The sequence below is a fragment of the Fistularia commersonii genome, chromosome 34, assembly GCF_037954325.1.
Source record: "Fistularia commersonii isolate RoL2024-O1a breed Wild chromosome 34, RoL_Fcom_v1.0, whole genome shotgun sequence".
Classification (NCBI taxonomy): Eukaryota; Metazoa; Chordata; class Actinopteri; order Syngnathiformes; family Fistulariidae; genus Fistularia; species Fistularia commersonii.
The window spans coordinates 8,709,912-8,987,278 of record NC_141317.1 but is presented as its reverse complement, the minus strand read 5'-3'; the positions used below and the strand labels follow the sequence as shown (position 1 = coordinate 8,987,278).

At 43.6% G+C, this 277,367-nt stretch overlaps 23 protein-coding genes and 3 long non-coding RNA genes across 47 annotated transcripts in view; 13 read left to right on the top strand and 13 right to left on the bottom strand.

Moving 5' to 3' along the window:
* The window catches only part of LOC147214514 (solute carrier family 12 member 5-like), a 42,507-nt gene extending 15,944 nt beyond the window's left edge, over window positions 1-26,563 (top strand). The window contains exons 2-26 of one of the 2 annotated variants that reach the window (XM_086141752.1): window positions 5,831-5,934; window positions 6,034-6,174; window positions 8,721-8,867; window positions 10,698-10,752; window positions 11,166-11,296; window positions 12,219-12,466; window positions 12,542-12,753; window positions 12,832-12,999; window positions 13,102-13,200; window positions 13,313-13,370; window positions 13,451-13,625; window positions 15,024-15,142; window positions 15,257-15,355; window positions 16,012-16,131; window positions 17,968-18,072; window positions 18,404-18,572; window positions 18,648-18,843; window positions 18,977-19,146; window positions 19,224-19,355; window positions 20,173-20,280; window positions 20,431-20,550; window positions 21,540-21,703; window positions 22,349-22,363; window positions 22,453-22,586; window positions 24,525-26,563. In XM_086141752.1, the coding sequence (XP_085997878.1) occupies window positions 5,831-5,934; window positions 6,034-6,174; window positions 8,721-8,867; window positions 10,698-10,752; window positions 11,166-11,296; window positions 12,219-12,466; window positions 12,542-12,753; window positions 12,832-12,999; window positions 13,102-13,200; window positions 13,313-13,370; window positions 13,451-13,625; window positions 15,024-15,142; window positions 15,257-15,355; window positions 16,012-16,131; window positions 17,968-18,072; window positions 18,404-18,572; window positions 18,648-18,843; window positions 18,977-19,146; window positions 19,224-19,355; window positions 20,173-20,280; window positions 20,431-20,550; window positions 21,540-21,703; window positions 22,349-22,363; window positions 22,453-22,586; window positions 24,525-24,616 (3,281 nt within the window). In that variant the 3' untranslated portion in view covers window positions 24,617-26,563. The remainder of the gene's footprint in view (window positions 1-5,830; window positions 5,935-6,033; window positions 6,175-8,720; window positions 8,868-10,697; window positions 10,753-11,165; window positions 11,297-12,218; window positions 12,467-12,541; window positions 12,754-12,831; window positions 13,000-13,101; window positions 13,201-13,312; window positions 13,371-13,450; window positions 13,626-15,023; window positions 15,143-15,256; window positions 15,356-16,011; window positions 16,132-17,967; window positions 18,073-18,403; window positions 18,573-18,647; window positions 18,844-18,976; window positions 19,147-19,223; window positions 19,356-20,172; window positions 20,281-20,430; window positions 20,551-21,539; window positions 21,704-22,348; window positions 22,364-22,452; window positions 22,587-24,524) is intronic. The other variant, XM_086141753.1, reaches the window with a different exon arrangement.
* Window positions 26,564-29,267: 2,704 nt separating this feature from the next.
* Window positions 29,268-30,911, top strand: rh50 (Rh50-like protein). Its single transcript, XM_086141125.1, has one exon. It carries the CDS (start codon window positions 29,370-29,372, stop codon window positions 30,909-30,911), a length of 1,542 nt encoding a protein of 513 aa, XP_085997251.1. The 5' UTR covers window positions 29,268-29,369.
* Window positions 30,912-32,541: 1,630 nt separating this feature from the next.
* Window positions 32,542-39,656, top strand: rbm39b (RNA binding motif protein 39b). The gene is made up of 15 exons (XM_086141508.1): window positions 32,542-32,739; window positions 33,574-33,631; window positions 35,911-35,960; window positions 36,065-36,262; window positions 36,722-36,775; window positions 36,874-36,991; window positions 37,069-37,221; window positions 37,431-37,568; window positions 37,654-37,719; window positions 37,826-38,030; window positions 38,234-38,320; window positions 38,395-38,491; window positions 38,597-38,702; window positions 38,955-39,033; window positions 39,131-39,656. Exons 2-15 carry the CDS (start codon window positions 33,581-33,583, stop codon window positions 39,229-39,231), a joined length of 1,503 nt encoding a protein of 500 aa, XP_085997634.1. The 5' UTR covers window positions 32,542-32,739; window positions 33,574-33,580; the 3' UTR covers window positions 39,232-39,656.
* Window positions 39,657-40,256: 600 nt separating this feature from the next.
* Window positions 40,257-47,945, bottom strand: pabpc1l (poly(A) binding protein, cytoplasmic 1-like). Its single transcript, XM_086141512.1, has 16 exons — window positions 47,846-47,945; window positions 45,013-45,217; window positions 44,702-44,895; window positions 44,475-44,590; window positions 44,181-44,320; window positions 43,971-44,065; window positions 42,881-43,018; window positions 42,493-42,588; window positions 41,955-42,215; window positions 41,669-41,756; window positions 41,482-41,601; window positions 41,260-41,396; window positions 40,965-41,073; window positions 40,747-40,877; window positions 40,540-40,615; window positions 40,257-40,329 (listed from the first exon to the last, which is right to left on the bottom strand). Exons 2-15 carry the CDS (start codon window positions 45,203-45,205, stop codon window positions 40,553-40,555), a joined length of 1,881 nt encoding a protein of 626 aa, XP_085997638.1. The 5' UTR covers window positions 45,206-45,217; window positions 47,846-47,945; the 3' UTR covers window positions 40,257-40,329; window positions 40,540-40,552.
* Window positions 47,946-48,169: 224 nt separating this feature from the next.
* On the bottom strand, window positions 48,170-52,978 carry LOC147214510 (14-3-3 protein beta/alpha-1). The gene is made up of 6 exons (XM_086141510.1): window positions 52,707-52,978; window positions 51,330-51,631; window positions 51,098-51,221; window positions 50,397-50,560; window positions 50,197-50,292; window positions 48,170-50,101 (listed from the first exon to the last, which is right to left on the bottom strand). Exons 2-6 carry the CDS (start codon window positions 51,621-51,623, stop codon window positions 50,045-50,047), a joined length of 735 nt encoding a protein of 244 aa, XP_085997636.1. The 5' UTR covers window positions 51,624-51,631; window positions 52,707-52,978; the 3' UTR covers window positions 48,170-50,044.
* Window positions 52,979-54,033: 1,055 nt separating this feature from the next.
* Window positions 54,034-55,517, top strand: ognb (osteoglycin, paralog b). The gene is made up of 6 exons (XM_086141509.1): window positions 54,034-54,195; window positions 54,295-54,343; window positions 54,596-54,760; window positions 54,836-55,038; window positions 55,135-55,227; window positions 55,347-55,517. Exons 1-6 carry the CDS (start codon window positions 54,097-54,099, stop codon window positions 55,515-55,517), a joined length of 780 nt encoding a protein of 259 aa, XP_085997635.1. The 5' UTR covers window positions 54,034-54,096.
* Window positions 55,518-55,892: 375 nt separating this feature from the next.
* uqcc5 (ubiquinol-cytochrome c reductase complex assembly factor 5) lies at window positions 55,893-58,232 on the bottom strand. The gene is made up of 2 exons (XM_086141511.1): window positions 57,955-58,232; window positions 55,893-56,042 (listed from the first exon to the last, which is right to left on the bottom strand). The coding sequence occupies exons 1-2, from the start codon at window positions 58,106-58,108 to the stop codon at window positions 55,954-55,956; spliced, it is 243 nt and encodes an 80-aa protein (XP_085997637.1). The 5' UTR covers window positions 58,109-58,232; the 3' UTR covers window positions 55,893-55,953.
* Window positions 58,233-59,444: 1,212 nt separating this feature from the next.
* On the bottom strand, window positions 59,445-63,112 carry kctd6b (potassium channel tetramerization domain containing 6b). 4 transcript variants are annotated; one of them, XM_086141794.1, is made up of 4 exons: window positions 62,945-62,984; window positions 61,695-61,796; window positions 60,293-60,988; window positions 59,445-60,187 (listed from the first exon to the last, which is right to left on the bottom strand). In XM_086141794.1, the coding sequence occupies exons 2-3, from the start codon at window positions 61,719-61,721 to the stop codon at window positions 60,302-60,304; spliced, it is 714 nt and encodes a 237-aa protein (XP_085997920.1). In that variant the 5' UTR covers window positions 61,722-61,796; window positions 62,945-62,984; the 3' UTR covers window positions 59,445-60,187; window positions 60,293-60,301. The 4 variants fall into 4 exon arrangements, with proteins under 4 accessions (XP_085997920.1, XP_085997919.1, XP_085997918.1 ...); XM_086141793.1 differs by lacking the exon at window positions 62,945-62,984 and adding an exon at window positions 63,027-63,112 and having other exon boundaries at window positions 59,445-60,988; XM_086141792.1 differs by having other exon boundaries at window positions 59,445-60,988.
* Window positions 63,113-64,659: 1,547 nt separating this feature from the next.
* Window positions 64,660-69,815, bottom strand: abhd6b (abhydrolase domain containing 6, acylglycerol lipase b). The gene is made up of 9 exons (XM_086141790.1): window positions 69,430-69,815; window positions 69,000-69,131; window positions 67,709-67,865; window positions 66,644-66,757; window positions 66,415-66,547; window positions 65,607-65,764; window positions 65,426-65,480; window positions 65,246-65,346; window positions 64,660-64,853 (listed from the first exon to the last, which is right to left on the bottom strand). Exons 2-9 carry the CDS (start codon window positions 69,122-69,124, stop codon window positions 64,674-64,676), a joined length of 1,023 nt encoding a protein of 340 aa, XP_085997916.1. The 5' UTR covers window positions 69,125-69,131; window positions 69,430-69,815; the 3' UTR covers window positions 64,660-64,673.
* A 3,026-nt stretch (window positions 69,816-72,841) lies between these two features.
* slmapb (sarcolemma associated protein b) lies at window positions 72,842-81,449 on the bottom strand. Of its 4 annotated transcripts, none has more exons than XM_086141142.1 (10): window positions 81,346-81,449; window positions 80,986-81,037; window positions 78,963-79,091; window positions 78,788-78,862; window positions 78,337-78,639; window positions 77,881-78,151; window positions 77,245-77,416; window positions 75,123-75,257; window positions 74,524-74,611; window positions 72,842-74,131 (listed from the first exon to the last, which is right to left on the bottom strand). In XM_086141142.1, exons 2-9 carry the CDS (start codon window positions 81,035-81,037, stop codon window positions 74,528-74,530), a joined length of 1,221 nt encoding a protein of 406 aa, XP_085997268.1. In that variant the 5' UTR covers window positions 81,346-81,449; the 3' UTR covers window positions 72,842-74,131; window positions 74,524-74,527. The 4 variants fall into 4 exon arrangements, with proteins under 4 accessions (XP_085997268.1, XP_085997269.1, XP_085997270.1 ...); XM_086141143.1 differs by having other exon boundaries at window positions 81,367-81,422; XM_086141144.1 differs by lacking the exon at window positions 74,524-74,611.
* Window positions 80,048-90,857, top strand: LOC147214504 (ceramide synthase 5-like). 2 transcript variants are annotated; one of them, XM_086141146.1, is made up of 12 exons: window positions 80,048-80,363; window positions 81,429-81,546; window positions 85,725-85,862; window positions 86,803-86,905; window positions 87,074-87,204; window positions 87,302-87,359; window positions 87,438-87,488; window positions 87,637-87,729; window positions 88,171-88,299; window positions 88,892-88,998; window positions 89,111-89,267; window positions 90,126-90,857. In XM_086141146.1, exons 2-12 carry the CDS (start codon window positions 81,440-81,442, stop codon window positions 90,267-90,269), a joined length of 1,218 nt encoding a protein of 405 aa, XP_085997272.1. In that variant the 5' UTR covers window positions 80,048-80,363; window positions 81,429-81,439; the 3' UTR covers window positions 90,270-90,857. The 2 variants fall into 2 exon arrangements, with proteins under 2 accessions (XP_085997272.1, XP_085997274.1); XM_086141148.1 differs by lacking the exons at window positions 80,048-80,363; window positions 81,429-81,546 and adding an exon at window positions 83,844-83,884.
* On the bottom strand, window positions 89,796-95,638 carry LOC147214503 (NACHT, LRR and PYD domains-containing protein 12). 4 transcript variants are annotated; one of them, XM_086141136.1, is made up of 10 exons: window positions 95,609-95,638; window positions 95,324-95,500; window positions 93,588-95,189; window positions 93,338-93,499; window positions 93,091-93,264; window positions 91,899-92,072; window positions 91,606-91,779; window positions 91,335-91,508; window positions 91,080-91,247; window positions 89,796-90,952 (listed from the first exon to the last, which is right to left on the bottom strand). In XM_086141136.1, the coding sequence occupies exons 3-10, from the start codon at window positions 95,174-95,176 to the stop codon at window positions 90,883-90,885; spliced, it is 2,685 nt and encodes an 894-aa protein (XP_085997262.1). In that variant the 5' UTR covers window positions 95,177-95,189; window positions 95,324-95,500; window positions 95,609-95,638; the 3' UTR covers window positions 89,796-90,882. The 4 variants fall into 4 exon arrangements, with proteins under 4 accessions (XP_085997262.1, XP_085997265.1, XP_085997264.1 ...); XM_086141139.1 differs by lacking the exon at window positions 95,609-95,638 and having other exon boundaries at window positions 95,265-95,371; XM_086141140.1 differs by lacking the exon at window positions 89,796-90,952 and having other exon boundaries at window positions 91,114-91,247; window positions 91,335-91,470.
* Window positions 95,639-97,449: 1,811 nt separating this feature from the next.
* Window positions 97,450-99,606, bottom strand: LOC147214502 (keratin, type II cytoskeletal 8-like). Its single transcript, XM_086141141.1, has 9 exons — window positions 99,243-99,606; window positions 98,966-99,174; window positions 98,833-98,893; window positions 98,669-98,764; window positions 98,406-98,570; window positions 98,193-98,318; window positions 97,824-98,044; window positions 97,682-97,737; window positions 97,450-97,610 (listed from the first exon to the last, which is right to left on the bottom strand). Exons 1-9 carry the CDS (start codon window positions 99,501-99,503, stop codon window positions 97,534-97,536), a joined length of 1,272 nt encoding a protein of 423 aa, XP_085997267.1. The 5' UTR covers window positions 99,504-99,606; the 3' UTR covers window positions 97,450-97,533.
* An 813-nt stretch (window positions 99,607-100,419) lies between these two features.
* Window positions 100,420-107,085, top strand: LOC147214501 (deoxyribonuclease-1-like). Its single transcript, XM_086141149.1, has 9 exons — window positions 100,420-100,974; window positions 101,505-101,593; window positions 101,668-101,754; window positions 101,845-101,957; window positions 104,019-104,131; window positions 104,349-104,506; window positions 105,872-105,968; window positions 106,170-106,302; window positions 106,426-107,085. Exons 1-9 carry the CDS (start codon window positions 100,894-100,896, stop codon window positions 106,539-106,541), a joined length of 987 nt encoding a protein of 328 aa, XP_085997275.1. The 5' UTR covers window positions 100,420-100,893; the 3' UTR covers window positions 106,542-107,085.
* On the bottom strand, window positions 103,867-107,429 carry LOC147214500 (uncharacterized). Its single transcript, XR_015104335.1, has 3 exons — window positions 107,322-107,429; window positions 106,494-106,593; window positions 103,867-104,101 (listed from the first exon to the last, which is right to left on the bottom strand). It is a non-coding gene; the product is annotated as an uncharacterized LOC147214500 (long non-coding RNA).
* A 422-nt stretch (window positions 107,430-107,851) lies between these two features.
* Window positions 107,852-117,796, top strand: abtb1 (ankyrin repeat and BTB (POZ) domain containing 1). The gene is made up of 12 exons (XM_086141475.1): window positions 107,852-108,116; window positions 108,694-108,756; window positions 108,838-108,893; window positions 110,732-110,876; window positions 113,361-113,520; window positions 113,633-113,678; window positions 114,518-114,634; window positions 114,723-114,835; window positions 114,922-115,020; window positions 115,099-115,266; window positions 115,353-115,553; window positions 116,939-117,796. The coding sequence occupies exons 1-12, from the start codon at window positions 108,061-108,063 to the stop codon at window positions 117,143-117,145; spliced, it is 1,431 nt and encodes a 476-aa protein (XP_085997601.1). The 5' UTR covers window positions 107,852-108,060; the 3' UTR covers window positions 117,146-117,796.
* Window positions 114,083-116,801, bottom strand: LOC147214499 (uncharacterized). The gene is made up of 3 exons (XR_015104358.1): window positions 116,679-116,801; window positions 115,946-116,008; window positions 114,083-114,200 (listed from the first exon to the last, which is right to left on the bottom strand). It is a non-coding gene; the product is annotated as an uncharacterized LOC147214499 (long non-coding RNA).
* Window positions 117,797-123,835: 6,039 nt separating the features above from the next.
* Window positions 123,836-141,398, top strand: LOC147214497 (sodium- and chloride-dependent taurine transporter-like). Of its 3 annotated transcripts, XM_086141886.1 has the most exons (15): window positions 123,872-123,985; window positions 125,510-125,741; window positions 127,028-127,257; window positions 127,335-127,469; window positions 130,745-130,979; window positions 132,561-132,693; window positions 133,178-133,312; window positions 134,234-134,337; window positions 134,494-134,618; window positions 136,213-136,325; window positions 137,290-137,427; window positions 137,821-137,923; window positions 138,844-138,944; window positions 139,033-139,203; window positions 139,703-141,398. In XM_086141886.1, the coding sequence occupies exons 2-15, from the start codon at window positions 125,731-125,733 to the stop codon at window positions 139,856-139,858; spliced, it is 1,890 nt and encodes a 629-aa protein (XP_085998012.1). In that variant the 5' UTR covers window positions 123,872-123,985; window positions 125,510-125,730; the 3' UTR covers window positions 139,859-141,398. The 3 variants fall into 3 exon arrangements, with proteins under 3 accessions (XP_085998014.1, XP_085998012.1, XP_085998015.1); XM_086141888.1 differs by lacking the exon at window positions 125,510-125,741 and having other exon boundaries at window positions 123,836-123,985; XM_086141889.1 differs by lacking the exons at window positions 123,872-123,985; window positions 125,510-125,741 and adding an exon at window positions 125,867-126,342.
* Window positions 140,008-173,348, bottom strand: LOC147214496 (glutamate receptor-interacting protein 2-like). 2 transcript variants are annotated; one of them, XM_086141885.1, is made up of 25 exons: window positions 173,202-173,348; window positions 172,917-173,095; window positions 165,797-165,877; window positions 165,051-165,186; window positions 162,328-162,473; window positions 162,167-162,250; window positions 162,018-162,093; window positions 161,365-161,510; window positions 160,133-160,280; window positions 159,894-160,063; window positions 155,924-156,052; window positions 155,532-155,687; window positions 154,575-154,761; window positions 152,376-152,521; window positions 152,209-152,289; window positions 151,974-152,037; window positions 150,999-151,144; window positions 150,783-150,927; window positions 150,377-150,516; window positions 148,497-148,679; window positions 148,252-148,408; window positions 147,427-147,541; window positions 146,863-147,087; window positions 145,530-145,676; window positions 140,008-143,579 (listed from the first exon to the last, which is right to left on the bottom strand). In XM_086141885.1, the coding sequence occupies exons 2-25, from the start codon at window positions 173,092-173,094 to the stop codon at window positions 143,382-143,384; spliced, it is 3,384 nt and encodes a 1,127-aa protein (XP_085998011.1). In that variant the 5' UTR covers window position 173,095; window positions 173,202-173,348; the 3' UTR covers window positions 140,008-143,381. The 2 variants fall into 2 exon arrangements, with proteins under 2 accessions (XP_085998011.1, XP_085998010.1); XM_086141884.1 differs by lacking the exons at window positions 172,917-173,095; window positions 173,202-173,348 and adding an exon at window positions 170,819-171,388.
* A 1,435-nt stretch (window positions 173,349-174,783) lies between these two features.
* Window positions 174,784-177,337, bottom strand: rpl32 (ribosomal protein L32). Its single transcript, XM_086141982.1, has 4 exons — window positions 177,226-177,337; window positions 176,482-176,582; window positions 176,201-176,382; window positions 174,784-174,946 (listed from the first exon to the last, which is right to left on the bottom strand). The coding sequence occupies exons 2-4, from the start codon at window positions 176,575-176,577 to the stop codon at window positions 174,817-174,819; spliced, it is 408 nt and encodes a 135-aa protein (XP_085998108.1). The 5' UTR covers window positions 176,578-176,582; window positions 177,226-177,337; the 3' UTR covers window positions 174,784-174,816.
* Window positions 177,338-177,482: 145 nt separating this feature from the next.
* Window positions 177,483-189,384, top strand: LOC147214494 (protein SSUH2 homolog). 2 transcript variants are annotated; one of them, XM_086141981.1, is made up of 12 exons: window positions 177,483-177,805; window positions 178,425-178,526; window positions 186,537-186,612; window positions 186,759-186,888; window positions 186,990-187,050; window positions 187,333-187,454; window positions 187,548-187,610; window positions 187,702-187,784; window positions 187,907-187,999; window positions 188,115-188,220; window positions 188,450-188,557; window positions 188,930-189,384. In XM_086141981.1, exons 2-12 carry the CDS (start codon window positions 178,427-178,429, stop codon window positions 189,068-189,070), a joined length of 1,083 nt encoding a protein of 360 aa, XP_085998107.1. In that variant the 5' UTR covers window positions 177,483-177,805; window positions 178,425-178,426; the 3' UTR covers window positions 189,071-189,384. The 2 variants fall into 2 exon arrangements, with proteins under 2 accessions (XP_085998107.1, XP_085998106.1); XM_086141980.1 differs by lacking the exon at window positions 177,483-177,805 and adding an exon at window positions 178,139-178,250.
* A 109-nt stretch (window positions 189,385-189,493) lies between these two features.
* On the top strand, window positions 189,494-194,067 carry LOC147214493 (DDB1- and CUL4-associated factor 1-like). The gene is made up of 11 exons (XM_086141124.1): window positions 189,494-189,695; window positions 190,314-190,462; window positions 190,555-190,631; window positions 190,715-190,788; window positions 191,599-192,201; window positions 192,436-192,537; window positions 192,640-192,798; window positions 193,319-193,513; window positions 193,600-193,809; window positions 193,896-193,946; window positions 194,023-194,067. The coding sequence occupies exons 2-11, from the start codon at window positions 190,350-190,352 to the stop codon at window positions 194,065-194,067; spliced, it is 1,629 nt and encodes a 542-aa protein (XP_085997250.1). The 5' UTR covers window positions 189,494-189,695; window positions 190,314-190,349.
* On the top strand, window positions 193,502-201,713 carry LOC147214492 (protein SSUH2 homolog). 3 transcript variants are annotated; one of them, XM_086141977.1, is made up of 15 exons: window positions 193,901-194,063; window positions 194,140-194,213; window positions 195,349-195,385; window positions 195,480-195,544; window positions 196,068-196,169; window positions 198,888-198,963; window positions 199,110-199,239; window positions 199,341-199,401; window positions 199,684-199,805; window positions 199,898-199,960; window positions 200,052-200,134; window positions 200,257-200,349; window positions 200,465-200,570; window positions 200,800-200,907; window positions 201,262-201,713. In XM_086141977.1, exons 2-15 carry the CDS (start codon window positions 194,204-194,206, stop codon window positions 201,400-201,402), a joined length of 1,197 nt encoding a protein of 398 aa, XP_085998103.1. In that variant the 5' UTR covers window positions 193,901-194,063; window positions 194,140-194,203; the 3' UTR covers window positions 201,403-201,713. The 3 variants fall into 3 exon arrangements, with proteins under 3 accessions (XP_085998104.1, XP_085998103.1, XP_085998105.1); XM_086141978.1 differs by having other exon boundaries at window positions 193,502-195,258; XM_086141979.1 differs by lacking the exons at window positions 193,901-194,063; window positions 194,140-194,213; window positions 195,349-195,385; window positions 195,480-195,544 and adding an exon at window positions 195,585-195,893.
* Window positions 201,714-201,822: 109 nt separating this feature from the next.
* Window positions 201,823-216,766, top strand: dcaf1 (ddb1 and cul4 associated factor 1). Its single transcript, XM_086141983.1, has 25 exons — window positions 201,823-202,024; window positions 202,644-202,792; window positions 202,885-202,961; window positions 203,045-203,118; window positions 204,152-204,265; window positions 205,664-205,801; window positions 205,997-206,599; window positions 206,834-206,935; window positions 207,040-207,198; window positions 207,718-207,897; window positions 207,999-208,208; window positions 208,295-208,464; window positions 208,575-208,699; window positions 209,348-209,583; window positions 209,809-210,884; window positions 210,994-211,192; window positions 211,992-212,074; window positions 212,390-212,474; window positions 212,569-212,802; window positions 213,686-213,779; window positions 214,099-214,203; window positions 214,348-214,421; window positions 214,540-214,635; window positions 214,815-215,115; window positions 215,599-216,766. The coding sequence occupies exons 2-25, from the start codon at window positions 202,680-202,682 to the stop codon at window positions 215,652-215,654; spliced, it is 4,704 nt and encodes a 1,567-aa protein (XP_085998109.1). The 5' UTR covers window positions 201,823-202,024; window positions 202,644-202,679; the 3' UTR covers window positions 215,655-216,766.
* LOC147214491 (uncharacterized) lies at window positions 207,649-208,430 on the bottom strand. The gene is made up of 2 exons (XR_015104394.1): window positions 208,290-208,430; window positions 207,649-208,201 (listed from the first exon to the last, which is right to left on the bottom strand). It is a non-coding gene; the product is annotated as an uncharacterized LOC147214491 (long non-coding RNA).
* Window positions 216,767-224,797: 8,031 nt separating the features above from the next.
* LOC147214489 (dedicator of cytokinesis protein 3-like) lies at window positions 224,798-277,001 on the top strand. Of its 5 annotated transcripts, none has more exons than XR_015104398.1 (54): window positions 224,798-225,271; window positions 231,974-232,057; window positions 232,645-232,685; window positions 234,082-234,137; window positions 235,564-235,660; window positions 237,514-237,662; window positions 239,615-239,699; window positions 240,824-240,865; window positions 242,913-243,067; window positions 243,230-243,311; window positions 243,400-243,460; window positions 243,545-243,692; window positions 246,018-246,106; window positions 248,389-248,514; window positions 250,000-250,124; window positions 250,204-250,366; window positions 250,461-250,567; window positions 251,817-251,988; window positions 252,417-252,514; window positions 252,909-252,992; window positions 253,100-253,200; window positions 253,289-253,370; window positions 253,460-253,630; window positions 255,080-255,272; window positions 255,354-255,481; window positions 255,613-255,759; window positions 255,855-255,953; window positions 256,034-256,128; window positions 256,310-256,385; window positions 256,498-256,598; window positions 256,672-256,730; window positions 256,934-257,082; window positions 257,155-257,240; window positions 257,342-257,368; window positions 257,465-257,560; window positions 257,642-257,702; window positions 257,789-257,882; window positions 259,648-259,796; window positions 261,988-262,074; window positions 262,308-262,412; window positions 262,818-262,959; window positions 264,267-264,433; window positions 266,147-266,233; window positions 266,368-266,547; window positions 266,636-266,719; window positions 266,937-267,114; window positions 267,184-267,299; window positions 268,717-268,852; window positions 269,482-269,563; window positions 269,757-269,872; window positions 271,473-271,557; window positions 271,631-271,753; window positions 271,831-271,913; window positions 274,060-274,714. XR_015104398.1 is itself a non-coding variant. In XM_086142058.1 (54 exons), the coding sequence occupies exons 1-54, from the start codon at window positions 225,235-225,237 to the stop codon at window positions 274,666-274,668; spliced, it is 6,234 nt and encodes a 2,077-aa protein (XP_085998184.1). In that variant the 5' UTR covers window positions 224,798-225,234; the 3' UTR covers window positions 274,669-277,001. The 5 variants fall into 5 exon arrangements, 4 of the variants coding, with proteins under 4 accessions (XP_085998184.1, XP_085998183.1, XP_085998182.1 ...); XM_086142058.1 differs by having other exon boundaries at window positions 266,937-267,053; window positions 274,060-277,001; XM_086142057.1 differs by having other exon boundaries at window positions 266,937-267,053; window positions 267,181-267,299; window positions 274,060-277,001.
* The last annotated feature ends 366 nt before the right edge of the window (window positions 277,002-277,367 follow it).

Sequence of the window (277,367 nt, the reverse complement as noted above, 5' to 3'; positions counted from 1 at the left end):
ACGGAATTATTAACTGGCTGACAAATAAGTCTACATTTTCTTAGTTTTCTTGTTTCTCGATAAAAGCTTGTCTATAACATCGATCAGTGTCCGGACCGCCGATCGCTGCTGATCGTCATTGATCGTTGATGGATGTTGCTGGTTGTTCGTTGAAATTCGAGGCCTTGTTTCTGAAATAAATTCCAATAAACAAGTTGCACCTGAACAGTATGACAATATATAAACAGGAGATTCAAAGTGTTTATCGGTCTGTCCAAATCAGGGCTGTCAAACTCATTTTGATCGAGGGCCACGTCAGGAAATGGTTGCCCTCAAAGGGTCACATGTAAAAACAAACGTGTTACTAGTTGCTCTTTTCCAAAGCTAGCTGTCACTGCTACAGTGTTTTTGGATGCATGAACACCGTCTGCTGCCATCGTAGTTTGGCTTTTAATTCTTGGACAATTTGTTGTCTTTCTGGAAGGCTAACTTTAGCATACTTAGCTCAGTGTTTGGTGACACCTTCCCATCTTTTTTTAAAACTGCCTTCCATCGGCGTCAACTTTTCTCTTCCTGGACATTTAGGGATCATTTGTGTCTCTCAGTTCCACTTGTTGAAAATGACATTTACGTGGCTACAGTGGGATTTAATGATTTAATGACCACTTGAGATGTTTTTGCGGGCCACATTTGGCCCGCGGGCCTTGAGTTTGACACGTGTGCTGTAGATATATGGTTGGCATGAAGGGACGTTTGTGAAGCTAAGCTAAGCTACATACTTTGCAGGGTTGTCTATTCAGGTAGGGCTAGCCATGTTCTGTTTGTCTACTTCCTCCCCTGAATATAGTCTAAAAGTCAAAGTCAACCTTATTGTCAATACTGCCGTATGTTCACACATACGGAGCATCGAACTAGCGAGTTGAACTCCTTTATTTTAAGATATTCAGATCTTTTAAGATGTTCTCGCAGCCACATGAAATGACGTGGTGGGCCACATTTGGCCCGCAGGCCTTGAGTTTGACATACATGGTCTAAACCAGAGGTTACCAAACTACGGCCCGGGGGCCGGAAATGGTCCGCCTCCACATTTTGCTCGGCCCCTGAACAATACCAGAGATGCATTATAATTTTTTATTTCATTCTGGCCATTCTGCAGTCTGTGCCAAAAAAAATAAAAATCCTGGACACACCCCTGTCAAATAATACGGAATAATGGCGAAAAGATTAGCTAAGAGAAAAATAGATTCAAAATGCAGAGTATTTAAACTGTAGTGGACAAACTTTTTTTTTTTTTTTTTTGTTCAATCTAAAGAAAAGGCTGTTTCATTCATTCATTTATAATGTCAATATTTATTTTCTGATTTTTTTCTTTCCTGTTAAGATCCCAGAAAGGGTTCATTTTTCGTTTGTGTGTGGCTTTCTGGAAAACAATAAATGTTTTACAATTGTCACACTTTTTGTTACAAACCAGCCCGGCCTCCCGTCAGAGAAGGGAAAAGTTATTTGGCCCTTGCAGGAAAAAGTTTGGGGACCCCCGGGTCTAAATGATTTATCAATAAAAAAGTGAGAAATGTGTGTGCAATGTGTGAGCGTGGCCCCGGGACGAGCCCGAGCGGGATAAACGATAAAAAAATGAATGAACGGATGAATGAATGGTCACGATGTGCTTATAAATCCCATGTTTTCTTGATTTATTGCTTCTTACAAATCCCTGCTACTAAACAGAGCCAGATGAATGAGTCACTATGATTAATATTTCATGAATGTTATGTCCTAATATTAGGAATTACAAGATGTGCTATCAATTTAGCCAAACAGCATTTTATTGGTCATCTCATGGATGTGGAAGCCAAACTCTTCCCACCAGTGGATCCAGAAGATGTGACGGTGTGACCCACCTGCGCTCGATGAGGTCACATCCCCTCCGTTTTTGTGTGACGTGAATGAATGAGTGCGCACACACACACACACACACACACACGAGGGTTCGCATGAGGTGAATTATGTTTCAATCGCTTCTTCTTTTTTTTTTTTTTGATTTAAAGCTGATTTCGGTCTGAGTCGAAATACAGATTTGAAAATCCCGTGGGATTACGGGACGCTCGGGTCGCCGGTTTCGGCCCACCGTCAAACTGCCAGCGATTGTTTTTCAGTTTTGAAATCCCGTTCTTTATTATCATCCGCTGGAACCCTCTCCTCCACGTTTTATCTTCAGTTTCTTTTCGTCTTGGAGGTCCATTGGATCTGTCCGTATTATTATCACTGTCATTGTGATTTTTGGATATATTTCCAAAGCAAGGAGCTGGCGTTCCCTCCGAAGGATTACGCCGTGTGTGAGCAGTTCGGCTGACATTTGACTTTTTTGTTTTAAAGATTAAGCGAACAGCAATAATGCAGCCGGCGGGGGGAATTCAGCTCTTTGTGAGTCGTCGGATTTCCGTCCACGTCGTAACTCGTGATTGTCACAACAATGGCTCAGGATTGTCTCACAATAACATGAGGAAAAAAGAAAAATGCCCAGTTGGGGATGGGAGAGGGATCGAAAGTATCGACGAAACAAAGATTTAAAAAAAAAAAAAATACAAGAGTGCGCCAAAATTAAAGATAATTTATTTTTCATAAAGAAAATTTATGATAGCATGACGTCTGGAGCTAAAATCCGCACTTCTTCAGATGCTTACCAAAATTTGTTTAACAAACATTTTACTGTGGCATCATTTTTAAAGGAAATGATTACATGATTCCCCCCTTTTCTTTATTTTTGCATTATTTTTCACCTCTTGTTAAATACATAATTTCATTTTCACATTATCTTAAACATTATTTTTTTTAGAAAAGGCCCAAGAAACATTTTTATATATGTAGAGATGGAACTGAACATTCTTGATCCGAGGATTTGAGCATAAAATCCATATACAGACGATATAACCTGCACTGTAAAACTACTATCGCTTTTCTTTCTTTTTTTTTCTGCACATTAACACTCCTGTCACTATAAAAAACAAACGTAACCATATCTACCTCAGCATAATTATTTATAATTCTTTGTACTTTTGCACCGTGGGTCTTAGAGTACGGCAGTATTGACAATAAAGTTGACTCTGACTTTGGCTTTTATAAAGACTACAGGATTGTCTCAGAAAATTAGAATATTGTGATAAAGTTCTTTATCTTCTGTAATGCAATTAAAAAAAAAAAAAAAAAAAAAAACTTTTTCATGATATTCTAATATTTTGAGATAGGATTTTTGAGTTTTCTTAAGATGTAAGCCATAATCAGCAATATCAAAATAATAAAAGGCTTGCAATACTTCAGTCGATTTGTAATGAATCCAGAATGTAGGTCATTTTTGTTTTTGGAATTGCATTACAGAAGATAAAGAACTTTATCACAATATTCTAATTTTCACAGACAGTCCTGTATATTCAGGGGAGGAAGTAGACAAACAGAGCGTGGCAAGGTCAACCCAAATAAACAAAAGAATAACCTGATAGACGAGGTCTAATAGCAAAATCCTCATTTAAACCGCGTGGGGTTCGTGTTCGCGGTGTGTAGATCCAAAAAGCTCATCGAGTAGGAGCGGAGGGTTGCTGGTTTAATACCCACTCGGACGTCCGTGCGTAAAGTGTGGACTCACGATTGCCCTGTATGTAGCTTAGCTTAGCTTCACAAGCGTCGCTTCATGCCATCCAATGCAACTACAGCACACGTGTCAAAATCAAGGCCCGCGGGCCAAATGTGCCCCGCAAAAATGTATTAAGAGGTCATTAGATTGCAGTGTATTCACATTAATGCCATTTTCAACAAGCGGCATTGAGAAATATAAATGAACCCTAAATGTCCGGGAAGAGAAAAGTTGATGTCGATGTTCGCGCTTCGAGGAGAAAAAAAACGGTGTGTCTTTTGAGTTATGAGTCCGCGTGGATTGTCAAGGAGTACAATCTACGTCTGCATTTTGACACCAAACACAAAGCTAAGCGTGCTAAAGTTAGCCTTCCAGAAAAACAAATTGTCCAAGAATTAAATACCAAATTATGATGGCGGCAGAAAGTGTTGAGAGAGCTCATCTTCTGGTTGTTGCTTGTGTTCATGTCACCGTGAAAGACTGAAACTTGGTTTGACCAAACACTGATCTCAGACCAGTCCAGGGGTTCATTTTTGAAATGTCATTTTAAATTTGAAGATCATGGCGATCTTGTAACATAAAAATAAGACGTGTTCAAATATTTTTGTCACTCTTAATAAGCGCCAGTAAAAAGCACACAGAGAACGGACGGCATTTTTGTTTTGCTGCCGGTGGATAATTTAAGTCCGGCTTTTTTTTTTTTTTTCCACATAAATCCAAGATTGCCAAGATAAAAGTAACCTTCAACCCATCATCCCTTATTTATCAAAATGTTTTGTTGCATGCGGAAATGTAATAATGTTTTCCCTGCAGTTGTTCATTGATTTTAAAAAAAAGCACCACATTTTTTGTTACTACATACTTTTGCAACAGCAAAAATGGTGAGGTGTAAGCCCGGCACTGAGCGCTGGCAGGATAATAAGAATAAAAATAAGAATAAGAATAAGAATAAGAATGAGAATGAGAATGAGAATGAGAATGAGAATGAGAATGAGAATGAGAATGAGAATGAGAATAAGAATGAGAATGAGAATGAGAATAAGAATAAGAATAAGAATAAGAATAAGAATAAGAATAAGAAGGTCTTTATTTATCCCGATGGAAATTTTGTGCCAGAGTTAAAAGAAAAATATAACAATAATAAATAATAGTAGAAAATTGTATAAACAGTAAAAAAAAAAAAGAGGAAAAGGGAGAATAAGAAATGCAAATAAACTATAAAGTGTCTTAAGTAACAAGTGAAAGACAAGGAGTGCAAGAGAGTATGAAAAAATATTGTACATGTCGCTGTTATTTAATAAAAACTTTACAGCTAAATATGGTTGCGGTCGTAGCGAACGGACCGAACGTCTCTGCTGCAGATCCTCGTCGTGGTTCGGCTTCCCTTGCCGAAATAAAAACCAATAATAGCTCGCTGCGAGTTCTGAGTATTTCATAAAAGAAATCCCTGTGTGTGCCTCTTTATGTAATATTACAGAAATTGGCATTTTTCCCCTCACAATTACTTTAATAGTTTTCATAACGGAGGTTCAGAAACGGGTCACAGCTTTCACACTTTCAGCTGAAGCGGGACGAGAGCGTATCTTTCAAATCAGCAATTCTTTACAGAATAACACTGATTCGTTTAATTCACTGTCCTTTACGTAACAAACGGCGTTCGGAAATAAATGAATTCCTCCCTAATCGAATATATCTTGTGTATTTCAGTGACATGCTAATCTGAAACTTAGCGACGGTCGCTAAAAGAGTAAACAATAGACAATAAACAACTCGTCGCATGTGAAATGTGAGGGAGATGATCTGGATGCAAATCTAGATTCAAGTTAGCTTTCAGCCAATCATCTTCCTCCATCCAACCTTCTCCTCAGCATCCTTCTACCCAGACCTTCTCCATCCATCCATCTCTGTCCACGTCCAAACCATCTCAGCCGGACTTTATCTCCAGAACATTTATCAAGCGCCGTCCCTCCGATGGACCGGTTCCAGATCCATCCGTCCTCCTCGATCCTGAAGAGAACCTCCAAGTGGTCTTCTTCCAGACCGGAGAACATCTCACCTCCGTCCTAAGCAGCTTGTTTACACACCAGGAATCCGAACCATATCCTGCTAGCTCAGCCATTTTCTTTTTTAGTTTGGTTATTTTCATTCCCTCTCAGCCTGTCAGCGAATCCACCAGATGCTTTTTGGAAATCAAATTTTTTTTTTTTTTTGTTTTGTTTTTTCCAGGGGATGGGAACCCCAAGGAGAGCAGTCCTTTCATCAACAGCGGCGCCACCAGCGACGTGGAGAAGAGCCAGCAGTACGACGGCAAGAACATGGCTCTGTTTGAGGTGAGATGACCTTCTAACAGGCTTGCTAGCTTATCCTTGTAGTTGTTGTTGTTGTTGTTGTTGTTGTTGTGGGCTCATCACCTTGTGTGTGTGTTGCAGGAGGAGATGGATACCAGTCCGATGGTCTCCTCTTTGCTCAGCAGTCTGGCCAACTACTCCAACCTGCCGACAGGCAGCAAGGAGCACGAGGAGGCGGAGAACATTGAGGAAGGAGCTCGTCCGTCCAAAAAGCCCGTGACGGTAGGGTGACTTCGGCTCAACGTTACTGTCCTGCAGCAAAAAGTCCAAACATTAAGCACAAACACGGTTATGAACCAAGGGGACGCTCTAGGGACCGGTTTAATATCAGACAATACTTTTATTTATTGTATTCTAATTAATGTTGTTCACTCTTCTGTCTATTTATTTGTGCATGTCTTTAGCGATCTTCTAATTGTCTCTCTATTCAGATTTATTGATGCAACAACTGTTACGCTGCTGTGACAAAAGAATTCCCCCTTTTTTGGATACGATAAAGTATCTTATCTTATACGACAAATAAAAACGGTACGACCAACACAAAAATAGTGTTATTTTGCAAATATAATAATGAACGTGAATCCGAGCTGTGTACTTGTATGTTACTTTATTAGCAGCGTCCTCACATAACAAGAGCAACATCCTCTCTGCCCCCTTATGCTCTCTGGTTGCTATGGTAACAAAATAAGATACACAGCAAAACAAATATAAAGCTCATGAAAAATACAACTCACCATAGCGTGAAATCAATGTGAGCCCTGAGCTCGTTTCTCTGGAAAACGAGCTTGGTGCGTGGGAATCACCTGTCGCCATAAATCCATATGTTAAGTGGATCTCCCGGCCACACACACACACACACACACACACATCCTGGGGTTTGTGCGACGTGTGAATAAGAGGATGAACGCTTCAGTGTCTCCATATGAGTTGTGCATGCTTGTATGTCTAAATCAGGGATGGGCAAACTTTTTTGGCTCAGAGGCCGCATTGACTATTAAAATTTAACAGGCGCGTCAGGTCACCACAAAATACGATACGTATAAAAACAGAAAACGCATGTGTTAACAGAACTTATCAGACTCGTCTTACATTTGCTTTTAAATAAAACCAGCAGGGTTTTGAAGGCTCTGATGTTTGCTTGCATTTCATGCACAAAGCAGTTTTTCCCTTGTAGCTTCACATCTAGATGTCCACGGTAAAGGCTAAATCACAAAGCCAATCTGTGTCATTCAGATCAGGAAAATTAAAAAAAAAAATTAAATAATGTCCTGTTTTAGCTCCCACATTCTTTGATCTGATCATTTAATCATTCACATGAAGTATGAATTCTGTACTAATTTTTTGGCGGGCCGCATTAAAAAGTCCAACGGGCCAGATGTGGCCCGCGGGCCGTAGTTTGCCCACTCCTGGTCTAAATGATGTGTGAACAAGTGAGTGAACGGTTGTGAGTCTAAAAGATGTGTTAATGAGTGTGTGTGTGAACGAGTGAGTGAACGGTTGTATGTTTATATGGCGTATGAATGAGTGAGTGGTTGTATGCGTTTATATGTGTAAATGAGTGAGTGAATGGTCGCATGTCTTTACGACGTGTGAGTGAGGAAACAGATTCATGTCTAAATGATGTGTGAACAAGTGAGTGTGTGTATGAATGAGTGAACAGTTGTTCGTCCAAATGATGTATGAATGAACGAGTGAGTGTGTGAATGAATGAGTGAACGGTTGCATGTTTATATGTGTGTGTGAATGAGAAGGTGAATGGTTGCATGTCTGCATGACCTGTAAGTGAGGGAACAGTTGTAAGTCTAAATGATGTGTGAATGAATGAGTGAGTGAATGAATGAGTGTGTATGTGTGTGTGTGTGTGTGTGTGTGTGTGTGTGAATGCTTGAATGTGTTTCTATGTGTTACTGAGAGGGTGAATGGTAGCATGTCTGCATGACCCTAAAGGATGTGTGAATGAGTGAGTGACTGAGTGAGTGTGTGTTTGTGTGTGTGTGTGTGTGTGTGTGTGTGTGTGAATGCTTGAATGTGTTTCTATGTGTGAATGAGAGGGTGAATTAAATAGGCTCCAGCTCCCCCTGCAACCCTGAGTTTAGGAGAATGAATGAATGAATGAATGAATGAATGAATGAATGAATGAATGAATGAATGAAATGTTGGGGCGGCTCTGATTAGCTTTCACTTCTTCTCATCCTAAAGTGTCCTGAAGCGATAGCCGTATCGGAGGAAATATTTTCTTCCGCTAGCGATGGATATCCTGTTTCTTGTTGGCAGAAAAAAAAAAATGATTTCAAGCAGAATTTCCGACGTAATTCACAGTTTGCGGTTTCCTGTTATGAAATCCAGAAATATGCGGGTTTCATTTCATTATTCGCATCTGAGATCATGGACTCGGTTATTTTAAGCGTCTCTGAGGGTAAAGTCATCATCGGCGGTTGAAAAGCAGATTAAACAACAGAAAAACAAGCGGGGTCTCCCACCCTTTTCCCAAAAGGTTGCTTCGAGGAAACTTCTGCTGCACTTTAAATGAACAAAGAGACCTTTTGTTTTCTCTGGATCACCGACTTCTGGGCCGCGGAGACGAAACTGCTTTCTTTCTAATGAAAGAATCAGATCTCGTTACTAAATTTCGAAATTAAACCTCCGAAGCTATTTAGGCCGAGCGGCTCGACAAAGAGCGCACTGTCGGCCCGCGGAGCGGCGAAGTCTAGTCTTAGAAAATAACATTAGCGAGACGGATGAGATAAATGTGTTTTGTGCGTCCAAAGGCCCCTCAGCTCGGCACCTTGATGGGCGTGTACTTGCCGTGCATCCAGAATATTTTCGGCGTGATCCTGTTCCTGCGGATGACCTGGATGGTCGGGATCGGCGGCGTCTTCGGCTCATTCGTCATCGTCTTCATGTGCTGCTCCACGGTGAGTCGACCCGCGGCGTTTTCACGGCATCGTGGAGCTGCGATCCCAAGGTTGTCGGTTCAAGCGGCGTCTCCACGATCTCCTTGCAGATCCATTCAAAGTGAATGAATGAAAATGCAAAAACATTACAGTTACAATAATTTGAAGAAGTCAGTTCTAATGATCTGTGAGTTTCCAAATATTGTCATTATTATTAGGAATATTACTAGCAAACCCCGGATGAAACGTCTTCGGGTGAAGAAACTCCAAGTCCAGTTGCCAAGACGAAAAGATTTCGACAAGAATTCTCCACGACCTGGATGACGGAGAACCTCCGCGGACAAAATAGAAAATATTTCGGTGTCATTTGAGCTAAAAACAAACAAGACTTAAACTACCAATCGTCTTTCGGAACTGAAAATTCCTGGTGTGATTCCCGGCTCCTCCTGGTGTGCAAGAAACCAGGATTAATAAAGCATAAATTACTCTTATTCTATATTTCAGTCATAATATGGATTCTATCATGGCGGCACGTTGGCGCAGGGGTTGGTGTTTCTGCCCAACAGCAAGAAGATCAGTGGTTGGAGTTTGCAAGCTCTCTCAGTGTCTGCATTCCCTAAATTGCCCGAAATTGTGTGAATGAGAGGGAAAAGGTCGCACGTTTCTATACGAGGCGTCCAGTCGTGTCCTGGAAGAACCAGTGACAGCTGGAATGGGTTCCAGCAACCCTGAGGTTTGCAGGAACGGATGAATTGTTCTGTTATTATGGTGGTTTTATACAATGTTAACAAACCAGCACGATCAATGGCGAGAAAGAGCCAGATTTATATTGCGTATCTTATATTATCCATAAGCGATCAACCGAATCATCAATATTTCAGCTCCCCCGTTGCCCGACACGTAACATGGGAATATATGATAGTTTCCATTTGAATTCTGGACTTCAAATCCTCTCAGAGACGCTTCATCGTCCAGAAATGCCTCCCAGTTCACAGACCATCTGCCATTTCTGTCCGCGGTAAAGAACGTATACCGCTCTCATTGTTCGCTTCTTGAGGAATGTTCCTCATTTCATCTCATTTCTGCTGGAATCCCCTCCCGGCCCGAGGGTTTCCAAATACTTTGCAAACTTCATCTCATCTTATTAGCCGCCATACATAGTGGTTTTTTTTTTTTTTTACTGCATGGACGTCCGGCCTGAAATCCCACCCGGATCCTTACAATGTCCCCTACAAGGATCAGCGAGGATGAACGTCACTCAGGTTAAATTGGAGCACTCTTGAGGTCAAAACCGGTAATTTACTTATCTGGTTACCAAAGTAACCATTTATAACGACTAGTTATCTTTAATACGTATTGATTTAACTTAAGGGCCGTTCATTCATCTCCCGTTCCACTGATCTGGAACACAGGTGATGGACGGACGGGATCATTTTATGCCTCTTTGAAAGTATCCATGACTTTTTACATTACATTACATTACATTGCATTTGGCAGACGCTTTTATCCAAAGCGACTTACAATAGAGGACATAGGGACTGCAAATACACTTGCAAATACACGATGCACAGGACTTTTGTCTGGTCCTGCGAACCCGCCGCTAGCGTTCGAGCAGCAGAAACCAGCTCACCGATGATCTGCTGAGGGTGCAGAAGGTGCCGATACGGCTGCTTTCACCATTGAAGCAGCTCCACACAAAAATATAACCCGCTTTCCGTCCGTCACTTGGCGCCTCCAACTCGGTCGATGAATCAAAAAGCAGAGTTGAGTTGGTTTCTATCGTTGTTCCTGTGACTTCCTCTTCACTTCTTCTTCTGGAAGTTACGTGTTTCTCCTGTACCGCTTTTTCAGACCATGCTCACCGCCATCTCCATGAGCGCTATCGCCACCAACGGCGTCGTGCCAGGTGAGTAGAGCGGTCAGAGGCTCCAGATGTGCGGTAATTGCGGGATTTTGTTTACGTGTTTGATGTAAAGTCCTATAAAATGAGGATGCGTTCATTCATCCAAGCAGATTTCCGTACGCCTCGTGGCCTCCTGAAAGTCCGGTCCCTTTCACAACCATGCTTTCTTTCTTCTTGCAACGTCACTCTTGTAGAAAAATTGTATTATTTCCCCACTCGCGGCTCTTTTATTATGACTTAAACTCGATGATTTTCCTATTAAGATGATAAGTTGCGTCTAGTTTTGCCTCACGCGCTATCATTTTGTTCAAAATGGAATAATTTCTACGTCTTCAGCATAACGCTCCCGACGTTTCTGATTATTGTGTTTGGCGGAGACGGAGCGGCTCAGTTGACCCTGCAGTGTCTTCTCACAGCTGGGGGGTCGTATTACATGATCTCTCGCTCCCTGGGGCCGGAGTTTGGCGGAGCCGTCGGGATTTGTTTCTACTTGGGAACCACGTTCGCGGGCGCCATGTACATCCTCGGCTGTATCGAAATTCTACTGGTAAGAAAAACCGTCACGAAAACGTTTATTGCGTTTCAGGAAAGGAACATAAACGGAGTGACGATAGCAATGACAAAAATAAGCAAGAATGCGAATGGGTTGAGACCAACAAGGATAAAAATAGACAATAGAGTTAGGCTGTGAATGAATGAATGAATGAATGAATGAATGAATGAATGAATAAATAAATAAATAAATAAATGAATTAATGAGTAAATAAATAAACGAATGAATGAATTAATGAAAATAAAATTAATAAGTAAATGAATGATTGAATGAATGAATGAATGATAAAAAATTTAAATAAATTAATGAATGGATGGATGAATGAATAAAATAAATGAATTAATAAATAAATAAACACATGAATGAATGAATGAATGAATAAATAAATTAATTAAAATTTTAAATAAATGAATGAATGAATGAATGAATGAAAATAAAATAAACGAATAAATAAATAAATGAATAAATGAATGAATGAATGAATGATAAAAAATAAATAAATGAATGAACCGATGAATGAATGAATGAATGAATGAATGGATGAATGAATGAATGAATGAATGGATGAATAAATAAATGAATGAATGAATGATTAAATTAATAAGTTAATGAAGAAATAAATAAATTAATTAATTAATTAATTCATAAATGAATGAATGAACAGATAAAAAAAATACATCCAATGTGCAGCTGTGTCACATAGAAGACGCCCCAACATAGTGATTGGCTGATGAGATAGTCACTGATCTCATGTATATATGGTTAATGTGATGATAAGGCAGGGTGCATCTATCAAAAAGGGTCGCACAATATTCATTGCTAATATCACACGAGCATGTGCGTTATTTATGATTTAAATTCGCTTTCGCCACTCCCTCCACTCAACTGTCGTCCTCCATCCCTCCGTTGTGCGTAGATCTACATCGTTCCTCAGGCCGCCATCTTCAAGATCGAGGGCCTGGAGGGTCCGGAGGCGGAGGCCGCCCTCCTGAACAACATGCGGGTGTACGGCACTCTAGTGTTGAGTTTCATGGCTCTGGTGGTGTTTGTGGGAGTGAAATATGTCAACAAGCTGGCTCTGGTCTTCCTGGCCTGCGTCATCCTCTCCATCCTGGCCGTCTACGCCGGAGTCATCAAGACCGCCATTGATCCCCCTCTGTTCCCGTAGGTTATTTGTGATCAATAGGATCGGCGGTAGCTTGTCAAACGTCCTTAATACATCCGATTTGACGTTCGCAGCGTGTGCCTGCTTGGAAACCGAACCCTTACCTCCAAAAGCTACGACGTCTGCGCGAAAGTCATCGAGATAGACAATGACACCGTCACCACCAAGCTGTGGAGATCCTTCTGTGACTCCGAGAACCTCAACGCCACGTGTGACGAGTATTTCAGCAACAACAACGTCACAGAGATTCAGGGTATCCCCGGCGTCACCAGTGGCATCTTGGCAGGTAGAGTCGGGCGGTCGAGCTCGGCGCCATTAACTTGGATCGCGGGTTCGAGAGCTGACGACCGAATTCGTCTTTCAGAAAACTTGTTTGGCAACTACCTGGAAAAGGGGATGATCCTGGAGAAGCGCGGACTCGCATCGGACGCGGATTTGGACAGTCCCACGACCAGCGGCAACCGCTTCGTGCTGGCCGACATCACCAGCTTCTTCACTCTGCTGGTGGGGATATACTTCCCCTCCGTCACAGGTTAGCATCTAAAAAGGTGGCGGTTTAGAAGGAGGTCCTTTTGCGGTGAATCTTACTGGATACAATGTCTATTGATTAATTTTCTGGTATCTCCGTTGGCAGGTATCATGGCGGGTTCCAACCGCTCCGGAGATCTCCGCGATGCTCAAAAGTCCATCCCGATCGGCACTATCGCAGCCATCACCACGACGTCTACAGTCTGTATCCTTTCAAAATGCGGACCAGTTGGTTCGAACTTTTTCATGTCCGTGATCCCAACTCCCTATTCGGCACAAATATGTCCATCGTATTCCTGAACGGCCTTTTCTACCAGACATATCCTGTGTGATACTGTTTGGTGCCTGCATAGAGGGAGTAGTCCTGAGGGACAAGTGAGTTCCGTTATGTACACTATGCACCGAATTGACATCTTACGGCCTGAGCGTGCTCATTTGTCATCTCCTGGCATCAGGTTTGGTGAAGGTGTCAACGGGAACCTGGTGATTGGAACCCTAGCGTGGCCGTCCCCGTGGGTCATCGTGTTCGGCTCTTTCTTTTCCACCTGCGGAGCTGGACTCCAGAGCCTCACCGGAGCGCCGCGTCTCCTACAGGCCATCTCCAGGGACGGCATCATCCCGTTTCTTCGAGTGAGTAAACTCTCGAGGGCGGCTCGTGCAGAAGGTAGAGCGATCGTCTTATGGAAGCGAACATTCTTGGATTGCTAGCTCCTCCTAGCGCAGGGGTCGCAACCCGCGGCTCCGGAGCCGCATGCGGCTGAAGTGTATTTTATTGGTGTTAATTCCTTTTTTTAACTTTTAGTTCTAAGTCGGAAGATTTTTGTGATCTTGAAATATTAAATAAAATTATATCTATTGTTTTTCGCCGCTCAAAATAACTCGCGGGAGCCGGTATACCCGCCAGCCGGTAAAGTTCCGATTTGCAGATGCTGTGCGCAGAAGTTCAGGAGCAGAAGTCCCATAAACCAGGTAAAATAAATATTGATGAAGATATTTTGCAAATATTTATTTTTCATTGTTTCCCGACAGTGATTTTTTTCCCGATTTATCTTTAAAATTCAGGTCAGGGCTCCGCTACACGCTCTGAAAGCCCAAAGCTCAAAATGAGTTCATTACATGAAAAAAAAAAAAATTCTATGTAATACTTTGCGAATTTCAGAAGCAACACACTACACACTTGTTTATACAAAGTGTAAAGGTAATTAAAAGCAATTAATACAGCGGTACCTTTATTTTAGACGTCAAAAAGTAATTGCGGCTCCCAGTGTTTTCTTTTCCGAGGAAACTAGGGCCAAATGGCTCTTTGGGTGTTACGGGTTGCCGACCCCTGTCATAGCGTGTCGAAGTGTTGTTGAGCCAGACGGTAGCCTACTGCTCGTGGTTCATCCATGATGGGTTCATTGCAGAGAAAGAAGGGATTCAATTATTATTGGACGCATGGAAACATATGTCTATCCAAGTGAAAAGGGAAATCGGGCCAAATGTACATGTCTTGAAAAAGCCCGGCTGCAGTCAGTGTCTGAATGAATGATTGTATCCAACATCTTTGAGCTATTTGAGGAAACTATCTTTCTCTTATTCGGCAAGTCCCGTCTTTTAACAGGACTCCGCTCCACTTGAAAACTCACCGCATCGCATTTAAATGTGGAGTTTACGCCAACACATGTGGCCATATTACCGGGCCACATATATGTCCCAGAGCGGCTCGACATCAAACTTGCTATAAAGCTAAAACACCCTCCGGCTCGGACCGGTTACCTCAGCGGGAATCTTTTATTGTTTTGGTTTGCTTTGTCTCATGGTTGTTGTTGTTGATCTATTCCTTTCTTCATCGTGGAGTTAATGACATGCTCACGCTTTCTCGTCTGTGACTGCCTTCAAATCACATTGGCAAAAAAAAAAATGGGCGATCAAATAGGAAACGCAACCGTCGTACTTTGTGTTTTAACGCAAACCTCGCTCGACGGAAATCTCATTCACGTGTATTTCACAAGAAGGCTCTATAAAAATTCAAGTTAAATCTCTCAGGTGTTCGGACATGGCAAAGCCAACGGCGAGCCCACCTGGGCCCTCCTGCTCACAGCGAGCATCTGCGAGATTGGCATCATCATAGCTTCTCTGGACGCAGTTGCACCCATTCTGTCCATGTGAGTAAATCCATACGGATTTCTGCAGATGTAATTTCTACACTTGTCTAAAAGTCTCTTCGTCTTCCACGTCTCGTTCCGTCTGCCTTCCATTCCCCTCGTTTCTATCTTTAGGTTCTTCTTGATGTGCTACATGTTTGTCAATCTGGCCTGTGCTCTGCAGACCTTACTGAGGACACCAAACTGGAGGCCACGCTTTAAGTTCTACCATTGGTACGAGTCTTACATAAACAAATCTAAATGGCGTGCACGGATCATTTGGTTCGTAATTCAGTGATCCCTCGCTATAACGCGGTTTACTTTTCACGGTTTCGCTACTTCCCGGATTCGCATCGTGCATTGTGTTCTGCATTCTGATTGCCTAAAAAGTCACTCCGCTTCTCCTCCACCAATAACGTTGCAATTTAATATGTACACGTACGTAAAACAGCTCGCCAAATTTACATTACGTACGTGCAAATTCTCGAGTTTCTCTAAAACCCATAATGTTGACAAAACGCTCTGGAGCGACAAAAGCACCTGCGGCAGGGCCCAAAAGGCAGCGGAAGATGCTATCTATCGCGGATAAAGTTGAACTTCTGGACATGCTAAGGGAAGGTAAAAGCTATGCGGCTGTAGGTCGGCATTACGGAATGAATGAATCTTCCGTTTGTTCCATAAAGAAGGAAGAAAAAAACATAAGGACGACAGCAGCGATGTATAATAGAGTATTCAATTGTATAATAATTGTAAAAAAAAAATAAAGGTTTCTACTTCACGGATTTTGCCTATCACGGGTTCTTTTTGGAACGTAACCCCCTTGAAAAACAAGGGTATACTGTATTTCCATTTTGGAGCATTTCATATAGGTTATTTCCTGTTCCCCACAGGGCTCTGTCATTCCTGGGGATGAGCTTGTGCCTGTCGCTCATGTTCATCTGCTCTTGGTACTACGCCATAGTCGCCATGGGCATCGCCACATGTATCTACAAATACATCGAATTCTGCGGGTAGGTATTATCATGTGTCTGAGCATACAAGTCCGGCACCTATCTCAATTTCAATGCCAGAAGTCAACGGGGATTCTCACCTTCCGTGTGGTGACGTTTAAAAATGTTCTAGACCAGTGTTTCCCAATCACTGTGCCGCGGCACATTAGTGGGCCGTGAGAGATCATCAGGTGTGCCGTGGAAAAATGCCCACTTTCACCCGATTGGTCCTCAAATTATTTATCCAACGCAAATAATGTGTCTTCCTATGTCTATGTGGGCAGCGTGTCCATTTGATGGCAACGGGTAGTGAATTAACCTGTGCGTCTGTGTATCAGAGTGATTAGTGACGCTTTGCGTGATACATTTTTAGAATAAAAAGTACTTGTATCTGCATGAACAAACAGGCAGCATTGTTGAAAACTACCAAGACGAGTGAGAAAGCGGTGAAAGCAGCTATAAAGTTGCTGAACTCGTCTCTAAATCCAAACAGCCACACATCGTAGCAAAACATTAATACTACCTGCCGGCAAAATCATTGTAGAAGAAATGTTCGGCTCTGGCGTTGATAAAGAAATAGAGTTCTCTCAAATAATACCATTTTCAGACATAGTGATGACATGTCTTCAGACATTGAAAAAAGTGTTCCGGAAAAGTTGCACATCAGTGGGAAATTTGCATTGCAACTTGACGAATCTACAGATACTAGATACATTAGATTTCACACTAAGTAAATTGAGACTACGGTTTCATTCTAATTTGTTAAAAACTGTTTTTGACATATATATTTGGTGGTGTGGCATGTGATTTCTCTCATGTAAAATCTGTGCCGTGGCTCAAAAAAGGTTGGGAAACACTGTTCTAGACGCCGTCCACGATAAACACTTTGTCTAAATACCTGAGGTATCATAGTATTTTTAAAGCAGTAGTCGTGCTGATGATTTCTCCGTGTGAAGCAGGTGGTTCTCGGTGCAAACCGGCAAATTCATTCTGGCGGTTCTCAAACCCCTTCGTTAAACCGGGATCGTTTTTCAGAAAATTTCATCAGATTTGGAGACTTTTTTGCGAAAATATCATGAAACCGAACGGCAATCGAGAGCTGCCGGTGAAGAACCAGCGGCGGTGACGGACCCGGATTACTGCGATTCACACACACACACACACATTGTTCACACAGTTCTCACAGGATGTGAGAACCAAAGTTTATGGCCGTGGTCTCGGTTGGGATCTCAGAAGGGCTGAGGTCCAGAGCAGCTGGGTCTGATTTCAGAAGCTTAACAAGTTCAGAGAGACTGGAAGCCCCAGGGTGGCTTTTCTGCATGACAGAGGTGCCAACGGTGAAAATGGAAGGAACGCTCAGGATCCCTGCGGAGGTGGTTCTGTTCACACGTGGACGAATGCGAATAGCCGTCCGTTTTTTTTTTTTTTCCAATCGGCGGAACCTCCCCGTCTTACTTCCATAATTGGAGAGCGCTGCCACCTTCTGGTCGGGGAGCTTTCCTTCAGGTGGTCTGGCTGACGTTTCTTAACAAAGTGGTGAAGAAGTCCTTTCCGACGGGTGGGAAAATATCCAAAGGCTGCGTTTAGCTGCAACGGAATCCGACCGCCGGCGGGTGATTTATGCACGTGTTTACCCGTGTAGCCTGAAGACTTAAGCGGAGATTAGGAGCAAGCAAACACGGAGGTTGACCCAAATATCTCTGGCTTAGTCGTTATCACAATTCCACGCCGTCTCCCCGACAACACACCGCGTCGCTTCCTTTTTTTTTCCGTGTGTTTTCCTTCCCCGACCGAACAGAGACGTCGCGTTCGCTCGCCGATGTTGATACCCGCGGACGTTTTCGTGTGGTGTGACAGGGCCGAGAAGGAGTGGGGCGACGGAATTCGCGGCATCTCCCTCAGCGCCGCGAGGTTCGCCCTCATGAGGCTGGAGGAAGGACCGCCGCACACCAAGAACTGGAGGTCAGTTTTTGGGAGTCTTTGAGGCAATGATTGTGGAAAAGTTTTAGGGGGAAAAAAACAAAATCTCCACAAAATCTTGCATTCTTGAATCTCTTTGACCAAACCACAAGCTAAGCTATCTGCTTTCCTCCTGATAAGTAATGTAATAGTCTTCTATTTCCATCCACTAAGTCTCCCTGGAAAAAGTTGGTACTCCACGTCTCAAAATAATAAATAGTCCCGGGCTCACATTTTCAAACGAGTTTGAATGTTTTACTTGGTCGCGTTCACTGTCATTTGGGTTTGTTAGTCGGGAATTCACGTAGCGAGTTGTCGCATTGTTTTTGATCAGACCTCAGATCCTGGTTCTGGTGAGTATGGACGCGGAGCAGAACATCGAGCAGCCTCGACTGTTGTCCCTCACCAATCAGCTGAAAGCCGGGAAGGGTCTCACGATCGTCGGCACCTCGGTTCACGGAAAGTTCCTCGACAACTTCGCCGAAGCTCAGAGGGCAGACCAGGTCCGATCCGTACGCAATACGTAGTTCCGGTTTCTCCGGTAGCATCAAGCGCAGTCTCTGACATCTGCTTTCCAGACATTACGCAAGCTCATGGAGACGGAGAGGGTCAAGGGCTTCTCTCAGGTGGTCGTATCGTCCAATCTGAGAGACGGGACGTCCCACTTGATCCAGGTGGGTGGACTGGGAGGCCTGAAGCACAACACGGTCATGGTCAGCTGGCCCCGCAACTGGAAACAGCCCGAGTATCAACAGGAGTTCAGGAACTTTATCGGTGGGTCTCTGGCGACAATAAACGGAAATCGCGAGTTCAATTTTTTTTCTGCTCTCTTCCTTGATTGAGTCGGTCTTGTTTGTGCGTCAAATGCTTTTTGAGCGGTGACCAGCATTCTCCTGTCCCCTTTCAGAGGTGGTCAGAGAGACCACGGTGGCCAGTCTGGCTCTGTTGGTTCCCAAGAACATTTCCAGCTACCCGTCCAACGGAGAGCGCTTCACGGAAGGCCACATCGATGTGTGGTGGATCGTGCACGATGGAGGTATGCTGATGCTGCTGCCCTTCCTGCTGCGCCAGCATAAGGTAAGGGGGAAATCCTCCGCGATACGGCTCAGCTCTTAAGAAAACAACATGTCGAGGGTCTGCGTTTCTTTCCGCAGGTGTGGCGGAAGTGCAAGATGCGCATTTTCACGGTGGCTCAGATGGACGACAACAGCATCCAGATGAAAAAAGATGTCCTCACCTTCCTCTATCACCTGCGCATCAACGCCGAGGTGGAGGTGGTGGAGATGGTGAGAGACTCGTCCGACGCGGGTGTCATCTCAGCGGCGTTTTGAAAAAGTCCGCACACCCAAAAAATGCTCCGAAAAGAAAAGATGATTTATTTTACATGCAACACAAAAACCCTTATTCTCACACTTATGGCGTTTCGAACAAAAAAAAAGGCTCTTCCACAGATGCGTTAACAAATATGTTATTGTAGCGCCATTTTTAAAGAGATGATCGTGGGATTGATTCCCTTTTTTTTTCGTACCACTAGCTGGATATATGATGTCCTTCTAACATTTTAACATATATAAAATATAAATGTCTCCATGGGGGATCAGACCAATTAGTATAGGCAGAAAGAAAATAGGGAGGTGACAAACACAGATGCACAAACATGAGGACATACCTATAAATGAGGTTTTTGGTGCTAGCGTGCCAAGCATGTAAATATGTGGAAGAACGGGCGACACACTGTCCATGCTAATCGTGCACACACAGCTCTCACACATCGGGGTCTCGCTCAGGCAAAGCGTCGCCCCATCCAGGACACCTCCAAGGAGATTGCATTTTCTGAAGGACTCCAGAAAAAAAGCGAGGGTCCAAACCATCTCCGAGTCCTTGGTTCCGGAGCCTGGTCCGGAGATCTTGAGCCGATAGCGCCTCACGTCTGGCACTAGCTTTAGCTTCATCCTCACCAGGGAGGTCCCGCCTGGAGCCGGCATGCTCGGGTGTTCTTCCCAGTCTGAACCTGCAACATCAAGACAACAATGCAGTATCACACTGAGATGTTGGATTCTGTACTGTAATAGCCAACGTGGAAATGTGTTTTATCTCCCGTAGCATGATGGTGACATTTCGGCCTACACCTATGAAAAGACGCTGATCATGGAGCAGCGCTCGCAGATCCTCAAACAGATGCATCTGACCAAGAATGAGATGGAGAGAGAGGTAAACAACCCACGGCCGAATGTCTGTCTCCGGGTAATAACGCGTAATAATTTGTCTGCGTCTGGACTTGATCTCTGTGATTTCAGAGCAAATTCCAGACAGAAATTAGAGACAGAACTCAGTGGATGTCTTTGCTTGATTTTTTTTTAGATCCAGAGCATTACGGATTCGTCGCGTGGGTCCATCCGGCGTAAAAATCCATCCGGCTTGCGCTCCCATCACAGCGCCGAGGAGGGAACCGGCGTGGCGGAGAAACTGGAGGAGGAGGAGGTACCGTCAGGGAGAATCTCATACGCAGAGAAAACAGAATAATTGACAATATAACCTAAAGGCATGACCCTCCGCTCCTTTTATTTATCATTTCCCCACGTGGCAGGTTCAGATTCTCTCCCCTTTGGTTTTGGAGGTTTTAAGGTGGAAAATTATAACTCGGAGCGGCACGGTGGCGCCGCGGTTAGCGCTTCCACCTGCCAGCAAGAAGGTCCCTGGTTGGACGCCCACCTTCCTGAGTGGAGTCTACATGTTCTTCTCGTGTCTGTGGGGTTCCTCAGGGTTCTCCGGGTTCCTCTAGAGTCCAAACACATGCAGGAGGTCCATTGGAGACCCTAAAATGCCCAAACGCGTGAACGAGTGAACGGTCCCATGTCTCCATGGTGACCCCTTCCTCTCGTCCAATCACAGCTGAGATGCAGGATAAGCGGGATAGATAATGGACGAATGAATCTAATTCAAATGTTTTTGTGAAAAACAAAAAAAAAAAAAAAAAGTCTTGAATTCTTTGTTTTAAGGATAGTTTCATCTCATCTAAGAAAACTTAAGCAGAAGTCAAAAACATGGATTTCATGAGGAATTAAGGATCTGGATTTGCGGTTACTTTTGCAATCAGCTAAAACACAACTGGCCATGATGGCAGAAGAAATGAAAATATAAAGTTGAAAAGTGCATGGTTCGGTGACACGAGATGCTCCCCGCTTGATTGCAGGAGGAATTCCGAACAATCTGTGCGCGCCAACAGGTCTAAACAGTGCCGTCTCTGTCTTTAGTTGTGTGATTAAAAAAACAATGAAATAAAAACGCTTGAAAAACTATGGGAAAATAAAAAAAACCTGCGTCCCGGGACCTTTTTCTAATGCCGCTTCAACAGTAAAAGTAATCCAGAATCATCTATGCAGAGGACAAAGTTTACCTCTTTAAATGTGTTTATTTTGACAGCAACGTTATATCTGGAGTTTAATATAAAATAAACACCCTGTTCTCAGCCCGTGTCCGACCCCAAACAAGCGCAGCCGGTTCAAGGCAAGACCCCGTCGGCGCCGACCGGCCCCTCGGGCCCGGCGGGCTCTGCAGCCGCCTGGACCGACAGCAAGGGGGCAGACAAGGGGAAAAATGTGGATTCGGCCAAAGACCTCTTCAACATGAAGCCGTAAGTGTAACTGTATAATTGTTCATGTAACATCTCTTTATTCTGTAGAGGTACGGTATAAGACATCTATATATTTATAGTTCCATCTGTATATTGCCATCTGTTCATCATCGCTAATCACTACATTATCTGCACATAACAATTATCCACCATACTTGCACTAGCTGTACATATTCTGCTCATATCTTATCCACCTCTACTTGCGCTAGCTGTAAAACAAAAAATAAAGAAAAATTGTGTTTATTCTTTAATACTGCATTTATCTGTAAATACAGCACATTATGCACCTCTGATTAGATGCTAACTTTACTTCATCACTTTGTATCCTTACATGCGTAAAGACAATAAGATAAGATAAGATAAGATAAGATAAGATAAGATAAGATAAGATAAGATAAGATAAGATAAGATAAGATAAGATAAGATAAGAACAACCAAGTTACCCTGAAGGAAATTGTTGTGCCAGAGTTTCAAGCAAAAACATAACAATATAGATAATAGTAGGACGGAGGGAGAATACGAAATACAATAAAATATAAATTGTCACGGTTAAGGCTAAAGTTGAATCTAATCTAATGTAGGGAAATGGCGAACGGTGCTTTTGACTCCTGTGTAATTTTGCTCTCTCGTGTCACGCTGCCGCAGCGAGTGGGAAACCTTGTAAGTATCGACGTTCTGCAGTTGCACAAACTACCTGACACGAGTAGCTGGAAGGCTAACCGGGTTTTATCTGACATTGATTCCATCAGGAACCAGACGGATGTGCGGCGCATGAATACAGCTGTGCGACTCAATGAGGTCATATCCAAGAAATCCAAGGAAGCCAAGCTGGTTCTGCTCAACATGCCCGGACCACCCAAGAACCGCGTGGGCGAAGAAAACTGTATCCTATATCTTATAACTGTATCCCCCTCTCCGCCGGAATAACAACAAAAGTGCGGTTGTTTGCAGACGACATTGTGATCTGTAGTGAGAGCAGGGAAGGAGTGGAGGAATGAAGATTAGTCTCGGGTGGAACGGTGAGGCTACAGGGAGCGGAGATTTTGAAATACTTGAAAGAGATACTTGTTATCCTGGAGACGACGTGAAGAAACGCGTTCAAGCAGGTTGGAACGGGTGGAGAAAAGCATCAGGGGTACGAAGAGATGGAAGACTATCAGCCAGAATGAAAGGAAAGGTGGAGGAGACGTTGGTGAGATGATCTACAAACACTGACAATGACCAGAAGACAGGAGGCAGAGCTGGAAGTAGCAGAGATGAAGATGCTGAGGTTCTCTTTGGGAGCGACCAGGAATGGGTCCATCAGAAGAACAGTACGGTAGATGTTTTGGAGAGAAGGTCAGAGATGGTTGGATAGGTAAGAGATGGAGAGGAGATGAAGTTCGTCGGCGTGAGAGAGGAGGATACAGAGAAAAGGGTTAGATGGAGAAGGTTGATCCACCCAAAGGAAAAGGAGAAGAAGATGTGGTTCGAATAAGTGAAAGGAATCCCGGGTTACCGAGACATTATTGTCCTATTTGAGCAACAAGGGTACTGGCGAGATAAAAACAATAATAAAATCTTAACATGTCTTAGTTTGTACAAAATAGAAAAAAAAACTTTTCACTCGTAGGCTGCCATCATTGTTCATGTCACGCCGCTGTCTGGTTGGTGGCATCGGAAGGTTAGCTCTTGGCTCGGTCCCGTTCATTTTACCGTACCGTGCAAAAACACGTCATCCGTCCAACCCTTCCTGTTTGGACCCCAGGGGTCCAAATGGGAAGACAGAAGCCCAAAATGAAGACAATCATCAACGCAAAGAGACAAGAATCGGCTAAAGTTGCTAATGCGCGTGTTGCGCTTCGATGCTAACAGAGAGAGAGCGTCTGTTGAAAGGAGCTCTTTTTGTCGTCGGACCACTGCAGATTCCTGCTCGTAGCTGGTTGGTCATCAGATGCTACTTCTGCAGTAGCGGGTTGTTGATGTTCTCACAGGAGAACATCCAGCGTCTCCTGCCTGTGGCGTTTCTCCTTTGGCTTCACTCTTTCCCGAGGACCTTTTGTCTGCTTCTGAAAGAAAACTGTAGGCACGACGTTTGGCTTGAGTGACCGTTTCAAGCTAGCGGCGGCCGTCAGCTCTTCCAGCAGCTTAGCTCGGCTAAATGCGTCCAATGCATCCGGAGAGAAGCGGCGAGAACACGGATGAAGATATTTAGGAAGCAATTTCTTTCCCACTCCTTTCTTCTCTTGTTGTCCCTTGGAAAGCTAGGTAGCCTAGCATCAGTCCCTTTGCTTCCCTTGGACTGGATATTACACCCAAAAGCAGCACAATGTGGCATTATTAGCATATCTGCCAACGCTAACACGAGCAACCGCCATACGACATCAGCCCAGCATGCATTGCGCTACTAAAACAATGGCGGTGTTCCAGGGTTTAAATATGTCTTATAAATTGCGATTCTGGTATTAAACAAACATTCGAGCAAATTTCTGTCAAGGAGAACCATGGGATCATGAGAGTTGTTGTAAGTGAAAGTGAATGACAAATACACTTTAAGAGATGAACCGAAGGGCTTGACAGAAATTTGGATTCTTATATTCACATAAAAAGATGCAGACTTATTTTACTGCGGCTCTTACAGCTGACAATAAAATGCTCCCGCCTCCTCGCCGATTGGACCCAGACCTTCAGGTCCACGAGTACCTTCCGATCACCTTAAATTCAAGATACGCCGGCAATAAGTGACCACACCAATCACCCAGGAAGAAGCCGAAACAACACATTGTGTGTTGTTTTGATGTGTTTTCTTGTCACAATGTTTGTCCTTCACTGCGATGGCCAGACATGGAGTTCCTGGAGGTGCTCACCGAGGGTCTCAATCGGGTCCTCCTGGTACGCGGAGGAGGACGGGAGGTTATCACCATCTACTCCTGAAGGGTTTTTTTATTATTATTATTATTATTATTATTATTATTCGAAGGAATTTTTCCACCGGCTGCAAAGGGACTGCCCTCTCCCTCTCCATAAACATCCAGGTGAGGTCTTCTGGTGAAGATCTGCCTGCGCTGCTTATGCTACCTGCTACATCCCATCAATTTAGTTCGATTTTGTTTCCTCCTCATCATCTGTTCAGAAATAGTCTCTCCTTTTGCCTTCAGTCCTGGTGATTTCGAAAAACCAAGAACGTTTTGTCCGTATATTGTCTATTATATATCGTCTCAATGTTATTTATGTATTTAATCATCCGCTCACGTTCCGTCTCTGTCCAACTTATTTGTCGGTATGTTTTTTTTTTTTGTCATAAATACTATTTTTGGAAGCTGCAAGAGAAGAGGGCATTATTTTCAACGTTGTGTCATGAAGAAGTGGCTACGACACTGGCGTCGATGACTTTCCCTAAACGGACTAATAACATCAACGGATGTTATATGTTATCTTTGCACTGATTTTTAGATCAAGAGATCTAAATAACACCAGAAGCAAAGGCCGTCGATATAAACGATGAACTCACGATTCAATCCCGACGACACGACTTCCTATTTTGCATCAGCTGCTTTTCATCTGTCATACTATTTGTACACCGGCGTCATTCTAGCGTCAAAGTTAGCGATGAAAAAGAAGACGGTCCAATGGCGAAGCGTCTCAACACGGCACGAGACCGGATTCACCAAGCAACTGTGCAAAGCAAAAATCTGACTTGACGCAGATGCGAGGCTGCATCGTACATCATTTATACATTACTCTGTTTTTGATTATAATCTGCCTTTTTTCAGCATTTTCAAACACATCCATAATCATATGCAAGCATATCGAGTATTTGAACACAAGTCGAATCGAGCGTCTGAAAAACACACTGTGAAAGCAAAACTTCTGTGAAAGTCTATTTATCTACACGTGCGTTTGTTTGCATGTGAGTACAACGCGGGTCAGTAGTTTTTAGTACAAACACATTTATTTATATTTAACCTTTTTAAATACATCTAGTTTCCTCATAACTTTAGGACAGATATGTGTGCTGTTACACTCATTGCTGATTTAAATGTCAAATGTTGATGTTCTGCTCTAAATGCAGGTGTAAATAACCCTGAAAGGTGTGTTTTAGATGATAACGTGTCAGCGGCAGACACGCCGCCGCGGTAGATCAAGACAGAGGTTTTAGTACGAATATATATGTATATAGACTGAGTTTAATATTCACATCTTCATTAGCTTTCAGAAATATGTAAGACTTCCAATGGTATCTCCTGCTTCCGATGAAATGCGGACGCCTGCCGATCTCGCTGCGGCAGCAACGTTAGCTCACCCCCTCCTCAGAGACCGCCGACTGCTCTTTTTTTTTTGTAAATATTCTCAACAAGCTTTGATTTGACTTCGTTTTGACAACGTATTTGATCCGGAACATCGGCTGTATACCGCAAAACACATGTATTTACAAATCTAAATAGTTCTCTGTGTGCTTTGGTTCACAACGAGAGTGGAGTAGCGTGTTGGCAGACATATGGGTAACTTTTATCATCAAGCGTGTGTGTGTGTGTGTGTGTGTGTGATGAGCTTTTCTGTCGGGTTTTTGCAGGCACTTTGTATTTTTCTTCTGGGAAAATAAGGAAAATATAGAATCTGAAAACTCTTCCCCCTAGAGGTGATGGGAATAGCACTGAAATACAATAACAACAATCTTTGTATGTGTGTGTGTGTGTGTGTGTGTGTGTGTGTGCGCGCGCGGGCCGTAATGTGTTTGTTTTGGACTAAGAGATAACACATGTAGTGTGTGAGTGTTTATTGAAATGTAGCTTTCTGTCTGTCCGATGTCATATACAATAGGAGGGATGGTTTCCAGAGATGGTTTTATATGTCAGACGAAAACATGTAATAAATTTTGACTTTGTAATACAAGAAATCCAGCTCCAGGACGCCTTTTCATTTGTCTTTTTCATTTAAGTAAACATCACACGTGCTGTTTTTTGAAGCGAACAGGGCCGTGCGTGCACCGTCTCCTACTCCTTGGTCGGAGAACATCCTTTCTGTAGAGCGGCTTCTTATACATAAAATTAAAAATGTCTTTCTGAGCTCTAACCCAGTAATTCCAGGCTTGCATGCAATTACACAAAAAAAACTGTTCCGCAGCTTTGGATGAGAACATCTGTGAGGAGTTTCTTGGAACGCGACAGGAATCCGATCCGGTCCGTTTATTTCATGTTAGCGTTGAGAGGTTTTAATGCGGCAGAATATGGGGAACCCCGCGCCGTGCAGCGCGTTTATTCAGGCGAGTTCACAACATGCCTCTTTTAAACAGATGGGTTTGTAAACTTTCACAGCGGCGCAGCATTTGCCATATTTGTCCTCTGCATTGAGCCCAGAATCCTGCACCTTTATCTTTGAATCCAACTTTGAAATGTTGCGTCGTGTCCGCCGTCGGAGTCGAACGCGCGGCGCCGCTTTTCTGTTTTGTTTTTTTTAATCCTGTAGCTGCAACGAACAACGCGGAAAGCATCCGAGGCCTGGCGCTCTCGCGCGATTGATCATTTATTGAAGGAAATAAATAAAAAAGACGGATTGGGTTTGCAAACGCGAGCTGCATGTCTCTGCTGCTCTCTGTCGGAGGCACGGGGATCGGTCGTCGCCCCTCTGCTGAAGATCTGACCTCATTTCCCGACCGGTCCTTCACAGTTGGAAATCACTTTAACGTGATTCTGAATCTGTCAGAGGGGCTTTCGACGGGGACGGTTTTTCTTTTCCAAAGTTTGCTAAACCATCTTCCGAAGGTGGCGATCCCGCGTCAGGCCGTACGTTTGCGTTTCCCAAAATGTAGAGGTCCTCATATTCCTCATTGGTTTCATCACAACGGTTTCCAGCTGGTGTCTAGTCGTGTCTTTGGGATGCACAGCTGTTTTTCTTAGGGAGATTTAAAAAGCATTGGTGTCTGGTGTTTGTTGAAGACACTTCCAAGATAGCCCCCCTTCAGGGGCCGCCACAGCGAATCAACTTTCTCCATCTCACCCTATTCTCTGCATCCTCCTCTTTCCCACCAATGAACTTCATATCCTCTCTCACTACATCCATAAATGGTCCATAAAGCTCCAATTCCAGCATTCGTCTACCAATATATTCGCCCTCCCTCCTCTGTCCATGACCCAACCATCTCTGACCTTCTCTCCAGAACATCTACCATGTGTCGTCCCTCTGATGGACTCATTCCTGATCCTCTCCATCCTGGTCGCTCTCAAAGAGAACCTCAGCATCTTCATCTCTGTGACCTCCAGCTCTGCCTCCTGTCTTTTGGTCATTGTTACTGCTTGTAAACATCACTGTCCTGCAGACTTTGCCTGCAATATCCTTGCATGTAATGTTAGTCCATGTAGGAGAGCTTGAGGAATCATCTGGAGCTAAGATCTTAAGATCACAACTGTCTCCCTTTCAAGGATGTAGAGATCTTCATCCACGCATTGGTGATACTGGTCGCCTAAGACGAGTGTCCGAGGCCTGCAAGCCGTCCAGAGCCTGTTTCAGACCGGAGGAGGTCAATATGTTGCCGGTGCCGGCCTATCTCCGCCGGCTTCCTGGCTGGAGGAGAGCAGACCCTGAGGTGTTGCTTCTCACCCATATAATAATCAATGCTATTGATCCATCTTATCTGTCTGACTTCACACGAGTCACTCAGCTCCAAGGGTTCCAGCCTTCCATGTCCCAACAGTGCAGAAAAAGATTGGAGGAATACATGAATGTGTGTATTATTGCTGTTGTTATTATTATTTATTATAATTATTATTGTTGTTGTTGTTGTTGTTGTTGTTGTTGTTGCTGATGTTGTGGCTTATTATCATTAATAATTCACACGTCCACATATTGTTATGTGGACGTTGGATTATCATAATTATTATTATTATTATTATTATCATCATCATCATTATTATTATTCTTAGTAGTAGTAGTAGTAGTAGTATTATTATTAGTATTATTATCATCATCATCATTATTATTATTATTAGTAGTAGTAGTAGTAGTAGTAGTAGTATTAGTATTATTATCATCATCATCATTATTATTATTATTATATCATTGTTATTATTATCATTATTATCATCATCATCATCATCATCATCGTCATTATTATTATTGTTGTTGTTGTTGTTGTTGTTATCATCATCATAATTATTATTAGTGTTGTTGTTGTTGTTGTCGTTGCTGTTATTATTATTATTATTATTATTATTATTATTATTATTATTATTATTATTATTATAACTATTATCATCATTGAAGAGTCATGTTTTCCAGCATTAAAAAGAAGTATAGTGGAGGCCTAATATGAATGTCAATGACAGAGGCATATCTTTCCTCTTCCCCAAGGAGTTTAATATGTGTGCAAACACGATGATAGTGAACCGCCAGCTGAAATTGATCTCACCTTATAATTAAAGGAACGACTAAATTAGTCTTGGGTTTATTTGCTCAACAAATTAACTGGAAAAAAACCCTTATCTTGCATGTTTGTCTAAGAGCGTTCCGCATTGTCACAGTTCATATCAGGCGTAAACTCTGACATGTCATTCTGACTTTATGGGTGCAATTGTGGGTTGTTGTCTGTTTGTGTTACGCGTCCGAATGCTGATGAAACACGCCAGTGAAATGTGTTATTACACCGACCAAAGTTCACGCCGTGGTATTTTCTTCACGAGGGAAAAGTTGCATGTTTTTTTTTTTTTTATGGCTAAAAGGTGACTTGAACAATGCCCCGTCTTATCTAAAGACAGATAATCAGACAAGCTGCAGACGACATGCCATTTGTACCAAAAGAGCTCTGAGGATGAAGACGAGCCCGACCAACCTGCGGGTGAGGTTACCCGTGTTTGTTTTTGTCGTAGAGGTGATCATGGTTGGCCTCTACGCTGCTTTTGTCACCTACGATCGACACGCCGATTCCAAATATCAGACAAACCGGACTAACCCCATGGACAATGCCATGTACAAGGATTACCCTTTTTTCACGGACATACAGATCATGATATTCATCGGCTTCGGGTGCCTTTTGGCGTTTTTGAGATTCTACGGTTTCGGCGGGATGGTTATTAACTTCCTCTTGGCTACTTTTTCCATCCAGTGGGCCGTTCTTGTGCAGGGGTACTTCCAATTCACGCATGACGGTAAAATCCAACTCGGCGTAATCAACCTGATAAACGCGGAGTTTGCCTGCGCTGTGGTGCTCATATCCTTCGGCGCCGTGCTCGGGAAGACCAGTCCATTGCAGCTGCTGGTCATGGCTCTCCTGGAGGTGCCGGTGTTTGCGGTGACAGAATGGGCCGTCCTGAAGTATCTTAAGATAAACGATGCGGGCGGTTCCATTTTGATTCATCTGTTTGCCTGTTATTTCGGCTTGGGCGTCACTTTTGTGTTGTACAGGCCTTCCCTGAGTGACGGCCACGCAAAGGAGACCACCAGCTACCCGTCCGACTTGCTGTCCGTGATGGGGACGTTGTTCCTGTGGGTTTTCTGGCCCTCCTTCAACTCGGCGTTAACCTTGAAAGGAGACGACCAGCACAGGGCCGTCCTCCACACCTTCATCGGCCTCAGCGCCTCCACGCTCACAGCCTTCGCTCTCTCTGCAATGCTGAACAAAAACGGAAAGCTCAGCATGGCCGACGTGCAGAACGTGACCCTGGCCGGAGGTGTGACCGTGGGGGCGTCCGTGGACATGATGATATCACCCGCCGCCGCGTATATTCTGGGAATGGCGGGCTGCACCGCATGCATGCTGGGTTATAAGTACCTGAGCCCCGTTTTGGCAAAACGTTTCAGGATCCAGGATCAGTGCGGAATACACAACCTGCACGGTCTGACGGGACTCATATCAGTTGCAGCGGGGATTTATGCAATTCTGATGGCTGATGAGGAAGCGTATGGTCCCGGTTTGTATGAGATATTCACCCACAGAGCGCCCGTCGAAGGAGACCCAAAGCTGCTTGAGCTGCAGATGTTGATCCCCGGTTTGCAGGCAGGACTGGGGCGGACGGCACGGGAACAGGCGCTCTTTCAGGTTGCAGCTGTCTTCTCCACAATCGGAGCGTCGGCGCTGGGAGGCGTCCTCACGGGCTTCGTCTTGAAACTGCCGTACTTCGCATCACCGCCGGATGATTCGTGTTTCGATGACGAGTTGTTTTTTGACGTTCCCTCGGATTATTACTCGCCGCTGAAACTTCAAGGGTCACGGACAGCTGAAGACTCCGCTGACTGAAATTACAGGTGTTGTGAAAATGATTTTAAAAAAAAAAGGGTAAAAAATAGAGACACACTTGCCTTTCGATTTAATAGAAATTGGCACAGCTTTAGCAAAGTGTCTCAATCGCAACTGATGCAACGTTTATTGCTAACAGGTTGTAAAGAGGTGGAACTGTTTATTCCAAGCTATAAAAAAAGGGCACTTTCTACTCTGTCAAATAATTATGTTCTATTTTTTGTGTGCAGTTCATCCTTGTCGAGAGATAAAGATATATTTGTTTAAACGCGACACAATTTGTTGTATTTTGGAGGTGGATCTTGAGGAAAAGGGAGAAGATGACATAAATGAATTACTTAGACTGGTGGAATTCAGTCAGTCATAAAAAGGAAACAAAATACATGGATAACCAAAAAGGAAGGGGGTCTTATTTTGTTCAAAAAGCTAAAAAAAAGCACTTTCTTTTGGGAAAAACTCCATCACACCATCCCGGTGGAACCACGGTTTGAGGATTTGACCACAGTGGAATTGGAAAGCATCAAGATCGTGATGGCAAAACCACATTTCCAAGTTGGAGGCACAGAAGCAGAAAGAAACACCTGTGTTTTGTGCAAGACGGACCCTCTTTGACGGATGGAGGTGTGTTCAGGTCACAGGGAGCACAGCAGACATCCCTCAACCTGGGTAACTGGACTGAAATTAAGAATATTGAATGGTGATTGTTTTTTTGCAGAATTAGACTAGAATATACTGCAACTCGAAGATGTACTTTATCTATCCAACACGAGAGGGCAGCGCTGAGTGCAGCACGTTGCCTCCCAGTTTAAAAAATAAGAAGACGACGCAAAAACGCGTCTTTAAAGAGGAAATAAAAGTAATAATATCAAGAAAATCAGCAGTGGTGCGATTGCATTGTCATCATGTGTAAAAATATGTTATTAAACGGAAATTAAAACGTTAAACAAAGCGCAGTCGTGCACCGGAAGTGCCGCAGCTCTGGCTGTTGAAAAGGCGAGTTTAATCTCCCCAGATTAATCCGGTGGAGAAAAACGATCTCCTTTAGAAAACATATGGAAACAGAGACAACAGCGGATTTTGGCCAGTTTTAATAAGATCAATGTGTTGAGCTGTTATTGTTTTGTTTTTCTGACTCCAGCGTAAACAACAGACCACACTTCGCTGATCGGAGCGCTTGTTTAAATGTAGGGTTAATAATTAAATGTGCAAGAGTTATTAAAGTGGGCCACGCTGCAGAAGAAATGCATTGGGTTTTTTTGTTTTGTTTTTTACATGAGTAGTGACCATAATTCTTTGTTATGTATCACGTAAAGCTAGTTATACTAAATCCTATACACGTTCAACGGTGGATATGCTCTTCCCCTTCCCTGGGATTCGCGATTCTGTGCATCCGTGTCGTTACATGAAATGCAGCGATAAAGGCGTTACGCCTTTATGAAAAAAAATATTAAAGGAGATAAAAGCACGACATATGATTTATAAAAGGTTATTTCAGCGATTTGTTCTGTGACACCAGTACTAGTCATAAAGCCACAGGCTGCATACTCCCGTCCGCTAGGGGGCGCTGTGACGAGTCAACCTCGTGGTCGCATCCCGCCATTAAATCACAAGAAGAAGAATGAGAAGGCTCATTTTGAAACCAGGCCACGACCTGCCGCTCACACCGTAGCTGTCGCTCCAATACAAAAGCTTATATAACCCCGAAAATAGCGATTTAAAACTTCGTCGTGAAATATCCACCGAAACGGAGGCGTCGAGACGAATCTCCTGGGCAGTGTATATCACGTGATTTTTAGACTTTGGCTCTCCATTTCATCATTTTGAAACGGTAACGTCTATGTTTGTTAAGTAAGCTAGCTCGCTGCCGCGGAAACGCTGCTGGCTGGCCATATTGGCCCTTCCCTGTTAGCGTAGCACTTGTTTTTTCAGAGCAATCATACATCATATTTGACGTAGAGGGTCTGTATCACCGTTGTAAAGTTTTCGCATCCGTTTGTACGCTAATATCAATCGATAATTTTTGTTTCAAATTTTGTTATTTTGGTATGAGTCATGGGAGTCCGCTAGCATTAGCTTGCGTCGAAATGACGGTCGTGTAGCTCGAGACAGCGAGTTAGCATTAGCTAAGTGTTACGCATGTTTATCCCGTCGTTTTCTTGCTAACGACGATATATACGTTATTATATGCGTATTTATATATATATATGCTCATCAGTCTACTTTACTTTTATAACACAATATGAGATTCTTATTTGAAATTGAAAACAAGGTCGAGTTACGGTACAAGTTAGTGTATCTCCTAATATGCCGTCGTGAAAAGGGAAGTCCCGAGATTACTCTACTTAGTCAAAGTATTTACTAAGTAGTCACATTGAGCCCAACAGGCACCATGTGGAGTTTGTCTTATTCGGGTTTTTAGCAACTACTAAAACTATCACGTCGACGTTTATGAATATCTAGTCATCCGCGAGAGTACTTTTGATATCTGAAATAAAGTAAATGCGCGAAACGCTGTGCAAGGCATAACGGGCAGTCACGTCAATTAGCAGATATGATTAGTTTCAATCCACCAACGTGTTCATAAAATCAAAACTCAATTTTCTACTGGAACATAATCCAGAGCGACCGTGTTTCCCGTTGACAGTCATTTCTCTCTTCACAGGATCATCATGGCTGATGATTTTGACGTTGAGGCCATGCTGGAGGCTCCATACAAAAAGGTGGGTTGAAAGTTGCACAAGTGAAGCTTGTTTGACTTTTATGATTTTACTCTTAAGCCGTTTATTACTGCTACTGTGACAAAGTTTACTTGAATGTTGTGTGGTGTGATTTAGTTTTTAAAACGGAATACAGATTATAAATAAATCCGCATCTATCTCTCTTTATAGACTTCCCTAATGATATCTCACCTCTACTCCCATGAATTCATCTTTGATTCCACTGTGAACTGTGAAAAAAAGGAAGGTAGTTATTGCGCATATACTGATGTACTGTGGTTCACCTTAGGACTAAAAGAGATTCAACCTAGAACATCCAAACCCTATTCGGTTGCAACAAGGTGAATGCGAATGGTCGACAAGCCCATCTTTACCTGTCCAGCAAAGGAGGCAGTATTCAGATTTACAAACTGCTGACTATTCCTGAGCGCAATCTCGTTAGTAAATTGAATTGATTCCTGGTCCGACGTGGAAAGAATTTCAACCGCTTCCTCGACAATTTTTCAGGTTTGACAAAAATCTCTTGACTAAATTCCATTATTCAAACACGACAAGTAAAATCTGTGTGTGTATGTATCGAGGGTATGCACTTGACATCACTTTATGTAAATCGCCCCACTACTGCCACCTAGTTCATTCTGAGAGGTAAATCATGTTATACATCAGCTTTAGTGACAACAGCTGTAAAACTTAATTGCCTAACTTAAGGAGTCGAAGTGAGCCTACTGTTGTGTTGTGGTAGTGGTGAGCATTGACATAACGGCCCGTTATCATTATTCATGGGATTAATACTTATGATATTTGGTGTTGGGGGGCGGGGATATAAATTTGGTGCTTTATTACTTCATCAGTGACTTAAGACTCCTGCGTCTGCCAGTGTTATGTTTCAGGTACTGAATGTTTCACCACCACTTTAATCATGGGAAGCCCCATAGGCTTTTCTTGAAGTAATTGTTAGCAGCCGACTAGTGTATTCTACCGAAAAGACATCCAGTTGTGTTTGCCATAAGGTGATTATATAAGATGCAGTTCTCCACCTGTGTCACATCAGACATCATTAAATATTCCATTTCTTTGTGTCACCAGTTTGCCTGGTCATCTGATGTAGCTAGCTGTCGGAGCAGTATCAGATCGCCCCCAGATCACCTGACCGTTCTCTTTCAAGAAAGGTTACTAATATAGCTCTAAAATACATAACAAATTCTACCAAAGTCAATTTGTTTGTTTTGGGTCTTTCCAGCAAATACTACTTAACTGCAGCCTCAGTGCAGTGGCTCCTGCCACCTGTGAAGTCATTTGCATGCCCTCCATTTATTTTGCTCGCATAATAACGAATACTGAATTATTCATAGGAGTCTTGATTTCTTTGAAAAAAGTTGTATTTGTGTAATGCTGTCTTTGAAATGGAGTGAAATGCATATTGCAAACTCAGCCATATTTTGTATCTTCGGCAAAATGTAGTCTATTTTTTGCAAATAAATATGAATACTGCCTCTTTGTCTCAGTAAACTGTAATGTGTATCAGCATCTTGATATTTTGCATGCTACACAACAGAAGATATAACTATACTACTAGAATAACTGTAAAATACCTTTACTATATTTTAAAGTCAATTACTTTTCAGTAGTTTTTTTTTTTTTTTTTTTATGAAAAGGTTAAATTTATTTTATTAATGCTGTTCCATAAGATAATGGTAGTGTAACACGTGGCTGAATTAATGGCTTTTTCTTTTCTTTTATTTTTTATTTATTTTTTCTATTATTTATTTCACTTGGGCGTCAATATTACTAAGAAGTGTGAATCCCTGTTTGCTTCAGGGCAAGATGTGTGACAGAGGTGGCATCGAGCTCTTACAGTCCAAGAACGAAAATGGGTGAAGATCACTGGACTGACACCAACCACACAGGATCTCTTTTAGTGGCTGTGGGCCATGCGTGGTCACATGTTTAGGCACAAATAGTGGCATTGGTACGACCCATTAGAAGGGGAATGAAGGACACGACCTGGCTACTGTCAAAGCTTCCTGAACCCAGCTAATTTGTTGAACCTCCTTTTAATTTTGCTTTGTTGCATTAAGTACTGGGCACCCTTGTAAAGGAGGGGGGTGGGGGAGCTATTGGGGTGGTGGAAGGACACTGTCCAAGCCTGACAAAAGTTTGAATTATTATTAATTGAATATATTTTGCATTTTCTCTTGTCCCACCCTATCCCCCCCTGTACCATGACGACTTGAAATGTCTCATCTTCGTCCTCACGATGTTCTTCTATCGACCTTGCTTAGGATGAGATCAAGTCTTCTCATGCAAATGGACATGAGGACCAGAGCAAGAAGTAAGTTGTGCATAAGTTCTAGCCTCACGGTTGTGAGATAGCGCCGCGTTGTGTTTTGCCGGGGGGGTCCTCTGTTGTTGTTCTAAAAATGTCATGGATTTCAGAAAAAGGAGGAGCCGAAGCAAGAGCCGTAGCCCAGGCTCTAAAAAGAAAAAGAGCCGAAGCCGAAGCAAAGACAGAAAGAAGGGTAAGAGGAGGAGCAAGAGCCGAGAAAGGAAACGAAGTCGCAGCAGAGAGCGCCATCGCAGCCGCTCCCGAAGCAAGGAACGTTCTGGCCGATACAGAGCTCGCAAAAGTCCTGTGTATGTCCTGCAAAACTTTGTTCACAATTGCATAGCAAGTCTGTCTGTCATTCTGTGTGTGTGGGCTGCTTTTGACCGTGATGAAATGAAAATGTGCTTTTGGTTTTCCCCCCTGCATTTAATCCAGATAGTTTTCAGATGACACCCCAAAATTGAAAGTCATTACTCTGATGTCGGCACAGTAGTTTGTGCGTTCCCCAACCTTTGGACTGGCAAAAGTAAAACCTAGAGTTAGTGACACTTGTCTTGGCAGCTCCTGATTTTCCGCCAGATTCCCCCGTGGTGAATCCAGAGCAAATTTTACCAAAAGCGCTATTTCTTTTCTTAGGATGATTGTAGTCGTTCCAACTGTGACGTGAGAATCTCAATGGTCAAATCAGTACCACGTTGTTTTAGACCTGCTTTGCCGTTCACTGGGGCGTTCCCAGCTCTTTTTAAAATGCATTGTTGTTGTTTCAGCCGGAAACGTTCCAAAAGCCGAAGCCCATTCAAGAAAGAGAAGAGTCCCATCAGGTGAGGAGACCCGTGAAGTATGTTTGGGTCAGCGGAGGAGTTTGGCTTCGCAGCGTTTGCAGCGATGTGTATTTACCTCTCAGTTGTGTTCCTTTCAGGGCGCCCATTGACAATCTAACTCCAGAAGAGAGGGATGCACGCACAGTCTTCTGTATGCAACTCGCTGCTAGAATCAGAGCTCGGGACCTGGAGGATTTCTTCTCCGCTGTCGGAAAAGTCAGTGGGATTTTGTTATAATGTGTGCGATCGGTTTTTGGGAGTTTTCCCTGAGGCCTTTTATTTTTCCTCCCTAGGTAAGAGACGTGAGGATGATCTCGGACAGAAATTCCCGGAGGTCAAAGGGAATCGCGTACATCGAGTTTGTGGAGGCGTCTTCCGTCCCGCTGGCTATCGGACTGACTGGCCAGCGGCTCCTCGGAGTGCCCATCATCGTCCAGGCTTCTCAGGTGGGTGCAGAGATCGGTTTGGTAAATCAAGCATAAGATCATCATTTGAACCGGTGCCCTTTGGATGCACATCATATTTCCATCAACACATTTTCAACTATCATTGCTTTGTGACATCAGATAGTCTTGGAGATGCTACCTCAGGGAAAACTCTCCATCCTGACTTAATGCAAATGTTGAACACTCTCCTTTTGGCTATGCAAACACAGGCAGAGAAAAACAGAGCCGCAGCTGCTGCAAATAACCTCCAGAAAGGCAGTTCAGGGCCGATGCGGCTCTACGTGGGCTCGCTGCACTTCAATATCACAGAAGAAATGCTCCGGGGGATCTTTGAGCCTTTTGGAAAGGTCAGGAATGACTTTCGCAGTAAGAATTGCCCTGCTGTTATAGATCCTTACTTCCAAAGTATAATGGTTTGTTTTTGTTCTATAGATTGAAGGAATCCAACTGATGATGGACAGTGAAACTGGTCGGTCCAAAGGATACGGCTTCATTTCGGTAATTCAAGCATTTCCAAATGCGGGGATAGTTTGTCTACTCATGAATTTGCATACTCTTTTTTTTTTTTTTTTTTCCTCCCTCTAACCATGTTTTGTATCCCAAGTTTGCAGATGCAGAATGTGCTAAAAAGGCTTTAGAGCAGCTCAACGGCTTTGAGCTGGCCGGGCGTCCCATGAAGGTGGGACACGTTACCGAGCGTTCAGATTCGTCAACGGCCAGCTCATTCCTGGACAATGACGAGCTGGAGAGGACGGGCATCGACCTCGGCACCACGGGGCGTCTGCAGCTCATGGCTCGACTTGCAGAAGGTTCTTTTGCCATTTGAATCGTTGACTGATTTCTGGCCAGTCGGAGCCGTCGTGCTTAAGAGAAACTTTAAAACCCATGAGGAATCCCTTCTGCGGAGCCGCAGTGACCAAATACGCAAATATTGTCTAAATATCCAGGGACTTAATTTACACTTTCCAGCAACTTCATTTTTAGTGTTTTGACATGTTCCTTTTGTCCCTAGGAACCGGTCTGAAGATTCCTCCAGCTGCTCAGCAGGCCCTACAGATGACTGGCTCCATCCCCTTTGGAAACATGGCTACCACAGCAGGTGAGTCCGGATCCCCTTGAAAGTTTGAATGGCTTTTGGAAAATTCTCTGACACGGCGACCATTTGCTCCACAGCGGTCCCGGCCCCGGCACCGACCCAAGCGTTGAACCTCCCATCGCAGCCACTGGCCACACACTGCCTTCAGCTTTCCAACCTCTTCAACCCGCAGTCGTAAGGATTAGTATTAACGGAGTTAAAACTATGTCCGAGCAAAAGTTTGAATGAAGGTATTTGATGTGGAAGCTGAATATTTTGCCTTGTCTTGTCTGTTTTCAGAGAAAATGATCCCAGTTGGGCCAACGAGATTCAGGATGATGTGATCGAGGAGTGCAACAAGCACGGAGGGATCGTTCACATTTACGTTGATAAGAACTCCACTCAAGTAAGCTCTATTTTTATCATTTACTTCATGGAAGAGAAATTAGAAAGCCTTCCCACACAAACAATCCTGGTACAGCGTTATTTCCATGTATGAAGTTGTCGGAAAAATGTGTGCATCGTCGTTGATATTTATAAAAAATCCACCATTTTAAGATGTTGAATTTCAAATACACATTTGTAATTACTTTTCCATTCTTAACCGGTCAAGTAATTGCATTGAGTGAGCTGTGTCTCAAGTCTCCTCCTGTTTCAGGGTAATGTGTATGTGAAGTGCCCCTCCATACCTGCTGCCATGGCGACTGTTAACGCACTTCATGGACGCTGGTTTGCTGGTGCGTATTAAAGCCAAGAATCCCACATTTGAATGCAAAAGAAAAGTGGAAAAATATTGTCAGGTTTGATTTTATTCATCCTCCCTCTCTCTTTCAGGAAAAATGATAACCGCTGCTTACGTTCCCTTACCAACATACCACAACCTGTTCCCGGATTCAGTAACGGCGAAGCAGCTTTTAATGCCGACGCGCCGATAGTGAGACATGCCGAGGAGAGCAGCTGTACATAAGTTTGTTTGCATTCATGAAAATGTCATTGAAAAAAATGCATCAGAATTAGTTGGCTGTGTGTAATTAAAAATTGCCTCAAGATTACCTGTTCACCGTTTAAGATTAGGCAGTTTTGAGTTGGCTTTCAATTTTTCTTTGTGGGTTTGTGTTGTAAACTACCACTGAGAAGTAATCGGCAGGTATATTGGTCTGTATGTTTTTAAATATTACTGTCTTTATCTGCTTGTTTAAATAAACACTTAGATTCAAAGCAAATAGCTGAATTACAAAAATGTGTTGGGTTAATAGGCCTACATGCCAAAACTATATGAACGTCAATAATCCTTTGTAACTTTTTACAGCCATAATTTCATTTTTTGTATGAAGGCTCCCAAATAAAACTTTGGCAAATTTGACAATTCATTGTCCCGTTATTGGTTTGGGATGTGAAAACAAATCAAAACCAAAGGTTGCCTTTTCCCCCCCCCCCAAATGAAAAGTCTGAACCCGTTCTGGCTGCTAAATCCCAGCTCCTGTGGAGCCTCCGCTAGTCCGTGCAGTACCAGAACCCATCAGAGGTTTCCAGTTACAACTGTACACATCCTTAATGGACAAGGTCTCAATTACTTTTCAATTTCTTCTTCCCCATTTCCTGGCAACATGGCAGCTCAGTTTAAACTGGTTGGCATTAAGAGAGTGCTGAACTTATGCTTTCCCAAAAGGACTCATTTCTGCTGAAACGGAAACACAGTGGGCAGCATGAGAGGTTTCAGTACACTAACCCATTGGTTTAGAGAAGTCAAATTTATCACTAAGTTTTGATTTCCTGTAATTATAAATCCCGACATTTGCAGATTTACATCTGTCACTGAATGTTTCCAGTAAACTCTTTAGTTATGCACTTGTGCCCCAAAAGCAGCCTGCTGCATTCAAATGACTCGAGGAAGGTTTGATGCATATTATAAGCTTTATTTTAACAAATGATAAACCATTAACAAAACAATTTCTTCACGGTCAGTTTATCCACAGAACACTTTTCCCTCATCCTTTTTCCATTTTAAATTTTTCTTATCTCCTTGTTGACATCTGGAAAAGTTGAAAGTTAAATAACCACACTAGTATCCTTTTCACAGTTATGCAAATCAATATTGTTCCAAAGTAAGTAAACATGAGGATATCTGGAGATGGACTGGCACACTAAAGTTCTGGTACTACTGAAAGCTGTGGTGTCTCAGAAGTGGCAAACACTGAATCATTTTTCACTCTGCACACTGGATGACCAGAGGAGAAGCTTACCTGCAAGAGCTATTTACTTCTTAGAAGAGCATTCCTTTGCCTGATGGGCCTGCAGGACAGCGATGGCCTCTTCCACCTGACCAGAGACGGAGGGTTAAACTACAATGACAAGAGCTGGATCACTAACGGGACTGAATTGTTGGATATTAAAACATCTAAGTATTATCTGAAATTTCTTTTTGGAATGTTGGAAAATGAACATTGTGCCTTAGAGTGCAGGGACTCCGGTGATTCAAGCATGTGTAACAGTTCCGAGTTGTCAATTTCTAGCAGCATCCCAGTGATCTTTCCGGCCAGGTTGGGTTGGAGGGCGTGGATCAGCGGGTAGAGACGCTCGCCTGCGGAACACGGCGGAGGAGGCACAACATCTAAATGGACACGTTGACCCAGAGTAAAGGAAACGGCGGGAGTGAACGGCGCCATACCTAGAAGCTGCTTCTGATCCATGAGCGGCGCTGCAGCCAGCATGGAGGCAGTTAGCGGCACCGGCCCTTGGACGTGCACAGGGGCCTCCGCCACAGGTGTGGGAACAACCTGTAAACACAAGGGATCCCGGCTTGAACGATCAAGTTTTCGTCTCTTCTCCGCCTCGATGATCTACTTGGATAGAATTCTAGATTCAAAAGCAAAGGCGCTGCTAAACATGTGACAGCCAGATAGTAGTATTATCATTATTGTTGAATTCGGGGTGAGAAGGTATCACAGACTGTGAGCTCATACTTGTATTCTTGTCACAGGTGCAGGGACAGCGATGACCTGCTGAGGGTTCCTCACTGCAGTGGAATACTTGTACTGACTGCTCCTGTTCACGCCGGATATGTCCGTCCGAGCCCCGACGGTCTGGGTTCCAATATTATCTGAAGATACAGAGGGTTCGTGCATCGGGCAAATATTTACACAGAGTGCGCTTGGCCCCCGGTCGTCGCAGATTTGGATACTTGCTCGTCTTGTGTGAGGCACTGAGGACACGGGGAGCCTGAGTGGAGGCCTGCCTGACGGTCGCGATGGGAGTCGATCCACGTCGAGGAACCGAACTACCCGCGTACTGCGACGGGTACGGACCTGAAAACAGAAAAGACAATCTGAGGCTTTTACCGCCACCGGTAATGGGCGTTATCACGTAATTTACCCTGTGGTCTGGGTGGTTGTCCTGCCCAGCGAGGCACCGGTCTCATATTGCTGACGGCATTGTGGTTGTAGAACGATCGCGTGGCAGGCTGTGAGATAAAAAAAAAAAAAAAAAAAAACAGGCACGGGACTTTAAGACGTATTACATCGGTTACTCTAAAAGCGGAGATTTCTCTATTTCGCCGCTAACATTGCAATCCTGGATGAGTCCTGCGCTGAAAAGGTGTTTAAGTCACGGTTTTTGTTTCAGATGGACGTATGAAAGATTCAATAATTGCAAGTTCTACCTGTGGCACGGTCATGTAGTATCCAGCCTGCTGGTAGGAGTCTATGATGGGACTTGTCATGGTCCTCAGCGTAGCAAGTCTTTGCATGTACTTGTTGGTGAGGATGGCCTTTCGCTCCTCCCTGCGCTGAGCCAGAGCCACATACAACGGTTTGGTTGCAATAATTCTTCCATTCATCTCAGTTACTGCTTTGGTTGCCTCCTCAGGTGAAGAAAAACAGACAAAGCCAAAGCCTTTGCTTTGAGAGCCATCGGTCATGACCTGAGAGAAAACCAGCACAAACATGAAAGTTTGAAGTGAGCGCCACAATTACTGGTAGTTTATGTGCAAAAGAAAATAAACAACTCCTGATAGTCAGATGGTCATTTTTACTGGGGTGGCTAGAATTTCTAACGCTTCCCCCTTTCCTCGAAATGTAGGTTGTAAAATATAAGTTTCAGACATAAACAAACATAATAAATAGGATTTAACGCATGCTGTCGGTTTAAAATGTATTATCTTTGATACGATTCAGTCAGTCAAAGAGTTAATAACCTACCTTAGCACTTGTTATTGTGCCATAAGGTGCAAACTCCTTTCTCAGCCGCTCATCATCTATGCTATCGTCCAGGTTCTTCACATAAAGATTAACCCCCTGAATTAAGGAGAAAGAAGAGATCCTTACTTATAACTCTGTCCATTCAAACTGTCAAAACCTGTCCAGTTGACTTAGCGTGGCGTGAAATGCCGCATGTAACCTTAACAGGGACAATATCTCAATGCTAGTGTGGAGACGCTGATCTGTGTTGACATGAAATCACATATTTCAGGACTTTAGGTCTTCAAGATTCATCTAGAGAATGAACACTGGTATCTCTCCGGATATCCGGTGATGCATTTGTTAACGCCATTACAGCCTTGCAGCGTGACAGAGGCCGGAGCAGCACCTGATAGCGCTGTATGCGGTCCTGCTTGATGCGGTCAAACTTGCGCTTGAGCTCTCCCTGGCGCTCCAGTCGCTTCTGAGCTCTTCCCACGAAGAGGAGTTTCCCGTTCATCTCTTTACCGTTCATTTCTACGACTGCCTGGTGACACGAGGCGACAGGAGCGACATTAGTGGCAGGATATTCTGCACATGAATTTTAATTACGACCTAAAACCACATAAACTGCAAGCTTTAGCATTTTCTTTATAGCTTTATATTGCTGAGGCATGACTTGAATTAGCATTGAGAATGTCACAGGAGAAATAAAATCGGATTAAGAGCACATAAAAAAGGGTTGACACAATCACAGCCCTGCACTAAACTTATATTGTCAAATCTTTGCGCAGCTAGCATTTGGTTTTTTTCTTCTCCATTAAAATCACCGTATAAGAGCGGCGATGTAAAATTGCAAGAAAGAGTCATACTTAACTTCAGTTTATGCTCTACTTTAGTCCGATATACATCCAAGGGATTGAAAAAAAAAAAAAACATCTAGGGAAAGATGCTTATGTTGTAGCTGTCATCAGACGGCCCAACCATTCAGAATCGACAAACAATACCTGTTTCTATTTCTGTGCACGTCTCAACTGAGCCGTTTAATTTTAGGAACAATTGTAAAAAAAAAAAAAAAAAAACAAGAGGAGCTGGAGTAGCAATTTGATTATTTCTCACACTGATTCCTGAAGAGTCTCTTGGAGCAGTTTGGGGTCAACAAAAGAGTAAGTCCACTTTATTTGTACCTTGACAAAGGTTTTAGGAATATAATCATGTCATGAAAAGGTAAGAGCCACAAGTTTGCTCTGAAGTAAAGCCAAAACTGTTCTATTCTAAGACAATACCATGTATTTAAAATAAAATCATAGAAAACTGAAAAAAAAAACAAAAAAAACAAACACATCAGACCTGCTATTTTATTATTTCTGTCCACTGTTGGACATTTCACTAGGGGAACTGAAACAGCATTGTTTGTTATTTTTAAAACTATAAAAAGGACAGAATCAGTTCCAATTTAATGAAAAATAAGTTAATGCAGCAAATAAATCCATAGCTACCTTTTGAGCATCCTCGTGGTTTGCATAGTTTACAAAGCCAAATCCACGTGAGCAGCCGTTGTCGTCCTTCATCACTCGGACACTGAGGGTTTTTCCTTGGCGTACGAGAACAAGTCGGCACGGAATTGAGAAAAAGCGAGATTTTTTTCTACAAGACAATTGCAACATTTCTGGAGAAGCGGCATAAATACTTAAGTTTCACTTTCTTACCAAATGCAGAGAAGACATCTTTGAGATGGTCATCAGTGCAGTCCTCACCAAAGTTTTTAATGTAGACATTTGTAAATTTCATGGCTTTGGTGCCAAACTCCATTTCTCGATCCTTGCGGGACTTGAAGTGGCCGACAAAACTGCAACCACATTGAAGAAAACAAGCATAGTCCGTGGCTATAAACATCTAAAAGTAATGAGTAGAACTTCATTCTGTAAAAAGTTTTGCATTTGTCTCGCCTTTTGGCGCCGCTAAAACCACACACATCATCAAGGTGTGTTTAAAATCCTCACACTTTTCGATCATTCAGCAGCATCCCATTCATGGTGTCGATAGCGCGGTTGGCAGCCTCCTGGGTCTCAAAGTGGACGAAGCCGTAACCTTTGGATCCTTTCTCGTCGCACACGACCTGCACGGACGGAAAGCGTCTATTCTAATTAAATAAGAAATCAAAGCAACTTTGAACAATAAGTTTACCATTTTACGCAAGCTGTCGGAAGTGACGGACGGCCCCCGTTACCTTGCAGGACAAAATATTCCCAAAGGCGGAGAAGGTGTCAGAGAGAGTCTTGTTGTCGATGGATTCATCCATGTTCTTGATAAAGATGTTCCCCACGCCAGACTTCCTGAGACCAGGGTCGCGCTGAGACCACATTATTCGGATAGGTTGACCCTTGATCACATCGTAGTTCATTGTATCAAGGGCACACTCGGCTGAAACAGAAAGGAGAACATTTTAATGTTTAAAGATATCGTTCGATATACAGGAGTACGGAGTTTTCGATTTGTAATGTCATCAATTTTTCAAATTATTGACAAAAGACTGGTTACCATCGGCTGGCTGCTGGAAGTTTATGTAGGCGTATCCCAGGGATCTGCGAGTGATAATGTCACGACACACGCGGATTGACATGATGGGCCCGGCAGGTGAAAATTTCTGGTAAAGCATGGCCTCTGTAACATCTGGATGCAAGTCCCCGACGTACAAAGATGCAAGAGGATACGCTGGTCCACTGCTGTTCATCTTGGATGACAGCTGATCAAACACAGAGCAGGAGTATTTTATCTGCAGACTTAGAAATAAAACTCTCAGCACAGGATTTGCTAGAAGTGATAATCTTGCTTGTGTCATTGATGACCCGTGTTTTATTTTGATAAACATTTTTACCTCCAGGGTTTGATTGAGTCTAAAATGATAAAGCAATGGGTAAAAATAGTATTATTGGCCTTGATCAGAATTGTGAGAACTACAGTCACTGTTAGGAATCGAAGGAGCGAAACAATTTACGGTCTAGAATTTTTCAATATAGCAGTTCAAAGAGAAACTCATTTCAAATGACACTGAAAAGGGTCAAAATTACAGCCTGTCAAATCACTGGACTTTATGATGGATTACTTTTTGCCCGCTATAAATCCAAAGCTACAAATATGAATATTACCGCAACAAATATATTGCTTAAGATTTTGAGTTGGATACATTTTGGGAGCTGCATTGAATAGAAACAATTTGATTGAGTGCTTTTGACAGACATTTTAACTACTGTGTATGACAGGATTGGCTGACGAGCTAATTTAAAATTGTAGTCGTTGCTTGATTTTTGGGATGAGGACTGAATCCCGGACAAAATGTGGGTTTTCTGACTTCAAAAGTTGATCCGCATCATACCATTCCTGAATGATTTAATTTCAGCAATAACCATACTTGAACACTGCTCAATGTGTTTCTTGGTAATGTGTGCTCTCCTGAGGTGGCGTGCATGCATACAATGTGTTTTTTGTACAGAAGGGAGTGCCTGTCAACCTGGCTCATTGCTTTCCACTGTTCCATGACAGGAATATTTGTACAAGTCATTTTGCCATTTCCTGTAAATGTTATCTCTGATTTGTTTTAGACAAAAAAAAAAAAAAAAAAAATCTCTATAATGCTGCTCTTTGCACAAGGATGGGTCGTTGTGGCAGGGTATTTATGCACGGCTGCGACTGAAGAGCACACTATCCACCGGTCAGTCTCCTGCAGCTGATCTTGGGCTGGGTCGCGGGGCAGCAGTCAAAGCAGACGGACCCAGACTTCCCTCTCCCCGGCCATTTCGTCCAGTCCTGCCAGGGGAATCCCAAGGCGCTCCCACTCAACTAACTGAAGGCGGCAAAGGTTTTTTTTTTCTCGCTTTTTTCTCCCCCTCACGACTACAAAGAGGGATCTAAAGGGGGAAAATTGAATCTTCATGGTTTGATAATGGCTCACACGTCCTTAGCCGACATTGAACACCCTGTCTCCGACTGCCTCGCTAAGCTTCATATTTTTGGTTCAAGCCCTTCTGACTGAATAACCGTTTTGTGACAATAAAATTTATTAATACAAGTCATTTGTTTATGTTGTCTAAAGTGTTTTTCCTACTTTCACTGATAAGTTGCAAAGCTGGTTTTGGACCACACACACAGGTGCACAGATGTAGGTGTCCAGACAAAGTATGCAAAATGCATCAAAAAAAAAGGGAAAAGTCTCATTTCACTTTTTGTTTGTATTGTAAGCATGACGTGAAGGCAGCTAAAAGTAATGACTAGTTTGGTGGGCTATAAAATTAATCTCTGCTGACAAACAAACATAAGAGCAACTATACTACATATTGCCAGCATATTAATGGGATATATATTCATTAATTTATTCTCGCTTATCCTGCAGACAGGGCTGTGGGGGGATTGGAGCCTTTCCAGGCTGTCATGGGGTGAGTGTCGGGGTTCATCCCGGCCCGGTCGACAGTCATCACAGGGCCACAAATAGGGACATCCGACCATTCATTCTGTCATTCGCACATCTGGATAATTTAGAGTCTCCAATGAACCTCCTGCATGTTTTTGGAAAGCTGAGACAATCCAAGCAGACCCTGAGGGAACATGTAACCTCCACAACAAAAGGCCCTCTGCCAGAATCGCACCAGGGACCTTTTTGCTGTGAGGTGGATGTGCCGGGGTTATATCATTTACATATAGTCATTTTTAGCGATTAAACTTGAAGTGTCAGATGCCTCTGTGCACTTTTTACTTGAACTAAATAATATTTTAGGGCAGCAGCTTGAAAAACACTATTAATCAATCTCGACCAATCAAAACCTTGGATTTGTTCACAAGGTCAGTTGGAATTAGCCAATCAGAACCTCCGAGGCTGAGACCGTAGTCCCTCATCACCAAAACGGAGGGGAAGAGGGTGTTTGATCAATTTTTTTTTATTAAAAGTAACATGTTGTAAAATATGTGAAATTATTCTGAAAAATATTGAAGTGTTTACTTAAAAAAACCTTGTCAATCAGGCCTCGATGAAACCACTGCACATTACACATGGGACTTTTACCCAAAAAACGGTCGTGGCTAAGTCACTTCAGATAAATGCCTGATCTATTGTGCTGTAGTAATATTGACTTAAAAAAAAAACAAAGATCATTATCATTGGAAGTTTGTAGAAATAATTTCAATATTGGAAGTAAAAAAAAAAAAATTTGAAATATTGCGAGCCAAAAAAAAAAAAAAATCACGAGGCTAATATTAGTAACATTTTTTGGAACGCAATTTTTGGGGCAAAACTTGCGCATTTATGGTTGAAACGAACCGGAGGAAAAGTAATCTAAGAACAGAGAAATAGATGAAACCATAGTTTAAGGGCTGTACTTACACCTCTGAACTAGCCACGGCGTTGAGAAGCGGCTAAAATGTAGCCCAACGGGCAACACTGACTTTCCACGGGAGCGGGACCTTTTTTTTCCAGATCAATTATGACGGTGAAACACCTGCGTGGGACCTTCCGCGCGACTGCAGGATGTGTCACTCCGCCGGACAAAGTAGTCCGCACAGAAACGCATCTAACTCTGCCTCTGGTCTAAGATTGTGGGAAAAAACAAAACAAAAAAAATCAGTTTGTCTAATTTTTTTTACATGATTTATCGCTAAAAGTAAGCCATATTAAAAAGTGGTTTCAAAAATGATCCTCAACGATAAGTTATCTTAAACGAAACTTTATTTCACTGAATGGTCTTTGACACTTTCCTATTTCTTACATGTATAGTGAAACTAGAATGTTTGTTTTTTTTAAGATACATAAACACAAAGCTAGAATTACACCAACCATTGTTTATCTCCATTTCTTCGTTGCTTTTTAGAGCTATTCTAGAAGTTTCACAACCACTTGTGTGCACTGGGTAATAGACTGTTACAGAAGCAAATTTAGCCATAAGACTTGTCAGTAAAAACAAAGCAAGTAAGATACCTGATATACAGACAGGCTTTGTTCCACATTCACTAACTGCATTTTCATCAAGCATCATCATGAACTGACATGATTTTTTTTTCAACAGAATATTAATTCGATTCATCGGAGCATTGTTAAGAATAAACAGACTGTCAGCTATGTGGAATGGTGTCTAACTACAATATGTGAAATGTAGTGGTGATACATGGTATTGTGACACTGAGCTTCTTTGCAAAGTGATAAAAAAATGGCCTTCGATAGCATCTTCAAAATAGACATTTATGAGGCAATAAGTCACACCAACTATAATGCACCTGAAGAAACTAAAGTCGAGATGGACCGCTTGAATTTCTCGTCCGGTCTAAATCGTGTCTGAAAACAAGTTAATTGTTGCCACCTACGTGAAAGAGGCTGCAAGAGAAAGCCAGGCACAAATATTTTTTGGAGAAAACAACCGCTTTAAGAGGGATATTTTGCAAGCAGGGTCGGTACAGTGTGGAAAGACATTTTCAATTAACATCAATAAAAGGGTACTTTAGGTATTACACACAAATGATAGTCAATATTGCAAAAAACATGGAACCACATTTGCGCACATACATTTTTCAATGGACTGAGATCAAGCAGCACCTTAACAGTAAGTAAAACTACAGTCAATCCATACTTAGTTTAAAAAAAAAAAAAAAAAAAAAAAAAAAAAAAAAAAAAAAAAAGAGCACTGCCTTTCCAAAAGCCTAAAAATGTGGAATGTCTTGTCTGCAGTATAGCTAACAAACATGACAATTTAAGGGTCCCTTAAAACTTTTAAAAACAGAATTTGTGAGCATGATCAAGGAGCATTACACCAAGATGTCAGTGTCACAATACAGCCTGCCTCCATTCTGTATGAGCCCACAGCAGAATTGCAGTTAGTTGAATACAGGATTGTACACGGGTCTGAAAATTCAAACACAACTGGTCTTGGGGTTGTGAAGCAAATGGAAATCCTACTATCACAGTGTTTGGTGGAAATCAACTGCCAGTTTAATTACCATACAATAGAACCTGTAAATATCATGAGGAATCACAAATAAGAAAAGTAACAAAAGTAGGATGAAAAATCCACAACTAGCTAGCCGGGACAAAGGAATTTGGAAGGACGATTAGAATTCACAACACCCCCCTCCCCCTGGATCGATCACTCACTCATGCACACTCACTCTCTCAATCACACACACACACACACACACACACACACACACACACACACACACACACACACACACACACACACACACACACACACACAGACACACACACACACGCACGCACACACGCACGCACGCGCACACACACACACACTGCTCACTCACATATAAACGAGCAGACATACACACAAAGCCAACAAAAACAGCAACATGGACTCACTAATCAATACAACAAGTTTCCACAAGGTAACTGAATTGGCTAACAACTGAAAATTACCCTGTCTCCTCACAGTGAACTGAGAGGGGTAAACTAGTTGGTCAGGAGCAATTCAGGCTGCTTGTCATACAGAAGAGGGAGGGGCTGATGGAGTGGAGGGGGATGTATATAAGTTGTCTGTGTTTAAGATAAGAGTGTAGGTGGATTAACAGTGCAATTCCATTAGTTTTCCCCTTCGCCAGCCTCTCCCTCATCTCCCTGGTTTTCTGATGTCCACAGCTGGAAACAGACAGAGAAGAATAGAAGGACGTTCCGTGAATAATGCATTCGGATAAAAGTGAGAGGGGACAAACGGCAAGAGGCCTTGGACTTACAGTCAGGTTGTCCCTTAGTAGTTGCATGATCAGGGTGCTGTCTTTGTAAGAATCCTCGTTCAAAGTGTCAAGCTCAGCAATGGCTTCATCGAATGCCTGAATTATAAAGACAGTTTGGTTAAGTAAAACCTCAGCCTTCCCAAGTTCTAAAGTTAACCTGTATCAGATGTCGAAGCGTCAGCTCAGGTCTGAATTCTCACCGTCTTAGCCAGACTGCAGGCCTTGTCCGGGTTGTTGAGGATTTCGTAGTAGAAGACTGAGAAGTTGAGGGCAAGACCGAGCCTGATGGGGTGCGTTGGCTGCATCTCGCCCTTGCTAATATCAAAAGCTTGTTGGTATGCCTGCTGCGAATTCTCCACCGTCTCTGAAGACACAAGATAATGAACAAAAACATTTTACAGTGTCTTTGAAAGCAGCGCCAATGATTTGGTGGCCACTTGGGGCTGATAAAAAGCAAACATTCTACATTATGAGCGGAACAGCCAAGTGAGGAAAATATCCAACTTACATGTGAAGCTTAAAAAGAGTCCACCTGGCAAATATTAAGACTATCTTTAAACTGTTTCCAAAGCCTTTTAGACTGTCCATGTTGAGTGCTGTTTTTTCCAGCTAACAGCCTAAAAGGCTCATAGCGTGGCAATGGGAACATATAGAACAGGCTAGCGCAAGTAACGCTACTTTTCATTTATGAAAGAACAATTCTGATTTTTCCTGGACACAAAGTTAAATAAAGCCATGACAGTTTGAGAAAAAAAAATATATATATGTTTTTAGGAACGCAAAATCCAGGTGTAATGAATATGTCAGCTCTTATTCTGGCAATTATGGATCCGACTTTACCCGTCGTGGCAAATATTGCATGACAGCACAATAATACAATGTAAAACACGTTTTCACTTACCCTTCTTGGTATCTCCAGATGCAACCTCAGACAGGTATCTATAATAGTCGCCTTTCATTTTCAGATAGAACACCTTGCTCTCAGCCCTAGTTGCATTGGTGATAAGGAACCGTTCAAGCAGCCCCTGTAAACGACAGAGATCTTCAGTTGTGTCGTCAAATCAAACACAAGAACGGCCTGCTTGTCGTGAGCGAAGACTCAAATTACCCCAAAAAATGTTAGAAGCCCTTACCAGAACATCATGACAGATTTCTTGAAGCTCAGATTCAATCTTCTCTCGGTATTCGCGTGCCATCTGCTGCTTTTTATCATTGCCTTCGGTCTTCTGCTCAATGCTGGAGATGACACGCCAGGATGAGCGGCGCGCTCCTACCACGTTCTTGTAGGCAACAGAGAGTAGGTTGCGCTCCTCATTTGACAGCTCTGCGCCTTGCTCCGTCACCAGCTTCATGGCTGCAGCCATGTCATCGTAGCGCTCAGCCTGCTCAGCAAGCTTGGCCTTCTGTACCAGGTCGTTTTTATCCATTTTTTAGACTGCGGAAAGAAGATGCAGAATTGGAATTAATTCTTCAAGGTTGATCAAAAAGACAGCCCTGGTACACCTTTCTTATTATTTAAGTGTGCACTGGCATTAGAGGTGACCCAGCTTAACTTTGTTTTGACACATAGTAGTCTTGAAGCTGGACAGCCGCTGGATTCCACTGAAAGAGGATGAGTACAAGGCCCTCTGGCAAGTGGGTCAGCCGTACACTTGCTAAGGTTAGCAGCTAGCGAATTGACAGCATTCTCAAAGTCTACCTCTTAAGCACATTGCGTCCGAAAAGGGACCCGATCCAGTGCAACAATAGCATCGCGGACTGCCACTGTAGAATAGTTCAATACGATCGGCGATTCTATTGACCTCCGATATTGTGCAAATCGACACTTTAGCCGAAGCCCTCCCGGGTCAGGTTATAATACCACCCCATATTATTGCTAGCGACACCAGCGGCATGATCGTTTCACTAACCCATAATTACCTTTTGAAATGGTGTCAAATTCATTCACGGTTCGTTTGGTTCTTAATTTCGTTCGCAGCCTAAGTGGATTAGATAACGTTACCGAAGCTAATCTGTCGTATTCATGTTGCCGCGGAGCGCCTAAACGCTAACGGTTTAGCTTCTTCCCATCGTCTGTACCTACATCTGACTGTACCGTTCCGTTAGCTAGGCCGGCAAATGCAACGGCCGACTTTCGTTCGCGAAAAACAAGATTGCGATACCGCGAATCGTTGAGTACTTTCTCCCGAAACAGACAGAAAACATAACCGAGCGTGGGTTTGGATAACTTTCGAGTTTAATTCATTTTCCGCAGCGGTACTGTGGCCCGCCCAGGCAGGCCAGCCTGTCAGAACAAAGTGTCATGGACCCGGAGCGTCGGTTAGCTCCTATGCTAACAGCTAATGCTACTTAGCGAGCCTTTCACAAACCCCGACAGCCAGCACCGTTAGCATGACGGCTCCTCAAAGAGATTCAATCGGGCGCGGCGAAACAGCCCATTTTCACCCGTCGTACGATAAAAACGCAACCCTACTGAGCGGTAATTCGTAACCACCGGTGATCACACTCACAATATTCGCGACTTTAAGTCCTGCTTTTTAGCTCTCTGGACGATTCAGCCTCCGTCCTCCGTTTCGCTCAGCGTATCTCAGGGCAGTACCACTTCCGCTGCACTGGCACTTGTATTTCCTCTTCTCCTCTCGGCGGCACACATCTGCCTTACGTAATGCAACTCCTGCACGGCTACTAAATATCATATCCGTGATCGAAAACCTGCCTCTATCTGGATTTTTCTGTGCCTTTTCCATGTATATTTGCAAAAAAAAAAAAAAAGAAAAGAAAAAAAAGCGATTTTAAAACGGCGACGCGTGTTTGTTGTCGAACCCGCATTGGTTTTTTTATGTCTGCTAGGACAGTGACATAATAGAAACACACGGTGTTCCCTTGCACCTTCCTGCACAAGTTAAATTCACAAATTGCTTTTAATCAGACACCGTAAAATCTCTGGCAGTTTTTGCAGAGCTGCAGACGGTCTTGTTTTTGAGGGGGTGTTGTCATTGAGTGACAGGCTTTGTAAGTTGTTGTTTTTTTTACCCTCCATAAATTGCCAACAAGGTCAATGGTCAAGGTCAGCGGAGAAGTGATGGACTGTTTTTGCTGAAAGACACATTAGCACTTAGTTATGCTTACCGGTAAAGCAGCTTCAGTTTACTTCGGACGCTGTAATAACCAGTTTGTGCGCGACGCAAATCCAGACGGTTCAGAAAAGGCAAAGTCTAAGTAATAATGTCATGAGACAAGAATTATTGTTTGACATATGATGGTATCTGCACTTGTGTAAAGGTCTTTGTCCTTCTCAGACCCTCTGCACAGGGGACTGGTCACATCATGAGATGACCACGGGACAGTATCTGTGCTTACAACCCAAATATGATTGAAGTTACGATTAAAAAATTACATTGATTTATATCAACCGGGGGCCAAAGAATTGTCAGCGATGATGTTTGTTGAAGACGTCGTTCGGGAGACGCTCCCCGACCTGAGTTAATTGGACAATAAAAGGATGATTTATCAATATGAATGTGCTACTACTTCAGGGATGAAACCATAAAATACAACTGCCATCTTTCTAATACGCATTGCAGCTAATTCAGGAAATGCCAATGCCACAAATCCAATTGACCTGCAAGTACACTTCTAAATATAATCAAATCTCACTATTTCTGTTTGTTAAAATGACAAAAAAAAAAACTGTAATGCTGTAATAGTGTCACCACGAATACCGGAGAGACTCAAACTAAATACGCAGCATGTATTGAGTTAAACCCATTCTTCTCTCCCCCTGCACTTCTTTCCATTGCCAGCTAAATAAAAACTGGATGGAAAAATTTTTAGCTCACATGTACCTCAGGTCCCTGCCTAAGCAGATCTTTCCTTTCTCTCACCAGCAGCAGCAACACAATGATGCGTTTTCGGAGCGTAATTTTCGTATGTGCTTTGCTCCTGAATGCATTCACATCTGTATTAAATCAAAGAGCCGTGGACATGGCGAGAACTCAGGTAAAATATGCTCTGGGCCTAAAAACCCTAAGTCCAGTGACAGAGTGAAATGAAAGCGTTAATATAATGGGTTTTGTTTTATTGTTTGTTTTTTTACAGGATCATGGCACCCCTCAAGACACGGATCCAGCAGGTCCAACAGCTGATGGTAAGATTCTCAAAACATGATTTTCAGCAACTGTTTTGAGGTTGATTATGCAACACTTACTGAGGAATTCTTGCACATTTTTGTGAATGGAGCTAAGGCCATATTATGTAATAAAGGGGCTGATCGAGTAACCTGATCTCGGCTGTGTCGTGCATTTTAAGCCGCACAGCAGAAATGCAGAGGAAGAAAGTAGTTGTATTATTTATGAGGCAAATGCGGTAGCATAGTTTTGTTTGTTTTTTTTTCCAACAGAGCTGCCAACATGTCTACTGTGTGTTTGTCTGAGTGGGTCTGTTTACTGTGAGGACGTGTCCCCTGAAATGTCAGCTGTCCCAGCACTGCCCAGGGAAACCGCATATCTGTATGCGCGTTTCAACAAAATCGAAAGGATAACCACTGCAAACTTCGCCGACACAGGTAAATGGGAGGCGACGCCTCGACTATTGCTTTTCTTCTGTGACTTTGTCTTTCAAGGTTTCTGCTTCTTTCCAGTCACACTGAAAAGAATTGACCTGACGGGGAATCTCATCTCCGAGATAGAGGAGGGAGCATTTTCCGGACTTACCAATCTGGAAGAGCTCATACTTTCACGCAACAGACTGACGAAACTTCCGATACTTCCCACCCAGCTGATGTCATTCAATGGCAATTTCAACCAGCTAACAACCAAGGGTGTAAAATCGACAGCATTTATTGTAAGTTAACGAGTTAGTCCACTAAAATGTTGCAGACAAGATGTCATTGAGAATATTTGAGATCTTTTACATGTGTGACTTCTCCTGGCGCTGCAGAAACTCACAAGGCTGGAATATCTGTATCTTGCAAACAATGAGCTAACAGCAGTGCCCAAACTCCCAGAGTCTCTCTGCACTGTGCATCTGCACGTAAGTATTTCTGTCATTCATTGAAAGTCAGAAAAGCTCTGAGAGAGAAAGAAACCACGTCCAGATTTTATTGCGGCGTGCCGAGCAGCTGTGTGACCGGCCACCACTGTCTCCCACAGAACAATGTGATCCAAACGATAACAGATGACACATTTTGCAAAGGGAACACCAGTCACTATATCCGGACCAACATGGTTGAAGTGAGACTGGACGGGAACCCCATCGTGCTGTCTGAATACCCAAACAGCTTCATTTGTCTCAAGACTCTCCCGGTCGGATGGTACAAATAAGTGAAGAAGAGCATGCTTTAAACAAAGGGAACAAATTACAGCTCATAACTTACATTTTATTCTTAAATAAAGGTTTACAGTATGGGTTTCAAGACTTTAATCACAGTAGTTTTTTAGAGTGTATGCACTGTGCCGACTGCTTGCAAGAGCTCAACTGTTTTATCTGTTTGTCGTTTTTTGAGATCCCGACCAATTTACCTGTCAGTCATTTGTGTTTACTTTTGTTAGCTTGGCTGAGACTGCTTTCTCATCAAGAAATGCTGTTTATGATATTCATGTCTTTGTTTTAGTCTCGCACACATACACACCCACGCACATCCAGAACTATGGCGCTCTTAAAAAAAATAACAACACGCTGTAAAGTCCATTCAGACTGGTTGGAAGAATGTATCTCGATGAGATACATGTTAGAGTCCACGTTGAGGCTGACCATCTCTCATTTGGCTGCAGGGTCATTGATACTGAAACCATCCGATATTTTCTGTTGGTACTCCCGTTCTGATTGTTTTCTTCTATAGACATCATCTGGAAAGCAATGGGAGACAAACTTAAGACACGTGAAGTATCATGCACTTTGATGCAGTTCAGCTCCATAGTCAAGAAAGTTTGTGTGATGAAGATTTGTCTCCCCCCCCCACAGCAGATGGTGCTCTTCCAACTGTGACTTATCTGTTGCCAAATAAAACATTTGCAAATATGAAATAAAAATGAACAAAAAAAAATCTACATCACTTCTGTTCTTTATTTTAAGTGGGTTTCCGTCTACTGCAGGTTACTAGTTTGTGCATGTAGTGCAGTCAAAGAACTGTATGATGATGATGGGGGAAAAGATTTGAGTTTATTGATCAGCAAGCTGCACAGATTTACTTGGATAATCAATATTCTAATAGTCCAAAAGTGGGGACGATATGGAAACACCAGTACAATCCATACTGCGGCAGCATGGAACCCAAACCAGTAAAATATTTTTGCAACGGTGATCTCTTCCTATCAGCCCATAGATTCTGGAAATGAAGGCTATAATTTTACTCTTTACATCCTATGCAAGGTGACAGGACAGTGCCTCATCTCAGATGTTAATACATTTCCCCCAATTGCCCCTCTGGGGCAAATAAATTTTTTTCTGATTCTAAATTGCCAGTGGTGGGGTTGAGTAGTCTTGATCTCTCATAATATATATGATAATATATATAACATTTTATATATATATATATATATATATATATAATCATGATTAAAAGTTGATACATATAAAATTAATAATAATTAATATAATATATAAAATAATGATTATATATAATCGTGATTATTAATTTATATATATATATATGTATATATGGATTAAAATTAATTTTTATTCAATGAATAATAATGACTATATATATATATCATTAATAATACTGATTATATATATATAATAATTATATATACATATATATATATATAATCATTATTATTCATTATTTTACATATGTTATCATGTACAGAATTGCACTTCACAAGGCCTTCAGATATACATTGTATAGTTTCCCACAAAGAAGAACACAACTCTAGTTTGCGCACAATCATTTAAATCCAGCCTTTCCAAAAAATATGATGAAACTTCTATTTCATTTCAAAATTTGAAGTCATTATATTTCTTTGTCACACCAACCATCACCAATAGTAATGGAATGACAAAGGTCAATAATACAAGCCACAGAGAGTGGTTTGCTCAGAGTCACTTCTGTGCCGCTGTTTATTGCTAAAGTGGTATTTAAAAGGTCAGGAATGTTGAAATATTGAGAGAACTGACTATTTTGCAGATGCTGAAATACCAGCCGGCGGTGCCCAAACTCTGGGTCTGTATATCAATGTTGCCTATCCATAAAGTTTGATCATTTATTTTGCAATTCAGGTCAAGGTAGTTTGCCTTGGGCCAAGAAGCGAGACGGACTCCTCTCCCGGTGGTTATTCTTGGACATTCACTGAAGCTCCTGGGCAAAAACAGATGTTGCAAGGGCGGGTAAGATAGATGGATGAATTGAAAATAGAGTGAAAAATAGGGCCAGAGCTGCTTCACAGATTCATTATCCCAGGATGACTATCAGTCTGCTGTGAAGGCTCCTTCCAAACTCCTCTAGAGGAAGGAAGAGATAAGATGGGCTCTTGCTTGCATAGGAGCTTGCAAAGTGTCCCTTTAAACGTCTGGTTTGTGTTTGTACAAGGAGTGATGGAGCTGCCTGACTTCCAGGAAGAAGAAAACTGTGACCTTCCATGTTTCACGGGATAGTGTTGAGGCTGCTAGCTTAGCTTACCATTGGTAACTACTAGCATGAACCAATACTAACTTTTCAAACATCTTACAGGTATTTCTGGTGGTTCTACAGTTCTGGTATTACTGTGAGTGTTTAATTTAAGTAAACCGAAGTAAATAAAAGCGATTATTTATACTTACAGAAAGTTTCTTTTCCTATTCTCACGTTGATCATAATCCACTCCATGACGCCGCCGATGCAAAAGAAGATCGGAAGAAACCTGTACGTCCCAAAACGACGTTTACCAGGCACAAGACTCAGGATATATCTTAAGTTTCTACTCCTTTGAAACATACTGACATAACACGCAAAAAGAAACAGGGGAGGTTGAAATTCCTTGATAAACAGCTCGACGTGGACCTACTCGTCCTTTCACAATGTTATGACAGAACAACGCGGTTGTGAGGGTGCGCTCGTTATATTGTCCGGCATCAAAAGAACGAGCGGGATATTATAAAATCATATGTGACTTTGTGGCAGCGCCGTACCATGATAGAAAACGAGCGTACCCGGAAGTGACACTAACGCAATATCCGGTGTGTGAACGGCATGTTAGGAAACAGGTATAACATAATAATAATAAGAATAAGAATAAGAGTAACTTTATTTATCTCGAAGGAAATTTTTGTGCCAGAGTTACAAGAAAAACATAACCATAATAAATAACAGTAGAAAATTGTATAAACAGTAAAAAAAAAGGGGGGATAAGAAATACAAATAAACTATAAAGTGTCTTAAGTAACAAGTGAAGACTATAAAGTGTCTAAGGGTCTTAAGTACCAAGTGAAAGACAAGGAGTGCACAAGAGTATGAAAAAATGATATACATGTAGCTGTTATGAAATGAAATATTGCACAGTTATAAACTTATATACAGATTTGTTATTTCAATTTACAGTAAGTGGGTGAGATTTATTTTTTTCTAAGGTTTAAGGTTTAAGGTAATTAAAAAGTCTGATAGGCTCAGGTAGGAAAGACCTCCTGTGGCGTTAGATAATGCATTTCGATTTGTAAAAATGTATTTATACATTCAACAGTTACAATTGTGTTGTCAAAATGTGCTTTTATAAAAACAGCTTATATTGGATGAAATATCATGATGTGTATGTCTTTTGATACTTTCTCCAATAGGCTTTTGGGTTTTCCACATGATTACAATGTTTCTGTGCTATATAATGGCATTTGTAGGAGAGGACTCGAAGTATGTGGATTTTTCTATATATTGCCCATGTTATTCCAAATGAAATAAGAGCAAAATGATTATAATCATTTCCATTGGGCATGTTTTTGGACAGCCAAAAACCCAAACACCACACAGAAAAGGCCAATTGAGGTTGCATTTGTCTTATTTTCTGTTAGACTTGGTGTAAATAAAGTAGGCAACCAGATGGAAATCATATGGTGTCATAGGCTTGTGTTCACTTGTAAATGACACAAATCATATACTGCATCATTTCTTTTCTACTATATCATTTTGCTTCTTATATTTGAGTCACATTCTTCAAGATTTTCATTTTGTCCGGGGACCAAATTCAGCATTTTTTTTTTTGCAGAAGATTGAAACTGCCTGTAATTGGTGTGATGTGACAGCCGATACGGAGGCGAACTGTAGTCCATCGACAAAACCAAAATTGACTGACAAATACACAAATGTATTTATTTGGCAGGAATGATGAAACACATCACTGTGGTTTGTAACAGTTGAGTCTAACAGCATATAATATTGCACAGCACAAACATCAAATACAAATACAGACACTAAACATTCAGACACATGCAACAACTACTTAGGTGTTCAGAGATAGTACCGTACAGAAATAAAAGTGAACTAAGATACTAATTTTAAGCTCTACCCTAACCACAGTAAAAAGGAAAATGGGGTGAAATTAATCAAAATTTATTTTATGTATAATCAATAAAAACATTTTTAAAGTCCTGACAATTTCAGATCCCAATCTCTTTTGCTACCTTTTTGTTTCAGAACGGGTTTAACCTATGGTTGGAAGTTTAACCACTTCCAACAGATTCATGAATAATCCGCACACGATTTTCTTTTTACATGTGCTCAGTCTCGATCCACCTTGAACAATTACATGTGAATCTGATACCACACATTGGCAGTGAGTCTCAAATCATTACTGGGAGATTACACTTTATTGCTTTATTGCTATTAATGATGCAGGGTGTTTCTGTTGAACACTAAATGCTTTCTTTTTGTTTATAGACCACGCAATCATGTAAGGGTTCAAGAAATGTATTTTTAGCTTTCCAACAGATTGAAAGTCTTCATGTGGGAAAACTTACTTGCACTTCCAACAGATACATTAAACAAGACGACAGTCTTTTATGCAATCTGTTCGTATATTTGGCCCCCCTAAAAAAGAAAACAAATATTATCAGTACATTACAGAAACAAAGGTCATTTTTTGCTCTGTTTGTGATCATGTATGATAGTCAGACAAAACTGAGGGAATGCCACCATTTCAAGTCAGTCCTCGACTTTGTGAGCTGGTCTGCAGAAAGTCCAGTGATGTTCCACGGTGTTTTCGTTTGCACGTTCACTCATGTGGTGCACACGTGTGTTCCGGATAGTGAAGCCTTGTTTCATTATGTAGTCCATGAGGTGAACCCGTAGAGACACCTCTTGATGATAGTCACATGGTCCAAAGGTGAAGGACACCTGACAGTCTCTGGTGTCCATCATGTGTTTGTTCCACTTGGTGAAATTATTGGAAATTCCTTCCAGCAGGGCATGAACCTTTGTTGTTATGGTAAGCTGCGTGATGATAACAGCCACTGGGTTTGAATATTTTGACAGTTTTCGGGTGCTTGAGAGCTCCACCACCTGCTCGAAGATGTCAGGGGGATACAGCGGCTTGGGATCATTAAGGCACTGGATCAAAGGTTCAATTTGGTAGAAATCCGCCTCTTTTCTCAACAGGTCGGTCTCTGTGAAGTCAACCGGAAGGGTAAGCTCAGACGTCCGCAGGAAATTCAGGATATACCTGAAAAGTGTTCCATCGCGATCAATAAAATAATTCCCTTGGGAATCACGCGTGGTGGGGAAATCTCCCCGAAACATTGCACCCAGCATGGAGTCTGGGTAACGCTGCAGAGTGGATAGGCTGGTCGTATACAAGTGGCCTCCCACATTCAATGTCACAGGCGTAGTCATCTGGTACAAAGAGCAAAGGGAAAAAAAAAAAACATGTTATTGGATTGTACGAGTGAGAAAACAAGCAAACAAAAAAAGTGTAATTCTCTTAAAACATTAAACACATTTCTTCTAGGTGTCTAGTGTGCTTTTTGAACTTGATGAAGTCCTGAGGGTTTGAACATCAACATAGTGATAAAGGCTGATGGAGGGGGAATGTCAGAGACCCTTGACTAAATGTTGGTCAAATTAAAGTGACCAACTCTGGGTAAGAAGTATTTTTTGATAGATTATACATGGAAGTAAATTCGTCTTTGCCAAACACACAAGTATGTGAATATTTAGTTCCAAGTACACTTTGGCCACCAATTCCTAGGTTCCCCTTGCTTTAACTAGTGCTGGAGCATGATGCACAAAAACAAGAATAAATTAAGCTGTTTTTGTTGCTTTGCTGCTGAACAAAGTTGAATTAATTAACAAAAGTTATAGTTTGGCCAACAATTTGCATCCGTGATGCAGAAAATCTTAAATACTGAGTAAATATTGGGAGGCTGTGTAAGAACCTCGCAAAAACAACAACCTAAGATGACATTGACTCAACACCTCCTAAAAGAAATAACAACCAAACATTAATTTAAGTGGCTAATGGCGTGAAATTAAGTGAGGCTATTTTGACAGAAACATTTGACATGTTATTATTTTAGCCTGCTTTACAGCCATGTCTTACCCTATGGCCCCAGTCTCCATTATCCATTTGTAGAGCAATACCCACTTGGTCAAACCCAAAACTGAGAGGGAACAGATGTGGTTTGGCTTACTTCAATTTCACCTGCGAGAAAGCAGTCATATTACCGTAAGCTGTAATCAGGTTACACAGAATATCAAGGAAACGACTGCACACACTGAAATCACAATCATCTACAAGGAAAACACTCCTCCGAGTTTATTCTCTTCAAAAGCAACACTGATCTTATGCTGTTGAGTAAATCATGCTATGTGTCAAATCACATTTTGAGCTATTGTGTTATAACATTTGTTATAATGTAATTATATTAATGTCATTCTTCTTTTTCTGCACTTTACATGCAGCACTGCGCATGTAACTACTGCCACTTAAACTGTACTCATACTTGCACCTGCACTTTGTGAGTTACACACCAAGCTTCACTCAATGTTTTATTTGCACTGCCAAAGCCATTCATATTTATAATAATGTTTACACTAACTACTTATCGTCAATACAAATCCATATGCACTGTGGACAGCAAAGTGAGAATTTCATTGTACAGAGAAACACGTTTCCACACAGTACATATGACACTTTGAATCTTGATTTGTTTTGCACTCGATCTTGCCAATTTTGCAAGAGCGATCTCAACTGAAGTGTAATATAAAACAACCCCTTTTTATGTGGATTATAATATATAGCAATCACACTACAGTGATATTACGAGAACACCCTGCACTTCAGGACTAGGAAGAGGGAGGCGATGTATCCACATATCCAAGTGACACTTGACGGTCAACTGAAAGTAAAACACACTGCTGAGTTCAAATAGCCGTTAAGAATGAGAGACGGCCAAACCGTGGACGTTAACACTCTCAGTTGGAAGTTAGAGACACAGTGCGAGTACACAGAAACCTCAATGGACTGGGGCACTGAACGCTTCAGAAACAAGCTAACAAACGGTGCACAGCCACTGTGCGGTGACTCATCCATCATCAGCCCCTTTCTTAGTCTCTGCGATGAGAGGAAATGATACAAGGGGGTGGCTAAAGCACCAATTTTATTCCATGAAAATTAGAAGGCGATCGTTTTTTGCGTTCAAAAGCAATGACAACTGTGAATGTTAGCCAGCTAACTGCTAGCTAGACGCTAACGGAGCTAGCAACCTATAAAAATACGCTGATTTTTACTACAAGTGAACGGGGGAGTAAAAATGTGGAAGTAAAATAGATTTTAAAACAAATCCTTACCGTCTATCTTTTACAGGTGCGGAATGCTGTTTGATTTGGCCGATAAACGATAGGTTGGAGCGGCGCAGACACGGATGCTCACCGGGAGGCAGCTGCACTCGGCTCCGGGTGGTAGCGGCGGACTGCGCACGTCAGTGCGGAGTGAAGGCAGGAAGCGCCGCGTCCTCACACGGACACATCCGCCAGTTTTGAACTTTCCCCTTTCTTTCTGTGATCGCTTGACTTTGAAAAATACAATTTGTGGGGGAAAATTGGACCTTAACGCACAAACATCTGGGAAATCACAGTAGGGTTAATTTCAGTCGCGCGCCCGGATGAACACACCGGGCCGATTGGACCGATGACCGGAAGTAGTGCTGCGTTCACGGCCCCGAAACTTGAACTGCAGGTCGTTTAAGGGAAAAAATTAAATTAAATTTAAAAAATGAAAAGTGGAGGTTTTCTTCCCTTATTGTACGTTAGATTCCCAGGGAATGTTGACATATGTTGACCAACGGTTTCGGCGGCCACGATTCATCAGCTCGAATTGCAGCCAATCAGAGCGCGGCGACGTGTGGCTTTGCAAATGTAAACAGACAACCTGTTGCTAACAAGTGGCTCCACAAGTCCAGCAAATAACATTTGCTAAACCCTGAAAGTTGCTTTTGTTCAACATTTAAAGTAAATAATATTCCACCCGGGTTCATTCAGTAAGAATTTGCAGCATTTAAGTAACAGGTCTGCCAAACTACATGATAGTTGTGACTGGTATGAAGAATGAAAACCAAGAAACTAAGTCAGATTTTCCCCCCTCCACAGTCTCATGAAAATCTTTTTCATTTTCACGTTTTTGACAAAGTAACATAAATATGTTTTACAGGAAATTAATAAAAATATCATACAGATATTTCTCAAAAGTTAGCATTCAGTTGTCAAGAAATAGACCAAAAATATTAGAGTTAGCAGTAAATAATCAACAATAAATTAGTTACAAGGCATCAATTTAAAGTCAGCAAGAATTTACCCAAAAATCTGAAGTAACTCACCTTAAAACCTAAAATAAGCCCCCACCTGTAGTTGAAATAGTAAAGTCAGAGCAATCAACATATCATCAGTTGATGATGATCAGTTAGCCTTTAAATAGATAACATTAATCACTTTAAATACAGTTGTTGTTTTCTTCTTCATGTCTACATCATCTATGTATTGGAAATTAAGTGGGATTTCTTAATAGTGCTATGACCTTCAGGAAAATGATCATGAAGATGTTGCTCAATTACAGGCAATTAATTTTCCATTTTGGTTGATTTATATAGTGTCTGGCAACCTTTTGATGGATGTAACTTACATTTTTTATTTTTCAGTTGATTTGTTTTATGAGATAAATGATGCAGGATAAGCATGCAGAGGATGGATGGATGGATGGACAAATTCTTGATTATTTTAAGGTGATTTCAAACAAATGTTGGGGATATTTTATTTCTTCTTTCTATCACAAAGATAGTTTATTTTTTTATCAAATGTATTTGTGGTGGTTTTCCGCAAGCAAGTGAATTATCAAAGGGTTAATGATTAATAAAGCCCCTTTAAAATAAAATAAATACCTAGAGCTCTGTCTATACTTATAAGTGGATATATTGCAGCATTGAGGGTTGGGTCAGTCACATTGGTTCAGACTTCATGTGTTAAATGGTTGCAGAAAGATGGACACTTATAAGGCTTTGTCCGCATTCTTAATCCGGGCCTCTGTTTAGGAGGATTTCTTCGGGCCACCCCTGAGATCTTGCTGCATGATAATGAACTGCAAGATAAGTTTGGCTGTACGGCAAGGCCTCTCCATCACCACAGAATGGCCACAGTTGTCCAGCAGGTCCACTCTACAACCAGGCAATGCCTCTGCAATGACTCTTGCTCCAGACACATCCACCACCTGGAAAAATGAGGAACATTTAATAAGTTTTGCAAGAAATGGTTATTTTTATTTCCTAATAATCTGCCAATTCTTTTGAGAAAAAAAAGATGAAAATGAAGCCCAGTCATTAAATTAAAATCTGTAAATCTTTTCGCAGCTTGGACACTGGGAAACATCTGGAATTTAGTTTCAACTTACTTCTCCAGTCAGAACATTTGAAGGTTCTTACTTTATTTATGTGCAGATGTTGCACTAGAAGGCTGTTATCCCACTCAATGAAAAATAGACTATGAGGATCAATGCTGTGTGCAGTATGGCTTGAGGCACAAAGATTTTGGAGACAGTCTCGCTCTGTGGATGTGGAAATATTGAGAGTGGACCTTATGGTCCCTTTCAGCATCTGACTTTACCTGGTCTTGCTTGCCCCATATCACCTGCAAAGGCGCAGTGATCAAATGCAAGTGTTCATGCAAGGCATATCTGGATGTCTCACCAATAACTGCCATAAATACTGTTGAAAAAAGAAAAGAACTGGGTGTTTCTATGCAACAGGAACTTGATTATTATGCTGCAAATGTAAGCGCGCTGACCTCGGTGGTAAAAACTGTTGTGAGGCTCTCGGACATCAACTAATCCTTGGAGAATCTGAACACCACAGGCGCATGTAGAGACGGCAGGATTGAGTTATGCAGTAAAAAGAGTACTATATAGTATTTTGTGTCCATCCTGCATTTAAATGAATAACCCTGTCACTTTAAAGTTTGGCCTTACCTGCTGAGGGATTTTAAATCGAACGTGTGAACACAGTCTGAACATGTCCTCCATTTCCTCTGGTGTCGTCGGGATCAACGGGATGTTCAGAGTGTAATTGCTGCGCTCCAGGTCCTGCAGGTGATTGTCAAATTTGGTTTCACATGGGGGTTTTATACCTTAAGGATATAAAAAGGGATTAAATGTTGATCACAGGCTTATTGTTTGAAAACATATGAGGCAAAAATACAAAACTGAAAAGGAGACGTGGGGTATGTAACACTGCTGGGTTATCATCTGTCATGTTACCCAGTCACTAGATGCAAAGAGCGTCTGAAACTACGAATATGTCACCATGACTTTTTTGGAATTTAATTTTATTATCCCAGTGCACCTGAGAGCGGCTTTCCACACTTAAAACTGATACCCCTGCCATTATTTTTTCATTTTTCTACATTATTATCATTATTATTGCAGGGCATCATCATTTCATCACATAGGAGTGAAGTCTTTCCACTCATTCTATTGTAATGCGGTCCATTTGATTATTCCTTGTACACTGAAAAAGGACAATATAAAGCACGGAGTAGCGATAAAGGTTTCTGTTTAAAAAGCTAAGTGCATTCCACATGTTTACTCAGTAAATCCAATAAATATGAAATCCATTCAGCCTGCAGCCTTTAGTACTGATGTTTCTAATCAGATTCTCCCAATTTGAACATCTATGAAATAAATAAAATCCACGTAATTGTCCTTAGTTTCGATTGAAAAGAGCATGCCATGGCAAAATAAAGAAACAAACAAAGCATGCACACACAAAGGGACTGACCGTCTGGACAAATGAGAGTCATGCTACAGATTTCAGAGGGATAGCAGGCGGCGTAAACCCCGGCTACATGTCCCCCCATGGAGGTCCCAACCAAATGGAAAGATTTCCTGTTTAAATATACAGTTTCCACAAACTGTGGAAAATGAGCTGTAAACACGGATTCCCAGGGAAATTATCAAAACATATGATGAGCACAGTCGCGCAGGTGCTCGCTGGGATTCACGTGCACCTGATGGATCCGCCTGACTTGTCCCTCGATGGAATAATCATCGCTGTTAATGCGCGTCGTCCCCTCGTGGCCCGGCATGTCCACGCACACGATGTGCAGATGTTTGGGGAGATACTGGAGGAGAAGCAGACGGTAGTAGAAAAAGTCAAAGTAGTTTTTGTAACCGCTCTACAAATCTCCCATTCAGAGCCCCAGGGCTGAAATTCAGTTATATTAGAAAATGATGAACTTGATCCGTTTGATAAGCTGAGGTTTGAGAGTCTCAATATGAACAGAAGCAAGTTGATCTAATGATGCTCAGTGGTCTTTAGACAATTTCAGTGAAATTTCCTGATTTTTCTTTATATTTAATGTCATTTTTTACATAAATAACTTGAAAAATGTGCAAATAGATAAATAAGTATCCAAAAAATAATAATTCTGAACTGAGAGAATAATCTTCTTCTCTTTGAATTGATAATTACATTTTTAACATCATTTAATTTCAAAATGAGATGCTTTAGTTGGTGTAACATTCTTTTCTTTCTATTCAACATTTTTAAATGAAGCTATTTGATTCATGTAGATAAACGTAATTTTTGAAAAAAAAAATCTTTTTTGACTGCTGATTGATAAACTGAGGTTTGAGAGTCTCAATATGAACAGAAGCAAGTTGATCTAATGATGCTCAGTGATCTTCAGACAATTTTAGTGAAATTTCCTGATTTTTCTTTATATTTAATGTCATTTTTTATATAAATAACTTGAAAAATGTGCAAATAGATAAATATCCACGAAATAATAATTCTGAACTGAGAGAATAATCTTCTTCTCTTCGAATTAATAGGTTACATTTTTAACATCATTTAATTTCAAAATGAGATGCTTTAGTTGGTGTAATATTCTTCTCTTTCTATTCAGCATTTTTAAATGAAACTATTTTATTCATGTAGATAAACGTAATTTTTGAAAAAAAAAAAAATTCTGACTGCTGACTACTTTGGACATAAAAAAGCACAGACAAGCATAAGTTTGCTACACAGTCACAGCGATTAAATAAACTGTTTATGCGGTAAATGTCCTGACCTTGACAACTGTGAGCCAGGTGTCTTTGTGAGCGGAGAAGCCGTGCAGCATCAATATGGAGGGTCTCATCCCGGGCTTTCCTCTGTAAGAATAACAGAAGCGATATCCCCCGCAGTCTGCATAGCGCACCTGGAGGCCCAGAGTCCTCCTCCAGTACCTGCAGAGAACCTTGCATGTCAAACCTTTCATTTCATCTTTGCGCATATTGCTTCCGAGAATCGAAACCTTTAATTCAGTAAACTCAGGATCCTTTTGAATTTAGTTATAACAAATACAATAAGTATCCATTTACTGGATTGATTTAAGAGGACATCCAGTCATGATGTGTTTCACAATGAGAGGAAAGCAAGTTTTGGCTGCACAGATCGGGTGTTTACAGAGCAGAGTTTTGTGCAACAGTATTGCGGCCTGGGTTCTTTGGGTTTTATCCAGGCAACGTGCAGGCTTGCAGCCACTCGGGGCTAAAGGCAATAACAGGCTTGCGGTTTTGTCGGAGCATAATGCAGCTATAACAAGTGTAGGTGAAAGACAGTGCTCTTTACTGAAGGCTCAAAGGGACATTTGAACAGACACAGGGGCCGCAGAAAAAAAAGACAAAATCTATGTTAGTAGTTGGCCGAGTGATGACATGATGAAGATATCTGAATGGAGCGAAGAGCCAGCAGAAACACAATCTGTCATCACAATCTATTGTGTGAAATACAGTTTAAGAGCAGTTCAGCAAAGGTCAGGGGGTCGGTTTTATTTGACTTCCAGCACATTCTGGCATTACTGGAAATCAAAGAGGGGATGAAGAGTGGAATCAACACAGCGTGGTCGAAGTGAGAGGAAAAGGGTGGAACCTGACCAGAGGCACATCTTCAGGAGCAACAGAGATGCAATGACATCATGGAAGGGAGGCGTTTCTAACCTGACCACAGTTGGAATTAAAGGCTACAAATGCAACTCTTTGAATGCCAGATGCCATAAAACCTCACCAAAGAATACAGGCTGAATTTTCTAAAATGCAAACAAGAGCATGAAATATGTATCCAATGTTAAATAAATGAAGTCAGGTTGTGCAGCACTTTGCCGAAAAGTGCTTTATTATTATTATCATTATTCATAACTAGGAGTTGTGCAGCATTTATTAATTTCATAGCTTGAAAGCCTCCCTGTAATTTCTAATTTATTTAAGAAATATTTGATGCATGAGAGTGCTGCTCCGAGCCATTAATCGTAAACCATTTATTTCTGTGTATCAGATGTCCGCTTGGCATTTGAAGAAGAGAGGAGCGGTTATCATCCCTACCAGTAATACACTTTGATGAGTGCCGAAGGCCAGAGGAGGAAGGAAGCGACAAAAGCCAGAATGGGTATGGCCAGTGTTCCTCCGGCAATCAGAAACAGGTTCACCATGTCTAATTCAGCAGCCATGTCCCTTCTGAAATCATTCACATGAGCATTGCACATTTAGCCGGATAGAAGTCAGTTACATGTAACCAAGTGATGTCTGCGGTAAGAGATTTAAATGATAAAAGATATGTATTTGCAAATTTGGCAGTAAGAATCATACATCACAAAATAGATAAAAATCAAAACTTCCAATGCAAAAGATGACAACATATGTTTTTATGTACGTTTTTTATGAAGTGATCTATAAAAAATAAAATGTGCAGTCAACTATCACTGATAATTAGTTCAGTTTATTTACACTTTTTTTTTAAATAGTCAAAACTCACTTTTTAGATGATTTGTCTCTCTGGTCTCTTCTTTCACTGGCTGGCTCATACAACCGCCGTCTCAGCTGTTTGTTTTTCCAGCCTGCAGTCGCTTTGGTTAGTGGGAATTTTGATCAATTACATTCATAAACAGTCAGTCGTCAGTGTTGTGAAAACAATAACAAATAAGTAAAACTGAAAACAAGTCAAATCATCCCCGTAGGTCGCAGTTAGTCCCTTCAGATTAGGTTTGATCTGGACAAACTCATTGATTATTACTCATCAATGGGGAAAACCGGGCCACCGCATAATCCGGTCATTCTATTAAAGTGAACGTACAGCGATATACACTGCTCAAAAAAATAAAGGGAACACTTAAAAAACACATCCTAGATCTAAATGAATGAAATATTCTTATGAAATACTTTGCTCTTTACACAGTTGAATGTGCTGACAACAAAATCACACGAAAATGATCAATGGAAATCAATTGTATCAACCCATGGAGGTCTGGATTAGGAATCACACTCAAAATTAAAGTGTAAAAACAAACTCCAGGCTGATCCAACTTTGATGTAATGTCCTTAAAACAAGTCAAAATGAATCTGTGTTGCTTCCTGAGTGGACACTATGATTTCACACAAGTGTGATTGACTTGGAGTTACATTGTGTTGTTCAAGTGTTCCCTTTATTTTTTTTGAGCAGTATATTTCTCTCTCTCACACACATATTTTCATTAGTTGCTGAACACAGTCTGTACTTTAAGGCAGCGCTGAAACAAATCTTGATAATATTATTAGCACAGCAGCATCAAAACCATGTACAACCATACACGTGGAACTCCACAGTCCAGTTCTAAGGCCTCGTAAGGCTTTGGCCATGAGGCTGTCAATATGCGTCACCAATCGAAGATCCAAGATAGCAATCTGAGATCATGTGGTTGTGATTTAATACTTGATTCGACTGAAAATAATTTCACGTTGGCCGAGGAGAAGGGAGATGCGTTTAAAAAAACAAAGATCACAAGCATTATCACGGTGTCGTTGTGGATTAAAATGTCAGAGATCTTCACAGTGCCGTCCCTTCGGAGCAGAGAAGAGAGGAATTAAAACAAAAAAAAAAACATTTTTAACCTTGAAACACACTCCTGAGCGTCAAGCACAAAATCTCACCACTTGGTGTCATGAGAGAGACCCGTTTGCAGCCAACACAACCAGTGTTTGTGTGTGCGTGTGTGTGTGTGTGTGTGTGTGTGTGTGTGAGAGAGAGCTCATCCTTTCTGTCCAGCCAGCTTTCCACAGGCACTTTGTCTTTTTTTTTTTCTAAAAAAGAAAAATAAAGCATCATAAAGCAGTGCCCTCTAGAGTTTAATCACAATTTGAGCAGTTACTGTAATTTTATATGGTCTGTATATTCTTACAAAATGATGAGATGCTTACACACAGCAAAATATAAATATTAAATGCATGATTAGACTAATATGTAATGAGTTTTATTGTTCAAGACAAAGGGGTGTCATGCTAAATATTTCCACCATGTAAGATTGGGTGTATTTCACTGTGTGAAGAATATTATCAATATATAGTGAGTTAACGGGAGCAGGAAATACAAACAGAATCTGAGAATCTCAAAAGTACATTTTCACACAAGCTATAAAATGAGCCGCGTGGGAGATGGGTTTAATTGTTGTAGAAACCGAATGCATAACATTAAATTACAGCTACATTACACACAGGCCTTGAATTACCTTGCAGATCGCCTTTATCACAATGCCAGGCTGCATCTTTGGACCACTACCGATGACCTAGATACAAACTAGAGCAGAACAAATCCACAGTAACTCTGCAGAGGCTCACTTTAACTGGGAATCAGTCTCGTATTTGGGTTCATACAGGACGAAAGGGTCTCTCCTCGATCTTCCCGTGGTAACACGCCTGGCACGATATCACCATGGCGGTCGTGAACTTCCGTCTGATGAACGTGACGGTTCGGATGTTATGAAACTTGGGAGTCATACGTCTCATCCTTGGAGAGCAAAATCCCACACCCTCCTCCTCCACAAACTTGCAGTCAGTGTGGTCAGCCTGCATGAAGGGTGTGACTGCACCAGAGCCCTGTAATCTTCTAGCAGAGGTTCAGGTCACCAAAGCAGTTTCATGAACTCTCACGGTCAAAGTGAGCTTACGTGACCCAGCGATCTAGTAGTACCATAGAACTGAGGCACTCACGTGACAAATGAGCTATAAATAGAATCGGTGCAAACCAGAACAGAAGAAACCATGTTTTTATGGTTCAGGAACCGTAATCTATGAAGCCTTCCATTCCAATGCATCACTGCAGCCTTAATGCCTGAATGAATGAAAAAGAATTGTTTAAAGTACAATGAAATCTTCAGTGTAAAAGAGATGTTTTTAAAGTGAGGACATGATCTAATCTGATCAGTCCCTGGTTTCATTTGGTGATCATTTTAAAAAGATTAACATCGATCTCTGCGCAAATTTAAAAATCTATATCAAGCAAAAAAGTTTTCAAGACCTTTAAAACGTATGCTGATATTTTTTGTATTACTTATTTTCACGACATGTCCTTCATAGCAAATTAGAGAACAATTAGTCAGAAAGAGAAGCACCGGCTAAAAATATAATCAAAAAGAGGAACAAAAGCATATTTTATTAGAATTAATTGATATTTTTTGAGGGTCAGAGCAATCAAGACTAGCTCAGTTTTCTTGTTATAGCTTGTTAAATCCAATATCTGTCAAAATAAGGATTGTTTCACGTAAAGTAAATTCAAATGGCTTTTTTAGTTGAAGTATGTTTTTTGGCAGTCATCAAGCAAATAATTATTACATAGCGTTTTCTTTTTAATCACATGGATAACCGATCGCTCTGTCTTGGTTTTTAATGGCATTTTTCACCAGGCTCCTATCGAAGGTGAACATAAGAGTTTAAATATGCTCCTCCAGTGATAACGGACAACACTGTCGTAAAGCTTTAGCAACAGAGCCTTCTTAGATGTTACGGAAACCACATTATCTAAGGGAACCGTTAAGCTCTGCTCCAGGGCCGCCGCCTGATCACACTATCCTGACACGACAGACACTGGTGACGTTAAAGTGTAAGCAGAACACAGAAAGCCTCACTGCTCCTGCTGCTTTTTGCATCAGAGAATAATAATGTGTGTTAGCGTTAGTCTGGCACCTCACATAGCACCCACAGCCAAAAAGAAGAACGTGTGAATGCATTGCTGTACGTTGCTGGTAAACTAGAAAAGCCACTTAGAAACCCAGTCTGTATTTAAATGCAGGGGAATCATACATAGGTAGTAGTCCTTAATTCAAGTCGTGACCCAGGGAATCAATAAATAATTTCCTATCTTATCAAATCTTATCTCTTCGAAGTGCTTCACTGACTCCCACTGCAATAAGGTACAATTACAGGGTAAAGACTTTTATTTGAGGTCAGACTTATGTTTAAACCAGTTAATCGTTAACATGAGACCCAATTCTCTACATTGCAATACATAGATTTGAACTCATTCACAAAATTAAAAGACGACAAAAGCTGTGGATATTTGTATTATAAAATTGTAGATTTTTCTACACACAGATTAAATGCATGCACACTTTTAGCTCATTAATAACCAATGAAACGATTGATTTCTGGAAGAATAGATTTCTAAAGAGACATTTTGCATGTTACTCTACTAATATGGCAGCATAACTACATATGAAATTAGATCATATTTTATTTTCAAGATATTTTTTTCTTTAATTTAAATTGTCATGTTCACTTGTTAATTCATTTCTGGCACAAAACTACAGCACAGTAAAACTGGGGAAAAAAAAAAAGGGAAAAAAAAAACATGACACCACATGATGCTGTTAACTGATGAGACATAGTAGATCTGGTACACGTTGATTCATCCCAAGTCCATTTCTTACTTTGTCAGTCCCATTACTAGAGTTGGAAACATGTATTGAAATGAAGCGGAAATTGCAGCACAACCGGTGTCATCATAGAAAATAGCTTTTGTGACAAATGACAGGGACCGTGTCAATCACACTGCGTCCGATACACAGTTTGTTTATGTATCTTTTCAAAGTATCTTCTCCTGGTGGCAAGAACTGACTGGCCGCTATCTAAGTGATCTCGATGTGCTGTTTTAAGATATTCATCAAACACTCGATTATGGCTTGCAGCGGTGGTGCAGTTATTTTCTTTATTATTCCGACACTTATAAAGATGTGTTGCATTTGGAGAAACATGAACTGCAAACAAACCACCTAAAGTATAATCATGAGAATTAGTGTATAGACTCTCTTTTACATTCGTTATAGAACTATCCGTAAACAAAGACGGGCCCGAGACTTTCCTTCAAATAACATACATAGAAAATTATTCATTTGCTCACAAAACAGACATTTATTTTCATTAATGTCTCTGCCAGCTAAAATAGAACATCTTAAATTCTGAATAGTGTTACGTAAGAGCCCTCCTAAATAAAAGTGCAGATATGAGAAAGAGGGCAAGCTTTTCAGTTTCAGTGTGGAGAACTCTACTGACAACTATGGATGCACTACGTGCGTGCGTGTGTGTGCGCGCGTATGTGTGTGTGTGTGTGTGTGTGTGTGTGTGTGTATCCCTCAGGTCCTGAAGAGCAAAGCAGCGGTCACAGCTGTCAGAGCCACAGCAGCCACAGGCCCCCAGATCATCCATGGTTTCTGTAACAAGTGGTGACACAAAAATGGAAACATTAGCATCATATAACCCGCCCATTTTTAAAACGGCCAAAGCTTTGACAGCACGACTTTTGTCACTGAGACCAGGGCATTGCAACAGAAAGAAAGTTGAGAACAGCTCTTTGGATAAGATACATCCATCCAGACCAGCTGAGAGAAACTGTTGTTAAGCATTAGCCATTCAGACAAGACAAACAGATGTCAGATGCTGGAAGTTTATGATTGGACTGGTTAGATATCTGAGGCTTAACACTTTTTTTCCCCAAAAGAAGGCATTCTGGGGAAATGAGGAAAATCCTGATTAACTCATGCAATAGAATAGGACAGCGATGGCAATGAAAGATGTAGACCGACATGACAGGAATAATGTGTACCTTACTACCACAATGCGCCGAAGCACCAAAACAGCAAAGCCAGGATAAGGCCGATGGCTATGGCTTGAACGGGCAGCAAAAGGGAGGTCTACAGGAGGGAAGGGATATTATAGCAATCGTCTACAATGGGACATACTTTAGTTGGGCGCAGCTTTGGTCACAGACGCTCCGGCCAGTAGTCTGTTTTTAAATGGTTTTTGCATCAATGTCAAAGATCACACAAGGCTGTCAAGAGTCTAAAAGCAACACTAAAAGACAGAAGATGAACAGAGGGAAGGAGCAGGTGTTCTGAAACATATATATACACACATATATATGTATATATATATATATACGTATATATATCGACAGTGAAAGAGAGAGACTGATAAATATGAATTTTTTTGTCTTGCGAAATCTCAACGCTTTTTTTTCCATTGTTTTGTTGCTTTTAAACCTAAAGCAAAGCTCGTGCTCAATGAATCACAATGTGTGCCTTTCTGCTTTTTAACTCAATGGCAGCAACTTTTCAAAAATAAGACTGTATGATTATGCATGGTTTAGTATAGATAAAAACTACATTTTAGTTTCCTTCAGATGAGAAATCAATTAGAACTCACCTTTGTTCCTTTCTCCTGTAATTCCTTCACATTGGCTTTGTACCCCTCAAGTTCATCGGCGAGCGACTGCTTTTCCTGCTCAGTCCTCTTGTATTGCTCTTTCAGGTCTAGCAGCTCAGTCTTGACCTCATCATACTGTGAAAAAATAAATTGAAAAATTTGAGAGTGAGCCAAAAAAAATTATCTTGTTTCCACTTGCTTGATTTCACTTTGGTGGCACTTTATTATTGGTACTTATCAGCAGACATAGTTGATCTGCAAGTCATTCTGTTTGAAATCAAAGCAATCCAAGCATTGAATAATAGATGGTGATAGTTTCAGTGTGTAAGAAACAGGTCCCCCCCCCCCCCCCCCCCCCCCCCCCCCACACACACACACACACACACACACACACACTGATGCACAAACATTTTTACTGCCTTGCCTGATGCATGTCATTAGGGTGAGAAATACCTCTGGTAAATTAGTGAATACCAGTACTTTAAACATGTAATTTAAACGCTGCAGTCACCTGTGCATATTTTCACTGCAACTTTTCTGCGGCACAATTAGAATTCTAGGATTACAGGGCACTGCACGAACTACTCCACATCTAATTGTGGTTCCAAGACAATGACAGTCATTGTGTTCCTCTGGTCTTCCTCGCCAACATAGCACTCTCACATGAATGAGAATGTTGCAGAGTTGAAGAGCAGCTGACAAATGTTTAGCAACCACATGATGCAACCATGTCCAGTTGGACTGGATTATGGATGGAATTTTTCCAGCGGTGGGTTGAATCCATGCTAGTTTAGCAGCGACTAAGGAGCAGCGTGGTTTATTTTTATTTTTATTTCTATAGAATGGTTCAGGCTATACAAGCTGAACCAGTACAACCGATGCACTTCAGAACAAAGGATGCACAACCGCTCTTACTATGAATGCGTGTTACTCCCATTTGCTCAAGGATGACTTCACCTGCATTGCATGCCAATCAACTCTACCTGCTAAACCGCCTTGAAACTTTACACAAACGTGTCCCTACCTAAATTCGGTGCTGTCAAGACTGTTAAAAGAGGAGGATGATTTAAAACTGCAATTCATTGTTTCAATCATTTCATTTTAGACGAAGACCACTTCCTCTGGAAAGCTGGCCAAGGGCTATGTGTCTTTGTTATCTCAGCTAATAAATCAGTCCTAACTGGTCCAAGAGCTTATTTCTATTTTAGTCAAAAAAAGGGATTAAAAGTACAGAGAGGGTCCGCTTGCCTGGTGGTTTTATTTTTTTCAAATAGAATGAATATTATCTGAATGAATAGCTGTTTTCAAGACAGGAAAGAGCCCAAATTCAAATTTTGAGGCGTAAAAATTAAATATAATAACATATTAAAAGCAGCTGAACTTAAAAAAGGCACAAAAAAATAGTTGGCAACAGGGTAGTCTTTAAGTCTCTTAAAGGCAGTTCTTTGGATTTGTAAGCTTTCATGAGTGCATTAACTCAACATGCCGCAATTACCGAAAATGCAGGGCCCCAAGAGTAAAGTGTTGTAAAAGAACATTAGCGATGCAGACATAATCGGTGATGTGAACCAGACAGTCCAACTTTACAGATCTGGTTACTTTTACAACCTACAAGTATTTCTAATTTTCACTTGAAACAAATGATAATCAAAGCATTATGATGTTTGATGTTTTGATAATGGGACTCAGTTTTACTGTAACTAAAACGCATATCAGTATGCAGTACGTAATGACATTTCATATTTGGACAATCCTTATTTAATAAAAATGTGAACTTTCGTTAACCTCTAAGGTGAATTGTAGTAACCTTAGCGTTAGTGTGTGTCAATAACTCAAAAGATACAGCAACTCTTTGTCTACATTGGTCACAGAGAACAAAATACCGCTAAAATAATGTCAGCTTAGCGCTGCCAAGAAACTGGGTTTCAAAACGCCTCACACACTCCTTCCCAATCTTGGACTGGATTTTGCAAAAAATGATCGTGTCTGGTGTCATAAAGACTGCGTGTAGTGACAAGTATCGGTGAAACGGCTGCAAACTCTGGGTCGTGTCAAGCTTGTGTACGAGTGTTTATTTTGTTTGATACCTGACTAATAGGAACGTACAGTCATGGGAATATACCTCTCTCTGCAGAGTCTCACTGCGGCTATCTGCCTCATCAAGTTGGCTTTTCAACATGGTGCACTCTTCTTGGTTCTGGAGCTTCAGGGCCACCAGTTTCTTCTCCAGCTCCTGCTGTGATCGCTCAAGTGTTTCAATTCTTTTACTCAGCTCTGCATTCTGGGCTTGTGAGCTACAAAACAAACAAAACACTTACTTAAATAGGTGGGGGAGGATTGGTGATGTATTGTACTGAGCAAAGTTCAGCAAGCAAAACAGAGGAAAGATTCAGGAAGAGTTGAAAATGAATTTGTATTTTTGACAGGAAGAATTCAGGGCAATCCCCAAGAGGTGAGGAAATAAAAATGAAGTGCCCTCTACACTCAGTCATCAATCTGCTCCACCCAAAAGACATTGCAATAGAAAAAGAATGACAGAAAAGAAAAAAACAGAAGCTCAAAATGTAGCATTGGAAACTGCAATCCGGTACCCAACGCATACAATATGTAGATTTGGTAGGTTTTTGAAATGCTTAGAACCTATGTGCAGAAAAGGAAGAACAAAGGGTAGATCCTGTAGTTGAAAAGGGTAAAAATCTATGCAGACTCATCTGCTAATTCCAGCAGTGGAGACCCATGTGAGGTGTAGGGAACTGACCTGACAAGGTCTTTCTCTAGCTGCTGCTTTTTCTGCAGAACTGTCCCCTTCTCGGCGCACATTGCTGCACATTCATCTTGCAAGTTGCCCTTCTCCTTCTGGTGAACCTTGAGAAGTTCTTCTTTCTCGGTGCGGAGGAAAGTGCACTCGCTTTCCAGGCTGGCCTTCTCTTTTTGATGCTTGGTCAAGATGTCCTGTTTTTCGGACCGCAGACCAGAACACTCCTTCTGAAGGCCACTGCACTCTACCTGCATGGACTGCAGTTCACTGGCTGTGTGAAAAAAAATCATTACGGAATTTAATAATGTCCCTTAAGTAGATACTCTTTTCTTAGTTCGCTAACAAAGTGAAAATCCACCAATTCTAATTCAAAATGTTACTAACATATACATAGAAGAGCGAGTTCATTGTTACATTTTCATTGACAATAACATGTATTTTGGATACGATGAGTACCTTGTATTTCTGCAGTTTTCTGCCATTGCTTGCTCTGCTGCTGAAGATCATGCTGCAGATCAGCAATCTCACGTTCATATTTGCTCGCGGTCTGACGCCATTTCTCCAGATCCTTTGAGACGGTGACCAGGTTGTTCTGGACGTCGCTGACGTCGCGGTCACGCTCCGCGATGATTGTCTCCAAGGTACGTTTCAGTGACTTCACTTCATCTTGTGAACTTTGTAGCTCACTGCGTAAACTGGAGGAGTCATTGGCGTGCCCCCGGAGAGTCCCCATTTCATCACGGAGCTGCTGCAGCTGGCCTGTCAGAATTTCAATTGATGGGGAAATTTTGTTACCAAAATTAGAATCCATACAAAACACAACTGTTCTACTCAACTCCTTCTGGTCAAGGAAGGACAGAAGGAAAAGACACGTTGGAATTCAATTGACTCTAAACAAAAGTCCTACCTTGAAGAAGCTTTATCTGTTTTGCAGAGTCATCGGCTTGCTGTTTATTAACTTTCCTTTCCTCATTAAGGGCACCTACAACATATAAATTAATGTATTTCATCTATTCTCAGTCAGCTTGCTGTATTTCTGTGGGAAAGAGAAAGGGAATGGTACTTATCATCATTATTGTTACCTTGTAACTCCATGCATTTGTGTCTCTCTGTATTAGTTTGATCCTGGGCTTCTCTGAGTTGATCATTCAAAGACTGGATCATTTTTTCAGAGTCAGCGGAGGACCCCATGTTTGATCTGGTGAGGTCACCTGAGGTTGACGTTCAGCAAAAGAATAAAAATGAAAGTTCAATTTTACAGTTCCAGCTTTCAGTATGAGGGGTTGACGCGTCCAGAAGGATGCAGAAATGAAAAAGAAACCTTCATTCACAAGTAAGCAGGGATGGTGATCAATACCATAATGCATCCCAGTTCATCCATGCAAATTCTGCTCCAGTCCCAAGCATTAAACCAGGCCTGACATACTATTCAGTTTCCCAAGATATTAAAATGGGCTTATTACATAAACTAATTGCCAAGCCAGAAATAGGCACAACTTGATGTCTAATTTTTATTTTTTTAAACCTTCAGACTCCTTTATTCTAAGCTATCTATTACTGCACATCTTGGCACATCTTAATAATACACCATTATTCAGTCAGACAATGTCACCGCTACATAAATGGACTTGCCGTTGTTGTCAAGCATCTGTTGTTTTTCCTGGTGGTGGAAACAAGCTCCAACAACACACTATGCAATACTCAGTGAATATCTTTATCCCCTAATCTACTGTGGCTAGGAAAAGCGATGACCTCATCTCAGGCTGAGCATTTAGCATGGGTAAAAACAAATGTCACAGCAGGTCAAGTATGTGCACCAAAAATGGAAATAAGATGACAGAAATGCCGGCTGTAGCATGAGGTTCCTTGTACCTGCAGTCACGCCAAAGTGATATTCAAAAACAGGCACTTCGACGATGGCAATTGTGATGTCGAAGGGCATCGCTAAATGTCCTCGAGATGAATGGATATGGAGAGACGACTGGAGGCTGGTGGTACCCTCTGAGTGAAGCACATGACCACCCTACGGCATGCCAGACAATGGCTGAGCATCTGGCGTTCTGTCTTGTATGTCGTCATGTATTTTTACATGCATGCATGTATGTACATAGGCTTTAACCTGAGTGGGGTTTACTGTGCGAAGGAGTTCCTGTGTCCAGCATGCGTGAAAGAATAATGCGCTCCGAGGAGAAAGGGCGATGGCGTGCAATGTGCTATCTTTAGAACCTTTAGTCACTACGGTCATTATGCCTTAGTGTCACAGAATGACACCTGACAAAGTAATAATGGGATTAGTTCGCGTGTAAAAATACCTCAGACTAGCTGGGATACAGAGCATAGCACTGCCTCAAGTGACTTTAGGAAAAATGTAGGAGAAAATCTTTTTTTAGCTCGAGTGCTGAAGGCTACAGTCCTGATGGTCTATCTTCCCGGGGAGATCGCTTTCCTCACCCAGTAAGAGTGACAGCTTTCTTGGAATTGAGGTATAGCACCGCTTGCTTTAAATTGACACTGTCTCAAATGAGTCTGATGAGGAAATTGCAGGTTTGACCCACAACTAGAAAATACTGTACATCAAATTTTATCGGGAAAATTCTGACATACTAAGATACTGTTATCACGCGCACAGTGTTTTTTGTGCTCCATTTACATTGTACAATGCAGCATTCCAAATTAATTCAGCATGACGAAGAGATTTCCTCACCGAGATTCTCGAACACTACGCTTAATGTAACTTGCAGTGTTTGTGTTCCCTGCATTGTGCGACGCTTGGGTTATCCTGTGCCTTCTATTTCCGACAGACCACCTAAATGTCAGCATTGACACAAATTGCTCTGTTGATTTGCCCTCTGCGCAAAGAGAAATGTCAAAATAGGCGTCTAGGAAAAGAGAAATCATCCTCTAAAACGGGACCAACTACATCACTGAAAGCTTTGAGGTCGAACAACTGCCCTTATGGGTCCAGGTTTTAACAGTGACTCATGCATTTTTCTTTCTATGCCTCGTCAGGCAAGTGAGATATCTAAGTGACAAGCAAGGAGGAGCAAAACTGCCAAGTCATTAATTTAAATTCTCTCCTACGACACAAAAATACAGCTAGGTTACCTTGAATAAGCGGAACATTGTTCAGGGGGTCACTCAGCTCTTTCTCATCCATCTGTAAGAGAAATAACAATCATTTATCTTGAGAGATACATACACTGCAACATCAATATTCAATATTAAAAATCAAGTAGGTGATTAAAAAATATGTTAGTTTATGAAGACTAAATTTTGCTGTTATCTTTTAATTTGTTTTTCGAATCTAATAGTCATCTCAAAAGCTACGCTCCTCTATGAGCAAGCAGAAAAAAAAGTAAATCTGGCAGAGGCAGCATGGGGGCTGAGAGAATTCCTTTAAGGGACAGCTCTCGGTAAATTTTTACTATTAAAAGGTTTCCAGTCAATCTGAGCCAGACATATTACCTTAGAATATCCAGTACCTACAGTGCTCTCTGTGCTGTGGGTACAGCAGCCCTTGACATGAAGAACTCTTCTCCAACTATCAGATTGTTTTCAGATGCGAAATGGAACAGTCCATGCTGTGAAGGGGGAGGGCACAGGCTCGGACAAACACGGTGGAACGGATCCCTCTGCCACTGCTCCACTGAAACTAGACTATATAAGGTACTTTCGATTGTAATCATGAAATTACTTTACGATCGCTTAAAATGCTGTGCTACCCGGCGAGTCAAATGAATATGATAGAAAGAGCAACCCCCTAATTTGCGGTCGGAGTCCCCAGCCCTTCAACACTAGGTCATGCAACTGAGTGGGGCATCACGGAAGCTGCAGCTGCATACTGACACAGAAAGGTTTTGTTTCGGAGGATGGGCTGCTCTCTGGTCAACTTGTGCCAATGTAGAAGATAAAGGATGATACAGAAAATAGACTCCAAGTGAGTCTAGCACCTTCTCTGTGTTTCTACTGGAGCCCTTGGATTTTTCATGAAGGCTAGAACGGTCTATAGGTTGTGAAAGGAAGGGTTGTACAGTGTTTTTTTGCCCAGAGTGTGTGTCCACTTGACTACAATATAGTTTGCCTCTTCAGCATTCAAGGAGAAATGATGTGACATTTTCTTCCCTATTCTTTTCTTTCCACACTTTCACTTCTTCTTCTATGGGATTTCACAAAACTGGCCTTGCGGTTGCCATTTTCCATAACTTAATAATGTCACATCAAATATTCTTTGAATCATTTATCAAGTTTTGTCAGGCAAGTTCAAAGAGGGGAAGCGTGATTCCAGATCTGTTCAAATCTTTAACCCATCACTTTATCATGTGAGCTAATCTGAAGTCAAGGGATCATCGAGTTAGATAGCAATGCATCTTTTCACTTCACTGGTAGGGACATGATTTCTTGTGCTCCCCAGATCCTGTCCTCGCTCTCCCCCACAGAAAGTAAACGTCCACTTCAACAGCAATGGTCATCCCACAAAACCTATACTTTACTTTTTAAAGCAGGATTTTTAATGTCTTTAAAGGTTGTTGTGTCTTCTTTTTCTGAGGTTGTGTCTGACGAATGACTCGGTTGAAATTAAGCTGAATGGTGCAAGTCCTTCCAAAAATCAAAATCGAAAACTCTTAGCTGAAACGGTTGTGAATATCTTTTTTTTTAACTTAGTTTAAAGCAAAGGTCTATCACAATAGATGCAGTTTGCTATGTAAAGGCCTCAAACTACTTTTTTATGTGGTAAATATTGGCACATAAAGAAAATAGAAATGAAAACATGTGACACAATTAATAGATTCAAAGAAGTATTTATAAATTAATTCATATAAAAATCAAGTTATTAACACAAGTGGGCTTGCTTGTAAACTGTCGACTGAATGTAAAATATGTACATTTCATTCTTTTCTTATTTTCTAAAATGGGATGATGAAAGGAAGGGTCGGCAAAATGAGCTAAAGCTTCAACCTACAACTTTTCAGTCAAGGAAAAGTAGTATTTGGAGTCTTATATGAATTATACTTTCTTATTTGTTTATTTATGTTGAAATATTAGGTGTATATGTACTGCTACTACTACTACATACATTTTTTGCGGTTTATTCATATATGTATTTTATGCAACAAGTTGAAAAGAGCAAAATAAACTAAGTCAAATATGGGGTTACAATATTCCCAAAGACTGTCTTTTTCTCCAATCTTTTAATTACTCAAAGACCTGAGTTATACCAGCAAACTGACACTTACGTTCTATACTTAATGAACAACCACTGCCTTTTTCTTCTTTCGCCTGCATTCGTCTTCTCATCTTCTTCCTCCATAGTGTCAGCATTCACTCCTTTCCTGCTGTTCTCCCTAAGTTTGCAGAGAGCAATGCAAGAAAATCCAGTTACCCAACTTATACAGGCCAATCAAATTCCACAAGACAATTTCGACCGCCAACACGTCCATATGTTTGCAAATCCCAAGTCAATATTGTTTAAGAATACTCAGGGAAACCAACAATTTTGTTTCCATGGAGTTAGTCAGCGCTGTCTGAGATATCTTTCAAGTCCAGTTGCCTGTCCTCTTCTGATTTCCCTTCAAGGATTATTGCATTTGGACTCATCTGTCTTTCAACAGTATGCTCTAAACTCCTTTCATCAGATGACTGCAACCACTCGCTCTTTGTTTATGCGACTCATCGGATAACAACCACCGTAACACCCCAGTGAAGGAGAAAAAAAAAAGAGAATTCTTTGGGTATGACAGCATAATACACAACACAGATAAATGGGGGAAAAAATGAGGACTGAGGAAGAATGAGATTAAAGAAAGCAATAATTGAAAAAGAACCCAAACCGTGACAGAAGAGGACGGCTGGATTGTAAAAACCGTTCTGACACCGATGATTACTGGGGTGGAAAAGAACATGAAGGTGGTGACAATTCAGCAACATGGACGCCGTGTTGAAGCAGAAAGGAGAAGGGAGCAACAGGCAGTGATGGAAGCATGGAGGGAGGAGCCCAGCAGGCACTGTGAGTCAGTCTGTAACGCTTAACAAGATCATTTTTAGGACTCGAATGACGGCCTGTCAATATACCAACTGCAATAAAATCAACTATAGGTCATCTTAGTGACAATGGATCATTAGCCCCAAAACAAGCTTCTGATCATGTTTTCAATAATATTTCAAAACTGTTTTCTGTTGCCTTAAAAGACATGTTCATAATTCTTGCATTCTTACACACAGCCCTGGAAAAGACAAAGTAAAAAAAAAAAAAACACCATACCAGTCAAACCGTTGTTTTACATATCTTGAGTTAGTTGATGCAGGTTTATAGAACTTAGGGGACTTAACTGAGTTTATATCCCGCACTAACCTTTATAATAACCAATGTCAATGAAAGCTGACACAGCAACATCTGACATACATAAAACCGATACAGGTGATGAGATAATCAATCGTTTTCTACGGCAGCTGCCTTTATGGGTGGGGGGGATTACAAAGTTGACTCATTGGAGGGAAAACAATGCAACATCCGCTTTTTTTGGGTGACGAGACGACTTTGAGGCGATCTTAATGAGTTTGGATTTTGCAAATTGCTCTGTCACCACATTTCAGACTGAGACCTTGCCCCCTTAGTTTGACAAGCTTGTCACTGGGTAAAGGTTTAAAATGAGAAGTCGTAAAACATTGACCAACTCACAATAATCAGTCATCAACGGACCATTTAAATCATCCACTAAGGGAATTAAAAAAACAAAAAGTTTGCATCCTGCATGGGACCAGATTCCTCATTACCATTACTTTTCTTTAGTAAACATTGCATAACTTGGTTTACTACGATCAAATTCTGCAGCAAACATACTCAAGTACCCTCAATATATCAAGCTGATAAACTGTTGACTTTACATGTAAATACTCTGGATGCCAAGAGTTTCATTCCTACATTCCATTTAACACATTTATCATTAGTTCTGCCCCAAATTGTTGAATATTTCATGTCACAATAAATCACAGTAGTTGCAGAGTGGTTCAGCTCCATTGAGATGACTGTTCTTCCAAGTTGAACCCATTTCGAGTCCAGGTTTCATTTCTAAGCAGGCTAAAACTGATCAAGTGTGTGAAAACCCCAGATCTAATTGCGCTCAAGTGACAAAACATCGATCATTTTAATATTATTTACCAATTATTCGACGAGTCTGTGTGGCTCAGTCCTGGAAGCGCAGCTCAACAAGCTAGCGCGGTTACAAGTTTAGCAACTTTATGTTACGTGATATAAAATTTTAAGGGCACAAATTAAGGTGTGTATCTCCAAAAGGGTGAAGCCAGCTAGACCCCCCCCCCCCCCCCAAAAAAAAAGTAACTTTAGGGATTTTTTCACAGAGTTGGCCAAGTTAGCAACGTCGTAATAATAAACGTTGACGGCTAACAACGTTCCCAAATCGGTAATTGTCAGCTAGCGTTAGCTTGCTGGATGTCCTCGGAGGACCCCTGGGGTATCCGCCGGCGGGAGGGAGAGGCAGAACCTGGGGCAACCATGGTGGAAATAAGCCGTACTTTTCCCCCCTCCTTCTCTCTCTCGCGTCAGAAACGTCATTCAAAGTTTTTCGCGGTGGGTGTTACCTTTTACGTGTCAAGCTAGCGGTCCCTCACAGTGGAGTCGCGGAGCGGCAATGCGGACGTGATGTCTACTTAGCCCGGTGTGTTGACACGGGAATGAGCTGGAAGCTAGTTTGAAAAAGAAAGCAAAAGATTTCATCGGGTTTTTTTTTTGTTGTTGTTTTGGCTTCCCTCTTTTACGCTGTCTCGGCGTTTTTCTTTTCTCCCCACCCGATGACTTCCTCCTTCTCGACTTGGTTTTGGAACGACAGGTTTTGGCTTCCAGAAAATGTCTCCTGGGTGGATCTGGAGCATCCGCCACCTGGCGTGGAGTACCCACGGGTGGGACACATGCTTTACGCCCTGCCGCTGGCCGTGGGAGTCCTGCTGCTGAGGCTGCTCTTCGAAAGGTAAGTCGGGGGGGGGGGTTCTTTTCACTTCTTCATCTGTCATGTGTCGCTTGTTTTTAAAAAACAACAACAAAACAAAGCACTGAAATAACACACACTTCTAACTGGTCCGTGTCGATGTCTTCCACACACTTACACGGTGCAGAAAACACACATCGTGCATCAGCAGAAGCCAGGCTCTGGTCGTGGGTAGATATGGTCATTTTGTAAGGAAACAGGAAATGATTCATCCATAAAAAGTCTTTTTTTTTATCAAGTGTTATCCTATTCTTTATTAAAACAACATGTCAATTGAAACGCCCTGCAGTGCTTCACCAATGGTCTTTTTTTTTTTTTAAAAGTAGGTCCAACAAAAGTGATCTCATAAGTGAACATCATTTTGTTCTTCTCCAGAGAAAGGGGGCAGGCCTAAGCCATGCCTCCACTTCTACTAATTCTGTCTTTCTCCATGTTGGGGAAAACTATGTCAGATAAGTGGAGTAGATTGGAGATGGTCTACATGTTGGGGGTTGGGAAGGGAGGGGTGATCTCTAGTCAACTAAACCAGATAATCTTGTTACACGCATCAGCATTTTGGTCAGAGCCGACCCTCCCGTCCTCTGTCTCCCATAAGCTCACATGATGGGTCATCACACTCTTGTTTAGACTAGGTGATACATTCCACAGGATTCCTGCTTCCCCGCATCTCCCTTAAAGCTTTGTGTTGCGCTCGCTCTATCTCCATCTAAGACACACTCGTACTTGTTCTACATAACAAGTCGTACTTGTTGAACGAAACAAGTACGGGGGAGAAGCGTGGAAGTTAAAATAGTATGACCGTTGGGCGACGACGTCGTGGTAAATGTTGCACGATAGTTTATCCGCAGATAACTTCTCTGAATGTCTCTTTTAATGCTACATAATTTCTGTGTCCCTGCCCCCGCCATCTGTGTGTATACAGGCTAGTGGCCAAGCCCTGTGCCCTCATACTTCAGATTCAAGCGGGAGTTCATCGGCAAGCGCAGCCCAACGCTGTCCTGGAGAGGGTGTATCAGTCCAAAACGGTACATACTGACGCTTGTGCGCCTTCTGCAGTTCTTCAATTGCGCCTGTGCATTACACGGCCAGAGACGCGGCGTAATCTTCCACCGGTTTTCCCCCTGAGGGGGTTTGTTTTTGAAACCCACGGTTCAAAGAGGCCGGTACTTCAGCTCTTCGGTTGTCTTTATTAGATTCCGGACGCGAAGCAACTCGAGGGCCTATCTAAGCAACTTGACTGGGATGTGCGGAAAATACAGAGATGGTTTCGCATCCGTCGCAACCAAGCCAAGCCCAGCATGCAAAAGAAGTTCTGCGAGAGCATGTAGGTTTCCCGCTGCGCTGCCTTGCTTTTATTTCCAGTTAAGTTTATGGCTTAAAAGTACCTACACCTGGTTTTTTTACCCTTTTATTTTTTTCAGGTGGCGCTTTACATTTTACCTGGGCATTTTTATCTATGCTATTCACCACCTGTGGGAGGTGAGTCGGCGCAATTTACTTTTACGTCTTACGTTTAATTCAGAGCGATTCTTTAATCATTAAATCTCTTTTCCTCAGTCGCCTTGGACGTGGAATACCAGACTCTGCTGGGAAAACTATCCATTCCAGGTCATTGAACCGTCTATTTTCGACTTAATCGTTGCATTCAGCTGTCGATTATTGTGCATTTCATCTATTCGGGTCGCAGGATTACCGTGACATTTTAAGTCTGAATGTATATTTGTTAAAGGTGTTTTCATTTCAACACTTCCTACAGCCGCAGACCTCTGGACAATACAATCACTATGTTGCGGAACTTGCTTTCTACTGGTCTCTGATGTTTTCCCAGTTCACAGACATAAAACGCAAGGTTAGTCAACATTACACGCCGTCGTGCCGCATCCAGGCAGCCTTGCTCTGCAATCAACATGTTTTCTATGGCACTCGACTCGCCGGATTTGAATACTCGTGCAAAAGTCACTCACCCAGCAGTCATAAAAGGCTTTTAACTTTATAATCAGCTCATAATTATTCACTCAGGTGAAAGAGTTGGACATTATTTTGCAGGACCTCAAAGAACAGGTAGCTCGATCGGTCAGTCCTCGCAGGATTTTCACATGTAGGAGTTAAAATGGCAGTCCAAAGACTACGACTGCGGGTTACTGTACAACCAGCAATAGTAACTTATTGTTCTATTGGCCCCAGGTGTTTTTATGTGCTTGTAAATTTAAGCGGCGGGCGCATTGAGCGTCCTATTTAGGAATCTACCCCTATTCATTCATGTCATGTCTCATCATTGCACCGACCACAGGATTTCATCATCATGCTTGTCCACCACCTGGCCACAATCATCCTCATCACATTCTCCTACGCCAACAACATGCTAAGAGCTGGTACTCTGGTCATGTGTGTGCATGATGCGTCCGACATCTTTCTCGAGGTAAAGAGCTAAAACCGTTTTCAGTAACTTGCGGCACCCGTTTTGGATGCAAGGTAATTTGGTTATGTGTGCTGAGTGCAAATGCACACATACAAATGTTAAAGACCTGGCAAATTGCATATGTAACAGGGACTGTCAATCAAATGTTGGGTTCGAGTGTTAATATCCCATCCTCCAATGTGGGTTGGTTTACACTACGACTGAAAGAACATAGTTAGAATAAAGGTCGTCAGACTGACTGTCTTTTGCTTTAACACAACACTTGTAACAATGTAAACACAACCCGTTTCACTCGTCCGTCATCAACGCTCACTTTAAAAGCGGAAACTTTCCAAAGATGTGTTTTAAACTCTTTTTATCTCGATATAATGGGGGAGGATTAGGTGTCAGTTTGAATGTTTTTTTTTTATCTATCTAAAAAATAATTATCATACATTTTGTGCAGTACTTAAATCTTGCGGGGGGGGATGAAAACCACGCGGAAAATATGTAATTTTGTCGCCACTTTACATTTCAGCAACATGCATGTGCAACACATAGCAAATATGCATTTTTGATGGAAAACTCATCAGCCCTTTGTTTGTCCCCAAAGGCAGCCAAGCTGGCCAACTATGCCAAGTACCAGAGGCTTTGTGATGGCCTGTTTGTTGTGTTCAGCATAAGCTTTTTCATTTGCCGACTCGTCATCTTTCCGTTCTGGTGAGACAAACAGGAGCTTTTTACAGAATTTCAAAAAGAGAACTTTAGAGAAAAAAAACAAAACAAAAGGCTATGGCAATCTTGTCAGCTGTGCCTGTGTGTGTGTTTGCAGGATTGTAAACAGTGTCCTGTTTGAAAGCTGGGAGATCGTCGGCCCGTATCAGGCTTGGTGGCTATTTAACGGCTTGCTGTTGGTCCTTCAAACCCTTCACATCATCTGGTTCTACCTCATCGCTCGCATTGCAGTCAAAGCCATATTCAAGGGAAAGGTTAGTGTTTTGGAATAAAATCCATAGCAAGTCTTTGCCTGTCATATTGCCAATTTTCTACCGCCAAGAGTATAAACAATAACAAAAGATGTGACGTCACAATGTACCCCGGGCTCATGTGAGTTACAGTCGTCCCCTGATAAAAACAATATTCCCACGCCCATGTTTCAGTACTTTATTTACGGTTCACATGTGGCATATTTTTATGGGTGAAGCGATTTCATTCTCCGTGAAAAAGCTACAACGGGGAAAGGTAACGTAAACAGATCATTTCACGATATCAGCGAAACTCTGCGAACTTGAATGATAGTGAAATATCTTATCTATATGAATAATGTCTCCACTGGATCGCTGCAGTGTTGAATTATATGCAGCAAATGAAAGAAAAATTCCAAGACAGTAGCAATAATATGGCCGTTCGAGGTCAGGAAGAGGAAACGATGCCTTCGAAAAACTGCAAAAATGAAAAATAGCAATGCAGCACGGGGATAATGGGTAACTCAGCTAAATATACGCAACGGCGGGTGAAAGGGTTTCCAGGCATTTTATTTCTGGGAATGTTATCACGTGCCTCAACTTTAAACATAAATGTCTGTTTTCATATGAATCAAACTTTTCACCAAAGTAAAACCTTAATGAAAGTGCTCTCTCCGAACGTGTCGTCCACTTGTACTCGAAACATTGGAGGTATAGCTCTATTTATTTCATTCATGTCCACGGTCGTCTGTTGTCATGAATTTGTATTTGCATTGTTCTTTTCATGCAAACGGTACGACATACCTGACTGAAACATTCTGATTATACATTCTGATTATATCACGCTCTTCTCACGGCTGCGTGTCTGACGTGTTTTTACAGGTGTCGAAAGATGACCGCAGCGACATCGAGAGCAGCTCGGAGGAGGAGACGCATTCCAGCGCTAGTAAAAACCCAAATCAGAGCCTAAAGCCAAAGGACGGCAGTCACACTGGCATCCTGAACGGAGATCATCATAAACACTAAGGACTAAGTGTGGATGTTTTCTGGATTTTTCATTCATCTCCAATGTGCCTTTGAAACCCACCTTGTCACTTTGATCTCCAGAGAAGATGCCTGTTTTTCGAATGGAGAGAAGACTGTTTGGGATACAGTGTTTGTTTGTTTGTTTGTTTGTTTTTTGCTGTGTCCTGTTTACACTGTATCATGTTTACATCTGCTCTATACTAGTAAGAGTGATCGTCCATGTTCATTACGCAAATGCATTCGGTGTGCTTTCTGCACCTCGCTGTGTTTCTTCGTATTTCCGAGTAAGAAATATTGGCCGATACATCACAAGCGCCTCTCTGCTGCGACTATCAGAGCTGTTTTGGCTAGCTAAATAGATTTTATCACAGAAAGGTAATATATTTTCCAGCTTTAAAACAATTCAGGGCCTAATTATGAACTGCTTCTCACCTGCAGGCTTTCTATGCCAAAGTTTTCTTAATAAAACCTTCTTGTATCATAGTGAAAATCCTTTTGTTATGAAGAGGAAAATTATTATTATGACTTTTCACTTGACTTTTTTTTTTTTTCTCCCTATTTCATGGGGGCATTAAATACATTTTGTGATCCACCAGCAATCTTTATTTCCGGTTCAGTATCGTATTTTATCGCACTTGTCTAACGTCTCGAAAACGTCCTCCGAGAAGTCGTTGTACCTCAGGCTGAAAGAGTCGAGGAGAGACAGAGTTAGAGGATAATTTGTTAAAAGCTCTTTTGAAAATGCTTTGCTGTTCGTATCCGCCCTTGTTAAAGGGGGTTTATTATTAACTCGAGTTGAATCGCGCTCACTTCATCTCCAACATGGTGCTGCTGTCCTGCATGACCTGGACGAGCGCCGGAACCGAGCGGTCGCTCATCGAGTTGTTCCTCAGCTCCAGGCTCCTCAAAGTCTTACTGGCTTTTATGGCGGCAAGCAGGTCTTCCACGCAGGCGTCCGTCAAACCTGTCATTTCGAGGCTGCAAAACAAGAGCCGCACATTTGCATGCCTTGCATTCTGCACTGAGCGGATAACTGCTCATGCGGCAACACTTTTGTCTACTCACTCGACTTCCTCCAAGAGACAGCCCGGATGTTTAATGGCATCCCAGAGGTGTTTCACTCCCTGATCTCCTACCTTGTTTAAGCCCACGGACAGGGACTTGAGTTGGGAATTTCCACTTGTCAGCAAAGAGCCCAGTTCTTTGAAAACAAACTCGGTTAACATGCAGCGGTTCAGGCTGTCGGTCGAGGTAGAACATACACAAGACAGTCAGGTATTAACGTTTTCTGAAGGCGTTGTAGATTTAATGCAAAAAAGCTGCGCGTGAACCCTACCTGAGTTTTCGTAGGACGCACCGAGGCCCTCCGAGGGCTTTGCAGAGCAACAGGGCCCCCTCCTGGCCCAAATCGTTCACCGACAGATCCAGCTCCGCCAGAGAGCAGTGCTCCGACATCAGCGCCTTCATCCAGTGAGCACAGCAGGCGTCTGTCAGCCCATTATCAAAAACGCTGCACGGATTCAGAAATTCAGACACTTTTTGGATTGTTTTGAATCAGACATACTGAAGAAAAAACGTGCAAAACAGACACTGAAACAAGCACGCAAATGGTTTAAAGGAAATACTTGCCTGATAGTTTGTATTTTACTGAACGGCTGCTGCAGGGACCTGCACAGAGCCTCCGCTCCACGGTCATCGATCTGATTCTGCATCAGGTTCACGTTTCTCAACTCCGACGGGCCGGAGCACAAAACTGCAGACAAGGCCTCCATGGATGCCCAAGTCAGCTGACAACTCTGTAACCTAATTTAAAACAGAAAAGAGTTACTGAACAGGCAGCTACGTACACTCTCAGGATTTTGCGGAGTCCTTGCGTGGGGGTAAAACAGCCTTTTGTATCGATGCCCCCAACACATGGAACACTCTGCAACAAACCCTAAAATTAAATGCCCTCCCCTCTGCCGCTGTTTTTAAACACTTGGTTAAAAATCTATGTACTGCCAATTGCACTTGTTTTTAGTTTTATCCACTGCCCTTGTACTTTTTAATCTGATCTCATTTTTACTTGTTTCGAGTTTTATCTACTGCTTCCGTACCGTCTTTAATTTAATCACATTTGCGCCTGTTTTTAGTTTATCTACTGTTTTTTTTTTAATTTGTGCTGCCGATTGTACTTGTTTTTAGTTTTATCCACCCCCTTGTACTTTTTAATTTGATCTCATTTTTTACTTGTTTCGAGTTTTATCTACTGCTTCCGTACTGTCTTTAATTTAATCTCATTTTCACCTGTTTTTAGTTTATCTCCTGTTTTTTTAATTTGATCTCATTTTATTGTGGTGCTGTGCTCTGCTTTGCTTGTAAACTTGTCGACCCTGAAAATGAGGGAGACCTCAGTGGTCTTACAAGTATACTGCTCAAAAAAATAAAGGGAACACTTGAACAACACAATGTAACTCCAAGTCAATCACACTCCTGTGAAATCATAGTGTCCACTCAGGAAGCAACACAGATTCATTTTGACTTGTTTTAAGGACATTACATCAAAGTTGGATCAGCCTGGAGTTTGTTTTTACACTTTAATTTTGAGTGTGATTCCTAATCCAGACCTCCATGGGGTGATACGATTGATTTCCATTGATCATTTTTGTGTGATTTTGTTGTCAGCACATTCAACTGTGTAAAGAGCAAAGTATTTCATAAGAATATTTCATTCATTTAGATCTAGGATGTGTTTTTTAAGTGTTCCCTTTATTTTTTTGAGCAGTGTATAAATAAAGGTTTGAATGAATGAATGAATGAATGAATGAATGAATGACCGTACTGAAGCTCCCGCAGCGTGCAGCGAGGGCTCCGAAAGGCCTGGCACAGTCGGGTGAAGCCCCGGTCGCCGATCGGATTGAACGACATGTGCAACACACACAGCCGAGACTCGGCCGACGTCAGGACCGACGCCAGATCTTCGCAGCTGGCCTCCGTCAGACCGCACACCGCCAGACTAGGTGAATCACAATCTGAGAAACATCCGTAGAAAAAAAAGAGGGGTAAATTGTGACGGACGCGAATCTTACTTTAGTTTCTGGAGTTTGCTGTCTCTCAGTCCGGTGTGGAGGATTTTGAACTTTTCATCCCCGAGTCGGGTGTGAGACAGATCCAGCTCCCTGGTGATTCCACCGCGCAGAGCTGAAACCAGATGGGGGACGGCTTCTGGACGCAAAAAGCTGTTTGACAACCTGAGGGAACCGACCAAGACATCTCAGACACGCGCGGGTATTAAAAAACAGGAAACCGAGAACGCTTTCTATCGTGTGTTCGGCTCACAATATCTTGCGTGACGAGGTCATAGCTTCGACCAGCGCCTTGGTTTTCTCCCCGGTCAGATCCTTCGAGAGGTACAGGTTCAACGTCTCCATTTCACCGAGGCACGAGACAACATAAGCCAGCGCGACGCAGTCCTGCAGGGTCAGCTCTCCGTAGCTGATTCCAGTACCGGCTGAGGAACCCATGACCTCCTTCACGAATTTCTCGTTTTGAGATTGATGGAGAAGACGGAAGCAACGGAGATGCTGATCTTTGAAGTATCCCGCCAGTGCCGTTTTCGATTTGTTCTCGAACCAGCTTTTGAAAACGCGGATCTGATCGGAGTCGAACTCCCCCAGCAGCTTCTCCAGCGGTCCGCGCTGAGATGGCTCCGAAAGGGCCGACATGAAGAAATCCAGATATTCTGCACGCCCTCCGTGCTTCTCCAGCATCTCATCCACGCTCGCCGGCGGAGACAAAAAGAATCTCAGGGCCGAGAGAAACTCCCGCAGAAGCTGAGATCGGAAGGAGAAGACGCATCCCTCCGACTCCGGGTCCCCGTCTATTTGCAAGAACGCGCCGAGCGACGCCCGATAGCGTCGAATTCCTTGAAAAACAGACGGGTCGATTTCTTTTCTGGTGCAGCCGGATCGCCGCTCGACGATGCAATGAGACGCGAGCTCGCCCAGGGCCGACACTTGCTCCCGGGCGCCGGCCTCGTCCGGCGACTGCATCTGAATCAAGCGGGCCAGGACGGCGACACATAGCTGAGATAGCGTTTCAGGAAGTTTCTCACCGGCTCCCATCAGCGACTTGTACAAGCGGCAAACCGTCCAACAAAATCTAGGAGCCGCGCTGAAATCATAGAAACCTAGAGTTTTCTCCATGTGCGCTACGGCTTGGGCGGCAACGGCTTGATCGTCCAAGAGGACCTTAAAGTAGAGTTCCCTCTGGGGCTTTAGAAAACCCAGCACGTTCACGGGAACGCCATCCAGGGATTCCAGACCCTCCGCCGTCCTGGCCGCCAGCAGAAAAGACGCTCCGCTCATCAGCCAGCCGTGAATCAGACTGGCTACCAAACAGAACGCCGGCGCTTCCAGGCTGGGATCGCGGCACGGAGCGTAACCGGAGGGATCCAGGCTGCGTTTGCACACGTCCAGGTCGTCGAATATAAACAACACATCTTCGGGCTTCTGCAGAACAGTGGACACGGACTCTTGAGGAACGCATCCATGGCGGTGGAGCAAAGTCTCCAGGCAGGTCGCTCCTTGAAGGGGGTTTATTTCACCCAGCCGGAAATAAAACGCATAAGAAAAATTTTGCAGGTGTTCTCCTTTTGCCCAATCTACCGCCGCCTTCAGCAGAGCGGTGGTTTTGCCGGTTCCCTCTGGGCCGACCACCAGCACCTTCTTCCCTTCACCGCCGAGGGCGGTGTGAATGGCACCATCAAGGGTGTTGTCTCTGTGTTTTCTGTCTGTCACAAGAGCTTCAGAAGTCAGAGGGGAAATATACTGCTTGCACGTTATTACATTTTCTGGCAGATCTCCACCGAGAAGCGTCGACGTCCCCTTTGACTTCAGTATCTGGGTCAGGAAGCTGTTTTTTTCCATGTTGCAAAAATCCCTGTTGTGTTACAGAGCAGAGTTAGAACTTCCACGTTGGCCAGTTCGCAGAGTCATTACACCGACATAAACTCACCCTCCTCGTGTTTAAACGTCGGGAAAAAGGTGATATGCATTGGAGTGCAGAGTGTTTACCTGCAGAAGTGAGCTTCACAAGCGTCGGATCGGCTATTTGGCTTCCAGAGCCGCCGGACGGAAAAATCAACCGGTCCAAACAGGAAATGCGTTTCTTTTCCCTGCACGCTGTCTTGCAGGCGCGGATCGCAGCTTTGCCCTCTGAGAGGAGCTGGGAGGCGTCCTGATGCTCACTGACTGCACGGGAATTCAAAACGTGCAGGAATGAGAAGAACGAAGATGATTTAGTACTTCACCGGTCCACCTCTAAGTGTTTTTTTTTTCTTCCTCTTTCTCTTGACTTACATAAAGAGTTGCTTTGAGTCACCCTGTTTTTTTGGATTCTTCAGCATGATTTCAACACCTCGCAAACTGTAATTGGAGTTTTCACTCCCAAATCACTGTCTCAACATATCCTAAATGATCTTCCTTTTTTTCATAAACTTGTTTTGAAATAGTTAAACAGCAGTTACAAGAGCACTGAGCGAAGCACTGACTTGAGTTGTTTTATTCATCTGGCTGGAAAACTGTAAAAATCGTAATCTTAACAGAGATTTTTTTAAAGTCACTTATTTGTGCTTTGTATGAGGATACTCCGTGCACCCCCGTGCACATTTTCCCTCAAACAAAGTACGTATGAGGTGCTTTGATCGCTCATCAGCTGATTTTCAGGCAAATCCACATTGTTCTCAGCCTTTTAATCATATTTTAATTACATTCTGCATAGGAAATCCCTTTGGAGGAATGCAAATACATCTTTTGCGTGGCACAAAATGTCCACAACATATTTTTATCCTTGCTGGTCCATTTGCATCCTGTTTATTTTTGTCATTGCTATTGTCACTTTGTTTATATTCTTATCCTTGTTGTTGTCGTTTTGGTCGTCCCTTCCCACCCTGGCTGTTTTTGTTTCGTCTTGTTTTTTGTTCACTCTTCTGTCTATTTATTTGTGGTTGTCTTTTGCTATTTTTTAATTGTCTCTTTATTTATATCTATATCCATATCTATGGATACTTTAATTGCCGCGCTGCTGTGACAAAAAGAATCAATAAAGTATATCTTATCTCAAAAGCCCAGCGGGTTTTCCACCGATTGTGTTGGTCACCTCGCGTTCTGGTCTTTCCCCTTCGCTTCTTGCTCTTGATGTTTCGGTTAACTGTTCCAGGATCCACACGCATTCTGCGTTCAATCACCGAAAATCATCCTGCATGACAAACATGCAGTGCCTTTTGCTCGCTCTAAGCGATCTCAGGCAAAACTGTTCTCAGTTCTACTACCTCAGTGGTGGAACAAACTTCCGGAAGCAACAAGACTAGCATCATCTATCTTAACCCTCAAGAAACAGGTAAAAACTTTTCTATTTCAGGACTTTTTACTGCGCTGATGCCCCAGATCAGGTTAGGCAGCAAGTAAGGCTATGCAGTGTGTGTGTGTGTGTGTACGTTTGTGTATGTCTTTGTCAAAAAACAAACCAAAAAAAAAAAAAACTCATTAACCCAAGCTTACTGTTCTATATATTTCCTGTGCATCGTGTATTTGCAAGTGTATTTGCAGTCCCTATGTCCTCTATTGTAAGTTGCTTTGGATTTAAGCGTCTGCCAAATGTAATGTAATGTAATGTAATGTAACTACTTTCATATCCTCTCTCACTTTGTCTGTAAATTGTCCATAAAGCTCAGATTCCGGCATCCATCTACCAATATCTTCTCCTTCCTCTGTCCATGACCCAACCATCTCTGACCTTCTCTCCAAAACATCTACCATGTGTCGTCCCTCTGATGGACTCATTCCTGATCCTCTCCATCCTGGTCGCTCCCAAAGAGAACCTCAGCATCTTCATCTCTGCGACCTCCAGCTCTGCCTCCTGTCTTCTGGTCATTCTCAGTGTTTGTAGATCATCTCACCATCGTCTCCTCCACCTTTCCTTCCCTTCTGGCTGATGTTCTTCTATCTCACTTTTCTCCACCCATTCCAACCTGCTTGAACCCGTTTCTTTACTTCTTCTCCCCGCTGCGCTCTGGACTGTCGACTCTACGTGTTGGATCACGTCTGCTGCCTTCGGTCAAATCGGCAAACAGCGAACAGGTTGTGAATATATTTCTTTCACCGACACATTGGCGCTTAATATCACGCGCAGCAGAGGAAAGGGCAGGAAAGTTATTGGATTTATTTTTAGGGTTTCACACGATGAATGCCAAACAGGTGGTTAATGTGCTTTGGAGGTTTCTTCTTCAGCTGTACGAGATGTTCTTGGTCTCCACCGTCTTGATGAGAACCGCCGACCGCCGGGGATTTTCAACCTCGATCGCTGCCGGCGAAGAACAGCGTGAGACTTGCGGATTGTTACCGGGCGGGGGGTTGGAGGCGTCGGAAACTTACCCGGCGGGGCTTTTGCAGCCACCGCTTGGATGCTGACAACTGAGTCCCGTCCGAGTCTGCGTTTGAGAAAGCGGCGAAAAGAAACGATGAGCGCTCGTTCCGCCGCGAGGCAAGAGGGAGGTCAGTCCGATCTGATACTCACCTTTCCTCCTCTCCTTCCAGCAGCTTCCTGTAGGTAGAGATCTCTATATCCAGGGCCAGCTTGACGTTCATGAGCTCCTGGTATTCCCTGATCTGGCGAGCCAGATCCTGCTTGGCTCTCTGCAGGGCCGACTCCAGATCCCTGACGCGCTCCTGGGCGTCGCGGGCGGCGGCCTCACCGCGCCGCTCCGCCTCGGCGATCTGGCTCTCCACGGCCGCACGCTGAAAAAAGGACGGACGTATTATTGGCTACCAATTTTGAACGTGAGATGACGTCTGAGTCTTTAGCATTTTGCCAAAGAAAGAGTTTCGTTGCCTTTCTCAAAACTTGTTCCGAATGATAAAAACAACTCCAATACACTTCGCTCACCTGCCCCTTCGCGGCCTGGATTTCGTTCTGCAGGCGGGCGATCAGTCGCTTCAGATCTGCTATTTCCATCTTGGAGTTGCGCAACTCGCCTTCATACTGGTCGGCCTCGGCTGAGATCTGATCGAACTGGCGTTGCGGATTTTTCAAAAAGCGGGGAAAAGATGATGAGCGGAGCTTGACAAAATTGACAAACACGCACTTTGGGTTTCTCACCTTGGTTTTGTGCCACCTCTCCGTTTCGTTGCGACCGTGCGCGGCGACGTCCTCGTACTGAGCCTTCACCTCGGCCACGATCTGATCCAAGTTCAGGCCTCTGGAGTTGTCCATCTCCACCACCACGGAGGTTTCCTTCAGGCTCTCCTGCAGCTCACGGAGCTCCTAGCCAGTCGACGTTGGAACGAGTTACAAAAGGATCGAACCCGGACTGTTTTCTTTGGATCTATATCTTCATACCGGGGACGAATCTTCACACGTACCGCATCGTACACGGATTTTAGGAAGGTTAATTCCTCGCCGACACCAGCCACCCTGTCCTCCAGATCCACTTTGGAAATGTAACCTGCATCGACGTCCTGCAGAAAGATGCTCGTGTTTGTTTCTTGACATGAAAAACCAACATTCACCGTCCTATTGCGCGTACCTTTTTGAGCACGACGAATGCAGTCTCAGCCTCGGTCTTCTTATCGATCTCCCGCTCGTACCTGGAGAAGATGCGAATCAACTTTTGCAAAGCGTCGGTTACTTTTAAGGGTTTCGTCGTTCATTTTTCTCACTTTATCTTGTAGTCGGTAACACTTTTGTGCACGGCCTCGCTCTCCCTGCTCAGCCTGAGCCTGTCGTTGTTCAGACCGTCCAGCTGTCTTTGCAGGTTGGCGATATACACCTTCAGCATGGGCTCCACGTTAGACGGCGCAGTGGTCTGACCTTCCAGCAATTTCCACTTGGTTTCCAACATTTTGTTCTGCTGCTCCAGGAATCTAACCTGAGAATGAAGAAGGAAACGGTCCTTTATCGTGAAACTCTCATCGCCGTTGTCATGATGAGATTTACCTTATCGATGAAGGAAGCGAAGCGGTTGTTGAGCCCCTTGATCTGCTCTTTCTCCTGGGTGCGAACGGCTTGGACGTCGGGATCGATGTCGATCTGCATCGGGGCGAGGAGGCTCCTGTTGATGGTCACGGGCGCGATGGGGGCATTGTGAACCCCGGAGCTGATTTTGGGGATGGAGTACGATCCCAAAGAAACACTTCCGAATCCCCCTGAAGTCATTTGCGATCCCCGACGGCTCGTCCTCGTGCTCCACGCGCTCATGGTGGCTCTCCGTGGAAACGTCACAGGTGGACGACTCCCGGCTCGCTTCTGCTGTGCATCTCTTATCTCCTTTGGTGCTCCTTTATAGACTTGACAAGGTGTGGTGTGATAGGGAAGTTACGCGGGTTCCCAATGTGGGCAAACCAGTCTCGTGCATACCGTTGTTTCTCCCACCTGCCCCCTGAGTGAGGTTTGCATAGTTTGTGTTGTTTTGCAGGAATCTGGACCTGCTACACAACCTCGGGTCTACTGCATGTTTCATGGTGTGTCTCAGCAATAGAGACCCGGAATAAAATACGAGTATTAGTGTAAGTATGGGGACGATCTAGGAGGGGAAGCTGCAAGACTCCTGCGAGCAGGAAAACCCCAATACACAAGGGGAAGAAAGAAAAAAACCTGCAGATGGTCCCAGTTATGTTTGTTATGTTATGTTATGTTATGTTATGTTATGTTATGTTATGTTATGTTATGTTATGTTATGTTATGTTATGTTTTGTTTTTACAAATTATATTACTCCAAATTAACTGAATCATGAATTGATTCTGAAGACTTTGCCTGGATACCAGCAAAACATTGCAGAATAATAATGAAAAAAAAAAAGCATCTATAATTACCAGGACAGCTCCCTATAATACGCAACAATTCAATGAGAATAATGCCATTTAACCCTCATATTATGTTAAGGGTCAATTTGACCCATTGGGTCAATGGGTGAAATGGGTCAAATTGACCCTTAACATAATAGGAGGGTTAAAAAAATGAGATACTACTACCAGTGCTACTATTAATAATCATAGTAAAAATCATCTTCCTTCCGTATGCTCTCTATTCCGTGTATGTGTGTGTGTGGATTAAATTTCTCCCTGGCATGTTCGTATCTCTACATGTCTTCATGTTTGGTGAAGAGCCAAGCAGTTTCAGTTGCAATGATGTCACAGGCCGGTTCTCTTGAAGCAAACCTGCTGTTCCTGTCTCTCTCCTTGTCAGCGCCCTGGAAGGGCTGGACATCCCTGAGCTCTGCCGAGGTTCTCTTCAACTGAAGAACAGTCACCGCGTTCTGCAATTTGCAATTTGCCCTGTGATTTGTTTTATGTATTTGCAGTTATGTTTCATAGATTTGGTGTGGAATTCTCCGTTGGGTTGTATTTCTGAGCAGCCGTGTCTCGATGTTTGAAATACTATCGATGATTCACTTTGGCGAAGAACTGGTCCATCTTCTTGTCGTCGAACAATCACACTTTTCTGCTCTTTGTTTCTCAGACGTCCAATCGTTGTTTCTGCTTAAGCAAACACGAATCCTCTCATCCGAGTCAGTGCAGTTTCTCCTGCTTTGCCACGACAGCTTACGCCTCGGGTAGAAGCAGGAAAGAAAAAATAAGAAAAAAAAATATGAAGATTGCTGCATTTAATATCCGGATGTCTGGAATGACAAAAATCTCTCGTCCGGATGTCCTCTCTGTCCTGGTTAAGGTAAAAGACATCTCACCGGTGACTTTCGGGACTTTCGGGGACGGTATTTGATCGTCAGAGGTCGCAGAAGGTCGCGATCATGTCACATCACCTCACCGTCTGCTGCAACTGTTGCCGTCAAGAAGGAGGTTTACGACAATTCAGGCAAAAACAAACAGATTGAAAAACACTTTTAACCTCAGAGCGCTCATTATTATATTTCTTCAGGCTTATATCTCTAACCCAGAGACGTCCTGCTTTTCAATGTTTGCGTCTACTTTGGATTCCACTGAACCCGAGAGCTGCTTTCTCTAAAGTTGGTCGTACTCTGTGTCTTGTGTAAAATCTTGAATTCTTGAAAATCTCACGAGGAGGTTTTCAATGTTGGGCACAAGAAACAAGATGAACTGGAGGGGTGTCATTTTTTGAGGCCGAAAAATTAAAATTACAAGGTAGAAACAGATGTCTGCAACGCGCCGATGGAGACGAACCTGAACGACGTGCATTCCTTAGAAGAATCACCTCAACTTTTTTTTTTTTTTTTTCTAAAGATTGCATCTCGATACGACATCTTGGTCATCCTGGAGATGGCGGACATCACCGGCATGGCTGTGGATCTGCTCATGAAGGAGCTGAACAGGTGGCTTGGCGGTTTTTCCCCGAATCGTCCCAGAGATTTGCAGACTCGGGGGTTTAACTGTTGGTGACTCGCAGGGTGAACGCGAAGCATCACTACGCCCATCAGCTGAGCAGCCGGCTGAAGGGAGGCACGTCGGTGGAGCAGTTTCTGTTCCTCTACAGGTACAGATTTGAGTCGTACTCCCATGACGTCGGGATCTCCATCGTCAAATATTTGAAGATTCACTCGAAGTATCCTTTTCCGACTTGAAGGGACGATTTGGTCGATCTGGTTGACTGCTACCAATACGGAGACGACCAAGTTGGCAGCACAGATGCCTTTGCAAGAGACCCCTATATTCTGCTCTTTAAACCGTGCAATACAGGCAAGTGTCTGCTTTTAATCATCTTCCCGGGCGCTAAAGCTCCTCTTTTTGTGTCGTCCACTGCAGATTTAATGTGACTTTGCATGTCAACAAGCGGAATCACTTTCTATCATTCTCACAATTTATGACCTGTGACTACTTGAGTTTTTGACCCATGTGCAATGCATTCACAACAGTAACTAATTAGGCCTCCTTAGACGAAGGATCAATACAGCAATAAATCAATATGGCTGGTCATATGTGGTCATAGGCAGTGACGAGCAGTTAGGGGAGGCAGGAGAGGCCGTGCCTCACCAGCCAATCTTGGAAAGAAAAAAATGTACAACGATGGTTTTGCACAAAAAGTATTTTTCATTTGGGATGGGTTTTTATTCAAAATCGCTGGATTTTCTCCATTTACTGTTCAAATACTGAGAAGAGACGTGCAGTGAGGCGTCAGACTGTTGAGCCTCAATGTAGATTGCGCAATGATGGCTGACTGCTGGCATTCTCTGCACTTGGACCGTATTACTGTCTCTGTATGTCACTATTAAAATGTTTAAACACTTTTGCTATATAACTATATTTCCAATGTACAGTGTTTTTATGTCAACAACTGTAGCTTCTTGTGCTGAGTGACCATAAAGCGGCTGCGAAGAGCCCCCAAGTGAGGCACGCAGTTCTCCTGCCTCATGGTAGGGGGCCTCGTGATTCTTCTTGCGGCTCCTCGGCTGCAAATCCAGTGACAGCAAGCTCGAGTTACTGCTCTGTAGGGTTCATATGTTTAGGGTTCATATGAAATTCGAAAAAAAAAACGTTCAGGTGTGCTCTACAGACTCTGCGCCAACTTTCCCCAGAGAGAATTTAGAAGAAGTGGTATTCTCTGAGGATGGAGTTGAATACGCTGCTCCTCTTTCTAATAGTCGATGTGAACGCATTGACCTGGAAGGTCTTCAACTCCTGGAGGGGAGACTTCTTGCTTCTGTTAAAGGAAAGTGTAGATATTTGTGGAGGTTCTCGGTCATCCAGGGGAATTCTTCTTGAAGAGATTCCTGCTTTGGCATTGAATTGCGTACAAGTGTTTATATCCACTAATGCCTAAGCCGTCATAACGCTGACATTTCTTCCCCGCCACGCCTCACGACACACCCACGCTCGTGCTATAGGTCCCCTCGGACACGTATGATCCACATGCAAGCTTTGAACTACCACACTCAGATGATGTTGCGGAAAAAACATATATGACCAAATATAAAAACATATATGACATATATGTAAATGAAGTGTCCATTGGTCATAAATCAATCAGTCAGGGGTGATAAATGATGACATTGATCTCTATCGAGTTTAGTCCACAACACTAAGCTCATTATTGATTACAGGGGTGGGCAACCGATTATCACAAAGGGCCACATGAGAAACCCAAACACCGTTGGAGGCCCCAACGAAGAACAGAAAAGCGACATACTTGTGTAACATGAACGGAATACATTATTTTATCATTGTCTGTGGAGATTCCCAGTCATCCAGGTCGTGGTGATTCTTGTCAAAATCTTCTTGTGGCGGCAAAGTAGGTAATCCCCAAAAGTTGCTCCTTTTTCCCCAACGATCAACAAACCCTGTTAGCATAACAACACCCTTGTTTTTAATGGATTATACTTTATACTTTTCAGAGTTTATTTATTTTATTTGTAATTATTATTTTATTTATAATTATTATTTTATTCTATTTTATTTTATTTATAATTATTATTTTGTTTTATTTTATTTTATCTATAATTATTATTTTATTTTATTTTATTTTATTTCATTTTTTTATTTTTTCATTTTTAGCTAGCTTGTCACTGTCTTGTCCTTGTATGTCTTGCTGCTGGTGCAAAACAATTTCCCAAGTATGGAATTATTAAAGTGCATCTCATCTCATCTCATTTTAGACCTTCTTTCTGAATATCATCTCTTCCATTTACATAACAAGCCGCCATACAAAGGGACACATTTGGACTTTGAAATGGGTCTGATTTATTATGTTGTCGAGTTTACCTGTAACGACATCCTCTCGCTTCATCTTCTGTCCTTTTTCAGTCCTGAGAGCCTTGGTGCTGATTCCGGTGTGCGCTTCGCCCTGGGACACGGAGCGGGAGCTGGATGAGCTGTATGACGTCTTCCTGGCAGTTACAGACAAATGGAAAACTGACGTGAGCCATGTTGTTTTTTTTGTCACCAAATCCCACATAATTCTGAATGAGTGAGGGATTTAATTTCCCGTTAATCGCCGTGTAGCACGATTACCTCAATTCGCCTCTACAATGAATTTGAATTTTTTTTTGGTATAAAATTGTCAGTTCATATTATAATAAATGATTGGATTTTTTTTGGCAGTGAAATTAGAAACCATTTAAACCATTTCTTCAGAATGTAATGATCCTCGGGGACCTCAAAGCAGACGGCGCGCACGTCACACAAAGAGGAATGGCGGAGGTTCGTATTCGCGGTGACAAGAATTTCCACTGGCTGATCGGCGACGGGCCGGACACCACCGTCACGACAACCGACGCACACACCTACGACAGGCATGTAGCAACGCCATCGTGTAAACAAACCGTCCCATAACTGAGCAGAATCGTGCCGACGGCGAGGCACGCAGGCGGGATTGTAAAAGAGCCCAAACACAAACACTTTTATCTGCCGCCACCTCGTCTGCACAGACGTCTGGGTATGAATGTCTGAGGGTGTTTTTCCACGGTAAACACTTTAGTTTAGCCTCGCTTAACAAAAAAAAAAAAAAAAAAAAAAAAAAAAAAGATAATAATTAGATCTAAAAGAAAGAAAGTAACCAAAAAAAAAAAAAAAAACAACTGCAGACACATAATAATGCCATTGATTCTTCAGATTGTTTCTTTGGGGTTGACTTACACCGCTTTATATTAGGAAACTGTATAAAATTTCCTAAGTTAACGTTTCTTCTAAACTTATTCTCTCAATTCCCTGCTGCCATAACATGACAAATTAAACAAAGAGATTCTGAATCTGATATTTCTAGATATCGACTATTTACAACTTTGATTTTCGGTGAAGCAGCTCGATTAGGGTTTTTGAACTCAAAAACACCGTGGGCCAAAATACAAAACTGGGACAAAGTCGCGGATCAACATTGATCTTTATCGAAAAAATCTTCCTCCAGATATAACAACGAACCTTTTCATATGGACCCAAATTAGTTTTGTTTAAACAACTGAATCTGGAACAAGCAAAGCTTAATGCTATACAATATATAACTTAATATTGTATACATGCAAAATAAAAATTTCAATAAAAAAAACACATCATTTTTTAAATAAAAATGGTCTTTTTATTTGCAGCCTTCTGAATTAAATTTCAACAATAACCTCTTTCCACAGGCTCATAATAAATTAAAAAATATAACTAATAATGAATTAATAATAATATCCTTCCATGAACTCGAAACCAGCAAGAAAAAGTGCATAAAGAAAATGTCAATTATAGCTTTATCGTTTGCTAAACACTGATCTACTCTGATCTTCTGCCTTTCTTTTTCGGAGGGGTAGCACGCCGCCAGTATTAGCATAAGGTTGCTATGACTACTGTCAGCAGAGGAGAGGCCGTTTATGGGTCCTGTTGCGTTTTTTGTACCAAAAAACCTGTCGAGCGTGCTGGGATTCGAAGTTTTAGCAGAACATGCGCTGCAGGCTGAAATACCAGGGGGCTAGCGCTAACAGATGGCTAATGGGTAATGGCTAATGACTTTGCGGGCCAAATATAAAAACACTGCAGACCAAATTTGGCCCGCGGGCCAGAGTTTGAAACCTATGAGCAAGATTTTTGATAGATAAACCTTTTTATATTTTTATAATAAAAAAAAAAACAAAAAACATCTGTCATCACTTTTAAATACATTTTAAATATCTTCCTTACAGGATTATTGTGTACGGGCGTGACATGCTGAGGGCCGTCGTACCAAACTCGGCCAAACCATTTAATTTCAAGGAGGAATTTTCCATAACAGAGGAAATGGTAACTTTCTGGACTTCTTTTTCACCTATGAACTTTTAAAGGCCCACATATATTACATGTTTAATCTTTGTTTAGGAAGGAAATCAAAGCAGTTAATATTGTTTAATATATTTATTCAAAGGTTTTGAGTGTGTGAATAACTGCACCTCAATATTTTTTGCATTATTTCTGATGTTTTGTTTCGTGCGCATCCACCCACAGGCCTCGCAGGTGAGCGACCGCTACCCTGTTGAGGTGGAATTGCAAAGCTGCACCCCTTTTTGGATGACAGAGACGTGCCAAAGACGTGATATCGCTGATGCACGTCCCGTATCGGGCCACAAAGCTGTCAGAGGTAAGGAATGAAACCATTGGAGGTGCGTTTCAAGGACGCGGCCTTTGCTTTCACATGGAAAGCATCATCGTGACTTGATAGAAAAGTTTCTTTTTTCTCGTCTGCGTGTGTTTTAATTCCCAGAGAGTTTAAAGGAGGACGTGTTGAAGCTGCAAAAGGAGAACCTGGAGCTGGAGCAGGAAAAGCTTTACCTTCAAATCTCCCTTCTGAAGCAGCGTCTTGCATCTCTGTCCAGATGATCCCATCTGCCTGGACAATCCTCGCCGCGGCCAAGTTTTCGTGTCATTTGTTCTGCAGAGTTAACAGATTGTCTGTCAATAAATACTGATTTCATAAACACGCAGCCTTTGGATTTACTGAAACACGATGAGGAGACGTTCACAATGTAGAATAAAAAAGGAGTCGCTCGAATACAATGGGGTTTTTACGCTCCGAAAGAATAAAAACATTTGAATATTGTAACTACTTTGATCAGACCAGAACAGTAAGTTCAAAATTCTGCTTCAGTTTTTTTCCTTTGGGTTCTTCCCTTAGGGGTCGCCTCAGCGAATCCACCTCCTTCATCTAATCCTATTCTCTGTATCCTCCTCTCTCACACAAACTAACTTCATGTCCTTTTTCACTGCGTCCATAAATCTTCTCCAGCTCCAACCCCGGCATCTGTACATGACCTCTCTGACCTGCTCTGACCGAAACATCTAACATGAGCTGTCCCTCCGATGGACGCATTCCCGATCCTATCCTTCCTCATCGCTCCCAAAAAGAACCTGGATAACTACTGCATGAAAGGACTGAACAATCTTATTTTATTCTACTTGGATTAATGCAAGGCACCTTATCAGAACGCTTTGCCTACCTTGTTGGATTATTTCTATTATTATTATTTTTTTTGCTAAGTGACTGTTTGTATGTATCCAGATGTGTGCAATAAGTTTGATCTGCGCAATGTGTATTATATGCATGCTGCCCCACACCTTCATTTCCTTCGTGATCAATAAAGTATCTCTACTCTTCTCTACCTGCAGCTCTGCCTCCTGACTTCTCCACATTTTCTCCAAACCAGAGAACATGCTGTTGTCGCCTCCGTCTTCTACACCTTTCCTTTCATTCTGGCCTGCTTTCTTTTTCCCTCCTAACACTTTTCTCCACCCGTTCCAGCCTGCTATAATTCCTTTCTTCACCTCTTTCCCACACTCTCCATTGCTCTGCACTGTTAAACCCTAAATTCTTCCAATCCTCCACCTTCTGGATCTCCAATCTGACACCTCTGCTCCACACACAGCAAATGGGGAGTTCAAGTACTTCCAAAAAGGGTCGACAATTTTAAACACGGGGTAAATATTTATATCTACAGCCTCACATTTGCAGGATTCGAATTAAGAATGGATAAAAATAATAAATACTTAACAATTCCGAGTATAATTTAATTTTACTGGTTACACGAGGTATGATAAGATCAAATTCGTTAGGTCCACGCTGTAATGCGCTTGGAAGCAGCGGTCGCTCGGAGGAGTTTTCAAATCACCCACACTTTTTGTGGAACCTGAACGCAACACTTTGGTCACATGACCTGGTGTCGCTCTTACCAAAACACGGAGGCCCCCCGAGCAGCTTGTCAACAACCCGAGCCGACCGTCGCACTTCCTACACCCCGAACCGATCACTAGCCCCGCAAAAAACGCACGAATTCCCCGCACTCCTGTCCGCCAGGCAGGCCGCCTCAATGCATTTCCGAGAACCGAAAACACCGAGGGGATCATGGATGTGTCCGATTTATTTAGCAGTTGCCGAAAGGGTGACATTTGTAGAGTCAGGTAACCTGCAGCCGGGCTTGTTTTTTTTTCCTCTGTCGTCCTTTTCTGTGCGCAAACGTCACGATTCGTGTCGTAGATTTTTTTTAAATTTTCGCACATTTTCATCCCCCGTGTCCGTTGTGCAGTGCGGCGTTTTGCGCATAAACGGGATGTAAACAGGGCAGGCGGTTGAGCTTTTAGTTGCGGGGAAACTGCTGGTGCAGAATGTAGGTCAGGTTGCATGTAACTCCACAAATATCTTCATTCTGTTGCAACTCACTATTCTTGAAATATAATGGATGCCTTCCCTCTTTCGATACCGAGATTGCATGATACATATGAAATTGCTTAGTGTTATCTACCTGGAGTGCTGGGATCCAGGGTGAACTGTGTGTGTGGTTGTGTGTGTGTGTGTGTGTGTGTGTGTGTGCAGTGTCGCTGTCAGCAGATCAGCTGATTTACTGCTCACCAGCAGACACCCACAGGCCTATTGCATTTAAATTTTGCCCTGTTGACCCCCATCAGCCAGGTTTTACAGAAGGTAATATTAGAGGTGAATATCCGCTGAATATGACTTTAACGCGTTTTTATCCTCCAGGTATCTTGTTGAGCAAAGAGATGTGGACCTCAATGTGAGAGATAAATGGGACAGCACTCCCTTGTAAGTACACATAACACAAGGAGGTTGTTTGTGTAACAGAGCCGTTTGAAGGTATTACCTCTTTTTTGTTTTGTTTTGAAGGTACTACGCTTGTCTGTGTGGTCACGAGGAGTTGGTCCAGTACCTGCTGGCGAGTGGTGAGCCTTATTATAATGCTTTTGCATTCAAATTAGAATCAGAGAAACCAGCACTGTTAGTCAGAATGAGATAAAAAGGAGAATATCGACACAAATATCACAGATATACACATTATGTACAGGTTTGACCGGGGTTCGGTAATCTTTACCACTCAAGGAGCCATTTGGAGTTGTTTCCCCACAGTAAAGAAAATACTGAGAGACACACAACCCTTTTGAAACTAAAATAAATTCATTTTCTATATAATTGTATAATTTTAGTACTATAATTCTTTTTTTTGGCCTTTATGTTATGTATAAACAAAATATATGTTGCATTTTTTCTAAAACAATGCACAACTGCAGAGAAAACGAAATGACATTTCTGCATGCAGCCAAAACATTTTGAACCAAAAAAAAAAAAACATGGGATTGAAGTTTACTTTTAAGAAAAATACTCAACGTGTATTTAAGTCTTTCTTATTTATTTTTATTTAAATGACCAAAAATGCAGTCCTCTCTGTGCGTGCTGTCATCCTTTTACTGGTGCAAGCAGTCACTTATTAAGAGCGACAAAAATATTTGAACACGTTCTTTTTAGATACCACAAGATTGCCATAATCTTCTAATTTAAAATTACATTTTAAAAATAAACAAACTTAAATAAGAGCCGCGGGTTGCCGACCCCTGGGTAAGACGTATATACACTGCTCAAAAAAATAAAGGGAACACTTAAAAAACACATCCTAGATCTAAAAGAATGAAATATTCTTATGAAATACTTTGCTCTTTACGCAGTTGAATGTGCTGACAACAAAATCACACAAAAATGATCAATGGAAATCAAATGTATCAACCCATGGAGGTCTGGATTAGGAATCACACTCAAAATTAAAGTGTAAAAACAAACTCCAGGCTGATCCAACTTTGATGTAATGTCCTTAAAACAAGTCAAAATGAAGCTGTGTTGCTTCCTGAGTGGACACTATGATTTCACACAAGTGGGATTGACTTGGAGTTACATTGTGTTGTTCAAGTGTTCCCTTTATTTTTTTGAGCGGTATATCTAAATAGAAAATATAGAATTCTACAGAAATTTGAAACAAACGAGTGCAGGATACTGGTCTGAAGAACCTGCTTCAGGCGGTGAGGGAGAAGCAGCCCGAGCAGCGTTCTTCTCCACCCAGGAAAATAGTTTGTTTGTCATCCTACGCGGCCGTCAGAAGACTTTGAAAACACTCGTGGAAATAATCTCACACTAAAGGTTTTTAGTTTTTAGTCGCGGACTGTGAATTTTAGGGAGTCCCTATTTCCAAAACGACAGCGAGATTTATTTCCAACCATGCAATGTTTTCACCGGAGCTTCTGCTATTTCTCTCCGTCTTCCACTTCTTGAACCCCGTGAGATGCTCCACCTTCCTGTCCCGTCCACACCGTTCAACCAGACCCCCAACAAATACCGTCTCCGCCTCCCACACCCCTCCGGTGATTGTTTATCTACCAGCTTTCCGGTTTTGTTGGAGCTCATCTTCTGGTTGTTGACGGTGTCAAGCCACCGTAAAGACCGAAAGACGATAATATCCCACTTGTTTGATATTGTCCCGTTAGACCAAGACTAGAAACGCAGATTACCGCCTTTTACTTATGGTTCGGGATGACGTGAGCGCGTCACGACTCCGGTAAAACTCCTAAAATGTCCCTGTGGAAGTGCGAAACCCCAGCATGACTCACCGCCTCCAGCCGCCGCTCATGTCGAATGTGTGTCCATCCACTGCCGTCGAGTCACAAACTGCAACACTGAAACGTGCTGTCGTAAAACGCCGCTTTCCCTTCTCGGGCTTTTTGTCTCGGCTTCCAAGGCGCCAAGTGCGAGGCCAACACGTTCGACGGTGAGCGGTGTGTGTACGGATCCCTGAGCGACTCCATCCGACGCCTGCTCAAGGACTACAAGTGTGTCAGTGTCCGTGCCATGCAGCGCGATGACTTCAACTACTTTCTGCACATGTAAGGTTCAACATCGGACATTCGGTGGCTTTACTGAAATATGTGATACTTTTGAGACGAGATGAGATGTATTTGAATGATCCCGTGCTTCGGATATTGTTTCGCAGCCGCAAGACTTACAAGGGTAAGACGGAGACAAGCTAGCTAAAAAAAAAAACAATATAAATAATAATAATAATAATGATCTCATTCTTGGGAAATTGTGTTGCAGCGGCAGCAAGATATACAAGGACAAGATAGTGACAAGATAGCTAACATACAATATAAATATAAATATAAATAAAAATAATAATAACGATCCCATGCTTTGGAAATTGTTTTGCAGCCGCAGCAAGACATACAACGAAAAGACAAACAAAAATATATGTAAAAAATAGATACAATAAATAAACCCCAAAGTGTAAAAGTGTAATCTTAAAGAAATAAAAAATAAAAAAAAAAGTCTCTCCATATTTACCAATACAGTGGACCCTCACTTTTCGCGGGAGTTACGTTCCAAGACCCCCCCGCAAAGTAGAGAGGTGATCGTTTTTATGGGATTAACAGAAATACTAACCTTCGACAAACCCTCACTCAACCCTTTACCGACCTTTACCCGTAAACTATTATCAACCCACCATCCACTGTATTTCGCTTCCCACACTCTTACACGAGACACTTTTGGATGATTGTAACGTACAATAAACATTGAAATAGGCTACAAAATGTACAGTAAATGAGTAAATTAAAAATCATATTCAATCTAAAGTAAATAGAAATTATTTATGGAGAGAAATCAAATTTGATATTTTTAATAAATCATTTTATTGGGTACTCACCATTGAAAATACTTTGCTTGAATGATGATGAGTTTGCCGGTTCGTCAGTTGGTACAGTATCTTCGAATTCTTGTGGATCTTCTGCGTTACAGGCAGTTGCTGCCTATTTTTTTTTTTTTCTGGTTGAAACTGGTTTTATAAACCCAGTCGACCGAATCATATCGTCGTCCCAATCTTGCGACATATTTTGCAGGACTTTAGCGTCGTCTGTCATAGCTGCAAGTCGTTCCAATGTGAGACCAGTCTCTTTGATTTCTTCCTCTATATTTACTATATTTTTACATTTTTTTTTCTTCGTAGGCTGAAATATGGCTATTTCATCACGAAAAAAATTAAAATACTGAAAAAAAAACAAAAAACGCTGGGGAACGATCAATCACGAGAACCGAATTATGAAAAAAAAATCCGCAAAGTAGCGAGGGTCCACTGTATACAGGAAGAAATAATATGCAAAGTAGCGCAGTAACTGGTTAACTGGTTATGGCACGAGCTAGCAAGATTTCCTGTGTCATTTCCTTCATTCGGTCATTCATTTATACTTCTCGACACACACTCACGGGGGCCGGAGTCGATCCCGAATGTCATTAGGCGAGAGGCGGATGGAGTGTATGTGTGTGTGTGTGTGAATGAGAGGAACCCGGGTGGAACGGTGAGGCTACAGGCAGTGGAGATCAAGAAGGTGGAGGATTTCAAGTAGTTTGGGTCAACAGTCCGGAGCGCAGGAGAGCGCGGAGAAGGAATAACAACAAAAGTGCGGTTGTTTGCGGACGACATTGTGATCTGTAGTGAGAGCAGGGAAGGAGTGGAGGAATGAAGATTGGTCTCGGGTGGAACGGTGAGGCTACAGGGAGCGGAGATTTTGAAATACTTGAAAGAGATACTTGTTATCCTGGAGACGACGTGAAGAAACGGGTTCAAGCAGGTTGGAACGGGTGGAGAAAAGCATCAGGGGTACGAAGAGATGGAAGACTATCAGCCAGAATGAAAGGAAAGGTGGAGGAGACGTTGGTGAGATGATCTACAAACACTGACAATGACAAAAAGACAGGAGGCAGAGCTGGAGGTCACAGAGGTGAAGATGTTGAGGTTCTCTTTGGGAGCGACCAGGATGGAGAGGATCAGGAACGAGTCCATCGGAGGGACGACATACTTGTAGATGTTTTGGAGAGAAGGTTGGGTCATGGACAGAGGAGGGAGAGGGAAGATATCGGTTGACAGATGCTGGAAGGAAGACCAACGAGAAGATTGATGGACGTCGTTGGTGTGAGAGAGGAGGATCCAGAGAATAGTGTTAGATGGAGAGTTCGCTTTGGCGACTCGTGAAGGGAAAAGCCCAAAGGAAAAGAAGAAGACGACCGATCACTTCCTCATCTATGCAATTTAGGATCTCCAATGTTCCTCCTTCATGTTTTTTTGGACGCTGCAAGGCCGACACGTGGAGAGTTCATCCAACCAGGGACCTTCTGGTTGCGCTGCCCTGTCGTGCCTTCATCATCCAACACCACAAGTCACTTTTTAGCTTAACGCCGGTGTGTTTTGTTGTGGAGTTAAAGACATTTCTCCTCCCTCCCTCCCTGTGACTCCGCCGCTGAATCATCAGTTTTAAGTGTTTCTAAAAAAATGATTCGGCGGAGACGTCTGAGCCCAGATCTTCATTTTCTGTCAGGTTACTGGAGCAGGGCCAGCACAGCGACGTCAAGTTCCTGGTCCACGGACAGACGTTCACGGCCCACCGGTGTGTGCTCAGCGCCCACTCCGAGTACTTCACCGAGATGTTCGAGACTAAATGGAAAGGGAAAAGCCTGATCAATCTCAAACACCCTCTGGTGGGTGGATATGAATCAATTGCAATCGAGTGTTTTTATTTTCTCATAATTATTTCTTGTATTCTGAATCGTATGAAATATACCGATACATTTTTTTTTCTTTTCATTTTAGATTAATCCTGCAGCCTTCGGTGCCATCCTACAATATTTCTATACCGGTATGTGTATTTAAGAAAACATCATGTTCGGAATTATCCATCTCAATTTCACCTCTCGTATTTTGTCAAAAGAATCTGGACTCTCGTTTCCCCTTTTTCGATTTTTCCGAAATTATAAAGAAATTTGACCTTTCATTTTTTTATTTAGTCATGTTTTTCATGTATCACTTGTTCCTGTTTTGCTCTAAAAACGGTTTATAAGATAAGATAAGATAAGATAAGATAAGAACAACTTTATTAATCCCGAAGGAAATTGTTGTGCCAGAGTTACAGAAAAAATAACAGTAATAAATAATAAAAAGAAAAAGGCAGAATTAGAAATAAAAATTTACTATAAACTATAAAGTGTCTCAGTGAAACTATAAAGTGTCTTAGTAACAAGTGAGGTAAGGAGTGCACAATAGTATGATAAAAGGAAAAATTGTAGTGTAGCTGTTATGAAATGAAATATTGCACAGTTCTGAATATCGCACAGTGAAATGCAATATTGACGAGATGAAGGTGAGGAACCAGAGGAAGAAACTGAAAGAGATTGTAAAAATTAAAAAGGACTGCAAACAAATGTGCAAAAGTTAGAAAATGTCTTCACCAGACTTATTTTGCAAATAAAAGGTAAAACCCGAAACACATTCACTCTTTGGTGAAACTCGGCTGGCAAGAAAGTCCGTAACGTTTCCAGATTCTGACGTAAGGAGAGTATTTGTGAGCAGAGAGCAGTTGAACTGCGTGACCTCGCCGTCAGATAAAGCTTTTCTCTTCGGATAAACCGAAAACGACGGCTCGCGCCGGCCGCATCTGTCCGAGAGACGCGTTGATTTCTCTCCGCTCTTCCGCCGCAGGACGTATGGACGTGGACGTGAGCCTGGTGGAAGACTGCAAACGCCTCGCCAAGCAGTGCAAGCTGGTCGCTCTCATCGAGGAGCTGGAGAGTCGATGCAAACAGGTGTACGAGTTCGGTGAGGAGCCGGCTCAGAATCACGGCGAGGGTTTTTTTTCCCCGCCGCCAAACATTTCTTCCGCGCGTTTCCTGTTTTTTTTCCGAAGTATCCAACAAACCCGGAACCTGCGTGAAAGTTATCAGCCTGGAGCCGCACAGCTGTCAGTTGCAAGCAGATTTGGCCCAGCTGGCGGACTGCGCGCTGCCCACCCAGCTAAGAGTACGGAAAACACCAATTCGTTTAAAAACCCGTCCGGCTTCTGCCGCTCACCCGCCGTCTTCTCCTCTCTGTCTTGTTCTCCCCAGGTCGGATTTGGAGAACTTCCCTTCAACAGAGTGGATCTCTTACCCACCTATCCCGATGTCTGCTTCAGGGTGGACGGTTACAATTTCCTGTGCCATAAGGTGACGTCTCCTCGCCGGATCGACGCCGTCCCGCCCCTCGCCGAAGGTCTCACCGTTTTGCGCGTTTTTTGCGTCCAGGCGTTTTTCTGCGGACGCAGCGATTACTTCAAGGCCTTGCTGGAGGACCATTTCAGCGAGGGGGAGCAGCTCCAGTCGCAGCCCAGCACCCCGGTGATCACCCTGCACAACATTTCCCACGAGATCTTCATCACCGTCATGTATTACATCTACAGTAACGACACGGAGGTCCGTCGGGATGTTCGATGAAATACTATCGTCGGATGTTTATCCGTCGTCGTTTTGAAAGCCGTCTCGTCTTTCTCCGTGTCCAGCTGACGGTGGAGAACGTGTTCGACGTCCTGTGCGTGGCCGATATTTATCTGCTGCCGGGACTCAAACGCTTGTGCGGGAAAACGCTGGCCAAGACGATATGTAAGGACAACGTCCTGTACATGTGGAAGATGGCCAAGCTTTTCCGCCTGTCCCGGCTGGAGGATCACTGCACCGAGTACATGGCCAAGATCATCCACTGGGTGAGTGTCGTCCCGTTTGAGGTCAGTTTCTTTAACCCCCGGCAAAGAAATCCAGGCAAAACGAAATAAAAGCGGAAGGCACGTCTCATGTAGCGCAAACGTCTCATTACGTTACATTACATTATATTGCATTTGGCAGACGCTTTTATCCAAAGCGACTTACAATAGAGGACATAGGGACTGCAAATACACTTGCAAATACACGATGCACAGGAAATATATAGAACAGTAAGCTTGGGTTAGTGAGTTTTTTTTTTTTTTTTTTTGTTTGTTTTTTGACAAAGACATGCACAACGTACACACACACACACACACTGCATAGCCTAACTTGCTGCCTAACCTGATCTGGGGCATCAGCGCAGTAAAAAGTCCTGAAATAGAAAAGTTTTTACCTGTTTCTTGAAGGTTGAGATAGACGATGCTAGTCTTGTTGCTTCCGGAAGTTTGTTCCACCACTGAGGTAGTAACAGTAAGCTTGGGTTAGTGAGTTTTTTTTTTTAACAAAGTCATACACAAACGTACACACACACTCATTATAGTTCGGTTGCCGGTCAAGTAGTGTAAATATTTGGATAGTTTTAAAAGTAAAAATACATCTAATGAGGTCATTATTTTGGCTCCGTGCAAACAGCTTTTGCTCTCACAATAACAATTTTCAGGGAAATATGTTTTTCCAAACTTCTTGCAGCGCTTGTAATGTCAAACTGTAAACTCAAATCTAAATAAAAAAGGGTAACAAGATCGGTGTTATTTGAACTCGATGTTTGCGAAGAAAAGAACTACTCCTACTTTTAGTGCCATTTAAGACTTTATGAGTAAAGAGGAGATGGGTTTGCCCCAGAATATGCCTTCTATAAAAAGAAATCGTTGATTTATCAATTATTTACCGGTCCCCGGTCGATGGCAGGGCCGGATATAGAGACCCAACCGTCGACGCTCTCGGTCGCGCGTCATGCAGAGAAACGGTATCTGCCCGGGCGTTATGTCACTTCGACACCGCCAATAAATAATGTTAAATTGCGAGGGCACACGAACAGGGTCGGCGGAAGCGAGATCCTGCTCGTCACAAACAGAAGTCAGCGCGTGGAACACGTGACGCAACCTGAATGTCGTGCCTCTGCTGACCTCCGGTGGTTCGGTTTCACGCCGGCGGCGGCGGCGGCGGCGGTGCCGCATGGTTGCGCTCCAGGAACCAATGACATCAGCAGGATATCTTCTATCTGCGACTTGAAGCCGCTACTCAGTTACATCGCAGCGCAGACTCCCAATCTGACCTAAATAAAAAAAAAAAAAGGAACAACACCGGGCGATTGCAGGCTCTTACCTGAGAACGGCGTGCAGACATCCTTCTCCTCTGCGTGTCTTCTCGCTTCTGCCCGTCGCAGCTGGTGGAGCAGGACGAGTTCGCCGAGGTCATCAAAGAAGACGCCGAGTCGCTGGAGGAGCGGCACGAGACCGACTCCGTTCCCCTGGTGGATGAAATCCGCTACCATATCGCCAGCAACGTGCAGACGTACAGCGCCATCCAGGAGGCCGACCAGAAGCTGGCGGCGTTGGAGGAGCTGCTCTCCAGCATCAACATCGACTGCTGAGATGGCGGCGGGTCGGGGTTCGTAGCTCTGCCTGCCGACGAGATAACGGGAAACACAACGCTTTCGTCAATGTTTCTACATTTGTTTTACCGAAAGGGCACTCAGCAGAGTATATATTTTCAACATTTTGTGTTTGCAGAGACGTATTTCCTAAGAATTACCGGCCATCTGTTTCCTGCAGGATGCTTTGACACGCCGTGCGCTACGCGGCGCTCGGGCGTAACTTTACTTTCGGTGTTTTTTTTCTCATTAGAATTGAGCTTAGATGGTTATTTTGTTCATTTGAAATGGAGTGCGGCCCCCAGAACCTGGTCTCCACTGAGCCCTCAATTCAAAGAATTATTTTATTTAGAAAAAAAAAAAAAAAAAAAGCAATTACATGGTTTTCTTGTTTTTTTTTTTACATGGTTTTACAAGTTTTTTTTTAATTGTTTTGAATTTATTTGTTTATGGTGGCTCGAGACATCTGGTGTCCCTTTTTATTTTTCACAGAAGCGCGTGAGTATAACTTTTACTGTTCAAGAAGAAAAAAAAAAAAAAAGAAAAATGGTCATCTTGCAAAACACTTCCCTTCTGTCGTGCTGCTTTTGTTTGAGTAGACGCCCTTGGTTGTTTTTTTCTTTTGCAATTAAATATCCAATATCAAAGCCACACAAATTGTCGTCTTCAGTTAATAAAATGAATTTCAAAAGGCCTGCGGTGAAATCGGCAGCGATTAATATTCCAGGAAAGCAGGCGTGACCGATAAAATGCAATAAAACACCCAAAGATGGCGCCATAAGTCAGCTTTCCATTGACGCGGTTGTGTTCAGTTGGCCGTCGGAGGCGGTCGCTCTCCCCGGAAACCGCGTCTTCATGGTCGGCTGCGCGAATAATTTCTTCACGAAGCTCCTCGAACGCATGGGAAAAGTTCTTGAACGTCGTCGCCTGACGTCGGCTCACACCGGCGGTGATTTAAAAGTGTGTGTGCGCGTTCCTCGGCGCCTTATTGGTGCCCCCGCGGGCTCCGTCACTCATTGGAAAGAGTGTTTGGAGGTGAAGACAAAGATGTGCGTCACCTTAATGGAGCCCTAAAGTTCAGAAACGCAGTGGGCGAACTCGGATCCCGACAACAGGAACACCGGAGCAGAAACGCTCCTCAGTCCGACTGAAAACCCCTGGCCTCCCGCCCGGCCTCCCGAGGGCTCACACGGTGCAAAAGACGAGAATAAACAACGCAATAAGTTATTACCCGAGCGAGCTTCTTTTGCAAATGCTTCACGGTTGTTGCCGAGCAACCGCGAGTAGGTTCGGTTATGGGTGGGAAAGTGGGGTTTATTTGGGTTTCATGTCCACATGGCCTATTTGAAGTAGATATTTATGCAACGCGCTGGAGAAACTCACATTTATATTATTTTATTTCCATGGAGACTTTGTTTACAAGTCAAGCCGGCCTGTCTTAAGATAAAATAACTTGTCTCCGTCGCCCCCCCGAGCCTCCGCGGTGGCCGGAGTGACCCCAACTCATGAATTCCTGAGACACTATTTGGATAAACCTAAACTTTGACACTCATAACATTTAATAAAATCTATTTACCCGGCGTCTATTTTAAGCATTTGTCATGATTTGCGTCCGCCATTGTTGAACATTTTCACCGCTTAGCGCAAATTACACAGACATAAAAAACACATTTTAACACGTCTGTGAATTCCCAAACAGCTTATTTTAGATAGGGTTTGCGGTGCTAATCGTCCGTTTCCCCGCATGGAGAATTTCCGCGTGTTTTGCAGAAACATAATAATCTGGACGAGGGCATCGAAGCAGCAAATCTCTTGGCTCTAGACCGTCGCCAAAGTGACTCACTGAGGCCCGACCGCGACATCCGTGTCCTCGCACGTGACTCCGCGAGGGGAGAAAACCGCCGGAAACGACTCGGCGTCGACCTTGCTTCCGTAATCTCCTTACGGTAAAGTTTACGGTGCAGCGAACCGTCAGGGCGACTACCGGGTGATAAAGATAAGCGGCGGGTTTACGACCACCGTCCGGCGCGCTGAATTTACACCTCTCGGAATCGCGCCCACCCGCCTGTCGCTGTTTCGTCGCAGAAATGCGCGGCGTCGATTCCGGCCCTTTCGTTAAAATAGCTAATGAGTGACATCACGCTCAGAGCAGGACGTCAGCTATGAATATTAACACAGCTGCAAATTTCACATGTTATTTAGAGAATAAAAGCCTTCCGTCGCTCTACAAACTCCACTTGCAACGGTAAAAACACCAAAAAGTAGGAAAGTGAATTTACACGGATGTTCTGGATCAGCGGTGGGCAATTATTTCGGCCTGCAGGCCACATTTCTTATTCAATTTTCATGCGCGGGATGATATTAAATTGCAATTTAAATACAGGATTGTCTCAGAAAAGTAGAATATTGTGATAAAGTTCTTTATCTTCTGTAATGCACTTACAAAAAAAAAAAAAAAAAAGTCATACATTCTGGATTCATTACTACAGAAATATTACAAGCCTTTTATTATTCTAATATTGCTGATTATGGCTTACATCTTAAGAAAACTCAAAAATCCTATCTCAAAATATTATAATATCATGAAAAAATAATTTTTGTTTTTGTAATTGCATTACAGAAGATAAAGAACTTTATCACAATATCCAAATTTTCTGAGACCTTGTATTTACATTTTTTGGTATCGTATTTCTACTTTAAAATCATGAGGGATTATAAAAATGTAGCATCCATATTAAATTAAACAAAAAGGGAAAAAAATAAGGAGTTTCTAAATGCACTATAGATTGAAAATCCCTATCCCCGTCTATCCTCTAGACTAAAATGCAGCGTGTTTACCAAGATTCTCTGCAGAAATAACAGATGTACTTGAAATATACAAAGTACAGGCACGCACACGAATGTCCGGTCAGCTTTGTTTTTAAAGACGATATCACTATTTCTTTCCTCTGGTTCCTCAGCGTGGATAAGTCGCTGCCGGTTTTCTCAGTTGTCAGGAATAAGAGATAGAGAGGAGCGATTCTCTTTTCCTTATCCTGTCCCCGACCTCACCCTCGCACCTCCCGGACACCGAAACCTCGTGGTTGCACGTTAGCAAAAAAAAAAAAAAAAGGTCTGCAAAAACAACATGCGAGGCTGCCTTTTTTTTTTTTCCGGTTCTTTCCTCCAGAGCCGGGGCTTCAGCGCGTTTGGCAGTGCAGGAAGCCGATGTTTACATTTAATAAGACCGACTTAGGACTTGGGCTCGTATTGTGTCTCCCCGGCCAACCATTATGTAAGAAATGGCACAGTGACGAAGCCACACACACACACACACACACACACACACACTAAAGCGAAATAAAGGTTGCCGCCAAGGCGATCTCTTTATGGGATTGTCTTGAAAGGAGAGCGACTGAGCAGCCAGACATTCGCTTCCTCTCCTCTAATGTCCCGCCGTAGGAACAACGCGTCGCATTCAAGGTTTTAAAACCCGCCGATTCCACCTTGAGCGTTTCGACCGGCGCTCCTGTTGCTTTCTCTCCTCCCTTGTCTCTGGCTTCCAGGAGGAAGCCAGTGACAAGGGGATACTTACACTTAACATAGCCACGGTAATATGGGATTAAGCCTTACATGCTCTCTTGAAGAATTAGCGGCCGGGACAGAGTCGAACATGGGAGCGGCCGCCCCGTTTAGTTAAAGCTTTGTCAAAGCTCGGCCGAATAAATGTATGGAGCTCTTTGTGCGGAAACGGCGACAAAAGGGATGTCGGGTGTTTAAAATGTGACGCGACGGCGAACGCGCCTCATCCCCGGCTCTGTGGCGCGTATAATGCTCCGCATGAGGTGACTCACAAGGTTACCGGTGGAGGAGAACATGGCCAGCTCTGCAGATAAACACAAACAGCGTCTGCATGTGAGACAGGATTACATCTTCCCCATGTGACCGGTCTGCCCTCAGGCAGACCTCTAACAAAAGACAGGATAAATCTATCCAGGGCAACAACCTCTGGCCCCGAAGTCTTCGGGGTAAACAATCAGGGAAGCTTATTTGAATAAGTGCATCAAATGTTCTATGAGGAACCAAAACGCTTGGGGAACGCGATTATATCACAGCGCTTCATACTGAACGCCCTGTTATGAAATGATCCCTCTTTGCGTGCCGTTGTTTTATTTCAAGCTTCCCTCGTTTCAGCCTTCTGTCCTCGGCTACTTTAGATTCAGGGTTTGTTTTAGTCACAGTTACCAAACAGTGAGCATCCAAACTGGCGTTTTCTTTTCCCCGCCCCGGGTCGCTTTCCTGTTTCCTGGCCGTTTTGCCTTCAAGGCATCAGGGAGCAGTTGTCCCGCTGACAGGGCTCTTATTCTCCGCCGGGGTGAAACCGTCGCCGAGAGTCGAGGGGAACGGGCGGCATTAGAATGGACCTTTCTTCGCCGGCCTCGACATCAGCTGTCGCTTTTAAGGCCGCTGAAGAATCACGTGCGAGGAAAGAGGCAGGAACCCGACTCTTGAAAGCGAAAGCGCTCTCGTTTGAGTTTCTACAGCGGGGGGGGAACTCGCGCTCCCCATAAGGATTTATGTGGAAATCCACTTAGGGAGGATCCGCGGATGGACGTGCTTTCATAGCGCTGGGAAGCACCATCTTGATACGCATTGATACCTACAATACATGGCACACAATCACGTGGCTGCTCCATCTGTTTGGCCTGGATTAACACAACACTTTGCTTCAGTGGGCAATATGCAGCGCCGCCATCGAGTCTTAGGCTGCACGGACGCACGTCGCATCCACACCAGTGCGTGAATAGATACGACATCTGCAAATATGCATTTGTTCGATTGCTTTACGCGTCTTGACTTCGGGAGTGTTGACGTTGGTCGTCGTGTGTGTTTGTTTCCGCACCGCCGATGCGTTCGTATATAGAAAACATATCGTTTGATACAGGTGATGGATTATTGGTGGATTGTGGCTCTACGGTCGTGTTCTCCAAGCGAACCTACCGTTTAAATATTTATTCATTTCTTTATTTGTTTGTTTCTTTATGATTAATATGTGTTTGTCAGGGATTCTACTCTTTACCGACATAAAACAACCCCAAATAAGCCTCGGAAATTCAATGTTAGACTGAGATGATATTTTCTGTTCTGCTTTTTTCCTTCTACACACACACACACACACACACACACACACACACACAAATACGTATTTATACATAAGCGCAGAAGGGAAATGTAGAGTAAGTGTAATGCAGACTATTAATGCATGCATGTCCATATGCATGTATGCATGTATATAGGTATGTGTGTGTATGTATGCATACATACATACATGCAGGCATGCATATGTATGTAGGCTCTTCATAAAACTAAAGGGAATACTTCAAATAACACATCCTAGATGTGAATGAATGAAATATTCTTATGAAATACTTTGTTTTTTTTACAAAGTTGAATGTGCTGACAATAAAATGACACCAATATGATCAATGGAAATCCAATGTATGAACCCACGGAGGTCTGGATTTGGAGTCACACTCCAAATAAAAGTGTGAAAACACACTCCGGGCGGATCCGATGTTGATGTCATGTCCTTAAAACAAGTCCAAATGAATCAATGTTGCTTCCTTAGTTTGATTTGACATCAGTGTGATTGACTCGGCATTACATTGTGTTGTTTAAGTGTTCCCTTTATTCCTTGGAGCAGTAAATGTACAGGACTGTCTCAGAAAATTAGAAAATAGGATAAAGTTCTTTATCTTCTGTCATGCAATTACAAAAACAAAAATGTCATACATTCTGGATTCATTACAAATAAATTGAAATATTGCAAGCCTTTTATTATTTTAATATTGCCCATTATGGCTTCCATCTTAAGAATACTTAAAAATCCTATCTCAAAATATTAGAATATCATGAAAAAGTAATTTTTGTTTTTTTAATTGCATTACAGAAGATATAGATATAGATATAGATATAGATATAGATATAGATATAGATATAGATATCTCATTTGCTGAGACAGAAAAGTGTATGTATGTGTGTGTATGCTTGCATGTGTGAGTGTATATATGTATGTATGCACATATGCATATGTGTATATCTATATATCTATATGTTTATAAACCTGCACAGAAGGAATACAGCAGAACAGTGTATAATCCAAGTCTAACAAACATCTAGACAAGAATGTGCCTGTAATATTAATACGAGTGTGTGTGTGTGTGTTTATATGTGTGTGTGCGTGCACGTCTCTCTCTCTCCCTCTCCATATATATATGTATATAAATGTATATGTGTGTGTGTGTAACATGATATATATATGTTTCACGTTGCAAAGCTGGAAAGCACAGCCCAACTTGTGCTCTGTCATAACATTAAAGACTATTTTATTCTATTTAATTTTAATTTAATTCTATTCTATTCTATTGGCACTGGCAGATTGACCAGTACTTTTCCCCTCCGGCGTGCGTTGCGAAATAGGACATCCTTATCAGAATGCCCACGGCGGTCCCGTCCCGTGGAGCCGGGAAGGGGCGTGGAAAGACAAACAAATGGATGAAATATCACAACTCGGGGTTGATCGATCACGTCGATTGATCCCGATGGTGTTCAGATGTCTGCACGGCCAGCGGTGCCAGGGGAGGAGGAAGAGGAGGAGGAAGAGGAGGAAGAGGAGGAGGAGGGAGGGGAACTGTCGCTTTAAGAGCGTCTTCTCTCCAAGAAGCTGGTGATTTTCCACTCAAACTGATATTAAACCCCAGCCAGCCCATCAAAACAAATCTAAACATTCATGGCCGCGCAGGAGAAGCCACTGCAGCGTTTGGATCTCCACTGACGGCTGGACGCAAGGACGAGCAGCGGGTAGGTTTCATCCCTGCAAGATTATGCACCGCTAATGTATTTACATTTAAAAATCATCTAAAATTACGGGGGACGCTCCGTGATGGGGATCGGAGGTGATGCAGAATGATAACGTTACACATCTTTTTGTGGCATTTTCCAATGAAAATGCACGCATTTTACGGCCTAAATCCCAGAACTCCTTTATGTATCGCATATATATATATGTGTATATATGTGTCCTAAACTTCATCCGCGATGTTTTCCGTTTCCTTGGCCCTTGAACCCAGTTTCCTGTGTTTACATCTGATAAGAGGCTGTTGTTCAGCGCCTTCCCTTTGCAGGGCTGCAGCTGCTGCTCCTGCTGCTGCTGCGGTGCGTTCAGGTGATCTTCCTTTTAACCCACAGCCATGTGATGCATGCTGAAAATAAACCTTTTTCTTTTTTTTTTTTTGCCCCCAAGGGTCTCTCTGCACCTTCTCCCGCACCTCACAGGTACACGACGCCGGGTAAATAAAAGGATGATAAAATAAGGGGAGCGTCTCTGGAGTGTGTTGAAGTAGGTCTCATGTGCTAAGACGTTTATTAGCTTATATCTTATGCTTAGTGGCACATACTTAACCTACTTCCCCCTCCCTGTGTCCCTCCTCCGGGGTATGATTGATGGATACGTGTCCTTTAATAACCCCAATCCGCCTTGTGTGCAGGATGAAACCCGCGGGGTCACTGCACCTTCATAGGTGGCGGCGTTGCAAATAAAGTCTCCAAACCGTCCTCCGAGTGGTGTCTCAAAGGTTGTTTACAACTGAGTCAGGGTTTTTTTTTTTTTTTTTTTAATTCCCTTTTGCTTCAAGAGCCGGGCGATAAAACGCCCCTGCGGTCTCCTGACAATGCATCATCCCCGACAACTGGCGAGGATTGCGTAACAAAAATAGTGCTCGCATCATACCGTTGAAATGCGATGGATTAAGGTGTCACGCGGTGCAAGGAGAGGTGTAATAGATGTGTGTATGTGTGTGTGTGTGTCCATACTCACTTTTCTTTTGTGTCGCCCCGGTCGGTCCTCCCGCGCCCACGCTCGGCCGTGCAGAACCCGGGCCTAAATCCAGGTTCTAAATCATCAGGTTTCTGAGGGTGCGTCCATCCTGGGCCGCCTGAGCTGTGAATCCACAACCACATGGCCTTATTAGGCATTGTTATAAGTTGGTACTCCATTTGTTTACATTGCCTGCTTGTAATCCGCCGGGTCGCCCCCTGCTAGAGCACCACAGCTACGGGTGAAAATAGCTTTTTTTTGCAGAAGAAGAAGAAGAAGAAGAAGACAGATGGATGCGGTGCGATGATATTCCAAGATGCATAATTTAGGGGGCCTTTTTCGGTCGAAACGACCCTTTACCGCCGCCTTGGGCTCATTCATTTGTGCCGATTTATAATTCAAAAAAATCCCTCTCGAGTGTTCCTACGTGCCGAGGGGACGCACACCCACCCGCCACTCAGCTGTGCGTATGTGTGTGTGTGTGTGTGTGTGTGTGTGTTTGTGGGCAGGCATCAGCGGGAAGTGGAAATTTACAGTCTCCCACGTTGGTACCTGTGTTGTCCGTCCCAGCCGGGCCGCGTCCAATCTCCACGGTGGATTTAATTGTCTTTGGCTGAGGGGCGGGACCCGCTGTCAGCTCCACTTCTTGTGACCAGCGTTGGCACAGAGGCATTCAGTACAGAGGAATGGTGACAGCTGAGAGAGAGGACCTCTATACATTATCGCAGCCATGAAGGAAATGTAAGTTTTCTCAGCTAGAAAAAAAAAAAAAAAAGTGTATTCAGGGCTCTGCACTTTATTTACTTTAGAGCAACCCAAATCAGAAGTACGTGTTTGTTTAAAGGTTAAATTATTAACTGGTTTTTTTTTTTTTTTTTTTTTGTGTTGTAATCGTGTTGTGACAGCAGTAAAGAGACGGCCTCTGTGGATTTGTTTTTTATTCTGGAATTTTTTTAACAAAGTAAGAGAGGTTTTGAAATCCTCAAGGACAATTTGTGCAGAAGCTTTTTTTTATCCGACGGGGGCCGGCGGGCAGCAGCCCCACGCAGGAAGGTGAACGTATAGTGAGCATACAAAAGCGAAAGTGTCAGGAGGGGTGGGGGTATTGGGCGGGGGGGCGACAGGATGAGGAATACAGTGGCCGACGACTGATCCAGTTACATAATGAGGTTTGAGAATGGAAAGCGGTTCATGTTGACTCGTCATGCACGGCCAGGGGAGAGAAATCCCAAATACCAGGACGGACGGCGGGAGAAGAGAAGAAGAAGAAAGTGTCCTGGATTTGTTGTCACTGCTGTGATTGTTTCCCGGGTCAAAGGTGTCGTCGGGCCTTAAAATCCATGTAATTGCAATCAAATTTTATTTTTTCCTCTCGACATTGAGACCTATCTTTGGAGTGGAACTTAAATCGAGCTCTGCTTAGTCCATTCGGGGGAAAAGCTCTCAACCCCCGACCTTCGCCGTTCATCTCGTGACTCGGAATCGAATTGATTGCATTGTTTGCATATTTTTTTTTTTTTTAATGCAGGTTTTATGTTCAGAAACGCTCATTAGCATGCCAGCTGGGAATTTCAAGTCTTGACGTGCCTTGTTCCAAATCTATTCTGGTGTCATCGCTCGTGGGAGGGGGGGGGGAGCAGGATACGTCGGTCCGCCGCAAATCCCGCTGTTCTTGGAAAGGCGGTTTACAGCGCAAACACTCCGACCAACTTAAGCCCGTGTTTTCTCTCCGGGATCGACCTCGGCTTCGGGAGCGCGAAGGAATAGCTTCCTTTTTCCCCGGTTTGGATCGGGGACGCAATAACGCGTCAAAGGAAACTCTACTTTGGACTCGGGGACTTAAGGGGAGGGAGTTTTCGACGGGTCATTAAACCCATTTTTCCATGTTTTTTGGGCGAGGGAGCCGTTTCCTCCGTTCGAATGACCCGCATCTATTGATTTGCAAATTTAGCAGATTTGTCCTTCCGCTCGTCTCTTGTCTTTGTCACGCCGCGACTCCATGTCCCTCTCCATGTCCTCCCCTGCAGCATGGCACAAAAAGAGAAGCTTCAATGCCTGAAGGACTTCCACAAGGACACCCTCAAACCGTCGCCGGGGAAGAGTCCCGGCACGCGGCCCGAAGACGAGGCCGAAGGAAAGGCCCCGCAGAGGGAGAAGTGGGCGAGCAAGCTCGACTTTGTCCTGTCGGTGGCCGGAGGCTTCGTAGGATTAGGAAACGTCTGGCGTTTCCCTTACCTTTGTTACAAAAACGGTGGAGGTAAGCCCGAGCCGCCGCCGTCGATGCCGGTAACGATGGGAGCCGCGCGTCCTGAAATATCCGTTCCTCCCATCCAGGTGCGTTCCTCATCCCTTACTTCATATTCCTGTTCGGGGGCGGCCTGCCCGTGTTCTTCCTGGAAGTGGCGCTGGGCCAGTACACCTCTGAAGGAGGGATCACCTGCTGGGCCAAACTGTGCCCCATCTTTACCGGTCAGTCCTGAATTCTGGAGGAAAAAAAAAAAAAGTTGTTCGCAATTCGAGCAGAGACGCTCGAGAACGCCGGCCTGATTTTCCTTCCCCTTTCAGCTCAGGATTTGTCGCGCCGCCTTTCCCTCCCTCGCAGTGTAATTGAGCCGGCCTCACTTCATTAGGCCGCTTTGCGTCGCGTAAACGACATTAGACGGATCGGCGTTGGGAGCGGCGAGGCCGCACCATCACGGGGGATTATATGCGTCGTCGACTTCACGAGGAGCGTACGAACGCCGGCGCCAATGACCGAGGCGCTCGGGGATCGGGGTCTCTGAGTCGACGGTTGCTCGGTTGTCATGGAAACAGAAAAAGGAGGAAAAAGTCACCTGGCGATGGGTACGGCCCGACGATTAACGTCGACCGCGGCGAGTGTGTTTGAGCGAATTTAATTATCATAATCGATCGGTCGGCCTGAGAATCTCTCGCTGAAAGTTGCGTAATATTACAACGAAAGCCCGGGTTGTAGCGGAAAATGGAAAGATCCGGAAACAGATAAAACCGAATAATCCAGAAGAAAAGACCAATATGTACTTATTCAATTAAATGCAAACAGATCTGGAGTTTGCTTTAAAAAATATCACCCTCGGGTCTCCGGGCAGCCGCTTTCAAAGATGATATTAATAAGAACACACCTGGTCTTCGGTTTTAGCTCAAACTTTAGGGGAAAATCAAAAGGTCACGACCAGAAGAGGCCTTCACCTAATGCACCGAAGCACGTTTAATATACACTGCTCAAAAAAATAAAGGGAACACTTAAAAAACACATCCTAGATCTAAATGAATGAAATATTCTTATGAAATACTTTGCTCTTTACACAGTTGAATGTGCTGACAACAAAATCACACAAAAACGATCAATGGAAATCAATTGTATCAACCCATGGAGGTCTGGATTAGGAATCACACTCAAAATTAAAGTGTAAAAACAAACTCCAGGCTGATCCAACTTTGATGTAATGTCCTTAAAACAAGTCCAAATGAATCTGTGTTGCTTCCTGAGTGGACACTATGATTTCACACAAGTGTGATTGACTTGGAGTTACATTGTGTTGTTCAAGTGTTCCCTTTATTTTTTTGAGCAGTATATATAGATTCTTTTTAAAAGCGTTGCCATTCTAAGGTTCTGCGTCCATGTGGGCTACCAAATATTGCACTCTGCCGTTGAATGACAGCTGAAGACAAGCGCTGATGCACGGCCGCCTCACTTATATCTACATGTGAGATGTCACATGAAAAGAGATGGAAGTGCACAGCATCGGATCCCTCGCAGCTGCCGATGGTCTCCGCCATTCGAGGAAGGAACGCCGTCCGTCCATCTGGCACAGAACCGAAAACTCCCCGAGCGTTCGCGCCAACCGGCCAATCGCATACCGCCGTTGCCCCTCCCCCACCCCCCCCTTCCTCCGCCCGCGTAATGGCTTTTCATCATACAGAAAATTCATGCCTTCGCTTGCTCCGCGCACACACACACACACACACACCTGTCACAGCTTGACTTGTCCATCAGTGTGTGTTTGGGAATGAAGAGGTGGGGGTGACAAAGATGATTAGTTTAAAAATACTCCTGAGCAGTGCAAGAGATAGCGGGGATTTCTGTGTCTTGGTTCGTGGCAAAGTCATCTAAAAATAGTCCAAAACATAAGGACGTTACAACAGAAGATAACGCACGGACTGTCTGGAACAACAGAACATTTGAGTTAATTAGCTTAAGGCTTCGTCGCCGTCCGTGTTTCGATGAACGTACTTAAGCGATGCAACCGTTTAAACAGACGGTTCCAACCGGACTCACAACTGGTTCTTACCTTTCGATAACCCGCTCCGTGTTATCGCCGGCTGGAGAATTGGTTCGAAAGATTCAAATAAGTTTGCGAGATTTCGATTTTCAATCCCGTTTATCCTCCGGTAGATCTGCTTTTTTCATTAAAACACATTTTGCGAGGATCCGGCATCCTCCGGCTGACGGCGAGGGCCCGGGAGCACAATGAGGACCTATTAATTCGGCATTAAAATGTGCATAGCTCTCCGTGCAACGCGTCACGGACGAAGCCAGGGGTCGGACGGACGTGTCCTATCGTGGGCGTGCTGTGCAGGAAGCGCGACCATACGACTATATAAAGTGAGATCCTGAACCCGCTTCTTTGCAGCTGTGCGATGGTTTTTAACTTTGAGATGAACCCTGAATTCAAAAAAAAAAAAAAAAAAGCACTGCAATGCTTGACAGTGGTTTTAACCCATGCGAAATTACCATTAAAACGCAGATCAATTCATTTGACACGTCCCGACGCGCCCCCTCCGCTTTCCTCCCCTCAGTTCGAATTTCAAAAAATGGCCGCAGACTTAATATTACCGCCGCCGTTACCAAAAGTAACAGCCGATCTTGAGAAACAGAAACCAGGATGTGGCTTCCAAAAAATGTAAACGACATCTCTGTTGTCCAATAACTTGCATAAAACTATTATTTGCAAAAAACCTTGAATGTGCGGGAGCGTTGCCGGACGGATCGGATACAAAAGAAAGAAAGAAAGAAGCTTTTCCATCGCCACCAAATGTACAATGGGGAAAACAAGTATTTGATACACTGCTGATTTTCTTTTAGCTTTTCCCACTTGCAAAGCATGTAGAGATCTGTCTTTTTTATTCATTTATTTATACGCAATTTATTGTATTTGTCGCTCTTCAACTGCGAGTGACAATCTAAAACAAAAACCCATAAACACAGGCTGATTTTTAAGTCATTCATTTGCATTTTATTGCAAGTATTTGATCAACTGTCAACCAATTGTACCAAGTTGTGTTTTTTCTGATACATCAAATACTTATGTCATGCAATGAAAAGCAAATTAACGACTAAAAAAAAAAAAAATAAGGCAATGTGTTTTTTTGTATTTTTGCGTTAGATTGCATCATTTGCAGTTGAAGAATGACAGATAAAATAAATAGCAAATAAATAAATGAATAAAAAAAGACAGTCCCCTGCATGCTTTGCAAGTGGGAAACTATACTTGTGCTCTGTTTCTCTCTCACTGTTTGGCCGGCAAAGAAAAGTCACATTGTGAAACGCCGCGCTGAATGAGTTATCTCTTTTCCCCGCTTTTCATTTAACATTTTAAAGGCCACATTTCAACCTCCGAGGACGACAGCGGCAAAGACGGAGACGTTGCCCAGAAAAAGATTTCTCCCCAGCGATAACGCCCGCTATGCGTCGTCTCGACGGCTAACTCTTTCCCCGCCCGCAGGTATCGGCTACGCTTCCATCGTGATCGTGTCTCTCCTGAACATCTACTACATCGTGATCCTGGCCTGGGGACTCTACTACCTGTTCCAGTGCTTTCAGCCCGAGTTACCCTGGGCTAAATGCAAGCAGCCGTGGAACACGGACCACTGCGTGGAGGATACCGTCCGTAAAAACAAGACGCTGTGGCTGGCGGCCAACGTTACCAACTTTACTTCCCCCGTCACCGAGTTCTGGGAGTGAGTATTCGGTGACGACCTGCGTGCATTTCCTGAAGTGACGTGTCTCTTCTGGTGTGTTTGAACAAGCAAAACTCCAGTGAACTCCTCGCTTTACGCACCGCTTATTTCTTTGATGCGGCGGACTTTCATCCAAATGCGGGAATAACCGACAAACCCGCTTCGCGTCGCTCGATGATTTTGATTGACGGTTAGCGGCGTCGCATCCGACGCCCATGAAACAAATCTTTTCTATTGTTCCGGGATGATCTTATCTGATTCGCAGATCTTATTGAAAAAATCCTACGTGACTCGGCTCCTCGGCCCCCCTCCGTGCTTTTATGCAGCGGAAAACCTCTAAAAGGCCGACACACCCGCTTCTGCAGAAAGGGCTGCGTTTTACCGACGTCCGTAACACTCGCTGTTACAGCCATCAATTGTCGCCCTCTGGAAGGCGGTTCAGGACAATCAATTAAAAAACAAACGCGTTAAAAAATGTGCTCAAACCGGCAGAACACCGAACACTTGAACCGCACATACACGAACAGGGAAATAAACCTTTTTTTTTTTTTTTTTTACTGTTTTACTTTTTTCTTTCTACATATTTGTCTATTTTTTCTTCTTATATATGTTTTTTTTTTTTTTATACACTGCTCAAACCAATAAAAGAGAACACTTAAATGACGAATGAAATATTCTTATTAAATACTTTTCTTCACATAGTTGACTGTGCTGAAAACAAAATCACCCAAAAATGATCAATTGGAATCAAATGTATGAACCCGTGGAGATCTGGACTCCAACGTTGACGTAATGTCCTTAAAACGAGTCCAGATGAATTGGTGTGTTTGATTTCACAGAAATCATGTTGCTGAAGTGTTCCCTTTATTTTTCAGAGTTGTTTTTTTTCTGTCTTATATCTCTTAACCCAGCGATGCTGCTATTTTTAAGGTTATTTTTTCATCCCTGTGCAACGACACTAAAAGTCTTAAATCCTTGAATCCTCGAATGCTACGAGGTGAGCTAGGCCTTCAGCCGCTCAGCTGCTTCCCCTCCTCCGAAGCGTCTGCCGGCAGCTGCCGGGGGCCGAGACACAAAGCCTTCATTTTAAAGCGCGTTTCAAATCACGACCGCGGCGCAAGTCAAACATGTGACCGCCCCCGACCGCGGGTGCGTTTTATCTCTCGTTTACGGTCGCCCTTGTTTTTCCCGTGCTTTTATGATGCGCCCTTGGATTTTATGTGCAGCGCACCTGTCCGGAGAGCCGCAGCTGACTCCCCGCCAATCGGCTAATACTGGCGCATTTACAAAATTATTAATGTGCGCCGTCCATGTAACTCTAAACCTGCAAATAAATAAGATATGCGGCCCCTTATCTGTCACGGGCGGACATAACCAAAGTGTTCAAAATAGCGCGTGGTCTTTCGAAGAATCAAAAGCTGCAGCTTGCGTCGTTCCTCACTCGTTTAATGATTTTCAGTGTCACACTTTGTTGTGTTTTTTTTTTTTTGCGTGCGGCGCGTAAAGCCGCGAGAGATAACCCCCCCCCTCGAAGCCGGTGCATTATTACTAATCTGCTTTGTATCTCCTTATCCTCCTCAGACGTAACGTCCTGAGCATCTCCAGTGGAATCGAGGATATCGGGTCTCTGAAGTGGGACCTGGCCCTTTGCTTGTTGGCCGTATGGATTATCTGCTTCTTCTGCATCTGGAAGGGGGTCAAGTCTACCGGGAAAGTGAGTGCTTTCTGACGGATCCGTTCGGGGTTTAAACTCGAAACGTTCGCTCGGAGGAAAACTCACCTTCTTTGAGACCCGAGTTGATTTTTAGACAAAAGCCTGCGCCCCATTCTGGATGTTGCATCTTGGCCAGACTTCCTGCCGCTCCTCAGTCTTCTCTCTGTTTGTGAGGCCGAAACAGAGCCGGAGCCAAGAGCGCCGGCCCGGAGGGGAAAGTTATTAACTCTATCGAGACTGATCTGCTGCTTTGTTTATCTTATTTTGTGACGCAAAGCTCTCACCTTTAACAACTCTTGGCTGGACAACTGTTTTAAAGTAAAGAAAACATTCGCGAGTGTCACACGTTGATAAAAAATATTGGATGAGCACTTGTAAATATTCATAAAAAGATGATAAAAACAGGACCACCTTGTAGCTCGAACAAAGAAAACCATGTTTCCACTGCTGCATTGTAAGTGTATAACAATGTTTTGCGGTTTAGGTCGTCTACATCACGGCGACGTTCCCGTTCGTCATGCTGATTGTGCTGCTGGTGCGCGGGGTGACGCTGCCGGGGGCGTCCGAGGGGATCAAATTTTACCTTTATCCCGACCTGACCCGTTTGCAGGACCCAGAGGTACGACTAAAAATAATTTCCCGCCGTCAACTTATACCTGCATCACCGTTTCCATATATCCATTTCCATGTTGTCACAGCGATCGCAAATACAAACCGTCGCCGCACAAGTGGTATTGCACGTATAATGGTTTTTATAGGGTTGTGTAACGTGATTGTTTTGATGAAAATCACAAAAAAAAAACAAGTGGATGTGATTGAGTCGGAGCGGCTTATCCGGGAGTTTGAATGGATTTTAGCTGAGTGACGTTTCAGGTCAAACTAAAGCTCGAGAAACAAATATATATTCACCGTTGTGTTGGGCTTGGATTTTGTTTTCTATTTAAACTAAAGTCATGTTGGCTTTTAGACTCAGAATCAGAATAAGAAAAATGGTATCTGTTCCCAAGGGGCAATTGGGGGGGCGCATGGGTTAGCAGGATCAAAATTGCGAACATCAAGAATAGAATGTGAAAAAATAATTAAAAAAAACTAAAAAAATAATATATATAAAATTATTCTTTATTTGTTCATATCTATATATATATGTAATTATATATATATATATACAGAATTTATATATATATATAAATATTTTTTTATTTATTTTGTTTAATTATATTTTGTTTAATCATATATATATATATATATAATTTTTCTAATTTTATTTTATTTCAGTATATATATGTACATATATATAATTTTTATCACAATTTTATAAATATATATTCCAGCGGCATCAACGACAACGATAAGATGTGGGACTGATCTGCAAGGATCATTTGGTGTTAAAGCTCCAATGAAACAGCCAGATTGACCTTTAATCAAGTTCAAGCAACCCTTTGTTTTTGTTTTTTAACCCTCCGACCTCACAGAGCCGACGACGGAATGTCCAGACTCCAAAAAACGAGTTACGAAATAAATGTCTCCTCCTCTGTTTCAGGTGTGGATCGATGCGGGAACGCAGATTTTCTTCTCCTATGCCATTTGCCTGGGTGCCATGACGTCACTGGGGAGCTACAACAAGTACAAATACAACTGCTACAGGTGAGCGGGGTTTCTGCGGGCGAGGGGGGTCGGCGGGGGGGGGGGGGGGGGGGAGCGTGGGAATGTAGCGTCAGAGACGGCTGCGTGAAAAGAAAAATGGGAACTTCGGTTCCGCCTGTGTCAATTAACAACCTCCATGACGTATGTGTGACATAGGGACTGTTTGCTGCTGGGAGGCCTCAACAGCGGTACCAGTTTTGTGTCTGGCTTCGCAATATTTTCCGTCCTGGGCTTCATGGCACAAGAACAAGGGGTGGACATTGCCGATGTGGCGGAGTCAGGTACGAGGGTCTCAGGTGACGGCGGCGGTGATGGTGGGCACTGCTGCCGAGCAAAAGACGAGCCAATTGGGAAAATGACCAAGAGTCGGCGTAACGCGGGGGTGGGCAAACTACGGCCCGCGGGCCACTTCCGGCCCGTCGGTCTTTTTAATCCGGCCCGCCCAAGATCGGTACAGAATTCATACTTGATGTGAATGATCGCATGTTTGTATCAATGAATGTTGGAGCGGGAGGTAAACGGGAGATTATTTCAGTTTTTTAGCAACTTAAGAACACTTGAGAATTTTCCTGAGCTGAATGACGCAGATTGTTTTTGTGATTTAGCCTTTACTGCGGACGCACATGAACGAGGTGCGCGTGAAGCGACAAGGGAAAAAACAGTTTGTGCATGAAATGCAAGCCAATGTCAGACCCTTCAAAACCAAGCTGGTTTTATTTTCAAAGCAAATATCAGACGAGTCTGATATCTACAGTTTGCAAATGCGTTTTTTTTATTTATGTGTATCATATCTTGAGCTGACCCGGCCCGTCTGTCAAATTCTAAAAGTCAACACGGCCAAAAAGTTTGCCCACCCCTGGCGTAACGACAGCAATGAATGAGAGGAATTTACTGAAACTTTCAGAGAAGATGATGCTGAAATGTAGACGTATCGGCAATTGCACACTCCTTGAACAAAAAAAAAACAAAAAAAAAAGGCGAAAAATTTGGACCCCGAGTGTGATTCGTCTCGCCTCCTCAGCCGAAAGCCACCCGGGAGCTCCTGTACTGGACCTTCGCGATTGGTAAAGGCTTCCCCCACGTAGCTTCCGTGTGTTGTCGCGTCCCGCTCTCAGCCTGCTCGTGTCTCTGGACGATGCTAAGACGCCGTTGCTGCCGCCACGGCGACGAGCCCTTCACTTCCAGCGTCTGACCTGCAGCCTCGCCGTGAAATGCCAGTTCTCTTACCGGGCCGTGGACCTCCACGGGCCGGATGCCGTGGGACCTGATTCTCGCTCATTCCACGTGGACTCTTGACGGAGATGCATCTTCTTTCAGCATGCTTGTCTGTGGAAATAATACCGAGGGCTTTGCTATCTTACACAGGAATCAGAATATAACCCTGTGACTCGTTCGCAAATGCATGATAGCGACATTAGCTTTCTGATGGCACGTTAGCGTTAATGTAGCCTTTGTTAAATGAAAGATTATATTTGATTGAAAGACGCAGAAAAACAAGCGACGTTTGAAATTCAGTTCACGCGAACGAGTCTCGTCGACAACATCTTTCTGACGCCGTTCATTGCATTTCTCTCATTTTTGCCTCGATGATATTTGTCCGGCAAGTAAACGTAAACATGGACGCCGGGGTGCAAAATCGCCCCGCGGAGATTTCTTGTTTTCTCCTACTAAAATAAAGAAGGGCGATCATCCCACGCCTCCTAATCGTTCACCAGATCAGATAATATTTCCTCCGCGAGACCAAAGCCCCGCTCTGCAGCTCTGGCTCAACCTTTGCAGAATTTTTCCGGTCGTCTGATGCGATCCACGCTAAAAGCTAACATGGGCGTTATATCTGTCCTTTGGCTCCTTCTCCCCCCTCCCTCCCTCCTCCAGGTCCGGGCCTGGCCTTCATCGCCTACCCCAAAGCCGTGTCCATGATGCCGCTGCCAACCTTCTGGGCGATCCTCTTCTTCATCATGCTGCTGCTTCTGGGCCTTGACAGCCAGGTCAGCGTCACGCTGTGTGCAGAAAAACCATGATAATAATAATAATAATAATAATAATGATAATAACGCGCGGCGACGTCGGTGTTACACAGACGCTTCTCAGGCCCCGCCGGCGCCGGCGTGTAAAACAGCGTTTTATGTCTTTTCACTTCACCTGAAGGGTTTTACCGCCGCGCTCCACTTTAACGCGCCGCAAAACTGCGCATCGATCGTTTTTGATCGATCGCTAGCCGGGCCCGGGGAGGGCGGCGCGACGGCACAAATGCGAGCTATGGGGCTCTGGATGAGAGGCGGAGCTCCGATTAAGTCGAGATAATCTGAGGAGACAAAACACAAGTGTAGACCCAAGGGATACACCGGCTATATCACATTTCCTGCTTCCAAGTGTAATTCTACCTCTGGCTAACTCAGTCCTGCACATGTCCAGCACCTCATCTCAGCCAACGGGGGGAGATCAAGCCGATGCTCTAAATTTGAGCACATGTATACACTCATGCGAGTGCTATTTCCATGAGAGAAACAGTACCGACGGGGGAGTGCGTGCGTGGGTTTACTTTATGACCATAAATTTCACGCCGATTTGTGCCCCTGAATGGCGGATATTGTTTACAGCGCTCGCACGTACATGCCACCGTTATGTGAGGGGGGTTTTGTTTCACGTCCGTGCAACAAAAGGGAGCATGTTCTCCGCGCTAACCGGCGCCGCTAAACTGGAACATGTTGTCACAACATGATATATCTTACGAGACCGCGGGGAGACTCGGGGGAGCGCGAGCGAGGCGGAGATTCACATTTGTTTGGTCTCTGTTGTGTCTTGGTAGCAACGAAACGCCGTTTTTTTTTTTTTTTTTTTTTTTCTCCGCCCAACCAACCGGTTCTGCGGGCGCGCGAAAACGCCGTTGCTTTTCCGCCGCTGTCGGAAACTTACTCTCTTTTTTTTTTTTTTTTTGTTTCGTCCCCGCAGTTCGTCGAAGTGGAAGGACAGATCACCTCTATCGTGGATCTGTATCCATCCCTCCTCAGGAAGGGTTACCGGCGAGAGATCTTTATAGCCGTGATGTGTTTCATGAGCTATCTCTTGGGACTCGCCATGGTAACCAAAGTAAGTCATTTCACCGAGATTCCGTCGTCTTCCCTTTGTAACGGAGAAGGACGGGGCCGCAGGATCGCCAGCGAAGATAACGCCTCAGACTTTCCGCTCGCCCGTCGGCTGCCGCGTCGTTATGACCAAATATGGCCTCCGGCGCGTTCGCCGCTCGCATCCTGTGTGGCGGAATGGAACAATTTGGAATGCCGCTGTCCTTCGAGCGGTTCGCCGAGGTTTCAGCACCTGTTGAACTCTGCCTCCGTTGGTCGGGCGCCAGCATTCTTGTGCGTGGCGTTGGACTCGCCCGCCCAACCTTTGATTCGAGGCCCCCTCTATCTCCGTGGCCGGCTTTCTTCCGCGAGCGCATCCAACGGGAATTAATGCGACTGTCCTCCCTTTTCTCTCCAGGGTGGCATGTATGTGTTTCAACTCTTTGACTACTATGCAGCCAGTGGTGTGTGCCTTTTGTGGGTTGCATTCTTTGAGTGCATTGCTGTAGCCTGGGTTTATGGTAAGTGGAACTGACTCGGTAATGTTTTTTTTTTCCCTTTCTTTCTCCCTTTTCTTTTTTTTTCGACAGCCATTTGTCAAAGTAATGATACCGGAGAACAAATGGTGTTGAAACAAAAGCGTCCAAGAGGGTATTTCCTCTCGAACAACTGTATTTCCTGGCAGCAGTGCATTCGAGGGGAGGCGGGTTTGGATCGCCACAGACTTCCCTTTTATATCCCGGCGTAATCGGTTCGTTTTCATTTTGGTTTTGCGATGAATCCAAAATTTCGTTCCAGATGAAACAAGGAAAAGGGCTTCGCTATCACAACTTGTTGTGGAAGCATCGGAGAAAAGCCGTTGCGGTGATTGATTACCGGGAATGAGGCATTTTTGAAAGGGAGATTGCGGATATAGACGTGAATTAAAAATCATAAAAGCGAGAACGATTTCTCAAGAGTCGTGCCGAACAGATCGGCCGATTCGCCGCCATTCGCCGATTTAGAGCCTCGGATCCATTTTCGAGTTTGCTGTCTGCGACGGAGGAAGGAAGCCCGTGTAGACGCGAGGGCTACGTTAGCCTGGATTAGCCTTGTAGCGGCCATAACTGCACTAGCGGCTTTGACCGTAAAAAACAAACAAACCGCCAAACTCGAAATCAGTTTTTATCTTTGCCCAGAGGTTAAAGAGTGACTCGGAGCGTAAAGATGGAACCGCAAAGCGCTCTGACGAATCCACAAAGGTTAATCAGCAGGCGACGACTATCGGGAAAAGGCGAACGCGAGAAATAGCGGCGTTTACGGTAAAGTACATGTCGGGGAAGATATCCGATGCGGTTTATGGCAGGCGGGGACGGATAAGGAGCCTCCGCAACGGGAAAAGCCCTCGGGGCGCAAACATCACGTGGATTTCAGGGACGCTTCTCGTCTTTGTGTCGGGCAGGAGTGGATAATTTCTACGACGGAGTTGAGGATATGATTGGCTACAGACCAAACCCATGGATGAAATGGAGCTGGACCATAATCACTCCTGTCCTCTGCATGGTGAGAGACCGTCGATCGATACTTCACGTCGGCGGAGGAAACTTCTAATCGGCGGATTAGAATTAAAACCCATGTTTCCGTCCCGCAGGGGTGCTTCGTGTTCTCCCTGGTGAAGTACAAGCCCTTGACCTACAACAAGGTGTACGAGTACCCTGACTGGGCCATTGGCCTGGGCTGGTGTTTGGCCCTGGCCTCCATGATCTGCATCCCCATGGTGATGGTCATCAAGATCTTACAGTCTGAGGGACCCCTGATTGAGGTGAGAAAGCTTGTGACAACACTCCGACTGGCGGACGAAGCCGGAGAAGTCAAACCGATGGCCGACCGATAGCGCGTTTCCACGTCGGATAACCCAAACAAAACATCGGTCATTGCTAAAGTGACCGAGAAAATCCAAAAATTCCACCGCAGGAGCATCAGCACCGGCGGTCTGAAGTATGAAAAGCAAAAACTGAATGACCGTTTGCTGAAAGCAGGGAAAAATAGTTTGTTTTGGACCGATCTCTCTCTCTCTCTCTGGCAGCAATTCACCGGAGATTTGGCAAAAACGTGCCCTCAGCAGCAGTAACCACTTTAATCGGGGAATGAAAGCAGTCGTATTCATCTCAAGTTTGTAGCAAAACAAGCTTAAAATGCAAAATATATGCAATAAACAGCATCCGGCTCAAAAGACCAGGAATTATCAAAAGAACCGGTTTGAAGTTAAATAAAAAAAAAAAAAATGGTTAACCTGACGGGTCGTTTCCGTGCCCCCGCAGAGGATCAAGGCGGTGGCGGCCCCGGCCAAGTCAGGCGTGAGCTCTCGCCCGAAGGAGTACAGCGTGAAGGGCAGCGAGCTGACGCAGCCCCTGGACCCAAACGGGAACAATGGCTTGATGAAGCCCACCCACACCATTGTAGAAACAATGATGTGAGCGCTCTCTGTGAGAGGAATATGATTGATGTGCTTTCTGTATTATCATATTTGCTAACTTTCATAATGGTAGGTTTACATTGTCCAGTGTATTCACCCTAGAGATACTGTGGTTTGATTTCTATGAAGAGTTAAATATTATTGTTGTAATTTTTTTTTTTTTTTTTTTTTTTTTACTATATCAATATTGTCGTTAAAATTGTTGATGCAGTTATAGGCACTGATCTTAGACAGTATGTTGAGATGGCACATGTTCAGTGTTTACTACCTTTCTGTTGATTCCGGAGACATGAGGAATTCTCTCTCTCTCTCTCTCTTTTTTTTTTTTTCTCGTCTAACACATTGAGGAAACTTAGTTATTAACCGTGGGGGGGGGAGGAAAAAAAAAAAAAAGGTAGACCATGTCTCAACATCCCGACATGATTGTGGGAAACTAACTTGTCCAGCTAACGTGTTGTTCATCGTGCAAAACGGAAATGAATGTACCTCCGCTCGCGGCGGAAGCAAGCCTCCCGCGTCTCGCAACGTAGAGTACGTATCCGACATGTGTTTTAGCGGTACTGTACAGCAGTAGACTTCGCTCGACGTCTTCGTTTTTCAAACTCAAGGCCTTGGCCAAATACTGTGAGAAATGCATTCGCGAGATGATCCGTCCCCTCGGAAACAACCGAGACGAAATCAGAAATAGGGCAAAGTTCGGAGAAAAGGGAAGTGGCATTTTTAGAGTATTTGTACACTGCCTGTGTGACTACTTTAGTCAGTCCCAGTGCATTTTTTTTATTTTAAAAAACAAAAAAACTTTCTTTGCACTTTATATGTTGTTTCACCTTTATTGTAGTTTTTTTTTTTTTGTTGCTGTTGGTCGCCACGGTAACATTCGCAACAAAAGTTCAGGAGGAAAATGTTTCTAGCTTCTTTTTTTTTTTTGATATGATAAAATCGCAACAAACCCGATTCGGAGGATGGCATCTCCTCGCCGAGACGACGACAAAACGTCGCAAACGTAGAATTAATTTCTCTCTAAATCCCGACTGAGCTTGTTTAAGTAGCAGATACGTTTCTACAGGGTCACCACTGTTCTTTTTGTTCCTATCATTAAGTTGAGTCTTTTATTGTAGAGTGTTACTTATTTGTAAATCACATATGCCTTTTGTAACAATTTTATACTGCGTATCACACAAAACACGATCACCGATTGGTTTTCTTCTCGGACAACACACCCGAACGACGGTTTTATTTTTGTTTTTTTTTTCCAGTGTGCAATATTCCTGGCGGCGACAGGCATTGTCTACCTTTCAAAAAGTCTCCCGTAGAATTTATGGAAATGTTTTCTCGGTAGCCGCTACCAAAACAAGCAAAAGGAAAGCAGATGACAAATTCTCTGAAATTATCTTAACAGGATGTCTTGGAGCCACAACTGTCATAACGCTGCTACTTGGAAATACAAGTGAACCAAAGTACGTTTTCCACACAGTTGTCCCCTTTGAGATGCACATTGCATTTCTATATAGATTACAAATAAACCTCTTTTTTTCTTTGGATTTCCTCAGCGTCAGTTATTTGCCGCGTCCCGTACGATCTGCAAATATGGACGATTTAACCGGCTGTGATTTTTTTTATTTTTAAATTCACGGAGGTTTGAAATAAGAGTTGAATGTTTTTACCTCAAATCTAATATTTCAGCATCGGCTGTCAAACGAACCTACGACCGGTCGTTCGGAAACGATTTCTCCGAAATAAAAGCGACATGGCGGTTAAATAGGAAAGCTGAGCAACCACCTTCCAGTTTGCTACGTTCAAACCCACGTTTGGGTTTTTATGGGAATGAAAACAACGGCTTGTGGTGAAACTGAAAGTTTGCACAGGACCGAACGCTGAAATGCATTTTCCACAAAACGTCTCTTAAAACAGAGAAATGAGACAAACATTTGCATGGAGTTAGAAGACGGACTCACATTAAATACCTACGAGAGGAATCCTCGGGATTCCGGCCAAACGTGGAGGCTCTCCGGCTCAGGAAGGTCCCCGGGGTGGATGATGGTCTCATAACTTTATTCTTGTTAAAAAGAAATACAATTTTCTTAGGTTTATAATAAATAACAAAAATAAAATCACGACTCGATCTTTCCGTATCCTCCGGACCGATTTCTTCTTCCGAGGGAGGAGGACGTGGAGATAAACGCCGCCACATTCGGTATCACAGCTCACAAAGATAATCACATGGAAATTCAATAAATAAACGGCATGGACTGCTCACGTTTTGCGCTAAAATAAAGTTGGAATAGAAAACCTTAAAAATAGGCCTCCGTATTCCAGAGGGTTTCCAGCCCGTGAGGCGACGGGAATCACTTCCACGTCTGACGGGGCCAGATTTTCCTTTTCCTTGAAACACGAATACTTTAAAAAAAAACACCGGTGATTCAAAAAAAAAAAAAAAAAAAAAAAAAAAGAAAAAGTGGATGAGGGTTTGTTTTGCCCCCCACACATTGGAGCAGAGTGACCGCTTCAACACTTTTCTATTATTAGGAAGAGCTAGTTGCTGAGGAGAAATGCATAGCATGCTTTAAAGATACCGGTAAGGGGGAAAGAACAGCTACGGCAGGAAGTAACGAACGATAAATCGCTCATTTTCGATTTTGCAAAAGGCCGTTTACCCTCTTTATCTTGACTCAAGGAGGCCACCTGGACGCACCCCGGTGCAAACGTGGAGGTTCGTGAACGTTGTCGTGAGGGAGGCTTGACCTCCGAGCAGAGGGGAAAAATGTGCAAACGCGGTGTTAATGTGCAGAACGTGACACCGAAAACTACGTTTGTGTGAACGGACAGCTGAAAAACAAATAATGTGAAATATCAGCAGGGGACACAAGAGTCCCCCGTGAAACCGTCCGCTTCAGAAAGGATAGGGTGCCTTCACAAGCATCCGCGGTATTATGATATAAGGAGATTTAAAATACAGTCCATGATACTTGGCAAGTGGTGGTGAGGTTTCTGCGTATTTGGAGGCACTGTTCCTTCTCTATAGCAGCCAGCGTGGAGGAGAGACTGGAAACAGGGGCGGCGTGCCAAGAAAATAACTCAACAAGTGAAACGCACCTTGAACTTTAGTCCCGCTATCACCCTGTGCATTTGTGTGTAAAGAACGCGGATGTTCTGTGTGGAAAAAAACAGCCAAAAAAAAAAAAAAAAAAGACTTCTTTCGATTACAACATGAAGCCCATTGCTGTGAGATTGCGGATTTATACAGTGTGTGTGTGAACAGCCTTTGACTCCCTACTGGAACCGAGCATGTTGACATGCCGGCTCGGGCAGAAGCTATGACTCCCCTGTTATGTAACCTTGCATGTGGCATCGCCCACGGAGGAGAGGGGGGGTTGGGGGGGGGGCTGCCCTGGATCCAGAAACTCCACTTTCTCCATGAAATGCATCGTGTGAAAACAACAAAAAAATCAACTAACGATTGTGAACAAGTTGGGCGACTGTCGGTGCGGGGTGGTGGTGGGGGTGCCGACGTAGCGTCTTTGGCTTCACAGGGCGATGCTGTTGGTCCTGCGATCGGGGAAGCAGAAGAGCGAATTCGCGGGGTCGTCGCAGTCGTCGGTCAGCCCGCCGTCCTCCGTCTCCAGCGGATTCCTGCTAATGACCAAATCCAAGAGGTCCCCTGCTTCCATAATGAGGGGCACAGTCAGACAGCAGTCCAAATCCCTGGTCCGGACACGATTCACCTGCAAAATTAGGACTTAATGAGCAAGCTATGAAGTTTCACTTGCTGCGTGAAGCGAAAAATAAACTGAAAAAAAAAAAAAAAAAATTGGCACACCAAAAGATTTTACATACAACGCAAAAAAAAAATATTCTCGCGTGCATGACGTTTTGAACAAAACATAGGCTGTTCCTTAGATGCTTACCGGAGAAGTGTGTTAAACATGTTATTGTGGCTCCATTTTTAAAGAGAATGTGATAGATTCCCTTTTTTTTGTGAGTGAAATTAAACCTATCATATTAAACCTTATCTATAGGTAATGCGTGCTGTCCATACCATATTTTCTTCTTATTAGGCTGCTCTGTCGGTCTAATTCCTCCACTCATGAATTCCTCCACTCGTGGTGAAGATAATGTTATGGTGTTAAAATGTTAATGACATGATATATCCAACAAGAGGCGCGCGCAAAAAAAAAAAAAAGGGAATATCACATGATAATTCTCTTTAAAAATGGCACCACAACAACATATTTGTTAACAAATATCTCCTGTAAGCATCTGAGGAAGAGCCTATGTTTTGCTCGAAATAAGTTTTAAGTGTTAGATGTAAAATAAATCATCTTGGTGTGTAGATTTTTTTAAATTCTATTTTTTTTTCTAGCATTTTCAAAAATAAAACCAAGCTTTCATCTCACGGGGAAATGACTCGAAACATGAATAATTGAGCGAGCTGCAGTTTTCCTGAATGAAAACGTCTCGAAGACAATCCGCGAGGGAACGACGTCTCGAAACGCCACCGTCGTGGTTACAGCGCTCACGTGGATTCACACGCAAATCTGTTTCCTGTAAGGCACGGGCGTATGCCGATGTAATGGGAAACGGCGCCCGACTTATCAAATCAAATGAATTCTTAATCGACCCAGAGACGGAAAAAGGAGGACGGCGGAGGGCGGCGGAAAGGAAGATCATCGGGAGATCGTCGGCGCACAAAAGAGGCCGAGTCGTGTCGCCCTTGACAAATATTTGAAATGAGCGAAAGGACTGCGGGAAATGTAACGCTGATTATCCCGCGTCTCGGAAACCCGACGTTCTCCACCCGCGTCCTCTTATCCGTCGTCCGTTCAGTGAACCGCTGACGTCTCCGAATCCGCTGCTAATTACCACCAAGGACGGGACCGGGGCGGCTCGGGGGCTCCTTCAGCCTCCGATAACGGGCTTCGTCACCGCGCGGCTGTTTATCCAAAAGCTGACACGGCCGGCGCTCGGGGCGTTCGCTCCTTCGCGGCTCTACAATGGCTAGAATGTGTCATCGCTATACGCTTGAGCTAAAAACTTACAGGAAGACAGTGACTGACTTGTGTTCAGTCGGTTGATTTTATCTATTTTTATAACCGCTTGAGAAAATACATTGTTTTGATGGATATTTAAAACGGGCGGTGCAGCGATTAGCATTTAGCAAAGACCCCCTGCTTCAATTCCAAAACGTCTTTCCTTCTAGTTCCTCCAATGGTCCAAAAACAAGGATAAAGGGTGTGGATAATAAATGAATATATTTTCCGAACGCTTCTTAAAGCCGAGCGGAATCTAAATGTTTGAAATTGATCAGAAACATTGACCCACGAGAGCTCATCACCTCCTATATTAAGATCTTATAAATCACATGAAGCATCAGCAGTAGAAATGTCGATCTGAAATCCCAGTAAATGTCTCATTGCACCGCCATACTGTTCAGAATAATATTTATAAAATGTCTCACTATTTTTCATATCCGAATCCACTGCAGGAAGCAAAGTAGGAATGCGAGTGTACAGGGAAACACGTTCCTACACTGTGCATGAGACAAACGATTTGAATCTTGAAAATATTCTCTCTCATACTCCGCTTTCACACATGATTTTGTGTGAAGATTAAAAATAAAACTTGTTCTTATCATTAAACTGAAAATCTGAGTTAATACGGGTCTTGAAAACCACCTGAAGAATGCGGTCGAAAGGTTTTAACCCAGCCTGGTCGGCCGGGCCGTCCGGTCGGATCATGTTGACGTAGACGCCTTTCTCCAGGAGCCCGTCGGAGACGCTGAAGCCGAAATCGCGGCTCTCGAGGTCCTTCCTGATGGTCACCTGCAAATACAGGCGGTGAAAATATTCAAAAAGCTGTACTTTGGAGTAAACTCCAGCTGGGTGGGGGGGGGAAGAAAATCCCCCGATAACAACGCATTCAGTCCGACGGATCAATGAGCGCCTTTCAGGTTGAAGACCAACTATTTCCTCCATTTAAATGGAGGAAATAGTTTATTCAAATTCTTGTCGAACTGGACTTGAATCTCTTGTTAGTGTTGCTGTATTAAAATGTTGGGCTTCGCGGCCGAAACACCACATCGTTGACCCCGACGTGATCACGCCAATGTTGCGCCATCGTGTTTCGGGGGAATTTTTTGGCTCATTTCGTGTCCATTAGGCCTGACGCTCGCCGCTCGCCGCTGCACGATGGCCCATTCCGGGTCCTAGGGGCCACCGGATTGGTCGAAGCCGGCACGCGGTGTGGCGGGGGAAGTCATGTCTCCAGATTCCCCACCGGGGTTGTTATGCTAACGGTTGGTCATTTGTTGGAACAAAAGAGCAACTTCGTGGGATTCCCTGGATTGTAAAAGGTAAAAGCTAAACAAAGAAGTGTTGTACTCTCGTGGACGCTCCCAGGAGGCTGCTTCTGCTGGAGGGTCTTTCCTGGTTGTTTGGAGGGTGCAGAAGGTCCTGGTCCATCTCGATACTGATCCCAATACGGCGTTGTACGTCAGTGAAAGGGCGCCTCTGAGGCCTCTGTTTTTTTTTGTTGTTGTCTTCAAACGAACGGCCCTTGTCCTCCAGGCGTAGCTGGACCGCGGATTCCTGCCCTGAAGTGGTGGCTCTCCTGTGTTGGGCCATGTGTTTGTGCAGAGGATGTTTGGGACGTCATCACAATCCTCAGGGCAAGTGACAGCGTTCACCGCATTCCGTATCTTGTGCACCTTGGGGTGCACCGGTGTTTGCCTCAGGGTGTTGCGGGGTTCGAAATATCGAACGAATTATATTCAAAAAGTCCTCATAGGGGATTAGAAGTGAAGCAATGGGGGCTGAAACATTTTCGAGCGAATATATTCAAGTCCAGTTACCAAGACAAGAAGATTTTGAGAAGAATTCACCTTGAACTGGATGACCGAACCTCCACAGACAGTTATTTGAACATTTTCACCTCCAGCAGGCGAAAAACGCGGATCGTATCTTGGCGCACGTGCCGAGTTTTGCAACTCAAATATTTGCGACAGAGTACCTTGTGCAGCGCAAGAGTCGTCTGGGACAAAACATCGGACGAGTTCCCTTTGCGGTGAGGCGGCGGGTCTCTGGATCCCATCGACACGTTGGGATGACTGGCGTTCATTGACCGGACCGCCATCCCGGGCCTTTTAACGGGACTCATATCGGACAGAAACGTGGCGTCCTCGTTGGCCTTGGTCTCCTCCAGGTACAGGCTGAGAGCGCTGCCTGTCATGGAGGCCTGCGGGAACACGACATTTAATAAGGGAAGGTGGAAGGCGTCGTGTTTTAAAAGGGTGCGTCGGAGCGAGCGGGGAGACAAATAATCCATCTCCGAGCGCAACGCAGATCCCGATTAGAGGCTGAGGCGCCGCGTCCGCAACTTCCTCGGTCTGCGCGGCAGCATATGCCCCGCTCGTCCTGTCAGATTTAATAACAGATTATGATGCTTCATCTGGCCTGGGCTGACACTGGTCGAAGAAGACGTGAGTAGGACGAAACAGATGGAGGGGAAAGAGAACAGAGCAGGAGGAGGTGGTGGAGGAGGAGGAAGCGAAGGGGGAACAGAAGGCGGGCCTACCTCCAGCTCCCTGAGGATCTCTGACTGTCCACAGGTCTCCAGGTCCTGCAGAGCCTGGGACCAGAAGCTGTCTTCCTGGTTCAGGGTGCCATGGCAACGAGGGGGGCTGATGAATCTATGACAACGCAGGAACCAGAACGTGAGAGTCGTCCTGCGGCCTCGAGGCTGGTCCTGCTTACAAAAGCAGCATGGGAATGGAAGGGATGGAGGGTTTTTTTTGTTTTTTTTTTTTTTTTTGGTTTCGTGTCAGCGGCGTGGCAGAAAGTCCTTCTGAAAACTGAGAAAATGAGGCGGCTCAAGCGCCGTGAGGGGGGGGGGGGGGGGGGATCCGCGGGTTTACACACAGCCTTTACGGGTTTTTAGAAAAGTAATGTGCTGCCCCCTCTGAAAAAAAAAAAAAAAAAAAAAAAAAAAAAAAAATTGGAAGTATTTGACACAAAACTTCAGGGGGAAAAAAAAAGAAAAATTTAAGTGCGAGAGGAGAGACTGAGTCCTCCTTGGGCCCTTTTTGGTGCTTTCAGAAGAAACGCTCTTGCGTGGGCATGGGGTGACAGAAGAAAAAAAAAAAAAAAAGCCTGTTTGCAGTTAATAAAGCAGATGAGAGAGAGAATACCTGAGAAAGAAGAGAAAAAAAAAGGACAGTTTGGAGGATCGAACAAAACAGGAGGTACAACAGAAACTGACAAAAAAAAAAAAAAAAAAAAAAAAAAAAAGGACATCGAAGCTGAAAGATATGAAGAAATAAAAAAAAAAAAAACAGCTCATGAACGAAAACACTTTCGATGGAAACCGAAGGAGAGGCCCGAGCGAGCGGGAAGGACCCACCCTGGCATCTTGTCCCATTCATCCTCCGTGAGTTTCCCATCGTAAAGCGCGGCGTGATGAAGGCCGGCGGCGCCCGAGCCCGCCTGGCTCCGGTGCGGCGCCCTTTTCCAGTCGTTCGGATTCAGCAAGATATCGGACGGTTTGTGGAGAAACGTCACTGAGCGACCAGAGGAAAGGAAAAAGACGTTACGTCGCCGATCGCACGCCGTTGGGGAGGAGGTAGGTAGGTTTCTTCCGGGTCTCACTCTGGCTGGCGTAGCCTCCGTCCAGACCCGAGCTGTCCCACGAGCTCATGGCCGAGTCGATACTGGGCACGGTGGCGGAGTAGATCTCGGGGCGTTTGCTCGTCTTCCTGGGGTCCATCGGCTCGTCCTCCATGTCGCTCAGGAACCCGGGCTCTCGGTCGTGGAGCCGCCGGCTGTCGGACTCTGGGATTAAAACGGGCAGCGCGTCAGATGTCTTTGGGATGAAAATATACCGCTCAAAAAAATAAAGGGAACACTTGAACGACACAATGTAACTCCAAGTCAATCACACTTGTGTGAAATCATAGTGTCCACTCAGGAAGCAACACAGGTTCATTTTGACTTGTTTTAAGGACATTACATCAAAGTTGGATCAGCCTGGAGTTTGTTTTTACACTTTAATTTTGAGTGTGATTCCTAATCCAGACCTCCATGGGTTGATACAATTGATTTCCGTTGATCGTTTTTGTGTGATTTTGTTGTCAGCACATTCAACTGTGTAAAGAGCAAAGTATTTCATAAGAATATTTCATTCATTTAGATCTAGGACGTGTTTTTTAAGTGTTCCCTTTATTTTATTGAGCAGTGTACAAAACACAAAACTAAACTTGGATTTTGATGGCGAACCCAAAACATGGGATCCTGATCCCGATCTGTGTTTCCCTGTCCACTCATATTGGAGGATATATTCAGAAATAAAGGCAAACAGGTGTTGGCATATAGCTAAAGTATAAAACACAATATTCATTTTAAGTTAAACACATGCGCTAAAAAGCGGACAGAGGTATTTTGCGGTTATTCTTCCAACAATGGATGTGTTTGAGCCTCGTCGTTCGGAAGGATCGTTTCATCACGTGAAAAAAAAAAAACAAAACAAAAACAAAACCCTCACTAACCCAAGCTTACTGTTCTGTATATTTCCTGTGCATCGTGTATTTGCAAATGTATTTGCAGTCCCTATGTCCTCTATTGTAAGTCGCTTTGGATAAAAGCGTCTGCCAAATGCAATGTAATGTAATGTAATTTAAAACGGATTTCCTTTTCGCTCCCCAAACTTTGGGAAGCACGGTGGCGGCGCAGCGGTCGGCGCTTTCCACTCACTGCCAGAAAACAGCGCGACGTGTAAAATGCACGAATATGACGCGATTAAGCTGGTAAATGGTCATTTTCACCTGCGTGAACGAATGTCTCTGGATGAAGTGTGAATAGTTGCGCGTCTGCATATGACATGTGAATAACAGGAGAAGTGGCTGCATTATTGTTATGTTTTACTTGAAACTCTGACACAACGATTTCCTTCGGGATAAATAAAGTTATGTTTTTGGATGAACTGTGAATGGTTGCACGTGGGAATGAGGGAGAATGTTTGAATCCATGCGTATGACGTGGCTGAGCAGGTCAATATTTGCATGTTTCTGGATAAAGTGTGAAAGGTTGCGTGTCTGCATAAGATGTGTGAATGACAGGAAGAGTGGCTGCATGTTTTTGGATGAACTGTGAATGTTTGCACGTGAGAATGAGGGTGAATTTTTGAATGACGTGGCTGTGAGCAGGTCAATATTTGCATGTTTCTGGATGAAGTGTGAATGGTTGCACGTCTTGCAGCGGGAACTCAACTGAGCGCGGGACGAGCAGTGTAGATAATGAATAAATGCATGAAATTTGATTTTAAAGAGTCCACAAGCAGGGCTTGTGTTGCAAACGCTCCGGCGGCAGCCCGGTCCAGTTTTAAGCCGTCCCCAGCAGGATGTGGACCCTCGAAGCATCATGGTGTCAAACGCTTGAAATGATTTGTGCGTTTTGTACGGAGGGGAAAACCTTTTTTGCAAAAAAAAAAAAAAAAAAGCAAGGGGGGGGGGGGGAACGGGAGGCCAACGTACGGTCGGCTTGTTTCTTTATCTTCAGGGTGACGGACTCTCCGGCCATCTGCAGGAGGTGGATGGCTTCGCTCAGCGGTTTCCCTTTCAGACTGACCCCGTTAATGGCCAGGACGCGGTCCCCTATATGAATGGCTCCGGTCCTGCGGGGTTAGGAGAGCAGAGGAGACGGAGATACCAGACAGTGCTGACATCCGCAGTGGCAGGAAAGCTGTCCGGCTGCCAGCGGACTGGGACCAGAACAAAGAGGGTTCTTGTTGATGGGGAGAGGAAAAAAAACTAGACGGTCATTGTTTACTGTCTAATTTGATGGAGGGCCAGTGAAGTCACGACTGACCCCGATGCGAGCGCTGACATCCTCTCAAATAAGTGCCGTAACCCGGGCGAGTCTCGGCTCCCCTTCTCTCACCTCTCCGCCAGGCCTTTCCTGGTGAGGCCGGAGATGACGATGGGGTCAAAGGGTTCCTCCGTGCCCGAGATGGTGATGCCGAGCGGCCCGTTGTATCTCTTCAGCTCGACGGTGTAGATGATGGATCCCGACATCTCCAGCTCGTCTAAGAGAGAGAGAGACGGCGCTCGAGCGTTTTCTCGCCGAAATGCTTTCGTGCTCGAGGAATCGCCGTACCGATGTTGTCCTCGTCCTTCTGGATCCGGAGTTTCACCATGTCCTCGGCCTGGTGCAGGACGTGCATGGCGTCCTCCAGGGTGCAGTTCTCCAGCCGCACGCTGTCGATGGCCAGCAGGCGGTCGCCGGGCTCCAAAGTGCCTGTTCTGCCCGACACAATGGCGAGGGGATGACAATTATTATCTGGGAGCGGGGAGCCTCTCCTGACTCACCAAAAGAATCCTATTAAGCCCGGCGTCTCGGTGGAATGCTTGGGGGTGACCGCAACCTCACCCTTAACCTAATCAACACTGAGCCCTTCTGAAATGAAACGGCTCTGGCCTAGTGAACCAGTTCTGATGGCTCAATCCAATTAGAGGCCGAATTACACAGTGGATTCACAAAACATTTTATTTTGCTCACAAAACAACTCAAGGGGGAAAATCCCCGTTCGCCTCCGGCTGGCGGGCGAAACATTCTCCACGACGGGACGTTTGGGCGTTTCGTTTGCTTTGAGGACACAATTTTCCTTCTTAGTTTCTCCCAAATCCAAAGAAAGCTGTTTAAAAATATAAAAAATTCATGGCATAACGGGGGGACTCTTCACACATTTTCTGGGACTGCCCTAAACTGATGAAAATCTAAAAAAACAAATAAGTGAGATTTTAAAATCAAACAGACCAATTAATCCACAGCAATTAATGATTAATTAATTAATTAAAAATATTTGGCGAGTTGAGGATATTATCTCTATTTGACTGAGCTAGATTTTTTTTTTTTTTTTTAACTCTGTTGTATTTTTTTTTTTAATTTTTTTTTATTTTTCTTTCGCTTGCTATTGAGGAAATAAGTGAATTGCTAAATGAATGAAGAATATTGTATAATGTGTGTCTTATGAGGTTTTGCAAGAATGTTTGCGACTCTGTCAAGGAACTTGTTTTAATAAATGTTAAAAAAAAAAAAAAAATTTGGTAGTTAAGTGACATCGGGGCATACCTGTGCGCTATGCTTCCCTTTCTGATGTCGGAGATGATGAGGGGCTTCCCGGGTTTCTTACTTGCTGCGAAAACAGGAGATAAATTTTAAACCAATCCTGGTAACTATAGCCCAAGAAAAGTCAATGACGGGCGACGCGACCTCAGGTCGTCACTGAATTCTCCTCAGAAAGTCAAGCCTCCCTGCGTTGAGTAACACTGCCCCCTTCTGGAAGCCGCACCGCAGACCGACTCACCGCTGATGGTGATGCCCAGCTCCGTCCCCCGACGCTTGGGCAGCTTGACGTGGAAAGTGCCGCTGCTGGGCACCACCGATTCTAATTCAGTTGGCGACAGATGAAAAGATGGTCGACGGGAACGAGTTTAAATACACGGAGACGTCGTTTTCCGCGGTTGATTCTACCTGCGACGTCAAACTCCAGTTCCACGGTGACCTTATTGGCCAGAGCCGAGTCTCGGAGCAGCTGATGCGCCTCCTCCAACGTGCCATCTTCCGTGGGGATGCCGTTGATGGACAGCAGTCGGTCTCCGACCTGCAGAAGGCCACACCTTCACAAACACACACAAATCGCAAAAATTTCACGACAACGTCAATTAAAAATCTTGATTCTTGACAAACTATTTGATATCTGTCGGGTTTTGTCGTCGGACAACCCGGGGACGATCACTTTAAAAAGGTAGAAACCGGAAACGACGAGCTGGTGATTTTGCGGTAATAGTTTCCGTCGGCAGGCACGGATTTTTGAGAAATTATTTTTACCTGCGCCCGGGGGGTGCTGGAGCCTCTCCCAGCTGTCATTGGGGGAAGAGGTGGGGTTCAGCCCGGGCCAATCGCAGGGCCGCACCGAGACAAACAACCGTTCACCCTCTCATTCACACGTCCGGATAATTTAGGGTCTCCATTGAACCTCCTGCATGTTGACGGACTGCCGGAGGAAACCAGAGAACCCGAAGGAAACCCGTGCAGACACAGAGACTCCGCACAGAAAGGCCACCTGTCGGAATCCGCGGTGAAAATAACCATTTAATTCATCTATCTGTGAATAATACCAAGGCAGCCACACATAAACTAAGGGAGTAAATTCAATTGAGGTAGAACATTTTGATGAGTTCATTCGAGGGGGAACGCAGGCAAGTGAAAAGAATACAAAAATTGAAAAAAAAAAAAAAAAAAAAGGTTGGAAATGACTACGCACGTGTAAACGTTGAGCCAAGAACCGAAGCGCTGTCAGATAATATTAATTCAAGACCCACGGCTGCTTATTAACGTGGTACGGAAGCTGGAGAACCAACTCCGTCATTCGCTGCACGTGAGTCACTGCTGTCCGGACGCCGCTTCCCGTGTTGTCCAGAGGGAGACGACCCTCCAACAACATCATTAATCTCACGAGGCAGGAGCAGATAAAAACATACCGGCCCGGTCCCAGGGGTGCGTTAATTGGACTGCATCGTGATCGATGCCTTGTAGATAGAAATCAAGGCTGTGCACTATTAAAGAAACACCTGCTGCACCCAGATCGCGGATCATCCGCGCACCTGTTAGGAAAATTTCCCCCTCAAATCTGTTTGCCGCGCTGATCTTTTCATTCTGGTCTATCAGGAAAAAGTGACAAAAATATCTACAATGCAAATAAAAGTATAGACATTTTTTGACAGAGGACGCGAGTTGGAGCCAAATCCGATGTCACCAAACCACTGCAGCTTCATGTTGCTAAATGGAAAGGGGCGGAAGATTGATTTCAATTCAAAGCTAAATATCTGCAGCGGCGGTTCGTGTTTCCGGTCCGATTCCGGCGCGAGGCCTTTCTGTGCGGAGACTCCATGTTCTCCCCCGTGAAGGAGCTTCGGTGGAGAACCTCAATATCAATGAGAGAGCGAACAGCTCAGTTTTACACTGCTCTTTTTTTTTGCAACTGCACCTTCGCACTCCTGGCGCTTTAAAAATCAAACACTACAATATCTACCTCAGCGTAACAAATTATAATTTTTCGTAATTTAGCACCGTGGGTCTTAAAGTAACGCTATTTCAATGCTCTGGATGTCTGAACATAAAGTTGACTTTGAGCGCCGCGTCCTCTGAAAACCCCAGAGAGAATTTGAAACACTTCTCTCCAAAGTTCTAGATAATTAACATCTTGGGAAGTTGTCAAAACGGTATTTACAAAATAAACAACGCGATGGAAGGGTCCCCTCCAGACGCAGGGTTCCACAAAACTGCATTTGGAGGCTGGGGAACGGCGACGCATCAATAATCGATGAACGTTTGTCAGACGGATGAGGAGACGTCGAGCTATCCTTGATCAAAATTTCCAAAGGATTCCTTCAAAATAAAGCCGCAACTCGGTGTTAGAAAGATTGAAAACGACGACGGAGCGAGGAGATGACGTTTTTCTTCTCGCCGAGTCACTCAGCGAAGCCACTGTGAATCCCGACCCCACAAACACGCCATCAGATAAACGCCTCATCCAGCTAAAATTAGCCATTTTCTGCCCACGTGACATCTCATCGCCGCGCTGAATGATTAGCACGCCGCCCCCCCCCCGAGGTCAAGGTGACTCCCTTTATGATTTTTGTTTACTTGTTAGGTGTCTCGGCAAGTTACCTCTCAGCGGGGCTGTCGGGCTCGATAAAGCGGATGACCGGGGGAGCGGACAGGGTTTCCGTGGCGAACACGCCCCCCTGCAGCTGGATCCCAAAACCTGTGAGCGGATCCCCCTTCAGGACGACCTCGCTCGTTTCCACATGAAAAACCTGCCCCCCGGGGCCCACAGAGCTGGATGCCAGAGATACTGGGGGGGGTCGGGGACACATCAGAGGGAGATATTAGCGGAGACGTGACAGATAAATGGAGCAGGAGAGGGAACTGGAGGGAGATGGGGGGGGGAAATGCACGCACCCGCAGAGACAACACGGCTATTCGGAATAAACGTCATCGGTCAAATTCAAGTCCAAATGGGGCGGGAGGGGCGGGTCATGTGACAGGAAGTGGCTGTAAAGCAGCACTCTGACAGATAATCCCTTATGAAGAAGTATTCGACCACCTTCCTCGAATAAAATGACAGCGTCATGTGACTTAACTGATATTCTTAATCCTCATATTATGTTAAGGGTCAATTTGACCCATTTCACCCATTGACCCAATGGGTCAAATTGACCCTTAACATAATATGAGGGTTAAATCGCTTTTTTGAAGTCATGCTTCTGAAAATCAAATCATAAGAATCAATGATACAACTATGAAAAAAAAACGTATTGTATTCATCTTTAAAGTCTTTCCGTGAAAAAGGGAACTGATATTCCTACACATTTTACATTATTTGTTTTGATTCCCTGCAGATTTTCTTGAGTCACATCAAATTACCCTTTGGATTGTAGAAGTTAACCGCAGTTAAACCGACATTCCTTCTGGTGTCGGGACTTTAGGGGTTGCAAATAACCCGGAGGAAGAGAAGCCTCACAGATAAGCAACTTCCCAGAAGAACATTATCATACTCGTGTGTGTGTGTGTGTGTGTGTGTGTTGTCTCAGGGCTCTTTCAGGCTATGCAAAGCGTTCATACGTGAGCTCTTATGGTCCTTCTTCTTGTTCCTCTTCTTCCCGGTGGAGGTGCGAGGGCTGGCCGGTACGACGGCGGGGCAGGGCAGCGTGTTGCTCCCCTGGCTACTAAAGCCCGAGGTGACTGTGGAGGAAGGGGAGAAGCCACCGCTCACCAGAGCTGAAAAAAAACAAGGCACTACACTTATCAAACGGCTGCAGAAATAGCACACGCAGAAGGAAACAAGGTGTTTTGTTCACAGTTACGTGCAGGGGGAAGGGGGAGGGCAAAAGTGATGCTGGGGAAAATCTCCTGGAGACAGGATTTCACACACGTGCAGAAGAAAGGCCTCGCCAGCAGCTGCAGCAGTAGCAGCAGCAGCAGCAGCAGCAGCGCTGTCACAAATGATAACTTACATTTGCCGTGGTCCTGCTGGTTGTGTGGGTGGCTCGGGCTGCTCCACGTCTTACTGTGGCTGCCGTGGGGGGGATGGCAATAGTTGCCGCTTTGGTCCCAGTGGTGGTGGTTGCTCTTCTGCACTTTTACTACGACGGGAAGGAGAGACGTATCGGAGTAAATCGGGATGCTGTCGTGAGCGGGTTTTTTTTTCCTTTTAGTTAAATTACGGCCGTGAAATTATGCATTCTTTCGCGTTTCTAAATTTGTCCGACACCGCACGCCGCCTCGGGGATCATTCAGAGGGGGAGTAATTGATATTTAATGTTTTTGTCATGGTACACTAGATTAAATCCTTTGCTTTAATATGTTTCGATGAGCATCTGGGAATCGGTTGGACACACCGGCTGCGAAGCGGTGAAAGGCGCAAATCTTACTTTTACAAACAAGCGTCCGGATAGCGGAGCGCAAACTGGAGATCATTGTCATGATTTCATTCTCCAAAAAGCCCCGGGGTGCAAAAACGGTGGCTGCAGGAGTGCCGCGGGGCATGGCGCTGCCTTCCCGCTCCAGGGAGAAGCGGTGATTGCGGAAAGCGTGCAGCTTGACCTTCATTGGGCGCAGCTGCCGCCGGCTTGATTTCTGATCAGTGTCTGATTTGATTGGCAGGTTGTTTTTTTTTTTTGCATGATACATTCTAATTGTTGAACACTGCTTTTCCTCCGCGTCACAATTCTGCACGTGAACACCGAAACTAAACGTCGAGAATGACCTGAAGAGAGGGAGGAAAGTAAAGAAAGAAGAGAAAAAGATTTATTGTTATGAGATGCTTTCATTATCCTGCAATCAAAGTGGCGGGAGGCGGGTTCAACCAGTTAATCCTAGATTCAAGATTAGATAAGACAGACTTTACTGAGCCCAAGACTGGGGTGTTCACAGTAGCATTAGAGGGTAGAAAAGTGTGTAAATAGGAAAAAATAGAAAGAATTTACTTCTTCTGTTTTTTTCTCTGCTTCTGTTTTTCAACACCAACACCCACTATCATTCCAACGATCACATTCATACCTGGAATCATAATTATAATAATGTTTACACTCTTCCTATCAGCACATCCTATGCAAATGTGGATCGTTGAATTGTTGTGTTCTAAGATTCAAGATTCAAAGCATTTATTGTCACATGTGCAGTGTAGAAACGTGTTTCCCCGTACAGTGAAATTCCTAGCTTGCTGTCCGCAGTGCATTTGGATATGCACTGATAGGAGGAGTGTAAACATTATTATAAATATGATGATAGATGTGAATATGAACAGTGCAATAGAACGGACGTTTGAATGCAACTCGGTGTGTGAGGATGAGTGCAATTTGAGCGGCTAGTAGACTTTACATATGCAAATGACATGACAATAAAGGCTTTTCTATTGAAAATGAATAAAAAAAAGAATATGAACTATGTATATGATAGAATACAAAATTAAAAATAGAAATGCCTTTTGCAGGGAATGGTTAAAGAAATAGCATGAGGAGATGTGGGTATTAAAGATGACATGATAAGTTAGATGTCCTTGAGAATGCATAAATACAAATATAAATATTGCACGGACGAGAGCGGGGGGTAGAGATGGAGGTTGTGGGAAAGTGCACAAAAATATTTCGGTGATGCCTGTGAGCGGCATCAACACCGCTTATCCAACCTTCTCGGCGTTGGTCGTAATTGTACACGAGGAGGTCCGATGCACAAATGCACGATTCATATTCATCTAAAATCGTGTGGAAACACGATTGCTGAGTTCAGGTAACTTTCAGAGAAGTTTAAAGTTTTATTTTCCACCCAAAGCAAAAAAAATCTGGACACTAAATGTGCCCAAAATGATCCTCCAAACATCACCGCTCGCTTAGCTTTACTGTAACGCACCAAAAGGAAACAACTGACCTCTCCTGCACGACACAAACCTTAATAATTAACTTTCTTTAAGGGATTGTTTTAAGCTTTGCGCCACCGAACGTTGCAAGTGACAGTAATCCGTGCTCTTTCATTGGCAGGGGTCTAATCTGTGACAACCTACTCACATGGACAGGGGATTTTCTGGAAACATGGATGACAACAGTATCGCCTGGAACGTTAGCCCCATTCAGCAGACCAGGTTTAATCCAGCCACATGGAATCAAAACACTTCCTCTCCCCGCTCCATCTCTGAGAACCGGCTTCTATCAGACGTAATCGAAACCCATAAAGCTGCGGCTGCGGAGGCTTACGCTAAGCTCACCTACAGGAGGCTCTCCAAGAAACGTTTTTTTTTTTCCGATCTACACCAGTTGAAAGAAACATTAACTCGTAATCTCTCAGTGGCCATATCAATCTTAAATCCCCGGGAGAGATTAGACAAATTGCATCGTATAATCACACGTTATCCCGGGGAGGGAAGAAGCGGTGAAAATTTAGCGTTATCCCGACGTCACGGGCTTCATTGGTGGAGTCAACAGTGGCGGAATCAGAAAATAACGCCCGGTTTCCGACACGGCGTTAAAGCGTGTCTTCGGAAAAATAACTTTTTTTTTTCTAAATCCCATGTGGAGTGAAAAATAAATCCAGTGGCCATAAGGAAGCCTTCAAAACATTTTCCCTCCATGTCATGTTCTATGATTCTACCCATGCTCACATGTTGAGGAGCCCCTGCAGCTGCTGACCCAGAAATAAGTCTTCAGAGCGCCATGAACATGATCTCTTATGGGGAAAAGTGTGTGTGTGTGTCTGTGTTTGTGAGGGGGGGGGGGGGTTGTTGGTATGTGTAAGAAACCCAGTGTGTAACCGAAGGCACGGAGATTGTGTCCAGTATATGTGTGTGCACACACACTTACACACACTTACACACACAGTGTGGGGGAGGCAGCCAGGCTCTTTAAGGCTGAAGGTAAAATAGCAGTGCAGAGACACAATCATGGGCTTTGAATATCACTGTGGCAGATATTCACACATTATAGAATATAAAATTACTAAATGAAGTCTTGCTGAAATAATTATAATAAATAAATAATAGTAAATACATATAAATATAAATAATAGTTTGAGTGGTTACAGACTCCGGCCCCAGCCCAGACCCGACCGCGGTGCAGATCACGAATGAATGAATTTGATCGACGGGATCATTTTCATTTCTCTCGTCACATTTTGGGTTCGAATTTTCAATTGCCACGCAAACTAACACTGACGCAGATTGTAATATTTTATAAATCAAATAAAATGCAATGAAATCGTTACTTTTTGTACTTGTGTATAATTTATTTATTTAATAAATTAAATAAAATTATTTATAAAAAACAAATGTGTTTAGAAATCAAATAAAACAATTAGAATCAATTCTTTTTGTACTCCTGTGTACAATTTATTTATTTCATAAATCAAATAAAATAATCTATAGAAAAATAAATTGATTTATAAATAGAATAAAATGTAATTAAATCATTACTTTTTTGTGTACGATTTATTTATTTTATAGATCAAATAAAATGATTTATGGGAAACAAATTGATTTATTATTTAAATATAATGCAATTAAAACATAACTTTTTCTCCTTTGTGTACAATCTATTTTATAAAACAAATAAAATTATTTATAAAAAAAATTCTTTCTAATCAAACAAAATGCAACTAAATCGTTACTTTTTCTCTTTTCTATACAATTTATTTTAGAAAACAAATACAATTATTTGTAAAAAAAATGATTTATAATAAACAAAATGCAATTAAATCATTACTTTTTCTCCTTTGTGTTCAATTTATTTCATAAAACAAATACAATTATTTATTAAAAAAAGAAACTGATACATAGTTTTTGTACTCGTGTGCACCATTTTTTCAACTTAGAAATCAAATAAAATGATTGATAAAAAAAAAGAAATTGATATATAAATCAAATAAAATGAAATCAAGTCATTACTTTTGTAAATGTATGTGTGTGTGTTTTTTTTTTTTTACATCTGTTCCTCCTACCCGTGTCCTGCGGCCGAACAGGAAGTCTGCCCTGGCTTGCGGGGAGGATCTCCAGCTTGACGACATCTGAGCTGCTTCCCAGGAGCTGCAGGGCCTCCATCAGGGAGCAGTGCTCGGTGCTGGTCCCGTCTATGGACAGGAGCATGTCCCCTACATGCAGCGCCCCGCACCTGAAGGCAAAAAAGTATTAGGTTACAGGAACGCCACGGCGGCTGCGTGAAATTTAAATCATTTTTCACCTTTCCACCACGCTGGCTGCTTTTATCTTATCAATAATGATAACTTGTTTGCTCCTGTATATGGAGGTGGTGAGGCTGATCCCCAGGCTGGCGGAGGGACCTTTCACTATCTCCACCAGCAGAGGGCCGGACGCCTGCTGCACCGCGTCTGCAAGAAATCACACACTCAGATGGGATGGATAAACTAAAACAGAACGATGGGTTTTGACTTCAACACATTTACTGATATGAGAAGATACAAAATAGTCGCAGATGCATAGATGAGCCTCCCCTGTACAGATTGTAATCATTATTCCGTTGAATAAAAGCGTTCGGTGTGTTGTAATTTGACAACCCCGGGATATTTGGAATATTAATCTACAACCCGCCATATTTTGCACAAACAAATTAGCCTTTGTGACGTAAAACCAGTTATAACAATTTGGTCTTCTGTTGCCTATGAACGAACGATCGATATATTTAGAGCTTGAATCGTTATCATTCCTTTTTTTATTTCTCTGTGAATCCACAAAGTTTATGAAAATCAAATGTCAAATCCATCGAAGTGTTGCTTCGGAGTTTAAAATGTGTCCCTGATATTTGTGGCATCACACCATGACAAATATGCGTCTGTTGCTCGTGTCCAACAAAGTTGAATTTAGGTCATGTTTAAAAAAAAAAAAAAAAAAAAAAAAAAGTACAAAAAAAGAACTGAAAGTGGCCCAAAGTGACATACAATGCCCGAAAAACAAAATGATTAATGCACTGACTCAGGTGGATAAAAGTAATCCGTTTAAAAAGTGGAACCTGCCACGGCTGAGGAGAGGATCGAGACCGACGTCCCCGTCGGTCTCAACCCACTCTATTTTATCTCTATTTTACTCTTTTACTCTGTTTATGTCGTCGTTTCGGATCTCCGTTTTCTTTTTCTCCATCCCGTCACCCATCCTCATCCTTTTTGTTATCGTTCCCCCTGCCGTCCATTTATTTGCGGACATCTTTTGCTCTTTTCTAATTCTATTCGTTGACACTTATAACTGAACTCCCCCGATGGGGATCGATAAAGTTTATCTTTATCCGATCTTACAGGAGGCGGCACCCGTCCCGTTCCCTCCCGAAAACGTGCTCCCCGGGTGGCATCTGCAGCGCCGACACTCGCTCTCATCCGTGCAGCCAAACGGCCACATTATTTACCCTTAGAGCAACACTAGCCCTACCCTGCCTCCACATATTCCCTGTATGTGTGTGCTCACCCATGACAGAGATGTCATACTCAATCAGGAACAAAGCTTCCTGGCCGCTCTGCATCACCATGGTCAAAGCGTCAGCGTGCTTCTCTCTGTTTAAAGGCATCCCGTCTATGCTCAATATTCGGTCGCCGGCCTTCAACGTGCCTTCCCTTGAGATACACAGAGGGAGAGAGAGAGCGTGGGGAGACAATATCAGTGACCGGCGCAAGATGCTCATGCAAGCGTCAAAGCACCAGTCACAGTAAATCATTAAATAGTTCCACATGAGCATTCCCTCCCAGGTGAGATGAAGGATAAACAAGATAAATGAGCCGAAAAGTCTTTGATGGCGCGTTATGTTTGCTCGAGTGTGTTCGGAGCTCTTGTTTTTTTTTTTGTTGTTTTTTTTTTTTCGGAAGGAAAAGTGCAATGTTGCATTAGCCCCCGGGGATGAGCGTTGCCCTTTTTGCTTTGAAGATAACGCTCGGTGTGAAGCGGACGCGGTTTTATGCAGGACTCCGTCCGCAGAGCGCCACGGAAATAAAGCGGGAATTCGAAAAAGGCTTCGCGCGGATGCTTCGCTCCCCGTGCGTTGGGTGATTGACTTCATCATTCCTGGAATCTAGCGTGCAAAAATGCAATGTGATGTAAACGCAACATGGGATTTAACTCTTTACCTGTCAGCCGGGCCGCCCGGCCGGACGAAGGTCACCACCAGAGGACGAGACTTGCGCCAGTCTTCGTGGAAGCCCCCTGAAAAAGGGTTCGGATGTTTGACCGAATCGTCACTGCGGGACGGAAAGAAAGTGGCCGCTCGGCGACGTACCTCTGATGACGAAACCGAAACTGTTTCCCTCTTTGAGTAAACACACCTCCGTGGTTTTGGTCAGGACTCCCGACGGGGTCTGGACTGAGATAGGGGAGGCAAGAAAAGGCCCGTTAAACTCTCCAGAACTCACTACTTTATGATCTTCTAGCTTCACCTACCAAACGGAGGCAGCTCATATTCCACCTCCAGCACCACCCGCTCTCCGATGTTCTTCAGGAGGCTGATAATCTCATCGTGGCGAAGCTTCGATAGGTTGATGCCGTTCACCGACTTTATGTGGTCCCCTACATTCAGCTGGTCGCTCCTGCAGCACGAGGCGTAAATCGGTTATAAATCGGTTAAAAAGTGAAACGCGCTGTGCCACATTTCCTATTTCATTTTTATGCGCGGGCCAGAAAGGTAGCATGTAAATTGAACAGAATGAAAATTGCAATTTGAACATTTTATTTTTTTGGCATTTTATTTCAACTTTTAAAATCATTAATGATCGTATAAATGTGCCGATATTATTCAGTATGTAATCATCCATTCAAATTTAAAAAAAAAAGGGAAAAAATAGAGTTTCTTAATTCAATATTGATTGAAAATACTTCTTAAAATATTCAAAGAAAATTGTTTGGCAGGCCGGATAAAAAAGCTCTTCTTTTTTTTATCCTCGTTGGTCCCAGCCTGCACGCATCCTGCCTATTTTTGTTTATTTATTTTATTTATTCTTCTCATTGCGATTGTCACTATTGTAGTTTTGGTTGCGTATTTTTCACCTTTACTGTTCTATCTTTCTTATCCCTGACGTCGTTGCTGTTGTTGTTCTCCCTGCTGTCTATTTAATCGTGGATGTCTTTGCTATCTTCTGTCTTCTAACGGTTTCTCTATTTATATTCATAATTATTTTTGTCATGATAACTGTTACGCTGCTGTGACAAAAGAATTTCCCCCCATGGGGATCAATAAAGTTTATCTTATCTTACTTTATACTTGTGTCATTCTGCGGCGTCACACAAGAAACATTTCTTGAAGCAGAAAACTAGGAAAAAAAATGACATAGTTTATTTAATATTTTATATTGTGTAAAATGTGGAACATTATACCTTATTGAAATTCAATTATCAAACAATCGCATGTTTATTTGCGGAGGAAAAGTAGAGAAATACAAAAACCATAGCTTTTGATGCCTTTTAAAAAAAACATCGCTTAAAGACTGCTGGCGTAAAGAGTTAAACCAGCGATTATTTGCGCATCTTAAGCTCCGACAGTAAAGTTAATGTACGCGTGTGAGATACAGAACCGGCTACATGGAAAATAAAGCAGCGAAATGGAGACGCCTGAAAGCGTCTTCCGTCAAACACTGACAAACGGAAACCAACGCGCATCTCTGGCGACCTTCTGAGTCAGTTTACTGCTCATTGGACGGCTAATTAATCACAAAGATGCTCTGGCCTGCTTTCCTCCATCACCTTTGGGCAACTGCCAATCATCCTTGACAGCACGCGGAGCGACACTCCGACCAGCACAACTGACCGACTTGTCATCCGGTCCAGTCTTATTTCGCAATGTCACCGCCAGTCGCCCTCCCGTGTCGCCCCGGTCTCCACCCCCGCCCGGTAAATTAGCCAACACTTCCACACAAGCGTGAACTCGGCTGTGGGAAGACAAGCTGCTTGGAAGAATTAGCACCGTGTCTGCTTTTAAAGCTCCTTGGACTTGACAAGCGATGGGATATTTGGCATTTTCAGAGAGGGCCGTGTCATTCTTACAATCTGAGTGTGGTTGTGCATGCATGTATGCGTGCATGCGTGTGTGTGTGTGTGTGTGTGTGTGTGTGTGTGTGACAGAAGACGGAGAAAGAGAGTGTGGGAGTTCAGTCACATGCCGCTTAATCATCATGAAACGTGAGTTTTCCACTACATTTTGCCATCATGTGGTTGATGTGGGGGAAAATGATTTTAATTGTATTTTGTTTGAAGCTGAGAAAAAAAAAAATCGAAATACAGTCAATGACTAATCGTACACGATATAAAATACCATTGACAATAAAAAAAAGGGATCGGCTGATGTGTTATTACGTGCTGTTTTTGACAACTTAAGGAGATGAACCTTGAACTCTAGGATTATTCAGAGCTGCTCCAAGTGTTGAATAATAATAATTATTATTATTAACAACAGTTATTATTAGTAATGACAATATTGATATTATAAGATCAATAAAAATAGTAATATCAAAAAGGCATAGACTGTGTTTTTAACAAAGGGCAGCAGTTTAACTTAGAACTGACATTCGGGTGTAAAAAATAGTCATTTGTTTGTAATGCAATTGATGTGTTATTTTTTTGCCTAATTTTCTTGTAGAACTTTGCAAACTTTTTGTTGAATCTCATTTAATTTCAAGCAAGAGCGGTTTGTTTTTTTAGAACTTTATTAGGACAGTGTCCAAATAACATTAAGCACCGAGGCAGAGATGTTTATACCAGATTATAGCTCATAGCTAATTTCCATCTGTAGTCCTGGTTGATTATAATCACCGAGTCTCCGCAAATAAAACCCGCCGAGAAAAAATGGAGCTTTATTTTAACATCATAGGTCTCGGTGTGTATTTTCCATGTACTTGCACACGCTGCCACTGTTAAGCTCTGAACAAGAAGTGGAAAAAAGAACTCCCGAGTTCAAGACAAGTTCACTTTGAGTCGCCGACGCATCCCGAACACGCAGCCTTTCCGGGGCTAACTGCGGGTCGGCATCTCGCTGACCTAACAGCGTTTGAAAGTCCCGCAGTCGCGGGGAGGTAGTTTAACCTCACGCGTTCTTTCGTGGGCGCCGAATAACAGCGAGAGACAGCTCGGCGTGGCTGCGAGGTCCGGACCGCGTGGCGGAGCGGAGATCTCACCTGGCAGCGAGCCCACCTGGCCGAAGGTTCGACACTCTGGGCTTGCCCTCCTTGTCCGAGCCTCCGGAGATGGTGAGGCCGAGGCTGCTGCCTTCTCTTTTCATCAGGTCCACGGTGGTCACTCCCCGGTGCTCCTCTGCTGACAGATAGAGACACGGGCACGGACCCGCGGTCGGCATCTGCTTGACAGAATCACTTTGTCTGAGAGGCGACCAAATAATTCCCCTCCGTCTTCCTTTTCGGGGACGAATCCCCTTTGACACACGACCAAACATCTCATCGTCCGGGTTTCCTGTTTATCGCCCGCGCGTCCGACTCGTCCGCTAAATTTTGTGCAACAGTTTTTGAAGGAGAAAAAATAAAAATCTTGATAACTGGAGAAAAAAAAAAAAAGAGCTCACCGAAAGCGACGGTTAGACCTGAACTCTGACGGCTATTTAGTGTCATCGGAGATCTCATTCTGTCTTGCGCTCCACGATGTGCTGCGCTGTTAAATCACTCTACGTGAAGTTTATCAAGCGGGGGGTTAGTACCAATGACAGGTATGCCACACAAGCGCTTTTTTTTTTTTTTCACCTTATCTAAGCATTCAAAATAGTGCAGCATCAAGTAAAAGCGGGAGACGCGCGGACGGTTCAACTTCCTCTCGGGGGTTTGGGGTCGGGGGATGCAGGTGAGTGCAGTCACACGCGTCAAATAAAAGATAGCAACCAAAATAATTCAAGTCAAGCTTGACTCAATTGTACCTGAAAGGCTGCGCCTGTGGGAGGAATGTGATTGGTCACTTGCCCCGGACTGTTTGCTCCCCTTGGAGTATGGTCCTTCATCTGAGGAGACAGAGCGGCGGTGAGGACGAGAAGTTAAGAGACCTCGCGGCGGCAGACGGACCAACGGGCCGTCGGACGCGTCGATCCGCACTTGGGTCGAGGCCCCATGCATCGGGCGCTGGTTAACACACACACAACCATCGGCCTGGATTCGGGAACTTAGCCTTTGTTTCCATGACAACCCCGTAGAGGGCCCGATGCATAAAATCTCCCCTCGGCGTTCACAAAAACCCCCTCGAAAACGATTAACTTAAGGCGCACATCGGCCGGGAGATTGCAGCCGCTAAAGCGCGGGATTTTTTTTTTTTTTTTCTCCTTCTCCAAAGGAACAGCATGCGGTTAATGGACTGTTCGTGCACGGAGAGAGAATCATCATTTTCATGTCATTTACAGCAGCTGCTACAGAGAGCCGCGGAATGTGTAATTTGCTCTGCAGGGAAAATGTGTTTTCCTCCTCTGACACCGGGACCCATTTCAGACACAGCGCTCATAGATTAGCCGAGCCGCGGCTGGCAATCTCGACCTGAATGCACTCACGTCAGCAGTCACAGCGATGCGGAAACCGACTTGACACTTCCGTAATCCTGTCCACCGCAGATTACCTTTTCTGCTGCCCAACACCGTGACTCATCATCATTTTACAAGAACCGAAGAGGAGACGTGCCAACTTCTCTTCGGATCAAACTCAAACCGTCACAGCCTTGACTTTCCGATTACTACCCTGATGTTGCGCCGCTCGCGCGCTCCTGTTCCGACACACCTTAGTCATAAACTGAGCGAGCGATCGAGCAGAACAAATATCTCTGCTGGAAAACCCCCCGAAGGGCTTCAATTCTAATCAAACCAAAATAAAAATATCTATAACTAACACCTTCGGATGAAATCATATAAATGCGTCCCGCGGGCATCGGGCTGAATCTCAGTCCCAAACACCTGCAGAGCCCCGTTGGCGACAAACACCGGCGCTCGCTCATTTTAGTCTTCCAGCTCATACAAGAAACATTAAATAAACAACTGAAAATAGGGAAATAGGTTTAAATGCAATTTTGTCGAGGTCAAAATCCTCAATGACTAATGTGATGTGTTATTACGTGTTATTTTTGATAACTTTATTTGTGAAGCAAGGAGACGAAATATTTTGAGGGGAAACCCTTGACCTCCAGGATTATTCAGAGCTGCTCCGAATGTGGCACTATCATTATTATTATTATTATTATTATTATTATTATTGACAAAAGTTAGTATTAGTAATGATAATTATAATATTCATAAGAATAATGAAAATAATAATATTATCACAAAGGCATTGACGATGTTTTTAACAAAGGGCAGCAGTTTAACTTAAACTGATATTCAAATGTAAAATATGGCAATTTGTTTGAAATGCAATTAATTTCCAGTTTCTTTGAGTGTTTTTTTTGTTGGTACTTTTGTTTTTTTATAGTACTTTGCAAATTTCCTGCCAGGTTCATTACAAGCAAAAGCGGTTGATAATTATCATTGATTCTTTGCTAATTTTTATTTCTCCTTTATTTAACCAGGAAAGTCCCATTGAGATTAAAAACCTCTTTTTCAAGGGAGTCCTGGCTAATAAAACACCGTCGAAGAACCTAAGCTTTATTTCAACAAACAAGAAAACCATATGTCTCGGTGTGTATTTCCAGCTCACTGTGCGTTGCTCGTGGAGTCAGGTAGTGCACGTGCTGCCACAGCCGAGCTCTTTACAGGAAGTTAAATATGAACTCTCAAGTTCAAGACAAGTTCACTTTGAGGTCCCCAACACCTGCAGGGCCTTGCAGCCGACAAACAAACACTACTTTCGGTCTTCCAGCTTCTGGAAGAAACATTAAAAGAAACAACTGACATGAAGACAAGAGAAATAGGTTTAAATGCAATTCCTTCCAGGTCAAAATCCTCAAAGTCCAACGTGGGGAATCTTTTCCGTAAGACCGAACAGCAATCCCAGATTTGAATCAGCTGAGAGTCATGTACTACGGTGAACGGTCGCCATGGTGATTCTAACCATATAGTTCCTTCTGGGTAGCAGAAAGACTTATCCTGGGGATCCACCTCCGACTCATTAGCCACTCGGTTAGTTTCCCTCACGAACGTCACGGTTCAGACGGAGCTGACGAGGCGTTCGGTGAGCAACCCTGTCACTTTCAGGGTCGGGGAGCAAAGCGTGGCGGTGCTTCGGCTTTTAACTCACCAAGTACAAAAGAAGAAAAACGGCCTGAGATGACATATTGGACAGAATCCGCCGAGAACACGTCGACGTCAGACGGCCCGAGTGATCACATTGACATCGAACAACAACCGCTACGATCACAACCTTGCAGTTTTGTGCAGTTCTACTTACAGATGCACAAACAGGTGAACTGCAACGCAAACTGAGGCAAAACACCTGTGACCGTTTTTAGTTTAAAAAAAACAAAAACAATGTACGGCTTTACCTACAGGAGAGGCGCTTCATATATTCTTCTTCTTGTCTTTATCATTATTATTAATCCTAAATCTTTTTTGTACTAGGGACCAGTTTTATGCATCAAAATAGAGGTGTGGAGGTTCAAATAATAAAATACTTATGTCAGTATTTAATCTGAATACAACTATTACACTTTATATTAAGCAAATACAATATTAAGCGCGTGCAATTAAGTGCAATATTAATAATAAGTTTAATATTCATAATAATAGTCAGCATGATTGTCCCTTGCCAATGTCAATTATTATTATTATTATTATTATTATTATTTCGTTATCGATCTTACTTTTAGGGCCAAACTACCCCTTTGAGGCAACCGAATCTAAAATGTCCAAAGCTGAGCGGCAAACACTGGCTAAAACTTCTGAAAATCTGTAGCGCTCCCTTATCAAGTTGCTCAGAAATACAGTTGATCTGTCTTTATATGTAAATTTATATCCCCAGCATGAGAATATGCAAATTTGATGCAAAAAAAAAAAAAAAAAATCAATTTCTGTCGGAACGATCTCTTTTCCTTTTTATCTGTACTGACTTTTAAGAAAGCCAGACCTCCGAGGGCTAAACCGCTGCTTCAGCTTTGTCCGCATGAAGTTTCAAAATCTGCCCAGCTGAGCGCAAAGCGTCCGAGAGGCACGGGTACTTGATTGATCCCTCGCTGACCTGAAAGCTTCAGGCTGGCCCTGGATTCGGGAAATGAAGAAGAAAACTCTACTTTCCTTCGCTGCATGAGTCAGGCACAAGAGTTATATTTAGTGAGTTTTGATATTAAGGCGATGCACAGCATATATATATATATATATATATATATATATATATAAACAGCAGTGATGTCAGGGGAGGCAGGAAAGGCCGTGCCTCACTTGCCAATTGTGGCAAGAAAAAAAATGTCTAATGCAAAAAGAATTAAATGGTTACATTTATCAGTGATTTACACTATTAGGGGTATTTTTCCTTTATCTTCACCAGATTAAGATTGGTTCTTTCATTTAAAAATCTCTGGATTTTCACATTTACTGTTCAAATACTGAGAAGGGACGTGCGGTGAGGCTGCCGACTGACGAGCCTCAACATAGATTGCGCAATCACGGCTGACTGCCAGCATGCTCTGCTCTAAGACCGTATTGCTATCTCTGTATGTTGCTATTAAAAATGTTTAAACACTTTTGCTATATGAACTACATGTCCAACGTACAGTGTTTTTTTCGTGAACTATAGTTTCTTGTGCTGAGTGATCATAAAACGGCTGCAAAGAGCCACTAGGTGAGGCTTGCAGTTCTCCTGCCTCATGGTAGGGGGCGCTTGTGATTCAAAGGATTCTTCTTTTGACTCCTCAACTTATTTGGTGAATAAGCCACTCTGTAGATACTCATATATTCGAATATCTGATTGTCATGAAGTCATAGCTTCACCAGCCAGGAACCTCAGTATACACACACAAACACACACATATATATATGTAATGCATATTCATAAAATGGTATTTCACAGTATTTTATACACATCCTTGCACAAATATCCTCCCCTGTAGCTCTGAGGCACGGGCACGCACACACACAAAGTGAGTGACATATAACAAACACATTATGTTGGGCAAAAGCCTCACAACCGTGCATGTTCCTGAGGGCCTTGACAGTCCAGCAGCTGTCACTGCAGTCAAAAGGCAACATTAGCTCTGGGTTACAACGACCCAAAGCGCTGCACGTGACGGCCCACTACTGTACCATTAAGCCATCCCCGAGCCATCCTCCTCCAAAATATACGCAAATTCTTCGGACGCTCCGAGTCCGGATGATAACAACCCGATCGATTAGCCGCCCTGACGGTGAGAGAGGAATTGGAAAAATGGTGCTTCTGTGTTTGTCTTTTAGTGACTCAATGGAAAGACAGTGAAGCGCCGAGTCCTTGGAGTCTCTCAGCGACCGAAATGAAATTCTACACATTGACACGAATATATCGGTGGGTTAATTAAGCTCCGATTTAAATCAGGGCAGCCTTCGGTCCCATCCAAGCCAAAACCAATCACAATGTAGGTTAAAAAGGGAGGCGGTGATATCAGTGACAATGAAATCATGATGCTATTTTCAGCGGTAAAACTTTATTCGTAACTGCCGGACCCAGTTCACAACACTATATCTGTCCCAATTACACATAGCCGGGTGGTGCGTAGTCTGGGATGTAAAGTCTACTGAGAGTAAAATCCCTTAAAATCTACCTCAAAACCATGAAACCAGATGGGATTTGTGATGGCACGTCACTGCATGAAAGGGTAACCACTGGCTTGTTGTGATTGGCCTTTTGCTACATTCAAAACAAGAGTGGATTTTTGCAGGCTAGTTAGTAAATGAGTGAGGAGATTAACATTTTCTGCTTGGAATCCTGCATGTCTGCACACACACACACACACACACACACACCGACCCCTTGACTGCGAGCAGATCAAACAGAGGCGCTCTTACCACCACAGCTCTTGGTGTCTCTCCTCAGACCACACAGCATGGCTGTAGTTTAGTCAGCGCAGCCTCAGGAAGTAACCTTGCTGATCTCTGAGCGCTCGGCGAGGGCTGAGGTTCCACTCGGAGGAGGAGAAGCAGGTGACCCGACGGCCGAGCCTCAGCCGCTGAGATAAAACAAAAACTCCATCTTTATTTCTTATTCCCTGGGCCTTTGTCCCCGAAACAGAGAAGCTCCGGCGAGCAAAATCCGATCCTCAGACGGAATCTACCCCCCACCCCCTTCCTCCTCGTCGCGACTGAAATTTGCTTTCAGTGTCAAAAGTATCCTCTCAAACATCAAAACATGCCCATCTTCTTTTTTGTAAAATCCAAAGTGGATGATAAACGACGGGTCCCGCTCTGCCGTCCTGCCATGGCTCCGTTTATCAGCTGTTGTTACCAATCATTTGCCCTTTTGCACAGGATTTATCATCCCCTCTTCACACACTCACAGGCGCTCACACATGCAAGCCTTTCTCTCCCATGCAGAGCTGGAGTGAGTGTGTTTGCTCTTTCTCTCGCTCTCTCGCTCTCTCTCTCTCTGCCAGGGGGGTTCGGTGAGGGAGGCACACACGATAGTCACTCCCTCCCCCAACACACACACACACTATCTATTTCCCACCAAGTCAAACACACCTCATATGCACATCATTACACACACACACACACTTGACAAAGTGGCGCCCTCCCCCTCCCCTCACCTCTTTGCATAATTAACACTACCTGCAAATTCGACATCGGCCCCACTGCAGTGTTAAGACTCAAGCAGTCACATATTTCGCACATACAGCCTGCATCGATTTGGAGGAGTTTGAATCCACACCGCTTTCTCTCTCTCTCTCTCTCTCTCTCGAGGTCATTGACAGAGCAGAGAGGCAAATCCCAAAAAAAAAAAAAAAAAAAAATTCCTTTGCAGAGCAGCTGCCTGGCCTGGAAGCAGTGTCTTCCCCAGCATGTTATTCATAACCATTGTAATTGCAGGGACACGGGCAATCGTCGCATAAATGTTTTGAATACAATAAAACCCATTTGGTTGGACGCTTGAAGCGTGGAACTGCTATTTGAACCCTCGCCGCACCTGTCCCACCATTTGTCACGTAGACAATCCTTGACACCTGCCACTTCCTGACCCCTTACCACCTCCAGCAAAATTCCCGTGGATAGAGATTCTGGAGGCACGAGAATAGCAAGCAAAGGGGAAGCAAAAGCTTCACTTCCCAGTGACGCCAATAAAACAGTCCATTCTGCCCCTCACCGTTTTACAGCGGTGCGGTAATTACAAACGCTAGCATTTTTCCACATGGAGCTGAAACAGTCAATGTTCCGGTGGACACAATAGTCATTGATGTGGATGGCTTTCTCCGAGATTGTTATCCTTCACACCCCATTTACAATGTGCGGAAAAAGTCCTTCAGAGCAGGACTAATTAAATTCCAACGCAATAAAAAGAAGCCGCATATAAAGTGCTTTACAAAACCGTGGGGAGCAATATGGGAAGTTCATGATAATTACAAGAATATTTAAAATAATATTGATAACAATATGAGTAATTGGCTTCATAGAAATACTGGTAATATTAATGATAATTATAACTGTAATATAGTATCGCAATTCCACAAGACATTCAGTCAATATCAGTAGTAAAGGGTGTGGGATTACACAAAGATCAGAGAACAATTTTATGCAAACAAAAAATCCCTGTCTTTATTCTGTTTTATTTTTGGGAGTTCTTGAAAAAATATTGTTTTAATGCCACACAAATGATCCCATTGACAGGACTGCCATCTCATGGTGAGACTAAAGAACTGCTGGTTAAACTATGAAAACCAGGGTGACTAAACTCGGATCATCCGGTGACGACAAGAAACCAAAAGAGGGATGTGACACATGAGTTAGTATTCTACCTTTAGGGGCGTCCTCTTTTTTTTGTCGGGATTCTGTGAAGACAAACAACATCTATGAGAGCTATTTTTGTCACCAAAACCTGAAATTTTAGGAGGAAAAGAAAAAAAAAATAACAATATGATGACATACTTGACTTTTCCTGGAATGATTTGTTTACCTTTTGTCCTCCCTCTGATGATGCCCATCCGGCATCTGAGAGAAAAAGACAGCATCCTCCTCTTCCCTCCAGTGGACAGGCTGCCTCTCCTCTGGGAGTCTGCAGCAGCGAAGGCGAAGGCGCTCGGCCTGGAAGGGAGGTGTCCCTTTCCAAACACTACTCTCGCTGACATGTTCATCCTCGGACCAGACACAGAAAACTTGGATCCCTCCCTGTTTTTTGCACTTTCACCTTCTCCCGTGTAAGACGGTCTTCGCCTGTCTGGCTGTTTTCGTGCCCGCCTACCTCTCTGCGGTGAATCCTCCAGAACCGGTCGGCAGGTGCGGCTTCTTCAACCCGTGTCTTCAACCCGGCGAAGACTTTGAGATCCGACCCCGCGTCGCTTTCTGTGTAACGATCGCCGGGATCACACTTCTACATCCAAACAGCCACAAGCTGACTGACTGACTGAAATAAATGTTTTTTCCCCCCCCATCCCTGGCGATGTCAGTTTTACAGGAACAGATGGCAGAGGGCTGAGGGCTGTGGGGCACGGTCTGCCTGCCAGAGCGCGATGGAAACTCTCTCTGTGGGGAGTCGTCTCTGAACAAGACAAACAATGTAGAATCTGCGAAGACCTTGACAAGGAAACGACTTGGTTACACTCTTAATCTATCGGCGCCGGAACACGTCCCTGATGATTTGTGTACAAAGGCTGATGGAAATGTCAGACTTGCAGTCCTGCTGCGAACACAGCCTGGCTTCCTGAATTAAAATCATTAAAACTCCAATTATTAATCCTCACTTGCTTTTAACTTAATCACATTCAAGTGATTCCTGACAGGGAAGTGGCGAGATTATCTGCCGGGCTTGACTCGACATATCATGTCATTTCTGAAAAGAGCTGAGGAGGGAAAAAACCTGCAGCTGTATCTTGCAGCTCATCTCATTCAAGATGGAAGTTCTTTTTAATCGGCTGACTGTGTTGAAAATTTGAATTGCCCTGATTCTATTTAGTTTTCTAAGAGCTGAAAAAGGCTTGTTTAAAGCCTATGTTGATTGAAGAGACTGTGAATTCGGTACAATCTCAAAGCCAGTAAATTTCATCAAATGACTGGCTTAAAATCAGCAGCGCTTTGTATGTATTTTAATTATTAAAAAAAAAATGTCCGTACATAAGATGCCAATTTCAAGCTATTATGTTAAAAATTTGGACCGTTTCCTTTTTCTAACTCAACGTTGCTGGTGAGATAAAGCTGTCAAGCTTTTAACACAATCTTAAGGTGATTTTCCTTTTTGCAGGGAGTTTATGAATGAAGGTACTTCATAGAATTGTTTGACAGCAAAGCCTTACAAAAAGTCATCCTTTCAAAAGCTGCCATAGATCAGATCTTGAAAGGACAAAAAGTGTAATATAGTGACGCGGCTGCCATTTATGATATGGGTCAAAACTCTTCTCCAGGCGTCTCAGCCCTTTTATTCTGTCCCAATTTCCAGTCATCTGGAAGGAAGTGAGGAATAACTACATTCAGCCCACAGACAATATAAACAGCTCTGCAGCGGTTTGAGGGCCCTGAACTCCAGATTAACTTTACTTATCACTCCCTGGTCACTCAGCTTGGGGACATTTACTTAAAGGAAAAATTGAATTATATTCACACCAAATCAATTCTTAGAGCCAGAAAATTGTTTCTACTTTATCGCTGGATACAAAGGTTTGACTGCCACGACATGATCAGACTTGAGCGATTCATGGACCTCTACATTCACACCATGGATCACAATCTGAAACCGGATACGAGATCAAATGGATTTTTAGCATTTTGCCTGTCCGACCTTTTCAAAGCAAGGTAATAACCAATGGGTTAAACAAAGGCAATTAGACGGCTTCCATTTTAAACCTTTATTCCGAATAAACAGTTTATTCGTTCTCCTCACTCCTGAGCCTGGCGTTGGGGTTGGTGATCTTGATCGCCAGCTGAGCTGCCCTTTCAACAATCAGCTTCCTGTTCTTGGAGGAGACATTGTGGGCGATCTCAGCACAGTGAGTCCTACAGAGAACAGATGCAGTTTGGTGAATGACAGGCCATTTTCACTGACTGGGGTTCCATTCCAGATTATGAACTTTCCTTTTTGGTGTGAACAACACTAAAATGGTATGGATTGAATAAAAGGTAACTGGGGAAAAAATATTTTAGACATTGGCCTTATATTCTTAAAAAAAGATAATAGTCATGCAGCTGTGGACAGGTATTGAGGTCAAGCATATGTGAGCATAACCTATTTGAAATTGAAAACCCTACTTAAGGATAGAAAATGTTTCTGTTTTACTATCGATCCGCCTGTTAACATTTATTGAACGGTTAGCTTTTAAAGCTTGGAAACGGACCGGTCGATCTGTACGGGGACCTATAGATGTCTGCTCACGTTAGCTTGATGGGAGCATCCGTTTTCGCAGAAAATGCTGACATTTTGAACGGCATTGCAAAAATATTCACTATTCACTGGATTGTATCAATGTTTGTTGTATAACTAGATAGTGTGTTCACTATCTGAATTTAATGCTCTTTACAACCAAAACCATAATACAGCTTTGGCCACAATCTGACGTCACTTCATAATACTCAACTGGCAATTACCTACAATCGGTAAACAAACTTAGAGGATTCTCCTCAAAATACCAATGTTTTGCAATTTGACAGAGATATGTCATTGCTGGGTTTACACGATATTCAGGAACCTGGCTACATACTACTGACTTTAAGGAATCAATTCAATCTAAGACTGGCTGGCCATTTGTCAATGAAGTCCAAGTCAGCTTTATTGTCAAATTCTCTGCATGTACTGGACATGCAGAGATTTTCAGTTGGCGCCCAACTGAAATCATGTGACACATACAACTGGGCTGTAGATGTGGAAGATGTTGGCACACTGGTCAATTTCTGCAGTCACTTAAGGGTAGGTTGTTTTTTTAGAGATGCAAACTATTAAAATTGAAAACTTCCAAAAGCCGTTTTAAATTGAGTAAAGTTCAAACGTGCTACTTATTCTCATGTGCATCATTTATTCACATAACATTGTACAGTTACTGAGAATGATCGGTTACCAGAAAACCTACAACACTACTCGTTTCATATTGAAGGCAAAGTTTGACTGTTTCAGTCTACCTAGGGGCTTCTTCTATTAGAAGTATCAAAGATCTCGTTAGCTCTTTCTGATACCATCTGGAGATTTAACAATTTACACAGTTGAAGTGACACCACACAAGCCACTGAATATGTTCTTGTCAATGCAATGTCACTTACTTGTTACTCATCAGCAGGACCTCCAGCTCCTTCACGTTGTGCACAAGGAACTTCTTGAAGCCATTTGGCAGCACGTACTTTGTTTTCTTGTTGCTACCATAACCGATGTTGGGCATCAGCATCTGACCCTTGAACCGCCTGCGGACCCTGTTGTCAATACCTCTAGGCTTGCGCCAGTTTTTCTGTGGAGATGCAAAGGCTTATCAGTCATGTCTGAGGCACTTTTTTGTTTTGGTGCACATTAAAAACGCTTAACACTTTAGAGTATTTTAATCACTTACTGCAATCTTGACATATCTGTCAGACTGGTGGCGAATGAACTTCTTGGTTCGCTTCTTGACGATCTTGGGTTTCGTGAGGGGTCTAAGGGCTGCCATTGTGACTGAGAACAAGAAAAGTGGAAAACCTTTGAGAAGCAGCTACACCTTGCAAGACCTGTATGCAGAATGGTAACCTGAGGAGGCTATTTAAACACACGAGATTATTACCACACTGGGAACTAGCCATTATGAGCCACATTACAGTAACAATACCTATGGAATTGGTCAGTACCAAACAGTCAACATGCTGTGAAGGCAGGCTAACACTGATGCATAATATACATCTATTAGCTAACGTCCGATGTACTATTAGCCTGCCAAGCTAGTCCTTTACTTCGTATAGTATGTGATTAGCTTGGCGAGCAAATAGCGCAATGTTTGACCCAACGTGTTTCAGCTTGTTGTCGCAAAAATTGAGAGTCTGCAGAAACACATTTGATACAGAATCCACAAGAGTTATCATTCATTTACTAGGTATTTATTTGGTGTTTCAAGCCCACTTTACGGGGGTAAACGCTGCCAGCCGGCCATCAGCATTAGCATCAGCTTTTACTCCAACCACCTCATATCGCGATCATTTCAAACATTAAAATAGCCACTTTTCTCCGGAACATGAACACCAACCCTCTAAAATTGGTCATGTGTACGCGGATGGTAAAAATACAAGTTAAAACTCGCGGATTGCCATAGATTGTATCAACTCACCCGCCGATGTAAATCCAAAAGGGACTTCAGGGACGGCGGAAGGAAAGAAAAGGACTTCCGTGGGCGCCGCAATGCATTATGGGTAGTGTAGTACTGCTGCCTTGTCGGCTAGCAATTTACAAACGCTAGCCAACGCAGCTTAACCTCATGTATAAACAGTCCAAAATCCATGACTGGACTCTTTTTACAGCACTAATGTATTCATTTGTTTTAAGTTACAATGAATAAAAAAAAAAAATCGCAAGCCGAGCGTTACGCCCACTTTTATACATAATTTACTTCCCTCGAGTGATGTTGTATTGCGTGCGTACTTCCTGATCTTTCTTTTTTCATAGACATTGTTAATAGTGAGTTATCGGAAAAATAAAACAAATTTGTGTGGCCACCGTGACCTTTGAACTGTCAGGCGTCTGGTTGGTGAGTCGGTGTGAGGAAAACTTATTGTGATCGAGGGTAACGATTTTTTTTTTTGCAACATTAAAAGGGGTCCCAAACTGCCTACAAACTCAGAGTAGTTTTTTCCTTTTCTTCTTTGGGTATCAGTCCAGTGCATCAACATGGCCAACCGTCCTATTTTGAGGTGAGGTTTATTTTATGTATCATAGAAACGTATCCTGAAACAAATGTAGTTGTGCCCACTGACTTTTTTTTTAAATTATTTCCGTTAAATCCAGCCCAAATTAAGGGAATTACGGGATAGCGAATCCCGGCTATGTGCCGCAATCGGACACACGAGGAACTGTGTGTTTACAAATCCGGATTTGTACATTTTTTAACGCACGTCTCAACAGGGACGCCCACTTCCGTCCTGTGACGTCAACGCAAATTGTAGTAGACGTTCAAGAACTGAGATCGCGGCGGTGTTTTTTTTTTTTTTTTTTTTTTTTTTTGAAGTTCGATTGGATTCAGATAAGGTGGGTTGCGAAAAAAAACTCAAAACAGAATTTTTAGAGAAGTGCTACTTAAACGACCGCTCCTTGATAAGCTGTAAACGCCATCAGATCGTGTAGTAACAAAGAGAGGAGGTGAGTCTTGCTCTCTTTCTGCTGTCGTCTTGTAGTAACCTGTTTCAAGAATTCAAGTTGTTGACATTTAACAAGTAAATGAAAGTATGCATCGTTTATTTAGGTTTAATAAGTGGTTTTTCACAATTTATGCAATTCTATTTGACTGAACTGGTTCCTCTGGTTTTGTCACAGGTATGTTCGCCCCACCTGCTGATGATTCCCAAGACCAGAGTGCTCCTCCAGCCAGCATGTTTGACAATATCCCTGGCTATGAGGGAACGGTGGCAGGTGGAGGTAAGTGTAAAGGTGTTGTGCTGACAGAAATGAAAATATATAAATCAAAGATTTGGTTGATGCTTCCACAAGAGGAAGAGGAAAAGATAAGCCCTTTATTTTGTTACATTTAGTTCTACACAGCACAACACCCAAGGGATTTGCAAATTAGACCATCATGTATGAGCAGAGAAGTTTGGGGTTCAGCGTCTTGACGGTTCTCCGACAGTCCAAAAACCTGCAGGAGTTTTATTGAACATGCTAAAATCCAGATGTGTGAATGAGAGGGTGAATGGTTGTAACTGTCCAAATGACATGTGGATGAGTTTATCTACAGGGCTGTCTCAGAAAATTAGAATATTGTGATAAAGTTCTTTATCTTCTGTAATGCAATTACAAAAACAAAAATGTCATACATTCTGGATTCATTACAAATCAACTGAAATATTGCAAGCCTTTTATTATTTTGATATTGCTGATTATGGCTTACATCTTAAGAAAACTCAAAAATCCTATCTCAAAATATTAGAATATCATGAAAAAGTAATTTTTGCTTTTTAATTGCATTACAGAAGATAAAGAACTTTATCATCATATTCTAATTTTCTGAGACAGTCCTGTATATATGGCCCTGTGGTCAGCCGGATAAGCTGTATAGATAATAAATAAACGATATCACAATAATTTCCGCACTATTGAGCGCACCTGAATATAAGCCGCACTGAATAGAAATAACTAAATATGTGTGTACATATATAGACCACATTTTCCTGTAAGCCACAGGTGTCCATGTTTCAACAGATATTTACACAGAAACTTTTTTTTTTTTTCTTTTAATTAAATACGTACGGGTAAGACCCACAAATACATACTCAAAATGCTTTTTTTCTGAACGGTCCCTGTAACACGGCCGATGACAAAGATTAATAATTAATAACACAAGGAAAAGTCCATCCATCCATTTTCTACCGCCGCTATCTTGGTTTTCCTCCTGCACACCAAAAGTCGTCATAGGACAGCCTCAGAATTTCACGGTACTTTCATTAGTCTAATGCGACGAGGCTAAGTGTTTTCGTGGCATGAAGCTCATTAGTTCCAAAAAAAATCTATAAATTAGTCACATCATTGTTTAAGCCGCATTGTTTCACACTCAAAAAGTGTGAAAAAAAGCAGGAATTTGAAATTCTCGTCCTCACACTTTTCATCAACCATTTCTCCCTGTCAAGCAGTTAGGGTTAGACGAATCTATCATGGCTACAATGTACCAAAATAAAAAAAAGTCAATACACATTTTTAAGCAAGAAACTGCTAATTTAGTTAACTGGTATCACACACAGGATGCTTGTCAACAGTTTTCACTGGACTGACCTGCCGTTGACATCATTTGAGAGATGGGAAAACAAAGATTTAACATTTGCACCTGTGTGCGATGAGATGTTTCTCATCTTCCTCAGCGCAGTGTACCGCAGAGAATTGTGTTACTTCCTCCTCGTGTTTTCACACATCTTCACTTCTGTCTGAGAACTTCAGCTGTCTTGCTTCTGCGGTGCTTTTGCAAACTAATAGCTTCAACATCATATTAGCGCATAGTGACTTACTGTCAAACAGCCTCTGCAGCTGCTCCAACTCAGCTGTGTGTCATAAAGACACAGAGAGATGCCGCTGCTCGTGATGCAAGAAAGGCCCGTTCTGACATCACAGCGGTCACCAACCTCCCTTGGTGTGAAGCAACTTCACATCCCGAGTCTAGGATATTTATATGATGGTACTTAATACATTCTTGCTTCGCAGTTTTATATCCTCTCCCTTTCTTCTCCAACTCTCTGAAAGCTAACCCCCCCCCCGAAGCGCTGTAACATCGATGTCCCAAATGAAACAATAAAATACTATTGTGTGAAAAAAAATCATTCCAAGTTATCTAGAACAATATACACTGCTCAAAAAAATAAAGGGAACACTTAAAAAACACATCCTAGATCTAAAACCCTGCCAAGAACTCCATTGGCTTTGTCAGGGCTGGGGAGCAGGCAGCCACAGCTAGAAGAACACCAGCAGGCTTCCTGACATCTGCAAGAGACTGGCAGCTGATGGTGGACCTTGGAAAACAGCTTAAGTTCCCTAGCCATATTGCAAGCACCACCCTCCGTCCTGACATTGTCCTTGTATCAGAGGCCACCAAGCAAGTGATAATGTTGGTGTTGACCGTCCCGTGGGAAGACCGCCTGGAAGAGGCTTTTGAGAGGAAGCTCTCCAAGTACACGGGACTGGTCAGTGAGTGCCAGCAAGCAGGATGGAGGGCAAAATGCCTTCCAGTGGAAGTGGGCTGCAGGGGATTTGCAGTCCGGTCCTATGCCAGCGCTCTGGGTTGTCTGGGCATCGTCGGGCAGCATAGGAGAAGAGCCATCCGCAATACCACCGAAGCGGCAGAGAGGGCCTCAAGATGGCTGTGGCTCAAGAGAGGAGAGCCATGGAATCATGGTAGGTAGCGTGCCAACTGGACACAAGTCGGGGCCTGATCAGCCCTGGCTGGGTCACCTGGATGAGGGTGTATGATGTTGAAAGACCCGAAACACCCGATGATCCCAGGAACATCACTGAGGATGTGTCCAGGTGCATCAGTGGATGTATTTACACAGCGTACGGGTAAGACCCACAAATACATACTCAAAATGCTTTTTTTCTGAACGGTCCCTGTAACACGGCCGATGACAAAGATTAATAATTAATAACACAAGGGAAAGTCCATCCATCCATTTTCTACCGCCGCTATCTTGGTCTTCCTCCTGCACACTAAAAGTCGTCTTAGAACAGCCTCAGAATTTCACGGCACTTTCATTAGTCTGATGCGACGAGGCTAAGTGTTTTAGTGGCATGAAGCTCATTAGTTCCAAAAAAAATCTATAAATTAGTCACATCATTGTTTAAGCCGCATTGTTTCACACTCAAAAAGTCTGAGAAAAAAAGCAGGAATTTGAAATTCTCGTCCTCACACTTTTCATCAACCATTTCTCCCTGTCAAGCAGTTAGGGTTAGACGAATCTATCATGGCTACAATGTACCAAAATAAAAAAAAGTCAATACACATTTTTAAGCAAGAAACTGCTAATTTAGTTAACTGGTATCACACACAGGATGCTTGTCAACAGTTTTCACTGGACTGACCTGCCGTTGACATCATTTGAGAGATGGGAAAACAAAGATTTAACATTTGCACCTGTGTGCGATGAGATGTTTCTCATCTTCCTCAGCGCAGTGTACCGCAGAGAATTGTGTTACTTCCTCCTCGTGTTTTCACACATCTTCACTTCTGTCTGAGAACTTCAGCTGTCTTGCTTCTGCGGTGCTTTTGCAAACTAATAGCTTCAACATCATATTAGCGCATAGTGACTTACTGTCAAACAGCCTCTGCAGCTGCTCCAACTCAGCTGTGTGTCATAAAGACACAGAGAGATGCCGCTGCTCGTGATGCAAGAAAGGCCCGTTCTGACATCGCAGCGGTCACCAACCTCCCTTGGTGTGAAGCAACTTCACATCCCGAGTCTAGGATATTTATATGATGGTACTTAATACATTCTTGCTTTGCAGTTTTATATAAGAATAAGAATAAGAACAACTTTATTAATCCCGAAGGAAATTGCAGTGCCAGAGTTACAGAATATAAAACAGTAATAAATAATAAAAGAAAGGCAGAATTAGAAATAAAAATAAACTATAAACTATAAAGTGTTTCAGTGAAACTATAAAGTGTCTTAGTTAGCAGTGATAAACCTATAAGTGTCTTAACATTATAATGTAGCAGTTATGGGATGAGATGAAATATTGCACAGTGTAGCTGTTATGAGATGAAATAATGCACAGTTTCTGAATATTGCACAGAAATGAGATATTGCACATTTTTGTTTGTTTTTAAGTTAAAGATAGGTTGTTATGGTTGCCGGCGGCTGAATGGAGAGGAATTAAAAAGTCTGATCGCCTCGGGGAGGAAAGACCTCCTGTGGCGTTCAGTGGAGCTCCTCGGTGGTATCAGTCTACGGCTGAAAGAGCTCTTACAGGACGTCAGTGTGGCATGCAGGGGGTGATGGATGTTGTCCATGGTGCTGAGGAGCTTCTTCAGCATCCTCCTCTCTGACACCTGCACCACAGACTCCAGCTCCACGCCCAGGACAGACCCAGCTCTCCTGATGAGCTTGTTGAGTCTGTTCGCATCAGCTGTCTTGAGCCTGCTGCCCCAGCACACAACAGCGTAGAAGATGACGCTGGACACCACCGAGTGGTAGAACATCTGCAGCATGGTCCTGCAGACGTTGAAAGATCTGAGCCTCCTGAGGAAGAACAGGCGGCTCTGACCCTTCTTGAAGCTGGCGTTGGTGTTAATAGTCCAGTCCAGTTTATTGTCCAAGTGGACACCCAGGTACTTATAACTGTCCACAATGTCCACCTCTGTACCCCTGATGGTGACTGGGGTCGGATGGGTCCTCTGTTTCCTGAAATCCACCACCAGCTCCTTTGTCTTTGTGACATTGAGCTGGAGGTGGTTCAGTCCACACCACTCCACAAACCTGTCCACCACGCTCCTGTACTCCTCCTCCTGGCCTCCGTTGATGCAGCCCACGATGGCAGAGTCATCTGAGAATTTCTGCAGGTGGCAGGACTGCGAGGAGAACCTGAAGTCTGAGGTGTAGAGCGTGAACAGGAAGGGAGACAGGACCGTCCCCTGTGGGGCCCCCGTGCTGCTCACAATGGTGTCCGACGTGATGTTCCCCAGCCTCACGTACTGCGGCCGGCCTGTGAGGTAGTTGTTGATCCAGGCCGCGAGTGGAGCATCTACCTGCATGTCCAGAAGCTTCCTGTTCAGCAGGGCAGGTCGAATGGTGTTAAAAGCACTGGAGAAGTCAAAGAACATGACTCTCACAGTGCTTCCTGCCTCCTCCAGGTGTGTGTAGATTCTGTGCAGCAGATAGATGATGGCGTCTTCCACTCCTATCCGGGGCTGGTATGCGAACCGCAGGGGGTCCAGCGAAGGTCCGACGACTGTGCGAAGGTGCCTCAGGACGAGCCTCTCCAGCGGCTTCATGACGTGTGATGTCAGGGCCACTGGTCTGTAGTCGCTGTGTGTGCTGGGATGCTTCACCTTGGGCACTGGAACCAGACATGAGGTTTTCCACCGGTCGGGGACAACCATCTGGGTCAGGCTCAGGTTGAAGAGATGTGAGAAGATCCCACACAGCTGAGAGGCACATCCTTTCAGCACTCTGGGGCTAAGGCCGTCAGGGCCGGCGGCTTTCCTGGGACGAAGGCGGCTGAACTCTCTTCTCACCTCCTCAGCGGTGAAGGCAACAGGAGGGGGTGGAGAGAGTCCTATTGGGGGGCAGGAGGGCTGAGGTGTTAACGAGACGTCGTCCAGGGAAGCAGGAGAGGTGCGTGGGGGAGGGGGAAAGCTCCTTAGAGTGAGGGGTGAGGGCACAGGGGAAGGAAAGTCCTGAGAGGAGCTGGGGGGAGGGTGGGCGGAGGCACCTTCATCAAATCTGTTAAAAAACAGGTTTAGTTTGTTTGCCTCCTGCAGGTCTCCTTCCATCATCACCTGGCTTGCTTGTTTTCCATGGCCAGTGATGGTTTTCAACCCACTCCACACCTCCCTCATGTTGTTCTGCTGGAGTTTGCTCTCCAGCTTCCTCCTGTAACTGTCCTTTCCCTCTGCGATCTTCTCCCTCAGCTCCGTCTGCACCTTCTTCAGTTCCTCTTTGTCTCCACTCCTGAATGCCGCCTTCTTCCTGTTCAGCGTGTCCTTAATGTCCTTAGTCACCCAGGGTTTGTTGTTTGAGAAACAACGCACAGTCTTGGTGGGGATGATGTTGTCCGTGCAGAAGTTAACATAGTCAGTTATACAGTCGGAGAGTTTCCTGACGTCATCTCCCTGGTCTTCGCAGAGCACATCCCAGTCCGTCGTCTCGAAGCATCCCTGAAGAGTCAGTTCTGCCTCCTGTGACCACCTCCGGACAGTTCTGGTGATCACAGGTTGCCGCTGGACCTCAGGGACATAGCGAGGCTTCAAGTGGACCAGGTTGTGGTCTGCCCTGCCCAGAGCAGGGAGAGCTGTACAGCTGTATGCGTCCTTGGCATTGGCGTACAGCAGGTCCAGAGTTTTATTGTCTCTTGTCTTGCAGTCCACAAACTGTTTGAAAGTGGGCAGAGATGATGACAGGGTGGCGTGGTTGAAATCCCCAGAGATGGCTATGAAGGCACTGGGGTGCCGGGTCTGGAGTCTCGCGACCGCGGAGCTGATGACGTCATTAGCCCGCGGTGCATCGGCCGACGGTGGGATGTAAACAGTGATCATGATTGCGTGGGAAAACTCTCTGGGCAGATAGTACGGCCGGAGACTCACCGCCAATAGTTCGATGTCCGGGCAGCAAACACGCTCCTTCACCGTAACGTGTCCGGGGTTGCACCACTTGTTGTTTACAAACACAGCGACACCTCCTCCCTTCTTCTTGCCGCTGCCGGCACAACTCCGGTCCCCTCGCACCAACTGAAAGCCGGGTAAACTCACCACAGAGTCCGGTATGTTGTTGTTTAGCCAAGTCTCAGTGAAGGACAACACCGAGGCCTCACGAAACACACCGTCGCTCCGTGTGAGCGCTGTAAGCTCCTCCAACTTGTTGCCCAGCGATCTCACGTTTCCCATCACAATGGAGGGGAGATACGGTCTGTATCTCCTCTTCCTCACCCACCGTCTCCTCCCGGCCCTGCAGCCCCGGTATTTCCTCCGTAGCTCCTTAGGGATTTCGTGCCTCTCCCCCATCTCGCCGCTGTGTCGAAGCTCCATCAGCTGGTCCCGGGTGTAAACAATTGAGCCATTGCGCCATGGCGCCGCTCCGCCAGGACCGGGATCCGGCTCGAAAAAAGTGCTCCAAACACCGCGAAAACAAGAAAGAGCGAATGGAACATCATCTAGTGCTGAGGCAAAAACCTTAACTAAATTGTCACTAAGGAGAAGAGTGGATAAAAATTAAAAAGAAAAGTAGAAGATTTACGAGAGAGACGCTCGGTGAGGAGCAACTCTGGCAGGCAGCCGCCCGAGGCAGCGCCGGAAGTTATATCCTCTCCCTTTCTTCTCCAACTCTCTGAAAGCTAACCCCCCCCCCGAAGCGCTGTAACATCGATGTCCCAAATGAAACAATAAAATACTATTGTGTGAAAAAAAATCATTCCAAGTTATCTAGAACAATATACACTGCTCAAAAAAATAAAGGGAACGCTTAAAAAACACATCCTAGATCTAAATGAATGAAATATTCTTATGAAATGCTTTGCTCTTTACACAGTTGAATGTGCTGACAACAAAATCACACAAAAATGATCAATGGAAATCAATTGTATCAACCCATGGAGGTCTGATTAGGAATCACACTCAAAATTAAAGTGTAAAAACAAACTCCAGGCTGATCCAACTTTGATGTAATGTCCTTAAAACAAGTCAAAATGAATCTGTGTTGCTTCCTGAGTGGACACTATGATTTCACAGAAGTGGGATTGACTTGGAGTTACATTGTGTTGTTCAAGTGTTCCCTTTATTTTTTTGAGCAGTATATAAATGCATAATCAGACATAGATGTCTCATCAATGTTTACTGCTACTCTTCATTAAAATGTGGCTCATCTTGTGTATGATTATAATGACTCCAGCATAATAAGTTACATGCTGTTTGCAGATGCAGTGAACATTTTTTTCCATGATTCTGATTAAAACTCAAGCAACAGGAAAATAAATATGTAGACTTTCCTCTTATTATAATTATTCATATAATCATATTCAAAAAAGTATTTGTTTTCGTTTGAGGAAAATATAGAAAAGCAGAATGTCGAGTTTCTTAATTTTGTAATGTAATAATAAGGTAATTAGCATATCTGCCGCATTTCTGTCCTCTCCTGCTGCTAATCCACAGTTACTTTCCCTGCCTCACAAGATTATGGCGTGTTTACAAACGAGACATTTCCTTCTCATGATAATAAAGCTAAACATGTACTATAGGTGGATTTCATCCCCCTCCGATTCCTGCTCACCCTCTTCCTGGGCCTGAAGCAAGACCTGAGCAGCCACATTTGAAGTAAGGTTTCAAACTTTTTCATCACTTTTGCTTATTGACATCGAGGGGGAAAAAAATTCAAATCAATGTCAGCTCAGTGTCTCTGGAGTTTTCACTTCCTCTTAAATCTCATGACACGCACAATGTTCCTCCTCCACCTCTTGCAGTATTCCATCCATTACTGAAGATGAGGCCCACGAGGAATTTGCCCAGTTTGCCTCCAGCAAGTGCTGCTACAGCAAAGAGCCGGCAAAGGATGGCGTCATCACAAACATGGAGGCTTTTAATACATACAGGGTAAGCAGGAGTCTCTGTGTTAAGAACAAAGTTGAACATTTGCTAGAATTTGACGGTAAAATAACGTTGTTGATCCTGATTCCGCACCACTCCTGATTTAGTACCGCTTGGAAACCTTCACTGAGTCAAGATCTACTGAGTGGCATCACGAGCCATACAATGGTAACAGTTTCGTTCATGCTTTCGTCATTCCAAGGATACACATACAACAATTTGGGAAACATTGTTGAAACCTTCAAGTGAAATAGTGGCGGAAATGCATAATCCACTGCACAAAACACAGATCAAGACTGCCTTTTGTAAGAAAAGAGTAAGAATTTAAATTCAGAAAGTATTTTAACGCAGACATGAAACGATCATTAGAAAAGTTGGTTTGTTTCTTGATTCATACACTAAATGTCTCAGTCTTCAACATTAGTCAGTGTATTGTTTGCTCCGTAACAGGCCAGCCAGTAGATGCCAACATCCAACCACCTCCAGGACCTTGGGATATTCACGCTAAAGCCCCAAATTTCTTTGTGGATGGTAAGCAACTCATGAAGGTCCCCTACACTTCATCCATGAAGGTAAATTACGCCAATATTGCACGATTGCATTAAACATAGTTTGAGAAGTGTGTTTGTTGGTTTATTTTTTAATGAGAATGATTCCATCTGCAGTCTTGCCACGTTTGTGTGGGGATGGGGAGAAAACCCTGCAAAGACTGTGCTGGAGCTGGCAAAGTGAGTCATTTCCACCAGCTACTTTTAAAGGGAAGGACCTCAGACCTCTGGCAAGAGTATTTAATTGTGCTTTTCCTTTTGCTGCTGTCAGAAACTTTGCTGTACATGCGATGGATCTGGTTTTCACCATGGAGGTGAGCAATGCAATCACTGCTCTGGCAAAGGGAGGGAAAAGTAAGCTTTTGCCATTCAATCCAAACTTTTTTTAATGTCTGATAGTAAGTTCAGTTTCTAAATAGTTGTGCTAATACCTTCCCTCAAAATATCTGACTGTCATTTTCACAATATTGTGTTAGTTGCAGCCACTGTCAGGGGCAAGGATCCAGGAAATGTTATGCATGCAATGGACGACAGCAGCTCCTGGTCTACATCAACCTCACTGTCAAATGGTGTTTTTATTTCTTTAGTTGAAGTCAGTCCAAAAGGATGATCAGTGTGACCACCAGGGCTCCAAGATTAAACTTTTTTTTTCTATTTTTTTCTTTTTCATGCGTATCCTCTTAGGACTAATAATGTGGACTCTTATGTCGTGGAACAATCTAGTGGACTCCGTGTGGATAAGCTAAGCAAAGTGTCCGGCAAGGAACTTTTCAGAGACTCTCAATACATGGTAACATTTTGTTTTTGCATAATTGTAAATAAGCCAAACACTATCTGAGTCGTCAACCAATAAATATACAGTGACAATTATTCAACAATTTGGCAAAAAAATGATTCATAATTATTTCAGTTGGGTGACACAATTATGTCTTGATTAATTCTGTATTTTATATTATGTTTTCTACAATCACTGGATGCAGTGAACACCTCTGAAGGTATTTTCTTGTCGCCTTGAACAGGTAGACCCTGTGATGGGTTTTCCAGATCCTGCAGTGGCTCAGGCTGCACAGCGCCTGGTCAGTGAGCATCAGGGCAAGTACTCCCAGACATCACGCATTTTACAACAGGTAAAAGTCTTTTTTTGTACTGGCAAATTTCAAATTATAGGATTGTTCTTCTTTCTTAATATTTTGCTATAGTTTACTTATAGATATCCAGTTTCTTTCCAGGACCACAATATGCAGGGACATTTCTGTCTTGAGTCTTTGACATAGATTTGAATATTTGGGGGCATTGCTGTACTGCAGTAGAAACTCCATCCAGTCAAATTTTGTTGAAAAGAGTTGGTTAAAATCTAGATTGATGAACATCACTGCTGGCAGTGCATTGATTTCAATTCCTGTGACAGACTGATGTCTTCTGGACAGCACTTTGGGTCACTGTCTTGCATTGCCTTTATTGAAAATATGTTTTTCTTTTCATGTCTCCCATGTCTCCAGCGCCAGACAATAGAGCTGATACCCATCACCAAGGTGACCTATTCGTGGAAAGGGAAATCCTATATTTACTTTGTTTATGGAAATGAGTCTAAAGTTAATGCAGACAACTACCCAGCCAAATGTTGCTGCACAGTCATGTAATTGAAGGTGTTGGAATTTAATGAAATTGCACAAATCATTAAAAGGGATTTGGCTTTTTGTGGCAACATATTAAACTGTATTTTGTTACAAGATGCCACTCGTGGAAGCCTGTGTCAACAGCATTGCATATTAACATGTTACACATTAAAAAAACATGTAATCTGAATTTTGGTGATGTACAAAACCAGTTTTTATCTCCACTTATCTGTTAACCGGGCCTCATATGTACATTTGTCTCTGACATGTATTTTTTAATTTTCATATGTAAGTGTAAGACTTCAGATTAAAATGAATTGTCTTGCAAAAAAAAAAAAGAATATTCTGTGATTTGAATCATAGTTCTTCTTTTGGTTTTTGCTGTGATTTCAGTCTTTGTTGAATATATTTCGAAATGTTATTCCACCGAACCCGGACGTCATCAAGAGTGGACCGTCGCACAACAAGTGACGTGCAGAACGTGTTCGCCATAATGATAATAAACCGTCAACACAAAGCCACAACAAAGTAATCACCAGTTGAGCTGTGCAACGTTTGTGGATAAGTATATAGCAAGCCTGCACATTTGGACGAATACCTTTGGATCCCAGCCCTTATAAAACTGCTGAAGAATTGAGCGAACAACGAGGTAAAGTTAGCATACAAGCTAACTAGCCAGGTTTACCTGTGCTGCTATAAGCTAATACCAGTAGGTAGTATGCACTGGTTGGTTCTCTCGGTCAAAATAAAACTATGGATATCAGCCGGGATGTACTCGTCATATCTCCTCAGTGTGGATTTACAGTGAATGGCATAATATGCAATTATAGTGTGTTCACTTTTAAAAGTGTCGCCAACGTGCTAAGTTGACTAGCCTTCCGCTTTAGCTCGTGTTGCTAGCCAAACACCGCAACAGGCAGCGTTTGTGTCGGTTCCGGTCCGCCCCGGAGAATATCAATAAGAACCGAAATACGGGACGTGGAAATTGTCGTCCTAAATCAGGATATAAAAAAGTTGCCGTGATATTATTTTCCCCAAACTAACGTGAAGCTGAATGAATGTTTCTTCGTCAGTTGTAGTCTCTTGAAAACACGGCTGTGTGACATTTGTGATGTGATGGTGCGGATCCACGGTTTAGCTCCATATTTCCTCAGTCACATTCCTGTGATGTGGCAGTCTTAGAAGAAATCGTAAACTAGCATCCGTGGTCGCCTGCTCTAACTCTGTTTTTTTTTCCAATATTAATTCATTTATTTAATGAATGAAGTGAGTAGTGACCAAGTGCCACTATCCTTGCAACGCTATGGCGTCGGCATCTGCCAGTGTGGACTCCAAGGCAGAGCTGACTGCTTTACTTGAACAGTGGGAGAGGGAACAGCAAGGTGGCACACAGGAGCTGGTCAACATCCTTACCAAGTTAGTATCTTTTTTTTAATTAAATCATGCTTTGTTATGTTATAAAGGGAGCAATTAAGGTAGCAAACCTTTTATCGCAATGTCACTTTCAGAATCTCGGAACTTGTTGAGAAGGAGACGGAAGAGTATCACAAAGCAGACCCAGACCCTTTCGATGACCGACATCCCGGTATGCAAAACATGCCAAACAAAAATACCGTCTCTGGACCTCTGGAGATTGTGTGTTTTTGACATTTCCCTCTTCGCCACTAGGGAGAGCTGATCCAGAATGTATGCTGGGGCACCTGCTCAAGATCCTCTTTAAGAATGATGATTTCATGAACACAGTAAGTATGGATTAACAGGAATTAGGGCCCTATTAGATATCCCTTTTCTCAGACTTATTTGTTCCCTGTAATTTTTCAGTTTAAAATTACGCTTTTTATCGATTTGAGCAACTCTTGTCACCGAAGACAGACGATTTAGTTCAGCAAGGCCTAATTCAAAGGTGTGTTACACATTAAATGCAAATATCTCTATAAATTCAACTATTTTCTCTGGCATCAAAGTTCAAATATGATTATGTTACAATCAAAAGATCTCAAACTCATTAAAAGTGACTCTATGGAGTGATGGTAAGTTAGAATTGTTTCTTTTTTGTTGGTGCCTGATACCCTGCCATCTGAGTATAGATCTATATACATGGATGTAAACGTTGAATTTTTTGTTGAACTACAATTTCCCTATTTATCTAGTCATTGATTGTTCAGAATAACAGTTAAGATAATTAAAAACTGTTTTGTTATAGTAATGGCTGTTTGATAATTTTAGTTTGTACAGGGGGTCCTCACTTCAGGTCGGGTTTACGTTCTAAGGGGTCTGCCGTTAAGCGATTTCTACTGTTTTACTGTACAGTATTTACATACGTATCGCCCATTTCTACTGTGCTATTTTCCCTTTCCTTTTTTTATAATGTTTATATTTGGATGCATATAAGCCAATTCTAAACGGGTACAATACGTACTCACTCACAACACCGATAACAGTGCATTCCGCGCATATTTTAGTATCGCAAAGCCCTTCGTAACTCTGAGTACGTCAGAATGCGGCGTGATGTAACTGCGCAGCATCTTGATTTAAATGCTCTCCTTTGACAGGTGCCTTTGATGTTGCATCGGTTACGGGAGCTCCAGGATAAGGATGCTGAGACCAAAAGGGAAATCAAACGCCCAAGCCCCAGGAAGACATTGAGTGAACCTTTGTTACCTTTGGATGAGGAGACAGTTGATGGGGCCTTTGAAGAGAAGCCCTTCACACCAGGCCGAAACGGCGCCGAAAAGGAGGAGACAGAGCAGGAGGACGATGGCGAAATTCCCCTCTCGACCATCGAGCCCGAAAATGAGCTTTCGTTCCGTTTAAACTCTCCACATAAGACCAGCAGCCGCGCAAACTCGGCCGCTAAAACCATGATGAAGCCCATGTCTGCCCCCGCTTCCCTGATATACCCAGGCTTGTCTGATGGTAACACTTACCTGAGACGGAGAGCAGAGAGGGACTCCCTGAGTGGCAGGACCTCAAAACCCAAACTGAATTTCTCTTTGCCAGAGCCAGAGAGGACTTTTAGCGAGCTGTCCAATAGCAGCTGGTCTGAGATGAGTCCATGGGTGATTGGCAACAACTATCATTTGTACCCTCTGACCGCAGAGATCGAACAGAGACTCATTCTACAATATCTCACTCCTCTTGGAGAATATCAGGAGGTTGGTAATTGCCGTCATCCCTCACAAGACGTAATATATTGTGTTGTGTTTCCATGGCGTTTTATCAAAGTAGACACGGACTCGAACGGCCACTAGTTGGCGTTTTGAATTCATACGGGTTATTATGTACAACGGCGGGACATGTTGACGTGTCATATCTGGCAGACGGCCATTTGTGTGGTTTTATAGTAAAGCGAATGGCAAAGGTTTTATTTGTTCTCTCTCTGCCCACAGCTCCTGGCGGTTTTCATGGAGATGGGAGCTCGTGAGTTGCTAATGCATTATATGGATCTGAAGCAGACCAATGATGTGCAGCTCACCTTTGAGGCTCTCAAGGTGAAACATTTCCTCGGCGCTTCATATCGAGACGTGGATCGGTGGTGCTAACCGCCAGGGTAAAACTTGTCACATATATCTGTATATTTCCTCCTCTTATAGTATCTCGCTTCCCTGCTGCTTCACAAGAAGTTTGCTGCGGAGTTTGTGGCACACGGAGGAGTTCAGAAGTTGCTGGAGATCCCGAGACCATCTATGGCTGCTACTGGAGTGTCCCTGTGCCTCTACTACCTTGCCTACAACCAGGATGCCATGGAAAGGGTACAGAGGCGTAATAAATGTAGTGACATATTCAAACCGGCGTTCCCGTTTTTAACAACACGACGTTGTAGTACAGAGATTTCTCCGTTGTCGGGCATGGCTGGATTCACATGATGGCGGTTTGAATGCTTGTAAGCAAGCAGTCATCTAAATTTGTTCAAAGTGATATAAATAAAAGTTGCATTACATTAAGCAAGAAATAATTGGAACATTAAAACCTATTGTCAAGAGCATTTGGTAGAGAGGGATTTATATGTAAGTGTCCTTCATACACTTGTACTGATGCAAAAATGTTGAAAAAAAAAATGATGTATCAAACAGAACAAACCCTTATATTGGCCCAAAAAGCTTCGGAGCGCTACTATATATTAGCTATCATTTGATATCTCTCATTATTTTGATACATAAACCCGTAGCTTCCGTTCATGTAACAATTAAGAGACAAGATGGCTTAGAAAAACACTTTGAATCCTGCTTTTATTGCTATCAAGGCATTCAGCGTTTCTTCTCTCTTCCAAAGGTGTGTATGTTGCCCCACACCGTCCTGTCAGATGTGGTTGGATACACACTGTGGCTGTTGGAATGCTCGCATGCGTCCGGCTGCTGCCACGCCACCATGTTCTTCTCCATTTCCTTTTCTTTCCGCGCTGTCCTGGAGCTTTTTGACAAGCAGGACGGGCTCCGACGTCTCGTCAATCTGGTAGGACGAGACACCGCAAACGCGATCATCTGTATATTTTTTCACTCGAAAAACACATCTGACTCAAACGCCGTGCTAATCAATCGCACGACTGCTTCCAGATCAGTACGCTAGAGATCCTGAACCTAGAAGACCAGGGAGCGCTGTTGAGCGATGACGAGATCTTCTCAAGCCGGCAGACTGCCAAACACACTTGCATGGCGCTGCGCAGGTATTTTGAGGCTCATCTGGCAATCAAGGTGGAGCAGGTCAAGCAATCCTTGCAGCGGACGGAAGGAGGCGCCCCCATTCACTCCCAGCCATACTACAAGGTATATAGAAGAGCCTCGCTTTAGTGGCAGTGAAAGAAACGCATTTGACCTTTTGTATCGATGATTTGTGTCCTGCCATGCCTCAGGCGGTCAGCTACAGCCGCGAGCAGGTTGTGGAAATGATGGAGTTTCTCAGAGTATGGCCCGCTCCGGCTTTACTGGGAACCAGCAGAGGTCTTTCACAAATTCTCCTGCGTCCAACTCCTTCTACAGCTCATTTCCATTGCTTGTGACTGGAGGACATACTACGGCAGGTAAGGACGGGACCGTAATTCTCTTCATAGTCCTTCACAATTTCACTGTCAATGTTTTAACACTTCTCTCCCAAAGATTGTGACTGAGAACAAGAAAAGTGGAAAACCTTTGAGAAGCAGCTACACCTTGCAAGACCTGTATGCAGAATGGTAACCTGAAGAGGCTATTTAAACACACGAGATTATTACCACACTGGGAACTAGCCATTATGAGCCACATTACAGTAACAATACCTATGGAATTGGTCAGTACCAAACAGTCAACATGCTGTGAAGGCAGGCTAACACTGATGCATAATATACATCTATTAGCTAACGTCCGATGTACTATTAGCCTGCCAAGCTAGTCCTTTACTTCGTATAGTATGTAATTAGCTTGGCGAGCAAATAGCGCAATGTTTGACCCAACGTGTTTCAGCTTGTTGTCGCAAAAATTGAGAGTCTGCAGAAACACATTTGATACAGAATCCACAAGAGTTATCATTCATTTACTAGGTATTTATTTGGTGTTTCGAGCCCACTTTACGGGGGTAAACGCTGCCAGCCGGCCATCAGCATTAGCATCAGCTTTTACTCCAACCACCTCATATCGCGATCATTTCAAACATTAAAATAGCCACTTTTCTCCGGAACATGAACACCAACCCTCTAAAATTGGTCATGTGTACGCGGATGGTAAAAATACAAGTTAAAACTCGCGGATTGCCATAGATTGTATCAACTCACCCGCCGATGTAAATCCAAAAGGGACTTCAGGGACGGCGGAAGGAAAGAAAAGGACTTCCGAGGGCGCCGCAATGGATTATGGGTAGTGTAGTACTGCTGCCTTGTCGGCAGCAGTACTACTAGCAATTTACAAACGCTAGCCAACGCAGCTTAACCTCATGTATAAACAGTCCAAAATCCATGACTGGACTCTTTTTACAGCACTAATGTATTCATTTGTTTTAAGTTACAATGAATAAAAAAAAAAAATCGCAAGCCGAGCGTTACGCCCACTTTTATACATAATTTACTTCCCTCGAGTGATGTTGTATTGCGTGCGTACTTCCTGATCTTTCTTTTTTCATAGACATTGTTAATAGTGAGTTATCGGAAAAATAAAACAAATTTGTGTGGCCACCGTGACCTTTGAACTGTCAGGCGTCTGGTTGGTGAGTCGGTGTGAGGAAAACGAAACTTATTGTGATCGAGGGTAACGATTTTTTTTTTTGCAACATTAAAAGGGGTCCCAAACTGCCTACAAACTCAGAGTAGTTTTTTCCTTTTCTTCTTTGGGTATCAGTCCAGTGCATCAACATGGCCAACCGTCCTATTTTGAGGTGAGGTTTATTTTATGTATCATAGAAACGTATCCTGAAACAAATGTAGTTGTGCCCACTGACTTTTTTTTTTAATTATTTCCGTTAAATCCAGCCCAAATTACGGGAATTACGGGATAGCGAATCCCGGCTATGTGCCGCAATCGGATGGAGGGTCCGGTAAGTGAAACGATCGCTCTCAAAAATAATATTAGGAGTGTGTGAATTTAAGAAGAACTGTGTGTTTACAAATCCGGATTTGTAAACTTTTCAACGCACGTCTCAACAGGGACGCGCACTTCCGCCCTGTGACGTCAAACGCAAATTGCAGTTACAACGCAGTTCAAGAACTGAGGTCGCGGCGGTGTTTTTTTTTTTTTTTTTTTTTTTTTTTGAAGTTCGATTGGATTCAGAGAAGTTGGGTTGCGAAAAAAAACTCAAAACAGAATTTTTAGAGAAGTGCTACTTAAACGGCCGCTCCTTGATAAGCTGTAAACGCCATCAGATCGTGTAGTAACAAAGAGGGGAGGTGAGTCTTGCTCTCTTTCTGCTGTCGTCTTGTAGTAACCTGTTTCAAGAATTCAAGTTGTTGACATTTAACAAGTAAATGAAAGTATGCATCGTTTATTTAGGTTTAATAAGTGGTTTTTCACAATTTATGCAATTCTATTTGACTGAACTGGTTCCTCTGGTTTTGTCACAGGTATGTTCGCCCCACCTGCTGATGATTCCCAAGGCCCGAGTGCTCCTCCAGCCAGCATGTTTGACAATATCCCTGGCTATGAGGGAACGGTGGCAGGTGGAGGTAAGTGTAAAGGTGTTGTGCTGACAGAAATGAAAATATATAAATCAAAGATTTGGTTGATGCTTCCACAAGAGGAAGAGGAAAAGATAAGCCCTTTATTTTGTTAAATTTAGTTCTACACAGCACAACACCCAAGGGATTTGCAAATTAGACCATCATGTATGAGCAGAGAAGTTTGGGGTTCAGCGTCTTGACGGTTCTCCAACAGTCCAAAAACCTGCAGGAGTTTTATTGAACATGCTAAAATCCAGATGTGTGAATGAGAGGGTGAATGGTTGTAACTGTCCAAATGACATGTGGATGAGTTTATCTACAGGGCTGTCTCAGAAAATTAGAATATTGTGATAAAGTTCTTTATCTTCTGTAATGCAATTACAAAAACAAAAATGTCATACATTCTGGATTCATTACAAATCAACTGAAATATTGCAAGCCTTTTATTATTTTGATATTGCTGATTATGGCTTACATCTTAAGAAAACTCAGAAATCCTATCTCAAAATATTAGAATATCATGAAAAAGTAATTTTTGCTTTTTAATTGCATTACAGAAGATAAAGAACTTTATCATCATGTTCTAATTTTCTGAGACAGTCCTGTATATACGGCCCTGTGGTCAGCCGGATAAGCTGTATAGATAATAAATAAACGATATCACAGTAATTTCCGCACTATTGACCGCACCTGAATATAAGCCGCACCGAATAGAAATAACTAAATATATGTGTACATATATAGGCCACATTTTCCTGTAAGCCACAGGTGTCCATGTTTCAACAGATATTTACACAGAAACTTTTTGTTTTTTCTTTTAATTAAATACGTACGGGTAAGACCCACAAATACATACTCAAAATGCTTTTTTTCTGAACGGTCCCTGTAACACGGCCGATGACAAAGATTAATAATTAATAACACAAGGAAAAGTCCATCCATCCATTTTCTACCGCCGCTATCTTGGTTTTCCTCCTGCACACCAAAAGTCGTCTTAGGACAGCCTCAGAATTTCACAGTACTTTCATTAGTCTGATGCGATGAGGCTAAGTGTTTTAGCGGCATGAAGCTCATTAGTTCCAAAAAAAATCTATAAATTAGTCACATCATTGTTTAAGCCGCATTGTTTCACACTCAAAAAGTGAGAAAAAAAAGCAGGAATTCGGAATTCTCGTCCTCACACTTTTCATCAACCATTTCTCCCTGTCAAGCAGTTAGGGTTAGACGAATCTATCATGGCTACAATGTACCAAAATAAAAAAAAGTCAATACACATTTTTAAGCAAGAAACTGCTAATTTAGTTAACTGGTATCACACACAGGATGCTTGTCAACAGTTTTCACTGGACTGACCTGCCGTTGACATCATCATTGGAGAGATGGGAAAACAAAGATTTAACATTTGCACCTGTGTGCGATGAGATGTTTCTCATCTTCCTCAGTGCAGTGTACCGTAGAGAATTGTGTTACTTCCTCCTCGTGTTTTCACACATCCTCACTTCTGTCTGAGAACTTCAGCTGTCTTGCTTCTGCGGTGCTTTTGCAAACTAATAGCTTCAACATCATATTAGCGCATAGTGACTTACTGTCAAACAGCCTCTGCAGCTGCTCCAACTCAGCTGTGTGTCATAAAGACACAGAGAGATGCCGCTGCTCGTGATGCAAGAAAGGCCCGTTCTGACATCACAGCGGTCACCAACCTCCCTTGCTGTGAAGCAACTTCACATCCCGAGTCTAGGATATTTATATGATGGTACTTAATACATTCTTGCTTCGCAGTTTTATATCCTCTCCCTTTCTTCTCCAACTCTCTGAAAGCTAACCCCCCCCCCCCCCGAAGCGCTGTAACATCGATGTCCCAAATGAAACAATAAAATACTATTGTGTGAAAAAAAATCATTCCAAGTTATCTAGAACAATATACACTGCTCAAAAAAAATAAAGGGAATACTTAAAAAACACATCCTAGATCTAAATGAATGAAATATTCTTATGAAATACTTTGCTCTTTACACAGTTGAATGTGCTGACAACAAAATCAAACAAAAATGATCAATGGAAATCAATTGTATCAACCCATGGAGGTCTGGATTAGGAATCACACTCAAAATTAAAGTGTAAAAACAAACTCCAGGCTGATCCAACTTTGATGTAATGTCCTTAAAACAAGTCAAAATGAATCTGTGTTGCTTCCTGAGTGGACACTATGATTTCACAGAAGTGGGATTGACTTGGAGTTACATTGTGTTGTTCAAGTGTTCCCTTTATTTTTTTGAGCAGTATATAAATGCATAATCAGACATAGATGTCTCATCAATGTTTACTGCTACTCTTCATTAAAATGTGGCTCATCTTGTGTATGATTATAATGACTCCAGCATAATAAGTTACATGCTGTTTGCAGATGCAGTGAACATTTTTTTCCATGATTCTGATTAAAACTCAAGCAACAGGAAAATAAATATGTAGACTTTCCTCTTATTATAATTATTCATATAATCATATTCAAAAAAGTATTTGTTTTCGTTTGAGGAAAATATAGAAAAGCAGAATGTCGAGTTTCTTAATTTTGTAATGTAATAATAAGGTAATTAGCATATCTGCCGCATTTCTGTCCTCTCCTGCTGCTAATCCACAGTTACTTTCCCTGCCTCACAAGATTATGGCGTGTTTACAAACGAGACATTTCCTTCTCATGATAATAAAGCTAAACATGTACTATAGGTGGATTTCATCCCCCTCCGATTCCTGCTCACCCTCTTCCTGGGCCTGAAGCAAGACCTGAGCAGCCACATTGGAAGTAAGGTGTCAAACTTTTTCATCACTTTTGCTTATTGACATCGAGGGGGAAAAAAATTCAAATCAATGTCAGCTCAGTGTCTCTGGAGTTTTCACTTCCTCTTAAATCTCATAACACGCACAATGTTCCTCCTCCACCTCTTGCAGTATTCCATCCATTACTGAAGATACGGCCCGTGATGCATTTGCCCTGTTTGCCTCCAGCAAGTGCTGCTACAGCAAAGCGCCGGCAAAGGATGGCGTCATCACAAACATGGAGGCTTTTAATACATACAGGGTAAGCAGGAGTCTCTGTGTTCAGAACAAAGTTGAACATTTGCTAGAATTTGACGGTAAAATAACGTTGTTGATCCTGATTCCGCACCACTCCTGATTTAGTACCGCTTGGAAACCTTCACTGAGTCAAGATCTACTGAGTGGCATCACGAGCCATACAATGGTAACAGTTTCGTTCATGCTTTCGTCATTCCAAGGATACACATACAACAATTTGGGAAACATTGTTGAAACCTTCAAGTGAAATAGTGGCGGAAATGCATAATCCTCTGCACAAAACACAGATCAAGACTGCCTTTTGTAAGAAAAGAGTAAGAATTTAAATTCAGAAAGTATTTTAACGCAGACATGAAACGATCATTAGAAAAGTTGGTTTGTTTCTTGATTCATACACTAAATGTCTCAGTCTTCAACATTAGTCAGTGTATTGTTTGCTCCGTAACAGGCCAGCCAATAGATGCCTACATCCAACCACCTCCAGGACCTTGGGATATTCACGCTAAAGCCCCAAATTTCTTTGTGGATGGTAAGCAACTCATGAAGGTCCCCTACACTTCATCCATGAAGGTAAATTACGCCAATATTGCACGATTGCATTAAACATAGTTTGAGAAGTGTGTTTGTTGGTTTATTTTTTATGAGAATGATTCCATCTGCAGCCTTGCCACGTTTGTGTGGGGATGGGGAGAAAACCCTGCAAAGACTGTGCTGGAGCTGGCAATGTGAGTCATTTCCACCAGCTACTTTCAAAGGGAAGGACCTCAGACCTCTGGCAAGAGTATTTAATTGTGCTTTTCCTTTTGCTGCTGTCAGAAACTTTGCTGGGCATGCAATGGATCTGGTTTTCGCCATGGAGGTGAGCGATGCCATCACTGCTTTGGCAGAGGGAGGGAAAAGTAAGCTTTTGCCATTCAATCCAAACTTTTTTTAATGTCTGATAGTAAGTTCAGTTTCTAAATAGTTGTGCTAATACCTTCCCTCAAAATATCTGACTGTCATTTTCACAATATTGTGTTAGTTGCAGCCACTGTCAGGGGCAAGGATCCAGGCAATGTGACGCATGCAATGGACGACAGCAGCTCCTGGTCTACATCAACCTCACTGTCAAATGGTGTCTTTATTTCTTTAGTTGAAGTCAGTCCAAAAGGATGATCAGTGTGACCACCAGGGCTCCAAGATTAAACTTTTTTTTTCTATTTTTTTCTTTTTCATGCGTATCCTCTTAGGACTAATAATGTGGACTCTTATGTCGTGGAACAATCTAGTGGACTCCGTGTGGATAACCTAAGCAAAGTGTCCGGCAAGGAACTTTTCAGAGACTCTCAATACATGGTAACATTTTGTTTTTGCATAATTGTAAATAAGCCAAACACTATCTGAGTCGTCAACCAATAAATATACAGTGACAATTATTCAACAATTTGGCAAAAAAATGATTCATGATTATTTCAGTTGGTTGACACAATTATGTCTTGATTAATTCTGTATTTTATATTATGTTTTCTACAATCACTGGATGCAGTGAAGACCTCTGAAGGTATTTTCTTGTCGCCTTGAACAGGTATACCCTGTGATGGGTTTTCCAGATCCTGCAGTGGCTCAGGCTGCACAGCGCCTGGTCAGTGAGCATCAGGGCAAGTACTCCCAGACATCACGCATTTTACAACAGGTAAAAGTCTTTTTTTGTACTGGATTGTTCTTCTTTCTTAATATTTTGCTATATTTTACTTATAGATATCCAGTTTCTTTCCAGGACCACAATGTGCAGGGACATTTCTGTCTTGAGTCTTTGACATAGATTTGAATATTTGGGGGCATTGCTGTACTGCAGTAGAAACTCCATCCAGTCAAATTTTGTTGAAAAGAGTTGGTTAAAATCTAGATTGATGAACATCACTGCTGGCAGTGCATTGATTTCAATTCCTGTGACAGACTGATGTCTTCTGGACAGCACTTTGGGTCACTGTCTTGCATTGCCTTTATTGAAAATATGTTTTTCTTTTCATGTCTCCCATGTCTCCAGCGCCAGACAATAGAGCTGATACCCGTCACCAAGGTGACCTATTCGTGGAAAGGGAAATCCTATATTTACTTTGTTTATGGAAATGAGTTTAAAGTTAATGCAGACAACTACCCAGCCAAATGTTGCTGCACAGTCATGTAATTGAAGGTGTTGGAATTTAATGAAATTGCACAAATCATTAAAAGGGATTTGGCTTTTTGTGGCAACATATTAAACTGTATTTTGTTACAAGATGCCACTCATGGAAGCCTGTGTCAACAGCATTGCATATTAACATGTTACACATTAAAAAAACATGTAATCTGAATTTTGGTGATGTACAAAACCAGTTTTTATCTCCACTTATCTGTTAACCGGGCCTCATATGTACATTTGTCTCTGACATGTATTTTTTAATTTTCATATGTAAGTGTAAGACTTCAGATTAAAATGAATTGTCTTGCAAAAAAAAAGAATATTCTGTGATTTGAATCATAGTTCTTCTTTTGGTTTTTGCTGTGATTTCAGTCTTTGTTGAATATATTTCGAAATGTTATTCCACCGAACCCGGACGTCATCAAGAGTGGACCGTCGCACAACAAGTGACGTGCAGAACGTGTTCGCCATAATGATAATAAACCGTCAACACAAAGCCACAACAAAGTAATCACCAGTTGAGCTGTGCAACGTTTGTGGATAAGTATATAGCAAGCCTGCACATTTGGACGAATACCTTTGGATCCCAGCCCTTATAAAACTGCTGAAGAATTGAGCGAACAACGAGGTAAAGTTAGCATACAAGCTAACTAGCCAGGTTTACCTGTGCTGCTATAAGCTAATACCAGTAGGTAGTATGCACTGGCTGGTTCTCTCGGTCAAAATAAAACGATGGATATCAGCCGGGATGTACTCGTCATATCTCCTCAGTGTGGATTTACAGTGAATGGCATAATATGCAATTATAGTGTGTTCACTTTTAAAAGTGTCGCCAACGTGCTAAGTTGACTAGCCTTCCGCTTTAGCTCGTGTTGCTAGCCAAACACCGCAACAGGCAGCGTTTGTGTCGGTTCCGGTCCGCCCCGGAGAATATCAATAAAGAACCGAAATACGGGACGTGGAAACTGTCGTTCTAAATCAGGATATAAAAAAGTTGCCGTGATATTATTTTCCCCAAACTAACGTGAAGCTGAATGAATGTGCCTTCGTCAGTTGTAGTCTCTTGAAAACACGGCTGTGTGACATTTGTGATGTGATGGTGCGGATCCACGGTTTAGCTCCATATTTCCTCAGTCACATTCCTGTGATGTGGCAGTCTTAGAAGAAATCGTAAACTAGCATCCGTGGTCGCCTGCTCTAACTCTGTTTTTTTTTCCAATATTAATTCATTTATTTAATGAATGAAGTGAGTAGTGACCAAGTGCCACTATCCTTGCAACGCTATGGCGTCGGCATCTGCCAGTGTGGACTCCAAGGCAGAGCTGACTGCTTTACTTGAACAGTGGGAGAGGGAACAGCAAGGTGGCACACAGGAGCTGGTCAACATCCTTACCAAGTTAGTATCTTTTTTTTAATTAAATCATGCTTTGTTATGTTATAAAGGGAGCAATTAAGGTAGCAAACCTTTTATCGCAATGTCACTTTCAGAATCTCGGAACTTGTTGAGAAGGAGACGGAAGAGTACCACAAAGCAGACCCAGACCCTTTCGATGACCGACATCCCGGTATGCAAAACATGCCAAACAAAAATACCGTCTCTGGACCTCTGGAGATTGTGTGTTTTTGACATTTCCCTCTTCGCCACTAGGGAGAGCTGATCCAGAATGTATGCTGGGGCACCTGCTCAAGATCCTCTTTAAGAATGATGATTTCATGAACACAGTAAGTATGGATTAACAGGAATTAGGGCCCTATTAGATATCCCTTTTCTCAGACTTATTTGTTCCCTGTAATTTTTCAGTTTAAAATTACGCTTTTTATCGATTTGAGCAACTCTTGTCACCGAAGACAGACGATTTAGTTCAGCAAGGCCTAATTCAAAGGTGTGTTACACATTAAATGCAAATATCTCTATAAATTCAACTATTTTCTCTGGCATCAAAGTTCAAATATGATTATGTTACAATCAAAAGATCTCAAACTCATTAAAAATGACTCTATGGAGTGATGGTAAGTTAGAATTGTTTCTTTTTTGTTGGTGCCTGATACCCTGCCATCTGAGTATAGATCTATATACATGGATGTAAACGTTGAATTTTTTGTTGAACTACAATTTCCCTATTTATCTAGTCATTGATTGTTCAGAATAACAGTTAAGATAATTAAAAACTGTTTTGTTATAGTAATGGCTGTTTGATCATTTTAGTTTGTACAGGGGGTCCTCACTTCAGGTCGGGTTTACGTTCTAAGGGGTCTGCCGTTAAGCGATTTCTACTGTTTTACTGTACAGTATTTACATACATATCGCCCATTTCTACTGTGCTATTTTCCCTTTCCTTTTTTTATAATGTTTATATTTGGATGGATATAGGCCAATTCTAAACGCGTACAATACGTACTCACTCACAACACCGATAACAGTGCATTCCGCGCATATTTTAGTATCGCAAAGCCCTTCGTAACTCTGAGTACGTCGTTAAGTGAGGACTACCTGTGTTAAGTGGTATCTTGAGGAGACCCAGAGGTAATGCTTGCCTTGACTTGGTTCACTGCAGGGACTCGGCAGTGTTTGTGGAGGAATCAGTGAAAGTCAGCAGTGCAGCCTAGAATAACAAAACTATTTTTTGTGTTCTTGCGGCTTAGGGCTGCTCAAGGGCTGCTCGATGCAATGCTGTTCATCCTAAAAATGAATAATCTGAAGTCAGTGTCCAAGTTAGAAAGTGCTCTCTATACATTCCAATGTTTCCCTTTCTAGCTGGTGAATAGCTATGTGATGACCAGCAGGGAATTTTCCTTGAATGCAGCAGCATGTCGCTTGCTTCAGAACATCATGCCCGGGCTGGAGACGGCTGTGGTCTTTCAAGAAAAGGTACACTATATCCGTATTAAATACAAAACAACATCCTTTACTTTTTTGTTATTTTGATTTCATGAAATGATTATCAACCTTCATGCCAATTTGGAACAGTCTTTTCAAACTTGCTCTTCTGCGTCTGTCATGCAACTTGAGGTGACACACATAGAGTAGTAATAAAGTCAGTATTACAAGAACATCTTGGAAGCTGGATGAAAATAGAAGGGCCCCCTTTTGACTTGGAATGTCAGTTTATCCACTTGTGTCCTTGGTGTAAAAGCATCTGCAAGTGGCAACAGCTCAGTGCAGGGATAACTGCTCCCCCATGGCTATAACTACTCTCACTGACTTTTTGAGTCACGACCCATCTCTGGCATTTTGAAAGTTACAAAATGGTTTTAAGATGTACTGTCATTTCCGGACTATAAGCCTCTACTTTTTTCCACACGCTTTGAACACTGCGGCTCACACAACGATGCGGCTAATTTATGGATTTTTCAGGGGCTAACGAGTTTAATGCCTCCAAAATATTTAGCCTCCTCATATCGGATCAATGAAATCACCATGAAATTCTGGGGCCGTGCAATTCCGGCACAGAAGAAGACGACTTTAATGGTTTTAATGCGCAGGAGGAAGACCAAGATAGCGATCAGCTGGAGTACCACATAGATAGAAAATGGATGGATGGACTTTTCCTCGCTATTTATTATTAATCTTTTTCATCTGTCGTGTTCCACGCACTGTTTGGGACAAAAAAGCATTTCCAGTATGTATTTGTGGACGTTACCGGTCTGGATTTAATTAAGTTACAAAAAATGTTTACGTGTAAATATCTCATGTTACAATGTGGACACCTGCAGCATACAGACAAGTACGGCCTATATATGTACACATTAATTTATTTATGTATAGCCGGCGCGGCTTATACTCAGGTGTGCTCAATAGTCCGGAAATGGTATATGAGCTAAGGTATATGAAAGATGATTGCACTTGTGTGTCATTGCCTGAACTGTAACTAGATACTAAACTGACGGTCTTCCAGTCTCCTACTTTGACTTGATATTTTGTTGTTGTTACCAGCTTTTCCTCTAATCTACCAGCAGGCCTTAACAATTCTAAGTTGATTCAAGCCTGATGTCTGCGTAATAGAACATTATAGCAATTTGTCTGAGAAGATTCTCAGCCTTCCAGCTCTTGCTACTCACTAATAAATCTTTTCCTGGTAACTCTTTAAATTTCCCTCGATGATTTCACTCTGATTCAAGAGAACGTTTTATTTCTGAACTTCATTCATATTTTCATTTTTCTGTACCCTCTACTGTTGTTGTTTTTTTAATTAAAACTGCGGCTCAAGAACTCGTTCGCATTCTTCAAGAGCCGTGTTTCGTTAATGCCTTTGTTTGTTCTATTCAGGAGGGAATAGTTGAAAGGCTGTTTAAGTGGGCACAGGAGGCCGAGCAGCCTCTCCGAATCTATGCCACGGGCTTGTTGGCAGGTGCGATGGAGAACCAGGACATTGCGGCCAACTACAGAGAGGAGAATTCTGTTTTGGTCAGTAGGGGATGCTGCTATCCCATGTTAATTTCATACAAATGAAATACGCAAAATCGCTTTTCACTCGAAGAGATATTGTAGAAAAAGCTGTAACTCTGCCGTCTCAAATAGCATCGGAGCAATTTGGTCATCATCAGAATGCGGCGTGATGTAACTGCGCAGCATCTTGATTTAAATGCTCTCCTTTGACAGGTGCCTTTGATGTTGCATCGGTTACGGGAGCTCCAGGATAAGGATGCTGAGACCAAAAGGGAAATCAAACGCCCAAGCCCCAGGAAGACATTGAGTGAACCTTTGTTACCTTTGGATGAGGAGACAGTTGATGGGGCCTTTGAAGAGAAGCCCTTCACACCAGGCCGAAACGGCGCCGAAAAGGAGGAGACAGAGCAGGAGGACGATGGCGAAATTCCCCTCTCGACCATCGAGCCCGAAAATGAGCTTTCGTTCCGTTTAAACTCTCCACATAAGACCAGCAGCCGCGCAAACTCGGCCGCTAAAACCATGATGAAGCCCATGTCTGCCCCCGCTTCCCTGATATACCCAGGCTTGTCTGATGGTAACACTTACCTGAGACGGAGAGCAGAGAGGGACTCCCTGAGTGGCAGGACCTCAAAACCCAAACTGAATTTCTCTTTGCCAGAGCCAGAGAGGACTTTTAGCGAGCTGTCCAATAGCAGCTGGTCTGAGATGAGTCCATGGGTGATTGGCAACAACTATCATTTGTACCCTCTGACCGCAGAGATCGAACAGAGACTCATTCTACAATATCTCACTCCTCTTGGAGAATATCAGGAGGTTGGTAATTGCCGTCATCCCTCACAAGACGTAATATATTGTGTTGTGTTTCCATGGCGTTTTATCAAAGTAGACACGGACTCGAACGGCCACTAGTTGGCGTTTTGAATTCATACGGGTTATTATGTACAACGGCGGGACATGTTGACGTGTCATATCTGGCAGACGGCCATTTGTGTGGTTTTATAGTAAAGCGAATGGCAAAGGTTTTATTTGTTCTCTCTCTGCCCACAGCTCCTGGCGGTTTTCATGCAGATGGGAGCTCGTGAGTTGCTAATGCATTATATGGATCTGAAGCAGACCAATGATGTGCAGCTCACCTTTGAGGCTCTCAAGGTGAAACATTTCCTCGGCGCTTCATATCGAGACGTGGATCGGTGGTGCTAACCGCCAGGGTAAAACTTGTCACATATATCTCTGTATATTTCCTCCTCTTATAGTATCTCGCTTCCCTGCTGCTTCACAAGAAGTTTGCTGCGGAGTTTGTGGCACACGGAGGAGTTCAGAAGTTGCTGGAGATCCCGAGACCATCTATGGCTGCTACTGGAGTGTCCCTGTGCCTCTACTACCTTGCCTACAACCAGGATGCCATGGAAAGGGTACAGAGGCGTAATAAATGGAGTGACATATTCAAACCGGCGTTCCCGTTTTTAACAACACGACGTTGTAGTACAGAGATTTCTCCGTTGTCGGGCATGGCTGGATTCACATGATGGCGGTTTGAATGCTTGTAAGCAAGCAGTCATCTAAATTTGTTCAAAGTGATATAAATAAAAGTTGCATTACATTAAGCAAGAAATAATTGGAACATTAAAACCTATTGTCAAGAGCATTTGGTAGAGAGGGATTTATATATAAGTGTCCTTCATACACTTGTATTGATGCAAAAATGTTGAAAAAAAAATGATGTATCAAACAGAACAAACCCTTATATTGGCCCAAAAAGCTTCGTAGCGCTACTATATATTAGCTATCATTTGATATCTCTCATTATTTTGATACATAAACCTGTAGCTTCCGTTCATGTAACAATTAAGAGACAAGATGGCTTAGAAAAACACTTTGAATCCTGCTTTTATTGCTATAAAGGCATTCAGCGTTTCTTCTCTCTTCCAAAGGTGTGTATGTTGCCCCACACCGTCCTGTCAGATGTGGTTGGATACACACTGTGGCTGTTGGAATGCTCGCATGCGTCCGGCTGCTGCCACGCCACCATGTTCTTCTCCATTTCCTTTTCTTTCCGCGCTGTCCTGGAGCTTTTTGACAAGCAGGACGGGCTCCGACGTCTCGTCAATCTGGTAGGACGAGACACCGCAAACGCGATCATCTGTATATTTTTTCACTCGAAAAACACATCTGACTCAAACGGCATGCTAATCAATCGCACGACTGCTTCCAGATCAGTACGCTAGAGATCCTGAACCTAGAAGACCAGGGAGCGCTGTTGAGCGATGACGAGATCTTCTCAAGCCGGCAGACTGCCAAACACACTTGCATGGCGCTGCGCAGGTATTTTGAGGCTCATCTGGCAATCAAGGTGGAGCAGGTCAAGCAATCCTTGCAGCGGACGGAAGGAGGCGCCCCCATTCACTCCCAGCCATACTACAAGGTATATAGAAGAGCCTCGCTTTAGTGGCAGTGAAAGAAACGCATTTGACCTTTTGTATCGATGATTTGTGTCCTGCCATGCCTCAGGCGGTCAGCTACAGCCGCGAGCAGGTTGTGGAAATGATGGAGTTTCTCATCGAGTATGGCCCGCTCCGGCTTTACTGGGAACCAGCAGAGGTCTTTCACAAACTCTCCTGCGTCCAACTCCTTCTACAGCTCATTTCCATTGCTTGTGACTGGAGGACATACTACGGCAGGTAAGGACGGGACCGTAATTCTCTTCATAGTCCTTCACAATTTCACTGTCAATGTTTTAACACTTCTCTCCCAAAGATACAAATCAATGATAATGTTTCCTTACATGCAGGAGTGACACAGTGCGCTATGCCCTCGATATCTTGAGTATTCTCACCGTTGTACCAAAGACCCAGATGTTGTTGTCTGAGGCTGTTGCTGTGCTCGACGAGGGAGGCTCCACTGTTTCCAGTGTTGGTAGGTGTTACCTGAGTGTTTTGCCATTTTACCCGTGATCTATCTTTAAAGACGTTGCATATGGTCCGACATCCAATCATTTTTGAAATATGATACGGGGTTTTTTTTTCACTGCAGCATGTTTGATTAGATCAGCAGCTCTGCACACTGCACCAATTGAAAATGAGCATTTGTGCATTATTCAAGTAAAACCTTACAATATTTCTTTTACAGTTTGAGCACAATGTTTGGCATTTGATTGCTATCATTCACAAAATTACTACGTGTAATCATAAACATGTACTTGTAAATACGCATGTATATGATCACATATTCTTATTTATTTTTAAACACCTTTAACTTTCGATCTTTACTGTTCTTTTCATTTTATTTTGATTATCTGCTATTTTTTATTTTTATATGGAGTTCTATTTTGATTCTTCCCCACTTGACTCTGTCAAGGAGGAGCTGCTTTCAACGAAAAGCAATTTTCCCCCTGGGGGATCAATAAAGTCTTCTGATTCTGATTCCAAATTGAATGTAGTTTGGATTTAAATATCGTCATGTCATAAAATGTGAGCCCCACTCTTTTGAGTAACGGCGACTATTGCAAAAATTGCTACTATTCTCCCAGGCTTTCTCTCAATTAACGGGGGCTTCTCTTTGCAGGAATGAGCATAGTCCTGGCAGTCGCAGAAGGCGAGGTGTTTGTGAACGATGCCGAGATTCAGAAATCAGCGCTGCAAGTCGTGATCAACTGTGTGTGCGCTCCAGACAAACGGATGTCCAGCATCGGCAAGTTCATCGCAGGCACTCCCCGTCGTCGACTGCCACAGTTGACAAAAGCCAGCGAGAGCGTCCTTACTAAGATGTGGAATGTGGTGCAGTCCAACAACGGCATTAAGGTAGAGTGGCGTGGCTGCGTACGGCTTTCTGTGTGGGCATCGACAACGTGCGATCGCACGCCGGGCTGCCGTCAGGTATGCCCCAAGGCCCGGATATCGGACACCCGACAAGTATCTTCTGCCGGAATTCCTTCACGAGGAACCCTTCCGAAATAAAACCGCTCCTCAAACTCGTCGTCAGTCTTGTCACCGAAGGCTGATGCTTCTTGTGCATCTGTCCCGCAGGTCCTGCTGTCCCTGCTGACAGTGAAGATGCCCATTACGGACGCAGATCAGATCAGAGCGCTGGCTTGCAAGGCTCTGGTGGGTCTTTCTCGGTCCAGCTCTGTCAGGCAGATCATCAGCAAGCTGCCTTTGTTCAGCAGCGGCCACATCCAGCAGCTCATGAAGGAGCCCGTACTCCAGGACAAACGTAGCGAGCACGTCAAGTTCTGTAAATTTGCGGCCGAACTCATCGAAAGAATCTCAGGGAAACCCTTGCTGATCGGCACGGACGTGTCCCTGGCGTGGCTGCAGAGGGCCAGCGTGGTCGCTCAATCGAGGATCACCTTTCCCGAGAAAGAGCTGCTACTGCTGATCAGAAACCACCTCGTGGCCAAAGGCCTTCACGACACAGCCACCACGCTCACCAAAGAGGCCGACCTCCCGATGGCGTGTCTGTCTCACTCTTCGCACTCGAGTTCTGCTTTCCCTTCTGTTACTCCTCCACCGCCGGCCGCTCCGGTCGCCACTTTACCTCGCACCCCTCGGCTGGCCAATGGCGTCGGCTCCAGACTCAGCAACCACCCCTCTCATTCGACGACCCCGGTGTCCGGCCATCCGCAAACACGCCCGTCTACGTCGCAGCCCTCGGGGTCGTCCTCCGTCGCTTTCCCTTCCACGTCTGTGGCCCATTGCAACAACGGCTCCCCGCTGATTGGACGCATCGTCTTTTCCCGCGAACGGCAAATGGCTTGCAATTCCGTGAGCTGCAAGAAACCCAGGGTGCTGCGACAGAAGTCTGATCACGGGGCCTTCAGCCAGACGCCAGCGATGAAGAAGCAGTTTGACAGACACCTGCCCTCCCCCCCTGCGTTAGACAATATCATCACAGAGTATCTGCGAGAGCAGCACGCGCGCTGTAAAAACCCTGTGGCAACCTGTCCACCCTTCTCTCTTTTCACCCCCCATCAGTGCCCTGAGCCCAAACAGAGACGCCAAGCGCCTGTCAACTTTACGTCCAGACACACGCGAAGGGTTATATATCCTAAATATGGAGGCGTAGATGGAGGATGCTTCGATAGACATCTCATTTTTAGCAGGTTTGCACGCAGGCTCTTTAAGCGTTTTCTTCTTTAAATCAGCGAGAATGTGTTTTCCGGTCTGTGATTCACCATCAATTCCTTTCACCCTTATTTTCCGTTTCCCCAGGTTCCGTCCCATCTCAGTGTTCAGGGAAGCCGACGAGGACGAAAGTGGATTCATGTGTTGCGCGTTCTCAGCCCGCGAGCGTTTTCTCATGCTCGGGACCTGCACGGGGCAACTCAAGCTCTACAACGTTTTTTCAGGCCAAGAGGAAGCCAGCTACAGCTGCCATAGTTCCGCCATAACTCACTTAGAGCCGTCACGGGTAAGCAGACCAAAACGTCAGTATCGTTTGAGATTGCGCGGCGATGTTATTGCAATCGTAGAATTACCTTTCCTGGAATGAATGAGTTCAAAATGTAAATGCGCTCTTCTTGGGCTCTCAATAATGAGAGTAGCAGGAAGGGAGAAAAGAGAGCGGTTGAGCAGGATGGATAAAATGGACCGTCATGAATCAACTTAAGCTACTGGAACTATACTTTACCTTTCAGCGCAAATTATCATTGATCTGGACGGGCCTTTAGGCACGAGCTGGAGAGAATGGAAACCGCAGAGCTTCCGAGCATCCGGATAGTAAAGCCACTACTTTTGACTCCTGTGTATTTTAGAAAAATATGCTAAGCATCCTTAATTACTGATTTGACATAACCGTAATTAAAAGACTAATCGCGATTGCACAGGAGAATGGTGCAATCACGTCGAAACTGTTTCTCGATCATCATATATTTGAAAGTGCATTTGGATTTACCGACTCCCACTCCAAGAATAGAGCTGCATCCACCACCGGTAAGAAAAAGTGAAGACTCACTTTTGAGCCAATAATAGGACACCGACGTTCTGCTTACATAAAAGTCATGACATGGAGAAATCCAAAACAGAGTCAGTATCAGCAGTGGCCTCATAGGCTCAGGAGGAATTGAAGCAAGAAGGTGCATTTTATTAAACACGAAATCTATTGAGGAACATTAACATTAAGAACGGAATCACGCTTTGTTTTTTTTTTCGGAGTTCAAATATGTTCGCTGTCAAGTCCCTCCTAAAAGACTACATTTTGTATTTTCTAGGATGGCTCCCTGCTTTTAACGTCAGCCTCGTGGAGTTACCCAATGTCTGCACTGTGGGGCATGAAGTCTGTGTTCATCATGAAGTAAGAAATGTGTCAACGACGAGACTCAAAAACACTAAATTTTCATAGGTTGTCATTTTTTACAATACAAAATGTTCCCCTAGTTATTATTCTTAGATTATGGCAAAATCAATACTGTAACATTGCGGGACTTGCATCTATCTGGGCAAAGTATCCTACAGATACCTTCAATCCATTTTCATAGTATTCTGTCATTTGTTTTTGCAGTTGTTCCCAGTCATGCTTCTTCACTGTCTTGACTCTTTCATTTTATGAAGTTAAAGTCATTCTATGAAATCTATTAAAAAGTGTTGAAATATTTGCTACTCTTTTCAGGCACTCCTTTCTGGGTGACCACTATGTGGAGTTCAGTAAGCTTTCACAAGATCGCGTGATAGGAACTAAGGAACATATAGCACGTGTAAGTATATCAGAATTGTCCGTAATATCGCAACAAATATGGAAAAACAACACCACGGCTTTCGTTTCAAGTCCCGTGTTTTTGTCTCTACTAGATATATGACATACAGACGGGTCAGGTAACACTGACTCTCAACAACCCAGATCTGGCAAACAACTACAAGAGGAACTGCGCCACTTTCAACCCCACCGACGACCTGGTGCTCAACGACGGCGTTCTCTGGGATGTGCGCACCGCTCAGGCCATTCACAAATTCGACAAGTTCAACATGAACATAAGTGGTGTTTTCCATCCGAATGGCCTGGAGGTCATCATTAACACAGAAATTGTATCCTTGAGAGTGAAGTGCTTTGCTTGTTTAGTTTTTTTTATTTTCAGCAGACAACCAGCTCCACAACAGGGAGTTAAACCAAGCCATCCATTCATCTTTGTTTTTTGTTTTTTTTAATAGAGCGTGAGAGATGAACACTTGTTGTCTTCTCAAGAAGACTGGCATGGGTCCAGTTTCAAAGTACACTTCTGTGTTAAAATGATAATTGTATTTGGATCAAGAACCTATTCTTTGACATGGGAAAATAGGTGTAAACATATAATTTATTAGTGGTTAAAAATACTCATAAAGATCATTGAAACCTCCTTTACGTGCTCGTCACTTTACATGTCACTTTGTACATGGCATCATTCTAAAGTCTCTTGGTAAGTTAATAACATGTGACTTTATATATTGGAATTATTTGAAGTCATACTAAAGTAAATCAAGTAAAGTAAATCAGTGTTGCTTCTACAGCAGTTGCATTGCCGAAACTGTAAGTAACCTTGTATTTTATTTAAAAATCTCATGGATGTCGTGTGTAACCGCTCTAATCATTATTTAAATGGTTATATCAGGAAAAAACCTTTAAAATATCGCAGCTTTAAATGTCTGTAGCCCACCACCTGGTTATGAGTTCATGACTTTACAGTGATCATTTGTTCCACCGTAAAAAAAAAAGTTAACCGCCAGTTATAATTTTTTTTTTATTATTATTATGAGAAGTGAACAATTTCACAACTCGGACCTGATTGGAAACTGAATTCCGATTTGAAGTATTTCTCGCCCCATTTCTAGGATGACCATTAAAACTAACTTTTATTGCACAAAATATTAATTTTACTTACCCGGATTCAGACGGAGACGGTGAAAATGAATCTTCCTTAGTTTGGGTTTTCAGTGGGATTTGCGGACTTTCCACCTTCTCCACACAGTTCCAGCCCTGGACCAGTGCAGAATCGTCTTCAACAACAACGGCACCGTCATTTACGGAGGTATGTATGGAAGCCGCTGGAAGCAGCGAAACAATAAGATGATGCGTTTCGGTCCAAGGATATGGATTATGGAGCGAAGTGAACATTTGTTTATATTTTTATATATTTTTTGGGGGGGGGTAAAATCGAATGTGTGGCCAGAGTCAAATGTCCAGAAGGCTCGGTGTTAGTTTCACAGCGGGGCGTCTACACGCCGCACCGCGGGAAGAGCCACGAACGCGCCCGTGATGGTTCTGCAAACGCAAACAACCCGAGCCCGACATGAGCAGTTTGGTTTTAGTTTTTTTCCGCCGTACCCATGCGTCTGTCGCTTTGGCAGCAATGTTGCAGGCTGATGATGAAGACGACATGATGGAGATGCAAATGAAAAGTCCGTTCGGTTCATCATTCAGGACCTTCAACGCCACAGACTACAAACCCATCGGTAAGACATCTTGCCGTTTCTGCACTTTGACCTTTTCTCCACGACGATCATCCCGGGTGTGTTTTGTATTCTTTTAAATAGACAAAATACATATACATCGATCGTATGAGATTAATTACCGATGTGTTATTGTGTTCCTTGCAGCCACGATCGATGTCAAGAGAAATATATTTGACCTTTGCACGGATACAAAGGATTGCTACTTGGCCGTGATCGAGGTAGCCTCTCATACTCAGGCTTGCTTTTTACATCGCAAAGGATCGCAATGATTTAAGAATATGTAGCTATACATGGCATATCAAAAGTTTTCCTTTTCCCTCCGGATGCATCCCGTAGAATCAAGACTCCGTCAACACGGACACGGTCTGCAGGCTCTATGAAGTCGGTCGACAAAGGCTAGCGGAGGAAGAGGAGGAGGATGAAGAGGATCAGGTAGTTAACGAACTTCCTTTATATGGAAAAGTGCCTCTTCGTCCCCCCGAGGTAGACCTAAAAGTTGAATTGTAATTGGCCTTCAAAGAAAGGATCCGGAATGGTGTGGAAAGACTTTAAGGCAGATTTTTATGATTTGGGGATGAATATACGCGGTCGATTTCACATTTCTGCGATAGGAGGACGACGACCAGGAGGAAGACGACGACGACGACGAGGACTCCGATGACGACGTCGACACGGATCCCCTCATCGCCGAGCTGGAGAACGAGAACGGCGGGGAAGATGAGGATGACGAAGAGGAGGACGACGGAAACGAGGAGCTCTCTCCCTCGGACGAGGAGGTGGTGCGGCTGCTGGAAGAGGTGGCCGACATCGGCGACGACGACGACGGCGACGACGACGACGACAACGACGACAACGAGGAGAACGACGACGACGACTCGGAAAATGACGACGTCGATCTGGACGGCGACAACGGTGAGTCCGGAAGGAGCGGGGATTACGGAGGTCGGCCAGAGCTAGCGACATAAAAGATTTGAATTCTGAGGTCCGGAGAGGACAACTTTATTAATGCATAACTGTTTTTACGACGGTAATGTTGGTAAAGTTGTTCCAAACTACTGTCGTCATAGAGGTTCAGCAAATAGTAAAAATCATATCCTTGATACGTATTCATGTCATGGCTATTATTCATATTGAAATCGCCATGAAATGAGATGGGAATTCGAGCAGGTGTTTTGCTCGTGTCGAAATCAAAGAAGAACTAATGTCTCGGCACATACGCGCTACACGCGGCAAGGGGGGGGGTGAAGAATCCGGACGCCGGATTCGGCCGGGGCTTCAAAACCGCTCCCCGTTTGTTCCTCCGTATCGCTTCGACCCCTTACCCGTTGACACATGCTGCATTAAGTCTCTGTATTCGCACAGGTCTAAGTCAGTGTTTGCTTTTCTCATAAACAGACAGTTCTGACAACTCTGACCTTGAGGATGACATCATCTTATCCCTCAACGAGTGAGGCCCGGGCGGCATCTGAGATGAGACAGCATATCAACTTTGCCTGGGAGATATTTGAGCTGCAGAACAGGAGGCATGAAAAGAGAGGGTGATATCAGCAGATAAGGTGGGAGATAACTTGGAGCACTGCCAGTCTGAAACAGTTGGTGTCTGCACACAATGGGACTCTCAGTGACAGGACCGAGGAAGAACAAGCTCAGATCGAATGAAAGAAACGGAAAAAATTGCGTGCAAAAGTGATTGTATATGATCTAGTTTTATAAAAAAAAAAAAAACAGGCGAGCTTGGTTACGAGTGGAACGGTCAGGGTGTCGACGCAGTGAAGCAAAGTTTTCTATTTTATTGTATTCACGAGTCTTTTAACGAGCCTCCCCATTTGATATCGATTCACGTTTTTGTAAGGCGCCGTCGCTCGCGGGTCGGTCTTTGGAGGGCGCGGGGGTCACGCAGCCGGACCGCGGGTCGGCTTTTGAGTTCCAAAGAGTGCGGTGCGTTCCGGAGCCCGGACGCCACCTGGGATAACAGACAGCAGTACTTCGCGTTTGAATTTGGTAGCCAACGCAAGGAACACACACACCGGCAGAGTTATCGAGCGACACTTTCAGGCCGCGCTTTCGACCGTAAACCAAAAGGCCGCAGAGGAGTGCCGTTTTCAAACACCCTCTCCTTATTTCGCACACGGAAGCGGGGAAATGAACGCAACTTTCACACCCTTTGCCCGGAAACGTTTTCCAGCATCCCTTTAAGAAGCCCGCCGGGTTTTCCCGATCAGATAGATGGACGCGGGGCTGCGAGCTGTTCGTTACGACGCGGCTCCTTCGTACTGTGATAGCTTCTACTTAAGACCACGACAATGAGGATACGGCCCGGCTAAACGGCGGATGCAAACATCGGGAATAACATTTGACGGAAAAAAATGTAAGTAAATGCCCGGCTCTTGCACAGTTCTGGTCAGCGGCGCCAACACGATATGTCTTTCAAATTATTTGCCCCATATCTACTCATTTTACCGGTTTTCTTTTTCAGAGGAGTATGATGAATTTCTTGACAGTTTTATGTACAGCTTGTATGTATCGAAAAGTATTTTTTCCTATAAATAAAACTTTGAAATCACATTTTGTGTACTGCTTCGATTAGAACGCCGCACCGCCCCTGTGAGAGTTTAACTCGCGCGCAGACGAACATTTTCATCTTCCGCGAGTTCGGATGCCACGGATGAAGGCAAGAGCGCAGGCGGTGAAGATACAGTTATCTTGGTCTGTTTAACACAATAATCAACCTGGTGGTATCTGCCGGGTGGGGGGGGTCTAGGAGGACGCCAAAATCACGTAGAACACGTCACTAGATCAACACAATTTCAGTCAAAAGTGAGATTGCACTTTTGTGTAAACACAATTGCTCATTGAATCCTGTCTCCAAACACCTGGCTGCGAATTGTCACCAAGCCATCGTCACGTTTCCAAATACGCGAAGCGTCTGTCTTGCCTTCTCTTTTTTTTTTTTTTTGCACAAATGAGCATTGTTGTGAAATCAACGCGGTTTATCTGTTGTTTTTTTTTTTTTTTTTTTGTAGCACGACAAGCAACATATGTAATTGAAAATTAAATTTGTAACTGTCCAAATGTTAGAGCGAACGTTATTAATTCCTTCGCGCGCGTGCCTCCGGAGTAAAGCGAAATCCTTTCGTTCAATACTTTTCATCAATTATAACTCAATCTCCGATGAGCAAATTGCATCTTCATGCCTTGTATTCCAAAAGTGCGCGCGCTTGAAATTTTCCATAAAATGAGCTCTTTGTTATCGAATCGCACACGCAAGGATTTTAATTTTTCTGCGGCCTCCCCCATAGTTAATAATAGAACACATTAAAATAGTAATCACAACCACATTGAGAGGGATCAAATAAATCTCATTAAGTGTGGGTCCACGTGTTAAGCTATGTGCACTGGCACATTCCTGCAGAGCACATAAAATGTACCATACCAAAAAGATATAAAGTAGTAAGAGTGTGTGTGTGTGTGTGTGTGTGTGTGTGTGCAGGCAGGTGATCGATGAGTTGGAAAGGCCCGGGTCTTATTACCTCCTCTGCTGCCTCTTATTGTCTGCTGGCTTTGGGGGTGTAGAAACAGATTGTAGCTCTCACTGCATTAGGCAATTCCTGTTTGCAGTGGACCGGCGTCTCCCCCTCACAAAGCTGCTACGCGGCTCCACCCCAACTAAAACCAATCTGTCATTATTTTTATTTTTTTTCCCCCCCTTCTTAAAATATTCTTTGTGCCAATTTTTTTTTTTTTCTCTCGGTGCAAACTGCCCCGCAAGATTTATTAGCCGGGATGCATATTTAGCCCCACGCTCTTTCGGCTTAATGTGTGTGATTGGAGCACTGCCCACAGTGTTCCACTTGAAGTAACAGACAGATGGGATTCAGTCACAGCGTTGCTATGATGGAGAGAAATCGCCCTGCTGAACACTGCCCTCCCACCCACACTACATCACAATCACTGGACGCTCAACATTCATCAAATCACACATATTTTTCAAGTCACCGAGGCTCCGTGGGATGAGACACCACGATGCACTGTAATGATCGGCTTGGAAGTGAACCATGCTTAAGATGAACCTTGACACAATCTGCCAGAAAATGGCATTATACATTTATTTATCTTGAAATGTTTTGAAAAATTCTTCTCTTCAAAGGGAAAATTGACCCGAGCGGTTATTTGCGACTTTCAGACGGTTTATATTGCTGTGTTGGTTTGAAACTATTTCAGGTCACGCTTGGGGACTTGAGAGACCTTCACTCTCCTGTGTGCTTGTTGTGATTAATCAAAAGAAATAAATGCGTAGATCTCATATAATACGAATTTATTTTTTTTTACTTTAGGTTTGCTTGCAATGATATGTCGTGCAGAGGCTTTTAAACCAGTTCATTTTTTGAAAGAGCTAGCCGATTCTCCAGATATTTCAGTCGAATTTAAATTGCAAATTGCAAGTTCATTATTATCATTATTATTATTATTATTATTATTTTTAATCTAGTTCCTGGCAGGGAAACAGCAACGATACAGTTTTTCTCCTCCACTTTCTTTTTTCTCATCTGAAGGCGGTAGCATCGCTGCCACCATTCAGTGTTGTTCTTCATCAATGCTCATTGCTCTCAAAGTCATCATTCCAGTCCAGTTGTCCTTAAAAAATGAAATTGTGTATTTCAACCCCGCTAGCAATCTCCCCATTTCCTAATACGTTTTCAACTTTTTCTTCCCGCTCCCCTCTCTTCTGTGATAGTGTGTTCCCAAGCACATATTTCCCTGCAAGTAAGAATAATATTCCACGCTTTCAGCTCCTGCGCAGTGACTGCAAAGGCCCGCTGCAGGAATCAGCATAATGAACGGCGTTCTTTCCAGATTCCCGAGCCCCAGCCTTCATTCTGCTCATTACTTGCAGTTTGCACTTTCTTCATCTACCTGTCATAATTCCATCTCTGCTCTTAACTGAATGCAAATGTCTTCCCGCACCGCCGCAGTCGGTGCATCTTTTTCCGAACTCTTCCCCGGATCGCGAAACCGAACGCTATTTCAGCCGCACGGACTCGGCTATCTTGTGCTCTAAACGCTTCCGAGCCCGATCTTTTATGGTGTTAAGTGCCGTACAGTACTATGGTCTTATCTTGACTGGATTAAGGCTTTACAAATAGACTTTGAGAAGGAAATATCATCTCATTACTTTAATCCCGCGAGACATCTTGTGACATTTATCACTCCCCCCTCCTCCCCGTTAAAAAGACTACATCCCACCGAAGAGTTTAATTCTCCGCTACACGCTGTCACGATAACTCTGTCCATATCTGAGGAGAATGGTTCTTCTCTCTCCAAAATAATTCATGATGATGAATTAAGAATGTTCCCCTTGGTTCCTGTTGAATGCATTTATCACCTGCCACAAGCCTTCCTCACATCCGAGAGCACCGTGAGCCGTGACTCTTAGTTTACCCGACTTTTTCTGACTCCGTCCCCCACGCGAATCACCGGCCGTCGCCGATACGGACGGGAATGATTATTTCCCTGAGCCGCCTCGCCGTCGTCCCCTCGTCCTCCTACGTTCTTCCACAAAGCAGAAACATCTTCTCCGGGCTTCCTTCGCTGGGGTTCCTGATGGTGTAATAAAACATTTCCTCCAGATCCAGTCGGCCGTTTTCCCCGCCGCCTTTCGCGACCGTCCCGCGCGGAAAGGATCGTTTAACTTTCCTCCCGACTCCTTTGTCTGTTTTCAGACTTTTTGTATCCGGTTCCCCTTCTCCGGTAAGACGGGTGAAGCTGTGCACCGGAAACAAACAAACAAACAAACAAACAAACAAACAAACGTGCGCGCCATCGGCGTTGCCTTTCCTCGGTCCGATGTTTTGGACGATGCGATTGCTTCTCGTCCTGTTTATCTTCCCTCACACGTTCTCCCTTCGAGGTCATACTTCCAATGTCATGACAGTACTTTCGACAGCGGGTCCTTTTTTTTCCTTTCCCCCCTTTGCTGATACGAACTATTTGTTGAAATTTACAGATCGATTGTTTTTACCGTCAATTATTTTTCCCCGCTAGAACCATCGCTCTCACTGTAACCTCAAGCCCTTCATTTTTAGATTTCATCTCAGGTGTTGAGAACATCATCCTTTTCCCACCTTCCTTTAAATCCTCCAGCTCTTCTGCTTGCAGCTGGTATTTCTCTCTCCTTCTTTTATTTTTTCTGCATTGCCGCCAAGACCTCCTCAGCATACGAGATTTTTTTTTTTTCCGTAATCGGCCGGGCTTTCCAAGCAGCGCGTTGCTAACCTCCGAGTTTCACGGCTTGCTCTTCTACCATTGCGCCATTTAGCTTTTTCTTTCTGCTTCTCCAAACCTTCTCCTGAGGAACTCCAGCTCCTTTCGTAACATCTAAACTCTGACCTCCTACCTTCAGATCCTGGTCCGCCAACTGTTTTCCGTTGTTCTTGTTTCTCCCTCCCTCATCAATGATCCCGTTCAACTGTTTAAGTTTTAATCTTTAAACTTGTCTTCTGATAATGTTATTGAATGTTTGTTTTCATGTTTCCTTTGCCTCCTCTGCAAATCTCACCGCTATCTTTAGCAAATTGCACCTCTCGTCCTCCTCATCACCCTCTCTCCCCTCGCTATCTGTTCTCCCTCCTCGACTCACTCGTTCCCTCTTTCCTCCCCTTCCTGCATCTTCTCACTTCTTCCCACTCACTTCTCATCCAATCGACTTCTTCACGAGCTCGGCTGGTGTCGCATCCGTCTGGCGGTCCTCGCTTGTCCGCCGCCTCAACATCCCGGTGTCCACGTCTCCTGGAGGACGGGAGGATCCCCGGGGTGGTGAGTACCAGAAACGGGCCTTCTCCGGTATCCATGTTGGTATTCGATAGCAGCATGGTTAGCTGTTGGTGGTTAGCGCTTCGGCCGGGCAGCGAGAAGGTCCCTGGTTCGATTCCGACAGGGTGCGGGGAGTCTTCGGGTTCTCCGGTTCCCACCTGCACTCCAAAAACATACCGGAGGTTCATAGGAGAGCCAACAATGTCCGGACGTGTGAACCAATGAATGGTTGGATGCCACTATAAACCAGGGGTGTCAAACTCATTTTGGTCCGGAGGCTACATACGGCCTGATTTGATGTCAGGTTCATATCGAACAACCTGAGATTCATGAAGAAAATTATGTCCAATTTCAACAGCGCTATGCCTCGCTTCTGCCTTTTCAGTTCTCTGTGCATTTTGCTCCACATTTTGAGTCATCGTTGCACCGAAACACGCTGCGTCCAAACCGAGCATACAGGTTTCTTATTAACCTTAACCAACAAATAAGAAGTGGTTAATTTTTCTTGGAAAACACTACACTCCATGTCCACTTTTCTCTTTTTTGTCAACCACATCTTGCCGATGAGGGTATCGGGGCCTATGGGAAAGCCAGTCAATTTCTAACAACAAGACAAAATGCTATTTACAGACCTGGAAGCTGCATTGCTGCCATCTACTAGAAGTTGTGAGTCACATAATGTTGTGCCATGTTGCTAACGCTGACTAAAACAGTGCATCCATAGCAGACAATATAGGAACGGCATTTTTATTTTTAAAAAAGTACCTCATAATTTTTATGTATTTTTTCAAATTGTTGATTTATTCCATGGGCCGGATCGAACCCCCTGGTGGGCCGGTATCGGCCCGCGGGCCGGTCGTTTGACACCCCTGCTATAAGTGGTGCAGGTAATGAATGAAAGAATGAATGTTTTCATATATAAAATCCAAATCTTTGGAAATTGAGCCGCGTTTCCTGCTCACATTTTATTTGTCATCATGTGCACAGTATGAGAATGAGAAAGTGGGATATTAATATTTTTCCTCTCAAAGGTTTTAAACAAAACATATTCACCGGAATAGCTTTACCACTGGTTAGCGTCTCTCAGGGTGAAGTAATTGGTAGTTTGCAAAGCTTTTAAAGAAACTTCCCCAACGCTGATCATTATTCCGCAGACTAGTTTCAGCACCGCGACTGCATTCTCATAAAACTGTCTATATTTTGACTCCTTTCTTGTCGCATCTTACATTCATTATTTGAGCTCGGGGTCCCTGAAACGGGCCAAACTGCTGCTGATCGCGGGACCAGACTGGTCCGTGCCCACCGCATTTGGGCAACATTTTATTATAGTGATAGTTTCCAATGATTTATTATTTGTGATACTGTAGGTCGTGGGGGGGGTGAATAGTTGGATGTGCAAATATAAGGTGTGAATGACAGTCAGTGGTGGAATACCTTTGACTGAGGTGTGAACGAGTGGGTGAATGGATGCATTTTTCGAAATGATGTGTGGATGAGAGGGTGAATACTTGTATGTCTTTATATGACATGTAGTTGAAAGGTGAATAGTTGCATATGTCTCTCACTTGTAAAGCATCTTTGAGTATCATGAAAAGCGCTATAGAAAACCTATGTATTATTATTATTGTTACTGTTATATGTGAAAATGAGGTGTGAATGAGAAGGTGAGCGTTGCATTTCTATACATGGCGCGTAGTGACAGGGTCAATGGTTGTATGTCTATATAGGAGGTGTGAATGAGAGGTTGAATTAATGCATTTTCCAATATGAGGTGTGAATGAGAGGGTGAATGCTTGCATGTCTATACATGACACTTAGTGATAGGGCGAATGGTTGTATGCCTATACATGAATGAGTGAGTGAATGGATGCATGATGTTGTTTGAGGTGTGAATGAGAGGGTGAATGGTCTTATATATTTATATGACACATAGTGAGAGGGTGAATAGTTGTATGCATCCATATGAAGTGTGAATGACACAGTCAGTTGTTGAATGCCTTTGTCTGAGGTGTGAACGAGAGGGTGAATAGTTGTATGACTGCATTTGACACGTAGCGAGGTGATAAGTTGCTTATGTAATAATAAATAAAAATACATAAGATTTGTATGGCGCTTTTCATGGTACTCAAAGACTCTTTACATGTGAAAGACAGAAGACACAGAACATACACACAATTATTGGGAAAGGCTGTAGGTGTTGTAAGTGGTTTTGGAACAGGTGGGTCTTGAGGTTTTGTTTAAAAGATGACAGTAAATGTAAATATGAGGGTGAATGGTTGCATGACTCTAACATGTGAATGAATGAGTGAATGGATGCATGTCTTTGAGGTGTGAATGAGACATCGAAAGGTTGCATGTTTATATGTAAGAGGGTGAATGGTTGCATGTTTATATGTGAGAGGGTGAATGGTGGCATGTTTATATATAAGGGGGTGAATGGTTGCATGTTTATATGTAAGAGGGTGAATGCTGGCATGTTTATATGTGAGAGGGTGAATGGTTGCATGTTTATATATAAGAGGGTGAATGGTTGCATGTTTATATGTAAGAGGGTGAATGGTTGCATGTCTCTAACATGTGAATGAGAGGGTGAATAGTTGTATGTCTATGAATGACACGGAGTGAGAGGGTGAATACAAGCATGTGCATACATGAGGTGTGAATGGTTGCATGTCTCTACATGTGAGCGGTCCTTGTGAACCCTGCCTCTCACCTAATGACTTGCCCTCCGTGACCCTGCGTGCAGGATAAGTGGGATCGGATATGAATGGATCAAACTAGTCGGTGGTATTGAGTCTGGGGGAAGGGAAGAGGGGGGTCACCGGCAGAGACGCTTGAAGTTTCCAACCAGGAACCCGAGCCTGTCGGAAAAACCCGCTTGCGAGAGAGTGTTTGAGGATTTTTTTCTTCGCGAGGAATAGGCAGGTGTTTTTTTTGCGGAGGGGTCACGAATCATGTTCACGCCTCCCATTTAAGAAGACGCCAATTTAGCATTCGGGAGCCCCCGGGGTCACACAGATCAGGGGAGATTCGATGCCGACAGCGTCTCTCAGTCTGTCTGCGGGAAATCCACGCTCTGCCAAAGCCATCAGTCACTCAAACTGCTGGGAATTGGCTGCAGCTCGTCTGTGGGAGCATGACTGCACTATGACAAAGCAGGGGTGGTGGTGGTGGTGTGTGTGTGTGTGTGTGTGTGTGTGTGTGTGTGTGTGTGTGTGTGTGTGTGTGTGTGTGTGAGGATGTGTGGGGGGGGGCTCAGCCAGGAGTCGCTTCCCCACACATGGGCTGATCTGTGTGCTTCATGAACCTGCAGAAGCAGCCACAGCCAGTGTGTGTATGCGTGTGTGTGTGTGTGTGTGTGTGTGCCTTGCAGGGCGGGAGAGAGTGCAGTTTGGGATGGATGCACATGTCATGCAGGGAGAGAGAGAGAGAGAGAGAGAGAAAAGAGAGAGAGAGAGAGAGAGAGAGGTCGCATATGTGCTTGCAAATGCTGGACACATCAGTGTTGACAAAACGAGTCACATGACCGCCGCGAAGATGGCGCAGCTTATGGCACCAACGGAAGCTTTTTCCGCGGCGTTTCCTCTCGGAGAGCCGCTGCACCGGGTCCGAATCGCGACCCGGGGGGCGCCGGAGGGTGGACGGTAACCGGGAGGAGCGGCGGTGGGAGAGACGGGGACAGGAGAAAGAAAAGGACGCACCGCTTAACGGACACATTTCTGCACAACTTGCTGCTGCAATAACACCTTTAGTGGGAGGAGGAGGAGGAGGAGGAGGAGGAAGGAGGGGGGGGGGGGGTGCGTGTGCGAGCGTGCGCGTACGAGCGCCACACACACACCGAGGTGGACACGGAGACTGCATCAGACTGGAGGAACACACGCCGGGACATAATAAAGCAGAGATATTGAGGGTTTTTCATGGTCCTTCCTCTCCTCCCTCCACCCCCATCCTCCTCCTCATCCTCCACCTCCTCCTCTTCTTCTTCTTCTTCTGCTTCTTCTTCTTCTTCTTCTTCTCCACACAGTAACGTCAGCATACGGATCCCGGTCGAGACATGTAGCCTTTCACGCACGGAGTATTTGTTGCCTTCACCTCCGATCGCTTCTCCTTCCTCCTTCTCTTCATCATCTTATTTTTTTTATTTTATTTTTTCCCTAAACCCCATCATCTGACGCTCTCTCCGTGATGTGGCCCGCTCCGCCGGAGGGGAAGTGAGCAGACATGTGGATACCTACCGAGGAGGAGAAGATCGGAGTTGGTGAGTCAACCGTTTATTGTCCACCGGCGACGGTGTCTCTCCGTGTCCCCTCCACCCTCTCCACCCCACGGGTGGACAACCGTTGTCCTTTCCTGTGGGAGGCATTGCCATCCCCACTTCCCCTCTTTATTGTGCTCCATTACACCCGCGGAAACACACACACACACACGCACACACACACACACACACACACACTTATAATGGCTGATAGATGCACGATTGCTGACTGCATACGGAGGGAATTTTGCGTGGGATGCTCCTCAGCCCCCACGGCTCCACAGCCCACACACGGCCGGAGAAGCTGCCGCCGCAGCCCGCTTTTGCATCCCCGTCCATATCTTTGTTTAGTTCGGTCGAAATGCGACAATAAGGCATTTTAGAGCTCCCTTTCCCCCCCCTCCTCCTCCTCCTCTTCCTCCTCCTCCTCCTCCTCCTCCTCCTCTCCACCCCCCGTGAGCATCTCCGGGGGAGGAAGAGGAGGAAGAGGAGGAGGAGGAGGAGGAGGAGGATGCGGTACCAGCTGCAACCACGGCGGGGCGTCGTGACTGCGTCCTTCCAACAGGTGTAGGGTTTGGAGGCCGGGGGTTCTACCTGTGGACGCGCGCACACACACACACACACACACGCATATACACACACATATACACACCGCTGCTGCAGTGAGTGTGTGTGTGTGTGCACTTTGATTCAGAGGGGAGAACAGGAATGATCATTTTGTGAGCAGCGTTATATTTTAATGGTAATGTTAAAAAAAAACATGATTACTAGAAAAGGTGTGTTTTTGGTTTTGTGTGTGTGTGTGTGTGTGCGTCAGTGCGGTCATTACAAGCTCGGCCTTTACGGTAAACGCGTGTGTGATTGCACTACAAAGGTGTTTCATTAGGAGAATGAGTCATGTCCAGATGCTCTTCAGCTTGTTACTCGCAGGGATTCTCATACTGACACACACACACACACACACACACAGACACACACACACACGCCCACACACACTTTGTTTCGAGGCGTTTCTGCAGAAACGACGCAAAGATCCACCATGGTGTCGGCGGCTGCTTGTTGATCCCACGGTGTCGTGTTTTTTTTTTTTTTTTTACCTCCACGCAAGCACCACAGCGGGTGGGTACTGTTGAACGGAACTGTTGAAGCAACAGTTCTGTGCAGCTTTCGCTCTCCGCGGTGCTGAAACCGTGGGATGACGCTGTCCGCGGTGCTGGAACGCCGGGAGTCGCCACGCATGCACAACCGCAAATACTGTACCACGCAAATGAAGCCAGATGACTCAGGTCCACCTCGCCTTTCGAGATGAGAAGACAAAGAGGGAAATAAGCTCTGAGTTTTGCTCTAAAAGTCACTGGAACTCTGTAGGAGAGACTCACAACACCCTCCAGAATAGGTACAGAGCTCTTACAGAGGCAAAATATCATTTTAATTTACTGTGTTTAAATTAAATTGAATTAAATTATCATTTTAATTAATTCAATTAAATTTAATATAATTTTATTTATTTTATTTTATTTTATTTTATTTTATTTTATTTTATTTTATTTTATTTTATTTTATTTTATCTTTAATTTATTTTATCAGTTATTTGTTTTGATGTTTTACCAGCCAGTGGCAGGCTACATTCCTGGTCCACCTTTGGCCCCATAGCCTCACACTCCATTAGGTCCTGTGCAGTTAATGGGCATCTTCATTTCATCCGTCCATTTTGCAAATTATCCAATTCCCTGTAAATGATGTTTTGGCTGTATTAACAAAGACTGATATGGAGCAGTGCTGCGGGCTGTCAGCAGTCAGACATGCCTCCCCTTCCTCTTGTCTTATCTTAATGGGCTCCGTCCAAACAGGAAACTGTTACGGACCACCTCATGAAGCATTAATGTCTTGTTTAGAATTGCCGCTTATTCATTTTTCTCTCAGATGTTAAGGCCGGGGAAATTGTTTGCAAATCACTTGCGGAGCGGTGGCCGCGGCCCAACCGTTTTAATGGCTAACCTTATTGAATTATGTAGACTTAACATATCAGAAGTCATTATGGACGCTCGCCCCGGCATGAGACGGGAGAAAGAAAATATGGATAATAAAAGCGGTTCTTTGGCACCCCGACTTTGCGAAAATCTAGTCCCGGCCGACCTCCGCTTCCTTAACCTCACGGGACAGGCGCTCCGGAGCTAAAACGTAGCTTGAAAAATCTTCGGAAGTTGTAACCGTAAATAATCTGTGCAGGGCTTTATGAGTTATGTAGCCCGGGAAGAGGCCACTTTCAGGATTTTAACCTCCCGTCGAATAAAACCGTTTAGACGAGCAAAAGCGGGGCGTTTTTATGTTTTTTAAACCCACCTGGAGGGAATGTTTTAGTGAAATGCAATGATTATACATCAGGTTTTATGGCTCGTACGCAAACTACCGCTAGCATGCATCGACGCTATCTGGGTCAGCGCTCATCCGAAACGGACATTTGTAGGATCTCGGTTGATCACGACAGAATCCAAAACGTCCGACACACCAAAGAATCGCAGCGATTCCTTCGGGCTGCGGACGCTGCAACTATGACTTCAATCATTTTCTCCTCTTTTTCTCCTCCTGACAACTGTGTCTTCCCTAATATATACAGTAGAAAAGATGATTTCCTTTGTGTGGCTCACACACACACACACACACACTCTGTGTTCCCCCCCTGCAGCAGTAAGGTGGCATGCCTACATCTCTGTGACATTGACTTTAGATCAGATATAGTGAAATGTGCCTCTGCCTCTGTGGCTGAAATCTCTAGCTTAGCAAGACGTCAGTGCAGTAATATGTCTGACTAAGCCAGTGTGCGTTCTAGTCGTGCCGAACAACATGACTCAGTGGGCGAAGCCCGAATACGATTGTGTAATTTTGACTTAGTTAGATGGGCGAGAGAGCCGCCGTGCCCGGGAGAGCCGGACTTTCACGGTCCACATTAGGTTCCAGCGTGCACGATTGTGGGAAAAGCGAGCTCTGCATACACTCTTCCATGAGGCTCCGACGTCGGCGATGTCATTTTTTCTGGAAAGAGCCGCCGTTCGAATTTGTAACGAAGGAATCAATAAGTAAACCAACGGATAATTTATTAGCTATCGCTGTGTTGCTGTTGGTTTTCAGAATCTGAAGACACACAATAATTGTGTGTATGTCCTGTGTGTTCTGTCTTTCACTTGTAAAGCGTCTTTGAGTACCATGAAAAGCGCTATACAAATCTTATGTATTATTATTATTATTTGTTGTACCCACAGTGAGCTGGTGACTTTGTGCAGGTCACATTTTCAAGCTAACCTGCTAAACCAATAGCACTTTTCTGACAGCCTCATGCACATTGTTATCATTTTTTTCATCAAATCTTGACACAAAATTTCACATTTTCAATTTTTCTTCAATGCTTGCAGTTTCCAATCATGCCGTTAGCCTTACGGCTGCACGTAAACTTGTCACAAAATTGCACATTTTTAATTTTTCTTCAATGCTTGCAGTTTCCAATCATGCCGTTAGCCTTACGGCTGCACGTACACGTTGTATTATAGCAATGTAACAAAAAAAAACAACAAATCTCTGGTGTCATTTCTCATTCCGTCGCGAAGAGTGACAATAAACTAGAGAGTGAACTTTAGCTCAGACACATATTGTGTGGATGTCACAGCGGAAGGAGGAGCATGTGTGACCTCGCTTTCGCCGACACAGTCGGCGTCAGCGCGGAAAACACGTCAGTGCAAAATGCGACGGGAAAAGATTTTATGAATTTTGACTGTATGGGCCGTGGCTCGGTCCTTTCCCATGCTGAGAATTACCAAATTGCATGTTGTCATATAACTGTGTACCCTTTTTTTTTTTAAGGAAAAGGAAAAAAAAAACACAGCAAATAGAGCGTTCATTCCCACATGAAGCGACCCTGTCGTGACCCTTGCCTTTTTCCGACGTGCCACTCTTAGCGGCCCGGCTGGTGGAGGAGAAGCCCGCTAGAAGACCAAACAGTGTTACTCATCTTCACACGAGCTACGTTTGATGATCCAGTAACATTTGGTAAAAAAAAAAAACAAACAAAAAAAAAATGAACCAACACTTTGACCGTGACCCTTAAACTACGATCCCTCTCGGATCATTTAATTATTGCAAATAATTTCCACGTCTTTGCAGAAAACACTTCGCATCTGTTCAATAACAACATTATTTAAATTGAAAATGTTCTCATTGTATTTTTTGTCGTGTTGCTGTAATTCAATTTTTTTTTTTTTTAATGGAATAATTCAGCGGTTGCACTGAATTGCAAACGAACGCCGAGGTTTTTCCGTCATTTTGACGAAAACGCTCCCCGCACGCGTGGCTCGCCGCGGCGCCACATTCGGGATTTTATTTTACGACAACACCCGAGAGAGTCCGCAAAAAGTGTCATTTGCCATGTGACTTAATTTCCGATTTCACCGTCGACTTAATTCAAGTGCAGTTGGACGGCGCGGCCCTTTACCGGGGAAATATTTCATAACGAATAAACCACAACGTCTTCAGTAACAGAGCGGCTCGGGAGGCAGGGGATAATGAAAGCTTGCGCTAAAACAATAACGTGATTCAAAATAGAAGTTGGATTGACAGAAGTGTCAGTCAAAGTGTTTGGGAAACACAGAGGCGTTACCGGTTGCCATGGTGAATCGCCGGCGCCGAATGAGACGAGGGAATCGAGCGGAGACGCACCTCTCAGACGCCGTCTCGATACTTCGCGGCTATCGCCGCCATCACCTCGATTCGTATCACCGGAGAGACGCGGAAGAGGTGGATATTTTCTCTTTTAATTCTCCGCCCGTCGACTTTGAATAACCCCGAATTTGAGCGCGCGGCGCGGAAACACTCACTTCGAGGGGTCACGGAGGGAAGCGCGTGGCTCTCCGGCCTGGCCGGATAAACGTTTATTTCATAAAATGAAATAACGTGTCGAGAGTAACGTTCGCTATTTACCCACGTGAATGTCGGGATGTCGATAAAAAGACAAAATATGCTTTCGGATATGAACTTTGAAAGATGAAGACATGTGATTTGGTTTAAATGAGAGGGCGAATGGTTGTATTCTCTGTTTTGCAGGCCGGGATAAGCGGAGAGACAACGAGTGAACAAATCCCTTAATAAAGACATTTGCGTGAGCAGATGGTTTTATGGCAGGTTTGTGCGGCGACGCGGCGTCACGCCGGCGCACGAAGCACAAAGCAAGGCTCTATTCTAGGCTCTTAGTTTGTCTTGAGGTTTCAGGAATGCGTCCCCGTTGGACGCGGCGTCTTTTCCCTTTCATGATTCTACCGGTTACACAATCATATGGCCTCGTGACGCTCCGTGGATGTTTTTTACGGCGACTCAGTGGACGGGTAGCCGCGTTCTGTTGCCGAGTAGAAATGTCCACTTTTGGCATCGTTTTCTCTTCCGCGTCCCGACGGTCTCCTCCCGGCGTCCTACGTTCAACATGTCTGAAGACGAGTCCGCCGGTCATGTTTGGAGGATATGCTAATGCGCTGCAGCTTTAGGCACAATGAAAGAGTGTTTACACCGCTCGGGGGTTTTGTGAGGGAGGACTATGAAAATGCAGACGCGTGACGCGCTCCTCTCTCTCACACACGACGGTCTCGTCTTCCTCCAGAGGCTGTCGCGCGGTGTTGCATTTGAAATGAAATAGGTTAAAGAATGCAACCGTGGAATAGGAAATAGTTTCCCCCAGCTGGAAACGGGCCCAGGGGAGACTGAAAAGGTGACAAGTGAGCTCTTTAACCCCCTCCTCCTCCTCCTCCTCCTCCTCCTCTTTCTGATGCATGACCAATAGCTTGACTTAAACTCCAGCGCGACGCTGCACCCGTAAGCTTACCATTTCAAAATGCGCTGATCCTTGCTGCAGTTACAGTGAAAGCAGACCTCCGGTTTGTAGATGATCTGTTGCCATAGCGACCCGAGCACAGGAACCGAGCGCTCGTTACTCTCAAACAAGCGACGGAGAGCTGCCCGGGCCCCTCCCTCTCTTCCTCCCCCTCACAGGGTCCCCTGGCTAGTTCATTAGCATAGTGATTCACACAAGCTCTCCTTGAAGGGCCACCATTTGTAGGCATTAAAATTGTCAACGGAGCGCCGCCGCGATTAAACGAGTTTGCCTTCGCCGAGGCCCGCGGGCGGCGTTTCGGACGTCTCGCGCCGCCGAGTCGCGCCTCGGCGTAGATCGGACGCTCCGAAAGCCGAGCCTTCGCTCCGACGCTCGTTCTCCGAAGTGTAATCGTGTCCTTTAATTAGAGTTTGAATCACAAGGTGCGTCTTTGTGCGGTCAAAGGCGACGCGTCGCTGCAAAACCAGGTGTCGCCGAGGATTAATGCCTTTTCCGTGCGTGTGTGTGTGGGTGCTATTTTTTTTTTCTGGAGACGGTTCTATTACGTTAACGCTGCACAAATTTCAGGGCCGCTTAAAAATTAATTACAAATTAATATGTCTCCCCACTTCGGGGTGGGAGCTTGTTTACAGTTCACTAAGCAGTTGTTCCCGTGTAACGCCGCGCTCAGATGTTTCTGTAAAACAGCTTGTTAAAACGCTACAACCCCGAAAAAACACGCGGAGAGAGCGTCGCCGGAGACACGCCTCGCTCAATTAGAGGTCGTCGGGTTAAATCCAAAGTATGGGCGTTATTTCGCCGTTTCCTCACATGCACTCTCTCTTGTCTCTGCACAGTGATCTGCAACTTCCGGTCGCCGATATGTCAGGCCCTGGTCCTGGAGATCGGGGAAACGGTGCAGATTCTGGAGAAGAGTGAAGGTAGAAGAATCCCATCTGTCCTTGTCTATTTTTGGGCACGTAGATAAATAAAATCTTCCATATTTGAATGTTATTCTGCCGTATTCCAGGCTGCGCGGAGGGCAGATCCCAGATAAGACCGCCGCTAATTACTGGAAAAAAATAGGGATATTGGAAAACTCTCAAAGCCGGAGTGGATTTTGGATTGAATGAGGCGTCGAGATGAATTAATCCGGGAATACAAAGTCGGAGGAATCCAAATCAACGGGAGCGCTTTGCGTTCGGTGCCATGGACGCCTTCGCTCTTGAAAGTCCCGAAACTGCGATACAAAACACGTGAGACGCGCCGAATATTCGAGGAATATCAATTAAATCTACAACGCGGTTTGTTTTCTGTGACATTTGCGAGCTGAACAAGTCAATCCAGCGGCGACGACGACAGGCATTTGAATTTCATCCGTAAAACGTGGAGAAAAATCGACGGACACGTGTTCCTTTTCTCCTCTTATTATAATTTTTTAATTTTCAACTGCTCATAATGCACGGGCTGATAAGAAACAAAAAGTATATCGTGAGCTTGTGTGATTCTTACTGTGTTCTTCCTGCAGGCTGGTACCGGGGCTTTTCCACCAAGAAGCCTTCAATCAAGGTAACTGCAGAGCTCGCATATTACTGGCTGATAAGGTGCTTTTAGATGTGTTCTGCATGGAAAACTCCGCCCGTTAATAATACAGGCCAGAAATAAGATAGCGGGGATAGAATGTGGATAACTAACATGAAAGAATGGACAAACGTGACGCCCAGGCGACGTCTCGGTGAGATTCTAAAGTATATTTCGGAGACATGATGTTAATATACAAGCGATATTTGGATCTTGCAATTGATTTCTGTCGACCTTGTCGTCCGTTAATACTGGAGGTGTGGTTTTCATCACTCTGAATGACGTTTCCTTATTGAGAAACGTGCAAAATCCAGAATAGCATCCATAATGTTCGATGCCAAACACTCCCCTTTGTTAAAAGGTGATAGTTTAGCATTTATATTTTGAGCGCCACGAGTCATGGAAACCAAGCGGCAGCTCCACCCCGAGCACGCTTCTTTGGAAGGTGTTTACCATCCGGCCAGCAGACGGAGCAGTTAAAAGAGCCAAAGGCATGATTTATCGGAACGGTACCAAAAGATATACCAAAAAATGAACCATGTTTGGCTGTTTTAACAAACTGTGAAGCTACTAAGCGAGATTCTCTTCACCAATGAACTAAACTGAAGCGTCATTTAAGCCCATCGGCATAGAACTGTCTATAAATAGGTGCAGAATCGACGCGCCAAAAATACTCCGCCGGAGAATTTACAATACAGCCTGGTCTATGTCACCTGTAGCAGAGCCAGGCCGGGGCGTCGTCGCGCAGATTTGCGGCGCAAAGACTTCGCGAATAAACACGGGCGTCTGAGATCTTCCGGGTGACGGAGGAGAGAGATTCCCGCCAGTCTACGGCGCCGTAAACCGAAAAGTGTTACGTGACGCCGCGGGCGTGTTTAAGAAAACGCGAAAGCAGTCCGGTTCGATGTAGGTGTTGGTAGCTACATGCTGTCCTTCTCTACTCTCATCAGCTATTTACAGTTCTTACCAACACCCCTCCATTTTGTTATGTACTCTGGTGCCCACACGCTTTCGCCCCCATACTCCCTCCCTCCCTCTCTCTCTCGGCTGAAAGCATTAGATGTGCTCACTGTGGCCAATTCTTCACATCTGGCAGATGAGAGAGATGAACTGCAAGTGTGGCATTTGGCACCGCGCGGTCTCCCGTGCCCTTCCGCCGCTAAGCCGGGCCGCCGCAGGACTCCGGAACGCCGTGCAACCCCTCGCCGTGCACGCAGAGAGCAGGGGCTGCACGGCGGCTCTTATCGTGCAGCCCGGGAAATGTTTGCACGCAGCAAAACAATTTTTTTTTTTTTTTTTTTTTTTTTCACAAGGTTGTGTTTAGTAGCATAGTCGCATAGCGAATTAACAATTTCTCATTTCTCCCCGCTTTGTTTGTCCGCAGGGTATTTTCCCAGTCAGCTACGTCCACCTGAAGAAATCCACGGTGACCAACCGAGGGTGTGTTTTCCGACAGCGTTTTTTTATTCAAATGCATCCGGCGTCGTGATAATAATGGTCACCGAGCGGTCGCGGAGTCCTACGGCGTTTAGTATTCTAAAAGCGTCGCGGAATTCCGAATACTTCTTGTAGCTACTCCGAGCACTTTAGAGCTGAGACTCTTCCTCATGGTCACACAGGTGTCTGGAGAAGATAGCGGCGCCGCCGAAGCTTTAGCTGATGTCAGATGTGTGTTCTTCCCGTTACGAGTCGCCCAAATGTCGCACGTAGCGGCTCTCCGACAGACGATTCGCAAAAAACACGGAAAACACAGGAGAAATGTAAGAAAATAGGTGGAAACAGGAAGAGAAACAGGCAAGCGCTGGAAATGGCAGCGAGTCTGTCCGGCGGCTCTGTGATCGAGCGGCGAGCGGCGAGCAGGCCGGGGCGAAGCCTGACGCTCGTCTAATTTCAGCTCCAGTTACCCTGCAGCTCTCGGTGAATTTAAGGGATGAATGAATGAACTGGTATTTAGAGGATTGGCGCATGAGAGGAAAGCGATCGACAATTCTAAACAATAAAAAGGTCATTCGACGACAATACGACGAAACCGCCGTCTTATTTCGGGAAACGTCTGCGTTTTTTGGCTTTCGAGGTGAAGATAAAGACCCGGACAAGAGGGAGTTTTACCTTTTCCGCGCAAACCTCCGGCTAAATGGAAACATTTGACAGAACCGGTTTTAATAATCTGACAAACCTAAAGCATTTCCCGGTTTTTGCCCGACTTTCCCCAAAACGTTTCCTCCGCCGAGGCTCACGCGGGTTCCCGAGGTGCTGACCCGGTGTGAGGCTCTCTGAGCCGGGGATTAGCGAGTCGGGAGAGAGCTTACCTCTCGCTTGACGCCCGCCTTTGAATATGGAGTGTCACTTTCCAACAGCAGAGCGCGAATACAGTTGTACACGTTCGGTGGCCGCCGCGTCTTATTTACTAATCGTTAAAGTGAAAATTATATTTTGTCCTGATGAAATGACATCGTCGCGAGCGTCATTACATCTCTTTGGGTCTATTTTGTGTCGCCGATAATCAGACAACGCCGTTAAACGTCAGATAAATGTTGACGAAAGAAACGCGTCGACGGCTTATCGAATTTACTCAGTTATTATAATTTGCGGCGGCGCGAGCTGTTGCCGTGTCCGCGTAAACCCTCGAATAAAGTTAGAAAACGAACAAATCCGAAAGATTGTCAATGAATTTATTAATAAATCGCTGCCGTCATCGCAAATCACTGTTTTAACCGTTATTATTGTGTCGTGTTTGCGCCAAATCTCATTACTATTTATCCCCCAGCAGCAGCAGCAGCAGCAGCAGCAGTTACGCAGTTGCAGCTGCAGCTGCAGGCGTCACGCATGTTGACCGTCGCTTTTGTTTCCACGTTTTCGTCCGCAGGCTGTGCGAGACGGTGGTGCCCCTGGAGGACCCCATCATCACAGAGACCACCTCCACGCTGCAGGAATGGGGCGTGCTGTGGAAGCAGCTCTACGTGGTCAGTAGCGCCGTACTCGGGTGCATCTCGCTCACCAGCGACCGACGCGAGAAAAGGAGGCGGGAGCCCTCGCAGCGAGAAATTGCAACCAGAATTGTTTTATTTGCATCCTCCTCAGGGGTTTAATGGCACACTCTATTCCAGACGCTGTTTCCCCTCCATCTAATTCACCGCCGGATATAAAAAGAGGCTGTATCACCGTGTGCGATTAGTGGGCTAGAAAGGTAACTTCAGGTTTAGCCTGGTGTCACAGGATAGCTCATTCTTCAGGGGGACCTGGAATAATTAATGACGGAGATACGACCCGCTCCGCCGCGAGATAATGTTTAAACCGCAATTTAAAAGCACAGCCTTTGTCAAGAGATAGAAGCCTAATATACGGGCTGATTGAAGCGCTAAAGCCTTGCATTACTTGAAATTTACAAGTATGGGACTTTTCATGCCGGGCACAGTTGTGATTACGTCCGGAGCGATCCATTACTTTGCATATTCACGGCGCGGGATCTTTTTTTTTTTTTTTTTTTCGCCGCGCTCTTTGTTTGCTGCAGGTGTCAACTTTGACCCGGAGATTACCCGGCGAAGAAATGAATCGATACACGTATCATCATCATCATCGCGCTCGCCGATCGATGCCCTTGCTATTTTTTGCAGAGACGGGCCGGATAGCTCCGATCGCCCCTCCCCTCCACCTCGCGCTTCCCGGGTCAGGAATTACCAGAGTTTTAGCTTAAACATATAGTGACACTTCATTTCAGCCTCTCCTTTAGCATGTCATTGTGATTGTCACCCTGCATTCTCAAACGCTATCTGTGTTGGAACACAGAGGATCCTTGGATACAGATAGCGGCTCACAGACCTGTCGTATCCAATTTCACGGCGTGTCATGCAGCCATTGATTTATCTCGGCCTGCATCGTTTAGTTTCTGCATCATCTTAAGAGCCGCTATTGCTGGCCACCTTCAGTCAGCCATTACTTTCTGGTCAAAAGTGATTACCGGAAACCCGAAGCATCCTTAATCCCGCTCAGTGTCGGGGAGGCAGGCAGAAGTGGTCGCTAGGCTTTGAGCTGAGTGGATACGTTGCAGAGCTGGCAGTGATTTTTTTACATAACCTCTCACTGAGGACTGCTCATGCTCTGAGCAACTAAGCAGCCCGAGGCATCGCTCTGGTGATGTAACTTCCTCTGAAGCTCGACTAATGTGAAGCGCTGATTTAGCAGCGCCCGTTTTGGTGCCGCCCCCCCCCCCGCGCGGTACGGGGCCGTGTTGCCACGGCGTCCGTAATAACCAGATGTACGTCTTGCCGGATGTCGATAGATTTCCCCTTATTTCCGCCGATTAGAATTCATATCCTAGCGCTTTGGGAAGCAATGGCCTAAACAGAAGTGCGCGTCGGTTATAACGCACATAATTAGCCCTGCGGAGGAGATGGCCGAAAAGGCTCATCAACCCCGATAGGAAAAATCTTTGTCTTTCCGCGACTCCCGGCCTCGGAGAAGATGCGGTGTTTATCCTCATTAAATTTACATGGATATTGTGGCTGCACTTAATCTGTGCATTTATATAAACAAACCTGAGTGATAATGCGGATTTGTCATATCATTAGGGAGAGCAGAGAAAGCCTCAATTAAAAGTATCGTCCTCGGTCTGTGAGAAACGCTTATGGAATTCATCGCCGGGGAGGTCGGAAGAGGAATGTACGAGCGGGCCCGAAGCTCGACGGCGCCCCGGATTGTTTTGAGATTGCATTTTAACGTCGCACGTGACGCCCCGTCTGTTTTTCGGGAGGCGGTTCAGGAAAGGAGCGGCCGCGGATCCCACGCGTGACCGTTTGTTCTTGGCTTCTCCAAACAGAAACACAAGGTGGATCTGTTCCATAAGCTTCGTCATGTGATGAACGAGCTCATCGATCTGCGGCGGCAGCTGATCCAGGGACACCTGGCCCAGGATCAGACCCGGGAAATCAAGAGGCACATCACCGTTCGGCTCGACTGGGGCAACGAGTGAGTACCGCGGGCGTCGAGAGCATATTTCTCGCTGGGAAAACTCTCCTCTATGATCTGAGTTCATGCTCATTCGGCGAATAAGCGAATTTGAGGCTAAAAGTCAATGGGCGTTCCTGCGGAGGAATTTCAAAGCAGTATTCTTTTCAGAGTCCAGAGGAGTGACTGACAGAGATAAAGATCTAGGTTACTTGTTGTCCCGTCCATTTTTTTTACAATATAACACACACACACACACACATCCAGGAATCGTTACAACCAACAGTGTTATGCGTTTTGCGTCATCCATACAGACCCTAGATTTGCTCCAGCGGTCGCGCCGCAATTTGCGAAAGGTTATAATAACCTGTGTAGCGCAGGAAGAGCCAGAGAATGACTTAACCAGGTGGCTCTCCAGCGTCAGGCACGTTCCGGTTTCTCGGTTTTCAGTGCTTTATGGAATGACTCAGTCCCGGTGCGGGAATAATAACAACTACGTGCGACCGTCTTACGCGTCATGTGGTTGCGTCGTTGCGGCGCGATGTGACTGTCAGCTCTCCAATGTACCGCCTTACGCGTCACTCTAATTTTGGCAGGATTTCCGTATTTGAAAACTGCCATGTTATTTTCATTGGATTAGACCTGACTGACTAATGCGTCTGAAAAGCGTTTTGTATGCAGATACGGGCTCAAGCTACTGTTTTATAGCAATGAAGAGAAATCCATGGTTAGTCAGAGTTAATGAGGCTAAGCCGGGAGCAGCAGCGTCCCGTCCCACGGCCAATGAATTGTGCCGAATCGCATCGGTGCTAAATAAATATTACCGTTTCTTTTTGAAAAAATGTTTTTGTTTTTTCAATTTCTGTTTATTTTTAATTTTTCTTTAGATAAATTGGTGACTGCCTGATATTGTGGTCTAACCTGCAATAATAGCATAACTCAGAATAACCTCTCAGTTCAATTGTCATTTAATTGTATCATCTACATTTCTGATGAAAATTTTAGTATAGTATCTATAATAATAATATATATTTTACGAATCAAAAAAATATTATGTAATTTTATTTTAATTTAATTTTATTATAAAAATTATAATTTCTATTTATATATTTTATTTTATAAAATAAGATATAACATTTAAGTAATAAATAACATTTTCTAATATATAATATAATACATATTATATATATAAAAAAGTAATGTAATTTTATTTTAATTTTTTTATAAAAATTATAATTTTTATTTATATATTTTATTTTATAAAATAAGATATAACATTTAAGTAATACATAACATTTTCTAATATATAATATAATACATATATATAATATAACATATTAAATGTAATTATAACATAGATATGAATTATTTCGCTTGGATTGACCCTGACGTAACTAATATTTTGTAACGATAAATGAAATTATGTTGACGGAATAATTCATGAGGCTGAACGGTTATTATTTTGAGCTCTCTACGAGTCTGCCCCTTTTTTTTTTTTCCCATCCGTGCCCACAGACGTGCACGAGTGCGCACTTGTGCCCACGCAGTCCCATCACAGTGGGGTGGCCGTGACGCACCGGGAAAATGTAGAATTCACATTAACAAACTTTGGGCAACGCAACTCTGCCGGAGCAGGGTGGATAACTCGACAGCGGCGAGTTTATCGATCAAAAATGCATTTTTAGATACGCGCGAGGAAGAGGAGGGTTATTCGATATTTTTCGACCGACCCCAAAGATCCATTTCTCACCCAAAATAACCGTTTCTCCTTGCATGAAACCCCAGAGGTTGAATTCAAAAAGGTAACACGACGAGCGGCGCGAGCATCAAATTTACAGGAATTCATACGGCTCGCGTTTTATCCGTCGAAAAATGAAGCGAGATGTTTTATTTGCGGCTGAACTTTCCGGGCTTTCCGTTCCGATGAGTCCCCTTCTCTTATTTCACCCCCCCTCCGATCCTCCTCTCACCAGGCATCTGGGCATCGACCTCGTGCCGAGGAAAGAGTTCGAGATGGTGGATCCGGATCAGATCAGCGTGTCGGAGCTGTACAAACTGGTAGGTTGCCGGGGACGACGGCTGAACCCCTTCGCTCCACGGGGCAGAGACTCATCCCTTGAATTCTTAAAAGCGATAAATTAAACAAGCGACGGGTTTGAATTATAGAAACGCGCGCATTTCTCGAGGAATGTACACAATGTATCCGCGGCCCCGAAAACCTCCGCACGTCGCCGACTCGCCGTCATTTGAGCCGCTCTTCAACGTACACCGGTGCATCGTGGGATGCGTAGGGATGTGTGAATGTACTGATTATCAAACCATCCATAAAAAGGTGACTCACGAGAGGGAGCGCGATTCGACAGCCTCATGCGACCTGTTCTTTATGCTTATTTTACCGCCATACCGAGTGTGTCCCGCTTTTCCCGCGAGCACGTGACTCTCGCAGGCATGATTGCCAGCTAGTTATGCAGACGTAATGCAAAGTGACAGGTTAGGCTACATACGAATGAAAATTTCATGAGTGTGTTTTGAAGAAAAAGAAAAAAAAAAGAAAAGAAAAAGGACATGTTCCAGCCGTGGCCGGAGAGAGACTATTTTAATAAGAACGCGTCTGGTATCGACGTCGTGGTATCATGATATCTCGTCTGCTGTTGGAGCTTCGCACCGCATGTTCGCCGCTGAGAGATCGGCCAAAACTCTCCGACAACCTTGACGTCTCTCCGCCGCATTCCAGAGATTTACATGTCCACCAGAAGACCTTCTGTCCAAAACAGTGGCCTGCGTCCTCCTCGCCAAATCAAATCTACCGACTCTGCGTGTCTCTGGCAGGAACCGGAGTCCTTGGTCTCTCCTTGGATAAAGGGGGGTGGAGGACTTCTCTTAGGCAGCTAGGCAGAGAGGTGTGTGTGTGTGTGTGTGTGTGTGTGTGTGTGTGTGTGTGTGTGTGTGTGGGCGATGCCGGCTTTGTCCTCCTCTCTCCCACATGCCGCTTCATCCGGGTTTCTTTTTCCGCCGCAGTTACAGTAGCGTAGCCACTCGGCAACGTACGTAGGTGAAATTTTTTGAAAGCGTCACTCGGGGCAGGGAGTGTGTGTTTGAACTTGTTAAGTCTGTTCGGTTCTTTGTGGAAAATGTTGGATCGACCTCTGAAAACCTTCTCTTGTATTTTGCTTTCTTTGCAGCACGTATCCAGCAGACACTGTGGTCAGCAAAGCACAAACCAGGTACTCCCTTCAAAGCTGTTTGTATAAGAAATCATCACATTGTTTTGCCCCTCCATCCCGCTACGATGTTATTTTTGCAAAAATTTCGGATCGAAAAAGTCCAGGCCCCCGGAGGTTAACCCGAGATTAGTAACACACTTATGTCTGTGCTAAGCTATTGTTAGCAGCAAGCTGTTTGGTGTTTTGGAGCGAGACACGAAACCCGTAACTGCTCGCCAGACGCCATTCGCACATGACGGCTTGAACGCAGAGGCCTAACAGTTCATCTGAAGGAAAAGAAAATATAAAAATGTGTTACTTTTCCTCCGATTGGAAAAAAGAAAAAAGAAATGTTCATTTAGTTGCGTGTGAAAATAAGCTATATTCAAGTGATTGATATGGTCATAGCTCACCTGCAGAGGCAACGTCTAACCTAATGGGGTTTTAGCACTGTGTCAATATTATCAATAAAAATGGCACGATATATCATTACACAATGTGTGCATGCATATGAAGGTAAAGACATATCGGTTTGATTGTTTATTTATTACGATATTTATTTATTTATTCATGTACCCATTTGTTTGTTTACCTATGTATCTACTTAATTTTATTGATTTATTTGTTCCTTTTCATTTATTTGTTTATGTATGTATCTACCTAATTTCACTGATTTAGTTATCCATCTATATGTTTATTTGTTTATTTATGTATCTACCTAATTTTATTGATCATTTATTTATCCATCTACCTATTTATTTGTTTATTTATGTATCTACCTAATTTTATAGATTTATATATTTAAGCTATCTACCTATCTATTTGTTTATGTATGTATCTACCTAATTTTATTGATTTATTTCTCCATCTATACATTTATTTGTTTATTTATGTATCTACCTAATTTTATTGATTATTGATTTATCCATCTACCCATTTATTTGTTTATTTATGTATCTACCTAATTTTATAGATTTACTTATTTAAGCTATCTACCTATCTATTTGTTTATGTATGTATCTACCTAATTTTATTGATTTATTTATTTATCCAGCAGCGAAGGAGTATTAGTTTGTTAATATGAAGAGCTGGATAAAAAAGATCATTTGAAGAACTCAGTTTGCTCTGTTAAAGTAATACAGACCCTCTCAAGTTGACTTTATTTGTAAATTCGATGGGACTGCGATCTGTTTAGGAGTGACAGACAGTAAATAAATGCTTCATTACTTTCTCAATACAGTTGAATTCATTTAGATTTCAATTGAATTCAATCGCTTTTAATCTCTCATCTGCCACATGACTGTTGTAATTGTTACCGACTTTATAAAGGCAGGAAACTCAAGTCATTGCATTCATACCTGAGAATCATTTATTACAGCTTCCATATTCAGGGCCATTTGTTTTAGTTTTATTTTTCTGTTTCGATTCTTATTGGGGGGCAAATCTCAGATCTAATTTTAACTCTATTTCTTTTATAATTAGTAGTTTTTTGTAGGTAACTCACCTTTCTATTTTAATATGCATAGGCTCTGCCTTTTTTTTTTAAATGTTGCATGTCTGTTTTTTTTCCGGTCTTTTTTTCAGAATTAAACGGCCAAAGTCTGACATAGAAAAGACATTTAACCCCCCCAAAAAAAAAAAAAAAAAAAAAAAATTGATTGAAAGAAATATATATCTAAAAAATGATATGTCTTGTTGTTTACGGTGTTGTTGGAGTGGAGAGTGTGACAAGCGTAAATATTCAGATTATGTGTTTAATCCTCATGTTGCGTACCAGAAAAGGGACATGATACAAAATTTGATTTCTTAGCTGAGATTGCCAAAGCGTGTTCCCAGCTGCAGGACCCTGCTGGAAGCTGCCGCAGAAACCTCCACCTCCATGCGGGGCTTTTACTGCGTTCGTTCACGTTTCCTGAATTTAGTTGACTGCACGTCAAACCTTACGGAATAGCGAACATCACAATGATTTGCTGATCTGTCAGCCTCCACGCAGAGCAGCATGTGCCGCGCTCGGGCTTGTTTCCGGCGCGGCCCATTTCGGTCAGTCATTTTCTTTCTCGGTTCCCAGGGTGACAGCACGAGACAGCGCCATGGTGACGGTTGCCGTGTCCCCGTGTTGCACCACCTCTTCATCAATCTGAAGAGCTTTACTTACAACAGCATCAGCGAAGATGCGGACGTCTTTTTCTCCCTGTACGACACCCGTGAGGCCAAACAGATCAGGTAGGCGGAGGAGTCTCACGCTCCGTCTCACCTGAAAGGACACACCGTGACGGACGGACGCGACGGCGCGAACGCCAGACGCTATCTGTGTCCGGCGGATCGACCCCGGCGCTCGGTCAGCGGCAGCCACTCACCAAACTGTGAACTTTGCTTCCCTTGCAGTGAGAAATTCATGGTGAAGCTGAATAAGAACGGAGGACCAAAGAACCCGGAGAAAGTTGACCGCCTGTGCGCTCTCTTCACGGTAACGTCCCGTCGGACACGGACGTTCGGCGTCTCGGCTGTTATTAAAAAAAAAAAAACACACCGTCGATGCCGTTCTTTCCCTTCAGGACCTGAGCAGTAAAGACTTAAAGAGAGACCTGTACATCGTGGCGCACGTAATAAGAACCGGTAAATAGAATATTTGATTTTTACTCCCACGAAGGGGAAATCGGTGTTTCCGCGTATTTTAAATACCCGCATCTGTGCACGCAGGTCGCATGTTGCTGAACGACTCCAAGAAAGGCCCGCCCCACGTGCAGTACAGGCGACCGTACGGCTGCGCTGTTCTCGCCATGAGCGACGTCTTTCACACCATCACCGACCTCAAAGAGGAGAAGGACTTTGTCCTGAAAGTTTACACGTGAGTGTAAAAGGAGCGCAGCGGCTCGTTTTTCTTGACTATACTGGAAAAAAAAAAAAAAATCCAAAATGCGGTCATTTCCAGACTCTTGAGCGCACCTGAATATAAGCCGCACCGGCTAAAAATATCTAAATAAATAAAAATATATGTGTTCGTATTTTTATTTCTATTTCTTATTCTCCCTTTTTCTCTTATTTTTTACTGTTTATACAATTAGATTTTTCTACTATTATTTATTATTGTTAAATTTTTCTTGTAACTCTGGCACAACAATTTCCTTCGGGATAAATAAAGTTGTTCTTGTTCTTATTCTTATTCTTATATAGGCCGCACCTGTATATAAGCCGCAGGTGTCCACGTTGTAACATGAAATATTTACACACAAACATTTTTTTAATTAATGTTTTAATTAAATACAAACATCCACAAATACATACTGGAAATAAGAAAGCGCCTCTGCTGCGACTCTCAAATATCAGTCTGTATCTGCGTGCACTTTATATTTCATACCTCATAGTTTTAATGAAATAGTGCCCTTGACTGCTTGCTTGCGCTTGATTATTATTACTATATTGTTAATTTCCTGACACTGTGGGATTGTGAGAAACGTCTTCTCGGTTCCTCTGTATGTCCAGTACAAGCGGAGAAATGTGAATTGAATTTTGAAACCCTTTTTTTTTGAACGGTGGCTGTAACGCAGCTAATGAAAAAGATGAATATTAAATAATGTATTAATCCATCCATCTTCTATCTCCACTTTGTGGTCAACCAACCGATCGCTAACTTGGTCTTCCTCCTTTGCACTAAAGCCATTAGTTGTCTTCTTCGGTGTTGAAATTGAAAAGCCTCAGCATTTCACGACGAGGCTAATTGTTTTAGCGGTATGAAGCTAGTTAGCCCCCCAAAAATCCATTAACTAGCCTCATTGTTGTTTAAGCTGCGGTGTTCGAAGCGTGTGGAAAAAATTAGCGGCTTCTAGTCCGGAAATGACAGTATGCAGTATATTTAGCGACGCGTGACAGTTGTTTGGCTAATCTCGATGCTGCAATGACTGAGTTTTGATTAGGAGAACCTGGACGGAGAACTGATTCGTAATGTTAGTCAGCGAGAAGGACAAACAAACCTGGAATTGTCGCTCATGGTGGTCATTTCACAGGAAAGAGCAGGGTGAGGACAACATTCCCTGATGTAGGTTCTCACCAAAGAGGCTGCTGAGGCACGCTGGTGAGGCAGGAGAACCGCCTGCCTCACTTGGTGGCGGCTGTTTTATGATCGCTCAGGACCACAGAAAAAGGGACCACACAGTTATTGACCAAAAAACACTGTACATATTTTTCAATGTAGTTCATATAAAAAATGTTTTTAAACATTTTAATGGCAACGTACAGAGAGACAGTGATGTGGTCTTAGTGCAGAGCGTGCCTGTAAGCAGCCGTCATCTACATTGAGGCTCGACAGTCCGCTGCCTCACCGCATGTCTCTTCTCAGTATCTGGAATGGTAAATGTGAAAATCCAGCCATTTTGAATAAAAAACTGAATCCAAAACAGGTGAAGTTAAATGAAAAATACTTTTATGGTGCAAATCACCGACAAACATAAGAATGTCATTCTTTTTTTTCAATTGACATTTTTTTTCTTTCCAAGATTGGCAAGTGAGGCACGGCCTCTCCTGCCTCCCCTGACCACACGTCACTGCTTCAGAAATATACGTGAATGAAAAAATGACACAATATCGCTTTACGACGCAGGAGAGACAAACCCTCGGCAGCCGCGAAGCGATTTGAAACACCCAACCGGATCGCGTACTTGGAGCCGACACTTGCTATGTCTCGAGCGGAATGATAATAATAATCATAAGCATTCTTGAGCTAACCGCACAACTTGTGTGAAATGAAGATTTCTAGAACGGGGAAAGCTGTCGTTTGTTTTTGTTTTTGTTTTTTTTTGATGGCTCCACCGCAGTAAAGAGCTCTTCCTTTTAAAAAGCAAGCAGTGATTCAGTGCTGAGCTGCCTCCAAACTGTCGGTTCTTGTAAGGCTCCAGTCTGTGCAGTTCCCCATGCCTTTCCCAGGGGCCTACAGGCCCACAGTAATGAAAAAGGCTGGTAGAGAGCTGGCTGTCAGATTTGCTTAGCGTGCTATGCATTTGGGCTAATGTGCTGCTTGATAGCAACTCCCCCTGCTGCTACCTTTTCTCCAGGAGGAAATCAGCTCTGGGACACATGCTGTTGGTGAATTCCCCCGTGCACGGGATTCTTCCCCACCCATCTGGGCGCGCTAATGGCCGAGTTTCTGCCCGGCCTACCTTCTCGTTTTGTCTTCCAGATGCAACAACGAGAACGAGTGGTATCAGGTGCACGAGAACATCATTCGCAAGTCCAACACAAAGTACTCGGCTCCCAGCACCAATTATGGTAAATATAGCGCAAATCTGTTTTATTGTCTCCGCAGAGTTAAGTTAACCGAATCGTCTCGTTTATGGAATAAGTCGGCGGTCACTGCAGGTCAAGCTGTTGAATTCGAAAAAGAAAAAAAAAAAATTCCAGCATCCATTCAAACAGATGCCGAGCGGCAGAACGGCCTGGCCAGCTCGGTAATTCAATCTAACGTTGAAACAATATTTCCAGATAAGTGGGGGGGGGGGGGTTAGGGTTAGGAGGAGGAAGGAGGGATTCACACACTTGGGAGATGAGTTATTGTAAAGGAAATCCAGGCCAAAAAATACAAAACAATCAAATAATGTATTCCATTTTGCACTAAAATCCAACCAGATTTTATCCATTATGTCATAAAAACATAACAATTAAAATTGCTTATCATTATGCAAGTGTCTCTGCAAAAGTGTGTGTGTGTGTGTGTGTGTGTGCCCCGCAGTCCCGTTCGCTGGCAGGTGGGAGGGTAATTTGAGAGCTTTTCCATGTACAAGGGAGAAATTTGCCTCAGAGGCCTTTCAAAGCGCCGCATTAATTTCTCGTCCTTCTTTACGTTTTGGCATCGATTAGAATTAAACCTTTTGCAATTTCAGGCCAGGCGGCGCTAAGACTCTTTGCTCGGCTTTCTATTTTTGGGACTCTCTGGCCGAGGGCCCTCCGGTCACAATCCCCCACCCTGCGCCTTTATCATGTAGCTCATGCTAAGGAAGTTAGCATTTCTAACAGTCCCCCGCTGGTCAGGATTGGAGGATCTTATTCTGATTTTTTTTGTGAGAAAGCAAACCGGCCAATACTTTTGTAACTTAAAGAGCAATTTTCAAGGCGCTCCTTTAGCGGATTCAGGAGTTACGTCATTTCAGCTTTCCTGTCTGCAGAGTTAGCTCGGTATTTTTCCATGTTTGCAAGGACACAATAGCACAGAAGGTGCAGTTATAACCGACACCCGGGCAGAGAACAAAGTAATCACCTTCTCATAGGCTCCTCTTATGACAAGCCGATTCGGGTCATTTATCACGCAGGCATCTTCTTTTGCTCTGTAATTTTGATAACTGACATGACTCACACACATCTATCACGTCCACCTTTGTGCATTTGTACAATGTACAATGTACACTCTGTTTATGTTCCTATGCATGGTGATGTTTTGGTCGTCTGTTCTCAGCCTTGTTTTGTTTTTTATTCTGTTGTCAATTCCTACCCTTGGTGTTGCTGTTGGTCAGGGTAAAGGGTTGAGGGTTAGTTTAAGGGTTAGGGTTAAGGGTTAAAGGTTAAGGGTTAGAGGTTAGGGTTAAGGGTTAAGGATTAAGGGTTAGAGTTAAGGGTAAGCGTAAGGGTAAAGGGTTAGGGTTAGGGTTAAGGGTTAGGTTTAGGGTTGGGCTTAAGGGTTAGGGTTAAGGGTTAAAGGTTAAGGGTTAAGGGTTAGGGCTGAGGGTTAGGGTTAAGGGTTAGGGTTAGGGTTAGGGTTATGGTTAGGGTTAGAGTTAAGGGTTAGGGTTAAGGGTTAAGGATTAAGGGTAAGAGTTAACGGTAAGCGTTAGGGTTCAGGGTTAGGGTCAAGGGTTAAGGCTTAGGATTAAGGGTAAGGGTTAGGGTTAAAGGTTAGGGTTAAGGGTTAGGGTTAGGGTGTAGGGTGAAGGGTTAGGGTTAAGGTTTAGGGTTAAGGGTTAGGGTTAGAGTTAAGGGTTAGGGTTAGAGTTAAGGGTTAGGGTTAAGGGTTAAAGGTAAGAGTTAGGGTTAAGCATTAGGGTTAAGGGTTAAGGGTTAAGGATTAAGGGTTAGAGTTGAGATTAAGCGTTAGGGTTAGGGTTAAGGGTTAGGGCTGTCTATTTATTTGTGGATGTCTTTTGCAATCTTTTGTCTTTTAATTGTCTCTCTTATATTCATATTTATTGATACTACAACTGTGTTGCCGCTGTAAGAATTGCCCCTATGGGGATAGATAGAATTGTTCTTGTCTTATCTTATCTTATCTTATCTTATCTTATCTCATCTCATCTCATCTCATCTCATCTCATCTCATCTCATCTCATCTCATCTCATCTCATCTTTTTTTTTCCTTTTCCCTCTCTCAACCCGTCCTCTCCATCTCCCGGCTCTGATCACTTCCCTGGCTCTCCTCCTCGACCACATTTTAATTTCTATAAATCCCTCCCCTCCTCCTTTTCCTTTTGCTCTTGTTCTTTCCATTTCCCTTCCTCCACACCTCCTTACTTGCCCTTTACCTGATAACCCTCTCCCTCCCGCCCTCCCTCACACACTCCAAGGCCTCATCATTTCCCTGCAGCTGCTGAGGGGTGAACTGGAGCAGATCAGACGGGAGAATCAGGCCGTGTTCAACCGGGCTTTGGCACTCACGCGCAAACTGGGCTTCCCAGATGTCATCCTGCCAGGTGAGGACGGGGACGGCGGTGGGCGGCGGTGGCTTACGACAGATTCGGCGAGGAGGCGGAGACCAGAGGCCAGATGGCTTGGAGGAATTTTAGAAAGCGGAAGGTCACCGGTTTGGGGTGAAGAGGAGGAAGATGACAGGAAAGAGGAATACTTTAAGAAAACAAGGACTGGATTTGACTTTGCCTAAGCAAGAGGGATTTAGGTTCAAATCCTCCGGATCTCTTTTTACATTTTCTCCCATTTCCCCTCGCCGCTTCACTCCAGCTCGTCCATCCGCGTCCGTCGACCTCGACTCCCGACCGACGTCAGATGGTATCGGCTCCGGCTCGTCACGGGCCCTTTGCGCGTCGTCAGCGGTACGCCAAACGGACGGAGATTCGACGCGAGGGAACGGATCGGCGTTCTAGATTCCGAAGTGCGGAGGTCTCGGCGAATTCCATCGTCCAGCGTCGCTCAGCTCGTTTTCTTCCCGCGTCCCCCTCCGCTTTCCGGTTATACCGACAAAACCTCCCAGTATCGCTCCTTGTGACTCACGTCCCCAAGGAAATTACTCGGATATAAATAACCGTCATCTGATTTTATAAATAACCGCAATATATTTTTCGACCATTGCCTCGGATATTTCTTCCGAGGAGCGCCGACCTCACAGGAGGCGCAGAGGCGGTCGCGAGAATCAGCGGGGTCGTCCGTCATCCTGCACGTCTTAGCGGCCCCTCTGCAGAGGCTTAATTTAAGTTGACCACTCACCGTTGGTCTGCGGAGGAGAGGATGACATGTTTATTATAAGTTATTAGTGTCAACAAGGCAGGGGATATGTTTGTCATCCTACTCTGGGAGTTTGGAGATGTCTTTGACCCGCTGCTGTCAAACTCCGAGCTGCTGTGAGGGCGATGAGACATGAAACTTCATCAGCACTTGGAATTTAAAGGCAAACGGCCGTATGATGCCTTTATATATCGTGATTTTTTTGAGAGTACCTGATCCGAATGTGAAAACACTCTGAGGAGGCGAGGCGTTTTAAGGGGTTTATTTCTAAAGAAGCGAGCAGATGACTGTGCTGGATCCAGATCGACTCCAGAGTCTCCGGATCGAGGAACTTGTGAGGAAAGGCGAAACGTAGAATTCCGGACTCGGAGATGAAGATCCGCCATGAAGGGATGAGTGGAATCCAGGAAAATGAGTCCACGTGGATCCCGTCATTGAGGGAGCTAACGGTCGCGCGTCTCTTGATGTCGCCCTGTGATCGACCAGGGCGAACCCCGCTCATAATGAAAGAACCCAAATATCAGACACGGAGCTTTGACTTTTCATTTCGTGCAATTATGAACGTATGAAATGAACACGAAACGCTTGCGTGCTCCTTGAATTGTCAACGCGGAGACGGATCAGGGCGGAGCTGAACCTTTAAATTGGTGTTTTCCCGCACGGATTGTGTTGGACGCTTGTTGCATTTCTCGACACGGATGCGTTTCTGCTTTTTCCAGGCGATACCCGCAACGACCTCTATCTGACATTGGAACGTGGGGAGTTTGAGAGGGGCGGCAAGAGCGTCCAGAAGAACATTGAGGTCACGCTCTACGTCCTCTACGCTGACGGCGACACGCTTAAAGTATGGCCGCGTTTTAAAATGATTAATCCCGCAGTGTTTTACGGTATACGTTTACAAACAAAAAAACGTTTGCTTCCAGGACTGCATCAGCTTGGGCAGCGGGGAGCCCAACACCAACGAATACCGTTCCTTCGTCCTGTACCACAACAACAGCCCTCGCTGGAGCGAGATGGTCAAGCTTCCCATTCCCATAGATCGCTTCAGAGGTTCTCACCTACGCTTTGAGTTCAGACACTGCTCCAGTGAGTCAACAACACGAGCGCGCCTGTACGCCGGGACGTACTGTCACACGAGTCGGGTTTGTTCAGCGTGACATTGTGGACCGCCTTCTTTCAGCGAAAGATAAAGGGGAGAAGAAGCTATTCGGTTTCGCCTTCACGCCCCTGATGAGAGAAGACGGGACCACGTTGTCGGACGAGAGCCACGAGCTGTACGTCTACAAGGTACGAACCGGCCAACGTGGACGCAGATTTTTCCGTTTCCGAGAGCCACATCGTAACGGTAACAGTACAAACGTAACTAAACGTAATCCAATGTTATGTATAATAAATGTAACGCCGCCTTGATGTTAAATGTGTTACTCGATGTTTACTAGTTGCTGGATTTGATATTGTCAGGTTAAAAAACCCGCATTGCTCCAGTGATCAATGATCAAACTATCCAAGCGAATAAAGAAAAATGTCATTTTATAGCAATATCAATTTGTTGTTTTACTCCGGCATTCTTAGCTCCGTGTTTGGTGTCAAAAATATTGTTACTCTTTTACAACAAACACTAGATCAAAACACAAAAGACGCACAGTTTTTTCTCCTCGAAGCACAAACATGTAGTCGCCTTCCCATCTTTCTTGAAACAGCCTTCCATCCGCATCGACTTTTCTCTTCGTGGACTTTATATTTCTCAATTCCACGTGTTGAAAATGGCATCGATGTGGATACACTGCGATCTAATGGCAGGACGTCACTAACATAATTTGCATGAATTGTGGAAAACGTAGTTTATGGTCAATGCACGTACTTATTCTAAAGCAATCAGACCTTTTAAAACATTCTCGTGGGCCACCTTTGGCCCGCGGGCCCTGAGTTTGACTTTTGACCCGTCAATTTGACGAGTGTCCCAGTTTTGCCAGCGTTGGTTAACGGTTAGCTGTGAGCGCGCTCTCAGCGGTGAACCCTGTTTTCACACTGACCGTCTTTTTTTTTTTTTTGTCCTTTCTCTAACACGTGTAGCCAACGTGCGAAAATGAGTAGGCCCAAATCACCTTGATAACAACGTGTAAACACGGGCTAGTGTCAGACTCCCGCTCGCACATTAACCCCCTTTTACTCTTAAATAATGAAAAAAAAGAATAAACATATAAAAATAAAAATCCAGAGATTTTTTAAACCCGAATGTTTAACATGCATGAATTAACTTGCTAGCTCAATAATCAATATACCAAAGATGTATTTTCTTTATTTTTTGAATATATTTGTAAAATATATATTATATATTAAATATATATATATATAAATATATATAATATTTATATATTTTTTTTATAATTTTTTTAATAAATTTTATAAATTTTTTATAAATTTCATAAATCCGTACAGTTGTTTAAGGATATACGATCAAGTACTGCAAGATGCCAGACTTGCTGACAGTTTTCTATGATTTATTTTCCCTTTTCACGTGCACGTAACGCTCCAGTGTGATGAAAACGCCACCTTCAGTAACCAAGGGCTCTACCTGAGCCTGCCGTGCTGCAAGGAGGACTTCAACAGCTGCCCCAACCTGCCCACGAACTTGCCTTTCCAGAGGAGCCCCAAAGAGACCTTCTGGGTTTCCACGATCCTCTGCTCCACCAAACTCACACAAAATGGTAATCTTACATTTTTTTTAACAATAATATCTAACTTCCTGTTCTATCTTAAGGATGCCCCATGTGGAGACCACAACATAAAAGCTGATTGTCAGCAGATTGCAATAAAATCAACTATAATGTTGCAAGAAAGTATATCATTTGAGCATACTTTTTTTTTGTTATTCATATTTTTAAAAGAAATGACCTGAAATGTCCAATTGATTCCATTGAAATGAATCATACGATTTCTACTGATAACCTAAAATTACCAAAACATTTGCGTGAAATTATCCGAAATGTGTCCAATTCCGATATCATTAAAAAATAGTCTGCCTTTTTGTCGCAAAGGATTCATCTTTAGAATTTCGATATGCCTGCTTAGCGAGTGTACTTCTGTTGGTGCGAGTTCTAATAAAACCATATTTCCCCCTTTTTGCCCCGTCCAGTGGACCTACTGGCCCTCCTGAACTGGAAGGCCCATCCGGACCGGGTGTTGGACATCCTGGGCCGATTACGTCAGATCAGCGGGGAGGAGATCGTCAAGGTCGGCCTCGTCGGACGCAATAACGGTTTTTAATGGCACGCGTTAACTTTACACCCAAAGTGCCCTTGACTCCCCCCCACATTGTGAAGCGATTCTGTTATTTAGATAAACATTAAATCCCCCGATTAGGATCTTTAGAAAAGAAAAAGGCTATTCTGTCCATGGTATAATTGGACTTTTTAAATCCTTGAGTTATTCAGATGCAGTGTATTTTCCACAATATTTCCCTTCGGTGCAGCGATTAGCCCTCAGACACTCGGTTCAATCCCGAAAGTGGAGACTCTTCGATGTCCAGATGTGGGAACGAATCAGTGAATGTTTTGTGTCTCTAAACGACGATGAAATAATCTAAATGAAAGAGGATTTCTCAAGGTAGATCCCTTTCTTCTTGCAGTTCTTGCGAGATGTCCTGGATACCCTCTTCTGCCTGTTGGACGACAACACCGACAAATATGGACCGCTGGTTTTTCAGTCGCTGGTAGGAAAATAAACACACTAGATCTGAATGACGTTTATTTATTTTTTCCTCTACCAGTTTAACAAACCCGTGTCCTTGTGTGTGTGTGTGTGTGTGTGTGTGTGAAGGTGTTCATCATCAACCTGCTCAGGGACAGCCGATTCTATCACTTCAGACCCGTAATGGACTCCTACATCCAAAACCACTTTGCCGGCGCCTTGGCTTACAAGTATAGCGCAACTACCCAGCTCTGCTTAACCCGTTTGACAAAGCAACACATCCGATATTAACGCTCTGACTTCAAACTGTGCCCGCAGGGAGCTGATCCGATGTCTGAAGTGGTACATGGACCGCTCGGCCGAGGTCGTCCGACAAGATCACATCCAGGAAGCCATGAGGGTGAGACGGCTCTGTTTACGGTTTCCCTGGATCGTGGACGGAGAACCCGTGAAGATTTCAGCTGACCGTTTGTCAAAAATCCTCTTCAGGCCCTGGAGTACCTGTTCAAATTTATCGTCCAGTCTCGTATCCTGTACTCGAGAGCGACGTGTGGGATGGAGGAGGAGCAGTTCAGAGCGAGCATCCAAGAGCTCTTTCAGTCCATCCGCTTCGTCCTGAGCCTGGACAGCCGCAGCTCCGAGAACCTGGTCTTCACGCAGGTCGGATGGAGAGCCCACCTCCATCGCCCGCTTGGCATTCTGCTCTATTTTTGCTTTACGCATTTCCATCGTTGTGGCCGCTCAACCCTCATAGTTTTGCATTTACGTTTCATTGATTCTATTTTCTTCTGTTTTTGTTGATCTGTCTTCCTCTTTAATTTGTGGCACTCGTTCTTTTTCATACTTTTGATTGATCCTCCGACCCCCCCCCTGTTGTTACCCCTTCCTTGGTTTGACCTTGGACAGTTTAGAGGTGTGAGCAGCTGCATGCCTCTCAGCTGTAACGCTCCAGGGCTTTCACCTATCTCCGTAAGTCACAGCACCTCAACGTGTCGGTTCCACAAATCAAAAGTCGCCTTTTGATTTGATTTGCACTCTATTATTATGATCACCGTATTTTTTGCACTATGAGGAGCACTTAAAAATCCTAAAAATGATCTCAAAAATCAGCAAAAATGCGCCTTATGTGTGAATTCTTGTTCCGCTCACTGACCTCCGACCAATTTTACGATGCATAAAAATCCGTCGAAATGTTTTCCTGCGATGTTGGTGAGCGACGAAACGGCTCCGCCTGATCGATTGTCGGACGTCGTGTTAAAATCGGTCCTCGGTTGAATATGGGTCGCAACGTCAGACAACGTCAGATAACTTATTACGTAGCGCTGGAATACGACGTTGTCCAAACCTTACACGAACTTCAAGTGTCCTCTATCCCTGGCAAACCAATCAGAGAGCGGTACGCTTACCTCCGGTACGTATTGTGCTTCAACATAATATTACTGTACATTTGTGTGTATGAGGACCCCAAAAACCTGTTAGAAAGATGCTTATGAGGCGAAATTTAAACTCAAGGCTATCAGTCACGCAACAGATCACGCGAAAGAATTCAACACGAATGAGTCAATGGTACGGAAGTGGAGGAAGTAAAGAAAACTTAACAGAGTTTCTGACAGAGATGAATAAAGTTCGACCGAACTGACTGTTTTGTTTCGCTTTATATACCGTACGTTTTATCACTGCTAGTGTGTCGAAGTGTTCTTGAGCAAGACACCTCTAACTGCTCGTGGTTCATCCATGATGGGTTCAACGCAGAGAGTGAATTTCCCCAGGAGGGATTAATGAAAGTACAAATTATTATTTTTCTATTGCGCCTCATGGTCTGCAAAATACAGTATTTCTTAAAATCAATTTCCCGTCACCGCCGGATTGTGAGAAACGTCTTCTGGATTCCTCTGAATGCCCGGTACATGCGGAGAAATTGACAATAAAGATGACTTTGACTTTGACTCAACGACAGGACTGACCTTTAAGAGAGAATCCTTCACGGCTGCGGAAACTACATCGTGCGCCCGCATTAGCATCATTTTGCTGTCAGCCTCGCACTTTTGATTGCGCTCCCCCATTTCAACCGAAATAATAATTCTCTCTCGCTTCTCCTTCCCCGCTCAGGCGGCGCTGTTGAACAGTTTCCCGGACATTTTTGACGAGCTGCTGCAGATGTTCACCGTGCAGGAAGTGGCCGAATACGTCAGGGGCACCCTGGGTAGCATGCCCAGCACGGTGGACATCGGCCAGTCTATGGACGTCGTCAAACTCCAGTCCATCGCCCGTACGGTCGAGAGCCGCCTGTTTTTCTTCCCGGGTGAGACGCGTAAAGCCGAGCGTCTCCGTCTTTTTCCCTCTGTTTCCGCCTCCCATCACCGTTTTGCGCCGCTTTCCCCAGAGTCTCGAAGTATCCTGCTACCGGTGGTCCTGCATCACATCCACCTGCACCTGCGCCAGCAGAGGGAGCTGCTAATCTGCTCCGGGATCCTCGGGAGCATCTTCTCCATCATAAAGACCAGCTCGATGGTATCAGACGCGACCGTCGTCGAGAAACGCGCGACGATCCCACGCGATATCGAAACGGCACCGCGGAAATTCAAGCGGAAATCGTATTTGCACGGGAGTTGTCGACCTGGCATTTTCTTGTGGGTTCCCAGGAGTCCTCTGTGCAGGAGGAGGTGGAGATGATGGTGGAGAGCCTCCTGGACGTGCTGCTGCAGACCCTTCTGTCCATCATGAGCAAGTCGCACTCGGTGGAAACGTCCCGGGGACAACGCTGCCCCCAGTGTACCGCCGAGATAACGGTAAGCTCTCGCCCGTCAAACGTCCGGGAAGGAGCGAAGTCGATATTTCAGCCGGTCGACGGTTTCAAATCCGTCTATCCGTATTCTTCTTCCAGGGGGAGTACGTTTCCTGTCTCCTCTCGCTGCTTCGACAGATGACCGAGATTCACTTTCACCATCTGCTCAACAACTTCCACAGCAAGGAGGAGCTGAAGGTGGGAGCGCGCGGAGGGTTCAACTTTGAAATCGGTCATAAAACCGCACGTGATCTGATACGGCGCGTGTCTCCCCGCAGGAGTTTCTCTTAAAGATCTTCTGTGTTTTTCGCAATCTGATGAAACTGACGATCTTCCCCCGAGACTGGAGCGTCATGAGACTTCTGACGAGTCAGTGAGTCCCCGTTTCTGTCTTGCAGCCTTTGTCCCGGTGACGGTAAGGGAATACAGCCAGCCGTTAGATCAGACTAACCCCGCTCTGAAGGTGACGCTCGTGTTGCGGATATCTTCATCTATTTTTGGCAGCCGCCTTGTTTCGCAAGCTGACGGCGTGATGTTTGCTGTGCTTTCTGCAGTATCATCGTAGTGACAACACAGTTTCTGTCGCCGGCGCTGCACAAGAACTTCTCGGAGGCGGATTTCGATTTCAAGGTGGGCGTCTCGCAGAGGTGGTTAGTGACGGACGGCGAGGTGACAAAATGCATCATGCGCTCCCACACGGACACTTGTTTTCTTTTTTTTTCCGTCCGTTTCCCTACGGTAGGTGTGGAATTCGTTTTTCAGCCTCACCGTGTTGTACATCAACCAGCCCAGTCTGCAGCTGGAGGCGCTCGGCCCGACCAAGAGAAAGAAAGTGCTCGACAAGTGAGGGATTCTAAATCGTTTTCGAATATTACTTCATCGTCAAGCGATTTAATTTTCCCTCTTCTCGCTGCAGATACGGAGATATGAGAGTGATGATGGCGTATGAGCTTTTCAGCATGTGGCAAAAACTAGGTGAGTCATCATCCTCGGCGCAGAAATCTCCCCCGGCATCCGATCAGATAGGCCTCCCTCTTTCCCCCCGAACCCCGATTCGCTCCCGAGGTCCTCGTGAGCGCCTCTCGTGCGAACGTAAAGAGCTTCGCAGCGACCGGGCGCGAAAGCACGTCGAGACCGTTTACGCACGAGTGAAATCCGTGTCGACGTGTGTTACCCAGGTGACAACAAACCCCACTTCATCCCCGGAATGATGGGTCCCTTCCTGGGGGTCACCCTGGTCCCTCAAACCGAAGTGCGGAATATAATGATCCCGATTTTTCACGACATGATGGACTGGGAGCAGAGGAAAAACGGCAACTTCAAACAGGTCAACTTCGTCGGTTACGAGGCGGAAAAACGCGTTCCCGCGTGTTCGCGGCTGACGGTGCTTTGCGTGCAGGTGGAGGCAGAGCTGATGGACAAGCTGGACAGCATGGTGTCCGACGGGAAAGGCGACGACAACCACAGAGAACTATTCAGCCTTTTGTAAGCATCCGACCCGCGCTTATTGTCGCTCGCCGACCGACGCTCAGATCGATGTAGCTCGTTAGATTCCCTCTAACGCCGGTGTCTTTGTTTGGCCGCAGGACCCAGCTATTTGGTCCTTATCCGAGGTGAGCTGTCCCGTATTGCTTTCGCGATTCACAAAACCAAGAGGCATTTTAATTCACATCTATTAACATCCATTTGGCGGCGTATTCTCTGCGCAGCCTACTGGAGAAAATAGAACAGGAGACCTGGAGAGAGACGGGGATCTCATTCGTAACGTCCGTCACCAGGCTTGTTGAACGATTACTTGATTACAGGTAATTGCAGATTAAAATTGCCGACAATTATTTGGCATTATTTAATGAGCAGAATGAACACCGTGGATTTGTTACATTCAGGGACTGCATGAAAGGAGACGAGATGGAAAACAAGAAAACGGGGGGTTCGGTCAACCTAATGGTGAGGCGTGCACGACTGCGGGTTTCGGATACGTTTGTGAGTATTTCTACGCATCACTTTGGATGTTCTATCCAACCCACCCGCAGAACTTCTACAAATCAGAGGTCAACAAGGAGGACATGTATATCCGTTACATCCACAAGCTGTGTGACCTGCATCTCCAAGCAGAGGACTTCACAGGTCAGAGATAGTTGAGTCATGGTTAGATGCTTTACAACTTTTTTATATGTGGGGAAACTAGAACCACAACAGATGCGTGTCGTAAAATATCATATAATCTGATCGTTTTAGTTGTACGCGCCTCGGATCGAGTGAACGCACTGGTAAGACTCGGACGATGCTAACTGTTTTAAAAGCAGCTACAACACACAGCTAGTTTCTTTGGTTCACTTTTTCCCCGCGACTAGTATTTAGCGGCCCAACTCTAGTATGCCAGTGTGCCAAGGGTTGAATAAATATGTATGTATATATAAGATAAGATAAACTTTATTGATCCCCATAGGGGACATTCTTTTGTCACGGCGTTGTTACAGTTGTAGTGTAAAAAATAAATATGAATATAGATATTAATACAGGCTAGAAAATGGACAGCAGGGAGAACAACAGCAACAACAACATCAGTAAAGTAAGGACAAAGAAAACTAAACAACAATTTAAATAGAGTGACAGCAGCAACGACAAGAATAAATGAAATAATCAAAAAATAGATATGAATTATTATATTGGCATACATTTGAAAAAGGGCGGCACGGTGGCACAGCGGTTAGCGCTTCGATTCCGACAAGGGGGACCTTTGGAGTTTGCATGTTCCGCCCGTGTCTGCAAGGGTTTCTCTTCGGGTTCTCCGGTTTCCACCCAAAAACATGCAGCAGGTTAATTGGAAAAACATTGGAAAATTGCCCCAAATGAGTGAATGAGTGAGTGAATGGTTCTTTGTCTATGTATGATTGACATGTCCAGGGTGTAAACTGGACCCTGAGTGCAGGACAAGCGGCAGAAGATGGATGGATGGACATACAGGACTGTCTGTGAAAATTGTGATAAAGGTCTTCTATCTTCTGTAATGCAATTACAAAAACAAAAATGTCATACATTCTGGATTCATTACAAATCAACTGAAGTATTGCAAGCCTTTTATTATTTTAATGTTGCTGATTATGGCTTACATCCTAAGAAAACTCAAAAATCCTATCTCAAAATATTAGAATATCATGAAAAAGTATTTTTTGTTTTTTTAATTACATTAGAAGATGAAGAATTTTATCACAATTTTCAAATTTTCTGAGACAGTCCTGTACGTGAAAGATTCAAAGTGTTTATTGTCACATGTACAGTGTAGAAACATGTTTCCCTGTACAGTGAAATTCCTATTTTGCTGTCAGCAGTGCATTTAAATATGTACTGATAGGATGAGTATAAACATTATTAAAAATAGAAAAGAAAGAGATTTGTGTTTGTGTACGTGACCCTGTGATCGACCGGTTGCAGGAAAAGCAGTCGACATAATGAATGAATGACTGAATGAACGATATTGTCTCCATTCATGAAAACTGAATCAAATGCGTACCAACCGTTTTACGGACATTTCCAGAACCGGCAGCCGTTAAGGTTAATCACGGCTGAGTGTTTTAACGACAATAACGATTGTAATGCGTGACTGATTGCGTAAGCAGTGACCACAACTGTGCAGGTGATCTCTGAACTCCTGGCTGCCACCATAATATTTGGCGACTCGCGTTTCTCTCTGGCTCTGCATCGCGTCGCGCACCATCTGCTCCCGAAGCCGGGCTCCAGAATGTCTCGAAGCTACGACCTCATCATCCCGACCACACCGCGCAAAATGTCCCAACAGCTGTAGCCCGGCGCGACGGCGCGATTGAAATTGAGAATAAATATATGAAGTATTGGTTTTGATGGGTTTGTACCTGCGTTTCATTGGCGACAGAGGCGGCATTCACGCTGCTGCTCTACTGGGAGCTGCTGCAGTGGGAGGACCGGCCCCTGAGGGATTTCCTCCACTACCCCTGTCAGAGTGAGTGGCAGCGCAAGGAAAATCTGAGTCGGAAAATTCTGCACTACTTCAACAAGGGCAAGGCGAGTCATTTTTATTTATTTATTTATTTTTTATTAATTTTATTACAACATTTCCTGACAGCGTCCACTATTTCTGGACTTCCATCATCGACCCAAACTGTAATGTAGCCGGAGCTGGAGTGAATATTGGATTAACGCGATGGGGACATTACCGGGTTTCAGTCGCTTAACGGGAGATTAAATCGATAGAAGTCACACCGCAGACGGCTGTCTTGTGAATTTTTTGGGGGGGACGCACTGGCTCCGCGACACACCCCGAGCTGTTTTTGCAGAGCGTGAGCAGAACACACACTCGCCGTATTATTAATATGGAGCCTGTTTTAGCCTAATCCCATCATTCTTAAAACACAGACTTGGACTTTCTGTACCAACACGTTCGGTTACTTTTGCCTTCCCAACGCAGCTTAAAACAGATGTTTCCAAAAGCGTCGACTATTATTCAATACAGTCATAATGAAATATGACCGCGATTGTTTTCCCACCTCAATGTGGTCCATAGTAGCGGCCCTGGCTCTAATTTCATTTTCATTACATCTCATTATTTGTATATGAAAGCCTTTCTGGAGCAGTGAGAATCAACAACAGAACAAATGCAATAATTATTATTATTATTATTATTATTATTTCGGCACGTACTTCATCTCAGGTCCCGGACGGAGTCTCCTGTTCTGAATCATAACGTAAATATCACGATGCACCGTCCGTCTAAACATGGAGTCATTGTCCCGACTGTGATAATAAGGAAGAACCAGATGGGATCTGCTTCCTCGCGTCGCTCCTCCCTGGCTGATATTCTTCCACAAAATTAAATTATTTGAGCGGCGTCGGTGCTTGGGAGAGAACAAAGCTCTTTGGGCTCAGGGAGCAGCAGAAGCAGCGCTCGTATTTCCTCCGGCGTCTCCCGGTGTTCTTTTGTTAAAAAAAAAAAAAAAAAAAAAAAAAAAAAAAGATTTTCTCCTCTGCTTTTCCAAAGTATGAAGAATCGTTAGGAAATGTTTTTGCTGCAAAAACTGCACGATGATGAACCCAGACTCTTAATGAGTGAGCGGAAATTCTCTGCTGACTTCGACAATCTCCGCTCTCCACGTCCCTTTTTCTCAAAAGGGAGACTTTTGGATATGATGCGATGTGGAAACGGGCAGCTCATGTATCACATCTAATTCCAGTAATTATGGATCCGGTGGTAGTTTTGACACTAATGAGGTTGAAAAGATTTCGCCGTGCGCTTGTGACAGATCGCTGCTTTATAATTGCGAGCCTGCCAGGTGTCACGGGGACCGGGAACAGACAGTGACCTGCAGAGACAGCGGCTCAGCAGTCAGCCAGATATTAGGTTGTAATTTGAGAGGAGACGGCGTGGTATCGGGGCCGGCGACTTCCAAAGCATCAGCTAGCGCTAATGATGGGAGCTACGCCGCGCATTGAGACAATATTGAAAAACTGCACCGGACAGCTCGGGAATGATTAAAATAACGCAAAGTAAACTCGCACAATGTGATTTCCAAGGGTGACCTCGAACTCACGAGGTGTGAGAAGGTCCCTGGCTGCATCTCTGGATGGAGTTTGCATGTTCTCCCCGTGTCTGCGCGGGTTTCCACCTCCTAAATCGCCCAGACGTGTGAATGTGGTGAACGGTTGACTCGCCCAGTGACAGCCGGGATGGGCTCGAGAACCCGTGAACGCAGGGAAAGACGGTATAGATTAAGAATGAATGACTTCCCCCTTATTATTTCCAGCTAACAAAACACATTGTCATGCGCCGCATCCCGGAAGCTCCGCTATTACTTCAGTTAAATATTTGATATGTAAGGCGCACTTTGAGTGCGTCTGACGGAAGCTGACCTTTTCATCGTTCCCATCAGGAGAATTCGGTGTTAAAAAAAAAAAAAAAAAATCACGCGTGCACGTTCGAACCCAGAAGCAACGTTGCCGGGAGAAAGGAAAGAAAGAAATTCTGATTTATTGTTGTGGGATGGGTCTGTCTGCAGCCGTCCGATGCAGTATGTTCCACTTCCCAATATATCTCCGCTTCTTGCCTGACCTTTGGGCCATTATGCTTGTTATGTAACTCAGATTTCCATGCTTGGGATTTCCCGCCATCATCCTCAGCCTCTCTCTGTATCAGATGTAACAGCTTTATATTTGTGCATAAAAGAGATTAAAGATGCATTTCTCTCACCTCGTTTCGCAGTGCTGGGAATACGGGATCTCACTCTGTCGCGAGCTCGCGTTCCAGTACGAGACTTTATACGATTATCAGAGCCTCAGCTGGATTCGGGTGAGTTAAGTCTCGTGAGATTAATGTTTCTTCTTGTTATCAAACAAACCTCCTGTGACGGGAGGTGCGAATTGCAGGACTTTGTCATTGTGGTCCTCGGTAAGGGGGTGTGAAGGCTGTCCTCGTCACCTGAGCGCGCTCGCACTCATCAGCCACCGCGGAGGATACGGTAATATGTGTGATAAAATCCAGCCTCAATCTGCTGTTTGCTTTTTTTTTTTTTTTTTGGCCAGAAAATGGAGGCGGCGTACTACGACAACATCATCGAGCAGCAGAGAATCGAACCGGAGTTCTTCCGAATGGGGTTCTACGGCAGGAAGTTTCCCTTCTTCCTCCGGGTGAGCTCTGGTTCTCCTCCACTCCTGCTTTATCCACTCCGTCATGCAACAGAACAAGATTTTATCACTTGCAGCGATTTTTATACAGCAAGGAGGTCGGTGGCCTTTCTGTGTGGAGCCTCCATTTCTCTCCGGTCTAAAAACATGCAGGAGGTTCACCGGAGCCCCTGAATAACCCAGACGTGTGAATGACAGTGAATGAACGGTTGCGTGTCTCTCGTGTCTCGGCTCCTGCGACGGATCCGTTGGATCGATCGGAAGGATGAATGAATGAATGAATCAAATCGGCCGGTGCTGTCAGGTGGAAGCACCGCGACGGGGTTAGCGAGCTTGTAATTTTGACAGGTGTTAATCTGCTACATTTTCCCCGTGGGTCATCACACCTTCCATCTCTCACCTCTCCAGAACAAGGAGTTTGTCTGTCGCGGCTACGACTACGAACGCCTGGAGGACTTCCAGCAGAGGATGCTCGGAGAATTTCCGCAAGCCATCGCCATGCAGCATCCCAACCACCCCGACGACACCATCCTGCAGAGCGATGCTCAGTGTATCCTGCTTTGCTATTTTATCATTTTGCTAATATTGCTAATATAATCATGTTGAACTTCAATCCCGAAGATCATCAATTTCGATCAGTGTTTCCAAACCCTTTTTTTGAACCACGCCACATCATTTACATTAGTAAAATCACGCGGCACAACTCTCAAGGAACATGTCAAAAACAATTTTTAATGAAATAGAATTTAACTGTAGTCTTGCGAGCATTTCTTCTACTATGATTTTGCAGGCGGGTAGCATTGATGTCTGGATTTAGCTGTGAGTTCAGCAGCTTTGTAGCTCGCTTTCAGAGCTTTTCTTCAACAACCCTGCCTGTTTCTCAGTCTGTTTACACAGATGAAGAAAATTGTCTTATCTTAAAGTGAAGAGTGTTTTAGTTTGGAAATGGCGTTTAAGTTTGCTTGGAATCACAGCACAGTTGGACAGCTTTTCCCCGCACACCAGGCACAACGGAGTCAGTTTCCCACTAAAAGCGAATCCAAATGCAATCCAACTCACCTTTTTTACCTTTTACAGGACCAGAGGGTCCTGACTGAATACTTTTTCTTTTATCCATGGCGAATCCCTGCAGCTTCTTTCACTACCCGTTGCCTTCTAGTGGAAGGGCATTAGAATTCTGCCTTTCACTGCATGCTACCTACATCGATAGATGTACCAAGACGCATTAATTGCTTTGAATAAATAATTTTTGGAGCAATCAAGTGAAAGTGGGCACAGAATCAGGATCAGAAAAACTTGATTTGTCCCCGGGGGGCAATCGAGGGGCACACGGGGTAGCAGCATCAGAGTTGTGAACATGTGAATAGAAAGAGTAAAGTAAAAAGTAAAAAATAAAAATAAAAAAATGAAATTAAAAAGAAAAAAAAAAAAAGAGAAAAATGAGAATTTCATATAAATAGATAAATTATTTTACTATATTGTGCAGATTGTCGGTACCCAATCGCTCTGCATTTATGCGAACCCCTCGCAGTTGGACGGCTCTGGGGTCAAAGGTCGCCCTTCTCCTCTGGGTTTTGCTGGCGGGGCAGCGGAGTCTGCAACCAGAGGGGAGCCACTCGAAAACCGGCCGTAACACTGATTTTAAACGAGTAAATAAATCACCCATCCATTGGATGATAAATAATTCAAATATTAGTCGTAGGACTGCATTTTTTGACATTGTATTGCATGAACATATAACATTACTACCCAAAAAGGAGGGGAAAATGCGATAAAACAGCGAGTCCCTCGCAGCGAGCTGGGTTTCTTCCCCGGGTCCCTCCCCTGCCTGTCCGATCCTTGACGCCCGGCTCGTAGACTTGCAGATTTATGCGGTGACTCCGGTCTCGGACATTTCTGACGTGCCTCAGCTGGAACGCGTTCCTGAGAGGATCAAGAGCTTCTACCGCATAAACAACGTCAGCCGCTTCCACTATGACAGGCCTTTCCACAAGGGTCCCAAGGATCGCGAGAACGAGTTCAGGGTACGGCCCCGGCAGCCTCGCCCCGTCCATTTCACCTCACACACACACACACACACACACACACACACACTGAATCAGAATGTAACAACAGTTGAAAAAGGAGATACAAGTCAAGTTGTGTGGAAAAGAGTGTTTCTTTAGTCTTCCAGGTGATGTAAGCAGGTGCAACACCCCCTGGTGGTCATACCTCGGAGGCCCGCCGCCGTCGGGAAGCAGGGCCTTTGAAGCTCAAGAAAAACTCTGAAATAGATGAGAAATGAGAAAACACAAAGAAATGTCTTTCATTAAGAGCTCATCCGCGTAAAATGGTTTTGGTGACATTTAAATCCCCTCACCGAAACAATCAAGTTTTTCTCCCTCACAAACTTCTCGAGCCTGATTTAAGTGTAGCATCGTCTTTTAAATTTTTATTTTAAATTCTATATCTCTAAAAAGCGAGTGTTTATTAGTTGTAAGCTGCCCCGTGTCGCTTTTGGAGATTTAAATTTCAGCTTTGCGCAACTTGCCGTCACCTCCGTCTGAACTGCCGGCCACATTAGTCATAAATCCAGCGACGTGATGTAACGCGGCCGAAAGATGATCTAAAAGTCGTGACGGGATACGGAGAGCTGCATAAAGTCCCGACGCAGCCATTAGGATAAATGTGCATTAACTGGAAAACACAACAAATGTATTCTCACATTATAACTACGTAAGGCTGCAGATGATGATCGCTTTTATATGTTGACTCATCCATCGATGCTTATTCTTATAGACTATTCAAATTAAATAACCCACCTGTTAAATTACCCTTCTTATAACAAATCCTTTAAACCAGGCACGTTCGAAGTTCGGCCCGCGGGCCAAATTCGTCCCGTGTTCAAATTTACACCGGCCCCCAGCCTCTGTCATAAAATCAAAAATAAAATGAAATTTGGTTTGGCAGCCCGTTTTTTTATTTTGTATTTTTGAACAGAGCCTAAAATTGCAAGAAAATGAAAAACACTACATTTCTCTTAATTGATAATGAGTCATTCAAGGATTCATTCGGGCCTCTGAATGATATTCCCTGTTAGTGTTGTTTTCCCACTCACATGTTTAAATGCAGAAGGTCATAGTAAGAATTTATTGGAAATAATGTGTAATATTTCAAATGAGCCAGACAGACTTTTTCCTCATTTTATGTGGTATTCAAATATGAAAGACAGAGTGATTTTGTTAAAACTTTAGATTTGTGTCCTGTGTTAAGACATTTGCAATAAAAAAAAAAAAAAATTAAATAGTTTATTTTCATTTAATTTTAATGGCTCAAATAACGTCAGGCCGAACGGTCGGACCGTACACATTTATACCTCGCCAAATATTGATATGATTTTGAATTTAGAGTTTGATAGACAACCACAAACCTTATCTTCAGCAGCACTATGGAGGAATAGCAGAGGATGGGTTGGTTTATTCTGGAACTATTTCAAAAAAAAAAAAAAAAAAGCCAACTCGTGCATCCTGCGGGGAATTAGAGCCTGCTCAGCATGATACCGGGCTTTCCTCTGACATAGTAACCCAAATTTGAGATCCAGTCACACCAGGGCTTTTCACTTTCACTCTTCTCTCCGCTGACCTACATGCTAGCGCGCAGAGCTGCACGGTTATTTATCCAATGTTGCGCCGAGTCCTCGGTGTTTGCACGACAAGCGCTCGATAGGAGTTTTTGAAGCCTGTCTGCTTGTTTCACAGAGCCTGTGGATTGAGAGGACGACCCTGATCCTCTCTCGCCCTCTCCCTGGGATCTCCCGCTGGGCGGAGGTGGAGAGAAGAGAAGTGGTGAGGAATCACTGGATCATTTCAAAGCTCACACGCCGAAGTCCGAAGTCGCTCCGGGGCTTCATATCGACACGCTCAAGTTATCGCAATCCGCCTTAGGGTGAATATCGTCTTCATTTTTTTTTCCCCCCAAGGTGGAGGTGAGCCCCTTGGAGAACGCCATCTATGTGGTGGAGAACAAAACGCAAGAGTTGAGGACTCTGATAAGCCAGTACCAACACAGACAGCATCACGGCAACATCAACCCTCTGAGCATGTGTCTGAACGGGGTGATCGATGCGGCCGTGAACGGAGGAATCGCCAGATACCAAGAGGTAGGGAGGAAACGCGTGGAAAGGGCGGACGTAAAAAGAACATAAATACGACTCAAAGCAAAAAAAAAAAAAAAATGTCCACCAACAGGCGTTTTTCGACAAGGACTACATCAGCAGCCATCCAGAAGACACCGAGAGGATCACGCATCTGAAGGATCTGATGCAGGAACAGGTCGGGCAGCGGTTTGCGGGCCGAGATTCAACGCTTAAATGCTGCGGAAATCCATTCTTATCCATTTTAGCCTGTAGTACAATAGACCATTTGCGATGCCTAGCAACAGTAACATTGACGACGGCGGAGGCCGATGATTCGGAGTGGGTGCGGGATAACGTTATATATGTAACCGCAGAACTCCTGAGGAGGCAATGACAGTCTTGCTCTGGAACAGGTCCACATTCTGGGAGTCGGGCTGGCCGTTCACGAGAAGCTGGTGCATCCAGAGATGCGTCCCCTGCACAAGAAGCTGGTGGATCAGTTCCACATGATGAGGACGGGTTTACACCACGTGAGCTCCTGTTTGAATCTTGCAGCATCGCCGGAAGTTCATGGATGTAGTTTTGCAGAAGGTGCATTTTTAGGAATGCCTGCGTGGTCGGGGTAAATAGTCAGAGTAGTATATTGTGTCCACCCAGCAGGGAGTGCCTGGCGTGGACCGATTCGGCCCCGCAGGCTGTTCGGGGGTCAACTCTCCCAGAGGCATCCTCTCCTCCCACATGAGCCCCGAGAGTTTGCGCCTCATACACCGACACAGGTCAGTCTCACACACACACACACACACGTGCAGAAACATATAACCCGTCTGTCGTAACGACGTGAAGATATTGCAGCCAGCTGTGCGTTTTTGACGACAAACAGTCCCACCTCAGAGGGAGGGACGCTGCAGTGTTTTAAATATGGCTTTAAAAATGGCTAAATGGCAAGTCAAATGGACTCAAGGGAAAATAATCATATTGCACATATTGTAAATGAATTTAATGACATTTAATATTTTTCAATATAATGATAAAAATGGTCAAAATGGTCAAAAATATGATTATTTTCTGTCTTTCTAATGCAGTACAAACTTCATACCATCAATACAAATATAATTATTAAGTTATTTATAGTTAAATATAAATATTTATAGTTTCATATAACTATAAATGTAAACAAAAAAGAATAATTTAGATTTTTAAATTTTTAAAGTTTATAAATATAAATATACATTTCAAATAAAAAACTCTTACTTATAGCTATAAATATAAATAAACATTTTACGTTTTAAAGTTTAAAGTTTGAATATAAATATAAATACAATGGAATGACTGGAATGCCCATTTAATCGTCCCACAGCGGGGAAATTTCAATTCACCCTGCAGAAACTTTGCTGGGGTCATTAGGCTGTAAATACTACATGTTAAAAACAGTAGCAAAAAAAAGAACAAAATGAATAAATAGTCTATAGACATAAATATAGATAGATATAACATGCCAATTTGTTGTCAAAATGGTGAAGCCGTGGTCTACGCGCATCATTGTATTTAGCTGCCAGCTAATGGGATTAGCTAATGGTTTTCTGGTGGGTAAAATAACATTATCCTCTGCGCCTGCTCCCACATCCTCCCCCCTAACCGCATCCACATCCCTGATTCTGAGACTCCTTTTTTTTTTTCATTTCAAACGTGAACCTCAAGCGGCTCGTTGGAAACCGAAGGAAATACTGCACGTCCTTTCGATGAGCAGCTCCTCGTCGTGAAAGTCTTGTATTTGAGCTTCTGTAATAACGAAAATCAGGTCAAGCACTCGCTTGAAACTTGATAGTTTATACAGTACAGCTGCAATCCCTCCAGAACAACTGAAATATGTCCTAAATGCTGCATTGAGTATATAGACTTGTTTCCGCTCGTGTAGCCACATCTTTTCAAATATAAAACTTTAAGATGATTCAATTATACGGCACATAAAGACATATTAGTGTAACATCTGTCGGAAATCAACAGCTATCCGCCGCTCCCGGTGAGCACAGTTGAATTGGCCGTACGTAAGAATACTGCTTTCGCTCGTTTGACCGGGATCCTCTTGAATGTAATGCCGGAATCAAGGTTGAGGCCGTAACGCAGCAGGACAAACGTGTCGGTCAAAAAGTCGTCTCCTCCACACGGAGTCCAATCTGTTCTTCTCTTCCTCAGCCCTCTGAACCTGCAGGGCTCGATCCGCCACTCTTCTTCCTCCCTGTCCTCGCACACCTCGAGTGAGGCAGGAAACCTGGTCATAATGACTGATGGTCTGATAGGGGAACACCCCGAGGAGGCCATACACATGCAGGTAAGCCCCCAAAAAAATAAGCTGCATGCTGAAAATGATGAAGTTGAAATTGTGTGATTTTTCTCTCGCTGTGAGCTGTACATCACATTTAATCAATGTGCAGTACCTGCTCAGACTTCCTCTTTACGCACTGAGGATTCATTTTATGCATATGTAATTAATTATGTAAATAAATGTATTCATTATTTATCTAATTGCATTTATTTATTTACTTATTTATTTATTTATTTATTATCTATCTAATTTCATTATATAAATATTTTTTTACCTTTTTATTTTTTTCTTATGTTATTTATCTATCTATCTATCTATCTATCTATCTATCTATCTATCTATCTATCTATCTATCTATCTATCTATCTATCTATCTATCTATCTATCTATCTATCTATCTATCTATCTATCTATCTATCTATCTATCTATCTATCTATCTATCTATCTTTTCCATTTTACGTATTTATCCATTTATTTATCCATTTTATTTATTTATCTATATCTTTATTTATCTATTTTACTTATTCATCTATTTATATGTATATTTTATTTATTTATGTATTTCTTTATTTATCTATTTTTCTTATTTATCCATTTATGTATACATTTTATTTATTTATCTGTTTATTTGCAGCCAAGCCCCTCATCCTCCAGCCTGAGCTCAATCCGCTCCAATTCCTCTCAGATTATCAACTCAGCTCCCTCGAGTGCCAGAGGTATGCAAATTCAATTCACTCATTATACAATGAGCACTCCCTGGATAATTACATACCCTGAATATGCAAATAGTCAGAGTAGTATATAAATAGCAGTATACGCTACTGTATATATACAGTATATAGATATATATATACCTGTGGAATGGCAGATGTCAGGATCTGACATTTTCCTCGTTTTTCGCCCTCCAAGGCTCGCCATCCTTGCCCGATAAGGCCAAACACAACCGGGAAGTGATGATCCTGCTCCCGTCTCACCGTGAGCGGATGAATAACTCCATGTACTACAACATGGCCGAAAACGGACAGGTAAGAGAGGGAGCGCAGGCCTCCACAAAGGAAATAAGCCATATCGGAAAAATAACGAAGAAAATAAAAAATATCCGAAATCTGCTTCTTGATCCGGATAATCCGCAAAATATCATCAGGAGCTTTGCTAGTAGATTCTAAACAGGTGCTAACAACCAAATGCCTCAATAAGTAAAGGAAGCCCCCAAAGCTGCCGGCCCGATCTGAGACAAGGACACGTTCGTCCAGCAATTTTGTTATTTTATTTCCCCCTGAGCATATATGGCGTATTTCCACGCTCAAAGCACAAACAGTCTTGCAGCAAAACAGGGGCGTCAGCCTGCAGCTTCTTCTGCAGTGAACAAAAACCCCAGGGTTTGGTTCCCAGTCAATCCAGCTTTAACTCTTGAAGGTGAAACCTCTGCTCAGATGATGTTTACACCAGGAGAGGGAGGAGGTTCCCCTCCATCTCTGTACGACGTGTGACCCGAGTGCAGGATAAGCGGCGTTAACGAATGTTACCGTGTCACAGCAGTGACTGTTTATATTTGAACAGAATGGAATTTGAGTCTTTCCTTTAGATTATTACATTCATCATGGAAATTTATTAGAAAAATGAATAAAAATCGGGCTTAGTAAATGACTCCTTCACCTGCACTGTAGACCATAACACACAACTGATTTACCTATATCCATAAATATATACATGTAAATATGTATGCTTGCATACATGCATAATGCATATTCTGTGTATGCATATCTATTATTATACTGTGTCGTTTTATACAGTTTAACTGTATATAAATATTATGAATACATACACAGTACATATATACAGTTTAGATGTGTATACGTACACACAGTATATATATGTATACGTATACAGATACAGTTTATATATACAGCTTAGATGTATACACACACAATACACACACATATATATATATATATATATATATATATATATATATATATACACGTATGTATAAATATATGATACATGTGTATATATCGGAAAAAAACTTGAAAAGTTGTATATACACACATACACATGTATGTATAAATTAATAGATACGCACTCAAATACACATATATATGATTATATACATATATACACACACATGCACACATATACATATATATGAATATATATACATATATATATAATCACACACACATATCTATCTATCTATCTATCTATCTATCTATCTATCTATCTATCTATCTATCTATCTATCTATCTATCTATCTATCTATCTATCTATCTATCTATCTATCTATCTATCTAAAACATTTCTGAATACAGCGATAAACATTTTCAAGGCCGTCCCTTCTCTTTGGACGATGATGTAAGACGAACAAGGGTTAAAAACAATATTAGTAAGAGTAATGAGGGATATGCGAAATAAACCTAATGATTAATCAAAGTGAAATGAACAGGCGTGGGGTCAAGTGCTGACGATTTCTCAGCCTGGAAATACTTCTTCCCCCGATCGAAGCGATCGTCCGCCCGTTTTTTTTTTTTCCAAGCGAGGGGAACATTTCACATCGAGTCACATTTGATCAAAATTTTAAGAGAAGGCCTCATCCACCGTTGAATGTTGCTCTTGTCTTCCCGCAGAACAACCACATGCAGCGTGCCTTATTTCAGCAAGTCAGTCCCTGTAAGCCCTGTGCCGACCCCCACGGGACCCTGCCAGAGAAAGGTAACGCGCATCCAGGTTGGAATTCGCCGCGTCACGTTTCCAGGTTTCTCACACGTCTACTTTTATCCTCCAGTTTATCCGAACGCTCCCAGCAGCTGGAGTCTGGATGGCGAGAACCGGGAGCAGGTATCCTACATACCGTCTTCTACGGGAGGGGCGATGATGCCCCCCGTCCCGCCCCGGTCCTTCCCACCAGGTATGGTCTCTCCTCAACTGTATTTATTTTTTCTGCCAGGATTATTTTTCGAATTCTTTCCCTTCTCTCCCCGGCAGGACACTTCCTGATGCACTGTGATGCGTTCACCCACCAGAGCGCCGACCCTCCCCCCGCCCTGCCCGTCCGGTCCCTGCGAAAGGTAACGCCCACCACCCCGATCGGGCTCGGTTTTCGCCTTGAGTTTCGTCTAAAATCCAAACTCCCAGCACGTTCCTTTGCTTTTTTTAGTCTTGAATGAGCTGCTTTCATGGATTTTTGTTTGGACTTACAGGAATAGAATGTAAATGCTGCTTGGAGACGATAATCAGAAAGCAACTTTACTTGAGATTTACTAATCTCTACTTATTGCTGCGTTGATTCAAATTTAAGAATGTAATTATATTCATATAGCTTTGCTTTCTTTCCAAGAATGTCTATTCCTTTATTATTTATTTTATTTATTGTGTCTCTCTCTCTCTCTCTCTCTCTCTATATATATATATATATATTAATCTATATAGTTATATACATTTTTTTAAATTTATTTTATTATTTCCCCATGAGGGATGAATAAAGGGTAAATTATTATGTTCATTTTTATTTTTAATTTCAAGAATCCTTTTTTTGTTTGTAATACACAATAGCTCTCCAGAGAGACGAATTAATTTGTTCAGTCACGGTTTAACGATTTAACGCCATTATGCAGTCATTTTCACTTATTCTCCGAATCCGAGCACCTTTTGTTTCTTAAATGTGGGACATGTGAGGATGCGGTTCTTGGATCATGTGAAAGCGTCTAAAGCACACGTGTCAAACCTACGGCCCGCGGGCCAAATGTGGCCCGACACGTCATTTTATGTGGCCCACCAGAACGTCTTAAAAGGTCTGATTGCCTTAAAATAAATAAGTCAAACGCGCGCATTGACCATAAACTACATTTCCCATGCCGATCATGTTACCAGTGAAGTGACGGCGTCCTGCGATTAGATCGCAGTTTATCCATATCAATGTGGATTGAGAAATAAAAAATGATCCCTAAATTTTCCTAGAAGAGACCAATAGATGCAGATAGAAGACTGTTTCAGGAATACATATGTAACATATTGGATTTGAATGAGTAATGGAAGGAGTGGTTACATTTATTTTACATTTGGTTACATTACATTTTGTTACATTTAGTTTTATACATTTATACTGTTACCATTACATCTTGGCCCTTTGAGGGCAGCCATTATGCTGATGTGGCCCTCGGTGCCTCACCCATTCACTCGTGTCATGCTCTAACTTTTATTCTTGCTGGTCTCGGTCCATTCGCATCCTGTTTATTTTTGTTATTGCTGTCACTCTGTTTATGTTCTTATTCTTGTTGTCACTTTGGTTGTGTATTCTCACCCTTACTGTCCTTTTTTTCCCATTTTATTGCCTGTTCTTGTTGTTGTTGTTGTTGTTGTTGTTGTTGTTGTTGTTCACCACTCTGCTGTCTATTTATTTGTGGATGTCTTTTGTTATCTTTTAATTGTCTATTTATATTTATACTGTAACTATTAGACTTCTGTGACAAAAGAATTTGCCCTGTAGGGATCAAAAAAAGTATATATTATCTTATCTTATCTTATCTTATCTTATCTTATCTTATCTTATCTTATCTTATCTTATCTTGTCATGTCTAGTCCTGTCTAGTCATGTTTAGTCATGTTTAGTCATGTCTAGTCATGTCTATGTCTATTTATACTGTAACTGTAATGCTCCTGAGACAAAAGAATTTCCCCCTATAGGGATCAAAAAAGTATATCTTATCTTATCTTATCTTATCTTAAATCAACTCAACTCATCTCAACTCATCTCATCTCATCTCATCTCATCTCATCTCATCTCATCTCATCTCATCTCATCTTATCTTATCTTATCTTGTCTAGTGTCTATTTATATTTATACTGTAACTGTTACGCTTCATTGACAAGAGAATTTTCCCTACAGGGATCAAAAAAGTATATCTTACCTTAACTTAACTTAACTTAACTTAACTCAACTCAACTCAACTCAACTCAACCCAAGTCAACTCATCTTATCTTATCTTATCTTATCTTATCTTATCTTATCTTATCTTATCTTATCTTAACTTAACTTAACTTAACTTAACTTAACTTAACTTAACTTAACTCAACTCAACTTAACTTATCTTAAATTAGTTTGACACCCCTGCTCTAAAGCGTGTCTTTCAATGAATTCAACCTGTGTGTGATTGTTAAGACGCCGTTGGTAAATACAAGCACACGCCGTGACGCGTGCGGCCTGTTTCTCCGCAGTCTCCGCTCCACCCCATCCCCGGCTCCCCCACCAGCCCTCAGTCGGCGTTGGGCGGCAGTAACTCCACCCTGTCGGGCAGCGCCAGCAGCGGCGTTTCCTCCCTGAGCGAGAGCAACTTTGGCGGCCAGTATCCGGATCCGGGCCCCATCAGGAACGACGCCTTGGAGCCTCTGCCCAGCCACCTGTGGTCGCCCCCCGACGAGTACCTGGCCTCCCCCTACCTGCACATCCACTACGGCGGACCAGAGATTGACTCAGTGGACCCGGTCCGTCCCTTTCATTACCGCAGCCCCGCATCTCACCCGCACACTCACCAGCACCCTCACGCTCACGCCCACGCCGGTCTCGACGGCCACCCCCACGGGCCGCCGCCCCACGGCCACGCGCCCTCCCACGGCCCCCACCACATCCCGTACCGCAGGCCTCAGCCGCCGGCCGTCCCGCCCAAACCCTACCTGAGGGAGGGGTGTATCCCCGAGGAGGAGCTGCAGCCTCAGCCCATCCCGCTGCCCCGCAGGATCTTCCACTCCCCCCACGGCCACAGGGAGGACCAGGCCAAACACCCCTGGGAGCAATGCATCAGCGAGGAGCACGAGGAGACGCAGTGATGAGGAATCTCCTCTCGTTTTTTTTGTTTTTTTTCATCTACTTCCCTTCATTCGCAGCGTAACGGAAGCGGCGAGAACCCGACGCGACGAGCGAAATACATTCGGCTAACCTTTTCTTGCATGCTCGCTTTATTCTCAGCGCACACGAGGGAGAGAGCGGACGGAAGGAACCGGGACGATGCACCGCCGCTGCTTCCTGCGGCCACGTAGATATTTTCAAAAGAAAACGTATCCGTCCAACGACACCACGGATAACATTCACTTTGTTCGAAATTGATATTGATCGTACGCGATCGTACGACTCGTCTGTGAGCATGTTTTTCTTTTTGATCGGAAAATAACACGGCGACTGTTTTCGTGGAAATCCGACCGCCGTGACCCCGGGGCAGCGGTACGAGCTCCTTCGATTTCGCTTCTCACGACACAAAGCGACTTCACGAGGTCGTCGTTCATAGTGAAGTGACTTCTCAGCTTTAAACGCTTCATACACACAAATTCTTATTTTGATAAATTTGCTACATTCTAGTGTTTTCCAAGGTTTGTGCCCGTTTTTTTCTTTTTTTTTTCAACTTATTTTTTTATTTCTTTTCAAAACCACTATTAAGTGCTCCTTAATGGTGAATCATATCAGATGGCGCACTCCAATGTGTGTCGCTGCCAGGCAGTCATTAATTGCGGGTTCTGAAGTTTTGGACCTGCATCTCCAGGGACACACACACTTCAGTCACTGACAGTTCTCCATCCGTACCGCGTGTGCGGAAAACCTACGTGAATGTATTCAGATGAGATGTTCTATTTGTATAGCGAACCTCCATTGGAAACAAAAAAAAAAAAAAACGATAAAAAAAAAAGAAAACTACTGGTTTTTGTTAAAGTGCTTTGAGTTCAGTCGATGTTGAAGAAGTCTCTATCCGTCTATTTTTTTGTTTTTTTTTTGAAAGGATTGACGGAGGGAAACCAGACGACGGCGACGGGCCGTCTGGGACGGATGGCGCCCGAGCCCGTCACGTCTCACAAGACGGGTCGGAACCCCCCGGATCCCCTCCCCTTTTCCTCCCCTTCTCCCCCCCCCCGCGTCATTTGTCCCTTCTTTGTTTGGTTGTCAGGCCATGTTAAGCAGCGAGGGCTAAACCTGGACGGCTGCATTGTGTCTGATGACGTTGTCCCCGACCCCCTCGCTCCCCTTCCCCCCCCCCGCCCGTCCGCTGAGTGGCCGGTCAAGGAGCCCACTCGTTGGAATTGCCTACCTGCCTTAAGTGCACTCAGATGCAGTTTGACCTCTCATCTGGACTGTAAGAAGCTCATCTAGTGACATTCAGTTTCACTTTCCTCCCTCTCCTATCTCCCTCTCCCCCCACGTCCTCCTTAAAGCGAAACGATATCTGCCCGGTGACGTTTTTTTGTATGATTTTTTTTTTTCGCTTCGGTTTCATATCGTCGCTCGGTCGGTTACGGTGATTTCTTCTACCAGTGGCTCTTTTCTCACTCACCTTCAGCTGTTTTGAACACGAACGATACGTTTCAGGGGAACACCGACGCTCGGGTTCACCCTTCGAGGAGCCGCGGCACGGCCGAACAGTGCTCTTTATTGTCGAGGTCGGACGGATTTGGCTGATATTTTAACAATTACTTGTTTTCCTTGTTGTTTTCTTGCAGGTGGATGCTTTGTGTTACTGTATATCAAGTTGTCAGCTGACTAGACAACATCTATTTTTGTATATGGCATCATCAGTTGTGTGAACATATTTCAGAAACTGTACCGAGACGGAAGGCCCGGGTACTTCATAGGCTGCTCCACTTTGTATGGAGATGAGGTTAGGTATATCCACTATGTGAGTATCTAGTACGGCTTTTGATGGCACAGGGGATAACTGGTGACTGAAGAGATACTCAAATCATAGGTACAATAGAATTTTTCAATGTAAATTCTGTTATTGTACAAACAGTAGTATTGTGAAATATTTTTGAGAATTATTGCAGATGCCCCCTCCCCTCTAAAAAAAAGGTTTATTGTTGTTTTGTGTACATACATGTACTCCAGAGATCAGTGTAACTGGTAAATATCTATAATCAGTGTTTAAAAAAAGAAAAAGAAAAAAAAAAAGGAAAAAGAGGACGAATTCATTAGACCGTGGCTGTCTTCTCCACCGTTCTTGACTCTCAGTCTCATATAAATAATTTATACACTTTTCAATGTGCTTTCCTGTACATATGGTGTTAGCATGATCGGACCGTGTTTGGTTGTAAAAGTGGTTTTCCTACTCCCATAACTGCTGTGGTATGGAATTCATTAATGATGCCAAACAATAAAGACAATCTTTTATCAGCTCTGACCTGCCGGCCCTCGCCTCTGCTGTGTTGGGATGCTGCAGGGCTGCAGTTCTCCGGGTGGCCACTAGAGGGCGCTGTATGCCGCAGGAAAGAAATATATAACAACAAGCCTGGTCGCAAAATGTATGGTGAGTGCGTGTGCGCGTGCACACTTGCAGTCTGCGCCTGGTTGCAAAAGCACCGGGTTTGGAAATGAAGGAGAGAAAGATAGAAAGAAAGAAAGGAAGAATGAAAGAAAGGGTCTCTGCTATCAGTCTCATCCTGGCTGACAGCAGCATCTCGCTCTCTCTTTCTGAGTTAGATAGATAGATAGATAGATAGATAGATAGATAGATAGATAGATAGATAGATAGATAGATAGATAGATA

Excerpts from the sequence above, each read along its gene's own strand:
- rh50 (XM_086141125.1), top strand. The coding sequence starts at position 29,370 with ATGTTTTTTTTTTTTTTATGGCTAAAAGGTGACTTGAACAATGCCCCG.
- rbm39b (XM_086141508.1), top strand. The coding sequence starts at position 33,581 with ATGGCTGATGATTTTGACGTTGAGGCCATGCTGGAGGCTCCATACAAA. Across the intron at positions 35,961-36,064 it reads CATGAGGACCAGAGCAAGAA|AAAAAGGAGGAGCCGAAGCA; the intron begins GTAAGTTGTGCA and ends CATGGATTTCAG. Across the intron at positions 38,492-38,596 it reads AACCTCTTCAACCCGCAGTC|AGAAAATGATCCCAGTTGGG; the intron begins GTAAGGATTAGT and ends GTCTGTTTTCAG.
- pabpc1l (XM_086141512.1), bottom strand. The coding sequence starts at position 45,205 with ATGAACAGCAGTGGACCAGCGTATCCTCTTGCATCTTTGTACGTCGGG. Across the intron at positions 44,896-45,012 it reads CTTCCAGCAGCCAGCCGATG|CCGAGTGTGCCCTTGATACA; the intron begins GTAACCAGTCTT and ends TTTCTGTTTCAG. Across the intron at positions 41,602-41,668 it reads ACAACCACCCAGACCACAGG|GTCCGTACCCGTCGCAGTAC; the intron begins GTAAATTACGTG and ends TTCTGTTTTCAG.
- LOC147214510 (XM_086141510.1), bottom strand. The coding sequence starts at position 51,623 with ATGGATAAAAACGACCTGGTACAGAAGGCCAAGCTTGCTGAGCAGGCT. Across the intron at positions 51,222-51,329 it reads AAATCTGTCATGATGTTCTG|GGGCTGCTTGAACGGTTCCT; the intron begins GTAAGGGCTTCT and ends TGTCGTTTACAG. Across the intron at positions 50,293-50,396 it reads CCTGCAGTCTGGCTAAGACG|GCATTCGATGAAGCCATTGC; the intron begins GTGAGAATTCAG and ends TTTATAATTCAG.
- ognb (XM_086141509.1), top strand. The coding sequence starts at position 54,097 with ATGATGCGTTTTCGGAGCGTAATTTTCGTATGTGCTTTGCTCCTGAAT. Across the intron at positions 54,196-54,294 it reads TGGACATGGCGAGAACTCAG|GATCATGGCACCCCTCAAGA; the intron begins GTAAAATATGCT and ends GTTTTTTTACAG. Across the intron at positions 55,228-55,346 it reads TCTGCACTGTGCATCTGCAC|AACAATGTGATCCAAACGAT; the intron begins GTAAGTATTTCT and ends TGTCTCCCACAG.
- uqcc5 (XM_086141511.1), bottom strand. The coding sequence starts at position 58,108 with ATGTTTCAAAGGAGTAGAAACTTAAGATATATCCTGAGTCTTGTGCCT. Across the intron at positions 56,043-57,954 it reads AATAGGAAAAGAAACTTTCT|ATGATGTCTATAGAAGAAAA; the intron begins GTAAGTATAAAT and ends ATTGCTTTCCAG.
- kctd6b (XM_086141793.1), bottom strand. The coding sequence starts at position 61,721 with ATGGATAATGGAGACTGGGGCCATAGG. Across the intron at positions 60,989-61,694 it reads ATGGAGACTGGGGCCATAGG|ATGACTACGCCTGTGACATT; the intron begins GTAAGACATGGC and ends TCTTTGTACCAG.
- abhd6b (XM_086141790.1), bottom strand. The coding sequence starts at position 69,124 with ATGGCTGCTGAATTAGACATGGTGAACCTGTTTCTGATTGCCGGAGGA. Across the intron at positions 66,548-66,643 it reads AAGTCAGGCGGATCCATCAG|TTTGTGGAAACTGTATATTT; the intron begins GTGCACGTGAAT and ends CATTTTCCACAG. Across the intron at positions 64,854-65,245 it reads TATGGGGCAAGCAAGACCAG|GTGGTGGATGTGTCTGGAGC; the intron begins GTAAAGTCAGAT and ends TCATTTTTCCAG.
- slmapb (XM_086141142.1), bottom strand. The coding sequence starts at position 81,037 with ATGGATGAGAAAGAGCTGAGTGACCCCCTGAACAATGTTCCGCTTATT. Across the intron at positions 79,092-80,985 it reads CAATGTTCCGCTTATTCAAG|GTGACCTCACCAGATCAAAC; the intron begins GTAACCTAGCTG and ends CGTCAACCTCAG. Across the intron at positions 78,152-78,336 it reads GAAAACTGCAGAAATACAAG|CCAGTGAACTGCAGTCCATG; the intron begins GTACTCATCGTA and ends TTTTTCACACAG.
- LOC147214504 (XM_086141146.1), top strand. The coding sequence starts at position 81,440 with ATGCGAAATGGAACAGTCCATGCTGTGAAGGGGGAGGGCACAGGCTCG. Across the intron at positions 87,360-87,437 it reads CTATTCACCACCTGTGGGAG|TCGCCTTGGACGTGGAATAC; the intron begins GTGAGTCGGCGC and ends TCTTTTCCTCAG. Across the intron at positions 87,489-87,636 it reads GGGAAAACTATCCATTCCAG|CCGCAGACCTCTGGACAATA; the intron begins GTCATTGAACCG and ends CACTTCCTACAG.
- LOC147214503 (XM_086141136.1), bottom strand. The coding sequence starts at position 95,176 with ATGGAAAAAAACAGCTTCCTGACCCAGATACTGAAGTCAAAGGGGACG. Across the intron at positions 92,073-93,090 it reads TGCACGCTGCGGGAGCTTCA|GTTACAGAGTTGTCAGCTGA; the intron begins GTACGGTCATTC and ends GTTTTAAATTAG. Across the intron at positions 91,780-91,898 it reads AGTAAAATACAAACTATCAG|CGTTTTTGATAATGGGCTGA; the intron begins GCAAGTATTTCC and ends GAATCCGTGCAG.
- LOC147214502 (XM_086141141.1), bottom strand. The coding sequence starts at position 99,503 with ATGAGCGCGTGGAGCACGAGGACGAGCCGTCGGGGATCGCAAATGACT. Across the intron at positions 98,319-98,405 it reads AGAGGTGGCACAAAACCAAG|TTCGATCAGATCTCAGCCGA; the intron begins GTGAGAAACCCA and ends CCGCAACGCCAG. Across the intron at positions 97,738-97,823 it reads CTGGAAGGAGAGGAGGAAAG|ACTCGGACGGGACTCAGTTG; the intron begins GTGAGTATCAGA and ends TCTCAAACGCAG.
- LOC147214501 (XM_086141149.1), top strand. The coding sequence starts at position 100,894 with ATGAAGATTGCTGCATTTAATATCCGGATGTCTGGAATGACAAAAATC. Across the intron at positions 104,507-105,871 it reads GACGCACACACCTACGACAG|GATTATTGTGTACGGGCGTG; the intron begins GCATGTAGCAAC and ends TCTTCCTTACAG. Across the intron at positions 105,969-106,169 it reads TTTCCATAACAGAGGAAATG|GCCTCGCAGGTGAGCGACCG; the intron begins GTAACTTTCTGG and ends ATCCACCCACAG.
- abtb1 (XM_086141475.1), top strand. The coding sequence starts at position 108,061 with ATGGATGTGTCCGATTTATTTAGCAGTTGCCGAAAGGGTGACATTTGT. Across the intron at positions 113,521-113,632 it reads TCAATCTCAAACACCCTCTG|ATTAATCCTGCAGCCTTCGG; the intron begins GTGGGTGGATAT and ends TTTTCATTTTAG. Across the intron at positions 114,635-114,722 it reads CAAACAGGTGTACGAGTTCG|TATCCAACAAACCCGGAACC; the intron begins GTGAGGAGCCGG and ends TTTTTTCCGAAG.
- LOC147214497 (XM_086141886.1), top strand. Across the intron at positions 130,980-132,560 it reads CCCGTCACCGAGTTCTGGGA|ACGTAACGTCCTGAGCATCT; the intron begins GTGAGTATTCGG and ends TATCCTCCTCAG. Across the intron at positions 137,924-138,843 it reads TGCTGTAGCCTGGGTTTATG|GAGTGGATAATTTCTACGAC; the intron begins GTAAGTGGAACT and ends TGTGTCGGGCAG.
- LOC147214496 (XM_086141885.1), bottom strand. The coding sequence starts at position 173,094 with ATGAACATGTCAGCGAGAGTAGTGTTTGGAAAGGGACACCTCCCTTCC. Across the intron at positions 145,677-146,862 it reads CGACTCTTGCGCTGCACAAG|GTGACCATCAGGAAGGACCT; the intron begins GTACTCTGTCGC and ends CTGTATTTGCAG. Across the intron at positions 143,580-145,529 it reads CTTTCGACCGCATTCTTCAG|GTGAATCGTGTCCGGACCAG; the intron begins GTGGTTTTCAAG and ends CTAATTTTGCAG.
- rpl32 (XM_086141982.1), bottom strand. The coding sequence starts at position 176,577 with ATGGCAGCCCTTAGACCCCTCACGAAACCCAAGATCGTCAAGAAGCGA. Across the intron at positions 176,383-176,481 it reads ACAGATATGTCAAGATTGCA|AAAAACTGGCGCAAGCCTAG; the intron begins GTAAGTGATTAA and ends GCATCTCCACAG. Across the intron at positions 174,947-176,200 it reads GTCCTGCTGATGAGTAACAA|GACTCACTGTGCTGAGATCG; the intron begins GTAAGTGACATT and ends TGTTCTCTGTAG.
- LOC147214494 (XM_086141981.1), top strand. The coding sequence starts at position 178,427 with ATGTTCGCCCCACCTGCTGATGATTCCCAAGACCAGAGTGCTCCTCCA. Across the intron at positions 178,527-186,536 it reads GGGAACGGTGGCAGGTGGAG|GTGGATTTCATCCCCCTCCG; the intron begins GTAAGTGTAAAG and ends CATGTACTATAG. Across the intron at positions 188,558-188,929 it reads CATCACGCATTTTACAACAG|CGCCAGACAATAGAGCTGAT; the intron begins GTAAAAGTCTTT and ends CCATGTCTCCAG.
- LOC147214493 (XM_086141124.1), top strand. The coding sequence starts at position 190,350 with ATGGCGTCGGCATCTGCCAGTGTGGACTCCAAGGCAGAGCTGACTGCT. Across the intron at positions 193,810-193,895 it reads ACTCCCAGCCATACTACAAG|GCGGTCAGCTACAGCCGCGA; the intron begins GTATATAGAAGA and ends GCCATGCCTCAG. Across the intron at positions 193,947-194,022 it reads AAATGATGGAGTTTCTCAGA|CTCATTTCCATTGCTTGTGA; the intron begins GTATGGCCCGCT and ends CTCCTTCTACAG.
- LOC147214492 (XM_086141977.1), top strand. Across the intron at positions 195,386-195,479 it reads GCCAACCGTCCTATTTTGAG|CCCAAATTACGGGAATTACG; the intron begins GTGAGGTTTATT and ends CGTTAAATCCAG. Across the intron at positions 200,571-200,799 it reads TCAGAGACTCTCAATACATG|GTATACCCTGTGATGGGTTT; the intron begins GTAACATTTTGT and ends CGCCTTGAACAG.
- dcaf1 (XM_086141983.1), top strand. The coding sequence starts at position 202,680 with ATGGCGTCGGCATCTGCCAGTGTGGACTCCAAGGCAGAGCTGACTGCT. Across the intron at positions 214,636-214,814 it reads AGGAGGATGAAGAGGATCAG|GAGGACGACGACCAGGAGGA; the intron begins GTAGTTAACGAA and ends TTTCTGCGATAG. Across the intron at positions 215,116-215,598 it reads CGATCTGGACGGCGACAACG|ACAGTTCTGACAACTCTGAC; the intron begins GTGAGTCCGGAA and ends TCTCATAAACAG.
- LOC147214489 (XM_086142056.1), top strand. The coding sequence starts at position 225,235 with ATGTGGATACCTACCGAGGAGGAGAAGATCGGAGTTG. Across the intron at positions 257,241-257,341 it reads AGAGAACTATTCAGCCTTTT|GACCCAGCTATTTGGTCCTT; the intron begins GTAAGCATCCGA and ends GTTTGGCCGCAG. Across the intron at positions 267,054-267,162 it reads TGAGGACGGGTTTACACCAC|TATATTGTGTCCACCCAGCA; the intron begins GTGAGCTCCTGT and ends TAGTCAGAGTAG.